The sequence below is a fragment of the Hyperoodon ampullatus genome (genome assembly GCF_949752795.1).
Source record: "Hyperoodon ampullatus genome assembly, chromosome: 16".
Taxonomy (NCBI): Eukaryota; Metazoa; Chordata; class Mammalia; order Artiodactyla; family Ziphiidae; genus Hyperoodon; species Hyperoodon ampullatus.
The window spans coordinates 61,873,076-62,125,431 of NC_136929.1; the positions used below are offsets into that span (position 1 = coordinate 61,873,076).

Genomic DNA, 252,356 nt, shown 5'->3' on the forward strand with positions numbered 1-252,356 from the left:
CCTTTAAAATGAAGAAAAATATGAAGATGATGTGATCATCACGTTTTAAAAAAATATCTGAGAAGACAAAATAATAAGTACAAATACTGTCAAGGAAAAAGCAAAGTTATCATTTGAACATGGTATTATTACTTGAAAAAAAAGAGAAATCTATTAAATCTCCTAGAAATAATGTTAGGTGGATAGTTACGAGATGTTTAAAATCAATAGACTAGGAACAACTAGATGTCCACGTGCAAAGCAATAAAACTGGACCGCTGCCTCACACAATACACCAAAATTAACTAAAAATGGATCATAGCTCTAAAAATATGACCTAAAACTACAGAACTCTTAGAAGAAAATGTAGTAGTAAATATTTGTGACCTTGAGTTAGGCAATGGTTTCTAAGATTTGCCAAAATAAAAAATAGATGAGAATTCATCAAAATTAAAAACTTCGAAGGACACCATCGAGAAAGTGAAAAGAAAACACACAGAATGGAAGAAAATATTTGCAAGTTATATATCTGATTCATCTGATATTCAGAATATATTATTTAATAAGCTCTTAAAACTCAACAGTAAAAAAAAAAAAAAACCCAATTAAAAATGGGCAGAAGACTTGAATAGATTTTTCTCCAAAAAAGATATGTAGTCCCCTTTGCCCGTGATTTCACTTTCTATGGTTGTAGTAAACTGTGGTCAAAAATATTAAATGGAAAATTCTAGAAATAAACAATTCGTAAGTTTTAAATTACATGCCATTCAGAATAGTGTGATGAAATCTTGCTCTGTCCTGCTTCAGCCCACCTGGAATCATCCCTGAGTCCAATGTATCCTGCCCATTAGTCACTTAGACTTAGTAGCCTTCTCAGTTATCAGATTGACTGTAGTTTATCGAAGTGCTTGTGTTTAAGCAACTCTTATTTTACTTAATAATGGCCCCAAAGTGCAAGAGTAGTGATGCTGACAATTAGGAAATGCCAAAGAGAAGCTGTAAAGTGCTTCCTTTAAGTGAAAAGGTGAAAGTTCTTGGCTTAATAAGGAAAGAAAAAGAATTGTATGCTGAGGTGGCTAAGATCTAGGGTAAGAACAAATCTTCTATCCTTGAAATTGTGAAGAAGGAAAAAGAAATCTGTGCTAGCTTTGCTGTTGCACCTCAAACTGCAAAAGTTGAGGTCACAGTGCATGATAAGTGCTTAGTTAATACGAAAAAAGGCATTAAATTTGAGAGAGAGAGAGACCACATTCACAAAACTTTCATTACAGTATATTGTTATAATTGTTCTATTTTGTTATTATTGTTGTTAATCTCTTACAGTGCCTGATTTGTAAATGAAACTTTATCATAACTATGTATGTACAGGAAAAACATAGTATATATAGGGTTTGGTTCTATCCAAGGTTTCAGGCATCCACTGGGGGTCTTGCAACAAATACCCCAAGGAGAAGGGAGACAAATGTCTACCGATGGTCAAAAAGCACACAAAAAGAAGCTTGTTGCCTTTCAACCCCAAGTGGATATTCTGAGATTCAATCTTGGCCATGCAGGGTTAGTGCAGACCCCACAAGGTAAAGGGCATGACTCCCACAGGATTGTCCTTACTTCAGATGTCAGATCCACTTTGGAGGTCCCAGGCCACCCATACTTCTGACCAACTGGCTATAAATTCAGGGCTTTCCATGACCCCCTTAAGTCCAATAATTCACTGGAATGTCTCACAGAACTCAGGAAAGCTATACTTACAATTAAAATTTTATTAGGAAGATTACAGATTAGAAACAGCTAATGAAGAGACAGCTGGGGGGAAGAGAAAATAGGAGCAATTGCTAATGGGTTTGGGTTTCTTTTGAGGGCAATAAAGATGTTCTAAAGTAGATGGTGTTGATAGTTGCACCACCTTGTGAGCATACTAAAAAACCACTGAAATATACACTTTAAAAGAATGAATTTTATAGTATGTGAATAATATGTCTAAAAAACTGTCAATAGGCTTGGTAAGAGTTAGGAAGTATAATGAAAAAGTATCCCATTGAACAATAAGAGCATTAAGATTGAACTTGACGGGCTTCCCTGGTGGCACAGTGGTGGAGAATCCGCCTGCCAATGCAGGGGACACGGGTTCGAGCCCTGGTCCGGGAAGATCCCACATGCCGCGGAGCAACTAAGCCCGTGCGCCACAACTACTGAGCCTGCGCTCTAGAGTCCGTGAGCCACAACTACTGAGCTCACACGCCTAGAGCCCGTGCTCTGCAACAGGAGAAGCCACCGCAATAAGCCCGCGCACCGCAACAAAGAGTAGCCCCCGCTCACCTCAACTAGAGAAAGCCCACGCGCAGCAACGAAGACCCAACACAGCCAAAAATAAATAAATAAAATAAATAAATTTATTAAAAAAAAGAAAAGAATGAACTTGACATGAAATATCTTAGGCCTATGTAAGGAATCTACAAATCCTGATCTAGGGTCATAATCAAAGACCTAAGTAAATGTTTAGGGTATGTTTCCGGATATTTTGAAATATTGTGAAAAGTAAATTCTTCCTAAATTCACATATAAATTTAATAGTATTCCAGAGGATTTCTTTTTAGGAGGATGTGTCAAAAGTAGTATAAAAATATATGAAAGAGGGACTTCCCTGGTGGTCCGGTGGCTAGGAGGGCTAGGACTCCACGCTCCCAATGCAGGGGGCCCGGGTTCAATCCCCGGTCGGGGAACTAGATCCCACATGCTGCAACTAAGGGTCCACATGCTGCAACTAAAAAAGATCCCGTGTGCCACAACTAAAACCTAGGGCAGCCAAATAAATAAATAAATATTTAAAAATATATGAAAGAATATATAGTATAGTATAAAAATACATATGGAAGAAATAAGTCAATGTAAGTTCATCCACTGTAACAAAAGTACCACTCTTGTGGGGATGCTGATAATGCGCGGGGGCAGGGGATTTATGGGATCTCTCTGTACCTTCCTCTTAGTTTGCTGTGAACCGAAAACTTCTCTATTAAGTATAGATCGTACCTGACGTAGGATGGTTCGACTTACAATTTTTCGACTTTATGAAAGTGCGAAAGCAATAAGCATTCAGTAGAAACCATGCTTAGAATTTTGAACTTTACTCCTTTCCCAGGCTAGCGATCCTTTTTCATGATGCTGGGCAGCGAGCTGCAGCTCCCAGTCAGCCTCGTGATCACAATACACTTACAACCATTCTATACCCAGACAACCATTCTGTTTTTTACTCTCAGGACAATAGTCAATAAATTAATGCTATATTCCACACTTTATTATAAAATAGGCTTTGTATTAGATGATTTTGCCCAACTGTAGGCTAATGCAAGTGTTCTGAGCACGTGTAAGGTGGGCTAGGCTAAGCCACGATGTTCAGAGGGTAGGTGCGTTAAATGCACTTTTGACTTAACAGTATTTTAAATTTATGTTGAGTTTAATGGGATGTAACCCCATTGTAAGTCGAGGAAGATCTGTATATATGGAAGAATACATATGTAAGAATAATAGACATTTTGAAAAAGAGGAGAAGAGGTAACATTAAAGATAATATAGTCTTTAAAAAACATACAGAGGAGATAAGGGTCATATCAGATACCAAAACACATTATAAAACAATACTGATTAAACGTATAGTATAGGCATAGGACTCACAGACAGAACAACCAATCAGAATGAAAAGTCCAGAAGCAGATTTAAAGTTATTTACAAATTTAGCGTGTATCAATGACAGCATTTCAGTTGAAAACAGAAAGGATGGATTATTTTATAAGTTTGGGATAATTGCCTTAAACAATAGGAAAAAAAATAAAGTTAGACTCCTACTCACAGATATAATCAAAAGTTTAGTAGGTTAAAGATTTAAATGTAACAAGTTTCTAATGAATCCATTAATGACTAGGAGAAAATAGTTTCTCTTAGTTAATTTATATAATCTTGGGTACAGAATGTCTTTCTTTTCAGCATTGTAATATAGGCAGAATTATAAAGAAAAAAACTGATACATTTGACTACTTAAAAAAAATCTTTATGCCCAGAAAATTAAATTTAAAGTTAAGACAAACCGGATGAAAACTTGTTAGAGTATATGTAGTTCTAAATGTAGAATACACACAGATGTACGATAAATATATAGACAGGGCTATTAAAACTCAATAATATAAATATTCGAAGTCAGTATCTTATGTTCAGAGGACATGAACAGACATTTCACAGAGGAAGCAATGTACTTGGTCAATAAACATTTTTAAAAAAAATTTAGTCTCACTAGAAATCAAACAAATGCAACTAAAAACAAGAGCCTATTTTTCATCATTAGATCAGCAAAGATGAAAAAGAATTATATACTCAGGGTGACAAGAGTGTGGGAAAGAGCATTCTCAGCCACTACTGGTGGGAATATAAATTGAAACAATTTAGCAATAAGCATTTTTAAAAATCTTAAATATGTAGCTACTCTTTGATGCAGAAATCCTACTTCTAAGAATTTGTCCTAGGGAAATACAAAAAAAGAATTTGTCCTAGGGAAGTAACCAGTTATTTGTACAAAGATTTATTTGCAAGGATGTCCACTTACACATTGTTTATAAAAGTAATGAAAAAGGAAATAATATAAATGTTTCATAGCAGGATATTGATTAAAGAAGTTATGATATGCCCATACTATAAAATAGTGTGCATCTGTTCAATATTTTAATGGTGTATTTATTGACATGGACAATATTTATTACATATTGGTAAGTTAAATTATAACATGGCATGAGTATATTTTATAAAAATTGTAAATGCTACTATATACACTATTTTGGCAAAAGTCTGAAAGAAAATAAACCACCCATGTTGATTCTGGTTTGTTCCGGTGACAGGATTATGGGCACTTTTTCATTTATCCCACTTCCATCTTCTCTGTTTATGTAATTATGTAATAAAATGATGATTATCAAAGAATGACAAAATTCAAAAATCAAAAAGGAAATAAATGGAGAAATAGCTATTAAAAAATAAGAGTCCTGAAGACAGAGTCTCTTTGTGACTATATCTCTGAATATAAGTTAGGCTACATGGGTTCCATGAAAAAAAAAAATCCTCTGGACTTCACTAAACGCTGACCTGAAAGGGAGAGAAGTGCCTGAACATTCTTTGTGAAATCCCACCTGCACGATGCTATTTTAAAAATCGTACTAATAGTCATAAAGGATCTTGAAAGGAGAAGGCTAAATAAATTACAATGACGGAAACAAATTAGCAAAAAGAATCTACGATCTGGGAATTGTTATGTGTATGATAAATCATCTCAGCAACAAAGGCCTGTTTTTTTTTAGATGCAGCCACATAACCCCTGCTGGGGAATTCTTAAGGAGAGCTGCCGAGCTGGCTGTTTCATTTCGTGATTTACTCTTCATTTCTTCCAAGAATATTCAGACTGAAATTGGACTGCCTGTTGTTATGCATCCTTAAAAAACAAAAATAAATTCTAGCAGAATGGGAGCAAAACTTGGTTCTCTTATCTAACGCATTTAGAGGTCAGTTATAATAAGCAAAGAGACTACTCTGTGTGACAGACAAAAAGATATGGGACCAAACAGACGTAAGGGAGAGTTTTTTCCTCTCACAAATGTGTGTATGACATGTGCAAAGTGCATAAAGTGAGCCCTGGGATGGTCCAATAGCACACTCGCTACTCTGGGCATTTTCCACTACATTTACCTTTTATATGCTGTGCCTTAACTTACACAAAATGTAGAGAAATTTGCATGATTTGGTTATTTATTATTTGAATATGCGGTTTAATGAGGTCTCCTGGTGTCTTAGGTTGGGCACCAGGAAATAGACTCTGAGACAGAGATTTGTGGGTGGGAAGTCTATTGGGAACAACACCTATAAGGGAGCCAGGGGAACAGGACAGGTGCAGAAGTTTGGGCTCAGGTGACCTCATGGGAAGCTCAGGAGGTGGGACGGCTCATCCGAGTCGTCTCATATTGAGGCAAGAGGGCTGGATCTTTGTACTCTCTTCCACTTGTACCTATCACTCACCCCTTTGGAAAGGGGCCTAACCTTAAGGAAGGCTGCTTCCTTCAGGCAAGTCCTTGAGAGGACTCAGCTGAAAGCCATCAGCTGCCAACACTTCCGGCACCTGGGGGTCTCCAACCTGAAGGGGGATCTAGGCTGGGTGCTATGGACTGAATGTTTGTGTCCCCCCTTTTCCAAATTCGTAGGTCAAAACCATAATTCCCAGCGTGATGGCACTTGGAGGTGGGACATCTGGGAGGTAGTTAGGGTTAGATTAGGTCATGAGGGTGAAGCCCCCATCATGGGATTAATGCCTTTATAAGAAGAGGAGGAGACACATGAGATCTCTCTGCGTGAACGAACCAAGGAAAGGCCATGTGAGAACGTAACCAGGAAGAGAGCTCTCACCTGTACCTGGCCATGCTGACACCCTGATCTCAGACTTCCAGCCTCCAGAAACCTGAGAGATAAACGTTTGTTGTTTAAGCCACAGTGGTAATTAGTTTTGGCGGCCTGAAATTTTTAAGATGCTGGGCATTGCAGCGAACACTATAGACAGTAATACCCTGACTTATATTAACAGTGGAACATTTCTCAACTCTGTCCTGCTCAGGTAAAACATGAGAGGCAAATTAATAGTTGAAGGTAGAATTCTTAAGAAAGCAGTTCTGCATTTTAATCAAAAAGTATTTATTTGACTTATAGAATGGTAAAGTAGGAATAATTGTTACTCTCCACCTCTTGCCCTGTTACCAATCCAGGTTATGTAGTAAGTTATTCTGTTAATAAAGAAGTGAGGGGCTTCCCTGGTGGCGCAGTGGTTGAGAGTCCGCCTGCTGATGCAGGGGACACGGGTTCGTGCCCCGGTCCGGGAAGATCCCACATGCCGCGGAGCGGCTGGGCCCGTGAGCCATGGCCGCTGAGCCTGCGCGTCTGGAGCCTGTGCTCCGCAACGGGAGAGGCCACAACAGTGAAAGGCCCGCGTACCGCAAAAAAAAAAAAAAAAAAAAAAAAAAAAAGTTAACTTAGTATCCAAGAGAAAAATTTGAATTATATTTGTTTCCCTCTGTTTCTGTCACTGTCACTTTTCTATCTTATTTGGAAGACTAAAAAGGTCACTTAGGGACTTCCCTGGTGGCGCAGTTGATAAGATGCCGCACTCCAAATGCAGGGGGCCTGGGTTAGATCCCTGATCAGGGAACTAGATCCCACATTCATGCCGAAACTAAGAGTTTGAATGCCACAACTAAGGAGCCCGAGTGCCACAACTAAGGAGCTGGCAAGCTGCAACTAAGGAGCCCACTTGCCACAACTAAGACCTGGTACAACCAAATAAATAAATTAATAAATAAATAAATAAATTAATTAATTAAAAATAATTTTTAAAAGGCCACTTAGGGTAGGCTGCTTACATTTCATAATAAATAGTGAAAAATTTTTTGTTTGTTTTTCTATTTTCTTTTATTGGCCATACTGCTCAGCTTTGGAGATCTTAGTTCCCTGACCAGGAATTGAACCTGGGTCCCAGCACTGAAAGTGCCCAGTCCTAAGCACTGGACCTCCAGGGAATTCTCAATAGTGAAAAAGCTTTGATTTGAGTTTTATCTTGAAAAGTGAAATAAAAATTGTGAAAGTATATTTACTTTATATTTACCAAAATATAGACTATAATGGTAACTACAGGCTTACTCTTAGAACTAAGAACAAGTCAAATGACTGACTGGAATTTTTGGACATAATTTTTTCCAACAAAATCTTATAATGGCACAAGTGACATTTTTCCTTTGTATTTTATTTGTGCAGCATGAAAATGAAGATGGATATTTAACAAAATGCTTGAGGTTTTTATTAATTTTCCCCCAGTGTCTCAGTCCTTGAGTTAAAACTCATGGGGAGTTGAACTCATCTTTGGAAACATCTCTGCTGTCTTCATTGTTTTGGATGTTTCTCTCTAGTTGTGGACATTTCCACTTGCACATCCAAGAGATGTATCAGTCTTCATGAGTCCAAAACAGACCCTTGGTTCTCCATTTTCCCTGCCCCTTCCCCGCCTCTACTCCGTGTTCTCTCCTCCAGCTGCCCGAGACAAATATTAGGAATTAGCCTTGATTTCTTTTTTTTTTTCTTCTCTCACATGCGCATCCAATCCATCAGCAAGTCCACCTGGCCCTGCACCCCCAACCTGACTCCGTCTCACCACCTCCACTGCTTCCTTCCAGAGCCAGCCACCATCTACACCTGCCCAACCCACTTCACCACCTTCCTAATGGTCTCCCAGCTTCTACTCTTTGTCCCTACAACTTCTCTCCACAGAGCAGCCAGAGTGACTTTTAAATGTATTTATTTTTATTAGGTACAACATTTACATGGCTCGAAGTTCAACACACTATCAAAAGATAGGCTCAGAGAACTCTATAACCTACTCCTGCATCCCTCACCCCAACTCTCTAATGATATTTATTTCCATTGGTATCTTTTTTTTTATCCTTCTAAGTTTTTTTGTTTTTTGTTTTTTTTTTTTGCAGTACGCGGGCCTCTCACTGTTGTGGCCTCTCCCGTTGCGGAGCACAGGCTCCGGATGCGCAGGCTCAGCGGCCATGGCTCACGGGCCCAGCCGCTCCGCGGCATGTGGGATCTTCCCAGACCAGGGCACGAACCTGTGTCCCCTGCATCAGCAGGCAGATTCTCAACCACTGTGCCACCAGGGAAGCCCTATCCTTCTAGGATTTTTAAGGCAAATGCAAGCATATGCAAATATATCTCTCACCTTATTACATAAAAGGTAGCCTACTATAGAGACTATTCTACAGTGTTCTGTATCTTGCTTTTTTTCACTTACCAATACATCCTAAAGCTCTCTTCATATTAGCACATAGAGATCTTCCTTATTTGTTTTTCCCGCTGCTTATCATACCATCGTTTATTTAACCAGGTGCCTTTTGCTGAACAAATAATGCAACAATGAAAAACTTCATACAGGTGTCATTTCATCATGTGGAGCTGCATCTATAGGATAAAATCACAGAAATACAGTTGCAAAATCATGTATTTTAGTGTATTTGCCAGTTTCAAAATGAAAATTTTAGAGATATATCTGATTGTCACTTGCCTTGCTTAAAGGCTTCTCCCAATTCCGCATCCCAATCAGAATAAAAACAAAAAGCACTGAGACCCACAAGGCCATCCCTAATCTTAATCCTAAACAAGGCCTTTGCCTACCTCTTCAATGTCAATGTCTTTTCCCCTCTTTCACTGTGGACTAAGCTCATTGGCCTTCTTTCATCAATCTCATAATTGCACGTGAGACGTGCAATTTCACTTTGTAGTTGATTTCCATTGTGTTTGGACTGTATTGTCAAATATGTGTAAAAATCCAGTCATCCACTCGAGACTTGACAAAGAAATTGACCCTAGAAGGGGAGAATAGATGTTACTGTTTAATGGGGATGGGTATTTATAAGTAGTCATTTGATAAGTAAACGTTTCTAAGTTATGATGACTTTTACTCTCCTTCATAACTTCAAACTTCGGGGATTCAGATAATGAATGCTGAGATAATGAGGACTTTCTATCATTCTGTAGCTGTGTGACCACAGATCCCAGACACATAAAGGTGGAAGTCTAACCTTACATAGAAATCCAACACGGTCGGAAAAGAACAGTGGGCTGGAAATGGCAAGCGCTGTGTTCTGCCACTAAGTAAGCTGTGGGAGCTTAGGCAGGACATTTCATCTTTCTCTGCCTCATTTTATATGTATGAAAAGGAAGAAAATGGAATTCATCATGAGTCTCAACCTTTTCACTCCCCAGGGGTTCCTTTTATTACTCCCACTCATTTTTATAATATGTTGAGAAATTTTATCTGCCGAAAGTTATTTGTTATAATTTGTTACCACGTTCATTGTTCACTGTTAGCATGTTCATTGTTAATTTATCAACACTATATATAATTTTGAATTCTGCTTAGCATTAAATAATCAGCTGCTGTTGGTTGACCCAAAGCAAAGAAATTCATATTTTCATTTGCCTGTGTAGCTCTATCTTGTTTAATTCCTAAGGCTGGGAATCTCAGGACCTATATGACTGTAAGTTTCTTTACCAGTCTGGGAGTCAACGTCATGTATATAATCATCTAGTCCAGAGGATTTTTATTTTTATTTTTAAATTTTTTATTATTTATTTATTTATATTTTCGCGGCACTGGGCGGCTTGTGGGATGTTAGTTCCCCGACCAGGGATTGAACCCGGCCCTTGGCAGTGAAAGCATGGAGTCCTAACCACTGTACTGCCAGGGAGTTCCCTAGTCCAGAGGATTTTTTTTTTTTGCGGTACGTGGGCCTCTCACCATTGTGGCCTCTCCCGTTGCGGAGCACAGGCTCCGGACGCGCAGGCTCAGTGGCCATGGCTCACGGGCCTAGCCGCTCCGCGGCATGTGGGATCTTCCCGGACCGGGGCATGAACCCGTGTCCCCTGCATCGGCAGGCGGACTCTCAACCACTGCGCCAACAGGGAAGCCCCTCCAGAGGATTTTTAGATGGTGCCTCACAGAGCCCTGGGGCTCAGAGCTGAAGTGAGGGTAGGGAAGGAGGAGGTGAAGCAAGGAGTCTTAGGGCCCCCAAACCTATTCTATCTAGAGTACCTCCACTTTTTTTCTGTCCTGTATATTGTGTTCTGCCTAGGATTTTGTTTGAAGAAAGGGTTTAAGCTATTAAAAATAATTTGAAAAATACATCAATCAAACTCGATTGTATAGATGAGGATAATGAGGCTCAGAAAAGTTCAATGAAATTTGCCCAAGGCTACAGAGCTAATTAATACTCTGTCTGCCAAATACTCATGCAGTCAATCAACACATACTTATTGAACATTGTGGAAATAAAAATCATAAATATAAAACTTTGATTCAGTCTTGGTCTAAAAACAATCTATGGGTCACCATGATGTTTGATCAGAAGCATTAGGATAAAAGAATCTTCTTTTTTTTAATTCAATGCTTTTTTTTTTTTGGCCACGCCCCGTGGCTGGCGGGTTCTTAATTCCTCGACCGGGGATGGACAGTGAAAGCGTGGAGTCCTAACCACTGGACCACCACGGAATTCCCTAAAGAATCTTATTTTCACGAACTGGTGGAGAATTGACATTAATGTGCATGCTACTCCTGTTTGGTAAGAAAAGGAAGGGAGGGCAGAAGAATATCTGCGTGCTGGTGACCGCGGGAGAGCAATGAACAAAGAGTCCTGTTAGAAGACAGGCCAGGGGGGGTAAAGGTCTTATTTCAGTTTAAATTCTTAGGGGTTCTGTCTCTGACTGTCACACTATTGCATTTTTTAGTGTCACAGAGGAGGAGCCAAGATCATCTATAAGGTTTTTATTTCATTTCCCAAATTAAGCATGTTACCTCTAAGCTTGGAAAAACCTGTGGCTATGCGAAATGTGTTAATTTAATCTATAAGATATATTTGTAATAAAAGTCAGTTGATTGAATTTGTTCAACTTAAGCTGGTAATAAATTCTCTGGCCTTATGATAGTTTACCTATGACGGGGTGTTAGGTATGTTCTGTTTTTAGTCCAAAAACTACAGACTCTCTGGTTCTAGCTTTCTCCCTGCAAACTATTTGAAATAAAGCGTGTCTTTGGCAGATTCAAAGACAAATGTACCACAAAGCCTCATTCTTTCTCAGCACCAATCAAGTCAGCCATTCTTCTAGACATTGAGGATACAGCAATGAACATGTGGAAAGACTTTCCTGCTTCCATGGACCAGAATTGGTTCTCTTGGTTTCTGGTCCAATGTTGTTTCTGCTACACTATGCAGACTGAAGACTCATTCTGCTCTTTTGCAAATACTTGTCATTACAGAGGGTTCTTATGTCTCCCCCATGTTATTTATTCATTTATTCCACAAATATTTATTGAGTAGCTTCTATTACCAGATTATGCTAAGTGCTAGACAACCTGATATGAATTAGCTCTCAAGGTGCTCACAGACCTATGGAACATAGACTTGTAAAAAAATTTCAAACCAGCATAATAGGTACGATGGAGGGAGAGGAAAAAGCTACAGACATACTACACAGCTGCAACTGATTAACTCCCTCTGGCATGATATCCAAACTTGGATTTGAAAGGTTAATAGAGGTTTCCCAGGCAAACCAATGACGGTGGGAGTAGGAATGGCGTATACAAAGGTACAGAAGAAACAAGAGAGAACATGCACATTCTCAGAACTATCTGCTGTTTGGTATTGATGGAGTTTGAAGCACAAAGTGGACGGGAGGCAGGAAATTGATGGAATCTCTATGTAATGGCCTCTGTTTTGTCTGTGAGTGAAGAAAGACAGCATTTTTGGAGACTAAGGGAGGCAGAGGCTGGTAGGAAGTTTGAAGAGAGGTTTAAAAGAGCTGCTGAATTGTTTATAAAATAGAAAGGATTAGGGGAAAAAAAGAAGGTCCATTCATGGGAGACTGGCCTAATAGATTATAGTTCACTCGTGCAATGGAATACTATGCAGCCAGGAAAAAAAGATAGATACTGATATGAAAAGATTTACACGATATATTATTTAGTGAAAAGAAGCAAGATGCAGAACTGTGTGTACTACTTTAACTTTTGTGTAAAAGGCAGTAGGATATTAAAAATATTTCCTTACATGCATAAAACATCTCTGGAAGAATGCATGAGAAAGAGATAGCTTTGGTTGCTCATGGTAAGGGAAGCTTGATGGCTGGGTTACATTGTAGGGGGAAACACTTTACACTGTGTAGTTTTTATTTATTTATTTATTTGGTTGCACTGGGTCTTAGTTGTGGTAGGCAGGCTCCTTAGTTGCAGCACATGGGCTCCTTAGTTGTGGCATGTGAACTGTTAGTTGCAGCATGCATGCGGGATCTAGTTCCCTGACCAGGGATCGAACCCGGGCCCCTGCATTGGGAGTGTGGAGTATTATCCACTGTGCCACCAGGGAAGTCCCCTACACTGTATAGTTTTGAATTTTGGATCACAGTAATGTGTTATCTACTCAAAAATAATTTAAAAGTGAAATCTCTAAAATCTTTTTAATAAAATGAAAAGGAATAGTTTCTTAGGACAATGGAAGATAAAACTAAATTTTGGCGTCAAGGCTATGTCTCTCTGGAACCTGGTACTTATGCCTAACTTGAGGAAATGCAAAGGGGAATCTTTATTTTCATTAGCGGAGCCTATTTGAGAAAGGTGATTTGGTTGAATCATGGGGATCAGAGCTGTAGAGAGTCTATAGAAAAACCTAACCAAGGCTTCTGGCTTGGCTGCTTGCAGCCCAGGGTCTCCAACCATGGCTTCTGCAGCTTATTTACAACATCTCTTTGGTTACATCCAATCAGCCCCTTAAATTCCTTTACTGCACTTCTTGGTTCAAAACCATGTTGGTACAAAGTGAATTAAAACAGAACCTTGCTCTTCAGGAGCTAGGAAGTTAAAGGACCCTGATTATTTCATAATGCGTGAACAAATAACGAACAGGACTAATTTTTGCTCGTGGATTGTTGAATCTGGTTCATTCTCTCACAAGCAAACCCTTTTATCTCTAAGCAAGTATATAAAGAAATGTTCTGGGTGTCCGACAGCAAGCCTGTGAAGTACTGTCTACGGGCCACATAACATCAGGGGACGAGGATGCAGGGATGACCAATCTGTCATCCCTGGGGTCTGGGACCACACGGGGCAATGACAGAGACATGAAGAGAACACTGGAATAAAATGTGGTCCTTGCTATCAGGGAGGCATGAACGGAATTCCGTGGGAGCCCAGAGGTAGGAGCAAGTAACTCTGCTTGGCAAGAGTCAGGACGGGCTTCATGGAGGAGGAAATATGTAACCCAAGTCTTAAATAAGGAGTTGAAGTTGAGGGAGGTGGAGAAAGACATTCCAAGCAGGGAGAATACAGCGGGCAAAGGCAGTGAAGATCAGAATAACATGGTGCGTTCATGGGACACCAAGCAGCTTGCTCCGACTCCATGGTGGCTGCTTTTCAGCAAGTGGCAAGTATCCGGGCTAGAAAGGAAGGTCCGGACAGGGTTATAAAATGTCTTCTGTGCCGGGCGAACACGTTTAGACTTTGTCATGTCAGTGAAACGCCATGTTCTCAGTCAACAGGCTAATTCGGTACTTTGCCATTACTCTCTAACCCGTTTTAAGCAGGTCGTCCTTCTGTTGGCTTCCATACTCTTGTTAGACACAGAACAGGGATGTGGAAGGCAGGCTGGTAAACAGTGTTATCTTCCCCATTCTTCCTTTTTATTCTTCTCTCACATCTAATGAGTCATCAAAGTCTATTCTGTCACAAATGCTTTCTTTGTTTTTTCCTTGGCTCAACCATTTAGCAGGCATTTACCTGTGGCAGGTACTGGGCAAAAGGCTTTATACACACCATTTTATTCAACCTTCAAATAGCCCTGTGAGGTCACGTTGTAGTCAGTGTTCTTGGTAGCAGGCAACAGATGTCTTAAGTAGAAAAGCAATTTACTGGAAAGTTATCAGGCAACTCACAGAAATTATAGGAAGGTCGAGGACTAGGTTCAGGGAAGAGCCAAGGGAACAAGCAGAGCACAAAGTTGGGATCCAACCTCAGCTACAGTTCCCAGGACACGCCCCGCCATGCCTCCGGATGCTAATCTCACCACAGAGACTTCGAAGATTCTCAAGCTGACCACAGTGCCTTTGCATCACTACCCCCCAGCACAGAGAGGAGGGAGAGCATCAACTGGCTCTACTCAAAGCATGAGGAACAGCTTCTCTTTTGTGGCTTCCCAATCCCATTGGGATTCATTCAAATTAGGAAGGATGTCTAGATAATGCACTTCAATAACGACAAACACCCATGAGTGCATTTTGTAGATGAGGGAATAGCCTTATAGCAGGTAGGTTAGGTACTCAAGTAACTCAGCCAGTCAGTGGGGGAGCCAGGCTTGGAACCCGAGTCAGCTTGTTTGCAAAGCCCACGGTGTGATGCAGTCCTCTGCATTGCCTTCTCTAAACCATCCCAGCTCCATTTCACAGCCCACACACCAGTCCACGCTCCCATCACCTCGTCTGCATTACCACCTCCTACCTGATCTCCCTGCTTTGTGCTCCCCCGTCTCAGTTCATTCTCTACACAGTTGCTAAGATAATATTTTTTGAGTACCATCCACATTACATCAACCACTTGTTTAAAAATCCGTGACTCACCCCTTCGAGAGCCTTTCCTGATTGATATCATTCCACGCCGATCACTCAGTAATCAGTGAAATAACGTTGCTACAGTGCTATCACAGATGCATAATTTATACTACACTAGGTTATATTATGCATAGTCTCTAGCTATTCCATTGATGTGTGACTCTGCTAAGGTCGGAGAGCCTGTCTTCTGCTGCTTTTGCGACTCTAATGACAGATACTAGCATCTAACACCTTGACTGTCTTCTCACTGAATCCTGGACCCTCCAGGAGAGTTGTGGTGCTATCATCCATGTTATTATTTGCAGAGTACTTCTCATTGGCGAATTCATTATTAGCTTCCCTGACATTTCCCAATTGCTTCCTGTGTTCCTCTGCCATATATACTGTGCCCTACCTAGAGGAAGTGTGTTTCAAAATTGCTAATAATGCTAACAATTTAATTTCAGCTTTTGGAAATGTTTCTTTACTCCACCCCCAGATACTGTAAGTTGAGGAAAGGTAAAAAGTGGTATATTTTTTCTTTGAGCTGGGAGGTGAGAGGAAATATTATTTAGAGCATGTCCCTCCTTTCCAATTAGGAATAATAAAGGTTATATAAACATGGAGCACCACATGCAATTAGGGACTCTGCCTGGCCAGGTGACCAGCTTGAGGTTCCTATAGGAAAGCCTCTTGCCTGGTTCCCGAATTGCTTTCATAGGGCAGAGGGCATCGTTACCACTAATAATGCTCTGGACTCTCAAAAACCTCTAGACCCCCCTAAATCCAGATCAAGGAGGCCAAGGACCAGAGCACTGTAGGGGTTTCACCTCCCACCTCTCTGTGCTCCAGTCTCTAGCAACATTTTGTGAAGACTTGCCTCTTTCTTGAGTTTATGACGTCAGAAGAGGTTATACCTACACACACAGCACACAACTTGAGGATCGCTCCCACCAGTAGAATGAACAAAACTCAGAATTTATTTAAACAATACTCATGTATGCTGTGGTCTCTTCATAGATGTCAAGAGGAAGGATAAAAAGGTTAGGGTTTCTGTCTTCAAGGGGTTAACCTTCGGTATGGGGAGACAAATCTATTAAATGTACAATTGATGAAAAATGGGATGAGGCAATAAAGTAAGTCTATGCTGGGTATAAAAATGGCGCATGGAAGGGAGTAATCCACTCTGTTTGGTGGCGGGGCGGGGGTGTGGATACCCAAAGGCCTTACAGAGGATGAAATGCTTGAGCTAAGGCTGAGGAAAGAGTAAGAATTTGCCAGACAGATGAAGTGGGGAAGAACATTCTAGGAAGAGAGCAGAGAGGTGTACCATGGGACGAAAGGCTTAGGTTATTGTCAGGTATCTTGGATTCTGAAGATGCTTATTCAGCACCCATTCTTTCCTTCTCTGCAAATTTCCTAGACAGGGGGTTGAGTGTAACTGACCCCACTCCCGCCTCCAGGGAGGGGTCTTGATTGGCCTTAGCCAGCTGGCATAATCCATTCCCCTGTCATAGCTGGTTCCCAGAAAGGCAGGTCCTCCAGGCCTAAGAAAATCAGCCATGGCATTCCTCAAGTATATTAGTTCAGGGCTGGCTATGTCCAATCAGAAAGAAGCCCAGGACTTTGGATTGATAGTTGGGGAAGAGGAAGCATGTAAACCCGAGAGCTGCTAGTTTCCACTTTGTTACTTCAAGGAAAGCCCACCAGAGCAGAAAGATGTCACATGGAGCTAAGGGAATTGCAGAGAAATGGAGCCAAATGACCTGAACAAACTCCAACCAGAGATTAAGTGGAGCCTTGTGTTCCCTTCATTCTTTGAAAGATCAAGTCGGATTTTTTGTTACTTGCAACTAAAATCATTCTACCTGACCCAGTGTCACTGGGTTTGAGGGTGGGGAATGAATGGACTGGAGAGGTAGGCATGGGCCAGACGATGAGTATAGTTGTCAAAGGTTTCAGGCCGTGTTAGGGAGTAAACAGGATCTGATGTGAGTTTTAGAAAGATTACTCTAGCAGCGATGAGAAGTGCGGCTTCAAGGGAACACATCTGGGGCCGTGAGAACAGGAAACCATGACACATTGCCGCTGCCTTCATCATTCCATTCAAGGGTGCGTGTTCTAGCTCCTTTTTGCACGAATCTCAAAAGGGAATCAGATTTTTAAAAATACTTAATCTGTGAACATATGAAATAGGACATAAATTCTTCAGGATTTTATACCTGGGAAGTAAGGATGTATGTTTTAGATGCCCATAAAATTCTTCAGGGATTGAATGTAGGAGATCAAAGTTAGGGTTTTACTATTTGGGCTATCAGTAATACGTTGGCCTCCTTCTGTTTCTCGGTAGAACTTCCAATTTGTTCTATATTCCCTCTTAACTCTTTATTTATTTGTCCGTGCAGTCTTTTTTTCTCATTGTTTTGAGTTTTTTGTTTTTGCTTTTTTCTCCCTAGAGACAGGATGGCAGTTGAAGAAAGAAAAACGTTGAGCCAATTGGCACAAAGGCCCTTTTCCCATGGTATCTCTTCTCTTGAGGGGAATTAACCTGATCCTAACCAATTTTACTCAAGAGGAGGCATCTTTGATAACACATATTTGTCCCAATCTCTTTGGCCTCCAGTTATTAATTGCCAAGTAAATTCTATTGCTAGGAGCCATGTGCTCCACTTCACTGGAAACTGTTCTGTAAAGATATTAAGATTTAGTTAATCTTTCTGCTTGCTTGTCGTTGCTGAGCTTCCTCTTCATGCCTCGCACTGTGCTTGATACTGGGGACAGTACAATAGGAGAGGAAAGCTGAGTCTCTGCTTAAAAAGGCTTGCAGTATAAATTCTGATGATGGGAAGTGTTTTCCTAAAACCAAGTCAATGAGGCCTAAGCAATAACAGTGGTTCATATCTAAGATGGCTGTGTTATGTTGATCCTTAAACTTATGAGAGGTTTTAAAAAGCGTGATCGGACATATATAGAGTTCCAGATGCCATTCTGCCAGGACTCCAGTGACATTAGAATTTTGGTCATTGACCACTGACCTTCCGTCAAGGTCTTTGAGGATAAAGATGATCTCATTCTTTGTTAACAGAATCATTTCTCTCCCTCATGTGTATAATTTTAGATGGAAAATGGAGCCAAAAGCAGGTACTTGTAGAAAAACGTGTGATCCCCCCAAGTTATCACAATACACAAAATGTCCATTCTGTAAAGAACTGTAGTTATATGTGAGAGTTAGAGATTGTTTCCTCCAAATGAATAAACCATTTTGCTCAAATGGCAATAAATTTCACCTCTTCCCCATTTCACTATTTCCTATGGGCAATATTCATTCTCCAAAGTTCCCATTTAATTCCTTCTTACACTTTTTTTTTCCCCTCTTTTTTGGCCGTGCCATGTGGCTTGCGGATCTGCGGATCTTAGCTCCCCAACTAGGGGCCGAACCTGGGCCCTCGGCAGTGAAAGTGCCGAGTCCTAACCACTGGACCACAAGGGAATTCCCCCTTCATACATTCTTTTAAACATTATTTGATGTAGGAGATTTACAGCAAAACTGACCGCATACTTGTGCACCAGAACCCCAGCATAGTCCTGACCTTTATTTTTAAACCAAAATCTTTTCACATCAACTCCTCTTCTCTGCTTGCTTATTGGACTCTAGAGCCAGTGACCCTCTAATGATAAAACCAAGATATGAACCAAATTGAGTTCTGTCCTTGACTTCACAAGCGAGTTAATCACATCTAGAGCCTGGCTCAGAGCAGGCACTGAACAAATATTTGCTGGATAAAAGAATAAATGAAGATAATGTCTAAGGAGCTGTGAGTTAGTTTGAGTTTGCTTGAGCTAAACTGAGGACTCTGGCAGATTTAAGACCCTTGAATGACAAGCTGAGGAGGTTATATTCTCATTTCTGCTTTCAGTCAGCAAGTTTTTGAGACCCACCCTGCTCTAGGAATAATAGTCTCACTTCCTCTTGACCAAAGGCACTTGGGGTTCCTCTGCTCTTGGGTTCCTAAGGAAAGAGTTCACTGGTCACAGTCCCTGCCCCTTGCTTCAGCCCAGGTCAGGGCTAGTGTAAGGGCAGGTCTGCAGTGGCATCAAAGTTATTGGTGAAGAGAAAGCCAAGAAGGAACAGAAACGTACACTCTCTTCCTCCTTCTCTTTTCTTTCACTATTTCACCCTAACTGTCACCATTTCCCTAGAGTGGGTCCCCACTCCCACTTCATTCTACCCTGTCCTCTGAGTTCCTCTGCAGAAAATTCCAGAAGAGTTGTTTTTCCTTTGAAATATAGATGACCCTAATTCCTGTTTATTGCTGGCAGGAAAGCAAAATGGTACAGCCACTTTGGAAGACAGTGTGGCAGTTTCTTACAAAAATAAACATACTCTTACCATACAATCCAGCAGTCTGGCTCCTTGGTATTTATCCAAAGGAGTTGAAAACTTAAGTCCACACAAAAACCTGAACACGGATGTTTACAGCGGCTTTACTGATAATTGCCAAAACGTGGAAGCAACCAAGATTCAGTAGGTGAATGGTACATTCAGACAATTGAATATTATTCAGACAATTCAATATTATTCAGTGCTAAAAAGAAATGAACCATCAAGACATGAAGGAACTTTAAAAAACAGGTTACTAAGTGAAAGAAGCCAATCTGAAAAGCCTGCATACTGTATGATTCCACCTATACGACATTCTGGAAAAAGCAAAACTATGGAGGCAATAAAAAGATGAGTGGTTCCTGGGGTTGGGCGGCAGGGAGGGTGAACAGGCAGAGCACAGATGACTTTTAGGACAGTGAGACTATTCTGTATGATACTATATGATGGATACACTTCATTATATTTTTTACTTTTATTATTATTTTTTTGGCCGCACTGCACGGCTTGTGGGATCTTAGTTCCCCAACCAGGGATCTAACCCACACCCTCGGAAATGAAAGCACGGAGTCTTAACCACTGGACCGCCAGGGAATCCCCTATACATGCCATTACATGTTTGTCCAAACCCATAGAATGTACAACACCAAGAGGGAACCCTAAGTCAAATGATGGACTTTGGGCGATAATGATGTGTCACTGTAGGTTCACCAGTTGTAACAAAGGTACCACTCTGGCAGGGGAGGCTGTGCATATATGGGGACAAGGAGATATGGGAAATCCCTGTACTTTCTGCTCAATCTTGCTGTGAACTTAAAATTGCTCTAAAAAAATAAAGTCTATTAAAAACATACATAGATGGGTAGTTAGATGATACAGCTGTAGATATAGATATAGATACAGATATAGATGTAGATATAGTTATAGAAATGAACTTTACTTCAGACCTTTGAGTACATGAAAACCTATTTTTAGCCCAAGGTTTCCTGGGCTAAAGAGGAATGGGGAGGATTGAAGAGGAAGATTAAGGAAAAAGCCTTGCAAAAGCCTTGTGCTAGCTTCCAGCACAGGTAAGCAGGCGAAAAATCACAGGCTGTTTTCTGTTACTCAATGGCTCCCACCCCCCAAAAAAAAGACATTGGTCTGATCAGAAACATTAGATGCTACCAGTGGAAGAGCATGCAGGCCGGCTAGTCTCTCATTCTGGGAAAGGCAAGGCAATGGGAGATGGGCCCCGTAGTTGGAGACCCAGCCCTCTGTATCTCAGATCACTTTTCCTGTGCCCTTCCATTGGATTCCCAGGTCTGTGGTTCCCGGATTACCCTAGACAGCAAGGGCCACCTGCATTAGAATCACCTGAAACGCTTTATACAAAGTCAGATTCTCAGGTCAAGCTCCCAGAAAACCAAATTCAGCCATTCAGGGATAGGATCCAGGAATTTTCCAAAAGTTCCCAAGGCACTCAAGAGCAGCCGGGTTTCAGAAGCAAAAAACCCTTGTTGCCGAGGGAGTCCTAGTGCCTGCTGCTGGGAAGGGAATGGGGAAGGAAGGGAGGAGGAAAACAAATGGAGGGATGTTTATCTGATGTAATTTAAAAGATATTCTTCTGGAGAAGCATCATTTGTCACGGAAGTCCTATGCCAAGGGACTGCTAGTTTTGCACTGGAGAGATTTTGTGAGCCTGCCTGGGACCCACCAATGCATATTTGAGTCAGCAAGAAACTTCAGAGTTCAAAACAATGAATGCTAGACTTCCAATAAGTGTGGACTTCCAATAAAGATGGAATCTCTATTCTCAGACTTTTGCCCTTTGAAAAGTTGGGACTTCTGCTGCAAGATGTTGTGGCCCTGACTTGTGACCCAGTTCTGATCATTAGATTTCTCCTTTGTTTTGAGACTAAGTCATCATCTCCACCCCTTTTCTTCTGTCCCCATGTTTTCCCTGTGGTCCCCTTCCAAGTCCTTCTCAGCTTTCCCCTCTTCCTTTAGAGGAGCTACTTGCCAGATGCTGGCCTCTTCCTTCAGATGAATGATCTTATTCTTGCTTCACAACAGCTCTGTGAGTTTGGTGCTGTAATGTTGCAGATGAAGAAAGGGGGGCTCCAACAGACTCAGTGACTTGCTAGAGGACACGCTGGTAAGTGGTTCTACTCCCACCTTATCCCCTAGTTTTGACACCTAGGACCCTGTCTAGGCCTCCTGCTCAGAACACCAGTCCTTCAGACCCGGGCTCTACCTTGCTTTCCTAAGTTGTCACCTCAGATTTGAATGCCCTGCTCTTGAACCCAAGCCTGGAGGTGGGTGCACAGCTGCCTCTCCGATGTCCTCGCTGCCCACTGACTGCCTCTGGCTCTCACACCAGTATCCCAGACCCCTCTCGCTAAGTGTGGGTCTCATCTGATGAGGCCGGATCCCCAGATCCCTGCTGCATTAGGGAAAACCCAGTTCTTCTCCTGTGTTTCTCCTTTACTCTCACACAACTTCCGCATGCACACTTCTGACACCAGATGTGTGGGGTTATTCTCCCATCAAGCAATTCTCTGACACCAGCTGGGTGTCCTATACTTTAATTCAATTCTGACACTGTCTACCCGGAGAGAGCACCAGTTCCCACAGGTTAAGGGCTCAGTCCCATGAGACTGCCCCCCACTTCAGATGCCAATTGGAAGTAGTAGGTCTCTAGTCACCCCCACTTCTGTCCAATTTGGCTATAAATCAGAGGTTCCCACCACCCCCTCCTCTAATTCAATTGATTTGCTAGAATGGCTCACAGAACTCAGGGGAACACTTATGTTTACCAGTTTATTAAAGGATCTGATAAAGGATACAGATGAAGAGCCAGATGAAGAGATACATAGGATGAGATCTGGGAGGGTCCAAAGTGCAGGAGCTTCTGACCCTGTGGAGTTGGGGTCCATCACCCTCCTGGTGTGAATGTACTCACCAGCCTGGAAGCTCACTGAACTCCCTACCCTTGGGATTTTGTGGAGGTTTTCTCACGTCGGCATGAGCAAGTATTAACTCCACTTCCAGCCCCTCTCCCCTCATGGGTGCGGAGGGGGGCAGTGCATCTGCAAGCTTCTAATCATAGCTTGGTCTTTCTGGTGACCAGCCCTCATCAGAACAAGAGATGTTCCTAGAGCTCTTATCACTCAGGAAATTACAAGGGTCTTCAGAGTTCTGTGTCAGACACCAGGGCAGAGGCCAGTGTATATGTTTCTTACTACTTACACCTGCCCAGCTTTCTATTGCCAGACTAGATTGCTGAGGATGAGCCAGAAAAATACATGCTGCTTACTATTAGAAAAAGCTTTGGACTCAGCTCCGACCCTTTTCCCTGGACTCACCTTGCTTCCTATAATTGGCCTTCCAAGAGTGAGGAATCAATCCAAAAGAAGTTGCCTTGGTCCAATTATTAAGCACAATTCTTTTCGCTTAATGCTTCCCTAAAAGCTCCATGTCCTGCTGGAGCGGCAGTCCCCTTTCTGTTTCCCAGATCAGTGGCATCCAAACTGTGGCCTGTGGAGCTCTGCCCCGTGAAAACTTGTCAAGTGGTACACGGACACACATCATTATAAGGGTATTCATTTCCAGATCCTCAACTTTTATAGGTACTTTTTCCTAAAACCAATTTGCCTGAGGATGTGCCTGCATTTATGTCAGATGTTCTTCCATCTCATAAACTTTCCCCATTCCATGTCTTACTGTGGTGCTTTGCATGGGGTAAAAACAACAACAAAAAGGTACTACAAAATATTGATTTGGGGACTTCCCTGGTGGCGCAGTGGTTAAGAATCCACCTGCCAATGCAGGGGGCACAGGTTTGATCCCTGGTCTGGCAAGATCCCACATGCTGCGGAGCAACTAATCCCGTGCTCCACAACTACTGAGCCTGCGCTCTAAAGCCTGAGCGCCACAACTACTGAAGCCTGCGTGCCTAGAGCCCGTGCTCCGCAACAAGAGAAGCCACTGCAATGAGAAGACCGTGTACTGCAACGAAGAGCAGCCCCCGCTTGCTACAGCTAGAGAAAGCCCGCGCGCAGCAAGGAAGACACAATGCCGCCAAAAATAAGTTTACAAAATAAAAATTAAAAAAATATTGAGTTGGTGGAAACTTTTGTATCGAGATATAATTGATGTCTTAGCTTCAGGTGTACTACATCATGATTCAATACTTGAATATATTGTGAAATGATCACCACAAGTCTAGTTATCATCCATCACCACACATAGCTACAATTTTTTCCCCCTTGGGATGAGAATACTGCATCATTACATCCCCAGGACTCATTTATTTTATAACTGAAAGTTTGTACCTTTTTGACTACCTTCACGCATTTCACTCACCCTCCATCCCCTTAGGGGATTTCCCCCATCCCCCTTAGGGGGAAACTCTAACGGTTACTAAGGCAAGTTAACCCACAGATCTTTCTGGCCTTCTTTATATTATAAGTATTCCTGATAAGGGGGAAGAAACAAGGATATTTTGGCTCCTCTTAAGAGGTTTTGAATTCTATAAAGCAGAAATGGGGGTGCATATATCTTTTCTAATTAATGTTTTTGTTTTCTTCAGCAAAATACCGAGGGGTGACATTGCTGGATCATATGGTAGTTCTGTTTTTTATTTTCTGAGGAAACTTCATACTGTTTTCCATAGTGGCTGCACCAATTTACATTCCCACCAAAAGCGCACGAGGGTTGTGCATCCTCGCCAACACTTGTTATTTGTTGTCTTTTTGATAAAAGCCATTCTAACAGGTGTGAGGTGATATCTCATATGGTACTGAGCTCTTAACCACACCTAATAATCCATCTTACAAGATGCATTTCATTTTATTTTTACAATATTCTTCAAAATGCTTATTAATATTTATTTATTTGAATGGAAAAATGAAGTAAAATTTTTTCTGACAAAAGGTAAATCTAATTTCTCTAATTTGACAACAGGACTTTGACTAGGCTACATGGTGGCTTTCTTCTATAAAAATCTGCTACTCTAAGATTCAGAGAAAAATATATATAAGCATGTGACGAAATAAAAGCACTATTATAAAAAAATTGTATTAACAAAAAATAAACTTAGGCTTCCCTGGTGGCGCAGTGGTTGAGAGTCCGCCTGCCGATGCAGGGGACACGGGTTCGTGCCCCGGTCCGGGAAGATCCCACGTGTCGCGGAGCGGCTGGGCCCATGAGCCACGGCCGCTGAGCCTGCGCGTCCGGAGCCTGTGCTCCGCAACGGGAGAGGCCACAACAGTGAGAGGCCCTCGTACCGCAAAAAAAAAAAATACTGAATTGAAAACATTAAAAAATTTCCATTCCCAATTCTTTTCTTAGTATATAGGGTTAAACAAAGTGACTTTAAGTGAAAGAATAGCAGATGAAAATAATAGTCATATAATACGTTTTTGTATACTTTCCAGAAATTGAGAAAGTAAATTACTTTAATAAATGTGTAAAACTTCCTTTCACAAGTTAGGTGGTTTCCAATATTTTGCTTTCAATAAAACCGATGGAGACATAATAGAATTTGTCAGCAAGACATCAAAAATAATACTGGGTGATAGACAACTATAATTCATATAGCATAAAAATTTACCTTTTTTTTTTTTTTTGCAGTACGGGGGCCTCTCACTGTTGTGGCCTCTCCCGTTGTGGAGCACAGGCTCCGGACACGCAGGCTCAGCGGCCATGGCTCACGGGCCCAGCCGCTCCGCGGCATGTGGGATCCTCCCGAATCGGGGCACGCCGTGTCCCCTGCATCGGCGGGAGGACTCTCAACCACTGCGCCACCAGGGAAGCCCTAAAAATTTACCATTTTAAAGTGTACAATTCAGTGGCTTTTAGAATATCCACAAATTTGTGCAATCACTGTGATAATCAATTTTTTAATGTATTTCTTTTTAAAATTTTATTTATTTTTGGCTGCTTTAGGTCTTTGTTGCTGCGCGTGGGCTTTCTCTAGCTGCAGCGACTGGGAAAATTGTTTTGACTGAAGTTAAAGACAACAAAGTGCTACTAGGGCCATCTTATGGAAAAAACAAACGCACATTTTGGCCAACCCAATATTTATATAAATGAGATTTCTTAGCCCTTATATTTACAAGATAAAATATAGGAATAGAATTCATCCTGAATCCTCTTAATTCTAGCAGTAAATCATTATTTATCCTTGGATACAGGGGAATGTAAAAACGTAGCCTTGTTCATCTTGAATAATAATTTTCATTAAACATTTCTAGTTAAAAATTTACTTTTTATGTTTAATAATTTTTATATACATTTCTAATATACTTATGTTGTTTTGACCTATTGTGTACTAACAATTGTAAGGATCAGTTAATGTAGAAGAAACTTTTAAAGATCAGAGCTTTATGGCCTTAGTATATTAAGTAAATCGTAGAATTTAAATATATATACTTTTTTTGTTTGTTTCAGATAGTATTACAGGGAAATCAATAAAAGATCATCAAGTGTGAACTATTTACAACAAATGTTAATATTTACAAGATGCTAGAACTCAGACTTTTTGGAATATTTAAATTTATATACTGAAATTCTTCAAAATTCTTTTTTTTTTTTTTTTTGTGGTATGCGGGCCTCTCACTGTTGTGGCCTTTCCCACTGCGGAGCACAGGCTCCGGACGTGCCCGCTCAGCAGCCATGGCTCACGGGCCCAGCCGCTCCGCGGCATGTGGGATCCTCCCAGACCGGGGCACGAACCCATGTCCCCTGCATTGGCAGGCGGACTCACAACCACTGCGCCACCAGGGAAGCCCTCAAAATTCTTTAAGGTGGAATATGAACAAAGGGTTTGAGAATCATTTTTCTAGCAGTAGTTTACTTCTTTCCATCTTTAATCTCCATTAGAGTGCCCTTTCCTGAGGGTGGGGAATTGGGGCTGAGCGGTCTTCGATTTCCTGAGAGTTAGCAAGAGTTCCCAACCTGGGTCTCTGATACTTGTGTGCCTTGCGAAATTGCACGTAAAATTGCATGTAAAATATAAGTGTACATATACATACACTCCCCCACTCCAGCTGATCTGTAATATTCAACTGATTTTTCATAAGGTCTGTGACCTAAAAAGTTTAAGAACTACTGTAACTACTACCTTCCTCAAACCTGCCTGTTAGTACACCTCATTTATCTCATGCTAGGCCTTTCTCTTGGGTACCAATTAATCACTTGTTGCCTTTACCATACTGCTATTATCATCTGCCTGCTGGATATCATCTGCAGTTTTGTGTCTTCTCCCAAGGATCACCCGATCCCAGGAATTAGGGCAAGTTCCAGATACCAGTCTTTCCGTTATGCTCTAGTGGAACAGAGTTAAACAAATCCTGAATGGCCTTTCTATTCATTTATTTAACGAATACTTAACAACATGCCTCCTGATGTGCCAGGTACTATTCTAAAGGCTACGAATGCAACGATGAACAGGCAGACAGGTCTCTCCTCTCCCAGTGTTTCTCTTCTGGAAGAGGAAGACTAAGAACTAAATAAGAAACACACAAGATTATTTTGGGCAGAAGTAAGTACTGTGAAGAAAATAAACCCGGGTGATATGACGACGAGTGTTATGAAGAAGTAGGGTTCAGTTGGGAGGTTAGGACCCTTTAAGGAGCTAACATCGGAGCTGAAGCCTGAGTGGTGAGAAGAAAGTAGCCGAGAGGTGAACACAGTTGGTGCAAAGGCCACCAGCAGGAAGGAGGTTGGTGTTTCTGGGGAATTTCCAAGCCAGGGCTTGGAAAGTACTGAACAGAAGAGGTGAGGTTGGAGAGGCATTTCATCCCGAGTGCAACAGTAAGCCAATGATGTGCTTTAAGCAGAGGAGGAACTGATCTGGTTTATATTTTAAAACAAAATCCTTCTGGCTACTTTGATAAAAATGGATTGTATGGGTTCAAGAGAAGAAATAGAGAAAGCAGTTAGGCTACCATGGTAGTAGAGGCCAGAGATTATGGTGACTTGGACTCGGGTGGAGATGATATAAATGGGAAAATTCAAGATATACTTTGGAGGTGGAGCTGATAGGATTTCTAAATGGTCTGGATAGAATTGTGAGGAAAAGAGAAGAGTCAATGATGACTCCTAGGAAGTTAGTTTTGAACAACTGGGTGAATGATGCAGTAGATTTAAAGATACTATTTGGGAATGGTTGGAACACCTATTAAACAGTTAAGTGACAAAGTGGAGTAGCTTTAGATACATGAGCCTGGAGTTAGAAATGTGGTCAGGGTAGAGATTATTATGGGAGTCAGGAGCTTATGGATGGTATTTAAAACCACTGTGGCAGGCTGAATAATGTCCCCCTGAATATGTCCATGTCCTAATTCCTGGAATCTTAAAGAACCTATAATAGTGTATGAAGGCACTTAAAATCTGTCACTTGTAAGCCTCACAACAACCCAAGGTAGGTGTTATTATCCTTCACTTGGCAGATGGGGAACTGGAGGCTCAGAGAAGTGGGAAGCCCTGTTCTAGGCTGCAAAGCTGGAAAACACCTCAACCTCCCTTTCAAGGGCCTTACAGAATTTCTATGAAGGTGGGAAGTGATAAAGAGCTGCACTGTGCTTTGAGACAGGTCCAGCCTACCTACCGCCTCGGCTGCCCCAAAACCTGCCTTATAAAATGCATTTCTACGCGGCCTGTCCCATTCTTTGTCTAGCTCTGGCATATTATTTTTCTCACCTTCAGAGACCTTGCCAGCCCAATTACACCACAGAGACCATCACCACTCCTCAGCTAGCTTGTTAACTGTGGAAGGGCTTAGTGGGGTTATCACATAATCAACTACTCTGCATGCCAGGCCCTTTGCCAGGCACCTAACATGCATTCACAAATCACAGATTACTCTATCCATCGTCTCTGGAGCAATCTAGAAAGGAAGGATTACTGGGGAACGGGAAGAAGTCAGGAGCAGGGGCGCCTGAGTTCAAGTCTGGGGGTGCTATAGCCCTAACTTGAAGCTAAAGTAATTCTGGTCTAGTAACTTAACCATCTAAGAAAACAAGGCGGTTAACACTACAGATCATCTCTAACCTCCATCAAGGATGCTTGCATGACAGCTTTTCTTCTTTCCCCGCTCCTGGAGCTCCACTATTATGCGCAGTGGCAGGGCCGTAGCGACTGTCTGCTCCGCGATGGCTGCCCTTCAGTTCCCTGCCTTAGAGGCCAGACCCAGCCGTGACTCGGCCAATCGCCCGGGAGGCCGCGGAGCCCCTCAGGCCAGGAGCGGTGAGAAGTGGGCGATAGGTCATTTCAGGACAAGGAAGCGAAGGCTCTGAAAAACTACAACTCCCAGAAGCCCATGGGGGTGCCAATCGGAGGCCTGTGGCTGGTGCGTGTTGGGAGTAGTAAACGAGGCTTCATTGCAAGGCCGCGCTGGACAGGTAACTCGAGCGCATGCCCAGTCACGTCCCCACGAGCTCAGCTTCTTTCCTTCCTGCGGGATACTCCTCTTTCCGGCCTCGCCCAGGCGCGCTTTTCCCCGCCCCACCTCCGCCCCCTTTTCAGGGATTTCGGAGTGGGCGGGGCCACTGGCAAGCGCGTTCCAAGGAATGTGTACGCGCGCGTTCACGGGAGATTAAAGAGGGTGGGGACTAAATACTGGGTGTGGAAGGTGGCGAGGAGGCCGCGGATCATGGAAGGCGCATGCGTTCTAGAGGCGGTGCCGCGCGGCTTCGGGAATGGCGGAGGGGCGGGGTGGAAATGGGCTCGTGGCCTGACGCATGCGCATTGGGCCGCCAGCGCCCCGCCTCCTTCTTCAGTTTCCCCTCCTCCTCCACCACCCTTCCGGAAGTGCAGCCGCCCTGGCGCCCACCAGCGGCCACCCCCTGCGGCAGGCTACGCCCCCTCCGGCCCCGCCCCCCCGGCTCTCCGCCCCCTCCTCCGGTGGTGGTGCCGGGTTGCAGCGCCGGTCGTGGAGGTTTTGGTGCCCGAAGCCGGGAGCGCGGAGTCGTTCCCGGGAGCGCCGGCCAGGCTATGATCGCGGGTCCCCGGCGGCCCGCTCCGGCCAACCAGAGTCCCTGTCTCAGCTTGTGCCCGTGCCCGAGCGGTCTCCTCAGCCCGGCCCCACGGCGCAGTTGGCGGCGGCGCCCGCAGTGCGCCCCCTCCTCCGATGGCGGCAGAGATCCAGCCCAAGCCGCTGACCCGCAAGCCGATCCTGCTGCAGCGGGTCGAGGGGTCTCAGGAGGTGGTGAATATGGCCGTGATCGTGCCCAAGGAGGAGGGCGTCATCAGTGTCTCTGAGGACAGGTACGAACCGCTACCCCTCGGCCGCGAGGAGGGGCGGGACGGGCCGGCGGTCCCAGAGCCCGCTTCAGGGGCTGTGCCTCCACGTCGGCGCGAGTGTAGAGCGCTCTCCCAAGTTGTTATAATGCGCATCCTGGTGCTGCCGGTGTCCAGCTGCGCGTGGCCGCCGCTGCGTGGCTCCGGAAAGCGGAGCCCGGACAGCGGCGTTCTGTCTGGCCTTGCCCGGGTGGCGCCTGCCGGGGCCAGGGTGGCCCTTGGACTAACGGTGCACCGGCCACTGGACCTTGGTCCAGCTCCGAGGACAGAAAGGGGAGAGGGTGGAGCTGCCCGGCCCTGCAGGTGTGTGCGTGGGGAGGATGCTTCAAGCCGATTCTGTGACATAACTAAGGGGTTTTGAGAACTCTGGTATAGTTCCTTAAGGCTCCAGACCCAGGAAAGCAAATGCCACTCCCTTCTCCCAGACATTCCCACCGAATCCAGATCTCCCAGACATCTTACACTGAATTCAATGAATGTTGCAAGTTGTGAAGAGTATTAGGGCTTCTGCCCAGGAGAGGTGACTTCTCTGCTTTGCTCTCCTTGTCTCTTCAAGCTCAAGGGGAAGCTCCTAGAACTTTCAAGGGACCACTGCTGCAAATAGCTCTTGAGTTCCTTCCCTTTGCTTGCTTCCTTTCTTTTTGCCTAATTTTGCTTAATTTGCAGAAGTAGAACTAGTTGTTCTGCCTTTAGTATTCTCCCTTGTTTATCAGACAGGGCGTTTTTTGCTTTAACTTAATGTCCTTTAATATGCAGAAATTATGCAGATGAAGCTAATTTCCAGAGGAATGATGCTTGAATATAGTAGTTATGGTTTTGATCTGGAATTGTTGCTTTTATAATATCAACTAGTATTCTAAAAAATGTCACATTATAGAGGTATATGTCAAGGAGCTTTTAACCTTAAAATAGTAGTTACGTTTTCTTAACGTAAGTTCAAGTTATGCTGAGGTAGAAAATATTTTTTTCTTGGTGACTTGTAAAATTTCAGGCAAAGGTAAAGCAACAAAGTGTTCATACTGTCTTTATAGTCATTTCAGTGCTTTGCATACAGTGTGGCTTCAAAAAATATGCTTGATAGGTTCTTCAGTATAACTACGATGACTATATTAATGACATATTTTTGTCTACATCATACTCCATACAAATGGCCAAATGGTGCCTGATTCACTTCCTGTGCAGATTCAAGGGAAACATTGTAAACATACACCAATGGCAAGCAGTCTGCCAAGAACAGAAGAAATTCATGGCTGCAGTGGAATACATGGATGTAGAAACCATTTGAAATTCACAAAGAAGCCTTATGAGTGTTTAACTTTTCCATGGAGGCAAAATTCTACAAAAGAGATTGCTTCTGGATCTAGAAATTCTTTGTCACAGAATCGTGTTTTAAAAAGAATATATTGATAGACATCACTTTCTCTGTCTGTAACTACTGGAGATGAAACTGCTCAACCGAACTGCGGTAGGAAATTCATAAGTAAGTTTGTTGAATCAAGTAAGAGAGGCAGAAAGGTAGCTAAACCTAAGCTCCTTTAATAATTAGTTTTGAAACTTTTTGCTTTGCTTGATGCTTTGGGAGTAGAGGTTAGTTTTCATAGTTTTTTTTTTTTGTTTTTTTTTCCTATGTGTTCAAAGGGATCTTAGAGGTTATTTGCTGTAACGGCTTCATTTTACGGATGAGAAAATTAGGCCAGAGAATTTACCTGCCCAAATTCATGTAGCTAGTGGCGGAGCTGGGCCTGGCTCCTGTCTTCTGATTTCCATTTCACTGTGTTTATTCTGAAGGAAACAGCTTTAGTCAGGGTGCATTTCAGAGTATTTGGAGAAGCTGAAGTCGCGTATATGACAGAGAGTGAAGATAAGTTTCATTTGATTATGGGACAACAGAAATGCAATGTTTAGCTATTTATTAAGCTTAATTTTCACTTTCCCAGTTTACAGTGTAAGTAATAGAAGATATTTTATTATGCAGTTGCTGTTAAATAAGTAAGGCTAGGATTTATTCTTTACATATATTTTTATTATTACTCAAGTTGACCAGTCTGTGTTTCTGTAGGTCATATAGTCACATGTGACAAGAGCTTTGTTATTTAGAGCTCAGTTTCGATTATGGTTTCCATTAAAAGAGAACTGATCTGTATTCTTTTTGTTTGTTTGTTTTTTTGTTTTTTTGCGGTACGCGGGCGTCTCACTGCTGTGGCCTCTCCCGCTGCGGAGCACAGGCTCCGGACGCGCAGGCTCAGCGGCCATGGCTCACGGGCCCAGCCGCTCCAGGGCATGTGAGATCCTCCTGGACCGGGGCATGAACCCGTGTCCCCTGCATTGGCAGGCGGACTCTCAACCACTGCGCCACCAGCGAAGCCCCTGATCTGTATTCTTGCTTTTCAAAATCCAGTGTCACTGTCAGTTGACATAATGATAAAGATATGAAGAGAGAATATTGATTTTCATCAAAACCTACCAAGCCATTTCCATCAGCCACTTCAATTAGAAACTAGTAGTTTTCATTCCTGAACTGTAAGGTTAAGCCACAAAATATTGTCCCATTCCTGAATGGCAGTGTCCCGTAAGTTCTTTTGAAACCTTGGTTTTCCTTTTTGACCTCTGATTCCCAATAGCGTTTGAAAATGCTTAACATTTTCCATCTATAACAGTGTTATAGGTACTTGTTATCCATTCATCTTCTTCTCCGTGAATTCCCTAAGATGCTATGTGCGTCTTACTCATTGTAATATATGTAGGGCCTAGTATGGTGGCTGGCACACAGTAGGCCCTCAATAAACATTTGTTGTGTTGGTGACTGGTCTTTTTCTTGTTCCTGAAAACACAGCATCTTAACTGTTGTGGACATTTCATTGATATTTGTTTGAATGAACTTTATGACAACCTGTGAAAGTTCTGTTGGACAAATGTACGGAAGAGGATGGGACTGGATGGCTTTTAAAGGTGCCTTAAAACTTTGAAAGTCAATGCATTGCTTCATTCATTCCATCAACAAACATTTGAGTCCCTACTGTGTCCCAAGCACATGTGTACACTTCATTGGTGAAAATGACAAGGTCCTTTCAAGATACTCACAATTTATTTGGGGGGGGCAGATTTTAGAAGAAAATAAAACCACAAACTCTAAGATTTAATATTGAAAAGAGAATTTTTAGATGGGGAAGAGTAGCTGGATCCCATAGCCATTGTTGTTCCCTAAATTTTACTTACCTTTGGAGGATTCTTTCACTTGGACTCCAGCTTCACCCTATGGCTGCCGTTAGTCGTGGGCTGGTGATATTCTAATCTTCAGGCCCAAGAGTGGTAAAAACCCTTACCCTCAGTTCATCTGAGCACAGTTAAGACAGCCTGGAACTTTACTGGATACCAAGGGAGAAAATATAAGGAAATAGAAGAAATATAAAAACGGGAGTTCCCTGGTGGTCTAGTGGTTAGTGGTTAGGACTAGGTACTTTCACTGCCGTGGCCTGGGTTCAGTCCCTGGTTGGGGAACTCCCGTAAGCCTCACCTCACAGCCAAAAAAAAGAAAAGGAAGAAGAAATATAAAAACGGTCTGACAAGTATAGATTTCTGGTGCTATCATAAAATGGAATTTGTTCTCAGAACTCACTGTCCTTATCTGAGTCTATCTTTGCTTTGGTTGTAGCTGGATTCTGTCTCCAAAGGATATGCCCAACTTTGGTACATTGGGTTCCTCATTTCCCAGCTTCTGTCTGGACTGTCTCTTCTGAGTGACTGCCATTTTAACCTTCCTTGCTTAGGAGTTTCCTCACAGACATCTTGGCTCTATTTTGGTCAATATCGATCTCTAACCTGCAGCTTACCAGGGTAGCTGGTAAGCCACCTGCAGCTCCCTTGTCCAGTGGCAGCCTCTTCAAGTGTTTAAAGCCAGAAGAGACTGCTCCAGGTGGGAGCCAGCCCTGTCCAGACGTTTTAACTTTGTAAGTTCTTTATATGCATATCTTAACACAAGTCAGCAATCTTAGCATTCATACAGAGAGTTTCTCTAGGTAATTACTATTAGACAGTTATAGAAAATTGTTCCTTCACCAGGAGTAAAAGGGGGTCAGATTTTTATCTCATATAAGGAGATGTGTTGAAGATGGGTACAGATACCATCCACTGGGGTCATCGAAGCATCTCCTCTGCTTGCGGTGGTTAGAGAAGAGACCAAGGAGCTCTCCTCCAGGTGGGTCTTGCGGGATGAGTAGGAGTTCATGTGAGAAAGCTAGGGTGTTGGAAGGGGCATTCTAGCTAGAGGGGGGAGAGAAAACTCCTGGTGCACTGAGAAGCACTAGAACGAACTGGTTAAGAATGCACTCAGGAGCCAGGCAGCTTGAAGAACTCAGCTCTGAGTGTCACACTTGGAGGAATCTGGAAAATTGGTGTCTCCACAGGAGTAATCGTGATAGCGAGCATTCCCAAAACCTCTGAGTGCAAGAATTTGGAATTCTCTTGGGAGATGAAAAGAGCTGAGGGTGTGGTGGCAGGGTGTTGTGGAGGAGACCATGGGGAGGGGCCTGCAGGGGGGAGGGTAATGGGGAGGGACTGTGGAGTTTGCTTTTTAGTTTTTGGCCGCACCGCGCAGCTTACCGTTTCTTAGTTCCCCGACCAGGGATCGAACCCGTGCCCCCTGTGGTGGAAGCATTAACCACCGGACTGCCAGGGAAGTCCCGGGGAGGGACTGTGGAGAACGGCCACCTTATATTCTGACTTCATTCGGGACCAATTTAGGCAACATTGTTATCTGTGTTCTCTGTAGGCCCTAAGGGCACATAGGACCATGCAGTGGGTAATAGGAGGTCCCTTTTTTTTTTGCGGTACGTGGGCCTCTCACTGTTGTGGCCTCTCCCGTTGCGGAGCACAGACTCCTGACGCGCAGGCCCAGCAGCCATGGCTCGTGGGCCCAGCCGCTCCGCGGCATGTGGGATCCTCCCGGACCGGGGCACGAACCCGTGTCCCCTGCATGGGCAGGCGGACTCCCAACCACTGCGCCACCAGGGAAGCCCAGGAGGTCCCATTTTTGTCTCAATATACGGTCTGACCTCCAGTGCCTAGCACAGAGGAGGCAACCCATATATATATGTTCATTGAGTGAATTAAGCAATGGCTGATCTATCAGCTGTTTGGAATGGAATGGGCCTGAGGAGGTTGTGAGTTTCTTAGAGCAGAGGTTTAAGTTGAACCTGAGAGAAGCTTAGCTCCTTACTTTGGACCAGGGTAGTGTTACAACAAGGGATAGGGGTGGGAAGCGGTTGGAATGAGAGAATGGTTGGGTTTTTAAAAATCTTTAAGGCCTTTTTTCCCCAACTCTGATTTTTTTGGGGGGGGAATATTTATTCATTTTGGCTGCACCGGGTCTTAGTTGCGGCACGTGGGATCTTCGTTGCGGCAGGTTTTAGCTGTGGCATGTGGGATCTTTTTCAGTTGCGGTAGGCGGGCTTCTTAGTTGTGGCATGCAGGTGGGATCTAGTTCCCCAACCAGGGATTGAACCTGGGTCCCCTCCTGCATTGGGAGCATGGAGTCTTACCCACTGGACCACGAGGGAGGTCCCTTTTCCCAACTCTGAACCACTCTAAGAGTCACTACTTGACTATCTCTTCTTCTTCTTTTTTTATTGGAGTAATAATTTTTATTGGAGTATGGTTGATTTACAATGTTGTGTTAGTTTCTTCTGTACAGCAAAGTGAATCAGTTATACATATACACATAGCCACTCTCTTTTAGATTCTTTTCCCATATAGGTCATTACAGAGTATTGAGTAGAGTTCTCTGTGCTATACAGTAAGTTCTCATTAGTTATCTCTTTTAATAGATATAGTAATATGTATATATCAATCCCAGTCTCCCAATTTATCCCTCCCCTTCCCCTTGGTAACCATTAGTTTGTTTTCTGTGTCTGTGATTCTTTTTCTATTTTGTAAATAGGTTCATTTATGACTATTTCTTGAAAAGATATGTTAAAATATCATTTATAAATCCTCATACTATTGGCTCATACCATTGATTCTTTTCACGGTGAAATTGCACTATCTCGGTTCTCTGGTTGAAACCATTAGTTTCACTAAATACTTAGACCTTGGATCAGTTCAGTTGAGCTCATGGAGTTTTATGTACCATGCATTTTATAACACTTGCATCAAAACAGTTTATAAATGCAAATCAAAGTTTTTCCCAATGTGCAAGCATAGTTCTGAAAGTTGAGGACTTCCTAGAGTGATGGCGTGAGGTCTCTGAAGTTGACAAAGTTAGAAGCCATCTGAACTATTTTTTGAGTGTGTCAAGTCTCTATTTAATGGCATAAAATTAATAAACTTTCAACTATGCACTAGAGATTCATCACTTGGAAGTAGTAATTGCTGGTTTCAAGGTTCCAAAATGGGAATTTGCCCCATATGATTTTGAAAAGTAGACCTTTACCCTGAATTCAGAGCATGAGGCAGTCTTCATGTCAGCAAATCTGTCTGGAAACAGGCTGCCTCTGGGTCTCTAAAGGTCAGAATACAAATTGACTTTTTAAGACAAAAATCACTATGGGAAAGCTGTTTAAGGAGGTTCGCTAGAGGGGCTTAGCTTCTAGTGACCCCAAAGCTCCTGAGGGCTCTGAATTTCCTACTTAATTTACATAGTTAAACCAGACTCTATCCAGGACCTCAAAGATCTTAATCAGGATACATTCATCTGGATATTGTAAGATAATGGAAAATGTTAGAGAGGCAGTTCTGATGCTCCTAAAGTGAGTGACTCTCAGATTTTGAAATCCTGAGCAGCTATCTTGTATCTCAAGTGTTGCTAAACTTACTTTGAAAAAGAAAAATAGGTAAAAAATCATAGGACAGTAGTAGCCATAAGAGACTTCAGAGAGGTGATCTTTTTCCAGGCAAACAAAATCAAAACTTTAAAAATGGAAATACTATTTTTTCCTTGCACAGCATCTTTCCCTGGCTCTGTTTTCAGTTTGAATTTGCCTTTGAGAGGGAGAGATTTTGTTTGTTGCTGAGAGCCGTCTGGATGTCCTTACAAAGTAACAGCTTTGGGGAAATTAAAACAGCACCATTTAGAAATCAATAAGTAAATGGTGCTTTAAGACAAAATAAGTAGTGATCTCTTGATATCTGTAACACTAAACTAAGTTATATTCAGTGTATATGTACCATCAAGCCAAGCTTTTTTTCTCAATTACAGTATCAGAATGGAAGGAATTCAAAAGCAGGCAGCGCTCGTTTATTTTTATGTGGATAGGTCTTCCAAGGAGAGTGCCACAATTAACCTAGAAATTCCCTAATGCAGAAAAAATAACTTCCCTCGTGCAACTTCAGTAAGCAGTCTCATTAACTTTTTTTTTTTTTTTTTAAAGGGCCGGGGTCCTTCCCATCCAAATGCTTCATTTAGTCATTAGTCTGAAAAATTGATTCAGGGACGTAAGTAAAAAGACCAAAAAAGAGAAAAAGTCATCCTACTTGTCTCTTGGCAGGGAGTGCTGCTTTGTGCTCTCATGTGCCTTTAATTTAAGGAATCTTGGAAAAGAACTGGACTGGGAGTCTGATCTCCGCTCAACCCTGCATTGACCTTGGGCATTGGGCATATTTCATCGCTGTAAACCTCAGTCTCTCCATCTGGCAGAGGAGAGCGCAGGATTTCCTAGCTGTGACTCTGGCACTGTGATGTACCCACATAAAGACTAGATAAGTGTAAAGTCTCTGCAGACCCATCATCCTACACCTGGAGCTGAAGAAAGTGTGCAGAGCGGGCTAAAAAGTGGCATGCGCTCTGTGAGGTGATGTAAAACGATGCCTTTGGATAGCAGCGGTTCTTTATTCCTGGATGAAATATTAAAGAGGCATTTGTTTTGTATTGGTGCCTAACACCTAGTTGAACTGGGTTCACTACATTCTTATTTCCAGATGAATCCTTTAGTTTCAAACACTAAGCCGTTTAGCTCTGGGTGGTTTTCTGGGCCTTAAGTCAGGGCCTGGATTGTCTAGAGTAACGCTTTTGAAACTTTTTTGACCATAAATCATAGTAAGAAATATATTTAGCATTTGCTACCCAAGACTCATGTACACTGACACATAACACACAAATGTAACTGAAACAGAAGTTTTATTAAATAGTATCCTTTTTTTTTTTGGTTGCGGTACGCGGGCCTTTCCCGTTGCGGAGCACAGGCTCCGGACGCGCAGGCTCAGCGGCCATGGCTCACGGGCCCAGCCGCTCCGCGGCATGTGGGATCTTCCCGGACCGGGGCACGAACCCGTGTCCCCTGCATCGGCAGGCAGACTCTCAACCACTGCGCCACCAGGGAAGCCCTAAATGGTATCCTTTTAATGTGACATGCATACTGATATTTTCTGTTTTGTTGTAGCCTTCATAAAATCCTAGCTGTGACTCATGCAAATGATTTCATGACCCGTAATGGGTTGAAAACCACAGGTTTGAAATACAGTGCCTTAGAGAAGCTGTTGAAGTTTTGTATCCTCTTTTTCTCTCTATGTAGTTTTGGTTTTCTAGGAGATGGAAATGCAGTTCAACTCAGGGACCTGTACCCACCAGCCTACCCCACCCCTGGCCTGTCTTGCTTTTCTGAATTTCCATGGATTAGAGAATTGGCCTAGTCTCATTGGAAGCCTAGGTGTCAGAAGATAACTATTCTAAGCCCTTTCAGCCCAGAGCCGGAGAGAGTTCAGAAGAAACCAGGAGTGCAGCAAAAACAGCTGTTTATGTGGCTGCATTTTGGCTTCCTGTGATGTGTTCATTTATTACTGAATTAGGACTCAGAAATGATACATCTCATCTAAGTTATGAATGTCAGGTGCTAACCTCTCTATATGACTGTGCCTTTCTTTTTAGCTGGGTGGATTTACCTATAATGTGGAGCTATTTGGGGATTTTATGTATTTTCTATGTTATTAAATTTTTAATCTCAGTTTCTAAGGATCAATTAATATTTTAAGTAATCATAATAATAATCCCTCTGGAGTGTGTTTACATTTTAAATAAAGGTAATATAACCATAATAAAGAATAATTGCTCATAAATCTCTTAGCACAATGACTGTTTGTATTTTATGTATTTCATTCTAGCAGTTTTTTTAATGCAACTTTCAGAAATATGACTGTAATCATACACTTTTATGTTCTTACTCCCACTTAAAATTGTGCCACCAGCTACCTAGTCTTTAATTATCATTTTAAGTGGCTGTATATTTTTCTTTTCCTTCAGTATTCACCCATATTTATTTAAAGCTTGTACTATATGAATTTGGCCCCGGAACTCCCATTGTGAATAAGATATCCTGCTCTCAAGGTACTGGTAATCTATTGGGTACAGCATCATCATTTATCTATCACCTACTGTTGGCTATTTATTTTCACTTTTGTAAATGTTATGATGAACAACATGGTTGTGCATATAGGTTTTTTGTTTTTTTCTTTTTCCAGATTTTGGATTATTTCTTTAGGAAAAATTGTAGGAAGATTGCCATGTTGCTTTCCAAAAGGCTTGTGCCACTTTATAATATTTACAGCGACATATGAAATATTAGTTTTGCCACATCTGACCAGCCATGGATATTATCATTTACAGTTTTTTCTGGGGGAGAGGGATAAATTGGGAGATGGGGATTGACATATACCACACTACTATATATAAAATAGATAACTAATAAGAACCTACTGTATAGCACAGAGAACTCTACTTAATACTCTGTAATGATCTATATGGGAAAAGAATCTAAAAAAGAGTGGCTATACCTATATGTATAACTGATTCACTTTGCTGTACAGCAGAAACTAACACAACATTGTAAATCAACTATACTCCAATAAAAATTAATAAAAAATAAAATTTTTTTCTTGATAAATTATAGTACGTCATTGATGTTTAATTTGTACATTTTGGCTGACTTGTGAATATTTTTCTGTTTGCTTGTTTACTTGTTATTTTTTCCTTTTGTGAATTGTCTGTTCCTGTCCTCTGTTTCTCCATTGAAGTCTCCTGGTTCTTCTGAACGATATTTTGTAAATATATATTCTATAAATATAGTAAGGATATATATTTTTTTGTGTGTGTGGTACGCGGGCCTCTCACTGCCGCGGCCCCTCCCGTTGCGGAGCACAGGCTTCAGACGCGCAGGCTCAGCCGCCATGACTCACGGGCCCAGCCGCTCCGCGGCACGCGGGATCCTCCCGGACGGGGGCAGGAACCCGCGTCCCCAGCACCGGCAGGCGGACTCTCAACCACTGCGCCACCAGGGAAGCCCCTAGTAAGGATATTAACCGTGTGTCTCTTATGTATCCAGATATGTCTTATACTCCATTGTTTGCCTTTTTATTTTTTATATAGAAAATATTTACTATTTAGTTTAACCATCTATCCTTTTTTATAAGTGAAATTTCTTCCATCATTCCTAACTTTTGAAAGTAATTCTTTACCCAGAGATTCACTGAATATTCATTTTTCTTTCATCCTAGTTATATAATCTGGTAAAAAAATAACTTTTTGATTTATTTTGAAATGTATTTCATTGGATGGTGTAAATTGAGGAATGTAATGATTTTTCTAAAAGTTGCTGTTATTCAGCATCATTTATTTATTTATTTATTTATTTATTTTGCGGTACGCGGGCCTCTCACTGTTGCGACCTCTCCCGTTGCGGAGCACAGGCTCCGGACGCGCAGGCTCAGCTCAGTGGCCATGGCTCACGGGCCCAGCCGCTCCGCGGTATGTGGGATCTTCCCGGACCGGGGCATGAACCCGTATCCCCTGCATCGGCAGGCGGACTCTCAACCACTACGCCACCAGGGAAGCCCCAGCATCATTTATTGAATGGTCCTTATGCTTTCTTTTATATTTATTTGTGAAACTACCTTATATTCTCATAAACAAGGCCTACTATGGGCTGTGTTGTATTTTGAGGATCTCGGCTTTTAATACCTGCCCTATACTTAAAAAGATTTTTTTTTCTTTTCTTTCTTTTCTTTAAAATTGAAATACAGTTGATGTACAATATTATGTTAGTTTCAGGTGTACTACGTAGTGACTTGACATTTGCATATATTATGAAATTATCACCATGCTAAGTCTAGTAACCATCTGTCCCCATACAAAGTTGTTACAGTATTATTGACCATATTTCTTACGTTGTGTGTTACGTCCCCATGGTTTATTTATTTTATAACTGGAGGTTTGTGTCAATCTCCTTTACCTATTCTACCTCCCCACTGCCTTACACTTTTAATTATTGTAGCTAATGTATTGTTCTTGATTGTTTGCCATTATGTATCTATAATAATAGCTGGACTCTCTCTAGTCGGGTCAGCGAATTAATGGGAAAGGAATCATTTGGCTCTAAATGATTGGCTCTTTCCCAAACTTCAGGATTTCAGAATCTCAGTTTCTTTATCTATAAATTGGGAATAATGATTCCTCCCTGGATTGTTTGGAGGTTTACGTGGGATGATATTCCTCCAAGCACGTGGCATTGTACTTGGAGCATAGATGGTGCTCAGTACAAGTTCGTTTTATTTTTTGTTTATGGTACTACCATGCCTGTTGCTGTGTTTCCATTAAGTCTTGACTATTTTAAGAATCACCTTAGATACACAAAAGTGAGGCTATTGAATTTTTGTTTGCTTGTTTCATATAGTTCTGAGTCCCTTTATCTCCTCTAGATGTGCCAAGGTGGGGTTACTCTGTCATCTTTTTACTGCTGCTTCCCAAACTTGTTCTGTGAAAGCCAGGGGTCAGGGGAGGTATGTGGCTGGTGGGTTCTGTGTTCTCTTTTGCAGCCTTTTCTCTCTCTCCATTTGCCATCTTGTCCTGAAATGATGAGTTCATTGTCCCTGCTGGTCTCCTGGAGGGCAAGGGCTGTGTATCCTGCGTCTTCCATGGGGAATACATTGAGGTAGGGATGAAATTTTAATTACCCCAGTTTAGCTGCCCTCCACTGGAAGACTGGGCATTATAAACCAGCAGCTAGTGGGCTGAGGTCCACCCGCAAACAGATGTTGTCTGTACACAATGTTTTTAGAAGTTTGAATTAGTAGCCAAGTTTTTAAAATCGGGATTTCACATAAAAGTCTGGCTTGTTGGCTTCTCTTGACAAATGGGAAGATGTAGCTGGGCCAGGCCGCGAGTTCCCCTGCTGTTGGTCCCTTGATCTGCCCACTTCGCCTAAGGTCATCTGAGTGAGGCCAGGAGAGGCCACGCCTATGCTGCCTCTGCTGCCTGCTGGTGGGAAAACAGGGCACAGTAAGTAGCCAGAGAGCTTTCCTGTTTTCCTCTGAATCTGAAAGGTATTTTCCCTTTTATGGAGTCAGTGGTTAGAGCTTTCTTGGTATTTGGAAGAAGAAGGAGAAGAAGTTGAAAGATAACCAGAATGCCTATATTTTAAAAAAATTAGGTGGAGGTGGAGGGAGGAAATTAAGACACCTTTCATAAGAGATCCTGATGTTGTACACACAGTAAATAAATGTATAAATAAAGGTGGGTATTGGTAAATTAGGTGTGACATCTAGACTGCCTCTCTCTGGACGCCTTGTAACAGTGATTGGGGCCAGGGGTCCAAGTCCCAGAAGCCTGGGTTTGACTCTTGGCTCTGCCATCTTCGAGCTGTGTGATCTTAATCACTTCTTCAAAACCTTCCCAGCTGTAAAATGGGAGCTCAGGCAGTACCTGCCTCATAGTGTTATTATGAGGGTTAAACGAATAAAGTGCTGGGTCCCAGCCAGTCCTCCAGGAATACTAGGGATTTGCTGCCCTTGCTCCAAGCTAGTTTTCTAATTACTTAGTAACTCTTTTCTCTCTAACTCTTCCTTGTCTCTTCTTTGTCTTTGAATCAGTTTCTCTTTCCCTTTTCCCTTAGTTGTCTCCCTTTCTCCCTCTTTCCTTATATGCCAGTGCTTCTGGAAAGAGTGCTCAAGCATCATTACCCTAGTTCTGTGACATTTGGAAAGTCACTAACCCTCTTTGATCCTCATCTGAAATTGATTTTTCATAGTTTTAAATGACATATGTGAAAATACTTAACATATCAAAGGTCCTATAAAAATGTTAAGGATTGTTATCATTTAGCTGGTCATAAATATAAAACATGACTATATACGTCTTTGAATTTAGAGAGTTTTGTCTTCTTTATCCTCATTTTAAAAGCAGATGAATATAATATTTAAATACATTTAAATTCTAATTTTAGAAAAACTTAAAATTAACATTATTACCTTTTATTGTGTAGAACTGAGTTAATATTTTTCCGGAGTCAGTTATCCACAATAGAAAAAAAAGCTTCCCATGTTGTTAGAGTCTCAGTAATCTGCTTTAGTATTCATATTGGCACTTCTGGGACTTGGAAACTCCTAGCTGTCTGATATGTTATAGGAAGATTTTGTTTGGGGAGAAAGGGTGTTGGGACTAGCTAGGTTATTTCATTATATTCTGATTTTTGAAATATTTTTGAATTTATATTTGAGTGGCTTAATAAGTTCTCTTTACATTTCAAAGTTTAGATCTTTAAACAATTTGAAAGAATGAATAATTTTTCTCCAGAAGGTCAAATTAAATTAGAGAGTTTACTTATGCTTAATCTGATGTGTGGATTATCTATAGGTACATATATGTCTGTGGGCTCTCATAGTTCTCAGGTGTGGTTCTCCTACCCCCTCCGTTTTATTTTTTGTTTGTTTTCTTTTAAAAAATAGCCTACCTTACTCTTTTTTTAATTTAAGACAATTTTTTTTAAAGGATTTTTAGATTTACAACAAAACTGAGAGGGAGGTACGTAGATTTCCCACACATATCCCTGCTCTTACACATGCGTAATCTCCCCACTATCAGCATCACTCACCAGAACTGTACATCTTTAATCAAGGATGAGCCCACACTGACCCATCATTGTCACCCAAAGTCTACATTTTACTTAGGACTCACTCTTGGTGGTGTACATTCTACGAGTTTGGACATATGTATGATGACATATCCATCTGTAATATCATACAGAGTATTTTCACTGCCCTTAAAAATCCTCTGTGCTCTGCCTGTTCATCTCACCCTACCCCATCCCAGCCACTGATCTTTTTATTTTCTCCATAGTTTTGCTTTTTTCCAGAATGTCTGTCATGTAGTTGGTATCATACGGTATGTAGGCTTTTCAGATTAGCTTCTTTCACTTAGTAACATACATTTAAGTTTCCTTCATGTCTGTTCATGGCTTGATGACTCATTTCTTTTTTTAAAAAATAAATTTATTTATTTATTTTTGGCTGCATTGGGTCTTCATTGCTGCCTGCGGGCTTTCTCTAGTTGCGACAAGTGGGGGGGCTACTCTTCTTTGCAGTGCGCGGGATTCTCATGGTGGTGGCTTCTCTTGTTGCAGAGCATGGGCTCTAGGCGTGCGGGCTTCAGTAGTTGTGGCATGCAGGCTCAGTAGTTGTGGCACATGGGCTCTAGAGCGCAGGCTCAGTAGTTGTGGCACACAGGCTTGGTTGCTCGGTGGCATGTGGGATCTTCCCGGACCAGGGCTTGAACCCGTGTCTCCTGCATTGGCAGGCAGATTCTTAACCAGTGCGCTACCAGGGAAGTCCATGGCTCACTGCTTTTTAGCACTAAATAATATTCCATTTGTCTGAATGTACCAATTTGTTTATCCATTCACCTACTGAATCTTGTTTGTTTCCAAGTTTTGGCAATTATCAATAAAGCTGCTATAAACATCCAATGTTTAGATTTTTGTGTGGACATAAGTTTTCAGCTCCTTTGGGTAAATACCAAGGAGCACCACTGCTGGATGGTATGGCAGGAGTTTTGTAAGAAAGTGCCAAACTGTTTTCCAAAGTGGCTGCACCGTTTTGCATTCCCACCAGCAATGTATGAGAGTTCCTGTTGCTCTGTATCCTCACCAGCATTTGGTGTTGTTAGAGTTCTGGATTTTGGTATTTTTAATAGGTACGTAGTGGTATTTTATTGTTAATTTCATTTTCATTTCTTTGATGTCAGAGTAGAGTATTCTGGTAGAGTATCTTTTCATAAGCTTATTTGCCATCTGTAGATTTTCTTTTTGGTGAGGTGTCTGTTAAGGTGTTTGGCGCATTTTTATTTTGGTTAAAGTCCTTTATCAGATGTGCCTTTTGCAAATATTTTCTCCCAGTCTGGCTTCTCGTCCTTTTTTTTTTTTTAATTTTTTATTGGGGTATAGTTGATTTACAATTTTGCGCTAATGTCAGATGTATAGCCAAGTGAATCTGTTATACATATACATATATCCACTCTTTTAGATTCTTTTCCCATATAGGCCATTACAGAGTATTGAGTAGAGTTCCCTTATTAGTTATTTATTTTATGTATAGCAGTGTGTATATGTCAATCCCAATCTTTGTGGCTTCTCTTCTAATCCTCTCAATATTGTCTTTTTACAGAACAGAAGTTTTTAATTTTAAAGAAGCTCAGCTTATCAATTTTTTTTTCATGGATTGTGTCTTTCGTGTTGTATCTAAAAAGGCATCATCACACCCAAAGTCATCTAGATTTTCTCTTATATTACCTTCTAGGAATTTGTAGTGTAAGTGCCTGACATTAAGCTTTTAATTGCCGAGGCATCCATTTCAAATGACATCCATCTTTTCTGTTTGTTTCTTTTGCGGTATACGGGCCTCTCACTGTTGTGGCCTCTCCCGTTGCGGAGCACAGGCTCCGGACGTGCAGGCTCAGCGGCCATGGCTCACGGGCCCAGCCGCTCCACGGCATGTGGGATCTTCCCGGACCGGGGCACGAACCCGTGTCCCCTGCATCGGCAGGCGGACTCTCAACCACTGCGCCACCAAGGAAGCCCAATGACATCTATCTTGAATAAAACATTGCCAGCTGTATGACACAGCTACTAGCAAAACAACCGGATAATGAATTAGATGCCCCCCACCTGTGAAGGTCTCTTTTTCAGAAAGCCCTGGGTAGCTAAATAACTGACCACCTGAGTGACCCTGTTCCTCCCTTCTTGCATCTCATTTCCCACTCTTATGCTTGAAATTAGCCAATACAGAGTGAATCCATGAAACCCTAGACACCCGACCCTTGGACCCTAATAAAGGCAGGGCCCCAGGTCTGCTCTTGTACGTGCTCTCCCCCCTCATCCCTCACAACCTGTGACCTTGTTGTGTGGCTCTTAGGTGTGCTGTATACCCTCCAAGGCCCGTGAGTAATAAATCTTGTCTCTCAAAGTTCCCTGATGGTGTTTTGCTGAAGTGCATCCTGAGATCAAAATAAGAACCACAAGAGCTAGCCATTCCATAAATAGGGGCCACAGTGGGGGAGATGTCTGCTGAGCTCACTACAAATGATATGTACCTGAGCAAGGGCTACAGGCATTCCTAACACAGGGCCCTCCTGAGCTAGGTCCAAGCATAGGCTTGGGAGTGATATAACACAGTTTTGCATTTTACATTTAGGTTATATTCCATTATGAGTTAATTTTTGTGAAGGGTGTAAGGTCTGTGTCTAGATTCATTCTTTTGCATGTGGATGTCCATTTGTTACAGCACCATTTGTTGAAGGGACAGTCTTTCCTCCCTTGTATTGCCTTTGCTTCTTTGTCAAAATCAGTTGACTATATTTATGGTGGTCTGTTTCTGGGCTTTCTGTTCTGTTCCATTGATCTATTTGTCTATTCTTTCACCCATACCACACTGTCTTGATTACTGTAGTTTTATAGAAAGTCTTAAAGTCAGGTAGCATCTGTCCTTCAACTTTTATTCTTCTCTTTCAATGTTGAGTTGGCTATTCTGGGTCTTTTGCGCCTACTTATAAACTTTACAGGCAGTTTTTCAACATTCATAAAAAACTTGCTGGGATTTTGATTTGGATTGCATTGAATCTATACATCAAGTTGGGAAGAGCTGACATCTTGACAGTATTGAGTCCCCCTATCCATGAACATGGAATATCTCTCCATTTATTTAGTAGTTCTTTGAGCTTGCCCACTGGAATTTTGTAGTTTTACTCATAGAGATCTTGTACATATTTTACTAGGTTTATATCTAAGTATTTCATTTTTGGGGTTGCTAATATAAATGATATTGTATTTTTCATTTCACATTTCACTTGCTCATTGCTGGTATGTAGGAAGCCAGTTAACTTTTGTATATTAACCTTGTGTTTTGCAACTTTGCTATACTACCTATTCTTGAATAATTTATAATTATTATAATTATAAATTATAAGTATAATTTATATTATAAATTATAATTCATTATAAATGAATTTTTAAGAGTAGCATACATCTGAAGGTACAGATCAGTATCAATATTGAGCCCAGAAGAAATATACGCACTCTGAGTTGTTGATTTGTTGATAACTGAACAAAAGGTTAATTTCTTGAGATTACTCTGATCTGAGTCGCTTCCAGTGGTCCATTGGAACCAGGATGGCCCTCTCGTAAGTGTCTTTGACTTAACTGACGTTTTATATTTTACACTAGGCCCTTTTTGGTATCTTACCACCCAATAATTACTGATAAATTCCATTCTTGAGCCTGAAGGACTGAACTTGATCTTGAAAACTTGAAGCAATGGACATTTTTTACATTGCACAAATATCAAGTTTGTATTTTTAGGGATGCTATTGTAGTCAGTATTTCTAGTGTCCAGCATTGCTTATTTCTACTTTTCTAAAATGTTTACTTAAAAAATTGATCTGTTGCTTTTGTTGCCTAGTAGTCCCATGCCTACATATGTGGAAAATTGAGGTTAAAGCTGGTGGCAAATACTGGATGGATTTGCAGGGAGAATGGATCAAAATGGCAAAACATTTAGTTATTTGAAATGGGTTTTAGCTGGGAGAGTGCCACAGTTTGAGCAGTAAATAATTATAGTCAAAAGAGCAGTAAATAATTATAGTCAAAAGACACAGGTTTTAAGGTTAAAAATGGTTACTTATTTGGTAGTTTATTTCCCTTAGGGACTGGTTCATGGAGATTATAACTGAAGTTCTGAATATTTGAATAAAAAATAACAGGTAAAAATAGATACTGGCAGTATATTTAAAAAATAATTAAACTTGTTTTTAAGGTGATAATACATGCATATGTAAAATTCTGAAGGCTATACTGAGAAAAGTTGTAAGATTTTATGAAAGGAAAACTGATAGGATTTGCACATGCTCTGATAAGTGCCCTTAGATGGATCTCTGGGCATTTCTGCTTTAGCGACTGTAAACTTTTCATTTGCAAAACTGCTCTGGGATTAGCAATGCTTGCACAGGGCCTCCTCCAGATCTCCGGATAGCTGCATTCCCTTAGTTCACTCTTCATGTACACACCTCCTCACATGCATTGACATTTTTCTGCTTACCTTATGTTCTGGGATCCTCATCACTGTTTCTCAAGGCCTCCAGCTCAGGACTGAGAACATAGCAGGCAAAATTGGAGCAACAGAGGTTTGTGTTGTGTTAGTTCAAAGTGAGGCCTCCCTCTGGTTTTTTTTTTTTTTTTTTTTTTTTTGCGGTTAGGCGGGCCTCTCACTGTTGTGGCCTCTCCCCCTGCGGAGCACAGGCTCCGGAGCACAGGCTCAGTGGCCATGGCTCACGGGCCCAGCCGCTCCGCGGCATGTGGGATCCTCCCAGACCGGGGCACGAACCCGTGTCCCCCGCATCGGCAGGCGGACTCTCAACCACTGCGCCACCAGGGAAGCCCCCTCCCTCTGGTTTATAGGGGTCACTCTGAAACTAGTTGCCTTCTAATAGTATATAATGATGGAGTCTCTTAGGTTTCTTTGGTACTGTGAACAGAAATCAGCCTGGCAGGAGGCTCAGGTATCTTGCAGAATCCAAGAAAGGATGGGGATGCCTTTGGGCCTTAGGAAGTGAACTAGAGACTGGAGCATATGGAGAACCAGGAAGTGCCCTTTCCATGCTGCTCATGGGTTTGTCTGTGTCTGCTTCCTTCTTTTCTCCTGCTCACACTGGCTTCAGTGTTTCTTACTTAGTCCACATGGCAGAACATGGCTGCCAGCTGCTCCTGAATTTTACATGCTATAGTCTAGATAGGCAGGGAGAGATTGATGTCAGGCACCCAGTCCCAGTTCTGGAATTCCTTGGGAAGGGACTTATTGGTCCAGCCAGGTCAGCTGTCCATTCTAGGATTGTGGCCAGAAGTGGGGTCATGTTGCAGGAATATGATAATCACTGCTGCAGCTTGTGGATGAGGAGTGGAGGGCAAGTCTCAGAAAAGAGATATAAGGTCAACAATCCAGCATGTGCTCACCGCTGGGATGGGGTGGGCATGAGATGAGCCCACGCCCTAGCAGCTTGGCGTGTTGTTGGTTGTTGTTCTGGTAGCAGCAGAAGAATGAACACTGAGTCTTGCTTTTCTCATGATTTTCATTGCCTTCTTTTCCTTGAAATCTGCTCATGTGTATAGCGTTGACATGTTCAGGTAGCCATTTTTTCATTGCTTCATTTGCTGATTTGACATGTTGACTGCTGTTTTCCTCCAGTGAATATAAAGTGAGGAGTGGGGAGATATTTCACGATGAATGTTTGCTGAGCAAAAAGCCATTGTTCTCTGACAAATTTCAGCACTGGTGAATGGACCCCATATGGTGACCAGATTTCTAAACTCCAAGTCAAAACACATGGCAACATAAAAGATTTTTTTCCTGATGGATGAGTGTAGATACATAGATGAACATATATGTAGATAGATATAGATATAGATATATAATATATTTCATTATACATTTAGCAAACTGAAATCCAAAAAATGACTTGAAACTAGACTGCTAAGCACATATGGACACAGTATGTATCCTATTTCAGGGAGGAAGCTGAAAAGCCTAAAGGATATTAAAGTAATGAATAATAGTTAACATTTACTGAGTACATACCATGTGCCAGGCACTGTGTTTTATGTGCCTTTTCTTATTTAATCCTCCAGATGATTTTAGGAAGCTAGTATTTTATTCTGATTTGAAAGATGAAGGATCACATGCAGCCGGGGAGGGGCAGAGTTGGGGATGTGCCTGCACCTGGTTCATTGGACCCCACAGCCCTTCATTCATCTTTAGGGTGCTACACCAGCTCTCAGAGGCTCTGTTGAGGAAGGTGTAGAAAGGACCAGTATGGAGCCTCCGTGGAAATCACAACAGGCTGAACTTGGTTTTTCAGAGGAAAAGCTAGCAAATCAGCTAACCGATCAACAAGTGACAATACAAATTAAGTAAAAAGAGGGTAGACATCCTTTTTACACCCTTGCAGTGCCTTCTTTACCTGCTCTAAGTATTGGTATTACAAAATTGTAGATATGACTTTGAGTGGTATCAGGAAGGGCTATGCGTTTATTGATGGACAGCAGGGTCTGTGAATGAGGAGGGCCTTGTTGGCTGCGTGCGGGTGTTTATAGGCTGATTTTCCTCACATAACAAGACATCTGGAGATAGGTGGTCCTTATCTCTTTCTGTTCTGCCATCTCCAGCTTGTGGCTTTCATCCCAGTGTTTGCCCCGTGATTGAAGATGGCTCTTTGGCTTTTAGCTTCACATCTGGTCATAAATCTATCACAAGACCACCTAGCTACAAGGGAGGATGGAGCATTTGTTTATTCTTTGATTTTTTCTTTATTTTCTTTTTTTTTTGTGGTACGCGGGCCTCTCACTGTTGTGGCCTCTCCCGTTGCGGAGCACAGGCTCCATATGCGCAGGCTCAGCGGCCATGGCTCACGGGCCCAGCTGCTCCACGGCATGTGGGATCCTCTTGGACCTGGGCACGAACCCGTGTCCCCTGCATCGGCAGGCGGACTCTCAACCACTGCGCCACCAGGGAAGCCCCTAAAGTCATTTTTAAAATGTTTCATGGTGCTTGTAAGTATTATAAGTATTAAAGTACAGAAGGAGTTGTATGTAAAGCTTCTGGTGCATGATAGGATTTTTAGATGTTAGAAAATGCCTTAATTCAGTGGATTTCCAATTCAGAAATTTAGGAGATTTGGTTTTTGGTGGGGATTTTCTGTCCATAGTTTTAAGTATAGTGTCAGGCACATTATAAGCACTCAGTAACTAACTCTGCATTAAATTAATAATTCAAGAATTTATGTAACTCTTTGTATAGGTGGAGAAGAAATTGCCTAGGGGTAAAGTTGTTACTTTTATTGCTTATTTATCTTCAGTTATACACCCAGGTCAGGTATTATTATTTGGTTGTTTGGGAAATAAGCACTTTGTAAATGGTAGCTATTATCACAGTCCAGAAACTGGATTTTAAAGCAACAGTGTAGGAAATGCACCTGTCACAAGGGAACTGTCATTTGACCTTTTGTTAACAAAATATATCTTGTTTATGTCAGCGGAGTATGAACAAGGTCATAACATGCCTATAAATGCAGTATTGTAATAAGAGGGAACTGGAACCTCTCGTAATTAGAATCATTTTGGTTAAAAGTTGCAAGTGTAATAAATACAATTCACAGTATGCCACTGCATTTTCAGTTTTTTGATAAAATTATACATTTTATCTAATAAAATTGAGATATTTGCCAGCATTGTCACTCTTAATTTATGATTCACAGTACCTACCTGAATGACAAAGTAATAATTTTTCACCATTTAATTCTAGTGATTGTTCATTTCTTTCCCATTGGATGGACCAGATAATTTATCTTGCTCTAATATTCTGTGGCAGAAAGCAGTAGCCCTGCAGCGCCAGTGATCACTTAATTCAGTGACTTCAACTACGTGAAATGTAACTAAAAACCGGAAAATAAGCAAAAGTGACCTTTAGCAGCCAAAATGTGATATAGAAACCCTGCTCACTAAAATTTGTGTATTTTCCTCCTAGACACACCCGTTAGACACTTAAATACGCTGATATTACACTGAAATGTACTTACTGAAATAGCATATTTCATTGACTTGAAGATCCACATTTTTTTTAACCATTAAATTTTTCCGACGTCAGGATTTTAGTGGCTTCAAACAACAATTACTGTCTGCCCAAGGTCAGTGAGTTGGCCGGGGTGTCTGGTAGACCTGCCTGGACTTGTTTACTTGGTAGAAAGGCAGCAGCAAGAGAAAAGGGTAGCCCCAGTGTGCAAGCAGTTTTCCAGCTTCTGTCTGAGTCACTTTTGCTAACGTCCCATTAGCCAAAGCAAGTTACAAGGCCAAGCCCAGAGTCAGGGAGTGGAGAAGTAGACTCTGCCTCCTGATGAGAGGGGCAGTCACATTGCGAAGTATGTCCACAGATACTGGGATAGGAGGGATTTCTGAGTGTATTTTTGCCAACCATCTACCATGATATTACAATGAAATCATAGTTTAATCAATGTTTTATCTTTCTCGGTCATAAATAAAATAATGTATCTATGATTGGTATCTTAGAGTTGATGAAATAAGGTATATATATTCAGTTTTTAATTAAAACAATACATATTCAATGTCAGAATTTAAAGTAATATGTAAGTATATGAGTTGAAGTGCTTCCTCACTCTCTTTCCCCCACATTGCAGATCCTAGAGGCATCCTCCAAGGACAGTTCCGCGTATATCTTGTGTGGTTGCCTGAACAGTGGCCCCCCCAAAGATGTCCCCATCCTAGCCTCCAGATCCAGAGAATATGTTACTTTATATGGTAAAAGGGACTTTGCAGATGTGATTAAGGATCTTGGGATGGGGAGATATCCTGGATTATTGGGTCTTTAAAAGAGGGAGGCAGGAGGATTAGAGTCAGAGGAGGAGGCAATGTGAAGATGAAGGCAGAGATTAGACTGATGTGACAATAAGTCAAGGAATGCTGGCAGCCTCTAGTAGCTGGAAGAGACAAGATTCTTCCCTGGGACCTCCAGAAGGAACCAGCTATGCTGACACCTTGATTTTAGCCCCTTAATTAATTAATTAATTAATTATTATTATATATATATTTTTTGCGGTATGCGGTCCTCTCACTGCCGTGGCCTCTCCCGCCGCGGAGCACAGGCTGCGGACGCGCAGGCTCAGCAGCCATGGCTCACGGGCCCAGCTGCTCCGCGGCATGTGGGATCCTCCCGGACCGGGGCACGAACCTGTGTCCCCTGCACCGGCAGGCGGACTCCCAACCACTGCGCCACCAGGGAAGCCCTAGCCCCTTAATTTAGACTCATTTGGACTTCAGACCTCCAGAACTGAAAGAGAATACATTTGTGTTGATTTAAACCACTAAGTTTGTTGTAGTTTGTTACAGCAGCAAATGGAAATGTGTATTTATTTAATTTTTTACTTTTAAAGAAATACTTGGTTATTGGCTAGGAATTCAAATAAAATCAAAGGGTACAAAGTGAAATTCCCTGTTTTTTCTCATCAGCTCTTCCTACTGTTAATAGTTTCCTATGCATTTATAAGACTTCAGGATTAGTCACATTCATTCTCTCCTTTTTATACAAATTAGATCATATCAGACATGCATATTTCATTGTGCAACTTGCTCATTTAAATATGATCTTGGACATACTTTCATATCAGAATAAGGTGATCTGCCTCATTCAGTACCATTCCCCTATTATAGAACATTTATGTTTTCCTTTCTTTCCTTCTGTTACAAACAGTGCTGAAATGAAGGGTCTTCTGCAAATCTCATTGGCTGTCACTTAAAAATATAATTGCAAGCAATTTAATTACTACCTGAATGAATGTCGCTCTGTGTGTGTGTGTGTGTGTGTGTCTGTTTATGCAAGTGTGCGCTGGAATAAGGGTGGGGAAATGTATCTTCCCATTCAACTTTTTACATATGTGTTATTTAAATTTTTTTTTAAGTTATGAAAAGCACCTAAAACATAAATGTATAGTTAAGTGCACTATTGGAAAGGAAATACCCATGTCAAGAAATTGAACAGTGTTGGCCCCTCAGAAGGACGTTGTATGCCCTTTCCTGATTACAGCTCCCAGAGGTAAACAGTATTCTGGCTTAATTATTTACCACTGTTAAGTAGAACTCTAACAAACTTGGTCATCTGGCCCTCAGAATATTAGGATCGTGATATGAAAAAAGGATATATATATATATATATATGAATCACTTTGCTGTACACTTGAAACTAACACAACATTGTAAATTAACTATACGTCAATTAAAAAAAAAATTAGGATTATGAAAGGAGCTAATTAAGGTCTTCATAATAATATCAAGAATTGACAGTTGACCTTGGAAAAATTATAGAAAGTGGATATAAGAACTAAAAGCAAAGTGAGAGTTTGGGACATTTAGTGTTAGAACAATCAGTTCTCTGTGTCGGACTGTAGCTCCTAGGACAGCTATATTTAAGGCATCCAAAAAAAAAAGGTTAATTTATGTTTAAGAACAGATGAAAATATTTTAGAAAGGATACCATAAAAGTGATTAAAAGAAAAACAAAATAGAATTTGAAAAGCTAACTGCCTCTTACCTTGAAAATTCACTCCGAGAGGTTGCCTCAGTGTGCTGAGATGTCAAATCTATGCATCCATTGTATGGTGCATTTGGCGACCTGATCTTCATTTTTAAAAACTGAATTGATTCTAAGGGAAGTTCCTAGGAGACTTGATTTAGAGCAAGCCCTGAAGGTCTAGTTCTCATCCATTATGTGGTACATTTGGCCAACTGATCTTCATTTTTAAAAACTGAATTGATTCTAAAGGAAGTTCCTAGGAGACTTGATTTAGAGCAAGCCCTGAAGGTCTAGTTCTTCCTCTATTCTGTTTTGTAAATTCCCCAAAGGAATCCTTTCTGATCAGTGCTGATTAGTCAAAGGTGGAATGGAATCTTAGACACATGTTAATTCTTGTCTTTTTTTTCTGACCTATACCCAGGCCCAGAGGGTAGCACTAAAAATTGCAAAGACAAGTTTCTACCGTCAGAAAGCCTTGACTAGGTTCTGTGGTTATGGTGGTGAATGCATGGAGATAGAGATGCACAGACAGAAAAGTAACATCCCTCATCTCTCATCTCAACAGCTGATAGCTGTGAATGTCCTGAGTTGCATTCAGAGTTGTGTCATCTTGGCTGTGTTGCTCTCAAACTTACTTGGCTTTCTTTGGCCAAATAGCCAACTAGCTAATACCTTCCACTGATTTTTTTTTTTTTTTTTTCGGTATGTGGGCCTCTCACTGTTGTGGCCTCTCCCGTTGCGGAGCACAGGCTCTGGACGCACAGGCTCAGCGGCCATGGCTCACGGGCCCAGCCACTCCGCGGCATGAGGGATCTCCCCACACGAACCCGTGTCCCCTGCATCGGCAGGCGGACTCTCAACCACTGCGCCACCAGGGAAGCCCGTTCCACTGATTTTTTATGGATATAAAGTTTCAGGGATTTCAGAAGTAAGAGGAAAGTTAAAACTGAAAACTTAAGGGAAGAGTAGTTAGAGTTTGTCGTTTCGTTGTCACTGCGTATGTTGCAAATGCTAAGGGGAGTGGGGGAGTGGCTTTGTAACACAAAGCAATGCTTTCACACTGTCCTCTGCTTAGAAACAGATACAGGAAATCATGTATCTTTCTGAATAAAAAGAGAAAAGTTGGCATGGGCTTGGGTAAAGATCTCTACAATGAATCCTTAAAAAGCTCTGCTGAACACTCATTTGTTTAGGAAATAATTTCTTTTCCCCCTCAAATAAATGTGTATAAGTATTATATATTTATTGCATGAAATTACTAGGGAAAAGTTCTTTTAACTGGACTTTTGATGAATACTTGCTTAAGTACGTAAGTTTCATTCCCTTTTCTTGTTTGTGTGACTCCTTGGTATCATATAGCCCTGCTTTTGTGGATATGAACAGTTAGGCAACCAGATCCTCTTTGCATCCAATAATATTATTTATCTTGTTTGGTAAAAATTGCTGTGAATGTAAAATTTACAGTTGTTCCTCAGTGTTCGAGGGGGATTGGTTCCAGGACCCTAGAGGATACAAAAATCTACGGATGCTTGGGCTTCCCTGGTGGCGCAGTGGTTAAGAGTCTGCCTGCCGATGCAGGGGACACAGGTTCGTGCCCCGGTCCGGGAAGATCCCACGTGTCGCGGAGCGGCTAGGCCCGTGAGCCATGGCCGCTGAGCCTGCGCGTCTGGAGCCTGTGCTCCGCAACCGGAGAGGCAACAACAGTGAGAGGCCCACGTACCGCAAAAAAAAAAAAAAAAAAAAAAAAATCTACGGATGCTCAAGTCCTTTATATGACATGGCCTAGTATTTGCATATAACCCACACAAATCCTCCTGTGTACTTTAAATCTTCCCAATTACTTATAATACCTAATACAATGTAAGTGCTATGTGAATAGTTGCTGGTGCTTGGCAAATTCAAGTTTTGCTTTTTGGAACTTTCTGGAATTTTTTTGTAATCCAAGGTTGGTTGAAATCCATGGGTGTGGACCCACAGATATGGAAGGCCAACTGTACTTGTAAGATTCCCGGTAAAATATATAATGTTAAATCTGCCGTTAACGGATGACAATCATGGAAAACATCCGTTGTAGGTTTGTTCTTAGGATTCTTTGGTTATCTGTATTTTGTGTGTATTTGATTGTTTTTATTCTATAGATATTGATGCTATTTTAGCTCTACCCTTTGCAAGTATCATCTTTAGAAATGATAGCTGAAATGTCGTTCTGCTTTTTGGCCTTCATCCAGAATTGGGGGTTGGGGGGAAGCAACAAAGAGGAATCTGGTTAACTTATCCTTTGTTCTAATGATGAGAGCCTGTCAATTTCTTTTCCCCCGTAGATTCATGATTTTATTTATTTATTTATTAAAAAAAATAATATCAGAGTAATAATTTTTCTTTTAAATTTATTTTCTTTTATTTGGTTTTGGCTGCGTTGGGTCTTTGTTGCTGCGTGGGGGCTTTCTCTAGTTGAGGCGAGCGGGGGCTATTCTTCTTCGCGGTGCACAGGCTTCTCATTGTGGTGGCTTCTCTTGTTGTGGAGCACGGTGTCTAGGCACGCAGGCTTCAGTAGTTGCGGCACTTGGGCTCAGTAGTTGTGGCTTGCGGGCTCTAGAGCGCAGGCTCAGTAGTTGTGGTGCACGGGCTTAGTTGCTCCTCAGCATGTGGGATCTTCCTGGACCAGGGCTTGAACCCGTGTCCCCTGCATTGGCAGGCGGATTCTTTTTTTTTTTTTTTTTTTTTTTTGCGGTATGTGGGCCTCTCACTGTTGTGGCCTCTCCCGTTGCGGAGCACAGGCTCCCGACGCGCAGGCCCAGCGGCCATGGCTCATGGGCCCAGCCGCTCCGCGGCATGTGGGATCTTCCTGGACCAGGGCACGAACCCGTGTCCCCTGCATCGGCAGGCGGACTCTCAACCACTGTGCCACCAGGGAAGCCCTGATTTCCTCTTTTAAAATTAAATAAATCTGTGAATGGAGAACTTTCCCTTCAAACCAGCATAGCTGTTCTTCAGGAGACTATCTTGAGCCACAAAACTGGAGAGTATTTTAGGATCTATATGAAGATATTTGGGTTCACCATGACATGCAGTTTAGATATTACATTTTGCTGCAATTAACAGAAAACCTGACTCATTAATAATGTCTCACACAAGTAAGGGGGTTATTTTACTCTTGTATTAAGAAGTCCAGAAGTGGGCATTCCAGGATTGGTCAAAGCCATCAAAGACCCAAACTGCTTCTGCCTTTGCATTTGGCCATCTTTAGTGATCTTGTCACTTCGAAGTCTCAAGATGGCTGCTCTCCAGCCAGCATTGCATCTGCCTTCCAGGCAAGAAGTAGGAGGAGGGCAGATGGCAAAAAGACATATACCAGCTGTGCCTGTTCTCTTTCAAAGAGCTTCCTGGAAGCTCAGTTCAGTGACTTTTGCTTGCATCTCATTAACCAGAACTGTGTTATGCTGCCACCCCTAGCTGTACACGAGGCTGGGAAATGCAGTTGTTTTGGTGGGGCATGTCCACACCCTGAATACAGTTGGAATTCTGATGGAAAATATTTTGAGAAGAATTACGTGCCTCTTGTATCTAAACTAATGGGACTCAGGAGGAGTAAAATTAATGAACATTAATTGAAAGCCTACTGCAACCTGGATCCTGTGCTGGTTGCTTCTGGGTGCATTATCTTTTTTAAGTTTCATCACTCAGAGAGATAGGTCATATATACATTTATTTATTTATTTTAAAATATTTTATTTATTTATTTTTTTTTTTGGCCACACCACTCGGCATGCGGGATCTTAGTTCCCCGACCACGATCGAACCTGTGCCCCCTGCAGTGGAAGCGCAGAGTCCTAACCATTGGACCACCAGGGAATTCCCATATATACATTTATATAAAAGACTAAAGTAAGTTCAAGGTGGATTTAAAGAGCTAAAAAAGCAGGATTAATTTATTTGTGGAAATATTCTTGTAGTTAACCTATTAAGCTTGGAATTAATTTAAAGGACTATATCTTGAAACCCAGATATTATAATGGGAAATTTTGACAAATTTAGTTATGTTAACTTAAAAGAAATCAATGTGTTGAACCCCAGCATTTATAAATGAAGGCTTGGAGAAAATATTTGCAATATAGATTAAAATGTCTTAATATTCGTAATAAAAAGCTTCTACAAGTAAATAATAAAAAACTTACCTTATTAAAAAATGGATAATATGGAAAAGCAGCCATTTCTCTGAAGCAAATAAACAGTCCAGAAAAGTTGGAAAAAAGCAATGCAAATTAAAAGAAATACTGAAACACCGTATTTTTGATTCCTAGCTTGACAAATATTTTATAAAATTGATAATACCGAGTTTTGTAAGATTCTAGGGAAAAAAGGTACTTTTATATGCTCTTGGCAGCACTGTTAGATTGATACCATCATTTTGGAGAGCAGTTTGGCAGTACCTGTCAAAATGTGAAATGTTTGTACCCTTTGACTCAGCAGGCCCCTTCTTGGGATAAATTTTACAGAAAAAAGTGGCCTGATTTTACAAAGATGTTTATTGTAGCATTGCAATTAAATACAAACGTGGAATGAGCCAAAATGTCCATCAGTAGGGACGTGGTTAAATAAATTATATGATGTCCATACAATGCAATTGTTTTTTTTTTTTTTTTTTTTTTTTTGTGGTATGCGGGCCTCTCACTGTTGCGGCCTCTCCCGTTGCGGAGCACAGGCTCCGGACGCGCAGGCTCAGCAGCCATGGCTCACGGGCCCAGCCGCTCCGCGGCATATGGGATCCTCCCAGACCGGGGCACGAACCCGTATCCCCTGCATCGGCAGGCGGACTCTCAACCACTGCGCCACCAGGGAGGCCCCATACAATGCAATTGTTAACTGGAAAGCTGTCTATGGACTGTTAAGTAGACAAGTAATAAAGTAACATGTATACTATTTTTGTGATACCTCTCCCTCTTAAAAAAGGAATCTATGTATGCATATAAAACAATTGGAGTGAGAGGTCTGACGATTTCTCAGTTTTTATATGTAGGTATTATTTGAATTTTTTGCAAGGACCAGTTACTTTTGTGTGTGTGTATGTTTTGCAAGGATGAATTACCTTTTTAAAAAACTAGTAATGACTTTAAAGCAGAATTTTAAAAAAAGGAATGTATACATTTTAAATTCTATAAAAATGCTCATAGTGATTTTTATGACTTGTTTTCTGGGAGTTGTCGGGGAGCAGAGGGGCGCATATGATGTGGGGGGGAGAAAACAGCCTGGATTCATGGACAACATGAATGGCAGAATATTGGAGAAGAAATACTATGTATCTTTCAACTATCTTCTATGAGTCAGAATAGGCTAGATTCTGTTGCAATGACAAACAACCTCTAAATATCAGAGGCTTATACCACAAAGATTTATTTCTCAGTCACGGTTCATGGCTGTTGAGAGTTGTCTCTGGGCTCTGCTAACAGAGCTGGGTGGGCTAACAGGCTCCACCAACTTGGGCATCGCTACTCACCATGACAGGGCAGGGGCTTGGTAGATCCTACACTGGCTTTTATAGACCTCTTTCCAGAAGTGACACACATCGCTTCCACTTATACCTCATCAGTCAAAGGAAGTCTTGCAGTTACGCCTAAATTTAAAGAGGTTGGGAAGTGTCATCCTACCATGTGCTTGGAAGGAGGAGAATCAGAAGATTTGGGCACACCCAGGTGACTCTCATAGCGCTTCAGGGTGGAACTGTGAGATGAGTTTCTAGACCAGCGTCTGGCACGTAGTTATAAGTGTTTTCATTTTCATAGATACACAGTAATTTCTGCTAATCTAGATGAATTTCTTAAGAAATATGTAAGAGGGACTTCCCTGGTGGTCCAGAATCCACCTTCCAATGCAGGGGACGTGGGTTCGATCCCTGGTTGGGGAACTAAGATCCCACATGCCACAGGGCAGCTAAGACCTCGCACTCTAGAGCCCCATGAGCCACAACTAGAGAGCCCACGCACCGCAACAATCCCACATGCCGCAACCAAGACCTGATGCAGCCAAATAAATAAAAAGAAATATGTAAAAATGATTTGTATATGTATTGAATGAACGGGCATTTGTTGCGTTCACATTATTTTACTAAACTTGTGAAAGATAAAAAGATTTGTTTGTGAATAGATACTTCTTAAAAAAAATTGAGGTATAGTTGATTTACAATATTATATTAGTTTCAGGTATACAACATAGTGATTGAAAATTTTATAGATTATATTCCATTTAAAGTTATAAAATATTGGCTCTAATCCCTCTGCTGTACAATATATCCTTGTAGCTTATTTTATAGATAGTAGTTTGTACCTCTCAATCCGCTGCCTCTATCTTGCCTGCAGCCCCGCTCCCTGTAACCACTAGTTTGTTCTCTATATCTGTGAGCCTGTTTCTATTTTGTTATATTTGTTTATTTTAGTTTTCACATTCCACATATGAGTGATGACATACAGTATTTGTCTTTGACTTAATTCACTAAGCATAATCCCCTCCAGGTACACCCATGTTGCTGCAAATGGCAAAACTTCATTCTTTTTAATGGCTGAGTAGCATTCCATTGTATAACTATACCACATCTTTATCCATTCATCTGTTCATAGACCCTTAGGTTGCTTCCAAATCTTGGCTATTGTAAATAATGCTGCTGTGAACATTGGGGTGCATGTATCTTTTCGAATTAGTGGTTTCATTTTCTTCAGCTGTATTCCCAGGAGTGGGATTCCTGGATCATACAGTAGTTCTATTTTTTTCCATAGTGGCTGCACCAATTTACATTCCTACTAACAGTGTGTGGATAGGCACTTTTAAAATAAGATTTTGTGACAACTTTTCGTAAATATCTTGAAAATCCTCTTCCTCCCTTTTTACATTCTAACTCTATGAAGAAAGTGTTCATTACAGGTATAAAGGAAATTTCTGCGAGGCTTTTGGTGTATTTTTACAAAACTCTAACTTAGTGAGGTTTTAATCTATATAATAATAAATTCCTATTTATCGTAGCTATCAGGGATGAATTTTATAGCAGTAACTCTTTAGCTATGCTTGTTGGCTGAGTGGGAAGGTACATTCCAGGAACAGAAAGGACACCTTTTTCGACAACCCCCTACATGCTTGAAGTCCAAGGGCAGAGTTCTTAACTATTGTGATGTCCATCATTTAGTAGGAAGTTGTTCTCTTCTGGGCTTGATGGAGTTCCTCTTCTCTTCTCTAATCTTTCTTCCTTTCCCCATAATCCTCTGTCTTTTTTTTTTTTAACAATTTTTATTTTGTTTATTTATTTTTGTCTGCGTTGTGTATTCTTTGCTGCACACGGGCTTTCTCTAGTTGCGGTGAGGGGGGGCTACTCTTTGTTGCAGTGTGTGGGCTTCTCATTGTGGTGGCTTCTCTTGTTTCAGAGCATGGGCTCTAGGCGCGCGGGCTTCAGTAGTTGTGGCTTGCAGTCTCTAGAGCTCAGGCTCAGTAGTTGTGGTGCACGGGCTTAGTTGCTCCACGGCATGTGGGATTTTCCCAGACCAGGGATCGAACCCGTGTCCCCTGCATTGGCAGGCGGATTCTTAACCACTGTGCCACCAGGGAAGCCCTCCTCTGTCTTTTTATCTTTATTTGGTCATAAGTTCCATCCTGTTTTCTCATAAATAAGCCGACTTTTCAGGTCCTTAAATTCCTCAGGATGGAACAAGACAGACAAATCTTTCTCCTAGGGTATGGGAGAAGGTAGAAAATCTCTCCTGCCACTTTAATCAAATGGTGGGTTGAATCTCAAGAAATTTCAGAAAATGTGTCCATAGCCTAATATATTTGAGATGTAGGCCAACTTCCTAGGCCTTCAATTTTCTATGCTGGGACTTCCCTGGTGGTCCAATGGTTAAGAATCCGCCTTCCAACGCAGGGGACGCGGGTTCAATCCCTCGTTGGGGAACTAAGATCCCACATGCCGCGGGGCAACGAAGCCTGTGCACCACAGCTACGGATCCCATGCGCCACAGCGGAGGATCCCGCATGCTGCAACTAAGACCCGACACAGTGAAAAATAAAATAAATATTAAAAAAAAATTTTTTTCCATGTTAACAATGTTTGATTTCTTGGTTTTATTTTTCTTACTTCTCTAGTTGTTAAATAGAAAAAGCTCTTCATTCTTTGTAGTACTTAAAGAAGCTTGATTATAAAGGATGAAACTGCCCCTGTGTTTCTATTTAATGATCATTTGTCCTGCCGTCATTCAGCAGTCTTGCACTGACCGCAGGACTCAAAGCTCCTGTGAAGAGAGAAGTCCCACCCTAGCTGATGTAGAACTACATCAGGGTTTGGGGTGCCGCTTAAGTACAAGTGACAAGCACCGTATGAACTCAAAAGAATTTTGTCTTATTCTCAGGCCCCCTGGGTTCAGGGCTACATTTTGACAGCATTTCTTTCAGAGTAGCAGTAAAGAGAGGATATGAAAGATAATTAACATTCCTTTTGAGCACTTAGACTGTGTGCCAGCACTGTATTATTACACTGACCCCATTAGAAGTTTGCTCTAGGCTAACAGATGGCCTGTTTCTAAGACTAGTCAGTACCAGTGATATTGATAATAAACAAAGACTCAACAGTACGGTGCTTTACTAGTCTGCCTCTGCTACTAGCTTCCGAGCTTCTTGAGGGCAGGGGCTGTATCTTGTTCTGCTGTGTATCCCAGTGGTGTCCCACAGTGTGTATCAGTAAAGTTAGTTCAGTGAATGCCTGTGTAAGTGGATGGGTGAATGGAGGAACCGGTGGACTCAGTCAGTGGTACCACCTGATTCCTAACCTGGAGAACTTCATGATTTACAAATAACTAATGGATCTTGATATGATCAGTGGATGTGTGAAGGGTTTCCTATGGTAGAGTATAATGCAGCCTGACGGTGTTGTATAAAAGGAACCTACCTGTCTGTTCCCGTCACTCATGACATAGGCCCAACCCTCATTGTTAGTATATAGCGTCAGCCTGTGACTCATTGACCCATGTTCTCACAGAATGTTGCTGGAATTTCCCTGAACACAGAACATTCCAGTTCTAGAAGATGGGAGGCTTGCCAGAGCAAAACAATAAAGGCTTGGAGGGCCTCCTCCCTGCCTGTCGCCATTGTGATCCTGGAAGAGGGCCTGGTGAAGAGGAATGAGCAGTGCCACATTCCTGTCATCAAGCAGCTGTCATAAGACTGATGGAGCTTCTCCACCTTTGGTTAGGCTAGAGAAGTGAACGAAATATGTGATGCCTTTTGCCTCTCAAAAAATGTGCTGGGATGGTGAGCTGCAAAAGCTCAAAGTAGGGAAAAGCAAATGGTACCTCACTTTCTTTCGTTGACTTTCCATTCTCTCTCTCAACTACGTCTGTTCTCTCCTTCCTCACAAGACCCACTTCTGCCACCTCCAAAAACAGGCAAAGAAAGAAGAACTCTAGCAAGTGTTTAGTAGAGGTTCTCCCCCTGGCTCTTCCAGAATTAAATAAGGAACTGAGTTCCCTCAAATAGGATTGGGGACTGTTTTCCTTACTCTACTTCACATTGTGGGCAGTCAAAACAAGGGTGAGAAGAAACAGTGGTTACTTAAGGTACACACAGGCAGAGAGAATGATTCCTAGTTTCTAATAATCTGGGCTGATCCTCCTTACAAGCCCCTTCCTAGTATGGAAATGGGGGAATGGCCTAAATATGGGTCAATCCATTACAGTTAGTCTGATGCAACTTAAGGTGCTATAAGTAGCTTATAGATAAATGCCCACTTTTAAATATGTAGTGTGTTCTGATTATATTTCTTCTCCCTCCACATTTCTCCCTAAGGTGGCATCTGGGTGCGGTAGGGGTGGGAGGGTGGATGGGATGTGTAGACCCACCTGGTGACCTCTGGATCCTTTCTGCCTCTGCCACGGAGTAGCTGACCTGGTGCATCGCCTGGACTGGGGATAGCTGAGGGGCGGCGTTTCTTCGTGGCGTCTGCCGCTCAACACTTCCGATGGTCGAACTCCCGTTTTGCTTGTCATGCTTTGTCATGCCTGGTGGTGCCCTTGGCGGGCTCCGCTTCGCTTTGGCTCTTGCAGGTATGCTTCCCCTCTGGGTCTCTGCCATATCCTTCATCCAGCTTCATCCAGGCCTAGTGGTCTGGTGCCCTGCAGTCTTTGTAGTGGCATCACCTCGCCCCTTACCAGGCACTCTGTGGCCCTCAACCCATCGCACCCCACCTGTATCTGCTCACTTCCATCCCGCATCCATCCAGGCAGGATTGTCTGGGTCTTCTGGAAACAAAAGTCAGGCCGTGAGGAGGTGAAAGATAAGCACTAGCCATTGTTCTGTGTGACTTTGCTGTAGCAGAGTTTACTTTGCTATGACTGACCTGGGGTTGGTGGCGTGGCCTGCGAGGCAGTGCTTCCCCAGAGTCCAAAATGGGAAGCATGGAGAGGACCCTGCCCTCACGCTGTGGGCACATCTGCCCGTGGGGAGGTTGGGACAAGCTTACCCACTTCTCCTGATTCCGGCTCCCCTCTTCCCCACTTTCCTCTGGGCCAGGCCTCCCTCCTTTCCTCATCCTGTTAGATAGAACTTTTTTTGGGGGGGCTGTGTCATGCAGCTTGTGGGATCTTAGTTCCCCGACCAGGGTTCGAACCTGGGCAGTGAAAGCGAGGAGTCCTAACCAGTGGACCACCAGGGAGTTCCCCCAGAACTTCCTTTCCACATGAAACTCGATGTTGGCTTCCGTATGTCCTGTCGGCTTCAATATGTTTACGAACTTCGGGATTCCTGCTGCAAAATCCTGGGTCCCCACCTCTCTCCTCACCCAGCCGTGTTTCTGCTCTAACAGAAGCCTCACTGAGCCAGACAGGTAGGTGCCTTTGATAGATCGGGTGGTGGTCATGTTTGGTACAAGTACATTAATAGCACAAAGATGCTCTCTTCATTAAATCTATAAGAATTAAAGGGACCTTACTTAAGACTATTTTGAATTGAAGAGTCTGTGGACTTCATATCTTAAACAGAGTTGCAAGTAATAAAGGGGCGGCTGCCTCAACTCTCTGAGTGAAAGTTTTAAAGTACACGGTGGCCAGATCCGTCCTATTGGGTTCCCTCAGGCACACATGGCAGTTGCCAGCAGAAAAGATACAGAGAAGATTAGATCAGTTCTGGAGCGGCCACATGGTACTAGTGGTTCAAAAACTTGGGTGGAGGGGTTAAAAGAAAAAAAAAAAAACTTCAATATTAATGTGATGATGCTGAAACTGCCCCAGTTAGTAATGCAGTGGGATGTTCTGGTTTCAGATCAACAACAAAAAAGATACTTCCTTCAATCCTTTTTTCTTAATTTTATCTTTTTGCTCAGTTTAAGTAGATGTGCAGAGCTAGGAGTGTGTGGTGGTTGAAGACAGAACGAGCAAGGGAACGACGGGTTGTTCAGCTTCATATAAAACCGTGCGCTTTAGGTTTATAAAATCACACTGAAATTGGAGGTCATGATAGTTTCCGGTTTCATGAGGAGAAGGGGTTAACCCAGAACACACTCGTGTTGGGCTTGCTCCTCACTCCAGGAGGCCATATGCTGATAGTGTGGAGCTTTTGCAGTATTTGCATCCCTAAAGATGATATTTGAATTTTAAAAGAATGTTTAAGTGGAGTGCTCAGCATTCCTCTCTGTGTTCTTAGTCCCTGCTTCTTTAGGTAGCTTCTTTGTTTTAATTATTGCTCCTTATTTCAGTCTTGTGAATCTGTCCAAATACGTCTAAGCCCACGCCCATTGTCTTGAAGCCACTGTCTCCCGTGGCGGCCCTCTGGTGGGTAAATGACTGTTCTTTACTTGGCCAACAGCACACATTTACAGCGTCCTGTAGCCCACTGGCTTTTTCTCTTGTTGGTCTCAGGGACAGCTGTGGAACAGTTTCCAAGTTTCCAATTCTGAACCTGGGGGAGGACAGTAAAATGAAAATTAACCAGTAGGGATTTTAGGATAACATTCATTCATTTGTTCATTTATTAAACATTACGAACAATATGCCTGGAATTGTGCTGGGTTGGGAGCGTAAAAACACAAGATACACCATTCTGTTCTCCCAGTTACAGTAGAGAAGTTAAAGTAGAGAAGGGTGATTATTTAATCCAAACTGCAACACTTTTTTTTTTCCTTTTGGCCACGAGCGAGGCTTGCGGGATCCTAGTTCCCCAACCAGGGATTGAACCCGCGTCGTAGGCAGTGAAAGCACAGAGGCCTAACCGCTGGACTGCCAGGGAATTCCTAAACTGCAACACTTTAAAAGCAAAGGTACACTTAAAAATGGTTAAGATGGTAAATTTTATGTTGTGTGTTTTTTCCTACAATTGAAAAAAAAAAAAAAAGGGTTGTTACTACTTAGGCCAGGACCACAGATATATACAAGGGCCATCCTGGGCAAACCAGGTGAATGGACAGTGTAAGTCAGAGCTATGCTAGAAGGATGTAAGGGGGCCTGGAGGAGGAGCAGGGAGAATGACAGGGAAGTGAAAGCACACCTGCCTTACTTTCCTCATCTGTGAAATGGGGATGGTTATAGCACCTAATCCATAGGGGTCCTTATGAGGATTCAGTGAGTTAATTCAAGCTCCTAGAATTCTGCCTAAGAGTTCAGCATATTTTTTAAATCTCTTCACCCATTTTTCAGTAGTCGCCTGTGACTCTTCTTGGTTGTAGATGTTGATATTTTTTGTGTTTTTTTTTACACAGTAGCCTCTCAACAGCTGTTTGTAGTTTAATCTTTCGACCTCATCGTAGTCTCATCAGTGACCCACTCATCTCTCCAGCACGCCACAGGTCAGAATGCACATCCTGTGGACATTAGAAAGCTACCTTATTTTCTAGTTTTTTCTCATTCCCTCTAGAAATTCTGGATATTCCGTGGTGCCTGTCCTCCCAATCTTACAGTCATTTCTATCTTTCCGCAACAGGCAGTTTTATATGCAGCTCTCTTTTAAGGGATGTATCCTTTTTTAATTTATAGAAGTAATTTCTTCACCTCCCACCCCTTGCTTTTAAGATAAAAGAGCAGAATAAAGAGACATAATTAAATGACTGTGCTCCCACTGTCACCTCATACTCCTTTCAAGAGCAGTCTTTGAAGTGATTGAACCCTGTTTTGAGATGATGTAATAAAAGATGAAGGATTCAAGGAAAGATCAGGCTGGGAGAAACCGATATAAGTGAAATTGATTCATTTAATCAGAGGCTACTCCAGGCACCTGCTTTTCTTGGGGTAGTTGTGGACAGATTACTGCTGGGTTCTGATAGAATGAATTTGCTAAAAGCGAGAGTTCAGATTTCATCCGAGATACTCTAACCCTGTATGTCCCAGGCCTTGCCTGATTATTTATAGTTGTTCCCAAGAACTGTGGTATGAGCCATCACTGTTGCACTTTGGTGACTCCTGATTTGCTTTTCCGGTTCCATTCATCACTGGGAGTGGCTGGATCTCGTGTGCTGGATCTTCATGTGATCACATGAGGCCACTTTCACTCTGCTTGTTTTACTTTAATTCAGCCTGTGTTCAACAAATATTAGTTGAGTTCCTAATTGTGTCAGGCATTGTTCTAGGCAGGGGATAATATTAGTAAACAAAACAAAGATCCCTGCTACCGTGGAGCTTATGTTCTTACGGGGAGAAATAAACAATGATCCTAAGAGGTAAGTATTGGGCTGGCCAAAGAGTTCTTTTGGGTTTTCCTGTAAGGTGTTACGGAAAAACCCAAACGAACCTTTTGGCCAACCCAATAAAGAGCGTCTTAGAAAGTGATAAGCACTGTGGAAAAAAACACATAGCAGAATAAAAGGACTGGGAATGCAGGTGTGGGGGGCAGGGAAGGAGGTGATGTTTCCACTTTTTAAAAAGGAATGGCTAGGATGGTCCTCACTGAGGAGGCAGTATTTGAATTAAGATTGGTAAGGTGAGGGCTTCCCTGGTGGCGCAGTGGTTGAGAGTCCGCCTGCCGATGCAGGGGACACGGGTTCGTGCCCCGGTCCGGGAGGATCCCACATGCCGCAGAGCTGCTGGGCCTGTGAGCCATGGCCGCTGAGCCTGCGCGTCCGGAGCCTGTGCTCCGCAACGGGAGAGGCCACAACAGTGAGAGGCCCGCGTACCGCAAAAAAAAAAAAAAAAAAAGATTGGTAAGGTGAGGGGGTTAGCCATGGGGCCTTCTGGGTGCAAGTCTTCTTGGCAGCGGGAACCATTGGTGCAAAGGTCCTGGGGCAGGAGCATCCCTGGTATTGATCAGGAAGGTCAGTGTGGCTGGGAGGAGAGTGCTAGAAGGCAAGGTCGGGGATGGTCACAGGGTAAAAGGTTGCATTGTAGACCACTGTGAAGATGTTGAGTTTTCCTCTGGTAAAATGGGAGCCACTGAAGAGTTTTGAGCGGTGGAGGGATGAGATTTGACTTGTCTTAGTAGTATCAACTGACTGTTGTATAAGAGTTCCTAGGTGCAGGGTGGGAGTGAGTGAGCCCAGAAGCTGGGGGCCCTACCACCGTAGTAGAGGTGATGATGAGGATGAAGGTGGCAGAGGTAATGAAAGGTGGTTGGGTTCTGAATATACAGTCATCCCTCGGTATCCGAGTGGGATTGGTTCCAGGAAACCACCACAGATACCAGAATCTGCAGATGCTCAAGTCCCTTATGTAGAATGGCACATGTAGTACAATGAATACTGTATATACTTGCATAATCCAAACTTTACTTAGTGGTTTCTGGTCAAGCATATTCTGAATGAATAGCAGTTTAACCACACACATTTCTAGTATTGGTGGATGGTTTCCTCCTCTGAGAGTGCATGTGTGTAGAACTTGTTTGTGTAAATGTTTGGGGTACAAAACTCCTGAGTTTAATCTTGATTTTAATCATTTTAAAGCTGGAACGAACGTAGCCATCTTTTAGCTTCAGTTATATAATAAAAGAAAAAGTATCTGTTTATCTTAAAAGTAGTAAGCCTTTTTAAAAAACCCAAAAAGATGTTTATAATATACAAAGCAAAATGGTTTCACGGCAGCCACCACTAATGTTTGGTACCTATTCTTCAATAAGAGTCAATAAAGATATTCCTCAATTTGGAGGGTTTCAGAATTTCAGTACAAAAATGGCAGTCGTTTATAGAATAAGTATCTCTGGACTTGAGAACTAAGCAAAAATAGTACTGAGGCCAACCAAAATCATGTGGCATTCAGCCAAGATAGGCAGCTCAGAGTAGGGCCAGCCCTGGCTGAGGGTGGAATGCTGACAGGGCAGGGTTGAGGTGAAGCCAGAACTTCGAAAAGGAAACTGATATCAATGCAGGGAGTTTTCACCTGATGTAGCATTTAATAGTTAGCCTTCCAGTGAGTTCCTTCCGTTGGATTGTTTTAACATTTCCTAATCGGGTGGCCCAGAGCCCCCTGCCTGCCATGCCAAGGCTGCTGCCACACCAGCGGCCTCCCAGGGAAGATCTGAGGGGAGAAAGATACTGAAGGGAAAGAATATTCTAGAATTTCACTTGAAAATCTTGAACTCTTAATTAAGTGAGGGAATGAGGCCTGAGTTTGTCTTTAGAACATAAATTCTTCAACAGTAAGGCCCAGATCTTTTTTTAAATATATATTATTTATTTATTTATTTTTGGCTGTATTGGGTCTTTGTTTCTGTGCGAGGGCTTTCTCTAGTTGTGGCGAGCGGGGGCCACTCTTCATTGCGGTGCGTGGGCCTCTCACTGTCGCAGCCTCTCTTGTTGCGGAGCACAGGCTCCACACGCGCAGGCTCAGTAGTTGTGGCTCACGGGCCCAGTTGCCCCGTGGCACGTGGGATCTTCCCAGGCCAGGGCTCGAACCCGTATCCCCTGCATTGGCAGGCAGATTCTCAACCACTGCGCCACCAGGGAAGCCCAAGGCCCAGATCTTTTCTCGTTCTTCACAGGTACTTGCTCAGTGGAGGGAAGACAGGGTTTGGAGTGAGACTGGTCAGGTTCAAATTCCAGCTTCCTGTTATCTGTGAGCCGCAGACAAGTTTACCTCCCCAAGCCTCAGCTTCCTTCTCTGTACAACAGGGTTTTTTTCACATCTACTTACTAGGGGTGTTGTAAGGATCGGACCAGGCAACATGCACAAAGTTACAGGAAAGAAGCATCTTCTTCCATGCACGTCTCATTAAATAGCTCCTTCCTCTTTCTCCACCAATGGCTCAAACCATTAATTTTGATGGATGATGAAATCATAGATGTTGACAGTTTGTTGAATTTTGTATATGAAGTATATTACATTTCATAATTTATGTGATCAATGTGGCAGGGCCTAAAACAAAATGAAACCAACCTGACAAAAAAAATTCATTTTGGTGAACTTTGGGTTTACAATTTGGTGTTTCCACATTCTTCTGTTCAGTGCCTCGTGTCACATGACTGAAGACAACAATAACCAAAGAGGCAAAGATTAATTTCCATTCTTTGTGGATGGAAAAGAGGAAGGGCATGTAGCTGCTTTACTCTGCATGTCATGATTTAACCGAATGGAATTTTCTTACTTGAGGCTTTGTAATATGTAAAAAGGACCTTAGGAACTGATTGAGCAGCATTTGAAAAGTAGGCTCATAACCAAAGATTAAGCAGCATGATAAATTCTTGCAGGGTTTAGCCCCTCTTCAGAAGACATCCTCATGTGCTCAGTAGAACGTTTCTGTTTATAACTGTGATCCATTTTGACGGTTTTCAACTATGCCTTGACAGCTTCCTTGTGTATCAAATGCAGAGTTTGACTAGAATATTTCTCATGTGTCCTTCAGTTTTGAAATTGAAATTCTGAGATCCAAATTTTTAATTTTAAGCTATGCAGAAGCAGTCTTGGAAGATGCCTGTGAAGTTAGCTGATTGATAACGGTACACTGGGAAGTCACTGACGCGCACCAAATGGATCATGTAGGCTTCTCCTAGCGTGCTTTGGTCTAGACATTCGTTTTGTCTACAGGAGATTTAGGAGCACAAGTGGTTACTACTGGTCTTAATTAAATATCTAAGAGAATTGGAGCCCCTTGGAAACGGTGCAATATAACCATGAATTTGTTTTAATATTGTCCTTATGAAATATGGTACATGAAAAGAGAATGCTATTGGGGTAAATTGTATTTAAATTTCCCAATTTAATGTGATTTTGGGAAAGGCTCTTGAATGTTGGAAGTTTCAAATTCCTCACTGCGAAATGCTCTGTTTATCTATTTTTATTTTCCTGTATTTATTTGTAGAGACTGTAGTCAATATTCATGAAATAAAACCATGTGAAAGGGAACTGTTAAATTCTGTACAAGTGTTACACTCTACGTAGAGGATAATCATTAACAACATCACAAGCTTTTTATACAAAACTACTGCAGTGTGGTGGAGAATTAGAAAATTCTTACACACAAGACATCAGTTTGAAAGAATTCTAATTGGAAAACAAGGAGAAAATACCCATGTCATATGACCAAGGAGTTGAGCCCTTTCTTCAGTAGCTCTTCTCTTTTCCTTTTTTACTATGTATATATTTTTTTCTTGTTTCAGTTTATACACATATTACATTCTTAAAAAAATATGGAAAGTACAAAAGTCTATAAAGCAGGAGGTAAGGAACCACCCATGATCCCACCATCTTGGAGCAACCACTATTAAAAGATTTCTTTTAACTCTTATATTCTTCTGATTTTGTTACAGTTAAGATCATGTAATATATACAATCTTATAAACCTTGTATTCGCCTACCAGGATGTCCACAGCTCACCAAAGGTGATAGGGTGGGAATATGGAGCCTTGGCCATTAAAGATATGTTAGAGCTACTGAATCAACCAGGAAATGCCTGCCTTCCAGTCTTTTTGTTTAAATCAGATCCTTTTTGTTTAAATCACTTTGGTTGGGTGTTCTGTTATTTGCAGCTCAAATCATCCTAAATGGAGGAAACTATCTTGAATTTATTCATCCTTTCCATGTATAATTTCTTTTATAACATGTGGATGTAGAATACATTTCTACAAATGGAATTTCTGGGTCAAAGATTATATACTTTATTAGTTTTTGACCTCTGAGGGTTTCCTTTATTTTTCTGCCAGCTCATCATGAGACTTTAAAAAATATTTTTTTATTTTAATTTTTTGATGTTTTAAATTGGCAAAGTTTCCTCTTTTCTTCTTCTTTTTTAAAGTGTTTGGCTCACCACAGTGCCTTAGTGTTCTCTCTTTATATATACTTTTTTTGCACAACTATTATATGCCTGGCATTTTCTGCACATGTGGCCTCGTTTAATAACCCAGGAAGGTGAGTGATATTTTGCTCTTTCACCCGGTTTGTGACTTCCTCTTTTATAGCCGTAGGTAACCCGTTAGCATTCACTGAATGTTTGAATTTACCCTTGGCATCTTGTGTTACATTTTCAAATTATTATGCTTTCTTATTTTTGAGCTTTTTCCGAGTTTTGTCTTGCTTTATTTATCAAGTTTTCTGTTCTTTTAAAGAAGAAAAAAATGGGGAGAGATAAATTAAGAATTTGGAATTAACAGATACACAGTACTATACATAAAATAAACAGCAAGGATCCACAGTATAGCACAGTAGGAAACTATATTCAATATCTTGTAATAACCTATAATGGAAATGAATTTGAAAAAGAATATATTTGTATAACTGTATCACTTTGCTGTACACCTGAAACATGGTAAATCAACTATAATTCAATTAAAAAAAAGAAGAATGAAAACAGTTCTCTTTGTAACTGGGAGTTAACATGTCCAATTTTTGTTCTAATTGTGGGTACCTTTAAAATTTGTACCTATCACTGGAACGGTGTCTGTGGATTCCCCTAAACCATATGCTTCAGCACATTCTTTCCTTCCTTCCTTCCTCTCACCCATGAATTTTGTTGAAATACTTAGAAACGTTTGTCCGTACTATTTTTCTTTTATATTTTGCTTCTTCAAGCATCCTCCTTGCTGAATATTTCTATCACAATGTCAACACCATTAGTGTACATAATTTAGACCACTGTAGTTTCATTAGCTTTATTGCTCACTGGTATTTCTTCTTTCTTTTTTGTTTTTTTTGGCTGTGCCCCATGGCATGTGGGATCTTAGTTCCCCTACCAGTGAAATGAACCTGTGCCCCCTGCAGTGGAAGCACTGAGTCTTAACCACTGAACCGCCAGGGAAGTCCCTGCTATTTCTTTTATACTTGTGTGTGCCTACACTAAAGATGTCTATACTCCCTAAGATTTTTTTTCCCTGAAAAGTATGTGGAAAGTATACTTTTGAGTCTTTTTATGTCTATTAATAGATTTCTTCTGCTTTATAATAATGATAAGTATGGATACAATATTGATAATTTAGGTAAGTTTAGAATTCTTAGGCCACAGTCATTTTTCTTCTGACTTCTGGAAATCGTACTCCATTGTCTTTTCGCAGTTAGTATGGCAGCTGACAAACCTGATGTCCATCTCATTCATATTCCTTTTTTATTTTTAAAAAATCTTACCAGAAATTCAGATTTTATTGGATTATTTTTTTCTCCCTGACATTCAGAAATTTGGGGAATGCATGGATCTTTTATGATTAATTCTCCCAAGTTCTGAGTGAGTAATTTCAGTCTGAAAAACTCATTTTAAGTTGTTTTTCCCCCCTTATTAATTATTATTTCTCCTTTACTTATTATTTCTCCCCTGTTTCATTTTCTCTTTCTGAAATTCCATAATACACGTATTTGATCTGTTGTTCAGGTGCTGTCTTTTCCCTGATAATTTCCAGTTTCATCATTTTCCTGTGAGTTCTGGGAGCTTTCACTAAGCGGATCTTCACAGGCACCAGTCTGGTTCTCTGCAGTAGCCAGTCTGCATTTCACTGCCTCTGTTCTTCAGGCCACCAGTTTCACTTTAACCTTCAAATACTATTTCCTGTTGTTTTCATCTGCCTTTCATTATCGTTACACTTGTATCAGAGATTCAGTCTTTTTGAATCTCCCTGAGAATGTAAAATTTCAAATTTGTAAAGTTGTCTTGTTTCTTGCAGTTGCCCTAACTGTTCAGATTATCCCACTGGTCTTAAACATCTGAGTCTCTCTAGTTTGCTAGCTTCTCTGCCCCTCTGACAAGTGAGGTCTAGTTTGTTCAATATCGGTAGCTGAAATCTGCTTTGTCAGAGACTGTGTAGGTCATTGTTCAGTTCTTTTCATTACAGGCGAAAATAGGGGAAAAGTTAGGTGATGGTAGCTTCTCATCAGCAGCTTAGAGTTCTGATAGCTTGTGTGGGGTAGGGGCGGGGCTGTGGGCAGTGGAGACAGCTGCAGGGCAGAGTTCCCCTTTGTTGCAGAACAGTCTTCCTTTTGTGTTGCTTTGGCAGCTCTGAGCCTACTGGAGTAGTTTCCCTTCCCCCTGAATAGCTGCCTGGCCTGGCACCCAGGCAGAAGCTCCAGCACGGCTCTTTGTCCAGCACCGGTCTTGCTCGCCTCCGGGAGCCGTCTGCAGGCTCTGAAGAGGGGACCTGGTGGCCTTGGTCCCTCTGTGTGTATGGAGTGCTGAAGAGTTTAAGCTTGAGTTTTACAGCCATTGTGTCCCAATCCTGGCTTGGCTACTTAGTAGCTGTTTAACTTGGGGCATCTTGTTTAACCCTCTGAGCACCAGTTTACTCATGTGTATAATAATACTGAAGTTTGTTAACAGCCTAAGGCACTTTGTAGGGTCTCTGGTTCACAACAACTGATGATTGACAGCAGTTTTCTGACTGACGATCAGGGCCTGGCTGTTGATCAGGCTTCTTCACTCACTATGCTCTTTCCTAGCCCACCTCCTGCTGACTCTCCTCAAGGGTTCAGCTTTGTGGGTGGGGCTCTTGTTAAGTGGCCAGTTGGTGGTGAAGAATGTTCCCAATTGAGTTAGTTGGGTGTTCTTACCAAGAACTGATGAGGAAAGGGAGTCACATGCATCCAGATACTCTGGCTGTAATTCTTTAAGCCACTGAAATTTATTTTAATAAATGGTGTGAGGTAAGGGTCCACTTTTGGGGAACTAAATAATTAAATAATTAGGGCAGCACCTTTTATTGTATAATTCATCTTTCCCCCATTATTTATAATATCTTTGTAGTATGCTGGGATTAGTAGCATACTTGAATCTGTTTCTGCGCTTTTTGTTCCATTGCATTGGTCAGTCTGTTTAATCTGGTACGGTGCCATGATATTTGAGTCTTCCTTCAGAGGCAGGAATAGTTGTTAAGAGCATGGGGTTTGGAGACAGGCTTCCTGGGCTTGAATTTTGGCTCCTTTAATTCCAAAAAAGTTAAGTAAATTTCTTAAACCTCTCTGTACCTCAGTTTCATCACCTTGAAAATGGACATAGTGATAGTGCCATCAATCTGTAGGACCCATATAAAGACCCATATTAAATCAAATAATTCTCACAAAGTAATTTCAACTGAACTTGGCTCAATGTAAGCACTCATTAAATGTTAGTTATTATTATTACATCTTAAAATCTCTTGCCATATGTAACACAGACTTTTTTTTTTTTTTTGCGGTACGCGGGCCTCTCACTGTTGTGGCCTCTCCCGTTGCGGAGCACAGGCTCCGGACGTGCAGGCTCAGCGGCCATGGCTCACGGGCCCAGCCGCTCCGCGGCATGTGGGATCTTCCCAGACCGGGGCACGAACCCGTGTCCCCTGCATCGGCAGGCGGACTCTCAACCACTGTGCCACCAGGGAAACCCCCAGACTTTCTAATTTTTAAGGCCACCTTCTCAAATTGGAGATTGAAGAACTGGAAAGATTCTTCTCTTTCATGATCTTTTTCCCCCCTTATTTCCAAGCAGAGACATGGCTTTAATTATATAAATAACAACACCAAGAACTAATAGTGTAGTCTTGTGAAGTCCTGGAGGTGTGTTTTTTCAGAAAGAGTGGATGAAAACCCAACTCTGTGGGCACGTGAGGGCTGGAACCCCATTTTTACCCTTTTTGTGTTTCTAGTACTAGTCCTGGTTTGTGATAAGCACTCAATACATGCTTTTCAAAATGAAGGAAAAGTAATACTTCAGCCTCTTAATAAACCAAGATATTTAAAATATGGATCCAGCTGAGGGTCAATTAAACTTTTGTAAATTTACAATACCTTTTAGCACCTTAAGAGTGGAAAAGGCTAATTTTCTCATATGTTCAATACCAAGAAATAACTTTAGTAGAGCAAGGAGGACTTTTTTGTAAAACGTTTGTGTATTGATCAAAGCAATCGGATGTGTTATGTTTGGATTAAGTGGGTTTCACCTACACTGACAAAGCAGAGTTGGAGGAGACGGTAGGGAAGTACATATAGTTGCCCCAACAGGAAGCCCTAATCCTTTTAAATGGCATAAGAACAGTGGAGAGGTAAATTATGAAGTGATCATCATTTTCTATGGCAGACTGTAAGAACAGCAGCTCTGTGTAGCTGAGAGAATTTCGCAGAGCAGCATGTTTTTTGTCTGGCGTACCTCTAAGCGTATTAGATGTGATCAGATCCAGACCTGAGTAATGCCCTGTGCAAGGTGCTCTAAATGCCTGTCAGCCATTTTCTTGGGTTCCTGTCTTCTGTTGTTGTCTAAGTAGTGAAAACTTCACCAGGCTTCCTTCATTTCTCCTGTTGTCCTCGTGGTCTGTTTTATTCCTCTTTCTGAGTGGTCAGACAACTTCAGGAATAGTGTGGTGGGTAAATAAGACCTAGGCTTTGGAGTCAGACTGCCTGGGGTAACTCCTGGCTTTTCCCCTCCGTGGCCTGGGGACCATAGTTCCTCACTTCCGAAATGGGAACGAAAACAGGACCCCCTCAGAACATTTGTGAGGATTAAGTGAAGGAAGTAAGTCACAGTGTGTCTTACAGAACAGATGCTCAGGATGTTGGTGTCTCAGTCAGTTGGGGAGAGATCGTGTGCTGCGGTTTCTTCCTAGAAGGACGCCACTGATCCCCTTCACGAGGGCCCCGCCTGCATGGCCTAATTACCTCCCACCTCCTAACACCATCACAAGGGGCTTAGGCTTTCAACATATCAATTTGGGGGGAATCCATTTAGTTCTGAGCAGTTATTATCCCTTCTACTACTGTTAGCCAACTGTCTCAGCGGATGGAGGGAGAGACAGAAGCTTTACTGTAACCACGCCACTGCTCTCCATTTCTTTCCTGGTATCCCCATATCTGGGCAGTGCCACAGTGTAACTCTCTTCTCAGACTCTGGAAGCTCCCATTTACACTTTAATCTGGCTTGACTCAATGGAGAGGATGCCCACCAGAAGTTTCTTCTTTTTTACAATGTGCTGGATGCCCACCTTTGTTTTCCTTTGTATCAGAAAGCCTGACAATTGTCTGTTGGGTAGTTGGTGATATTTCTTGGAAGAGTTTGGCTTTTGCTGGGTTTTGCTCATTTTTAGGTCCATGGGTCAGTTAGCTTCAGCTGCTTTCTCTAGCTCACATTCATGCATGCACATTGACACTCACACACTCTGATTTATAAATGTGCTTTAGACTGAAAAATTCCTTATTTTATGATTATCCTTTGTTATCTAAGATAATCTGGCCATCATTAACTAGTTATCATCAAAACAAACTGGTTATTATCAAAACAGACCTGTGGGGCATAAGCAGTAAAACTTGGGAAGTGACATTCCCAGCAGAGGGCAGAAGGGTAACTGACCTTGACCCATTTAGGCAGGATGGAAAACAGCCAGTCCGGGAGATCTGTGTTCTTTTTAATCACAGAAAGAAAAATCATTGCAGCAGTTACCCAGGGTCAGTTAATTGAAGGCACTCACAAGACTTCACGAAGTATACTTACCTAAGACTTTGATGGATGCCATATAACAGGAGAAAGAAAACACAGGTAAACATCAAGGAGGTCTGGAATATTCCAGGTCCTTTCTTTGCACAGAATAGTTTTGTTTTTGGATCATGAGCCTTCAAGATCATGTGAGAAAACGTGGCCAAGACAAATAGATCAGTGGAACAGGTAGAGAGTCCAGAAAGAGACCCACACACATACATGGTCAATTGATTTTTGATAAAGGAGCAAAGGCAGTTCGGTGGAGAAAGGACTCTTTTTTCAACAAATGGTGCTGGAACAATTGGATATCCACATATTAAAAAAATGAACTTTGATCCATGCCTCATACACATACAAAAATGAACACAAGGGGCTTCCCTGGTGGCGCAGTGGTTGAGAGTCCGCCTGCCGATGAAGGGGACACAGGTTCGTGCCCTGGTCCGGGAAGATCCCACATGCCACGGAGCGGCTGGGCCCGTGAGCCATGGCCGCTGAGCCTGCGCGTCCAGAGCCTGTGCTCCACAACGGGAGAGGCCACAACAGTGAGAGGCCTGCGTACTGCAAAAAAAAAAAAAAAAAAAAAAAGAACACAAAAGGGATTATAGACTTAAATGTAAAACCTAAAGCCATAACTCTTCTAGAAGAAACATAGGACAAAATCTTTGTGACCAGAATCTGCATTTTACAAACCCCCCAGGTTATTTTTATGCACCTTAAAATTTGAAAAGGACTGTCTTATAAGGTGAGATTTAAAGATGAGTACTGGTTATGCAGGTGAAGAGGGGGGATGGAGGAGAAACAGGTGCTTCAGCAGAGGGTCAGCGCCTTCAGGGGCATAAAGATCTGATAAGTGAGGGCAGTGGTTTCATTGAATAAGTTCACATGAGAGTTCTCACCAATGTGCAGTGAAATTTTTTATAAAGGACAATATAATGAGCTTTTTGCATCTAAAATTAAATTTATTCAGATTTTAGAATTCTAAGATCATGTTCTTTTTGTAAAATGAATGTGTTAGCAAAATGTAGATTTTGCTTTTGTTGGCAAAATACAAACCTGGTAAACTGATGTTTAACTCACCACCCTTTCAGGTTTAGTTTTTGTTTTTGTTCACCTGACCTATGATATCCAACCAAAAGTTACTGACTATTACTGAGTTAGAGAACTAAGAATAGTTTGGTAGGGTATTGGACAGGTGGGATGGTAGGGCCAGAGAAGCAGACGGGCGTCAGATCCTGGAGGACCTGGTAGACCATAGAGTTGGACTTGAACCCCGCATCTTTGAAGGCTGTGACATAATTGGATTTGCATTTTAGAAAGATGACTTGAGTGACTGGGTGAAGGGATCAGAGAAGGGTGAAATAGGAGGCAGGAGACCAGCTTGGAGGTTCTTGCAGGTATCAGTGAGAGTGTGACCAAGGCAATATTATAGACAGTAGAAAGACAACGGGTGTTAGTTATATTTTAGGAGGTTGGATTGACAGGGTTTAGGAATGTATTGGATGGAAGAACAATGTAGACAGCAGAGAGAGGAGACTTTAGTTATTGTACATTAAGGAGAATTGGCAGGAATTAGCAACCTACTGGATGGAAGAAGTAACTTTACATAATTTAAATTATTCTCTGACTTTAAATTTTGGCGAATTTAGTATAACCAAATAAGTGCAAGTCAGCCCAGTTCTCAAAACTCTTAAGTGGATTGATTTAAATGACTAGAGTAGAGTGATTGAGCATCTGTGCAGTGTAGTCCCTCAAAGACAAAGAGAAACTCATTAAAATGAGATCAGAGACTTAATCCATCTTCACACTTAAGTACCCATTCAAGAAAAGCTACGCTGTGTGTCAGAAAATGCTGATTTCATTCATTTTATTACATATATAACTCCTTGGGAGAATGCTGGCAAATAAAAACATTGGGTTCTTCTAAGCTTTTTGGACTTTTATTTTTGCAGGGATTAACTCACTACTGCTGCATATTATGTAGAGCAATAATTTACATAGCATGTTTGCTTTACAGCATGGCTTTTGGTGGAGGGGCTATGTGTTATGTCAGCCTTAGCTCAAGATTCTTATGAATTTCAGGATCTTTTTGCAAGTAATGAATTCTTAAAAAGAATTTTAGAAAATAATTTTGTTTCAGCTATTACTTTTGCCTTACTTCTCCCACAAAAGCATAAATGAGGGTTGACTAGTAAACAGAAGGTTCTGTTTTTTCGGCTTGCTCTTTTCATTTAATGAGTTTACACGTATGCTTTTCTGTTGGCATGGCTTAAATCAAACAGGTTTTCCAAGGGAGGCCAAGATATAGTGAATTATTTCCGGTAATAGACTTTTCTTCAACCAACATATGAAGAAATTTTGTTGTTGTAGGTTCATCTGCACCTTTTTACACCATGTACTTTGATACGTCAAGGAAATTCTATAGAAGCTTATGGGGAAGGTTCAGTATGGAAGGAAAGTTAATGTGATTTTGATTTATGGGATTTATTAACATTCATGAGTATACATTGTGCACCTCAAAAACCCACAGGAAGGAAGGTTGATTGTAGGAACAGAGGATATCTGTATACTCTGGTTTCTCAAGATAACGTGAGATTTTTTTTAACCATTCATGCTAAATCATCACTTTACTCAAGCAGAATTGTAGAGGACAATAGCTACTGTTATATGTTTATTTGACCTGACAGAGTAAAGATGTACTATCAGTGTCTTTTTGATTTTCCTGTTTTACACCTCCTTTGTACTACTACAAAGCATGTCAGATGCATTTAAAATTAGTGAGAAATATGGTTAGCCTTAGTTACTTTATAAAATAGGCTGGATTGTAAGGGCTTTTGTGATTCCATCTAGAAACTGAGTACTTGTCTTTGTCATAAAGGAGAGCAGATGGATGTTTGAAATAATGTAGATTATTTAATATGGAATCTGAGTTCATTTATGCCATTTAGTAGCGAGGAGAATTTAATCACCTAATGAAATACAGTTAAGCACTGCAGAAAATAGACATTTTATCCACTCCGCTAACTTCAAAACAGCCCATATGCTATTATTGTCTCCTTTATCATTGACATATGCTACTGTAATTTATATATTGAGAATATTTAACATGAGCACTCTAAAAAAAATTTCCAGCAGGATTATTCGGATACTTTGTACCACTTTCCTTTGGGCGAATATGTTAAATATTTTGGCCCAACCGTTTACACCTTTTAAAGCATAACTTTTCAAGGTTGTTCATTCATTTTAGAGATCCAAAATTTGTTGCCTATTCTCTAGAAGTAAAGAGTGTTTCATTTGTATGTGATTTAGTAATAACTACAAATGATACTAAACCAATGCAGATTGCCAAGTGGATGACAAAAGTGTTTAGTATTACTTGAATTAATATGCACTACTGTTTCTCTATTCATAATCTCTCTGTACTTCCAAAGGAGGCTATGCCTTTCTGTTACATACAGTTATATACAGATGTTGTTATGAGTCAAGGCCTCAAGATTGTTAAAAACAATTTATTATGGACAGTTTCAAACATATACAAAACATGAAAATAGCAATATATGATCAATATTCAATGATCAATCTTCCGCCAATCTTGTTTTATATATCTCCCCACTCCACCCTTTGTTGGGTAGGGATGCTGGGATTCACTTTAAACGAATTTTGGATTACTATATCATTTCATTTCACCTGTTAATACTATAAATGATAAGTTCTACATTCCACAATGCTATTATCATCAGAGCTAAATTAACAATAATTTCTTAACATCATTTAACATGTTCAAATTTCCCTAATTTGAATGTATATTTTTTATGGTTGGTTTATTCAGAGCAGTATCCAAACAAGGTTCACACACTGTATTTAAGACAATAGAGATTTATTTATTTATTTATTTATTTATGGCTGTGTTGGGTCTTCGTTGCTGCGCGCGGGCTTTCTCTAGTTGTGGCAAGCGGTGGCTTCTCTTGTTGCAGAGGCTCTAGGTGCACGGGCTTCAGTAATTGTGGCTCGCGGGCTCTTGAGCACAGGCTCAGTAGTTGTGGCGCACAGGCTTAGTTGATCCGTGGCACGTGGGATCTTCCTGGACAAGGGATCGAACCCATGTCCCCTGCATTGGCAGGCGGATTCTTTTTTTTTTGCGGTACGCGGGCCTCTCACTATTGGGGCCTCTCTCGTTGCGGAGCCGGACCGGGGCACGAACCCGTGTCCCCTGTATTGGCAGGTGGACTCTCAACCACTGCGCCACCAGGGAAGCCCCGGCAGGCAGATTCTTAACCACTGCGCCACCAGGGAAGTCCCGACAATAGAGTTTTGATGTGACTTTTCCCACCATCTTTCTCTGTAACTGCCATCAAATTCCTCTAGATTCCTAAAACCTTCACATAACCACTGAGAATTATTATATTTTTGCTTTTTTCATCTTAGAGTGTTTTGTGAAGGATAATGAGAATTAGAGGAAGGCAGACAAAATGGATGGACTTTATATCTTCTGCCCTACTCTGTTTAATTTCATTAGTGTAAGTTACTTCCCAAAGCCGTGTTTGGCCTAACTGTGTTCATCTTATTCATGGAGCATTTCCAGTCACCACTGAATTATAAGAGGTGGTATTGAAAAATGTATGTGGTATGTTTCTTATGAGAATGTGGGCAGCAAAGAAAAATGGTTATGATATAATGTTGCATGACTGGATTCCTATTTCCCTACCAAGGCCCACATACATTCTTAGAAAAATTTTTTTTTGTCATTTTGTGTGTGTGTGTGTGTCTAAAGTTCTAGGATATCAGAAAAATAGGAGAGTAGCTGAGTTACAGTCACTATCATGGTCTGATCAGTTCGTCTAGAAAAGGAAATAACTTTTGATCTGATCTGGGCTAATTTCCTGTCATTGCTTGTCTTCATCTTAGAATCAGCATCTTTCAAAATTTCTTTAAGAGTCTGAGCCGTTATCTCTCAACTATTGCCTCTTTCCCCACTCTCTCTATTACTTCTTATTTATTTATTTTTATTGGAGTATAGTTGCTTTACAATGTTGTGTTAGTTTCTACTGTACAGCAAAGTGAATCAGCTATACGTATACATATATCCCCTCTTTTTTGGATTTCCTTCCCATTTAGGTCACCACAGAGCACTGAGTAGTCTCTATTAGTTCTTACAATTATGCATATCTTACACCTTTTCATTCTAATCTTTTTTGCTCTGTCCTTCATGTTTTTAAACTTTTATTGTTTTCCATATCTTTGTGAGAACTGTATTGTAGATTGTTTTTTATTTATCTTCTAATTTATAAATTCTCTCTGTGTCTGATCTGTTTGATTTGTCCATTGAAATTTTAATTTCAGTAATATGTGTTTTGTTTTCAGAAGTTCTATTTGGTTCTTTTTCCAATCTGCTTACTTTCGGTTCATTTTTAAACCTTCTCTTTTATTCCTGAAACACATTAAATGTAGTTATTTTATATTCTGTTTCTGATGATTTTAGTACCTGAAGTCTTTGTTAGTCCCTTTTTGTTCTTTTGTTTTTGCTGGTTCTCACTCTGTGATACCTAGTTTCCTTGTGAATTTTGTCATTTAAAAAAATTGTGATCCATTCATTTTCCTTAGAAATTTACCTGGAGAAATTTTTTAAGGTCTCCTTGAAGTTGAGCTCCTCTGTAGGACTGTGTTTACTTTTGCTTCTACTGGTTGCCCAAGGACATTATAAATCTAGGACCACTTAAAATTAAATTCTCCACTTGAGGCTGCTCAGATGACACAAGTAGGTTATATTTGTACTGAATCTTTCATGAGGGTCAGCTTATGGAGAACAGCTTGATTTTTAGTTTTTATTTTTCCTTTCATCCAGACAAGTTTCCTTGCTGTCCTGTTTTTGCATATGGGGGTTCTTTTTTTTTTTTTTTTTTTTGCGGTACGCGGGCCTCTCACTGTTGTGGCCTCTCCCGTTGCGGAGCACAGGCTCCAGACGCGCAGGCTCAGCGGCCATGGCTCACGGGCCCAGCCACTCCGCGGCATGTGGGATCTTCCCGGACCGGGGCACGAACCCGTGTCCCCTGCATCGGCAGGCGGACTCTCAACCACTGCGCCACCAGGGAAGCCCTTGGGGGGTTCATTTCTTATACACTCTTACACTAAGGGTGTAGCCTTTGGAATCCCAGCTTAAATAAGGTCTCTTATTCGATTCTCCGTGTTGGTCAGGCCCTAGGCCTTTTCTCCTATATCCTGTGCCCAATGTGGGATATAGGAGTAAAATGGATGCTTAAGATCTCCAGGACCCAAAAGAAATTTTTAAGGTTAAAAGCTATTAAAAACTCCCTTATTAGAGTTTTTGGGATCTGCAGATCCTTCACTTTCAAACAAGTTGGCAGTGTTTTAAAATAACAACAATAAAAAGAAAATCACATTCTACTAAATTTTACCTAGCGTTCTGATTGTCCTAATCCCAGAAGATCTTTCAGAGCATCTATTTTGTCACACACTGCTGGAAATCAATGAAATTTTCCAGTTTCTGTCTCTCAGAAAAGTGATTTGACTTTGTGAGGCCTCTCCTTGTTTTTAAAATATGGGCTTGAGCATCTGTCGCAATCTGCCTTCATCATCCATATGGCTCTCCAGGCTGGAAATGTAGTCACCTTTGGCTCTTTCTCCTTCCCTTGATTCCCTCTTAAAAACGTATCAAGGATTTGGTTCTTCTTCCTTATTCTCCTGCCACCACTGTATTCTGACATGTTGATCCCTATAGCAGGCTCTCACTGGTTTTGTAGCCTTTAATTTTTCTCCTGTCTAATGCAGGTTGCTCAGTACTGCCAAAGTAGTCTTTGAAAAACACCCCCTTTCATTATGTAACCTTACCCACTTATACCTGGTTCAGAAACTCTCCTTTGTTCCTCTTTTCATAGTATATCAAGTCTAATTCCTCCAAACCCTAATTTTGAATTGGATTTGAGTGCTGGATGGGTACCCTGCTGCCCTACCCTGCTGGAGTGGGCAAGTGAATTCCTTTTACGCATTCTCAGCCAGGATGCCCTCTGTAGACCTGTTCTAAGGCCAGTCTGTCTGCAGCTGTCTTCTAATTGCTGTGACTCCGGCAACTCTGTGAAGACTGCAGTTTTAGAGAGATAGTCTTTCTGCTGTGTTTCTTTTTTTTTTTTTTTTGCAGTACGCGGGCCTCTCACTGCCGTGGCCTCTCCCGCTGCTGAGCACAGGCTCCAGACACGCAGGCCCAGCGGCCATGGCTCACGGGCCCAGCCTCTCCGCGACATGTGGGATCCCCCCGGACCGGGGCACGAACCCATGTCCCCTGCATCGGCAGGCGGACTCTCAACCACTGCGCCACCAGAGAAGCCCTGTTTCTTTTTTTAAAGATTAAAAAATTGTTTTTTTTTTTTAAATTGTGGTAAAATAGACATAAAATTTAGCATTATGACCATTTTTTAAAATAACTTTTAGTGGGGACTTCCCTACTGGTCCAGTGGGTAAGACTCCACGCTCCCAATACAGGGGGCCCAGGGTTCGATCCCTGGTCGGGGAACTAGATCCCACACGCATGCCGCAACTAAGAGTTCACATGCCGCAACAAAGAAGCCCGCGAGCCGGACTAAGACCCGGTGCAGCCAAAATAAGTAAATAAATAAATATTTTTAAAAAATAACTTTTATTGGAGTAGAGTTGATTTACAATGCTGTGTTAGTTTCAGGTGTACGGCAAAGTGAATCAGCTATACGTATCCATATATCCACTCTTTTTTAGATTCTTTTCCCACATAGGTCATTACAGAGTACTGAGTAGAGTTTCCTGTGCTATATAGTAGGTTCTTATTAGTTATCTATTTTATATACAGTAGTGTGTATATCTCAATTCCAATCCCCCAGTTTATCCCCCCCCCATGTATTATAACCATTTTTAAGTGTACAATTCAATGACATTAAGTATATTCACAATGCTGTACAACCATCACCATTATCCATTTCCTAAATGGAAATTCCATACCTGTTAAACAGTAACTCCTCATTCTCTCCTCCCCCAGCTCTGCTGTGTTTCTAAAGTATAAAATTCTTGGGCATTTTGCTACCTGTGGCTACCTTGGAAGAGAGTAGTTAATCTGTCTAAGGATTCAGAACAGTGGCAGCCAGGGGCATTCTCTGAGTCACTGCTCTTTCAGTTTACTATTTCATTAAGTCCCTGTGGAGCATTTGTCGCATGCCTGCCGTTGTACCTGGCTGTAGGAATAGAGTGGTGAGTGGGATGACATAGACCTTGCCCTCCCGCTGCGTACAGAGCCAAGAACAGTATTTAAATCTATAATATATTGTTCCTCTAGTGATTCCATCCATAGTCCTCCTAATGGGTGATACTGATGAATGCTCTCATTCTGTTGACTTGCTCAGACTGACAGCTCAAGGCTTGTCCTCACGTTTCTCTGGCCTGTGAGGGACTCTGGCTGGGGAGCAGTTGGTGTTGCTGATGCTAATATCCAGGACTGTCCGCCCTCCGAGCTCTGGTGCTTCCCTATGGGCTGTTCTTCACCATTGCACTGGGAATGTGTTCATTTTTTTTCTCTTCTATTTCCCATTCTTTTTTGCCTTTAGTGTATTTTTATGACCTTTTTCAAGCATCTCTCTTATACTAAGTACTGTATGTATTCAAAATAAAAGTACTGTAGGTATTAAGAAAATCAAAGCTAAAAATTTTGAAGTCTTCAGGGAATTCATTGTCCAGTGGGGGAGATGGACTTGCTCACTAGGCTTGATGGCTAATGTGACTGTCCTAACAAGAAACAGTATGATCCCGAAGCTTGATTTTGCTCAGGAGTCCCGAAGGCTTGTGGGGGAGTTGCGCTAATGTGGGACAGCAGACAGCCAGGTAAGAGTTGTTAGAGGGAAGGAGTCTGCAAATGCTAAAACCCACAGCTGTGCCAGGGCAGGAAGGCTGTGCTTAAACGTTAGCTACTAGGAGTTAAATTACCAAGACAACAAAATATGCAAAACAAGTCTAGACTGCAAGGAGACTATTTGCAGACACAGAATAGTGATTATCAGTAATGAAGTACTCAGAAATAAGGGCTTGTGGGGGCTTCTTTCTCTCAAGGCTCACTGCTGATTTTTTTTTTTGGCTGCGCCATGCTGCTTGCAGGATCTTAGTTCCCTGACCAGGGATTGAACCTGCACCCTCAGCAGCGAAAACACAGAGTCCTAACCACTGGACCGCCAGGGAATTCCCCCTACTACTGATGGATAAAGATCACAATTCCATATATTTTGTGTGTGTTTATAATCTCTCTCCTGGCATCTGTGTCCATTTAACCTCATTTGGAGACTTCACTTCATAGATTTTAAAAAGCAGTGAAGGTATTGCCACTTGATTGTCATTTTTCTTTCATGACCTTTGGTTCGAGAGAAATGACCCAGCCGGTTAAATTTTCCTGGGGGGATGGCTGTAATAAGCACACCTTGATGAAGCACAGGGCTGTAAATGACCAGAATGACTGTTTTCCTTTTTAAAGCAGGAATAGCATCCAAAGCTCAAGGTGTTGAAATATAAAACAGCCAAACCTCTTCTCCAGCCGCTGATTGCTAGGTTGCTACAGCCATGGGAATCCAGGTATCTGCGGTTCAAAAAAGTTGTTCAGGTCTGATGTAGTGAGGCGGTTAATACTTGGAACTGAGGCTCTCGCAGGCAGTACGGTCTGGAAGCTGGAGAGCGCCCAGCTTGCCCCTGTCTCTGAAACCCCCGGCCACCTTCGTTCACTCCACACAGCAGCCTCTGTCCGTCCCTGGAAAAACCCTCAGTACAGAGATCCACAGTGTTCTGTAGAAGATTGGGTTTAGTTTATTTACAACATGTGATCTGAATGTATATAATGAGAATCTCATAGTTTGCTCTTCCTACAAATAATCATAGAAAAAAATCTTTCAGTTCTGTTTTCCAAGAATTTCCACAACATTCTCTGCATTAGAGGCATTTTTTTTCCCTTTGAAACAAGTCACTGTAAAAACTACAAAAAGACATTGACTGACATCCCATTGCTCAAAGTTCTTCTCTTAGTTTGCAGATTGCTAGGGACTGCCTTCTGTTAGTATTGAGGCTGTAATGTGTGATCTATTAGAAAAACATTCCCTGAAAATTCAGGGTCTTCAAAACACAGTAGGATTCACCCCGCTTCTCCCCCCAGTTACTTCAGTGGTAGCAAAAATAACAATTGTCCCCTGGGAAATGAAGCTCATCGCTATGGTAACTAATGAAGGTTGCATCATTCTAGGGCACATTTTAAAAAGGCTGGATTTCGACATGGGTAGACGCCCCGTCTTATTTTACTCAGTAGCTTAGCAACCTGTGGTCTCCTGTTTGTCAGCACCCCCAATCTTCCCTCTTCCCTCAGAAAAGTGACCTATATAAGATGGTTTTTTATTGTGGGCACGTTCTCACTGTGAATTTGGTTCAGTCTTATGTATGTTTATAATGACCTTATTTTCTGGACTAAAAATTAGTACACGTGCAGGGTCTTAGAAGTAAAGGCTTTTTCTCCTACTTCCCTGGCAGCCCACACTGAGGTCTTCACAGATCTTTTATGTTCTATACCCCTTAACTTTTAGTGTTATTCAGGGCTTTGTCTTTGGCCCTCTTTTCTTCTTCTTCACCGATGAGTTACCTACTGCTTGTGTGCTGGTGACTCCCAGATCTTCATTTTCGGCTCAGGTCTCACACCGCACCGAGACCTCTCGCAAGCAGGCAGGCTAGTCTACTCACTCAGTCCCCAGACTCAGCAAGTTCAAGATGAAGTCACCGTTGCTTACCACAAGAATCACTCCCTGACAAATGGCACCACCGTTCATGCAGCACTCCACCTCCAGTCACCCCAAGTCCAGATGCTTCTACTTCCTAAATGCTCTGAAATGCGGCCTCTTCTCTCCTCTAGGGCCTCGTCCTTTTTTGCCTGCTTTACTGCCCACATCCTCCAAACTGGTTACTTCAGGGTAACCAGGCTTCTTCCAGGCCTCCCCCAAACAAACAAAAATATTAGGAGTTTGTGACTGGCTGCTTATCCTCCAGCGGCTCCCCGGCATCCTCAAAGTAAAATCCAGACTCTTCAGTGGGGCAGACGGAGCCCTCAGCGGCCTCCTGCCTGCTCCTGTGTCTAGGCTGGTTCCTCATTACTCCTGCCTTGCTCTCACCTCCTGCTTCACACCCTCTCCTCCTTTCTTCTGGCAAATGCCTCCTCATCCTGCATTTCAGACACCATCCTCTCTGGGAAGCTTTCTCTGCTGTCACCTGACCGGGCTCCATCGTCAGAGTTAGATGCTCCTAGGTGCTCCTGGAGCAGCACTGGCTTCTCCCTACTGTAGATCTTACCTTGCAGAGGTGGCATTTGTTTGTTTTTGTGCATTTCACATACTAGTACCTAGTAGGTGTTGAATAAATGTTTGTCGAATGAGTTAATGATCAACAAGTCGATTGAATGTGTAAGTGCACTTTTGGGGCAGTGGGGCAGAATTCCTAACTTTTAGTAGTCTTAGAAAATCCAAGTTGTTCCAGTCCCGGTAGTTCATTGTCCCCACTAGTGTAAGAGGACTTAAAGATTGCTAGAATGTAGAACAAAGGGTATATTCCTGGATAGGATGTGGGAGGGTGGACCTGGTGTGGTGCTTGGCCGTATATCTATGTATAAATGTGTTCACACGCAAACACACATGCACAGACACACAGTTCAGTAACTGTGTCTAAACTCTACTGGCAGTGTATGGGTATCAGCACAGGTCAAAACAAGGAAGTCAAACAAGCGGAAATCTGGAGGAATCTCATAAAGGGAGCATGTGACTCCCCTGCTTGATTGAACCCCTCTGTGTGAACCCGTTGGCTGCTGGGCTGAGGGCTGCCTGTGAGGAGGACACCCCCATCCTGGCTAAGGTTGTAGCTCAAGACTGGCGCTGGATTCGGTTCTTTGGAGGGACTTGGGGTGGGGTGGGAGGCAGCCTGAGAGTACCATTCCCTTACTTATTTCTTTAGAGTGTTAGCGGATGCTGGAGCTGTAAAATGAAGAATTTCTACATCTCTCCCGACACAGTGTACAGATTTGTCGGTGTCAGCCCAGCTTGGTTGCTGCCATTCTGCCCAAGGCCTCTGTGCAGGTGTAACCAGAGACTTCCTGACAAGGACAGGTGGGACGTGGATGACTGGAGGGACGAATGTTTAACATATCCTTTTGATATGTCGTAAATAATGAGCACCAGTTTGGGACCTCGTGTGGGGCTTGGCCCTGGGGCAGATGCCAAGTACGATAAAGTGTGGTTTCTTCTGACTGTTTTTAGAGCTCAGCCACGGAGTCAGCCAGCTCTGATGCTAGGAGAGTTTTTTGTTTTGTTTTGTTTTGTTTTGTTTGTTTGTTTGTTTGTTTGTTTTTGCGGTACGCGGGCCTTTCACTGTTGCGGCCTCTCCCGTTGCGGAGCACAGGCTCCGGACATGCAGGCTCAGCGGCCATGCCTCACGGGCCCAGCTGCTCCGCGGCATGCGGGATCCTCCTGGACCGGGGCACAAACCCGCGTCCCCTGCATTGGCAGGCGGACCCTCAACCACTGAGCCACCAGGGAAGCCCTCTAGGAGAGTTTTGATAAATGCTACAATTTATCTAACATCTATTTTAACCCTAAAAACAACAACAACAACACTTCTTTAGGTTTAAGGAATACTATTTAATGCCAATATTTTAAAATAAGTTTTACTTGCTGACATGTGGTCAGCTGTGTCCAATGTAGAGTAAGACTATGCTATTTTCAGAGTGGCCCAGCTGCTGGACTGGCTGAGGCCCGCTGGGAGTACCTTGTCTTACTATTTTTGAGATGAGCAGTGATTACTTCTCCCCAGTGTCTGTTTCTGCCTAGTGCTAAGAACTTGGGGGAGAGGAAGAGGCAGGGGGAGAAGAAAGCAGGACGTGGCAAGGTGGGCTGTGCAGTGCTGTGTTGGGTTCGTGTACCCCAGGGCTTTGTGTCAGGGGTGAATGCAGTTTCCCTGCCTTTCAGCAGGGTCATGCACTTTTCTTCCCCCGTACACTCACCCCTACTGGCTTAACGCTGACTCTTAATCACAGCTGTCTTTTCTTAAATTTTTTTTCAAGGAAAAAAGTTTTCACATACTATTAAAAGCTTTTTATGTTGCTCTTTAAATATAATTTGCGGATAAATGAACACTTATAGGCTTCGTATAGTGGAATTTACATTTATTTAAGAAATTCCTAGCCACCCAAATTGTGCTTTTGCAGTATCTTTTTTCTATTTTAAACTGCTATTACACCTCTGAATATAAGAGAATATAAGAGAACAGATGTTTTTGTAGCAGTTTATTTTTAGGTTGTAAAACTTATCAATTGCCAGGTACATGCTAGTGTAAGGAAGGCAGTATATTTAGTGCAGAGAGCACAGGATTTAAAATAACTACATCCACTCACTAGTTCTGGGCAAATTGCTTAAGCTCTCTGGGCTTTACACTTTCATCTCTAAAGGATAGTTTCTATTTCATAGGGCTTTGTAAGGATTAAATGTGTATGTTTGTTACTATTATTAAAATTAAAACTCAGGGGCTTCCCTGGTGGCGCAGTGGTTGAGAGTCCGCCTGCCGATGCAGGGGACACGGGTTCGTGCCCCGGTCCGGGAAGGTCCCACATGCCGCGGAGTGGCTGGGCCCGTGAGCCATGGCCACTGAGCCTGCGCGTCCGGAGCCTGTGCTCCACAACGGGAGAGGCCACAACAGTGAGAGGCCCACGTACCGCAAAAAAAAAAAAAAAAAAAAAAATTAAAACTCATGTTTTCCTGCCACCTTTCTGACCTGTACAGCTATTTTAGAAAATCTTTAAACAAACCTGTGCTGACTGTATTGATGTGTACCTTTCTTAACTGGGATTTTTAGGAACACTGTTACTTAAAACAAATGTGTGTTTGTATATGCTTTTATATATTTTAAAAATAATTTATGCATCAGAAAGACCATTGGTACAGCTAACATTACGATAGCATAACAACCTTTGTGCACATAGGGTAGGTGCTCCCTTTATCTGGAACCCTCATGTAAGAAGCTGCTCCATGTGTAATCGTTACTCAGATGATCTGTAGCCATTTTAAACTCAGAATGTTGAAGTGAAACTCGCCGGTGTTTTCCTACCTTCCTCCCCCCACCCCCTTGTTAGGGAGCAGCTCTGCGTGGTGTAGTGGCTGAGAGCGCAGCCTCTGCAGGTGGGTACCTGGCTCACCCTCTGGCTCTGTGCAGCCTGGGCCTCTCTGGGCTGCAGAACCTTCACCTGTAACATGACAGTCATAATCACACCCACCCTGTGGGATTGTTGGGAGGCCACGACGGGCATTCTGTTGGCCAAACGGTCCCCTGGAAAGCCTGGTAGACTTCTTTTTGTTTGTTTATAGGAGTATCTCTAACACATAAACTCTGCTAAGCATCTGGTCTAGCTTGAAGTCTGTTGTCTTCTACTTACTGGCCTTTGTGCTCTCCCCATCCTTCTCTGGTCAGTCTAACTGCTGCTCAGGAAGAAGAGGAGAATGACTCTGGTGTAGACAACCAGCAGGCTTTGCCACCTGGGACTAACACCTTGTAGGGGTGCAGAATTTGCCATCCCCAAATATCTCTCTTTGGTATATTAATTTTAAGCTGGTTATTTTCTAAGGAATAGTAGACATGGGAAAAACTCTGAAAATCAAGTAGGAGTTACCGTTTTGCAAGAAACATTTGCCTTTGTAAGGGAAATTGCCACTGTGTAAGGGTATATCTCCCTGGATGCATCAAGAAGAGGAGGATGACCAAATCTCTGGAAACTCTTATCGATGCAGAAAGCAGTGACTTAAATCTACATCACAATCCTACCCTTGTTTACTGTGCTTTTCCTGGTAGCTTCCCACAGCTGGCTCTCCCTGCCCTCAACATCCTCTTTCGTCTTTAGCTGAGGATGGTATTTAAGGTGAGGGCTTCAGCCATTTTGGAGAGTTACTCCGTTTTCCTGGGTCTCTCCCATGTATACATGTTATTAAACTTTTGTTTGAATTTTTTCCTGTTAATCTGTCTCATGTCAATTTACTTCTTAGACCTGCCAGAAGAACCTGGAAGGGTAGAGGAAAATTTCTTCCTACTTTCATTCACCCAACAAATATTTATCATACATTTACCATGGCCATGTACTCCTAGGCTCTGGGTAGACAGTGATGAGCAAGAAAAGAATATTCTTTATTCTCATGCTTCTTTTCTTTCCTCTTTTTTTTGGGCCGAGCCACGTGGCTTGTGGGATCTTAGTTCCCCAACCAGGGGTTGAACCAGGCCCTCGGCAGTGAAAGCACTGAGTCCTAACCACTGGACCGCCAGGGAAGTCCCCCTCATGCTTATTTTCTAGTGGACGAATCAAATTGTAACTGAGCAGGACCCTCTGGGGCCTTCCCTGGACAGACCCCTCCTCTGTATCCTGTGCTTTAACTCCTCTCTGGAGGACCTAGACAATAGTATCTGATGCACATTTCCTGAGTTGTTTTACAGATGCTAAAACCAACACCAAATGGAAGATGTTAACTACTTGATGACCCTGAGCACATAGCCACCAGGCCTACCGGAGCCTAAGGATCGATGTTAACCCTTGTGATACCACCCTGTTACCTCACCATCAGCCAGTCAGAGAATTGTGCATGAGCTAATCACAAACTCTGCCCCCCACCTCCTTTAAAAATGCTATCCCTCAACCCATGGGGGAGTTTGGGGGAGTTCGGGCTTTTTGAGCACTACCTGTGCCAGGTTACCTGTCTGGCGCCTTACAGTAGTTGCTGTACTTCCCTTCACCACAACCCAGTGTCAGTAGATTGGCTTTACTGCCTGTGGATGAGCAAGTTTGGTTCGGTAACAAGATAATAAACACATTTACAAGTAGGTAGATCAGATAGCAGACTGTGGCCGGTGCCATGAAGGAAATACATGAAATAACAGATAGTGCTGTTCCTTCAGAGTCAGCACTTCCTGAACCTGCCGCCCTTTGCCATATGTATTAGATACCTTTCCTACATGGCCTTAAATAGATATAAAATAGCTTGCAGCTCTTATCAGGTACTGTTTTAATGATGTTTCCTTGTCTGTCCACATGGAGCTCCTGCACATAGTAGCCTGGCACATAGTAGATGTTCAGTATGTGTTAAAGAAATGCTTGCAGGAATGGATAAATAATTTATGACACCTCTGTAGATTGAGTGTAAAATCCCTTATAACAAGGAGTAAGATGTTCAGTATGTTGGCAAAGCAGGAAAAGGTTTGGGATCTTGAACTCTCCCAAGCTATGGTTGATTGGTAGGTTTTTTGGGTTTTTTTTTTTGCGGTACGCGGGCTTCTCACTGTTGTGGCCTCTCCCGTTGGGGAGCACAGGCTCCGGACGCGCAGGCTCAGCGGCCATGGCTCACGGACCCAGCCGCTCAGCGGCATGTGGGATCTTCCCGGACCGGGGCACAAACCCGCGTCCCCTGCATCGGCAGGCGGACTCTCAACCACTGCGCCACCAGGGAAGCCCGATGGATAGGTTTTTAAACAATAGTGATGATAATCACAATACTATTTGTTGGCAATTATCCAGTGCTTGCTATGTGCCAAGCACTGTTGTCAAGAACCTTACATTAAATCTTCAGAGCAATTCACGCCATAGCCTCTAATTATAATTGTCTTTTGTTCGCTCATTAGGAATTCTAGGCTAACTTAAAGATACCTCCCACTCAAATGTTCAAAGTGAACTCATGATACTCCCCCAAATCTGGTCCTTTTCCAGTGTGCCTCATCTCAGTGAATGACAGTGCCATCCATGCAGTTGGACAAACCCAAAACCTAAGGAAAGGCATTCCTTTCTTTCGTCTTCTCTATGAGTTAACATGTATTCAGATCCTGGTAATAAAATCCACTAAACAGTGGCTTAAGGTAAGAAAAAATCAGATCATCTCACAAACAAGTCTAAAGTTAGTCTAAAGGGTTGGTGGGTCAATGGTGTTTGATGTCAATTTTTTTTTTTTTTTTTTGCTGCACCACACGGCTTGGGATCTTTCTTAGTTCCCCAACCAGGGATTGAACCTGGGCCATGGCAGTGAAAGTGCCAAATCCTAACCACTAGACCACATGGGAACTCCCCTTAGCATGTCAACTTTTATCCTCAAGCTTGTTTGTCTCATGATCAAAGATGATTGCCTCAATTCCAGGCAAAGTCTTCACTGATTCTGTTCATTTTTCTTCATTCTTTTTCTTCTTTTTCCTCAGACTAGGTAATTTCAGTTGTCCTATCTTGAAGTTTGCTGATTCTTTTGTCAATAGGTGTCTGACACCTATTGCTGACCATTTCTAGTGAATTTTTCATTTCAGCTATTGTACTTTTCAGCCCCAGAATTTCTATTTGTTTTATTATATAATTTCTATCTCTTTACTCATATTCCCTAATTGTTCATACATCCTTCTCCTGATTTCCTTTAGTTCTTTGTCTGTGGTTACCTTTAGCTCTTTGAGCATATTTAGACAGTTAATTAAAGTCTTTGTCTAGTAAAGCCAGTTAGTGTTTGGACTACTTCATTGGTAGTTATTGTCACTTTTTTCCCTGTGAATGGGCCACTTCCTCTTTCTTTGCATACTTTGCAATTTTTTATTGAGAACTGGATATTTAATTTAATTTTATTCAATTTTTGATGTCTAGAAATATTTTATTTTTAAAATTTATTTTTTAATTGAAGTATAGTTGATTTACAATGCTGTGTTAATTTCTGCTGTACAGCAAAGTGACTCAGTTGTACAGATATGTACTTTTTTTTAATATTCTTTTCCATTATGGTTTATCCCAGGATATTGAATATAGTTCCCTGTGCTATACAGTAGGACCTTGTTGTTTATCTATTCTATGTGTAATAGTTTGCACCTACTAACCCCAAACTCCCAGTCCATCCCTCCTTCACTCCCCCTGCCCCTTGGCAACCACAAGTCTGAGAACTGGATATTTTAAATATTATAATGTGGCAACTGAAAATCACATTCTCCCTGCTCTCTGGAGATTGCTCTTGTTACTTGTTGAATGCTACAGTTGTCTGTTTAGTGACTTTTCCCAACTCTTTTTGCACAGACTATATTTCATGTTGTACGTGATCATGTGATCATTGAAGTTTCTGTTCTTTTATCTCTGAGGTCAACCTGTGATTTCTTTTTTTTTTTTAACTTTATTCATCTATTGATTTTTATTTTTGGCTGTGTTGGGTCTTCGTTGCTGCGCGTAGGCTTTCTCTAGTTGCAGCGAGTGGGAGCCACTCCTCGCTGTGGTGCGCGGGCCTCTCATTGCAGTGGCCCCTCCCATTGCAGAGCGCGGGCTCCAGGCACGTGGACCTCAGCAGTTGTGGCATGCGGGCCCAGCAGCTGTGGCTCGTGGGCTCCAGAGTGCAGGCCCGGCCGTCATGGCACACGGGTCCAGTTGCTCCATGGTATGTGGGATCCTCCCAGACCAGGGATCGAACCTGTGTCCCCTGCATTGGCAGGTGGACTTCCAACCACTGTGCCACCAGGGAAGTCCCAACCAGTGATTTCTTTTAATGCCCGAATTTCATAAAGGAGAGAAAGGTCTTCCTTCCCTTTAAATTCTTTTGGCAGACATCGCCCTGGAAGCCCTTCAGACCTAGGTGATTGAAACAACGGCCAGTATCTTCTCTAGTCTCTCAGTGAACTGCCAGGCAAATCAAAACACGCATCCCCAAATTTTGGAGGACAGGGTTCCCACCCTGGTACCTGCAAGTCACTCCATGACCATGGGCCACTGTCCCCACAGCTGCCTGCTACAGGGATGGGGCATGCATGACGATAGCTGCAAGTAAGATGTGAAATTCATTGACATATACCAGCTTCTTCATCAAGCATTCCCATGGATGCTGCAAGTGTCTAACTAGACTTTAGAATTCTGAAACAGTGATTCTGACAGATCAGTAGTTGATTTGGTACAGGGACTGATTCTTGGAGCTTCCTATTCTGACATTTTCCATGATGTGACTCCTGTATTTATTCTTGTTGAGATAATAATCTCCATATTAAAATGTTGTTTTGACATATATTATAAAAAGAATTTAATTGAAGGCTGGTATGCTATGTGTATAAATAATGTATGTATTGAATTATTTCTTAAGAATTATTTTCCGTTATATCATCTCACAAATTGGCTGATTGACCAAAAACATGGAGTTTTACATGTATATGTAGTAGTGTCACTATATATCACTACATCGTATCTTATGGCCGTGCAGAGAAAGTGGCATTTCTTTATTGTGTCTGTAGTTAGTCTTTTTCTCCTATTCTGATGGGGAGACCCACTGATTACTGTACAATTTAAAACTTAGTCTAATATGATGACTTAAATAGTTTGTTTAGGTAGTGTCCATCTCTCTCTGAGATTAAAATTCTCAGTGTCTGCTTTTTACCCTAGGATGGTTTAAGGGTGTGGGGTGAGGGGTGTGGTGTATATGATCTTCTAGCAGCAGTGGGGCGCTGTTCGTTTCCCTTGGTTTGATGTTTGCTGCTTCCTCTGGTCTCTGGGGCAATGTCCCTTTACCTCCTAGGTGTGTTTGCCTTGCGTGCATGTGCTGGTGTAATTCGTGGTAGGGCCTTTCTGGTTGATAAGAACCTCCCAGTATCCTCTGGTTCATTCTCTCTTTGGCCCCTCCTCTCTGAGCTCTCCTGGATGTCTGCTATGTCTCTATCTGGCCTTCTGGCCTGGAACTTCATCCACAGCCTTTGCTGCAGGATTACCCTGTTCCTTGGTGGGTTGCATGGCCGGCCCTCCAGCTCAGTAATCTGAGTCTCAGAGTTTACCATTGCTTGACTGTGTTTGCAAAAACCTTCTCTCAAGACGATGCCGTCCGTGGCTTGTGAGACTGTGAATTTACTGTGTCATCCTTCCATGTGTGTCGGATGTTGCATATTGCCTCATTTTATCTCTTCCTACTCCCTTCCGTAGTAAATCCTAATTACTCCCCAGGGGGATGAATGCTTCCAGCCGACTGGGGCAAAGGCCATATACTCCGAGAGCAAAACAACTACAAAAATAATTTTCAAACACTATCCCATGCGTGTATATAAATATATATATGAGTATAAAATTTAATTATCCTCAAATATTTAATTATAAAAGTCATATGTAATTTTAAATGTATACAGCCTTAAATTTAAGGAATATAGGAATATGCCTTTAGAGAGGCATACATGGTGTGCACGCACATATATGTAATGTGTAGAAATATAATTAAAATATATATGCATGTATTATATAGAGATATGTTATAAACCAACATATATGTTATACATATTTGTATGTAATATGTATTATTAATTATAGCAATGTAGTTATGTCATATATACACACAGAGTTGACCCTTGAACAACACAGGGGTTAGGGGCACTGACCCTCCGTGCAGTCTAAAATCTGCATATAACTTTATAGTTGGCCTTCTGTATCTGTGGTTCCACATCTGCAGATTCAACCATTCGTGGATTGTGTAGTACTGTAGTACATATTTGGTGAAAAAAAAATACGCTTGTAAGTAGAACCATATAGCTCAAACCCATGTTGTTCAGGGTCCACTGTATATATAATTAAGAGGTTTGGTTTCTATCTGTCAACACTCCCATGACCAAAAATAGTGTGATTTAACACACACATTTTCTTTTGTTGCAGGACTGTTCGTGTGTGGTTAAAGAGAGACAGTGGACAATATTGGCCAAGCATATACCATGTGATGCCTTGTAAGTATCTGGATCTGTGTCTTTAAAAATCAGACATGGACCCCAACTCCCCGACCTTCCCAGATTGCCTTCTCTGTATTTTCTTGAGTAGAGATGCTTGAGGGTTGGGATTATCATTATAATGGAAAGTACCTTGTTAAATCATTCTAGCTCTCAGTATGTAAAATAAGAAAATTGTTCTGAAATTGACTCTATATTCACAGTTTCTGAATAAGATTAATGGGAGGACTACAGCACCTAGACTCCTTGATTACACAGTCTCCCTCTCTTTTCCAATTTTTTTGTAAAGTACTTCCTTAGACAACTCAAAATTTTGTCCAGTGATTACATTTGTGAAGTAAATTTGTTCTTGCATTATTGTTATATTGTTTATTCAAATTCAAAACGTTCAGTGTTGAACATTCAGTTCTGAAAAGGATTTGCTTAGGATTGAAACGTTCTGATTAGAAGTCAGTCTTATTTCCCCAGAATCTTATGTGAGAAATATATCCTTGCACTGGTAAATAGTGAATCTTTCAAATATACCTTTAAAAAAAGATGACTGATTCTTAGATTCTTGCATTGGCAGAAGTTCCCCTGCAGGGAGAGAGCTGGCTCCATACATGCCACTATGTACAACCAAAAGAAATTCATGCTACGCTGTAGATGTGATTAAGTTTATGCCTCTGGCAAAAGAATACTGTAATAACTTAAACAACAATTTTGCCTGTTTATGAACAAATACATTATTAAAGATGTAATGGATTTCTCTGATTTTCAAATTTGTCTTTGAGGTTTGCATTTCTTTAGAATTGTAGTGAATAGATGATAGCCCGTCGTTGAACCAAGCATCCCACTCTACATTAGTGAAAAGGCAGCCTGTAATTCCAAGTGCTTATATTTTCCCTTCACCAGTCATGCTTCCAGCAGACACCGTTACACAGCCAAGACCCTGGGGGAACTTCCTTTTAAGCCTTGGCAGTGATGAGGGTTTAGGTAAATGGAAAGGGAAAGGGAAAGGAATTCTCTGATTGATTTTTTTTTTCTCTCATTTTTAAGTGGTATAACCAGTCTTACCTACGGTCTTTTTCATCACACTTGACATAATATCTAACAGGACGAGATGGCGAAGTTCTGTAGTCCAGCAAGTTGAAGTTGACCCCAGAGGCTTGTCGTTCCCATATGACTGCGAAGACAGAGGAGAGGCGGACGTGGGCACAGTGACGAGGGCTTGGGGATGGTGCACAAGGATCGTCGTCTTTTTTTTTTTCTTTCTTTCTTTCTTTCTTTATTTATCGCTGCGTTGGGTCTTTGTTGCTACGTGTGGGCTTTCTCTAGTTGCAGCGAACGGAAGCTCTTCTTCGTTGCGGTGCGCGGGCTTCTCATTAGCGTGTCTTCTCTTGTTGCGGAGCACGGGTTCTAGGCAGGCGGGCTTCAGTAGTTGTGGCTCTCGGGCTCTAGAGCGCAGGCTCAGTAGTTGTGGCACGCGGGCTTAGCTGCTCCGCGGCATGTAGGATCTTCCTGGACCAGGGCTTGAACCCGTGTCCCCTGCATTGGCAGGTGGATTCTTAACCACTGCGCCACCAGGGAAGTCCCAAGGAATCTTCTTGAGATGGACGTCGACACTTGATAGGAACCTCTTGAAGATGCGGGATCCTAAGCAGTTGCTTACCCACCGCCTCCCCCATACACACATCCATACACATTTGGTGTCATTCTCTAATGTTCTCTTTATTTGAATATCACTGAGGATACAGAGACGCCTCAAGTTGTATTTTCATCCTTTATTAAGCTGTATCCTTGAATGACTAAAGTCTGCTGTAGTCTTGTACCTGGCATAGGTGCTCAGTAAAGAAGTACCTATTGCAGACTTGAATCTGGTAATAAAGATGAGTTTCCCTGAGAATATTATCATTCATTTTCCTAAATGACTGAGCATGATCTTTGAGAAGAAGGACCCTCTAATTATTTGCATAGTTTGCCTATGGCCTCCTACTAAAGGGAATAAAGAGGGGATTACTTTGCTATTAACATTTGGTCTGTAGACCAGCAGCATCAGGGTCACCTGAGAACCTACTAGAAATGCAAGTATTGAGTTTCACCCCAGATCTACTGAATCAGAATCTGCATTTTAATAATATCCCTAGGTGATTTGAATGCCCTTTTAAGTTTGAGAAGATTGCCTTTTGGCGTTGTCTCCAACCTGCTGATCTATTTACATATGTTTATATCAACACATGTGAAGCCTCATGCATATATAGTGTTTATTTGTAAATACATAGATATAAGTACACGCTCTGGTTGATCAAATATTTACTGTACACCGACTGTATACAGGCCATCAAGCTAGGTGCCAGGAGATGCAGATGAACAACGAGTGAATGGTGAAGATGATTTCTGTAATCTTTCATTGTTGGATGGTTCCATCTACCGTGGAGAAGGGTAAAAGAACAAAAGGCTGCATTCTTCACAGCTGATCAGAAATTGGCTTTTATTTTCCTAGGGGTCATATGCATTCAGATAACATAGGAGCTGATCTCTGAGCAAGACTATAAGTTTTGTTTAACTTGAGAGAGGCAGAATCTTATTGCACAAAGAAATAGGCTACATTTTCGTGTCAGTTAGAATTTATTTCTTTTATTCATTTATTGAATTTCCAAAGGGCTTTTCTTTTTTTTTTTTTTCTCTTTTTTGGCAGTCCTTTCTATTGAAAGGTGTTTTGTTAAGAGGTTACTCAGTATTATCCCTAAATAACGGTTATGTGGTATTAATTACAAAGTAAGTGGAAAAGTACAGTATATCTGGAGGCTATAATACGGACACTGCAAGGCAGATATGACCGTGTTGTGTGTTCTTAGTGGTACATAATAGGTAGTATTCCAAATCCAGAAAAAAACATACAGAGACGATCTTGTACATGCAATATATGGTTTATCTGTTTATTTTGTCCATTAAAATACCTTAAAAAAAGAGCCGAATTCATAGAAACAGAGTAGAAAAGTGGTTGCCAGAGACAAGGAGGTGGGAGAGATTGGTAAGAGGGTGTACAGTTCAGTTACGGGATGAATGGAATCTGGGGATCTAGTGTATAACATGGCGACTATAGTTGATAACACTGTATTGTATGATTGAACTTTGCTGAGAAAGTACAACTTAAAAGTTCTCACCAAAAAAAAAAAAAATTAGATATGTGAGGTGACGAACGTGTTAACTTGATGGCAGGAATCCTTTCACAATACATACCAATTCATCACATTGTACACTTCAAATATCTTACAATTTTTATTTGAAAATTACACCTTAATAAAGTTAGAAAAAAATAAAGTCACAGAACCTGAAACAAACAAATACTGGAAGAAAAAAAAAAACCCCTTTTAATATAGGATTTGTCAGGACTTCCCTGGTGGCTCAGTCGTTAAGAATCCACCTGTCGATGCAGGGAACACGAGTTTGAGCCCTGGTCTGGGAAGATCCTACGTGCCGCGGAGCCACTAAGCCCGTGTGCCACAACTACTGAGCCTGTGCTCTAGAGCCCACGAGCCACAACTACTGAAGTCTGTGCGCCTAGAGCCCGTGCTCCACAACAGAAGCCACTGCAGTGAGAAGTCAGCGCACCGCAGTGAAGAGTAGCCCCCGCTTGCCGCAACTAGAGAAAACCCGCGGGCAGCAACGAAGACCCGATGCAGCCAAAAATAAATAAATAAATAAATAAATTTATTTTATATATATATATAGTATTTGTCATGTTCTGGCTAGGATAGTAATGTTTTATAGCATTGAGAAGAATTTGAAGTTGATTGGAGGGACAGGAGCAGAAGGCATTAGACGAGAAAGAATGAACAGTGAAGGCCAAGTTTGAGGGCAGGAGTGAGCCTGAAAGGCAGAAACTGCGTGAACTTCAGAGAGTGGTAGGTGAGAGAAAGATGAAGAGGAGACTCATCACAATCAAAAAACCCAACCACTGCTTTGGGGGTGTCCTCAGACCCTGTCTTTTCTGAGAAACTCCTGCTTCCCCTCCAGGAGGGATGCAGGAGAAACCAGATGTGTCTGGTGAAGGCTGTTTGCCCCTGAGTCAGTCTGATTTTCCCAGGAATTTAGAGTTTGGAACAGGATATGCTAGCTAGTCTCAACCTAGGCTGGTCCCTTGAGCTGGGAACACAGAAATGAAACAGCTGTGAGGTGTTTGTGTACATGAAGAAACAGTGAAAGCTGATGCCCTGAAAAGGAAGTGTGAATCAGGGAGGAAGGATCACTTCGCTCCAGAGCGAGTGAAGCCTGAGCAAGTGTTGCCTTAAGGTTTTCTTCCTCATCCTCCGAACTCCCAAGCCTGGCTCTGCTTCTGCCTTTGAGTTCAAGAGATACCCTCTGTCTTACTGCCATGTGCCCATTTGTGCTTGATACCCATGCCGGTGGGTATCTGCTACTTGTCACTGCAAGTATCTGACTCAGCCTTGCCCTGACTGTACACCTCCCAATTCCTGTCTTTTTCCTTTCTCCTGGATCTGTGATCTTTAAAGAGGAAGAACCGAGCCATGCATGTCCCTATTGGTGCCTGCGGTGTTGAGCTGAAAATAGTGTGGGAAACGTGAGGACAAGTAAAGATGAAAAGCAGAAAGAAATATCCTGTTTTCTTTCATTTCTTTGGACAGTGCATTCAACTAATTTTAAGTGTTTCTTCCATCCAAACACCGTGCAGTGTACAGAGGGTAGAGTGTTTAATACAACAGGTGATTCCCATCTTCATGGTGTGTACAGTCTAGTGGGGGCGGCAGACCTCAGATGAGTACTGTGCATGGAGCGTGGTGTGGTATAACCAAAGAAGTAGGTGTAATGGGCACATGGTCACAAAGGGTCCCCAAGGGAGGTCTGTTTTAAACCCTGCTGTCTACAGAGAATTTGGGGTTTCCTATAAGCTGATTTTTATGGATAAGGGAGAAATAAGAGCATATCCTTATCAAATATTCTTTCAAAAATAATACCTTCTTGACATATCTCACATAGTAGCTGGAAAGTAGCCTATGACACGATCAAGTTACAGCCTGCCCAGCTGGGACCTGCCTGACCTTGGATACCAGAGGGACCTTCCTGAGGGTACAGAGTGAAGGTTTCAGTTATAGCCATAAATGTGATGATTTGTTCCAGGCTTCTAATAGATACCATTTCAGCCACCACATTTGCATCAACACTACAGAGGAAAAAAGCCAACACATGAAAAGCACAGGCATTCCTATTTTCATGGTTGAGTTATTTTAGATTTACTTTACCAACTAGGTTTGCTATTCATGGTGTCAGACAAAGGAGTGGAGGAGAGAGAGTGCAAGCAGGAGCCAGGGTGGCAGGTGTTAGAGATTTTTCTTACTCTGCGGTATTGGGTACCAGGTCTGGGCTTTTATTGCCAACTTTTCCCCTATGGAGAGTAGTTAAAGCAACTTGGCTGCCAAAGGTGTAGTGAATGGGAGGTTAAGAGGGCCAGCATCTCAGGCCTGAGTGAGGGTTAGGCAATTGGAAAACCTCTGTGGATTCTGTCATTGCCAGGACAGGCAGGTGGAATTTACTTTGGCTCCTAAGCGTTTATGGATTTGTCCCCAAAACAAAACAGAAGGTGGTTTTTCAAAGGTAATTGCAAATGAAAGATACACCTAATAACGAAAATGACCGATTTTGTCGTATTTTCAGCTCTCTGCCTTGGCCTGGCGTGATGGCATTTGTCCAGTCTGAGGCTGTGGTTGGGCCCCTTCAGTTTTGCCACCACTGTGGCCACTTTATCATTTGCTCAGCTGACTTTTAAAGCATAGGATCTCTACTCAGTGAGGTAGGTCAGACGGAGAAAGACAAATACCATGTGATTTCCCTCATGTGGAATATAAAGCACCAACAAACAAAATAAATGAACAAACCAAATAAAAGTAAACACATAGATACAGTGAGAAGAGAGTAGTGGTAACCTGGGGGAAGGGAGGCAAAATGGATAAAAGGGATCAACTGTATGGTGACAGATAGAAACTAAATTTTTGGTGGTGAACACGCTGTAAGGTATGCAGAAATAGACATAATGTTGTACACATGAAACTTATGTAATGTTATAAACCAGTGTTACCTCAATAAAAAATACATCCAGAATTTTTTAAAAGTTCAAAATTTAAACAAATAAATAATAGCTAAAAAATAAACAAGTATAGGAACTCTAGTCCTCACTGAAAAACTTAATTTTGAACTGTCTGCTTTCCAGTTTTTATCAACAGCCTGGTTGAGAGAAAGGCTGTTTATTATTTACAGTGGGCAGCATGAAGGACATGCAGTTGATTATTCATCTGTATCCTGAGATTTCCTGCTCTGTGTCAGCCTTCTGCAGAAATGCTTCGTTCACTGTGCCCTCAGCACATATTGCTGTGTGTATACATGAAATGCTTTATCTGCTTTTGAAGTAGTTGTCTACCATCGTGCTCAGCGCCCCTTTGAAGAACCACCAAGGGAGATTACTTTTCAGGTAGGAGAGCCAGAAACCCTGCCTTTCTCTAAGGCAGAACCTTCCATCCTGTGTGCTACAGCGTACTGGGATGATCCAAATGGATTACAGGCCCCGAGAACTGATTTCGTTTAGCTGGGCAGGGATGATCCGGTCATCTGGGCCCTAGCAGTCTCTTCCATTTCCTCCAGGGACTGTTCACATCTAAGTTTCTGCGTGTATCATGAGGCGAAAAAGGTTAGGAGGAACAGCTCTAAGGACCTGGTACGCAGTCCTTATGGATAATGTGAAACATGGGATCTGTTATATTCCCAACGGATTTTTATTTTGATTTTCTTTCTGTTCTTTTATATATATTTTCCTCGGTCAAGACTTTTTGCTTATTTCTATCGTTTGTTTTTATTGTATCTGCTTTTAAAGCCATTTCCAATTCTTTGTGAAATGAGGTAGGGAATGCATTGAATAAGTTATCTTAGTTAAGACAACTAGAGTGATGCAGTTTGAATACAGTCTTACTGTTTACATTAAATTCACCAAAAAATATGCGTCATTTAAGATGAGAGTATGCAGAATCGCTTGTAGGGTAACACCTGTGCCTGGGTGGGAAGCTGGAATTTGATTTTCATTTCTGCTGCCAATTTGCTGACTCACTTCAGGCAATTCCTTTCATTTTCTCTGCTCTGAACTTAACAGATAAACTGTCCATTTTCTTTGTTCTCAGATTTTGGTTATATGTCAAATAAGTATTTGTAAAGTACTTTCAGGTTCTTGGAGTTAAGCAATGTATACTATCATTGCTGATCTTTTTTTTTTGGGCCACGCCATGCTGCCTGTGGGATCTTAGTTCCCCGACGAGGGATTGAACCTGGGCCACAGCAATGAAAGTGACGAGCCCTAACCACTGAACCACCAGGGAATTCCCCTATCATTGCTGACCTTAACCCAGAGGGATTAGAAAAGATTGTCTAATTTGTGAGGTTGTGGCTGGGTTGGTTTTCTTTTCCCATTTGTTGGAACTGTAGTCTTAGAGCAACTTGAAATTGAGAATTTAGAAAATTAAAATGATTAACATGTTCATATTGATATGTTTATATTTGGGATGGAAATGAGTTATTTTGTGTGTAAATCACAAATGTTAATTTTCCCGTTGGTGAGGTCCAAGGATTTAGGACAATGTGTGCTGTAGTGTGCTGTCCCACCCCTTCTGCTGGGTTTATTGGAGTTTGGGGGGAAATTCATGTGGGAAGATTAGTGATTGAAAGGTATTTAAAATGATGAATTTGGTATTTCTGTTTTTATAAGATAGTGATTGTTTGGGTGACTTTTAGACAATATCTTTAACTCAGTTGAGGGAGTTTTTTGGCAGTGGGGGTTATGTGTGTAATCGGGAAATGCTCATCCTGTTGTTTAATTTATATCTTATTTCAGATAACTTCTTGGTTCCCAGCTGTGAAGTATACTGCTCCTTTGTTGGTTTCTTTTTGGTATAGGTTGTATTATAGAACCATGTGTAGAAAATAACTTGTTTTTACTATTGACATTTCCAAAATTAATAGTATAATCTGGTCTTTTAATTCTCTGTTTACCAAGAAGAAAAGATGCCCATGGAACTTTGATATTTAACAAAAGTGAAGGAAAACATAAATTATCCAAACTGAAGATAACAGATATGAATTCATCTGAATAATTATAGCATTTATTTAGCATACTCTTACTTGATTTTCATCCGACAGAGTAATTTAAAGCTTACTGTAGTTAGATCACTTTACTGTAACTTAAAACCTCTCTGGGAGAAAAAGGGACCACTGCCAATTCACTGTAATTTTGCTGATGTTACTCAGACTAAATTAAAAGAAAACAATGGGTTAATTTCAGCTGAGTGCATAAAATACTTGATTTAAACAAAAAAACCCTTTTTAATGCTAGTCAATTGAAGTCCTAAATATAAGTGTTCTTAATAAAGTAAAAAATGGGCTGAATATTGTCAACCTAATATTATCTTGTGACACACAGTTGAATGGAATAGTGTCCACGAATTAAATCTTTGCTTTGTGGTGATGGGGTGCTCTTTCTAAGCCTCTCTATTCAAGGCCCTCTTATCATAGGATCCTGACTTTTAACTTCACCAGGATGCCTTTGACACCTGAAGTTTTATTCACAGAAGTACTGTTGCTTATTTAAAGTTCCCACCAGCACATCCCATGAAGATTAGTGTTTCCTGCCAAATAGTGCCTTTGGCATTGTAAAGCTGTCAGAGTGATTGAAATCCACAGTTCAACCTTCAACAGAACTTGTGTTTATTTGAGTAAAGTTCAACCGATCAGCAAAGGACAGGAAATAAATTAGTCATAAAATGAAAGAATTATAGGTATAAATAATAGAAATTGGGAAACTTTCCCCCAAATAGAAGTATTTTGAGAATGCTTCCTCTCAATTTACATTTTTTAAGAAAGCAAGAGCAGTATTTTTTCTTAGATTGCCCGTGGGATAAAAGTGTTAGAAATACAAGTAGGCAGTTTCTCTCTAATCCACTTAGTTATTGCTCTGTTGAAGTTGATGTTGGTTTCAGGAGCTCATTTTTGCCTAGGGCTCATATCCTGAGCTTTTCCCCCTTCAAATTATATAGTCATTAATATAATCACCCAGACTGGTGTTTCTCTTTATTTTCACCTTCCCTAAATTTTAAGCTGAAAACCTGCCTTAAACTAGAAATATTTCATTTTTAAGAAACACTCAGTATTATGAAAGTGTTTAATTTTAAAGATAAGATTTTGACAGGCCATCAAGGTCTAAAGTCCTGACACTAGTATAAGAGAATATTATTTCCCATTACTCACAGACCCCTACAAATTTCTTTCCTATCGTATTTGTGCTTGTGATGATCTTGCTTCCTAAAATTTTGCCAAGTACATGTCTTTTGACTGTCATCAGTCTGAGACAGAATGGAGATGGCAAATCTCGATCAGATGGCTTGGAAAATGAGAATTCTTCCCTCATTTCTAGATGAAATGTATTTCATCTAGAGTTTGGGGATGCAGTTTTTTTTTGTTTGTTTTGTTTTTTTTTGCGGTACGCGGGCCTCTCACTGTTGTGGCCTCTCCTGTTGCGGAGCACAGGCTCCGGACGCGCAGGCCCAGCGGCCATGGCCCACGGGCCCAGCCGCTGCTCGGCATGCGGGATCCTCCCGGACCGGGGCACGAACCCGCGTCCCCTGCATCGGCAGGCGGACTCTCAACCACTGCGCCACCAGGGAAGCCCGGGGATGCACTTTTGATAGAGGAGTCCGTAGAGGGGAGCTGCATTGTAATTTTGTAGTCCTGGTTGGCCACTGTGCTCGGCTTGCGGAGAACGCAGTTTTAAGGTGGGAGGATAGAACAGCCTCTCAGCCAAGTTCATCTCTGACCTGAACTTTTAGCCATCAGAGAGACCCAATTATTTCTTCTTCAACTAACAAATTATTAGCGTCATAGCATTTAAAGCTGAATTCTTCTTTGGGAAACATCACATCTTTGCAACCTGGCTATAAATATTGTGTTTAAATCATATTTTGTTTGTTTCCTACCTTATTCTTCCTTCCAAAGGATTCCCTTTACCATTTGGTCATAATTACCTTTATTTTACTGTGTCTTATTATGCTTTGCCAGACAGTTTTGCCCTTCGATATTTTCTTGCATGGATGGATAGGCGCTTATTTTGTATGGGCCATAGCACTGGTCTTTCAGAGGTTGCTTTTTTCATTAATTTCTGGTGAGTTGAAGTTAGAAGGATCTCTGTGTCAATTTATCTACTCCCCCCAACACCCCAAAAGAAAGACATTTACTATAACAACAAATGTGGGCATTAATATTTCTTTCAATTCATTTCTTTCCTCCTTGGCCTTGCAGGGCCTTTGGGTAACCAACGCAAGGCCTCTTCCTATGGGAGTGTCACAGCTGGGAAAGGGTTTGAGGACCATCATAAGACTCACCTACCAAAAGTCTTTACACACACACATACACATACACACACAGGGTTGCTTGGTGTTTTACCATAATGCCTCTTTGAAGGCATGTTTGTACCTTTGGGGACACCTGGGAGGTAATGCTCTCTGTCTCTGGCAATCCCCTGTCTATAACCATCTGGGTTCCAGCATATGGGTTCTGCAACAACAGAATTTCTGTTAAAACTTCTTTTGTTTGTGGTCCTTTATAGGAAAAGTCTTTCCTTTTGAATTCTGGTGGCGTTTCTTACTATCAGTATAAAGTGATGTGGACTAAGGAGTGGCATTGGGGACAAGTTTTATATTATAGGTCCTATATATAGTTGGTGCCACAATCTATAAATTCCTGATGGCAGCTATAATACCTTATATATCATTGCATCACATGTCTTGAACATAGTAAGCATTCTAAATTTTTGTTGAAGAATAACAAGAAATTTAGTAAATGGGGGAAAAATAAGGAATAAAAAAACAGCAATGATGATTTAAGGGTAGCCTGTGCAGTACTGTAAAAAAGTCTTTTAAATCACATTCAAAGATCAGTGGGTTTTCTAATTATTATATAACCAGATAGGAACTTTGGAGTAAATCATATAGCAAATACTTTTATATGGCCAGGCAGGCAGCTAAGTGATAAGATTTTTCTCAACTATGCGTAGCCATTTGGGCTGCAGTCAAGTTTTGCTTCATACACTCATGCTTATATCTTAATAAATTGTTAGATATTTAAAATTTTTAACAGGAGTAGCAAAATAATAAGTGAAGACAATGTTATAGGAATAATCTCAAACACAAGAACTGTGTTTAGTTTTTCCAGGTATATTTTTATGTGTGTATGTACTTTATGAAGTACCGTAATCAGTGTATATTTTTCTTTTGCTTTTTTCTGCTAACATGATAGTTTCCCATGAAATCATTAAATTTTAATCCTGCACACATGTTATGGGCTTATGAAACCTGGTGTCTTAGCATCTGTGTAGAGATTTTGCCAACATAGTTTATAGGCCAAAGGCAAGTAAGACTGGCTTTCTTAGGGCAGTGCGTTAAATATTGTTTGATTGCTTTTTTTCCAGCAGTGTTCTTTTGGGAATCTAATTTAAATTTGTGGCTAAACCAGAAGAAGATATTCTGCTGTACTGGTGGAGTTTGCGGGGGGGGGGGGGTGACTATTTTTTACATATTTCTATTTTCTAAATATATCATGTTTGAAAATTAGAAAAAAGTAAGTACTTTATGCAGTTTAGAAGATTTTGTAGTTATGGTTGTTCAGCGGCCTTTATAGAGAATCAAAAAAATGTTACCAAGTGATGTGTTTATCAAGTGGCTCTGTTAGTAGAACTTGAAGTTCTTTTATAGTTTAAAGATAACCTAAGTTGTGTATTTGAATATAGGACTGTGTGTTTGAATTATGTCTTTGAACCTCCTCCAGCTTTTTTTTCCTGTGTGACCTTGGGTAAGACATCTAATCATAACTGAAAAGTAAGAATAAAAACATTTGATGCCGATTATGATTTTGATGATGGGTAGTTATCATGACCTACAGCGCTACCGTGAAGATGCGGGGAGAAATTTAAAAGTTATGTTGAGGCCTTTAGAACACTATTTCAGTATAGAATAAGTTGTCGAAAGGCCCCCATTCTGATGAACAAGCATAGACAGAGAAAGCTGGGAACGGGAAGCTGACTTGGCCCCTCGTGGCTTCCAAGCACGTTTCGTTTACTCAGGCTTGGTGGTACTCAGGAAGTCAGTCCTGAAGAACTGGGAGACCCTGTCCAGGACTGGGTGAACTGACTCACCTGATTTCTTTCCTCTGGAGCCTGACCCTGTGTCGAGTTGGTTCTCTTTTAGATTGAGACAAAGCCTCCGTCTTTTTCCAATTGGCAGCCTCCAGCATATGCCTTGAGTACTGAGAGGAAAAGACTTCTGTTAGTCCACATGCCCCAAATCAGTTCTGAATAAAAAAATAGATTTCTGTACTTGGCGGGAGGGGACAAGGGGGTAATAAGAGCTTTCTTTCATTTCCTTAGTTCAGAAAAAATTGGTTATTTCCATTAAAGATAGGGTTTGCTTGGAAGAGATAGATTGGTGACAGAAGGCTTATGCAGCACAAAATATTGTTAATCTAGTCAAAGCAAATTTAGACTTGATACTGACAGAACAGCCGAGACCACGCCCCTTGGAACTTGTCCAGTTTAAGAATATCTTATTTGTTATATTCATTAAAAGGATAACTGAGAAACTAGGGGTTAGTTGTAAAATTACTTTTTTTATTTTTTGGTGAGTGGGAGTTAAATGAACTGTTTGTCAGGAAATTGTGGGAAAAAAATAATCGTACACTTTGAGCTAGTCACTCCTGAATCCATGAGAATCATCGTTTTGTTAATTTCATCAACATGTTCATTTCTTTCAGCTCCATGTTCATGCATGTCTTTTAACCCGGAAACAAGAAGACTGTCCATAGGTCTAGACAATGGTACAATCTCAGTAAGTACACATAAATAAGATTTTCAGTTGAAATACTTCCCTTCCTGTGGAGTATGTATATGTGTATCGTGATGAGAATTATTTATTAGTTTTTTTTTCAAATTAACAAATTAATTTCTTGCTAAGTTAAGTGGAAATTGCAGTGCAGCAAATTCTGGTGAGGTGCAGGGAGAGCTATCATCAGTCTCAGCTTAAATGCTGACGAGATTCAGCTTGACTTACACGTTCACAGCGGCTAGAATAGTAGGGGCATTACCACGCCACGGTGTGAACTACATGATCTGCGGGTTGGCAAGAGCAAGCTGTGATACTAGTGACTTTGATCAGATGGTTAATCGTGGTGTCACACGATTCCCCACGCAAGTGACAGAACACGAGGGAAATGGCTCTCTTGGACCTGCGTGTCTGATCTCGTCTTTGATACTTGATGTTGTCCTCCTTCCTCTTTCTGCTCTTTGCTGTCTTCTTAACACCCTCTAGCAGGTGAATAGAATTCTGTCAATTTGTACAAATTTGTTAAGAAAGCAGAGAATCTAGATTTAGTCTGTCGGGTAGATCCAGATAAATAGTAGACCCTTTGGTTCTAGATCTTGAAGGAACTGAAGTGATCAGAGACTGGAATTTCAGGTTTTTACTACTTAATCATATTTTTGCATATTAATTTTCAACTAATATATTAACTAGTAAGACAGCTGATCTGGTAAATTCTCCATTTTGGTATATTGTCCAGTATTGCCTTTAGAGACCCTGCTTTGGGACCTAGGAATGAGAGGACCCTCCTGACCACACCTCCCCACAGGATGAGGGATCTGAGGGGCCAGAGGCATGTGCCCAGCCGAAGCCCTCACTCCGCCCAGCTCCATGCTCTGGGTACCTGACTCTGGAATTTCCTGCTCCCAGACAGCTTAGGGCCTGCTTCTAGGGCCTGCGTGGGCCTTTTCCCTGGGTCCATCCAGAGGAGGATAAAACTCATAAATGTACCCTTAGCCTGAAGGTGCCCCAGGGGCAATGGTTTGAGGTGAGTAGGTGTCCGCACGTGTGGGCAAGGCCCCTCAAGGTGTCGACAGAGCTGGGAATGGGAAAGGGGATGTGGGCTGGCCCTCCCGTGTCACCGCACTATGGTGTGGAACTGCAAGAGGCCTAAAAATTCTACCTTTGTACCTGTGCCGCCAGGTGGTTGAAGGTATATTTGTCAAGGTTGGAGGAAGAGACCGTATTTAATAGTTTAGCTTGATTTATAACTTTTACGTATTTAGGCACATGGAATGTGGGTCTCCATTTCTAGTCTTTACCCAACCCCCCTGAGGGGTCTGAAGAGGTGGGCCTGACATTTGCTATTTGATCTTTAGTCAAAACACTGGTTTGGTGATCTTTATGGAAATTTTTAACAATATTGTTACATATAAATCAGTCCATTGACAAATATTTATGGAAGTCTTATAAGATCTAATGCATTGTAGACCTGTAAAACCTGTGCCTTAGGAGGACGGAAGAGAAGATCATGATACAGACCTTTGTCTTCTTTAAGGAGAGCCATTTTTAATAAGTGGGGTGTATGTACGATAAACTTGTTTTTAAAAGATATGGGGAGATAACTGGATTGTTCAGTGAATTGAAGTTTCACCGTAAAGGAAAATCTGAATAAATGAGCTGAGATCCATTTATTGCCCAGCAGTTCGTACAATAGTATGTGTAACACTCACTGTCCGTGAAACGGCTTATGTGTGTATAGCATATAGGTGATTCTTTGTATTTTTGAAATCAATATAAGCGGTTAGTGGGTACCGATAAATTTGGCTTTGAAGGCAAGTTGAGCGTGAACTAAGTTATGGAGAGTTCTGGCTATTTATTGTAAATAAGAAGAGAGGCTGTCTTAGCCATTATTCCTTTAGTAAATGAAACTGCCAGAGAATCAGAACTTAAATCAGGAACCGGACTAAAACGATTCTCTAGGTGTGTCAGCTCAGTGTTGAGATACCAAATCTTACCTTACCCGGTCTTCTAAAAAAGATTAAGGACCTGGCTTGTATGAAATAATTTCCTTAAAAGTATTTCTTCTACGTTGCTGAAGAAGATGAGTTGTATAACGTACCTATTCTCATCTGAAGAATTGTAAAGAGCTCTGTGTTAGGGAATGATACAGTGAAAGAACAGGGTGTTTAAGGTTCAGAATTCTCATTGATCACTACAAAAATAGCTGGTTCTTTACTGAAAATGCTTATACAGAGTCTCAGCTGTTTAATAGTTTACCTTCTGGATGTGAGAAATCCTTCCCAGAGACTATAAGTTTTCTGTTCCTTGAATATAGCAAATACATTTTGGAAGAAATACTATTGGTTAACTTATTTTGAAACACAGAAAGGAGGAAATTGGAAAGTAAATCCTTATTTCACTTTATTTTACTGAATAAAAGAGATTTAAGAAGCAGTTAACCTTGTGTAACTGAGTACTGTATTAAAGATGAAGTAGAGATAACAAATGCAGACCATTCTTTCAGAAGTTTGGCCACAAAAGGAAGCAGAGAGAGAGAGGGTGAGTGCTAGAACAAGATATGATAGTAGGGCTTCCCTGGTGGCGCAGTGGTTGAGAGTCCGCCTGCCGATGCAGGGGACACAGGTTCGTGCGCCGGTCCGGGAAGATCCCACATGTCGTGGAGCGGCTGGGCCCGTGAGCCATGGCCGCTGAGCCTGCGCGTCCGGAGCCTGTGCTCCGCAACGGGAGAGGCCACAACAGTGAGAAGCCCGTGTACCGCCAAAAAAAAAAAAAAAAAAGATATGATAGTAGATGAGCAGCAAGAGAGTCCAGAACGATTTCAAGAATTTAGCTTTGGGAAAGAATGGGGAGACTTTCCATTTTTAAGATAGGGAAAGAAAGAGACAGTATTGAGATGTAAGGGAGGAATGACCTTTTATTTTTCTCATGAAGTAGCAAGTTAGATCACCTACTGAGAGAAGCAAAAAGGAAGGTGGTATATTTTCATGTCTAGAACTTTTGTTCTTTCTGATCGTGTAGCCCAGAACCCACTTCTGCCATCTTGGTCTACAGTCCCGATTATCTCTCAAGGTCTTGTTCACATGTTATCTTTTCATTCTCTCTCTCTCTCTCTTTTCCTTCCTTCCTTCCTTTCGACAGGTGGGTCCTGAGACCTCCCAAGTAAAATTAAAATTAATCACACACAGTACTCAATAGTTTAGTTATATCACATTGCTTATTTAACCTGTTTTGTAAAAGGTTTTCAAGTCTGTCTCCTCCATTAAATTGTTGAGTATTAAGGAACTGGCCAGTCTTTTATTCATCTCCTCTCTCAGTGGATCTTAGTGTGGTACCTTGTGCATATTAGGGACTCAGTGAATAATTTGTTAAATAAGTTGTTGACTAAAGTATAAACACTATGATTATTAATATAGCTGGTTGTAATAAGTACCTGCTTAAATTCTGAAATAGTTTATTGATACAGTTCTTTTGCTATTCAAAATGTTTTTCACAATGGAATTAACTTCCATAGGGGAAGAAGGTATGCCAATAATTTAATTCATCCTGAGTTTGAGTTTTCAGAAATGCCTTCTGTTTCAGTGTTGACAGAAGTCAGACTGTGCTAACTGCTATTCATACTGAAGCAGGACTTTAGATTTTTCTGTCATAGTGAGTCATATATTCTAGCCAACCAACAAATATATAAATATCAGCTGTGTGAAGAAGAATATGCTCATCCTGGTCTCAAAGAACTTATTCAGTTGGGGCAAAATGAAAAATGAAGTTATGAAATACCTAACGCACAGTAAAAAAAAATAACAGCAAAAGTAGCAGCACCCCAGTGAGTGTGATGTTGGCAAGGCAGTGAGGTCAGATAAGAGTAGGAGAGAATGGTCTGGGGCAGCTCCATGGAGACTGGATGTGAGCTAGGATTTGATTAGCTAAGGACAGGAAGGAAAGGTATTTCAGGCAAAATGAATGGCATGGGGAAAAAAAAATGATGCTCATCTTTATAAATATATTTTTTCTTCTTCATCACAACTCTTAGGGTGCCAAAATTTTTATTAAAATCTTGCCAAGATAAATGCATAGTCACTGAAGATTTTTCGAACAAGGCCCCAAAACGATAAAATCTCTGTTCTTTGTAGATTAATCTCATACATGTGTTATGGGAAGTTTGATTGAGATGAGAGGAAATAATTGCTGTGTATAATGGTTAGCACTCAGGATAGAGGTTATTGTATAAAAATAAATGATATTGACCATGTATGGCTTTGTTGTTACTGTTTTGGTAGTTCTTGTGGTTATTATATTCTTAGAGTTCATAGTTTATTCAAGGGAATGAAAGAGGAAAGAGAATAAACCTTTATTGAGTATCTACTATGTACCAGGCACTCTGCTTTACATACATCCCCTCATTCCAGCTTCACACTAATTCTATGATGTAGGTGGTATTACTCACATTTTTCGGATAAGGAGACTAAGGCCTAGAGAGTTCACGAGCTTCTCCAGCTCACTTAGCCAGGAAGCACCTCTCAGCAAAGCTAGGGACTCTGTGTGCCTTGAAGCCTGGGCTTTCTTCTCACCCCATGCTGCTGGCCAGGAGCCACTCCTGCCTCTGTTAAAGGCTTTCCATCCTTCCTGTTGCCCCATTTGTTTATGGGTCTGTCTCCTTCACTAGACTGTCAACTGCATGAAGGCAGAGACCATGTATGCTTCAGTGCTGTGTCCTGGACCACTATAGATGTTTTGTAAAAGATCTGTTGAAGGAAGGAGAGAAGGCATTTCAGTTCCCATCATCACCAAAGCTGGGCACTTAACCAGCAGGATAAAATTACTCTCAACAGTTGAGTGTTATTGTGTGCATTTACAGAGTGCTTCGTGTGTTTAAAGGACCGGTTTGGGCGTGTAGAAGAATTTGATGTCCATACACTGCTTCCTGAAATTAATAACATAGATACGTGAAGAAAGCAACTAAAAAACCTAAGTAGAAACGTTATGTGTTCCCGAACGTTTGTGGGACTGATGGAAATCCTTGGAGTTCCTTTCCTTGTAGATGTGTCACTGTGGTCCCTGCCCACATCTTCACATTGGCTTCCTCTCTGTGTCTCTTTGTCTTCACATGGCCTTTTTATAAATCACTGGATGAAGGGCTCACCCTAATCCAGTATGATCTCATTTTAACTAACTACATCTGCAGAGACCTTAGTTCCAAATAAAGTCATATTCTGAGGTTCCATGTGGACATGAATTTTGGGAGGACACTGTTCAACTCAGTACAACTGGTAATAATATTGTATCTACAGAATTTCCCTAACAGAGTCCTACCAATTGATTAGGAAACCATTCTGTGAATGTGTAAAATGATGCCTTTGGGAAGAGGTACCTAAAGATATTAAAAGAGGGGGAGATAGGAAAAGATTAAAATTGAAAGGGACCTTAATTCTTCTATCTAATGCCACCTTCCCCTAGATTAAGTGATATAGATTAGGTAGGTCACGTGTCCAGACAGTGGTGGCAGAACTAGGACTTCCTTGATCACTGGACAGATTTTCTTATCACACCAGGCTGATTGCTTCACACAACTAGGACAACCCAGTCGCAAGGAATTGCCCTAGGATGGCCACTAATGAATTGGAAGCTTGTGTTATTCCGTGCATCTGGCCATGGCTAAAAAAAATTTTTTTTAAAGAATTTGAGCCTTTAATGTAACAAGGTGTTTTGGATGAGTTGTTTATTGCTGTGGGTTGTAATGAGCCTACAGGGACTGAACCCAAATGGTGAGGTCACGTTCTGCAGTGAAGAGAAGTAACTTATGAATAAAGCACTTCAGCTGTACCCAAGCTGACTGTACAGTCGGGCCACTCCTGCTGGAGGGAAAGTCCTCTTAAAACCTTCACCTTGATTGGCTCGGAGACAACAGTGCTATAGCCGACTGGCTCCTGTTTGTCAACCATCATGGCACATTTCAGGTTTTGTACTTAGAGAAGAATTGATGTTGCTTCTGGAATTTCCCTGCCTTCCAGGATTTCTAATGTGGTACCATACATGAAAAGTATCCTAATCATGAAGTCAACAGAGGCTAGATTTGAAGACAGTTTCAAGAGGTCCTGTGTTCAGAGAAATGTGGACCTGGAATCTGTAGGGCTTCCTTTTAAACTCTTATATAATCTCAGTACTTACACTAGCTTATCATTTTCTCATTCTCCCATGGTTTCTACCACAAAAGACCATCATTTCTGAGTCATTTCATCACTCTATGGTCCTGGGCTTTCTAGTGTGGGGAGTTCCTTTTATAGACTGTTAGGTGGCCATTCTCTTCTGAGCTTGTGCTAATAAGTTATAGTAAACTTAAATATGTATAAATATTTATATATCAATATTAAATACCTATATATATATATATATATATATATATATATATATATATATATATCTTTCTGCTTAGCAAAACAAGAGTCCCTGAGTGCTGACATGCCAGTTGCTTATGTTTATTCATACAATATAATTCATTGAAGGTGGTTTTGTCAAAGAAAACACTGTGATCATGGGAGTTGTCCCTTCAGCATTTGTGTGGGTCACCAACCTTCTTAGAACCTCTCAAGGACAAGCCTGTCTCTTCCAATTGTGTCATTGTATAGGTAGCCCTGTTGTCTTTTGTTCAGTACCTGAATGTTATCTAAAAACTTGGTCAAGTAGTACTGAATGCATATGCCAAGAGCTTTCTTTGGCCACAAATTATTTTGTGGCACCTCCATTACAGATATGGATTTTTGAAGAACTTCTTGATCCCCCTTTTAGACCAATTCTGTAGCATGAATACTGGTAGGAACACCCAGATTGCCCTTTTTTTTTTTTTTTTTTTTTTTTTTGCGATACGCGGGCCTCCCACTGTTGTGACCTCTCCCGTTGCGGAGCACAGGCTCCGGACGCGCAGAATCAGCGGCCATGGCTCACGGGCCCAGCCGCTCCGCGGCATGTGGGATATTCCCGGACCAGGGCACGAACCCGTATCCCCTGCATCGGCAGGCGGACTCTCAACCACTGTGCCACCAGGGAAGCCCTCCAAAGACTTGTCTGTAGTTGCTGTCTACATTTCCTCCTTCCCCTCTTTACTGAAACCACTGCCATCTGGCCTCCAGTCCCATCAATCTGTCCAAACAGCTCTGGCTGTGATTATAAAAGCTCTCCACATGCATCTGTACAACTGACATGTTTAGGTCCTCATCATGTTTGACCTCCCAGCAGCACTTAGCTCTGCTGTTTCTTCCTGAAATACTCTCTTCATGTCTATCCACGTCACAGTACTCTGCTGGCTTTCCTCCTGTTCCTTGGCTGTTTTGTCTCTGTTTCCATCACAGGATGTCCTCGGACCAGCTTTGGTTCAGTGTTGGAGTTTCTCAACATTTGCCCTCCTAGGCCCCCACCTCTCCTCTCTTTGGGCAGCCTCGCCAGTGTCATGGCTGCATTTGCTGCCCATGTGATCGTAACTCTCAACTTTTAAGCTTTGTCCAGACCTTTTCTCTGAAATTCCAACTTCCTTCTTAATATTTTCTGTTGAATGTCTCAGAAGAACCTCAAATTCATCAGGTCTAAAATCAGACTCCTTTTCCTCCTCTGGTCTTTTCCTCACCTGGTCTTTCTCAGTGTCCCCTGTTTAAGTGACTGTAACCACTGACCATCCTGTGGCACGAGCCAGGGCTCTTTGGAGTTACTTTCCTCCTTTTCCCTTGACTCTGTCCAGTACATTATTTATGGATTTTTACCCCTAAATACCTCTCAGCTCCCCTCTCTCTTCATCATCATCATCGTCATCGTCACCATCACCACCTCCACCATCGTCATTATCCTGCTCCATCGTCTCCTTGGACGCCCCCCCCGCCACTGGTCATCCCACATCTGCGCTGCCTCTTCCACTCTGTTTTCTATATTGGGGCTATAGAAGGATCTTTTCAAAATACACATTTTATCTTGACATATCCTCTGCCAGACCTCTCTCAGGCTTCCCTTTGCTCCTAGCACACAGGCCAGAATTCTTCCCATGGCCTATGTGACCCTACTGAGTCTGGCCCTGTCCTCCACAGCCGCGCTTTCCGCAGTGCCCTTCCTCCCTGAGTTTCAGACTTAGCTGCCACTCTCAGTTCCTTATGCCCACCTTGTTCCCTCCGTTCCCAGGGCCTCTGCCTGGAGTGTGCTTCCTTTCTCTTCGCCTACTTAACTCTCATCCTCCAGATCTCCATTTACTTTTCCTTTCCTTGGGGACGTCTTCCCTGATCTTCCAGCAGTTCGTGTCCCCAGATTATAAGTGTTCATAGCATTGAGTGCCCCTCCTCTGTAGCAGTTGTCATGGTTTGTATTTTATGTCTTTCATGCGATTATTTGATTATTGCATGTATCCGGCATAAGCTCTTCAAGGCGGCAGCTATGTCCGCTTGACTCTCTTACATTCCTAGCATCCAATACAGCGCCCATGAGTTAGAAGCGCTCTGCATATATTTATAGAATGAATTAATGAGTGAGTGAATGAGTAGATAGAGTCTATCAGGTTGACAATATAGAGAGGTTAAGACACTATGTAAGAGGTTAAGTCTGAAATCAGACTGCTGGAGTCAAATCGCAGTTGTGTACCCACAAGTTGTGTCACCCTGGGCTAGTTGCTTTACTCTCTGTGCCCCAGTTTCCTTACTGTAAAATAGGGATAATAATTGTATCCATTTTACAGGGTTGTGATGAGGATTGTATGACATACACGTAAAGCTCTTAGGACAGGGCCGGTATGCATCAAGTGCCCCATCAACATTAGCTTCTTATCAACATCATTGTCACCAGGGGCAGCAGCATCTTCAGTTGGCAGGAACTAGGAAGCTTTGGTTAAAATCTCTGTCATGTGGCTTTAGCAGGCCAGTTACCAGGGGAGGAAATGTCTTAGTGATGGAACACTCCTTAGGAGGCTTCAACTTATTTCTGGTTCCATCTTCCATCTTTGCTGCATCATTACAGTAATCTACCACTGATTTGTAAAACATGGGCTATCACATACTATTTTTTTCTGCAAAAAAAGTTTATTATCCAAGTTATTATCATTCATCACCCTCAGGAAAAGGTTGAGCTTTGAGAGGACCCTAAAGATTGCAGAGAATGTAGCACATTTTTCATCACAAGAGTCACCCTTCCTCTAGTGGACTGACTAACCCCAGTGAGTTACCAGCCATTGAGAGCTCTACCACTTTCTGTTCATTTGGGAATCTGAATTTTATAGGCCAAAATGTCCAGAGAGCTATCTATGGTCCTGCAAGTATTCTTTCAACACTAGGGATCAGTCTTGTATCACAAATCTTTTATTAACCATTTCCATCTAGATGTGTGAGAATAATATTCTCTGTGTGCACACATACTTTGCTAGTTTTTATTTTGAGTTAATCTCTTATACAGACTATAGAGCCCGACCACGGTTCTCATGTCACTGTCGTTTAGATGGCAAGGTTCAGAGCCCAGAGGGGCTGAGGTGGCATTTCCATGTCAATTACCTTTAAGGCATTCCTCCCAGAGTACCTTGACCGCAGCATTTGTAGTGAGGTGGATGGACCTGGAGACTGTCCTACAGAGTGAAGTCAGAAAGAGAAAAACAAATACCGTATGCTAACACATATGTATGGCATCTAAAAAGAAAATGGTTCCGAAGGACCTAGGGACAGGACAGGAATAAAGATGCAGACGTAGAGAATGGACTTGAGGACACGGGGAGGGGGAAGGGTAAGCTGGGACGAAGTGAGAGAGAGGCATGGACATATATACACTACCAAACGTAAAATAGATAGCTAGTGGGAAGCAGCCGCATAGCACAGGGAGATCAGCTCGGAGCTTTGTGACCACCTAGAGGGGTGGGATAGGGAGGGTGGGAGGGAGATGCAAGAGGGAGGGGATATGGGGATGTATGTATATGTATAGCTGATTCACTTTGTTGTACAGCAGAAACTAACACACCATTATAAAGCAGTTATACTCCAATAAAGATGTTAAGACAAAATTTTTAAAAAAGAAATTAAAAGAACCATCTGACATTTATTCCTTTGCAATAAAGCTTGAGAACTCACTACAGCCAACATGTGTGAAGGAAGCAGTTATTCTTTTATAGCCCCTACGGTTGCTGGATTGCCACCACCTGGTGTGACTACACCTACTCTTTAATCTGATAGTCTTGGAAGCAGGCTACCCCCTTGCCGGCTAGAAGCTTATGGTAGCAGAGAGGGGAGTAGCATTAGGTACGCCCTGGTTCCTGGGGTGCAGTGCCGGTGTTCACTGCCGGGCTTGTGTTTCTTAGTTTCACTGTGGTTGGATGCTGCTGACTCAGGGCGGTGGTAACCCAGAGGGGTTTTTGTTTCCAAAGTGGATGCCCCTCCCCATATATTTACCGCTTCTCCAGCACCACATCTTGAATTTGGTAGGTGCCACAATCTACTCATCTCCAGTTTCGCCTCCTTAGAGAGGGAGGATGACTCTGCTCTCAGTTACCAGCAAATGTTACATTTTTATAAATACTCATTTGGTGTAGGAAGAAAACATCAGTATTAGACCATACGCTCACTGAAGCAATTTACACAGTTGCAAAAAGACTGCTAACTATATTCCCACGTAGAACAAACAGCACAGCTTTTCTATTGACTGCAATTGCTCAGGTCCAGCTGGTTTGCTCTATTGGAGTGCAGTCAAAACAATAGAGCAGGTTCTTCCTCCCGAAGCTCATCTGTCGTGGATGGGAAAGAAAGGACCTAGAAGGGTACCTGCAGTTTGGTGAGTGGTGGCTGGTTAATTAGTGGGGTGCTGTGAACCCTGAGCTCTCTCCAGGCTTTCCCACCAGCTCTTCCTTCTCTGGCAGAGCCTTAGATGCTGATGCTCCCCAGGGTTCTACCTTGTGCTGCCTGCTCTTTGTCGGTGATCTCCTCCTGTAATTATCCTACACCTACAGCTTGCAAGGCTCTGGCCCATGCTGTCCTCCTGGACCTGAACTCAGACTCCAGCTGCTTACTTGGCATTCCTCCTACCTGGGAGTCTCCAGCACACCTCTGATTTAGCATATTCTAACGAGAAATAATTCTCTTTTCCCCAATATATGCTCTTTCTCCTTATTCCTTCAGTAAATGGCATCACCAAGTAGACCCAACCAGAAACAGGAGTTAGAGTAGGTCCAAATTTTCCCCCAAACCTCACAGCAATACTGCCCTGGCCTGACTATCTCAGAGCTGCTTCCAGACTCTCCCCTTTTGTCTCCTTCCACGAGGACTTTGCAGGTTTCTGTCTGCCGCAGCATTTGCTTGGACCGTTGCAATATACTCCAGACTGGTCCTCCTGTCTCTTGTCTCAGCCCCCGGCTACTCTGCCATCAGGTATCCAAAATTCTAGTGTAATTAGGCCACTCCTCTGGGTATAAACTCTCCATAACTTCCAGAAGGATAAAGTCCAAATTCCTTGATTCCTGCCCACTTTGTCAGCCCTATATACCACAACTCTCCTACCCAAATATCAGGCTTATTGCTTGCCCTTGTACGTGGGGTCCCCTTGCTAAAAAAGAGGTGTTATCCCTTACTGACCTCCTGCCCTGAGAAACTCCTCTCCCACCTTTAAGAAGTAGCCTAAAGCCCCAAACACATTCTTCTGAGAAGGTCGCCCTACCTCCAGGGTATGGGGTTCAAAGGCTCTTCTTCTTTTTTTTTTAAACTTATAACACACACGCACACATCCTCAATTGGTTTTGTTTGGTCACTCCGTGCAGCGTGCAGAATCTTAGTTCCCCAACCAGGGATCAAACCCACGGCCCCTGCAGTGGAAGCGGGAAGTCTTACCACTGGACTGTCAGGGAAGTCGCCAAAGGCTCTTTTTTTTTTTTTTTTTTTAAGTTTTTTTAAAAATTAATGAACTTATTTATTTTTGGTGGTGTTGGGTCTTCATTGCTGTGTACGGGCTTTCTCTAGTTGAGGCGAGCGGGGGCTACTCTTCGTTGCGGTGCACACCCTTCTCATTGCGGTGGCTTCTCTTGTTTCGGAGCACGGGCTCTAGGCACACGGGCTTCAGTAGTTGTAGCACGCGGGCTCAGTAGTTGTGGCTCGTGGTTTCTAGAGCGCAGACTCAGTAGTTGTGGCGCACGGGCTCAGTTGCTCCGCGGCATGTGGGATCTTCCCGGACCAGGGCTCGAACCCGTGTCCCTTGCATTGGCAGGCGGATTCTTAACCACTGCGCCAAAGGCTCTTTTTAAGAGTTCTCTATCATTTAGTTCAAATTTCTACTTCAGAATTTACGTGATAATTATTAGTTCACATGTAGGTTTCATCTATATGATTGTGTATTAAATAACATATATAGTTCCTAAAAGTACCTGGTATATAGGACAGATTTAGTCAGTGCTGATTCCCTTGTTTTCTTGACCTCTGTTAGCCCAAGCAGCTTGAACGCAGGAGCCACGTTCTGTACGTGGCTGTTTCCAGTACCCAGTCCAGAGCTTGCATGAATTGGAAGCTCAGCAATAGTTTCCAGATGAATAAAAACCAGACCGGTTTCCTCCATGTTTTCATCCAGAAGCTCTTTCTCCTTTCACTTGCATTCTTGTTTTCTAGTCATCCTTACAGAAGTCCTCATTTGCCACCAGCTCTCTGATATGGAGGAAGCCGGTGTTTTAATTCTTTTCCCTCCCTTAATCAGGTAGAGCTTACTCAGAGTTCGTGGGAAAAATCATTGTTAACACACTGCCTTCATATAGCAAGGGTAGACCTCCTGGTGGCTGAGGCATGAACTTGGCTCCCAGAGAGAACCGCATCTGAATTCCAGCCCGACCATCTTTTAGCTGAATAATGATGGATGAGTTGGTTAACTTCACAGAAACCTCAATTTATGCACTGTAGATTGGGCATAATAATACGTTCCTCGTGGGGTCGTTGTGAGGATTACATGAGGTAATTTATATAAAGGCCTCAAAAACTGGTAATCATTATTTTTATAACAGAAATTCTGTTCATTTCAAGAAAAGATGAACTTGAATTTACTTCTTGGTAAGGTTAATAATTATATCTGAAATTAAAGAGTATTATTTTTCATGCAATTATTTGCCACCTCAGTTTAAAGATAATATTTAAAAACTCATAATTTTTGAACCAGTTTGTTTCTTGTGAGCACCATTTTGGGCTAGTAAAACTGATTTTATATGTAATTTTTTCCAGTCTTATTGAGAAATAATTGACATACGTCACTCCCTAAGTTTAAGGCATACAACGTGATGGTTTGATTTACATATACTGTGAAACAGTTACCGCAATAGGTTCAGCTAACCTCCATCATCTCATATAGATACAACAAAAAGAAAAGAAAGAAAAAAGAAAATATTTTTTTCCTTGGTAATGAGACTCAACTCTCTTAACTCTCCTATATATTGTACAGCACTGTTAACTATACGTAATGTTTGCTTTCTACTTTTGCTCACTACTTGGTATCTGCATATTTATTGGTTTGAATAATGTTCAGGGCTGAAAATTTGTGAATTTCAATCCAGAAAAAGATACTTTAACATTTTAGCACAGAGACCATGGTTAGAGACAGTTAACATTAAAAAGCAACACATCACCCTGCTTTCCTATTGACTTAGGAAGTAAAACATTGATTTGTGGGGTCTTCCTGGACCGGGGCACGAACCCGTGTCCCCTGCATCGGCAAGCGGACTCTCAACCACTGCGCCACCAGGGAAGCCCCTGTCTTCTGTATACTTTTTTAATTTATTTATTTATTTATTTTTGGCTGCATCGGGTCTTAGTTGTGGCATGCAAGATCTTTTGTTGTGGCATGGACTCTTCGTTGCAGTGCATGGGCTTCTCTCTAGTTGTGGCACGTGGGCTCCAGAACACGTGGGCTCTGTAGTTGTGGCATGCGGGCTCTCTAGTTGTGGCGCTCGGGCTCAGTAGTTGCAGCGCATGGGCTTAGTTGCCCTGTGGCATGTGGGATCTTAGTTCCCCTACCAGGGATTAAACTGGCATCCCCTGCATTGCAAGATGGATTCTTAACCACTGGATCACCAGGGAGGTCCCTGGGAAAACAGTGTTAAAAGAGAGGCACAGCCAGTGCAAAGAACCTGAGGCAGGAGTGTTTATAATATTAGTACAATTAAAATCTTGACATATTTCTTTTTTAAAAAAACAAGAAGTGATTATTCCTTTATTTTAAAATATTTATTAACTTTCATACGTGGTATAATGGGAAAAATGTTGGACCTATGGGAGATACTGTTTTAAGACAACAGAAATTCCATTCCTTTCAACTTAAAATCTATAGGGAAGGATAAAATAATCTGATCAGCGATAGCTCTAATTTAATGCAGATTCTGATCAATATCATAAAAGAGTTTATAGTGTCTCTTGAACTTCAGCAAAGGAAAGATCTATTCTGCCTGGGTGATCGTACGAATGCAGACTATTCAACCTTGCCCAGAAAGTTAGGTTTGAAAAGTGTTGGAGATTGGGGAAAGGGAACAGTTTCTTGGGAAAGGAGAGACTCCAGCAGAGGCTAGGTAGTGAGAGATGTTTAGTCCACTGTCAAGGACAAATGTCATTTAGTTGGAAATACACTGGCAGGGGCATGGGTTCAAGAAGGATGGTGAGAATCTGATGACTAAATGTGTAGGAGAAATTGAGTGGAGGGAAAGGGTAATTGGTGAAAATAACTCCCAGGCCAAGCTCGTTTTGGTCCAGTTTACATCATTGCTCCTGTCTACAGCCAGCCTGGGTCCTGACTGGTCAGTGCCCATGACATACTCCTTGGTCCTGCTTCAAGGTGTCAGACTTGGGAAACAGGGATAATGAAGGAGGTATTAGTGGTACTTGGTGCTTATCTTTCTTTCATGTCTGTTGTATATTGTATTGTCATCCAGATTCTCTGAAGAGTGGAGTGATTTCAGAATTTGCCCTGTAATATTTTCCTTTGCTCATAGAAATTCAGTGAGACATTCACCTGGTTTCAGTCCCCTTTTGAAGAGCCTCTTTGAGGTTTGTGTGAGTTAAAAGATCAGTAGATAAAAAATTCAAGAGATAGACCCAAGTTTCAAACCTGGGTTGTGCAATCAAGTACACCTGTGACCTTGAATAAGTCCCTTAGTGTCTCTGGACTTCAGTTTATCTAAAGAATGAGTCATTGTGCTAGGACCCCTTACAAACTCTAAAATTTCAAGAAACCCAAAACTTAACAACCAAAGATCCAAACTTCTTTCACCAGCTGCTTTCATAAGTAGGAACAGTAGTTGCCAGCCTTGGCTATTGCACTAAACTTCATGACATCACCTATAAGCAGTTTTCAATTTCAGCAGGCAACTTTTATGTTCAGAACAATTTTGTCAAAAGTTTTGAGCCTTTTTTTTGTTTAAAAAGTAGGTATGAACAACTAGCCTTTATGTAAACTGATCTCCCATGTAATTTGCTGTTAATATTATGGCAGAATTTTTATTGTGTATGGATGTTTTTACAGTATTCAGTCTCTTTCACTATCTGTGCAATGTAATGGGGACGCAGAATGCTTCAGCGACTTTGTGGAATACATCAGTGTTCTGGCTTCATATTTTGGCCTTGAGCAGGGTATTCCTATTCACTGAATGACTTCCAAGAGCATTTGTCTTTAAGATTCTGAAATTTGCCAGAGGGAGCCATGGAAGTGCTCACATCTAAACTTGTGTATCATTTGCCTTTTACCCTCTCTCTCCCTTCGATCCTCTTGGGAGAGATATTATTGAAAAACCAACTGCATCTGGTTACCTGCATTCGGTGCTGGAGGACTAGGGGTGGGAAAGCACAAAAACATGTTACTGTTGATGTAAAGAAAGGTGAGGACAGGTAAACAACTAAGCTCCCAGGCAGGCCTAGAGAGAGAGTAGGTAGACCTGGGTTTATGTGAGGAAAAGCCTTGAAATTATGTTTTGTGTCTAAACCTGTATCTGAAGGAGAATTTATCAAAAAAATTTGTAAAAAAAAAAAAAAAAAAAAAAAATTTGTAAACCTGAATTTGTTTCTTTGTAGGTGATATTTTGAATCTGGAGAGGCCAACAGCTGCTGTTGCTACACAAACCCCAATTATCTTTTCTCTTGTTTCAGATGCTTCCAAGTAATGTGACATGTTAGTCTTCTTAGAAATATGACTAAGGGTTTCTTACAAAGTTTAGACCTGAGGCTGGGGGTTTGCAGCTAAAGCATTCCTTCTCCCCACTTCTTAAAATGCATGTAGTCAGAAAAGATTAGGGCCATTAGGCACTTCATGGAAGGGGGAAAAGGCTCCTACCCTCCCAGTTCCTGGGTGGAGAGAATGTTCCATCGTTTGGTAGCCAGCGAAGCCTCTTTTCATAATTTAAAAACAAACAAGAATAACTCAACTCTCCAGGCAAATTGGCAGAATCTGAGTGAAGGTTAATCAAAACCAGAAGTCAGGTCAGTCACTTAACCAGTTGTTCTCAAACTGTGATCCGTGAGGTCAAAGCTGTTTTCATAATAATACTAAGATGCTATTTGCCTTTCTTTTTTTCCATTTTCTACCGAAGCAGAGACAAAGAGCCAACTATCTTCTATTAATGAGATTTGCAAAAATGGAAAACAGTGCCACTCTTTCCACTTAATTTTTTGTTCTGCACAATATAGATATTTTCATAAAGTATGTTATTTATATTACCATGTAATACATTTAATATTGTTATTTTAATGAATTAATAGTCTACAATTTTCTCTGTTTTAATTTCAAATATGATGAATATCAATAGATCCAACCCATGGGGTCCTCAAATAATTTTTAAGAGTAAAGGAAACTAGAGACCCGAAAGTTTGAGAACTGCTGATTAAACAAAACGACAACTAAGAGGTGCAAATTGCAGGCCACTGATTGGTAAAGTGTGGAGACAGCCATAAGTAAGAACATGAGAATCTTCGAGGTTCTTTCTTAGCATCATCCTTCTGGGATTTGAATTTTTTGGATCTTGTGCAGAAAGGAAAAATAAAGCACATATCGAAAGCAAATCCAAAGAGAGAGCAAGACATATATTGGTAGAAAAAGGCCAAATGAGAACCCCATGGATGAGATGCAGACTCCTTCACTCCTCCTCCTGCGGAGGTGACCTCCTACAGTGGATGCTTAGCCCAGAGGCTGGCTAGGGGCTTTATATGGGCTGGCTAGGGTCCTAGTGAGAAAAGATAATTAGGCTGGTCAGATTCCTGCCTTGAATTTGAACCTGGAGGTACTAAGAGAGCAAGCCAGTGGGTGAAGGTAAAGTTGAAAGGTCACGTAGAGAGGGGCCAGAGGGGTGGTGATGGCCACATGCAAGCTCCAGTTATGAGGGAACAGAAGCTGAGTTGTTGGATGGGACTGGTTGGTTGAGAAATGATAGTAGAAAAAAACAGAGATAACAGGAGAGAGGCCCTGAGCCTGCAAGAGAGAGACAGAAGTGGCAGCGTGGTTTCAGTGGCCACCGCTTCCCGTCTCTTTACAGTAAATCCTCTCTACTTTACTGGTTTGAGTTCCCAGCAACCAAAAGAGCCCGAGTGAAACATACAGAGTAACACAAGTGTGCAGATTATAAGGACTAGCACAGATTGTATGATTAAGACTTGAATTTGATTCTGAACTACCTGGTAGCCAAGGCAACAAGGAGACACTGTTAATCATGAAACTGGATAATAAAAAAGAAGGCAGTTATAAGGGTAGTTAAGAATTTTCTAATACTGAATTTATAGTCAGTCACCTTCTTATGTATGGCGGTTCCTTAAAAGATTAAAAATAGAATTACCATATGATCCAGCAGTCCCACTTATGAATATATCTACCCAAAATAATTCAGAGCAGGATCTGGAAGAGACATTTACACACCCATGTTCATGGCAGCATTATTCACAATAGCCAAAAGGTGAAAGCAACCGAAATGTCTCTCTCTCTCTTTTTTTTTTTTTTTTTTAATTGGGGTATAGTTGCTTTACAGTGTTGTGTAATGTCTCTTGACAGATGAATAGATTTTTTAAAATGTGGTAAATACATATAATAGAATATTATTCAGTCTTAAAAAGGAAGGAAATTCTGACACATGCTACAACATTGATGAAATAAGCTTTCTGAAAGGGCATTTTGCTTTATGAAATAAGCCAGTCACAAAAAGACAAATATTGTATGATGGTCCTCATGTGGAGTATCTAAAGTACTCAAAATCATAAAAAAATAAAAAATACAAAGATGGTTACCAAGGGCTGGAAATTAGTGTTTAATGGATATAGAGTTTCAGTTTCATAAGATGAAAAAGTTCCTAGAGATACATTGTGCAACAGTGTGAATACACTTTACACCACTGTACACTTAAAAATGGTTAAGATGGTAAATTCAATATTACGTATTTTTACCACAATAAAAAATGTCAGTCACCCTCATGTAAATTAATAGTTGAGGTACTAAGTAATATATTTGACAATGTCCTGAACATTTTTTTTTTTTTTTTTTTTTTTTTTTTTTTTTTTTTTTTGTGGTATGCGGGCCTCTCACTGTTGTGGCCTCTCCCGTTGCGGAGCACAGGCTCCGGATGCGCAGGCTCAGCAGCCATGGCTCACGGGCCCAGCCGCTCCGCGGCATATGGGATCCTCCCAGACCGGGGCACGAACCCGTATCCCCTGCATCGGCAGGCGGACTCTCAACCACTGCGCCACCAGGGAGGCCCTGTCCTGAACATTTTTAAAGCAGAAGCAGAAATGGATTTTACATGGAAATGTAAAATGAGAATTTTACCAATATTGAGCTTCCCAACAAGATTTTGGCTTTAGATCAATTTCTACTTTATGAAGGCAGATGCAGGAAGAAGACACCTCTGTTCCCAACCAGAAATGTAGTACCTATGTGTTCAAGAAACTTTTCATATATTTCATATATTACCTCTCCTCAGTAATGGCTTTGCATAGGCACACATAGAGGAGTACCTCAGGGCTGTGTACTTTGTGACACTTTTGCTGGGTAGTTAAGCTGATGACATTCCTCCCTTCATTTTTCATCACGTTTGGACTGAGTTAAGAGTTCCTGTTTATTTTTCGTATGACCTTGCTGGTTAGTTTGACTTTTTTTTTCCCCCTGTGGAAGAGGAAGACCTATACAGAGACTCTGATTCAGTTTTCCTTATAATAATTAGATTTATCAAGCATTAAATCAATTTATATGTTCTGATGTACAACAAACACAACAAAGACTCAGTAGCGAATTATCTGATTTTAGACATTTCTACTCCCTCAAGTAGTGCTATATTTTAAGAAATAAGAGCTCATTGGCAAACTTTCAACTAAAGCAAGAAACTTCATATTTATATATATTTTTAATGTGGAAGATACCATGGTTCTATTATTAGAATTCTTCAGGATCTATTTCACTGAAGCTTGATAAGTGAGCAGGTGGGCCGTGCTTAGAGCTGTGTAGCATTCCCTTACTGTAAACTCAGAGAGTCAGGATAACCATGGGAACAGCAGAGGAGGCAAGCCCCTTGCTTGCTAATTTAATTAATATCGATTGTTCAAAAGTTCTTATATTTTGCAGTGGTTGAACATCACTTCGTAAGAAAAGAAAGAGAGAGAGGGAAGGAGGAAGAAAGAAAGAAAACTGGTCAGGAAATATACTTGGTCTAGGGTGAGGGCTGCTGCCTTGACGTTCACACAAAATTGGGGTGTCTTTGAAGGGGTGCGGATACTTTAGTTTCTTCCAGCACCTGGGCCATACTGTGCTCCTGTCATGCCTGCCTGGTCCCTGGATGGAACCAGAAGCTGCAGCATGGCACTCTGGATCCTAGTCTGCTGTTCCGCTATTTCCTGCATTTCCCAGAAGAATCCAGGACATCCCTGGAACTTGTGATGTGTAGGAGTCTAAGGATGACCAGAAAAAAAGCCCAAACATAACCTTTCATTTGAGTGAAAACAGAAAGTACTGCCTGTTGACCTCTTACTTAGATTGACAAAAAGCTGAGGAACAACTTGACTCAGGTGAAGTTGACCTGAGCTGGTGACCTCTGTTACCAAACAAGAGCCCTGGTATCTACTTGACATATGAGTTTTTATAAACCCACAGGAAATAATCATCGTTCTTGTGAAACATGCCTCGAGAGGGTCGAGAACGGCATTTGTATACACAAGCACAGGCCTTGTTGACAGTCTTTAATGACAGGGCATATTGGCAACTTTTCCTTTCAGTACGATGTTGCCCAAATAAAGAAATACTACCATCTGATTGACTCATTCTGCAGGACCTGGTTTTCATAGGAATTCAAAGAGACGAGGAGGAGTAGAAAAGTGTTGACTAATGTATGAAGAAGCCTAATGGCATTACTCCATTTTTATTTTCTGCTGCACCGCCAGCCCAAAGCTCTATCAGTAACAGCCCTTAACATTGGGACGTAACCAGTCTTGCCAGTTTTTCTCTCTTTTCTTATCTTTCCTTAATTTGATCTGAAGCATGCCTTTTCCCTTTCCTTCTAAATCTTAGGAATGGCATGGTGCTTCATTCTGCCTTGGCAGTTACAGTTGTTAAATGTCCCATGTAACCTTGTAGCCTCTCCTGTATTGATCATGTCACTGTAGCTGCCACAAATCAAGATTTTTAGTGGGTCAATAGTGTCTCCCAGGAACTGTGATATCACTGTTTTTCAATTTTAGTCCAAAAACAGCAATCATAAATCTGTCTTTTTTTTTTTTACTCAGTTTACCGAGGAATGAAAAAACAATCCCACTCACAGAAATTAACAAAAATCTAAATATGATCTCAAAAAGAAATATGTGAATCTTTGCTGAAGAAAATTATAAAATTTTGTGAATATACATAAAAGAAGACTTTTAAATGTCAGTTCTTCCTGAATTTAGAGATTTGGTGCAATTCCAATCAAAATTCTTAATGTGATCTTTCTTTTTGTCACAAAAAAGGTTATTATAATGATCATCTAGCTACATTTTTTTAAGAAGAGAAATTAGGACACACATAGCTTCTGTGTTAACACATATATATTTTTTAACACATATTTTGTACCTGCAGTAATTAAGTCATTTTCATTTTGACTCAAGAATAGAATAGCAGATCGATAGAGCAGAGTTAGATAACTACCGAAGAGACCCAATTATATGTAAGAACATAAAATATGGTAAAGAAGACATTAGAAATTAGTTGTGGATGGGAAAAGTTTTTAAATAAATAGTGCTGAAGCAGTTGGTTTTCTCTTAAGAAAAAGATCGATTTTCGATTTTAATCTTCACTTCATGTCCTATACCAAAATAAATTCCAGGAGCTTAAAGCACCTTTAAATGTACAAAGTAAAGCTTTAAAAAAGAAAAACAAAAGGCTAGAAGTAAACAGACTGGGCATTTATAAGCAGTCTCTATCAGGAAGAACATGTAAGCTTAAAACTGGAAATCACAAAGGAAAATATCATATGTTTTATGATTACATAAAATTCAAATTTTCTCACTCTGAAAAAGCTGCTTGAATACAATTTAAATGAAAACAACAAATAGTCGCTTAAAATATGATAGAGAAAGGATACTATGCTCAATCTGTGATAAGCATATACAAATAGATAAAAACACTAAAATCCTGTAGATAGCAGAAAAAGTCACGAAAGAGGAAATATTAAGGGCTTGTAAACATTTTAAAGTGTTAAAGTTTTTTAATTCTATTTTTAGCTAAGGAATAGCAATTTTAGAATTACAAATTGGCTAAAATTGAATAAAATAGGCTCTCGTACACTGAAAGAGGGGACATAAATTGACACAAACTATTTAGAAAAAGCATTGGTGATATGCAATGAGAGCTTTAGAACTATTTGTACCTTTATATCAATAATTCCATTCCTAGAAAACCATCCAAAGAAAACCATCATAAAAACAGACCAAGATTATTTATAAAGGTAATCTCCTTTTTTTTATAGTAATAAGAACTGGTGTTTTAGAAATGTTATGGTCAGGGACTAATTAGTTAAAATCTTATATAGCCTTCCAGTGGAATATTATGTAGCCATTAAACTTATATTTTCAAAGAATATTTAATAACATGGGAAATGCTTCAATAGTACTACTATTCCAGTTGTGTTCTTATGTATACCAGTACAAAGATTGAAGAACAAAATAATCAAAATATTAACAATATTTATCACTATTTGGTAGAGATATAGATAATTTAAATTCCCTTCTTGATATTGTTCCATAGTTTTTGTTTATAGTAAGCATATTACTTTTATAATCAGAAATTAAATATTAAAAATAAAGCACAATTCTTTAGTGCAGGTATTTCTGAATTTGAAATTCAAGTAGACAAAAAAATAAGTAAAAATATACACTATTTGAAAATTATCATCAAGTTTCATTGGACAGATATACAAATAGGTCTAGAACTTTGGATAAAATACTTTTTTTCTCATCTACAGAACAGTTATAAAGTCATTAATCTTGACCACAAAGAAAAATCTTAACTAAATTCTAAAAAGTAAAAATGTTATATGTTTTCTGAATATAAGCTAATAAAACTAGAAATTAACAAAAAATAGGCATAAATGTAACTGCTTATAAATTAAGAATTTTTTTCTAAGGAACTCCTAATTTAAAGAGGAAATGAATATATAAGTGATATATTTCTGTGTTTCATAAAACAATATAGAAATTGTTTTAAAAGCGAGCAACTTTGTATCAAAACCTATGGAATACAGTCCAATCTATATTTAGAGAATTTTACCTTAAAATGTTACTACTTTAAAATAAAGATATATAGGGCTTCCCTGGTGGCGCAGTGGTTGAGAGCCCGCCTGCCGATGCAGGGGACACGGTTTCGTGCCCCGGTCCGGGAAGATCCCACATGCCACGGAGCGGCTGGGCCTGTGAGCCATGGCCGTTGAGCCTGCGCGTCCAGAGCCTGTGCTCCGCAACGGGAGAGGCCACAACAGCGCGAGGCCCACATACCGCAAAATAAATAAATAAATAAATAAAATAAAATAAAATAAAGATGTATACATGTGAACCTAGGCATTCAGTTTAATTTATGAACAAGTGATAAAAATAAACCAAAAGAAGGTTGGAAGAGAGAATTATAACAATAAATCCTGAAATTAGAGATAGGGAAGACAAAAGGACAGCGAATAAAACCAAAAGCTGGGTTTTGGGAAGTACTGATAAAATAGATAAATTCCTAGCATGTGTCATTAAGGAAAACTATAAAAATAAAAAGCAGATGCTATTAAGCATAAGAAAACAGATACAACCACATTATATTTGTAACCACCTAATTCTGCTATAACACAATGTATGTTTTTTAAAATCACTGCACTGTGCAGAAGAATCACACAGTTAAAACCATAGGACATATGGGGAAAATAGGGACACAATACTCAAAAACTTTGTCCAAACAAAAACCAACCAACTTTGCTGGTGATATGTAAAAAATAAAGATAGGACACTCGTTAAAATGCTAGCACAGTTTTTACACGTGTGTTAAATGGTTGGGGAATCCATAAACATTACGATATATACAGAACTTTACCTGGAAAAAAACCCTGAAATTTGCTTGTGGAAGTGGACCTCAGAAAGGTTGCAGCTCCTGGGACTCCCCTGGCGGTCCAGTGGTTAAGACTCCACGCTTCCATTGCAGGGGGCGTGGGTTCCATCCCTGGCTGGGGAAGTAAGATCCCGCATGACGTGCGGTGTGGCCAAAAAATAGGGGAAAAAAAAAAAAAGGTTGCGGCTTGTGAGTTATTTTGAGCTGATGGGAGGAGGTTATCTGAAAGCAGCAGGCCAAGTTTTAACACCAGGTGAACATAGGTGTGGCTCTCAAGGGGTGATACCCTGAGGTAGCTGGTAGATGTTTGAGGTGTGTGTGTGTGTGTTATGTATTCCTACGTGGCTTGGTTCTGCTGGGTTCAGTTTTCTGTGTTCACTTAAGTGTTCTGGAGGACAAAATCATGCATAAGCAGCTGTGTAATTGGAGCTCTGCTTAGATCGTTCCCTAATATACCAATCCTGTTGAAACAAATTCATGTTTTTAGAATAAGTGGTATAGCAGAACTGCCTATATAAGAGAGTTAAAGAATCAGAGGACAATATTATATTAATATCCGTGGTAATACATTTGAAAATTTTTTTAAATGTGTGATTTTTTTTCAAATGATAGTTTTATCTCTTGCCTTTCCATCTTTACATCTCATCTGTTTTTAAAAATTATTTATTTATTTGGCTGTGCTGGGTCTTAGTTGCGGCACATGGGATCTTTAGTTACAGCATGCGAACTCTTAGTTGTGGCATGTGGGATCTAGTTCCCTGACCAGGGATCGAACCCGGGCCCCCTGCATTGGGAGCATGGAGTCTTAGCCACTGGACCACCAGGGAAGTCCTGAAAATGTATGATTTTATAACAAAAATAAATTAATAAATTTGACTCAAGAAGAGGTAGAAAGCTTCCATAGACCAATAACTAACTGTAATTAGAAATTAGAAAAATTGTTTAAAAGTTGCTATTTTTAAAAGGACCAGGCATTCATGATTTTATAGCTGAATTCTCCCTAATTCTTCAATCAGAATTGTTCATTATATTCCAGAAGATTTTTTTTTAAGTAAGATGCTTAATTCATTTTCCAAAGGTAGCATTTATTTATTTAACTTAACTCGCAAAGAGTACTTACTGTGTGCCAGGCACTGTTTTAAATGCTTCATAAAGATTAACTAATTCTCACTGCAGTCTTATGAAGCTATTACAGAGAAGAAAACTGAGTCATGGAAATCTTGAGTAACTTGTCCAAGGTCATGTAACTAGTACATGTTTTAGCTGGGATTTAAATTTATTTATTTTTTATTTTTATTTTTGGCTGCGTTGGGTCTTTTTTGCAGTGCGCGGGCTTTCTCTGGTTGCGGTGAGCGGGGGGCTATTCTTCGTTGCGGTGTGCAGGCTTCTTATTGCAGTGGCTTCTCTTGTTGTGGAGCACGGGCTCTAGGCACGCGGGCTTCAGTAGTTGTGGCATGTGGGCTCAGTAGTTGTGGCACGCGGGCTCAGTAGTTACAGCTCACGGGGTCTAGAGCGCAGGCTGAGTAGCTGTGGTGCATGGGCTTAGTTGCTCCGCTGCATGTGGGTTCTGCCTGGACCAGGGCTCAAACCCGTGTCCCCTACATTGGCAGGCAGATTCTTAACCACTGTGCCACCAGGGAAGCCCTTAGCTGGGATTTAAACCAGACAGTTTGGCTCCAGTGCCTGAGCTCTGAACTCTTAGCTACTACTGTGCATTGCTATCTTTAAACCAGAACTCAAAGAAGATATCCTCAGTGGCTTTCTGAGTTGTATGAAGTACAGCTCTGGCAAGGCCTAAACTCTGACTTCCCCTAGTGGCTGCTAACAAGGATAGGCAGAAGGAGGGGGGAAATAAGTTCTGTGGAGTTGTGATCAAATTTCAAAACAAGGGAGGAGAGAGCTGGCAGATAAATTCCCTCTTCATCCCCCTCTCCAATGGATTCTTCCAAATTCTGGTGTTCGTTCTGTCCAGAGACCTATTATATGCTGGAGAACTAGCTGGGTTCTTCATGAAACACGGCTGAGCTTAGTGATACACCATTCATCTTTTTCTGCTTCACTTTGCTTCCCCCTCACTCAGACCACTGATATCACACCTCCAAACAAAGAAATAGCACTTAAGTTTCACCTCTAACTCTACTCTTTAGGAAACAAGGCTGCAGCAGAATTTGAAGACAAAATTCATAAAGCAAGAAATGAATATGGCAAATAAACATATAGAAAGTGCTCTGACTCATAAGCAGTTAGGGTAATACATACTAAACCATAGTGAGTTATAACTGTTTTGTACATTAATTTGACAAGAAATTGAAAAGATGAGTAATATCTAAGGCTGATGAGATATGGGGAAATATACTGTCATATGAGGGCCAGATGGTGGGGAAATGAAATACTGCATACATCTAGAAAGTGATCTGGCAGAGTTTATTAAAATATTAAGTGTACACAATCTTTGAGGCCAGCAATCTTTTCAATATACACATTAGTTCATATGTTTATGCATTCAGAGACATTTCTTGCCATATTTTTGCAATAGTAAAAAATAGGAGACAAGCAGAATAAAGTCCATTTAATGGAGGATACTTGAATAAAAAATGGCATATCCATATTTTGGAGGGTGTTTTGTCCTGGAAAGATAGTTCTGATATATTATAAATGAAAAGAGCAAGTCGTAGAATAATATCTATAGTGTGATCCTATTTTGCACAGCAAAACAAACCAAAAAAACTATATATGTTTGCATAAGGGTTTTCTTTAGAAAAAAAAAAAAAGATGTGGAAGGATACCACAGACCTTTAACAAACACTGATTCCTTCAAAGGATTGAGACAGAGGGTGGAGATAATTACTAACCTCTTCCTTATATATACTGTATTGTTCCTTATACATACTGTATGTACTGTATTGTTTGATCTATTACTGTGAGCATTAAAAACAGGTGTGATGAGAACCTAGAAGCTTTCCCTAAAATCAGGTTCCAGGCAAGGCTAATGATTCCTTTTCAACATTGATTCCTTCTCATGATTCCTTTTCAACATTGTACTAGAAGTTCTAGCTAATGCATAAGACAAAAAAATGGAAATAAAAGGTATACTGATTGGGATGGAAGGAATAAGACTATCTTGTTTGCAGAGAACATGATCATTTATGTAGAAAATCTAAAAGAATTGATAAAAAAAAAACTCATGGAACTTATAAGCAGTTATATTGAGGTTTCAGGATTCAAGGTTAATATACAAAAATCAGTCATTTCCTGTATATCAGCAATGAACAAGTAGAAATTGAAATTAAAAACACAACACCATTTACATTAGCACCCCAAAAGATGAATTAGTTTAGTGTAAATCTAACAAAATATGTACAAGATCTGTATGAGGAAAACTATGAAACTCTGGTGAATGAAGTCAAAGAACTAAACAAATAGATATTCCATGTTCATAGATAGGAACACTCAATACTGTCAGGATTTCACTTCTTCCCAGTTTGCTCTATAGATTCATTGCAATCCCACCATACAACCCACCAATCCTTGGTATTTACCCAAAGGAGTTGAAAAATTATGTTCACACAAAAACGCTCACACAGATGTTTATAGCAGCTTTATCTACAATTGTCAAAACTTGGAAGCAACCAAGATGTCCTTTAGTAGATGAATGGATGAGTAAACTGTGGTACATCCTGTCAATGGAATATTATTCAGTGCTAAAAAGAAATGAGCAATCAAGCCATGCAAAGACATGGAGGAAACTTAAATGCATATTAGTAAATAAATGAAGCCCATCTGAAAAGGCTGCCTAATGTATGATTCCAACTCTATGGCAATCTGGAAAAGGCAAAACTTTGGAGATGGTGAGGAGATCAGTAGTGCCAGGGCTTAAGCGGGAGAGAAAGATGACTAGGCAGAGCACAGAGGATTTTCAGGGCAGTGAAAATACTCTGTATGATACTCTGATTGTGGATATATGTCATTTTACATTTGTCAAAATCCAACACCAAGAGTGAAGCCTAGTGTAAACTGTGGGTTTTGGGTGATAATGATGTGTCAGTGTAGGTCATCAATTATAACAAATGTACCACTCTGGCGTGGGATGTTGATGAAGAGGGAGACTGTGCATGTGTGAGGACAGAGGCTTTATGAAAAATCTCTGTACTTTCCTCTCAATCTTGCTGTGAATCTAAAAATGCTCTTAAAACATAAAAATTAGGATGATAGATATGTAGACAGCTGAATATAAAGAAGGGAGGGTAGAGAGATGGATAAAATAATTTAAGATGTGTATATCTTTGATTGGTCAATCCCAACAAGATAATCTAAGCTTCAGCCAAACTTTTACATTATATTGTTTGTAAGTTTAGTAGATAAAATCTTTTATAAAGTCAATTTGGTAATATCTATCAAATTTAAATGATCATATCCTCTGGTCCAGCAATTCTACTTCTAGAACTTTATTTTATTGAAATACTGCTAGAGATATAGTACATTTTATGTGATTATTTTTATATGCAACTCATTTTTAACTAAGATAATTGACATATAACATTATATTAGTTTCAAGTATACAACATAATGATTCAATATTTGTATATATGGCAAAATGATCACCACAAGCCTGTCTAACATTCATCACCACACACAGTTACAAATTTTTTTTTCTTGTGATGAGAACTTTTAAGATCTACTCTATTAGCAACTTTCAAATATACAATGCAGTATTTTTAATTATAGTCACCATATTGTACATGATATCTCAGGACTTATTTTGTAACTGGAAGTTTGTACCTTTTGATCACCTTCACCCCTTTTGATCATCCCACCCTGCCCTGCCCCTGGCAACCACCAGTCTGTCCTCTGTATCCATGAGTTCAGTTTTCTTTGGGGTGTTCTGTTTTGTTTTGTTAACGATTCCACATGTAAGCATGATCATATGGTATTTATCTTTCTCTGTCTGCCGTGTTTCACTTAGCATAATGCCCTCAAGGTCCATCCATGTTGTCACAGATGGCAAGTTTTTTTATGGCTGAATAATATTCCATTATAGTTATATATCACATTTTCTCTATCCATTTATCCATCCATGGACACTTAGGTTGCTTCCATGTCTTGGCTATTTGTAAATAATGCTGCAATGAACATGGGAGTCACATATATGTTTTCAGGTCAGTATTTATGTTTTCTTTGGTTAAATACCCTGAGGAATAGCTGGATCATATGGTAGTTCTATTTTTAACTTTTTGAGGACCCTCCATACTGTTTTCCATCGTGGCTGCACCTGTTTACACTCCTACCAACAATACAGAAGGGTTTCCTTTTCTCCACACGCTTGCCAACACTTGTTGTCTTTTATCTTTTTTTTTTTTTTTTTTTGTGGTATGCGGGCCTCTCACTGTTGTGGCCTCTCCCGTTGCGGAGCACAGGCTCCGGATGCGCAGGCTCAGCAGCCATGGCTCACGGGCCCAGCCGCTCCGCGGCATATGGGATCCTCCCAGACCGGGGCACGAACCCGTATCCCCTGCATCGGCAGGCGGACTCTCAACCACTGCGCCACCAGGGAGGCCCCGTCTTTTATCTTTTTGATAATGGCCATTCTAACAGGTGTGAGGTGATATCTCATTATGGTTTTGAATTACATTTCCTACATGATTAGTGATGTTGAGCACTTTTTCATCTACCTGTTGGCCATCTGTATGTCTTCTTTGGAAAAATTTCTGTTCAGATCCTTTGCCCAGTTTTAAATCATATTATTTGTGTTTTTTTTTATTGAGTTGTTTGAGTTCTTTATATATTTTGGATATAACCTATTATCAGATATATGATTTGCAAATATTTTCTCTCATTCAGTAGGTCACTTTTTTGTTTTGTTGATGGTTTCCTTTGCTGTGCAGATTTTTAGTTTGATGTAGTTCCACTTGTTTAATTTTGTTCGTGTTGCCTTTGCTTTTGGTGTCATATCCAAAAAATCATCACCAAGACCAACGTCAAGGAACTTATTTACCACCTATGTTTTCTTCTAGGCGTCTTACGGTCAGGTCTCATGTTCAAGTCTTCAATCCATTTTAAGTTAATTTTTGTATATGGTATAAGATACTGGTGCAGTTCATTGTTTTGCATGTGGCTGTCCAGTTTTCCCAACAGTTTATTGAAGAGACTCTCCTTTCCCCATTGTATATTCTTGGTTTCTTTGTCGTAAATTGATTGACCATGTGATATTTTTTTTCTAACGTCTTTATTGGAGTATAATTGCTTTACATTGTTGTGTTAGTTTCTGCTGTATAACAAAGTGAATCAGCTGTATGCATACGTATATCCCCATATCCCCTCCTCCTTGCATCTCCCTCCCACCCTCCTTATCCCACCCCTCTAGGTGGTTGCAAAGCACCTAGCTGGTCTCCCTGTGCTATGTAGCTGCTTCCCACTAGCTATCTGTTTTACATTTGGTAGTGTATATATGTCATTGCTACTCTCTCACTTCGTCACAGCTTACCCTTCCCCCTCTCCATGTCCTCAAGTCCATTCTCTACGTCTGTGTCTTTATTCTTGTCCCCGAGGTTCATCAGAATGTTTTTTTTTTTAGATGCCATATATATGTGTTAGCATACAGTATTTGTTTTTCTCTTTCTGACTTACTTCACTCTGTATGACAGATTCTAGGTCCATCCACCTCACCACAAATAATTCAATTTTGTTTCTTTTTATGGCTGAATAATATTCCCTTGATATATGTACCACATCTTCTTTATCCATTCATCTGTCAGTGGACACTTAGGTTGCTTCCATGTCTGGCTATTGTAAATAGTGCTGCAATGAGCATTGTGGTACATGACTCTTTTTGAATTATGGTTTTCTCAGGGTATATGCCCAGTAGTGGGATTGCTGGGTCATATGGTAGTTCTATTTTTAGTTTTTTAAGGAACCTGCATACTGTTCTCCATAGTGGCTGTATCAATTTACATTCCCACCAACAGTGCAAGAGGGTTCCCTTTTCTCCACACCCTCTCCAGCATTTATTGTTTGTAGATTTTTTGATGATGGCCATTCTGACTGGTGTGAGGTGATACCTCATTGTAGTTTTGATTTGCATTTCTCTAATGATTAGTGGTGTTGAGCATCTTTTCTTGTGTTTGTTGGCAATCTGTATATCTTCTTTGGAGAAGTGTCTATTTAGGTCTTCTGCGCATTTTTGGATTGGGTTGTTTGTTTGATATTGAGCTGCATGAGCTGCTTGTATATTTAGGAGATCAATCCTTTGTCAGTTGCTTTGTTTGCAAATATTTCCTCCCATTCTGAGGGTTGTCTTTTCATCTTTTTTATGGTTTCCTTTGCTGTGCAAAAGCTTTTAAGTTTCATTAGGTCCCATTTGTTTATTTTGGTTTTTATTTCCATTTCTCTAGGAGGTGGGTCAAAAAGGATCTTGCTGTGATTTATGTAATAGAGTGTTCTGCCTATGTTTTTGTCTAAGAGTTTTATAGTGTCTGGCCTTACATTTAGGTCTTTAATCCATTTTGAGTTTATTTTTGTGTATGGTGTTAGGAAGTGTTCTAATTTCATTCTTTTACATGTAGCTGCCCAGTTTTCCCAGCACCACTTATTGAAGAGGCTGTCTTTTCTCCACTGTATACTCTTGCCTCCTTTATCAAAGATAAGGTGACCGTATGTGTGTGGATTTATCTCTGGGCTTTCTTTCTGTTCCGTTGATCTGTATTTCTGTTTTTGTGCCAGGACCATACTGTCTTGATTACTGTAGCTTTGTAGTATAGTCTGAAGTCAGGGAGCCTGATTCCTCCAGCTCCATTTTTCCTTCTCAAGATTGCTTTGGCTATTTGGGGTCTTTTGTGTTTCCATACAAATTGTACACTTTTTTGTTCTAGTTGTGTGAAAAATGCCATTGGCAGTTTGATTAGGATTGCATTGAATCTGTAGATTGCTTTGGGTAGTAGAGTCATTTTCACAATGTTGATTCTTCCAATCCAAGAACATGGTACACCTCTCCATCTGTTTGTATCATCTTTAATTTCTTTCATCAGTGTCTTATAGTTTTCTGCATACAGGTTTTTGTCTCCTTAGGTGGGTTTATTCCTAGGTATTTTATTCTTTTTGTTGCAATGGTAAATGGTAGTGTTTCCTTAATTTCTCTTTCAGACTTTTCATCATTAGTGTATAGGAATGCAAGAGATGTCTGTGCATTAATTTTGTATCCTGCTACTCTACCAAATTCATTGATTAGCTCTATTAGTTTTCTGGTAGCATTTTTAGGATTCTGTATGTGTAGTATCATGTCATCTGCAAACAGTGACAGCTTTACTTCTTCTTTTCCGATTTGGATTCCTTTTATTTCTTTTTCTTCTCTGACTGCTGTGGCTAAAACTTCCAAAACTATGTTGAATAATAGCGGTGAGAGTAGGCAACTTTGTTTTCTTCCTGATCTTAGAGGAAATGGTTTCAGTTTTTCACCATTGAGAACGATGCTGGCTGTGGGTTCATGTGATATTTTTTTAATAAGGAAAACTGGAAGCAGTGTAAACATTTGTCAGTAGAATGACATTACAAAACATCCTATGCAGTCATTAAAAAGATTGAAGTTGATAAGTATGTACTCATATGGAATGATGTGCATGATTTGTTACCAGAAAAAAGTATTGTTAAATGATATTAATATTTTGTTTTATTATTCCAATTATACTTTCCATAATAATTATCTCTGAGAAATGGTATCATAAGACACTTTTTAGTATTCATCCGTCTTACAATTCCTGGAATAGCACATTGTTTCTTTGATCAAAAAAGTAATAATGAAAAAAAATGCTGGCAATTTCCCATGCTTTCTCCATGATTATGTATCTATTTTCACAGGTAAAACAAATGAACAAAAAATTAAGTTTACCTATGCAGTGAACTGGTAATTGTATTGTGTATGTGTATGTTAACCCTAAGCACAGATCTACAAGCTGTTTTATTTTATACCCTGCCTGTTTCCAAAATGAATTAATGTACCTTTTCCCCAAGCTAAAGAACCAGTTCAGTATATTCAAAATAGCATATGCACTAGATGAACTCAGTAAACACTTGCTCAAATAACAATCGTCTTTAAGAAATTTGTTTTGTGTGTGTTTGTTAGGAAATTTGGGGCACTCTAAAGTATGGGGCCCAGGGTTGAGCTACTCTTGCCGGGTATTAAGGATGGTAGTGAACCGTTGCTCAGACACGTGCGTGGCTTCTTACCCACACTATAAGCTCCTTATGGGAAAACAACTTGACGTCTTTAAAAATTAGTCTTCTCTCTTCAGTTGTGAGTCTAGCTCTTCAGAAACGAGAAATGAATATAGTGCTGCTCCTTGAAGGAATAATGATACGAATTTTAAAAGTGACAAATTGAATAATGTTATTACTGAGACAATCATGGTGAAGAAAATCCATTTGTAGATAAGCTTCTTAAGGAGGGCTGGGATGGAAAAGCAGACACCCAGAGGAGCTTTGTTACCGCGTTCATTCTCTCGCCTCACCTTGTGCTTTATTTAACTTTGTGGCATCTATCACAAAAACAGTATAATTATTTACTTCTGAAAAATCACACAAACTATATGGACTCAGTAAATACCCAGATTGCAAGTCACGAGTCTGTGTGTCTGTCCTCCCACCACGTTTCTTGAAGTCATCAAGGAGAAATTCTGGAAGCCTCCAAATGTTTTGAAAAGACTCATTGTTCTGTTTTTAAGTTCAGATAAAGGCATCAATTTATTACTTCGCAGCTTTCCTTATATTTGATAGCCTACTGTTTAAGACTATATGGGCATTTTGCATTTGAAAGAAGGTAAGGGACTCAAAACCTGGCTGGGGCTTATAAACACTTGGTTGACTTCTACATATAGGTCACTGTATGTGCTTAGGTGAAGCATGCAAACATACTCACACACAAAATCACCTCCTATGTGTCCTCACAAAGAGTACACACAATGTGTTATATAGAAACTGATATTTTTTAGTACATTTGACATCCAAACTAACCTCGTCAGATTGGGAGATACCTTTTACATGTCCATTTTTTCACAGTTTGTTGACTACATACTGTACCAAAGCACTGTGCCAGGTGCCATAGGGATATAGGGATGAGTAAGATGCAGCCTTGAGAAGCTTGTTGTACCAGGAAATAAGCTACTGTTATTAGAAACAGAATCTTTAAAATAGCTCATTTATTTCCCTAGTAGAGGATTGCCATCCGTTTGCTCACTGGCCAGAGCCTTGCAAAATTTCAGTTATGGCACCACAGAGAGAAAAGTAATTTGAATTGGATTTACCTTCAAAATTGACCAGGATCAAGACTTTGAACTTGATCCAGTTTTCTTCTCATGTATACTTGAAAAAAAAAAAATCAACTTCAGAGTTATAAGGTAAAAACTATGATAATTGCATTGGATTGTAATTATGATTGTTACTTTTAAAGAGGTACAGAAAATGCTGAGTTGATTGGCAAAATACTAATGTTAGATATAATTCATTGATGATGTTTGCTTCATACAATCCGGTTTTACCAAAACATATTTATTCACTTGAAGAATTTCTTTTTGCTTAATATTTTTCTTCTCTTTTGCAGGAGTTTCTTTTATCAGAAGATTATAACAAGATGACTCCTGTGAAAAACTATCAAGGTAGGAACGAAAGCAGTGCTTTCATTGTCTTAGACTGTGAAATGTTTCTCAGTGGCTTCCACTGCCACAAGAGAGGGCTTAGCTTTACAGTAGTCAGCGGGAACAAAAGTAAATAATTATACTGTTTTTGTGATAGATGCCACAAAGTTAAATAAAGCACAAGGTGAGGCGAGAGAATGAACGCGGTAACAAAGCAGCAACCCTTGTGGTGAATATTTTCCCCGTTTTTGAATTAAGAAGCAGAGGCCCAAAGAGATTGGGCGTGTGGTCTTGTAGCTGGTAAAGTGTGAAGCCAGACCAGGTCAGTGTGACTCCAGAACACACAGCCTTTGTTCTTCGTCTGCCCGCTCCACCCCACTGCCTGGAAACCCTGCGGCAGACTTGGAGAGTGGGGTCCAGGGTTGGCTTTCCATGGAGCTCCTTTCATTTTTGGGTAAATATTTTAAAAGGCTGAAAGTGTTCATATTGTCTAAGGGAAGGAACTCAGGTTTTATTGTGTCTTCAACATTGGCAGTGTACTGTAAGCCCTTTATATAGTATAGATCAGGAGCAATTTTCACTGAGGATTTTTTTCATCCAGACCAGTGTCAGGGGTCAGAACATTAGAGGTAGACGTCATTTCACTTAGACGTCATTTCATCCAAATCTCGTGACCTCATTCATGATCATCCAGCCTCTCCTCTGATACCCTCCGAAGACATAGCAGCCCCTCCTGATTTTGGAAAATTCTAAGCATTGAGTTCTTTATTTCTAGATTTTGAGCCAAAATTCCTTTCCCTATGGATTTATTCTTTAATTTTTTTTCACATATCACTTATCCAGTATTTATTGAGTACCTATTGTGTTCCAATAACTGAGAATTATAATAGTGAACAAGACATGCATAGTATCTATGCATCCCCCATGAAAATAGATGCAAAAAAAATCTACACAAAATTTCAGCAGATCAAATTCAGCAATATAGAAAAAGGTAAGTACATCACAACCAAGTGAGGTTTATTCCCAAAAGAAATGAAAGCAGGGACAGATATTTTTATACCCTTATGCATAGCAGCATTATTCACAATAGCCAAAAAGTGGAAACAACCTAAATGTTTATGTATGAATGAATGGATAAACAAAATGTAGTATATCAGTACAGTGAATTCTTATTTGGCCATAAATAGGGAATGAAGTACTGATACCTGCTACAATGTGGATGAATCTTGAAAACATGCTAAGTGAAAGAAACTAGACACAAAAAAACACACATAGTATGATTACAGTTATATGAAATGTCACGAGTAGGAGAATCCATAGAGACAGAAAGTAAATTAGTGGTTACCCAGGGATGGGGAAGGGGGAATTGGGGGTATGGGTTTCTTTTTGAGGTGATGGAACTGTTCTGGAAATAGTACATTTTCTATGATGATTGCACAACATTGTGAATATACTAAAGATCAGTGAATTATACACTCTTAACATGGTTTAAATGGTGAATTTTATATTATGTGAACTGTATCTCAATTAACATTTTTTAAAAGGTCAGTGATACCAAAACCAGACAAAGACGTTACAAGAAAGGAAAACTACAGCCCAATATCTCTCATGAGCTTAGATGTAAAAATCTTCAAAAAAAATACTAGCAAATCCAACAATGTATGAAAAGAATTATACACATTGACCAAGTGGGGTTTATTCCAGGTATGCAAAGCTGGTTCAACGTTTGAAAATCAGTGTAACCCATCACATGAAAAGGCTAAAGAAGAAAAATCATATGATCATATTAATTGATGCAGAAGAAGCATTTGATAAAATCTGACACCGATTCATGATAAAAACTCTCAGCAAATTACAAATAGAGGGGAATTTCCTCAACTTGAGAGAGAAACGTCTATAAAAAACTATAGCTAACATCATACAGTTGACCCTTGAATAATGCAGGGGTAAAGGGTACCAGCCCTCCCCACAGTGGATAATCCATGTATAATTTATAGTCGGGCCTCTGTATCCACGGTTCCTCCATATCGTGGTTCCTCCGTGTCGCGGTTCCTCCACATCCGCGGATTCAACCAAGCTCGGATCATGTAGTACTGTAGTATTTACTGTTGAAAAACATCTGCGTATAAGTGGACCCACGCGGTTCAAATGTGCATTGTTCAAGAGTCAACTGTACTTAATTGTGAGAAACTGGATGCTTCCTCCCTAAGATCAAGGTCATGGCTCCTATTTAAGAAGTACAGCCAGGCTTCAAGCCCAGGTTCCTGAAGCTTAACAATACGTACGTATCTTCAAAGGGTTTCTTTTCGAATAAGAGAATTCTGTCACCTTAGAAAGATTATGTGCTTTGAGTTTTAGGGTTTGTTTTTTGTTTTTGTTTGTCTTTTCAGTAGTCATAGGCAGCCTGACAGAGAAAGAGAACCAACTTTGGCAGAGAGACTAGGGTTTTAATTCTAGCCTAATCACTCATTGATTATGTAGCTTTGAGCAAGTCACGTAACATTTTTGAGCCTCCGTCTCCTCCTCTGGCAGCTCAGAGGGCTGTAAACCCCCTTATCTTCTGGGTTACTGTCATCCCCTTAGACTTACAAAGTAACAGAAAGATCAAAGGCCCCTGCATGAGAAAAGGGAGGGAAGCGCTGGGGACCACTTTCGGCCTGCAGTAAACGTGGGTACAGTTGAAAGTGAACCATTAAAGAATTCGCTTTTATTCCACCATTGGTGGAACTTAAATTGGGCATTTGATGACACAGACATGACAAGATCTTCAGAAGTTTCTCCAGGAAGTCCCATACGTTTTGATCTTCATGGTGGCTGATTCTCTGAAAGGCAGTTACTGTGTAGAGATGTTAACAGTATTATTGTTTCTATACCCCTTCTAGATCCCTTTAGATTCTCCAAGCGCCAAATATCAGATTTTAAAACATCAGGCATTTGGTGAAATGTCTGTCCCGGAGGTATTCACTGTGGTTCTGACTGTATTGTTTGTTAGCCAGTCTAGAAGCGCCATCTTGGCAAGGCTGGGTTGTGTCTGTAAAAGGAGGAAACCACCCATCTTTGCAGCGTCATTACAATGACTAAGTGAGACGATATCTTTAAGTACCTGGCACTTGTTAGACACTCAGAAATTGGCAGTGATGCTGTTATTACTGATAGAGCTGCATTGATCCATCCATGTCCAGTCATATTTTCATGATCCGTATGGGAAGCTGATGTCTTCTCTGTCACCTTGTCACACACAGGATGAGTCTCCTCTCGCCCACCAGGCTGCCAGCTCCCGGGCACAGAGCCCAGTGGGTCCAAGTTCCGGGATATCAATCTTTATTTATTCCAGTCAGCTCTGTTCAGTGGCCGTGGACCCCTTATACCTCTCCCCCTGGAATTGTGTCAGAGGAAGAAAGCGAATATTTTACTGATTTTATTTGGTAATTGAGAAGCCATGAGATTGGCCAAAGTACTCAACTCGATCGTGCCTCGGTTTGCCCACATGTAAAATAGGGAGATGGAGTGGATGAGATGAATCGCCCTCTAACTCTGAAATTGTGTGCTGCAGTACTTCCGTGATGGTGTTGTCCTTGTATGTAAGCAACCCTGGGAAATTTGCTCTCGTTATCTCGTTATGTATGCTTTGACGTAAGGGATATTTCATTCTTTTTTCTATGGCACTTGGGAATAATTCTGCCCTCCTCTCCAAGCTCCAAGCATTTGATTTCTCACAGAAAATTCATCTAGAACTTTGTTGTGGGTTTAAAAGCCAGCCTTCATCAAAAGGAGAACAGTAATGCTCTTTGCTTTTTTTAAAGCTTAACTAAACAGACACCAGTGAGTTTATTAGCAGAACATTGTTCTTAATGTGTTTTGTAGTCACACTGATCTGCCTTTCTCTAGTCCAGCAGTTCTAACGTGTCTGAGAGAGGTGGTCCAGGCCCTTTGGGTGTTAGGAAAATTTTCTTTCTTTTTTTTTTTTTTAATTAATTAATTTATTTTTTGGCCACGCCACGTGGCATGTGGGATCTTAATTCCCCAACCAGGAATCGAACCCACACCCCCTGCATTGGAAGCATGGAATCTTAACCACTGGACCGCCAGCGAAGTCCCGGGAAAATTTTCTTATGGAAACGCGGATGTGGTCTTCTCCAGGGGCATGCCTGTCCCCCTGATGAGAACCACTGTTCTAGCCCTTGTTTGTAATGGTTATCTACTGTTCAGCTTACTCTGGGGCGGGGAGGAGAGAACGATGCATCTCTGTGGACCATGCTTTACCAGCCTCTTTTAGGATGCTTTATGGGTTGTTTTCTTGTCTCTTGGCTTTTAGCGCATCAGAGCAGAGTGACGATGATCCTGTTTGTCCTGGAGCTGGAGTGGGTGCTGAGCACGGGACAGGACAAGCAATTTGCCTGGCACTGCTCTGAGAGTGGGCAACGCCTGGGAGGTTATCGCACCAGTGCTGTGGCCTCAGGCCTGCAGTATCCTTTGCTGGACAAAATCCCTTGGTGGGAACTTAGCTGTTGACTTCTTTCTTTCATGAACATTTTAGGTATGTGCAACTTGAAAGTTTCTTGTTTTATTTGCTAGTTGCCCTACTGATTAAGATGCTTATAAACTTTCCTAACACATAAATTATCAAGGGTCTTCACGTAGGTGGAGTAGAGTAATTTCACCTGAAAGAAGTTACTGCCAAGCAGGTTGTGGGTCTGCTGTGATACAAAGTCTGACATCTAGACAGTACACAGCCCAGATTTGTGAGCCTCAGCTGTCAGAAAGAATTATGGAACATGGAGATAAAACCATCACTGAAATATACAGTCTTTTATTTTTGAACAGAAATGATTTACACATAGTTATTAAGGTTGGAAACATTCCCATTTTGGCGCCTGGCAGCAGAACCACAGGATTCCTATTCATTTTAAGAATATTTATTGAGAGGCCACCATTCCGGGACCAGAGTAGGCTGACTGGTATCTACACAGTAATGCTACGCACAGTGTTTGTTCCAGGTACCAGACTTTTCCAGGATATGTAGAACGATATTAACTCTTATCTCTCAAGTCTCCAGGGTCCATGTGCTCAGTGTGAACACCTGCCAGTGCTGGGTACTCCTCATATCCAGCCCCCTGGGCTCCAGTGAACACAGGCCTGACAAGTGAGAAGCCTGTATTGGTGATGCTACCACTCTGAGGAGTAAAGGGCCCTGAGTTTCTTCTTTAAAAAGCGTAGAATCTGGGCTTCCCTGGCGGCGCAGTGGTTGAGAGTCCGCCTGCTGATGCAGGGGACACGGGTTCGTGCCCCGGTCTGGGAAGATCCCACATGCCGCGGAGCGGCTGAGCCCGTGAGCCATGGCAGCTGAGCCTGCGCATCCGGAGCCTGTGCTCTGCAACGGGAGAGGCCACAACAGTGAGAGGCCCACGTACTGCAAAAAAACAAAAACAAAAAACAAAACAAAACGAAAAGCATAGACTCTCTCCACCTTCTGACAAATGAGGAAATAGTTATACACAGATCACTTGTCTGCAAAAACAGGATGAAACAGTAAGACTTGCTTTCAGATTTTCATCTAGTATTTATATGCCTGTTCAGTGATTTGCAACCACCTGACAAAGTATTGCACCTTGCTGTTTCCTTGCAGACATGTGGCAGTAGTTGTGTGTGTGTGTGTGTGTGTGTGTGTGTGTGTGTTTAGGCTAATGTCACTCTTATTTTCCAACTGGAAGGGCAAGATGAAGAAACTGAGAATGGCCATATGGAAGGCTGTAAAAGTGGCATGTTACCAAGAAGACCAGAAACAAGGGCAACAAGGAATGGAAATCAAGATCAACTTATCTTTGAGAGGGTGCTTAAAGAAAGAAACTCCAAAGTTTACTTTCTAAAAGCCGGTTCAGACAAGCATAATGCTTGAATTGAAATACATGAACTCTCCTGCCAATGGATTAATGATTTCTTGTAGTGTTAGTATTGGATCTCCCTTAGAGATCATCCATCCAATTTCTCATTTACAGGTGAGCCAGCTGAAGCCCAGAGAGGGTCACATGCCTTATCTGCAGCCACCCAGCTGGTATGTAGGAAAATCACCACCAGAACCCAGGTCTTCTGCCTTGGACTGCTGGGTTTTCCCATTATATTGCATTATCCCTCTGAGAACAGAACTAATGGCATAAATATAATTTGTTCTTAACATGCTGGCTTCTATATCACTAGCCAAGCCTAGTGATGTATCTTCTGTATCACCTAACCAAACCAAGGAGTATAGGAAAAAATACAGATCTTGCCCTTAAGAAGTTTACTTTTTAAATGATCTGAAAATGAAAACAAAAAACCCCACGAATACACAGAATTAAACTTGTCCTGACTCTTGTAGTCTTTGACTCCTCTCTTCCGGCATCTCCAAACGTCATCTTCATTTTTCGACTCTTCTTTGCCGTCTGGTTTACCAAGCAGAAAAAAATCACGTGATTGGCTATCAGAAACTTTTGTGTGTAGTGAAAGCCTCAGGCTTCCTTCCCCAGTGCAAATGACCCTCCAGTCCAACCTTGCTATTAAGGTGGAAGGCAGCTGCAATACTGCAGACAGAGAGGCCCTTCCAGAAGACTCCCTCACCTCTACCAGCTCTGCCTCCTTAGCTCCAATTCGGGAACCACAGTGCCAGCCCTTGCACCTGGGAGCATCTGTCTGCCTGGTATTTTCCCAGTGCCGCATGCTGATGCATAACAGCACTGCTTTTGCAGCCGAGACCCACACAACTTTCCCAAGGCTGCAGGGTTTTTTCTGGGAGCTGCCTTATGCATAGATTGTTAACGGGCAACCCATACAGCGTTGGGGTTCATGTTAAAATCCAGTTTTTAAACATGCTTTTTTTCATGGGAGCCCTCCTCCATCACCTCACCCCTCCTCTTCTTTCTGCCACCTTCTGTACTTACCGGTTTTTGGTTTTTTGGTCTTTTTGGTTTTTCCGTTTTTTAGTGATAAGGAAAGGAAGAAGATCTGTTAAAATAACATAAAATGTTCAGAATAATATTATGACCCCTGTTTCTCTTCATAGTGGGCACTGGTGGTGTACATAAGAGTTTTCTACAGATGGATTGATTCTCTCCCATCTACACCTCAAATAGTCAAGCCAACAAGTGATAAAATAAGTCAGATTGACATCACCCCTTTTCCTCTTCTTTCAGGCCTCTTAGCAGAGAAGTAAATAAGCAATGAAAGTAACCAAAATTCAAGTAGAGAAATAAATGATGACAGAGACTGACTAGTTCACAAGTTGAATTATCAATTTCGGAATCACCTCAAAATCTTTGTTGCTTTGGCTAAAGATCTGATGCTTCAAATATTAAGTGAACTATCATGTTAACAACAACAAGAGTAATACGAAAGTGAAGGTGAGGAAAAAGAAGAAAATATCTTATTCCCTGAGAGTTTACATGCGCTTCTACATAAGGTTACTTTGTTCACTATCAAAACATAAAGACCGGGGGCTTCCCTGGTGGCGCAGTGGTTGAGAGTCCGCCTGCCGATGCAGGGGACACGGGTTCGTGCCCCAGTCCGGGAGGATCCTGCATGCCACGGAGCGGCTGGGCCCGTGAGCCATGGCCGCTGAGCCTGCGCATCCGGAGCCTGTGCTCCGCAAAGGGAGAGGCCACGACGGTGAGAGGCCCGCGTACCGCAAAAAAAAAGAAAAACATAAAGACCTAATTCTCAATTTTCACGTGTAGAAAAGCCTCAGAGAGGCTCAAAAAGATTAAGAAACCTTCTCGAGGTCACATGACTGTTACCTGGCAGAACCAGGATTAGAACTCGGGTATTAAAATCTTTGAGCTAGCCCTCTGCACAACTAGATATAGCAGAGCGGAGGTATTTCCCAAAGGTCCCATGGCAGGTTGATGTAAGAAATAGAACTGTTTTCCTTCCCCACTTCAATTGCTGGTCTTTATTTTTGTGAATACTTTACCTAGCCACACCTTTCAGTCTGTCATTTGACCAAGTTTTGGTCACATTTTTCATGCTTCCACAAAACTAATTCAGGTACTCTTCATTTTAAGAATTTTTTCCTGTTGGAGATATTTCCAAGATGTCACCCTATATAGTCCAATGCCGTTCCACCAGGCATTCTCTTCTATCTATTCCTATTCGTGGAAAGAGTGTTGAAAAGCTATTAAGATTATCCTGATTTTCATATTTCCTCATATCATACTAAATGCCAATCACTCTGGCTTTGAGCATTATTATAAACTCTTAGGGTTTTGTTTTTTAATAATATATTCAGTATATTTCAGTAAATTGCCCCCCCCTTTTTTTGATGCTCATATTGTCCCATCTTTGGCCAGTAAGAGCCACATCATATTGGCTCCTATGTCTTTTTGATACAGCCCCACTAGCCTTTGATAGCATCTTTGCTTTTTGACACGACATGTCTTAAGCTTATCTGGCACCTCCTGTCCCAGTCCTGGAACTGGCCATTTCTCTTAGTGAGGAATAGTATTCAGAGGTAGCTAGCAAATATATGTATGTGTATTTTAAAAAAGAAAATAAATGATTAGTTCACATAATATTTCTAATTCAAATTTAACATTATAGCGTTTTTAATTCTTTTTTTTTTTTTGCGGTACGCGGGCCTCTCACTGTTGTGGCCTCTCCCATTGCGGAGCACAGGCTCCGGACACGCAGGCTCAGCGGCCATGGCTCATGGGCCCAGCCGCTCTGCGGTATGTGGGATCTTCCCGGACCGGGGCACGAACCCGCGTCCCCTGCATCGGCAGGCAGACTCTCAACCACTGTGCCACCAGGGGAGCCCCTTTACTTCATTTTTGTACTTGATTCTTTTGGGCTAAAAACCTTTGTTCCTAAACATCAGCATAATTCTTTATTTGCTTTATTCCATGGTATATTTAAGTTGTTTTAAATAGTAATAGCAATATTATAATAGCAAGACTACTGAATAAGATTTTAGATTTTTTTTTGCAGCTTTCTTTGTCCTGAGAATATATTCTACCAAGAATGTATAGTCAAAATGCTGTGTTTTAAAGTCACTTGAAATAATTCTTTTAACTCTGTGGTTATATCAGCAAGTTGACAGTAGGTTTATTCACTTTACTTTGTTGTTGATTTAGGGGATTTAAAAAAATTTATGAATATTTTTCACATGTAACATAATTACAAGATTCCATAATGGAAACAATGTAATGAAGGAGAATTCTCACCACCACCCCTTTCCCCTCAGCTTGTTTCTCACTTTTCCATTGGCAGCCATTTTTGATCAATCTTGATTTATCAAAGTGCTTCCTTTTGTAAATATAAGCACACACACACACTTATATTTATGCTTCCCTCTTTCTTATACGAAGGTAGTGTAGCATATAACCTTCCATAAACCTTGGCTTTCCCCCAGACACACTTAATAACATATCCTGGAGGGACTTCCCTGGTGGTCCAGTGGTTAGGACTCGGTGCTTCCAGTGCAGGGGTGCAGGTTCGATCCCCTTGGGGAACTAAGATCGCACATGCCGTGGAGTGCAGCCAAAATTTTTTAAAAATAATAATAAATATAAAGTTAACAGAAGGCTATTAAGGCTGTAACATCTAAGTCTCTATTTAAAATATATTTATATATATATATATAATTATATATCCTGGAAATTACTCCATGTCAAATTTCCCAGCTGTGTAGTATTCTTTTGCATGGATGTATCATAGTTAATAAGTCCTCTTTTGATGGACTTCTGGGTTGTTTTCAAACTTTAGCTCTTACTGTAATACGGAGTGAATAGCTTCAGGCATGTGTCAATTCATATTTTGGCCATTGTGCCTCTGGGGTAGATCTCTACAAGTAGGAATGCTAGGCGTTACCAACCAGGGAAGCTCACTAGAGACTCAGGGCCTTGGGTAGTTACTGGAGACTGGTCACACAGGCACCCTCTTCCTGCATGTACCAAAATTCCAGACTCCCATAAGGAGGACTTTCCTGGTGTCCAGTGCTTAAGACTCCGTGCTTCCACTGCAGGGGGCACCGTTTCAATCCCTGGTCAGGGAACTAAGATCCCACATGCTGCGTGGAGTGACCAAAAGAAACAAAACAAACAAACCAGACTCCCAGAAGGAAAGCAGGTGTTTGGCATAAACCATATTGTTTGTACAGTTAAGGCACAGTCAGCCACTTTTGTCTGTTAATGGTGGGAAGCCTCCTGAAATCCAAGTTCCCAGACGCCAGGCCAATCTTATAACAGCAGCCTTTCAAAGGATAGCCTGCTAGGTTAATTTTTTTTTTTTTTTGCAAAGCACCATTGTCATTTCTTGAACTATCCATTCATGTATCTTGCCTGTTTTTTATTAGGTTTGTAATCTTCTTCTGGATTGATCTTTTTATATTAGGTATTCAGGCCTTTGGTGACATCAGTTGCAAATATTTTTTCCAGTTTGTCTTGTGCTTTGCTTATGGCATTTGTTTGTTGTTTGTGTATTTGAGTCGTGGCTTTTTCCACTCCAAGGTTATAAAGGAACTCTCCCATCTAGAACTTACATTTTTCATTTTTTACCTTGGAGTTCATCCTGGTATAAAGTGAAGTACAAATCCTGTTTTGTTTTTCCAAATGACTGGTTCAGTTTGTGCCAGCTTTTCTTTTCACCCTTCTTTTCCTTATTCATTTGAAAAGCCACCTTTATCAGATATGTACTAAATTTCTGCCTGCTTTTGGGCCTATCTCTAGACTTTCTTTTCTGTTCCGTTGGTCTGTTTGTCTATTTAAGCACCATACTTGCAATTAAAGAGACTTTATAACATGTTTTAATATCTGTTAGGGCTAACCTCCCCCATCACAATACTGTATTACTCTTATTTTCAGAGTATTCCTGGCTCTTCTTGCTTATTTATTTTTCTATGTGAACTTTAGAATGAACATACCTAACTGTAGGAAAAAAAACCCCACATGTTGATACTTTAATAGGGCTTATATTAAATTCATAAATTTATATTGTGAAAATTGACATGCTTATCACGTTGAGTCTTATTGTCCAGTAAGTAATGTCTTTCATTTTGTTATGTCCACTTTTTGTGTCTTTCAGCATTATATTCAAGTTCTCCTCCCATGAGATTTGCGCATTTCTTTGACATTTATGCTTTTTCTGGTGTGTGTGTGGAGAGAGGGGGATAAACCATCCACTCACTTTTGAGAAACGATCCTTAATGCTTACATGATAGATTTGATGTTGAAACCCGGCATGTGTTTATTGGTGACCACTCAGGCCAAGTAACCATCCTCAAACTGGAGCAAGAAAACTGCACCCTGGTCACAACATTCAGAGGACATACAGGTGGGATTGAAAGCAGACCCTCCATGTGCTGCTCTCACAGTGACCTATCGCCTGCTGCATGTTCTGATGTTCACAAGATGTGATGTGAAAGTGACGAGGTACAATCTGGGCTTGTGCAAAGATACACGTGATACGTGTGATTGATTTCAGAATGGTTCAGTAAGATACAATGTCAGAAGTGTTCGCCATCAGTCAAACAAAAGAGCAAACAGTCTATTTCAAAAATGGTGGTGATTTGGTTCTTTGTCATGCTACGCTGGAGAAAGCCCTTGTTTGCATATGTTAATGAGACATTGTTTGAGGCTGTGTGGCAACTGCACAGTTGGACAGAAGGACAGCTGCCTCCGTCTGTCCTTGCCATCCTTGGAGCGAGGAGATGGTATGCAAGACAGACTCCTCCTTCCAAGACAAATGAAATGAAAAATAGATTTGTCGTGGGTAGCTAGCCTACATAAAAAGGTACGAGTTCCTCTTTAATTTTCCTTCCTCTGGGGCTCTTTTCAAGGCCCCCTTTATGTTACTGGTCTGCTCAAGGTCATGTAAGCGAGGTGATAGACTGTATCCACACTTACCCTTTGAAAGACTTGAGTAAATGATGATGACTAATTTTTTACTAGTATTTTTAACGTGTGATGTTGACCCTGGAGAATGAATAACTGCCTGTTTTCCTGGTTCTTAATGGGCTTCTGTGTCTTCTGCAGTTTACCAGCCCATGATTCAGTAGAGAACAAGGTTAATACATGAGTTTAGACGTCATATAAGAAAAAAAGTAGGTGAATGAGGATGTAAAATGGGGTAGTACCTAGCTCATAAGGGATTTCCTAAAGGGAAAAAGAGCAATGCAATAAAGAGAAAATTGAATCCAGGGGAAAGATTCATAAAAGATCATCTTAATTATCTACACCCGAGGCAGGAAGAGCACATAGAAACCTCCCCTGTGGATAGAGCCCAGGTCTTTCCTGATTGGATTTCTCTTTTTAGCCACCTACACTCTGACCAAGCCTGGCCTGGTGGGGACCTGAAACTATCTCACGTCAGGATTGTTTCACTGCTGAGTTCAGTCCCCTAATCCTTGGCTTCCCTTAACTCCACCTGCGCTTGTTCTTGCCCTTGTTGAGTCCTTCCCTTGACCCCTCACTGCCCAGCATCTCTGCCCCATCTTCCCTTCCTCCCCATCACTTCAGCTACACGTTTCCCAGCATTCTTAGTTCAGGCCCCCTTGTTCCTCCTTGTCGGTAAACTTCACCTGTGGTTCAGAGTATCCAGGCCTCTCCTGCGCACTCAGCCGCGGAGTCTGCACTCAGGTTTGGGGCCACAGCACGAGCCTCAGCTCATCGCCCCCAGTGCAGAGTCGTCGTCATTCCAGTCCAGGCTGAGGAGTTGCCTCACAGCCCCTCACGTAACCCGGCTCTAAGTCCTTCGTACACAGTATGCTCCTTCTCTAGTCCCTCGGCAGCTTTTTCAGACCTTCCCCGCTCTCCCCAAGCCTCCTTCAAAGAAAAACAGAGGTTATCAAGTAGAAGCTGCTTTTTTTTTTTTTTTGTGGTACGCGGGCCTCTCACTGTTGTGGCCTCTCCCGTTGCAGAGCACAGGCTCCAGACGTGCAGGCTCAGCGGCCATGGCTCACGGGCCCAGCCGCTCCACGGCATGTGGGATCCTCCCGGACCGGGGCACGAACCCGCGTCCCCTGCATCGGCAGGCGGACTCCCAACCACTGCGCCACCAGGGAAGCCCAAGTAGAAGCTTTTTTAAAATGTTTATTTCTTGGCCACCCCATCTTCCCTCCCCAGCAAGCAAGCTTTTCCTTCACTTCCTCCTCTTCGCTTGCCCTCCCGCCTCGTGCTGTCCTTGGCCTCAGACTCATTCTCCTCCGCGTCTCCACGTGGAAAGTTAATCTTTTGGTCTCCCTTTGGACCAACTCTTCTCAAGGTTCTAACATGCTGAGTTTCTTGCCTCTGTTAAAAAACAAACAGAACCCCTCTGATCCCACCTTATTTTCTTAACAGCAGTGCCGCTTTTTTCCTTTGTTTTTCAATTGCAGTAAAATGTACACAACCTAAAATTGATGATTTTGACCATTTTTGTGTTCAGTTCAGTGGCATTAAGTACATTCCCATTGTTGTGCACTGATCACCACCATCCGTCTCCAGAACATTCTTCATCTTGCAGAACAGAAACTGTGCCCATGTAACTCCCTCCCCCCAGCCCCTGGCAACCACCATTCTGCTTTCTGTCTCTGTGCACTGCATCTGAGGGGAATTGTGCAGTATTTGCTGTTCTGTGACTGGGTTATTTCACCTAGCATAATACCTTCACGTTGTCGCAGTCAGCAACGCTTCTTAAAAAAGTTATCATTTTCCCAGCTGCTTCGCATTCTTCCCTCCCGTTGGCTTTCCCGCCACCTGCAATTTGGCTTGTCTCTATCACTCCTCTCACACTGCTCTCCCCGAGGTGGCCCGTGGCCTGCTGGTAGCTAAATCCAGTGGACATTTTTTTTTTTTTTTTTTTTTTTTTTTTTGCAGTACGCGGGCCTCTCACTGATGTGGCCTCTCCCGTTGCGGAGCACAGGCTCCAGACGTGCAGGCTCAGCGGCCATGGCTCACGGGCCCAGCTGCTCCGCGGCATGTGGGATCTTCCCGGACCGGGGCACGAACCCGTGTCCCCTGCATCGGCAGGCGGACTCTCAACCACTGCGCCACCAGGGAAGCCCGGACATGTTTTAAACTCTGTCCTGTTTAACCTCTTGGTAGCATTTTACATTGTGGCCATTCCTTCCTGCTGCGACTGCCCTTGATTGGCTTCTGTAACACATTTCCTCCTGCATTGAAGTCTCTGACTGCTCTTTCTCCTCTCCTTTGGGGTCGTCTTGGTGGGTTCTGCCTGGGACCCTTGTCTCTTCACCTCCTGGGCTCTCCCTGGTTGACCTCCGCCACTACTCCCAGTCACAGAAAGAAAAGGCATAGGGCTTCCCTGGTGGCGCAGTGGTTGAGAATCCGCCTGCCAATGCAGGGGACACTGGTTCGTGCCCCGGTCCAGGAGGATCCCACATGCCGCGGAGCAACTAGGCCCGTGAGCCACAACTACTGAGCCTGCGCGTCTGGAGCTTGTGCTCCGCAACAAGAGAGGCCGCGATAGTGAGGGGCCCGCGCACCGCAATAAAGAGTGGCCCCCGCTTGCCACAGCTAGAGAAAGCCCTCGCACAGAAACGAAGACCCAACACAGCCATAAATAAATAAATAAATTTAAAATTATATGGGATTCTAAAAAGACCTCTGCTTAAAAAAAAAAAAAAAGAAAGAAAGAAAAAGAAAAGGCATAGTCCTTGTCCTCAAATTCCTCACAGCCCAGTGAGCGAGACAGAAGCTAAACAGTAATTATAGTGCCTGGGGGCCGGGGTGTGTGGAGGAGTGTCTGGGGCACAGGGGAGCAGCACCAAGCATGTCCAAGAACACGGAGCGGGCGCGTTGCTGGGATGGGAGTGGGAGTCGGTCAGGGAAGGTCTCCCCCCGGGATGGGCGGGAGATATGACTCTGACCTAAGATTGTGGCGGAGGAGTAAGTGTTGAGTTCATGAAAGAGAAGTGGGGAGAGCAGGGCAGGCAGAACAAACCAGCGGAATCCAAGGCCTGGGGATTTGCAAAAAGCGTGGCTCTCTTGGGAGCGCCTAGTAACTCTTTTTGGCCGGAACACTGGGTATGGGGGTTGGGGGTGGGTGTCAGCCAGAAAGGAAGTGAGATCAGTTCAGATCGCTGAGAGCGTCATCCTGGCACCAGGGGAAAACGGTGAAAGAGTTTTAAGCAAAGAAGTTAACCTGATCGGATTTAAAAGATTGCTCTGGTTGTGGAGTAGAGAGTGTGATGGGAGAGCTAGTAGGAGACTGACCCTCGCAGCGCGGCTGTGGTGATGGGTGAGCGGGGAGTGGATAGACGAGCGGTAAAATTTTGGAGGCCGTGACAGGCTGGAGAGTTCCCAGGTTTGGCTGAGGCAGAGGTGGCTTTCAGCTCGACCTTCTGGCTCTTTAGAAGTCAGACGTTGCCCAGAGCACCGATAGGAATTCCTCAAGTTCTGTACTGCTGCCTCCAGGTCAGGAAAGGGGTAAGTAGCTGCTTCTTACTGCTGTGAGGTGAGCCAGGGGTGGTCCAAGGATTTCATGTCTTCCGGATTAGCTCCAATATAAAATACTACCTGATATTGTATCTTATCTTTCTGAAAGAATGTAAAACATTTTCACATGATTTCATCATGAAATATCTTTGAGGAAGACAGGACGTAGCCCAGGAAGGTGGTTATCTAACGCGAAGGCGAATAAATGTAGCAGGTCACCTATCTAATTTGTTATTATTCCTAGACAGTAGTATCTACCCACCTCCAGTCTGGCTACAGCACAGGTCATTCATTTAAAGCTAGAACAAGGGCATCTGAGAGATTCCACGATGATGCAAACACTGCTGAGCTCTTCCTATGCAGTAAGTCCATCTGGGCCCTGGGAGGTACCAACTCAGCCAGACACAATTCTGGAGAAACGGGCTGTGAATGGAGGGTTCGTTTTAACCTCCTGACTCCCTTACCCCCCAAACAAAGACCTTAAGATGAACCTAGATCCATTAAAGAGTGATCTTGGGGATCTAATCACTCCAGATCCAAACTCAACAGCAGGCAAGTCTTCAGTATGTGTATGGAGTCAGCCATTCACCCGTCACTCTGTTACAGTACAGAAGGTCATATAAAAATGTGAGTTAGTGATGGAATCTGCCTAATAGCCATACCCAGAGGCCAAAACATGGCATTTACTAATCCATGGGGATTTAGAAAACTAATTTTATGTTCTTATGCTCCCTCTGCTGGTTTTATTTCTGGAGCTAAATACCAAATATCCTAGTTCTTTGATATTTCTGCAGAAATTAGAATATATTTCTGCCAAAATGTCACACGCTGATTTGAACAAAGGGGGAAAATATCATATTTTGACCACTGGAAACTACTAGTATCAATACAATCTTTTTTTTTTCTTCTAAGAATTTTTTTGGTTAGCATGAACATATTGGAAATAGGAGGGCTTGAATGTGGACCTCCCAAAGCATACTCCTTAACGGAAAATTAAATACAGATGTGTTCATTGACTGTTAGGAGAAGTATTGACAGGCACAGTTTAGTGCAAATATGCAAGTTCAGATCATTAAGCTGAAAACTTAAGTTTTGTTTACGGTGGAGGCTTTCACATCTAACAGATGTGGATTTTCATCAGGAGCCCGTCAGGTCATTGGCTCTCCATGTGACGAGTGCTGCCACTCACCGGTGAATGCAATCAGCCTAGTCCTTGCCCTGTTCAAATCCCGCTCATGGAATTACAGCAATAATTGGAAATATTATGCGTGTCACAAGCGTTGTGAAGCCCCGAGGCTGCACGTAGGCTTCTTTGGGAGCAGTTAACAAGAGGGCTTCTTGTCCACAGAGTTAAAGGGGGGCTTCTAAGAAAGTGGTGTTTAAACAACACCTTAAGAAGACTGGGGAGTTACCCAGGTGGTGGGAACATTGCAGACCCCGGATGTATGAAGCAGGTTTGAAGCCTACAGCGGATAAGTGTGAATGGAGTCCAGTGGCCTGTGTGGAGAGCCAGGGGTGAGGGATACAGGTTGACGCCCCAGGCAACGTGAAGAACTTCGGATGGACGTTGTTCTCAGGCAGTGGGAAGCCAGTGGTGGAGCTGAGGCAGGGCGGTAACCTGCTTTCCGTTGTAACGAGTCTTGGTAGCAGCGGGTGGTGGATTGAGTGGGGACGAGGGTGGATGTGAGGAGGCCTTTTAGAAGGAAACTACTGCCGGAGTCCCTGGAAAAGGGGACTGCTGTCTGGACCGGGAGAACAGCAGCGGGTGCGGAGAGAAGAGGAGGGGTTCAGGCTCTGTTTAGGAGCTGAGTCAGCAGCGCTTGAGGATTGGTTGCAGCAGGAGTGGCTTCCACGTTTCTGTCTGGAACATTTGGGTGGACGGTGATGCCATTTACTGAAAGTGGGCATGGCAGAAGTAACAGCAGGTTTGCGAGAGAATGTCGTGGTGCTTTAAACTGAACACGACCAAGAGGCCCCCTTGAGGAGGCGGCAAGGAGTCAGCTGGATGTCCCGCTGTGGGTCTCGGAGGAGGGTGTAGCCTAGAGACGGAGCACGTTCACCTTTCCAGAAGCACTCATCACTTCAACCTGGAGCAAAATGCAGTAACTGAAAGGTTACATACTCTATTCAAGAGGCTCCGTGGTCTGAGGACTTCCTTGGCTGCCTCTCCTTTGGCCGCATTTTGCCTCACACCCTCACCCTGCACATGTGGTGGGATGTGCATGGTGAGATACCAGGTCCCACTGGTAGAGACAGAGCCAGCAGTTTCCAGCCCTGACTTTGTGACCCTCCACCTAGTCTTTAGCTTTTGCAAGATATGTTGTAAAAGTCTCCAAAAATTAGCTCACTGTGCATTTGGTAACATGTATGAAATTTCTAAAAATGTTTATACTCTGATCTGGTTCCACGGTTGGGAAACTCTTCTAACTAAATCAGAAATGTGAATGAAGTTTTACGTATAAAAAGGTTCATCCTAGCAAAACGTATAATAGTTGAAAGTTAAACAGCCTAACAGTAAGTGAAATAAGGTACATCCTGCTTTGGGATATTATGCAGCCATTAAAAATTCCATTTATGAGAGTATAAAATAGTACAGATAAAGCCTTGACTTTTAAGAATGAATTCATTTATGTTAAAAGTTATTCTGTCGGTTATATTGTGGAGGGCCAAGGCAGGGAGAAGCGTATAATGAAACCATGAGGGAGAGCTCTGGAGCGGAAAGCTGAAGTGAAGGACAACGAAATGGAATAAATGATTTTTGTCCATTAAAATATCATAGGGCTTCCCTGGTGGCGCAGTGGTTGAGAGTCCGCCTGCCGATGCAGGGGACACGGGTTCGTGCCCCAGTCCGGGAACATCCCACAGGCCACGGAGCAGCTGGGCCCGTGAGCCATGGCCACTGAGCCTGCGCGTCCGGAGCCTGTGCTCCGCAACGGGAGAGGCCACAACAGTGAGAGGCCCGCGCACCACAAAAAAAAAAAAGAAAAATCATAGACCCCAGAAACCCACAACCGTCGCAGCCCTGGCTCTCTCATTCTCCATCCTGGTTATGGGTCATGCAGGGTGAGGAGGATGGCCTGGGTGTAGACGGAGACGGGGGAGCATTGTGTCTGCACTGCTCCACGAGCTGGGCTTGCTGAGGTGGTGGACTCGCTGCCGCCAGAGGCGTCGGGTGGAAAGGGCTCTGCTGCTCATCAGGAAGCTGACAGAGGCAGCAGTCGCCGCAGAAGGAAGAGGCTCCCCGCCCCATCCCTCTGGGCCCCTCTGGGTCTGCCAGAGCCTCTGTTGTGACGGCTTATTGCTCTCCTTTATCGTCCTCCCGTGCTTCTTTGCCATTCAATTAACGGGCCAGGAGAGTAAACATACACTGAGCACCTCTGGTGCACCCAGCTCTGTGCACTGTGCTTGAATACAAAGATGTGGAGCCTAAAGTCTACAGTGGGGACAGATTTATAATCCAGCAAAGTTGGATCCAGTGAGTGATGGTGACATTTAGAGACATGGGCAGAGGTGGGAGCCTCACCTAGATTGGGGGTGTTGGAGGGAAGGCTTCCTGCAGGAGAGGGCACGTGAGCTGCACCTTGAAGAGGGAGAAGAAGTTACCTGGGGGATAAAAGGTAGGTCTTGGCGCTCCAGGCAGAGGGAGCAACCCCGTCTTGTGAGAGAATGGCTCCACCAAACACAATGTGCGTGTCCCTCTCGTTCCCAGAACTAACATTGTATATTTGTGTTGGTGTAGGGTCTGAGTCTTATTTGTTTTGAATATATCCACGGAGCTTAGCACAGTGCCTGCCATATAGAAGGTGCTCAGTATCTGCTTGTTGAACTGATTTGAAATGAATGCTGTGATTTACAATTTATAAGCCAGCCTCCAATAGAGACCCCGTTGTTAGGTCATTTACATAGAACTGGGATGGGACCGCAGGGCGATTTTTTTGCCTCCCCAGTCCCATCCTGTTTCCTGTCTTGCAGCTTTTCCTTCCATCCTTCCCACTCTTCCTGAAGCCTGTGGTGTAACAGTCTGAGCCCTGGGAGAGTCTGATGAATATGCCCTGGCTTGCTTTAACCTGAGCCTCAGAAGTCTCTGTTCTCTCTTCCTGACTCTGTGTTACCGAGAGCTCTCCTTCCCAGCTCGGGCTCCTTGCAGCCTGATGTGATGTGCAAAAACTAGAGGTGGATCTTGTTTCTAAAACTTTAGTTGATCTTATGATGGTTCAGATAGCATGGGAACGTGCTGGTCACTGCCTTAGGCTGACTCAACAAAAAACAGTGTCACAGAGATGGTCCAGATGAGGTCTCCTGCACTATAATCATAGCTCACGTTTATTGAGTGTTTCCCACGCACTAGGCACTGTTCCATGTGCTTATATATATTCACTCATTTAATCTTATAAATTTGTTTATTTTTAATTTTTTTATTTTTGGCTGCACACAGTATTTGTTTTTCTCTTTTTGGCTGCGTTTGGTCTTCGTTGCTGCGCTCGGGCTTTCTTTAGTTGTGGCGAGCAGGGGCTACTCTTCGTTGCAGTGCATGGGCTTCTCATTGCGGTGGCTTCTCTTGTTGCGGAGCACGGGCTCTAGGCGTGCGGGCTTCAGTAGTTGTGGCTTGCAGGCTCTAGAGTGCAGGCTCAGTAGTTGTGGTGCACGGGCTTAGTTGCTCCGCGGCATGTGGGATCTTCCCGGACCAGGGCTTGAACCCGTGTCTCCTGCATTGGCAGGCGGATTCTTAACCACTGCACCACCAGGGAAGCGCCACTCATTTAATCTTAACAAAACTATTATCATCCCTCTTTTATGGATGAGACTTCTGAGGCTCACAGTCTTAAATAACTTGCTCAAGGTCGTATACCTAATAAGGGTAGAGCTGTCACTTGAGCCTAGAATCTGGTTCCAGAGCCTTTGCACTTCTGATACCGTATATCAACTTCCATTTCTTCATCATAAACCATCCTTATCCCATAGTCACCAACAAAGGCCAGAGGGCCTGCTTCTCGTGGTGCAATGCGGGTAGATCTTGGTGTGCATTAGTTAGGAGGAGTTGAATGGTGTCTATCCCTTGGCACATAGAAAACCCTATTTAAGAATTTCCATGTTTATTTGGACAGGATGAACAGCCCATCCAATTAAGTCTTTAAAGTTAAATAAGTCTTTCTAACCATTCTTTTTACCAGTGCGCACCATTATTTAAATCTAACACGATGTTTTAAAGAACCTGAGCCACCCATTTTACATGTTGTCTTAGTCCATTCTGGCTGCCGTAACAGAATACCATAGACTGGGTGGCTTATAAACAACAGATATTTATTTATCACAGGTCTGGAGTCTGGGAAGTCCAAGATCAAAGCACTGGCAGATTCAGTGTCTGGTGAGAACCCACTTCCTGGTTTCTAGATGGCTGTCTTCTTGCTATAACCTCACGTAGCAGAGTGGGTGAGGGAGCTCTCTGGGGTCTCTTTCATAAGGGCACTAATCCCATTCATGAGGTCTCTGCTCCTGTGACCTAATCACCTCCAAATATTGAATATGAATATGAATTGGGGGGGACACAAACACATGTTAAATAGGGGAAATCATATATTTGTCATCTTTCTCTTTTCTATCCCCCTAATCCTTAACCAGTCAAGCAAGACCATCTCCAAAGCTTCTCCTTGAGATGAGCATTCCCTGACTTAACAGGTATGAGTAGTGGAATAGATGAAGACCAGCACACAGACAACACTGGTCGGCCAGGAAAAGAGATGTCATGTGCCTGTTTCATGTCCTAAGAACAGGCAAAGGACAGTCATTCATGTACTTCCTCCTTCGTTCAGTCATTTGCTTATTGAATGCCTACTGTAAGCCAGGCAGAATTCTAGATCCTGGGGATCCTGTGGGAAAAAGCCAAAGCCCTGGCCCTCCTAGAACTTATATTCTGTTGGGACAGTAGGCAGTGCTCTGAAGAGAAATACCATAAGGAGGAAAGTGGTAAGAGTGGTCAAGGGAGGTCTCTGAGGAGGTGGCATTTGTGAGGGAACAAGCCAGTGATAATCTAGGGGAAGAAAGTCACAGGCAGAGGCAACAAAACGCAAAGACCCAGAAGTAGGAATGAACCTGGCCTGTTCTAGGAACGTTGGGAAGTCCAGCTGACCGGAGCAGTAAGGTGGGGGAGGAGGGAGAGGGAAGCCCCTATAGCGGCAGAAGCCAGATCACAAAGGGCCTGGAGAGAACTGTGGGTTTTACTCTGAATGGGATGGGAAACCACAGGAGTGATTTAAGCAAGGGGTGTCATCATCTGCTTTGTGTTCTTCAGTGATCACTCTGCTGGAGAATAGACAACAGGGACAGGAGTGGATGCAGGAAACGTCGTATGAGGCTAGTTTAATAATTTCAGGATTTAAAGAAGGTGCAAAATAGTGCTGAGAGTCCCGTCCATCCTTCACCCCTACTCCCCACATGTTAACATCTTTGAAAATTACAGTACAAAAACCAGGAAATTTTGATACAACACTGTTCTTTAATCTGCAGACGTTAGTCACATTTCTCCGGTTATCACACTAATATCCTTTTTCTGGTTCAGAATCCAACCCACGACTACACCCCACGTTTGGTGATAACGTCCCCTTAGTTCCCTTAACCTGGAACAGTTCTTCAGTCTTTCTGTGCTATCATGACCTGGACATTCTTTTTTTTAAGATTTTTTTTTGATGTGGACCATTTTTAAAGTCTTTATTGAATATGTTACAATATTGCTTCTGTTTTATGTTTTGGTTTTTTGGCCCCGGGGGCATGTGGGATCTTAGCTCCCTGACCAGGGATCGAACCTTTGCCCCCTGCATTGGAAGGGGAAGTCTCAAACACTGGACCGCCTGGGAAGTCCCAACCTTGACATTTTTGAGTACTAGCCTGACTGTCGTTCCCCTGTAGAAAGTTTCTCCATGTGAGTTTGTTTGATGCTTCCTTATGGTTAAATTTTCATAAGAATAAAACAAAAGTGACGATATGCCTTCTCAGTGCATCATATCAGAAGGTACATGATACTGATTTGTCCTCTTACTGGTGATGCTAACTTTGATCGCTTGGTTAAGATGGTGTCTGCCAGTTTTCTCCATTGTAATCACCCTTTGTAATACATCAGTATGTTGTGAGGAAATACTTTGAAACGTTGAAACTATGTAAATATTCCATTTCTTATATATCTGACAAACTAACTAGAGTACTATATTTGTATACAAATCTTTTTATATTTGGCCTTATTACCATTTTTCATGGTTAATTTTGTCAATTCTTCCCCTAACCCCCTTCAGTGAGGTTGTACCACTTATTTGTAATATGGCTAGGTTCACTTGTTTCTGTTCATATTCCATTTTGGGTTCTCCATTCCCCCTCCCCCTCAGCAACACACACACACACACACACGCACACACGCACACACACTCCTAGTTTTTATTTTTTACTTGTTTTCGAGTATGTGAAATATTAATATGATTCCAAAACTCAAAACCAAACCAAAAAAACACAATAAAAAGTGTCTCTCCTTCATCGCTTCTCCATTCCCATTCCCCAGCCTCTCCCACACACCTGCTGTAGTTAACAAATCTCAGTAATTTCTCATCTACCCTTTTTTCTTAGATGAGAGGTAGCATAATGTAGATATTCTTTTGCACTTTGCCTTTTTCCCTTTACGGTGTATCCTGGAAATCATGTCATAGCCATCCAGCAGGTCTTCTCCATTCTTTTTCACAGCTGCATAATACTCTGTGAATGTACCATAGTTTGTTCGCCCACTCTCTTATGTGAGCATTTAAGTTGTTCCCAATGTTTTGCTATTTCAAACCATGCTGAGATGAATAGAGTGTGTATTTTGGTGTATTTTATGGGAGCAGGGACAGTATCTTCAAGATAAATTCCTGGAAGTGAGAGGGCTGGATTGAGAGCTAAGTGCGTATGTAGTTTTGTTGGATATTGCCTTCCCCATGTTACTGGTTTGCATTCTCATCGACAATGTATGAGAGTGCTTTTTTCCCCCAGAGCCTTTACAACAAAATGTGTGTCATACTTTTTAATTATCTAGGCAAGAATTTTAACTGTGACTCATACAAGGATGGTAGCAGTGGAGATGGTGAGAAGTGCTTAGATTCCAGATACATTTTGAGGGAAAAACCAATTCAGAGTTTATAGTGGGTTGCTTTGGAGGCTAATGTAACAGTTTTCCAACCAGCGTTCTCTCTAATTCTGTTTAAGTATTAGGCATCAATATTAACAGTCTAAACTAATAACTTCTTTTCACTTGTCTGACATTTTTGAAGCTTTGGGTGACTCTCGCCTTCCTCTTGGACCAGCCTTATTATAATATTCTAGTGATTCTATGGCATTGTAGTAGGTAATGGTACTGCTCTAACAAATAACTTTCAACATTTCAGTGGCTTAATGCAAAGGCTTTTTTCTCATTCATGTAACAATCCAGTGCAAATGTTCCTGTTCTTTTCCATGTGGTGATTCAGGGTCCCAGGCTCCTTCTAGAATTTCTCTGTGTCCTGGCATCTTGGAGTCCTCCAGGAGGAAGTATAAAGAGAAAGTGGAAAAGGAACATCTTAACTGCCTCGGCCTGGGAGGGATGCATATGACTTCCGTACTTTCTGGGTTCCCTTGCTGAGAACTGGTCACATGCCCCCTAGTTGCAAGAGGGGCCAGTTAATGTGGCCCCTGTAGGAAGCAACTTTCCAGGGAGCGCTGTATATACAAGCGGAGGGAACATGAATTTCAGTAAACAGTTAGCTGGCTCTGCCACAGATATTTAACAAAGTGAGTCATTCTAGTACTGTGTGGGAATAAACATTTTGCACAATGGAATGCATATCCTGAAGCATTACATTCTCAGATACTGAAGGGAGGTTAAGGGGCGGGGGATGGGTACATGAAGTTTAATAACAGGGAGAGAAGATGATTTATACAGAAAGAGAAAATATTTAGCTTTGAAAGGCTAAGTAAGCATAACAGAGGAGTTCCAAATAACGAGATTTGTGGATGAAAAAGCGATTTTTATGTCTTCCTTCATCTGCTCTTTCGTTCATTCAACAGGTACCACCAGAGCCTGTTTGCTGCTGGCCCTGTGCTTGTTTTGGGGTGGGAGCGGGGGAGGGAAGAGGAGATGGGAGCTGCAGGGGGTGGTCAGCACAGGCGCACTGGGGGAAGTGGTGTGTATTCTTACAGGGACAGGAATATATACAAGCAGAATGTTGTGCAGGTATAGGGAGAAGCTATTAAGCATAATCCAGGATAGTGGGGTTTTTTTTTCCCTTTTGATCTTGAAAAAATATCTTCGGAGACATTATATGGGAGAAACTTTCCTAAAAGCTTTTAAAGTGCAGTACTTCATTAGAACAAATTGATGATCTAAGGAAGAAAAATGTCGGATTCCAACAAATAAGAAGCAACTTGTATGTTCTTTTCAGAATATAATATTTTTCAATAAAAATGAGTAAAAAATGAGTATTTCTCATATTCTTCAGTATTCATAAGCTTTGTGCTCATCTTATACATAAAACGTTACTATTGTTCTGAGTACACAAGAAGTTTGATTTATGATGGGACTGCCAGGGAAGAAAATCTGGCATAATATTTTATAGCCAGACCACTGGAGTGATGCTAATAACCATCTGTACTGCACACCACAGTTTACAGAGTGGTCCCGGGTAACTGGTCCGGTCATGCTCACTGTAACCCTGTGAAGTAGGTAGTGGTTAGGCTGATATTATCCTCAGTGGTATCATCGTATTACCATCATCCCCAGTTTACAGTTGAAGAAACTGACAACTTGAGGATGTAAGTAATTTCCCCAGAATCTATAAATTTAAATTCCCAGAGAGAGAAAATAAACTTTAAGTTCTGATGTCGTTGTCTATCAACACCTGTATTCAAGAATAAAATAAATCTAACTGAGCTTTTTTAAAGCCCCATTTACTGCTCACCTGCCGTCGGGATGTGGGGTAGACGGGGCTTAAAAACTATGGTCAGTATTTCCAAACAGTGCGGTATTTTCTGTTCTTAGAACTATGTCTATTTTTTGAAGGTCAATTAATTGCCTTTTTCATTCCCCTTTGGTCTTTACAGGAATTGATTTTATGGTACATTAAATTTTGGGGAAAAGTGCATAAAGGGTGGGACTTTTATTCTTGGAGCCCATTTTTTTCTCTTTGGGGACTGATTTGTTCTTTCACCAGAAGTTTGTCGTGTGCCAGGAATTGCACTAGATCCGAACTCCTCTGCTCTGACAAGTTATTGGTGAATAATGTTGTCACTTTGTGACTAATGGCCAGCTGTGTCTGTTCTCTCAGGTGGGGTGACTGCTCTCTGTTGGGACCCCGTCCAGCGGATGTTGTTCTCGGGGAGCTCCGACCACTCTGTCATCATGTGGGACATCGGTGGGAGAAAAGGAACAGCCATCGAGCTCCAAGGACATAAGTAAGGCTGCTGATGCTTTTATTTTTTAATTTATCATTTATTTTTAAATTTTATCTATCTATCTATCTATCTATTTATTTATTTATTTATTGGCGGTACGCGGGCCTCTCACTGCTGTGGCCTCTCCCGTTGCGGAGCACAGGCTCCGGATGCACAGGCTCAGCGGCCATGGCTCACGGGCCCAGCCGCTCTGCGGCATGTGGGATGTTCCTGGACCGGGGCACGAACCCGTGTCCCCTGCATCGGCAGGCGGACTCTCAACCACTGCTCCATCAGGGAAGCCCCAAATTTATTTATTTTTTATTTTTGGCTGCACTGTGGGGCATGTGGGATCTTAGTTCCCCCACCAGGGATTGAACCCGCGCCTTTGGCAGTGAAAGCACCGAGTGCTAACCACTGGACCACCAGGGAATTCCCTGCTGGTGCATTTATGAAGAACTCTGGGAAAAGATTCCCGGCTGAAAGCTGGAACAAAGGCATGCAGGCCAGTCTTTGTGGCAAGAGCTTAGCCCGGGGATAACGTGACAGGAACGCAAATAATGGCCACTTTGATTTATATCTGTACATAAGTATGTTTATTTATTTATACCCCCTTTTAATCCACAGAGGATTTGAGAGTGCTTACAAAAACCACAAAATAAAATAATGGCAGCAAAGAAATAAAAGGTAAAAAAGAGAATCAGGGAAGACTATAAGAGTAAAAATTTGAGAGTGAGAGAAAAAAGAGCTTCAGAATATAAGCTATGAAGGCCTACAGAATTTCTATAATTGAGTTCACATGTGGTTTCAAGATTCCTGGCAGCTTAAGGAAAAGGGGAGAGATAATATCCTCACCCAGTACATGTTGTACTTCCCCAGATATTTACTGAGTACTCGCCTTGATTAGTATCAGGCTCTTCTTCCTTAAGGAGTGAATTTCAGGAGACTGAGGGGAAGAGCAGAGAAAGCTCTGTGCTTCCTTGGAGCAGTTCTCAAACTTCGTTGTCTGCAAAGAATCACTGAGAAATCTGTTAAGCAGATTCCTGGGCCCTGTCCTCTGAGATTCTCTCCACTGGTCTGGAGCTGCGGGCATCTGTGTCGTAACAAGCCTCCCAAGTAGCTCTGCCAGTGACCCTTGGACCACACTCTGATTTGTCCCACGTGTGCTGCCCAAGGTCCCCGGAGGCAAAGCCTGATCGTGTTGCCAAAAAGAATTTTCAATCTGCTTTAGAACTCTGAAGCTAATCTGAATTGTCTTTAACTTTTAAAGTTTTCAACCTGATCTTAACTATGACTCTAATATATCAACTCCCATGAACTGAGTGGTTTTAAGCAGCATTAGCTCTGCCTGTAGATCTGCCTGGAAACACGAGTTTCAAAAACTTCTCCTAAGTAGTTAAATTTACAGTTTGGAATTATTAGATATGAGCTAATTCCATTTTAGAGGGCCCATGCACAAATAATTATTTTTTGTGTTAGAGTTTAATTTTAGAGACGTAGCTACTAAGTCCTTCATTCCCACATGAGAGAACAGATCAGTTGTCCGGGGCTATACTTGGCTTGTGGGACCACTCAGACCTCAGTATCAGCTCATGAAAGGAATCACTCCCTTATATTTCTCTCCATGACAAGGGGACACACATCGAGATCACGTAGAAGGAGTTGACCTCATCCATGTAAGTGAAGAAAAAGAAAAGCAAAATACAGCCCCGTTTCCTAATACTTGGTTATTAGCTACTCTACCAAGTAATTCCTGCTACTCGGGCTCCCTCCAAGAAATCAAATACAGGCTTTGAATGAAGATCAGCAGTGTTTCTTGGACTCGTTCAGATTAGCTCATAACTAGTTTTATTTCTACGCAGTGGTTCACAAAGACTGCAAGCAGGGTGAGCGTCGGGACTCACTGCCAGCATCACTGGGTGCTGCGTGTCCTTAGGCAAAACGTCGTTCTCCGAGCCTTGCATCTACAGTTGGATAAGAAAGGAAAAGCTATAAAGTGGAGACAGAGTCTCTCAGTTCCAGAAAAATGAAGCCTAAACGAATAGGTCTTCCAGTTTCTGAGACATACAGGCTTGGCCTTTTAGAAGATGAAACGAACCATACTCGGAGTCCATCCTGATAGGATCGCACCCTGGAGCTTGGTGTGGTGGACAGGCTGGTGAGATCGGGAGCTACCGGTCAGAACCGCCTTGAACAGGAAGAACAGCAGAAGGCCTTGCCTGGTGCTTTATTTATTGATAATTCAAGCTTAGTAATAAGGTGGAGTCTATGAGGGGCTCCTTGATACCAGGTCTTAGTCTGAGAGGGGTTGCCCTTGGTGTCACAGAACTAGGAGAAGTAAACTTCCTCAGCGTCGTTGGTGTCACGCTGTGAGAGTGGGTTTGAGTGCCCGAGGTGGGGATAGGGAAGCATTGGAGCTGCTGACAGATGGAGGAAGATGGGGTTCACAAAGAAGGTGCAGGAAAGCAGGGCAAGGGCATCAGGCAGGATAAGGCCCACGTTCACAGCAGCCATTCCTCTGCCATGAAAATTGGCCACTGGATTGGTGTTTGGTGATTCCTGTATTTGTTTTTCATTTTTTGTTTTTTTCCCCAAATTATCAGCAATCTTTTCTTGTTTCTTTTTTTTTTTTTAATTTTTATTGGAGTATAGTTATTTTACGATGTTGTGCCCGTTTCTGTTGTACAGCAAAATGAATCAGCTATACGTATACATATATCCCTTCTTTTTTGGATTTCCTTCCCACTTAAGTCACCGCAGAGCACTGAGTAGAGTCCTGTGTGCTGTACAGTAGGTTCTCATTAGTTATCTGTTTTATACATAGTATCAATAGTGTATGGATGTCAATCCCAATCTCCCAATTCACCCCATCCTTGATTCTTGTATTTGAGTAGTGCCTAATATTTTGTCAAAGAGCTTTCAAAACACACAGACACCTCAGTTTAATCTTACAGTAACCCTATGAAAGAGAGAGGTCAGATGTCACTTTTTCAGTGAGAATATTGGGCTTCCATCCTCAAAGACTCCAGCTGGTGGCTTAGGTCTCCCAGACCTCAGTTCAGTCCAGCAGAGAGAGCTTCTCAGAACCTTCTTTGTATCCAGCGCTGTGCTAGGCTCTGGGGAAACAAAAATGAACATTGAATAACATGGTCCCCACCATGCCCCATGGTGTTTTCTTTCTTTTCTACTTTAGAGGCCAAAGACTTTCTGCTTGGGGCCTCAGGCTGCCCCTGGCCCTCCTACAATCCCTCATTTTCCCACCTTCCCCCAGGATGACTGTTGGTGGCCAGAGTTCCAAATCAGGGGCCCAATCATTGAGCTTGGGCACCGGGGAGAGCAGACTGGACCAGAGATTCCCCACCCCTCAGGGTGGGGAGACTGCCTTCCCCTCTTCTGGAAACGTCCAGCCATAGCGTGGAGGGACAGCTCCCTGTGGCTTCTGTCCCGGGTTCTGAGCTTTCACACCATCCTTCATTGGCAGAAATACAACGTTAATGTAGCTAGTTTGATTTGATGTGTAAAAATCCCATCAAAGCAGAGAGAGCTTTAGCACAAGTAAGTGATTGATGACAGCAAAAATGTTTCCAAGTCCGAGGAAAAAAAGCTGAGAAAGTATACTTCTATAGTACAATATTATCTGCATTTGAAGCATTTGGGTATTTTTATTCCCTGCAGCAAGTAGAACATGATTACGTGCCAGCTCTGGGGAAAGAAAGGCAAAGAAAAGGTTCCAATTTCAGGGACCAGTTATGTTTTTCAAGAATCAGTTACCAGTTAGATGGATATTATTGAAGCATAAACCTGGACATTTATTGTCCCGTGCCCACCTTGTCAAATCTAATCGTGGGACTTGGACCTTTTAGATTCTTTTTTATTCTGATAGGTATAGGATAATACCTATCATTTCATGACCAACTTTTCTTTCATGGCCACATTTTTTCTTTCTAATGGTGTTTTCTTAGGACTCTAAGACTTTCCGGCAATTTAACTTGACGGTAACTTGATTAAAAACACAGGTAAAGGTCTGCGTGGTCCCTTGTGATGGACCCCTCCGCCAAGACTGGGATCTGCAGGCTGCCTGAGGCTCAGTCACAGCCGTGACCCTACGCCCGCATGGCCTGTGTCTTTGCCTCCTCTTTCCACAGCCCCACCTCTGGGTTTCTCTCTTCCTCCTCTTACCATGGGTAAGACTTTTGTTATAAGCATCTTCGAATTCTTTTGGTAAAGAAATAGGCTATTCATAAATAAATAAACATTGGGAGAATTTATGCTTTTCTCTTATATCAAAGTTATGAAAGGAAGTAAAATTCTTGCATTCAGCTTCTTCTGGGTTTGGGAGAGAGAGACCAAGGATAAATATGTATGAAAGCTTTCTCTCCTTCTGAATCTGAGATTAGGAGTGTTTCTCATTGTCACACTAGAGAATCATTAGGGGTGATGGGAAGAGATGTCTTTTCTATTTTTAACTATCTAGCTAACTAAAGACATAATAGGTCAAAGTATTAGCAGCTAAAGTTCTTTACAGAGGGTGGCATCTCGTCAAAGAGAGAGGGGTTGTATAGTGTGGTGACTAATAATAGCCTTTGAGTCAGGCCAGGCTGTATATGAGGCAGCCCTTCTGCTGAGGGCTCTGTAGGCTTGGGCAAGGCACCTCACCTCTGATCCTCAGTTTCCTCATCTCTAAAATAAGGACAGTATTGGAAAGAAAAGCCCTCAAAGGTTGTCAAAAATCATAAATAATATAATGCATGTAAAATAATCAGCACAAGAATAAGGGGTAATCAGTGGCCATTGTTAACATTATTCTTGTTAGTTAAAAATGATAATAATTCAAAAATCAAGCTTTCAGATAAGATTACTGTTTCTCCCTGATTGTAGCATTTCCAATGGAAATATTGCCACGTACCCCTACTCCCTCTATACCTGATATATTCAGCAGATGTTCATTGAGCTCCGTCTACAGACCAGACTTTGTATTGGGCTCTTAGGACCCAAAGATGACTAAGAAAACAGTCTCTGCCTCTATGGAGCTGTGCTAGACGTATGAAAAGGTGGTAAAGGTGGGTCAGTTTGCCATTTTACTGGAAAGTAGGGACCTCAGTGGGGGATTCCCTCTTAATCTGGATCTTAGGAGATGAAGAGATTCTCATCGTTCTCAGGATTACCCAAACAAAACTGCATGAACTAAATACAGTGGACAGAGGGCCAGTGGCTAATCTGAACTTCCACTCTAGCCAGTGAAGAGCAAAATGTCGCTGATGCCCAAACCAGTGTTCCCAGAAAGGAGACCCCAAGTTCAGGTTCAGCCTTGGCTGTTGTCCAAGAATCCCTGGGGAGACGATCCTTCTAGGGTCCCTTTGGCGTGGGATAACCCTAAGTATCAGTTATCCTGGAGACCTCTCATGTGTGCATCGGTCACAGACCTTCTCTGGTCCTAGGAGGTCTGGAAAACTTAGGAATGTGGGAGTTAAGAATATAAGAGAGAGAGATCTCTAGAAGCAGATGCTTAACTGATTAGATTTCACCAAATGGGCTGGGACTTTTCATACTTTGGAAAGTTTCATTTCTTTGCTGTACATTTAAGTCCCCCCTACTTTGGGGATGGAACAGGGCCTAAGTTGACATTTGGGTAGATGTTAGCCTGTGTCTGAAAATCTGTTTCTATAAAGAGGATAAAGGTAGAGGTAGGCTTCTCTACCCTTTTTCCTTAAGAAGCGTCAGACACAGGACCAGCTTCATGGGCGTGTGACCTATGCAGTCACACGAGGCCTCACGCTTAGAAGGGTCCCATGCTTGGTTTACTGCTCTACTGTCACCATCTTGTAATTCTTTTTTTTTTTTTTGACAAGGGGCCCTTTGTTTTCATTTTGCATTGCATCCTCCATGTTATGTAGCTTGGCCCAATCAGAAATACGGCCTCTAGGGCTGGTGAGAAAGGAAGTGCGGCCATCCCACTAAGAATAGTCTCTGTAGATGGTGGAGCCTGTTGGTTGTGCAAAGTGAGGTCTTTATACACTCATAAGAGATTTGCAGTGCAGTTCATGGAATGCTCATCTATGAAATAATAACCAGTTTTGAGATGCTTTCTAGTATAAATGCTACAGTGATGCCAGATGAAACATGAATGCAAGAAGAAGGTATCTTTTGGGCTTCCCTGGTGGCGCAGTGGTTGAGAGTCCGCCTGCCGATGCAGGGGACATGGGTTCGTGCTCTGGTCCAGGAGGATCCCACATGCCGCGGAGCGGCTGGGCCCGTGAGCCATGGCCGCTGGGCCTGCGCGTCCGGAGCCTGTGCTCCGCAACGGGAGAGGCCACAACAGTGAGAGGCCCATGTACCGCAAAAACAAAAAAAAAGAAGAAGGCATCTTTTACTTTTTATAACCGTTGATCTGTGAACCTGGGGATGTTCCCTCATCTTGTTTTTAACTGCAAGGTGGTTGTATTTTGAATTCTTAAATCAAGAAGCCCCTGAGCAGCTTTATTACAAAGCTCGGGATACAGCATTCATCACTGTGTTCTTCTGTGTTGGAATATTAACAGGACTGGAGTCCCATAAATTATGTATCTGTTGCTGAATGTTGCTGCCAGCTATGAGTGGCAAAGTACTTCCTTCTGTAGCTTATTTCGTTTTGCAAGATCCTTGACGTGTATCAAGGTGCCTTAACAAATGAAATGTAGTTCAAATCACAGGGCGGTTATGAATCTGTTCAAATAGATAGATTTTCCTTCTTGCCCCGGAATGTCACAATGGTGTCAGTCCATATTCTAAAATGTATGAAGTAACAACCAGGAGAGATAGAAAACAATTGACTTTGTTTTTTAATGAATACGTGTCAAAGATTTTTATATTAGTCATTAATTAATAAAGGGACTGGTAAGACGTTACAACCAGTTCAAAGGAAAATCCAGAGTAGAAACATGCAGAGGCAATGGAGAATGCTGCAATGAATTTGTATTTTCACAGTTGACTTCTTCCATGTGAGGAACAGGACGTGGAAATTAGTTGCATCTTCACTGGATAAAATTCATTTGCAATAGTATCAGTTTTCTATAACTTACAGAGTTATAAAATAGCATAAAGATACTGAAGAGAAGATAAACAAAATTGACAAACCATTAGCCAGACTCATCAAGAAAAGAAGGGAGAAGACTCAAATCAGTAGAATTAGAAATGAAAAAGGAGAAGTAACAACTGACACTGCAGAAATACAAAAGATCATGAGAGATTACTATAAGCAACTCTATGCCAATAAAATGGACAACCTGGAAGAAATGGACAAATTCTTAGAAATGCACAACCTACCAAGACTGACTCAGGAAGAAATAGAAAATATGAATAGACCAATCACAAGCACTGAAATTGAAACTGTGATTAAAAATCTTCCATCAAACAAAAGCCCAGGACCAGATGGCTTCACAGGCGAATTCTATCAAACATTTAGAGAAGAGCTAACACCCATCCTTCTCAAACTCTTCCAAACAATATCAGAGGAAGGAACACTCCCAAACTCATTCTACGAGGCCACCATCACCTTGATACCAAAACCAGGCAAGGATGTCACAAAGAAAGAAAACTACAGGCCAATATCACTGATGAACATAGATGCAAAAATCCTCAACAAAATACTAGCAAACAGAATCCAACAGCACATTAAAAGGATCATACACCATGATCAAGTGGGGTTTATTCCAGGAATGCAAGGATTCTTCAATATACGCAAATCAATCAATGTGATACACCATATTAACAAGTTGAAGGAGAAAAACCATATGATCATCTCAATAGATGCAGAGAAAGCTTTCGACAAAATTCAACACCCATTTATGATAAAAACCCTGCAGAAAGTAGGCATAGAGGGAACTTTCCTCAACATAATAAAGGCCATATATGACAAACCCACAGCCAACATTGTCCTCAATGGTGAAAAACTGAAACCCTTTCCACTAAGATCAGGAACAAGACAAGGCTGCCCACTCTCACCACTCTTATTCAACATAGTTTTGGAAGTTTTAGCCACAGCAATCAGAGAAGAAAAGGAAATAAAAGGAATCCAAATTGGAAAAGAAGAAGTAAAGCTGTCACTGTTTGCAGATGACATGATACTATACATAGAGAATCCTAAAGATGCTACCGAAAAACTACTAGAGCTAATCAATGAATTTGGTAAAGTAGCAGGATACAAAATTAATGCACAGAAATCTCTGGCATTCCTGTACACTAATGATGAAAAATCTGAAAATGAAATCAAGAAAACACTCCCATTTACCATTGCAACAAAAAGAATAAAATATCTAGGAATAAACCTACCTAAGGAGACAAAAGACCTGTATGCAGAAAATTATAAGACACTGATGAAAGAAATTAAAGATGATATAAATAGATGGAGAGATATACCATGCTCCTGGATTGGAAGAATCAATATTGTGAAAATGACTCTACTACCCAGAGCAATCTACAGATTCAATGCAATCCCTATCAAACTACCACTGGCATTTTTCACAGAACTAGAACAAAAAATTTCAAAATTTGTTTGGAAAAACAAAAGACCCCGAATAGCCAAAGCAATCTTGAGAACGAAAAACGGAGCTGGAGGAATCAGGCTGCCTGACTTCAGACAATACTACAAAGCTACAGTAATTAAGACAGTGTGGTACTGGCATAAAAACAGAAAGATAGATCAGTGGATCAGGATAGAAAGCCCAGAGATAAACCCACGCACATATGGCCAACTTATCTTTGATAAAGGAGGCAGGAATGTACAGTGGAGAAAGGACAGCCTCTTCAATAAGTGGTGCTGGGAAAACTGGACAGGGACATGTAAAAGTATGAGATTAGATCATTCCCTAACACCATACACAAAAATAAGCTCAAAATGGATTAAAGACCTAAATGTAAGGCCAGAAACTATCAAACTCTTAGAGGAAAACATAGGTAGAACACTCTATGACATAAATCACAGCAAGATCCTTTTGGACCCACCTCCTAGAGAAATGGAACTAAAAACAAAGATAAACAAATGGGACCTAATGAAACTTCAAAGCTTTTGCACAGCAAAGGAAACCATAAAAAAGACCAAAAGACAACCCTCAGAGTGGGAGAAAATATTTGCAAATGAAGCAACTGACAAAGGATTAATCTCCAAAATTTATAAACAGCTCATGCAGCTCAATAGCAAAAAAACAAACAACCCAATCCAAAAATGGGCAGAAGACTTAAATAGGCATTTCTCCAAAGAAGATATACAGAATGCCAACAAACACATGAAAGAATGCTCAACATCATTAATCATTAGAGAAATGCAAATCAAAACTACAATGAGATATCATCTCACACCAGTCAGAATGGCCATCATCAAGAAATCTAGAAACAATAAATGCTGGAGAGGGTGTGGAGAAAAGGGAACACTCTTGCACTGCTGGTGGGAATGTGAATTGGTACAGCCACTATGGAGAACAGTATGGAGGTTCCTTAAAAAACTAAAAATAGAACTACCATATGACCCAGCAATCCCACTACTAGGCATATACCCTGAGAAAACCATAATTCAAAAAGAGACATGTACCAAAATGTTCATTGCAGCTCTATTCACAATAGCCCGGAGCTGGAAACAACCTAAGTGTCCATCATCGGATGAATGGATAAAGAAGATGTGGCACATATATACAATGGAATATTACTCAGCCATAAAAAGAAACGAAACTGAGCTATTTGTAATGAGGTGGATAGACCTAGAGTCTGTCATACAGAGTGAAGTAAGTCAGAAAGAGAAAGACAAATACCGTATGCTAACACATATATATGGAATTTAAAAAAAAAAAAATGTCATGAAGAACCTAGGGGTAAAACGGGAATAAAGACACAGACCTACTTGAGAATGGACTTGAGGATATGGGGAAGGGGAAGGGTAAGCTGTGACAAAGGGAAAGAGAGGCATGGACATATATACACTACCAAACGTAAGGTAGATAGATAGTGGGAAGCAGCCGCAGAGCACAGGGAGATCAGCTCGGTGCTTTGTGACCGCCTGGAGGGGTGGGATGGGGAGGGTGGGAGGGAGGGAGATGCATGAGGGAGGGGATGTGGGAACAGATGTATATGTATGACTGATTCACTTTGTTATAAAGCAGAAACTAATAAAAAAAAATAAAAAATAAAAAAAAAGATTAAAAAATAAAAATAAAAATAAAAATAAAAAAAAACAAACAAACAAAAAAAAAAAAAAAAAAAAAGATACTGAAGGTACAGCCCCCCATAGAGTTAGAAAACCCAGAAGAGTGTGCTAGACCATACCTGATATTCCATTGAAAAGATACCCAGGAATTTCTTTTTGCTCATTTCAAAGTTTTTTGATCTACCTGCGAGTTCTTCCCCCTCCTCTCCTGTAATCAGAATAATCTCAAAAGTTATTCTTTTTTTTTTTTTTTGGTACGTGGGCCTCTCACTGTTGTGGACTCTTCCGTTGCAGAGCACAGGCACCGGACGTGCAGGCTCAGCGGCCATGGCTCACGGGCCTAGCCGCTCCGCGGCATGTGGGATCTTCCTGGACCGGGGCACGAACCTGTGTCCCCTGCATCTGCAGGCGGACTCTCAACCACTGCGCCACCAGGGAAGCCTCAAAAATTATTCTTGATCACAAAAAAAAAAGCTGGTCTCATAAAGTTTGGCCTGATTGGTGCAATAGGAGTGTTAATTAACCCGCAGGCCATCTTGGTTTGCTTTGCAAATATGGAGCCATACAGTATTAAACAACTGTTAAGCCCACAAAATTTACAAAAGTTTTTATAAAGAATCTTGGATTGAGCTTTTCAGAACCTCTGTTATCTGCTATCCCAAGGCTAGGAAACTGAGCCCAAGAAAATCTCCACCATTCTTCACCTATAGTACTTATAACCTTGGTTGAATTCCTCGAGGTTTTCAACATTTGCTAGCTTCCTGGCCTGGTAGCTTTCTTACCACCTGTAAGGCCAGGACCCTGCAAACCAGGTACCAGGCCAGTTTTCCTTTTGGGAGGGGGATGGTTATAGGCATTGGCTCCCTTAATTCTTAAAGGGGCTAGTCATATCTGATTCAATGAACACTGTCCTCTAATATGATACTCTAGGTAAGGCCTTGTTTGCCCAATAATATACTATGGATAGATTCTAATTAAACCTGTGAAATAACTATATTGCTGTGAAAATCAAGGGGACTCAGTAACAGATTTTGAATTCTGGGGGATCTCTGAGAATTGGATATCATTCTTAAATGTTTGGATTTAGCTTATCAAAGCAGAATTTACTAAATTGTAAGTTAGAGATAGCATAAAAAGTAAGAGAAAAGGCAGCCTCATATATCCAAAAAATAGAACATTAAAGCAACGTCAACAGTATTCCAGACAAGTAACCACAGTAAAATTTCCCTCTTCAGTTCATTCAGTCCTGTGTCATTAATTCTTGTTCTGCTGGTTTTTGGTTCAGCAGTCTGCATTTGTGAAGCCATCTGCATGCAGACTAAAAAGAGTCCAGAACTCCAAGGAAATCCTGACTCAATCCACTAGCACAGTTTACAGATTATCTAAGCAATGTCAGTTCAGTACCCTTTGCCTAAGAGTCTATTCGTTTAAATACCAGTATTTAAAAATACCTGGTATGTAGAGTCCTTTCCCAGGAAACTCTGAGATTGACCTTTCTGGCCTGTAGCTTATAGTGGAGGCTTCAGGCAAGAATCAGAATAATACAAAGTTACCTGTAGATATTAGAGACTTAATGGTTAATTTTTACTGTTATAAATAATATCAGAGTTGAGAAGAGTAAAATTCTCTGTTGAGATACCCTACATAACTATTTCCTAAGAGATTTGATCAGTATTTTACCTGAAGGTAAAAACAGACAATGAGAGCACTGATAAATCTCCAAGGTCTTCCCATGCAATATACAATTTCAGAAATATATTAATAATATTTTACCCATACTGACTTAACCTAGGGAAAACTAAGCATCTCCTCTGATCTGACGGCTCTTCCTGTAACACAGTAAACAAATGCAATTAGTAACACAGCAATTATGTATAGCATCTTTATTTTTATAAGGCAAAGGGAACAAATCTTTATGATTTTTCTAGGACCCCTCTAGGAAATCTTAAAGATAGTTTTAGATAATCTAAAGATCATTTTTAGCATTTAAAAATATGCTAAAAAAATTTTTTTCCCCAAAATACAGGGTTCAGTGTGGGAAAGCAAAACCATTTTCAGAGGATACTTGATATCTTTAGATACTTGATTAAGATAGGAGCACAGGTGCCTAAGAAACAATACTTGGTTATCTATATAATCGAAGTAACAAGAAAACATTTGAAAATAAATGTAGAAAGTAACACAGTCTTAAAGAATTTAGGTCTTTTCACAAATGAGGGCCCTTGTCCTTTTTCTTTTCTTAAATAATCAAGAACTTTTCAAGTCAACATAAGCTCTGAAAATAATTTTCATGAGACACAGAATCTCTGCTAGCTAGGCAGATTCCATAGAAGGTAAAGAATATCCTTTTGCATTGTAGTCCAAGGCATTAATCAGTAAACTAAGGAAGCAAGCCATCAAAACCGAGGGAACTATGCCAAAATTTTAATGTATTTTATAGCTTTTTTTTAAAGACTCGAGTATTATAAACCAAAGCAAATAAAATTCATTTTCCATGTTTTATCTTTTATTTTTCTCTTTTATATTCTGGAACAAATTTATATTTTACTTTAGAATTGCCTTTTTCATTCATTTATGCTCTCTCGAAAGTATAAGATGGAGTTTTCCAGAGGCTACCTGAGTGACATTATAACAAATGCAGAAAGAGATGAGTATTTGGTTCTTGCCTATTAAGCCAGACATTAAGAAAGACTTGCACAAATATTAAACAATGCCATTTTGTCTTCAAAATATTTTGTCTTGGGAAATATAGTTATTTTCCCCAAAATATATGTTATTTATGTTAAAATGCAATGGATTCATCATTGCTATTTTCAGATGAATCAATAGTTTAAAAACTTCTCAGATTTGATTTGACTTCATTGCCGAGGGCCCAGGTTTGGTGTGTGGTCGGGGAACTAAGATCCCACGGGTCATGTGGTTCAGAAAAAAAAAAAAAAAAAACCACTACTCTTTTTTTTTTTCTTCTCCCAAAACAAAAACACAGACACAGTCGTATTTCCTTTTCATTACTGCACCTGGCATAGTCTCAACCACCCATTTTAATCATAATAATTAACCAAAGTAACTAACTCATATTTCATGGAGTAGATTGGGAGGAGGGACAATGTGGATAATTGAGAACTTTCCATCGCATGCAGACATTTTAGCACAGCTAGACTAGCACAGCTCATGAATCACATGACATCAATTTCTGCTGTGACATACATCACTTTTGCATCCCCTGAAAGTGGCAAAAAGAAACACATTCATTTGACATGACTCACCTCAGTTACAGCCTTTCTACAGCACACAAAAATAGGCAAACATATATAATCATATATGCTTATTATGCTTTGTAATTGAAGTTTCAGTTACTTAGAAATTATCTAGGTAGGTATCCAATGACTATCAATTAGCTCAACTTACTATTAGTCCATTGTAAGTTACCTAAAGATCTTGGGAATGATCTTTAAGTTGATATGCAATAAAACATAATTGCTGTATATATAAAAAGTTTATCAGAATAATTAATTGAACACAAACTTATTTTTCAAAATCTTAAACATTATATAGACATAATATTAGCTTATTTGACTAGTTATCCTATATAAATTTAGGAGAAATCAACCCAAGTAAAACAAAATGTACATTTGCATTATATTTAACACTGGTTAATCCAGAAAAAGACATACCTGTGTTTTAAAACTCATCATGCTAGTCTTATTTGCCAAAGAGTTACCCTAATTTTGTGAACTTGGATCCTTAAAATATCACTGAGTTAGGGTATATTTTCTGTGGAATAATTTTTAAGTCTAGTAAATTTAAAGTTTTAGAGGTTCAGTTTCCTTATTTTCTGTGAAGTTCAGGAATATTTAATTTATATAAGTGCTTGCTTATCTTTATAAGCAAGTGCTTATAATATAAAAGATGCCATGATCTAATTTATTGGTACCCTCCGGAAACAGGAAAGCATTCCATACACAAGAGGTAAAGCCCCTTCTGAATTGCAGACACGGACGCACAGAGCTTAATGGCTTCAGTCCTACAACTGCAGCGCAAGTGAAAAGTAAACACAAAAGCACACAAAAAATCACCAATCGAGATTTCACAGAGTTATTCTCCTTCCCAGTGGCCACAGAATTCTTAATGAATTTGAGCTCAAAATAGAAAAATATTCAAACAAAAACAACAAAGAAACCAGATTCCTTGTTCTCTCTTTGCCACAGGAGCATAGGTCTCTGTCATCTTTTGTTGGTGATCAAACTGTCAGACCCTGAAACTGAATTCCCCACCAAGGGGGAATAACTTGTCAGCCATGTATGAACTAGAAAGAAAAATAAAACACAAAATCAGTAAAGAGGGCATGAAAACTAGAGAGACAGAGGATCAGTGAAACTCAAGTCTGTTGCTGTGTTGGATTCACCCTGGGAGCCGTGCTGGTGCCTCACGTCTCGGGCAGCACAGGTTACCTGGCTCCGTCAGGTACACCCAGTGGGCATTTCGTTGGATGACCTTACAAATATAACATGAACAGATGGCACAGATTTTATTTAATTGATCATTTAAGGAACCAGTAAGATTATAACCAGTTCAACAGCTTTTTTCCTTAAGTGTTGGTAACTGACAAAGACTACCTCTTCTGGGGGCCTTAGCATCTTACACGAGCATTTTTAAAATTTGAGCTATAGTTGATTTACAATGTTCTGTTGGTTTCAGGTGGACAGCAAAGTGATCCAGTTATATATATACCTATTCTTTTTCAGATTCTTTTCCATTATAGGTTATTACCAGATGTTGAATATAGTTCCCTGTGCTATACAGTAGGTCCTTGTTGTTTATTTTACATATAGTGGTGTGTATCTGTTAATCCCATACCCCTAACTTACCTCTCCCCCACTTTCCCCTTTGGACATAAATCATAGGAATATTTTCTTAAATCAGTCTCCCAAAGCAAAAGAAATAAAAGCAAAAGTAAACAAGTAGACCTAATTAAACGTATAAGCTTTTGCACAGCAAAGGACACCATAAACAGAACGGAAGGACAACCTATGGAATGGGAGAAAATATTTGCAAATGATGCAGTCGACAAGGGCTTAATTTCCAAAATATACAAACACCTCATACATCTCAATATCAAAAAGACAAACAGCTCAATCAAAAAATGGCAGAAAAGGACTTCCCTGGTGGCACAGTGATTAAGGATCTGCCTGCCAATACAGGGGACACGGGTTCAAGCCCTGGTCTGGGGAGATCCCACATGCCGCGGAGCAACTAAGCCCGTGTGCCACAACTACTGAGCCTGCGTGCCACAACTACTGAAGCCCGTGTGCCTAGAGCCCGTGCTCCACAACAACAGAAGCCACTGCAATGAGAAGCCTGCACACCATAACGAAGAGTAGCCCCCGCTCACTGCAAGTAGAGAAAGTCCGCACACAGCAACGAAGACCGAACACAGCCAAAAATAAATAAATTTTTAAAAATATGGCAGAAGACCTAAATAGACATGCCTCCAGAGAAGACATACACATGGCCAACAGGCACATCAAAAGATGCTCAACCTCGCTAATTATTAAACGAGCATTTTGACTTCTTTTAAGTGTTGAAAATCTTGAGTACTCTCCCAACGTTAGCATGTTGACAATTCCATCCGGTTTCCAAGATCTGCTCTTGGGTGGGGCTCAGGGGTGAGTGTGCAGGTGACCAACTGCTGTGCTTCCTTCCCTCAGGGCTCTCTCTGATCTTGGGAACTGTCACTAACTCTTGCTTCTTTCGCAGTGACAGAGTCCAGGCCCTGTCCTATGCACAGCACACGCGACAGCTCATCTCCTGTGGTGGTGATGGTGGGATTGTCGTCTGGAACATGGACGTGGAGAGGCAGGAGGTAGGTGTCACAGCAGCCACCGGGCTGGGCTCTGCAGCTCCGACCCTGCTGGAAAAAGCTTCAGCCTCCCCGCCTACTCACGTCTTCTTTCTTTTATGAGTAAACCATGAAATAAAACATGTTGTGTCAGAAAATTTAAAAATTCTAGTATGAAAGGAGCTTCCTTTTTCTTTTTTACCCCCTCATAAATTGGCACGTAACACTTAACGTAATGGAGATTTCATAAGAATTTCAACTGAGACTAAGCTGGCTAGACTTTAAATCTGTTGTACTATTACAACAGCAGTTCAGGCGAGAAAGAGGAAGCAGCTCTTTTCAGGTGAGTAGCCGTTTGCTATAAAGTGCCCTACGAAAACAGAAAGCGTAATACTTTATGTTATTGGGGGAAGTGGTGGCTAGTGTGTGAGAAATGGTATTTGATGAAGGATCCTTAGTTTGGTATTAATAGAAATATTAGAAATAATTTTTTTGTGTTTGCGAGTCATATTCTAAGCAGTTCTCCAGTTATAAATATATACGTTGTCATTGTTTGGCATATATTTAAGTTTTATCATAACATTCTTTTTTCAGTGAATTTTCTTTTTCATCTTTGAGCATCTTAACAACTGATTTGCTTACTGAATATCCCCTTTGACAGGTACTTTGAAGTTAACCATTTTCTCATTTCCCTAGAATTATGCTGAGTAAACTCTCCCTTTGACAGTGTGTATTCTTCTAATTTATTTCCTTGCAGGATGCGAGAATTAGAAAAGCAACACTTGAAACATTAGACAAAAGCCATTTCCCAACTTCTTTCCATACCCTCACCCCAATCTCATTTCAAGGGAGTAGTTGCTATTACCCATAATGCAGTGCCTTTCCAATACCAGTAATTAAATGCTTAAGGAGATTGAAGCTTGATTTGCTCAAACCATAAATCCACAGGAGTTCTATTAGTAACTAATTAAAATGATCCTTACCGTCAGGAAGTAGGGAATTGGGGACTTTACGCCCCCCGTGGGCGTAAAGGCAGGGATGTTGGCACAGTGTGTACTAGCCGTGCTAGCCAGGCCCCCATGTGACTCGTTATTCTGCATGGTGGCCTGCTTTGGGTGACAGACAGTCACACCTGGTGTGTCCTGGCTTCTTCCCAGGCCTGACTGACCAGACTTGGGAAGGGGAACCGCTGGGCTCTTTTCCCTCTATGCACACAGCCTCCCTCCCTGACAGACAGAGGCCCAAAGAAGGATAACGATGCGGTGTTCCAGAGACGGAACCAGGTGGTTGGTGGGCAGTCCTCTGAGCCATCTTGCTTCAGTTATGCCTTTTGACATGAAAATATATGGGCGCTCAGTACTTGTTGACTATCTTGAATCTTCTTGAGCGATTTAAAGCTCTAAATGAGCAGTGGTGGTTCCATCCACTTTTTGCACATGTCCCATTTTGCAAACATACATCCCCTGAGGTGTATCTGTGGAGCTGCTTCCTAGGCATGGCAAGTGCCATGCAGCGCTCAGCTCAGGAGGCCTGAGGTGTAAGGAAACTGTCCCTGCCCTGAAGGGCAGGTGGCCTTTCTGGAAGAAAAGACATGGGGGAGAAAAATTCAGAGAACTATTCAATGGTAGAAATCATTCAGTCACAGCTGGTGTGAGTTAGAGCATCCGGGTGGAGGACTGTCATCATCGGCTGATGTTCTCAGCGAAGAGTTTGTGGCAGGAGAGAGTGCTAAGAGTTTGACGGGCCTGAGTGCACTCTGACCAGAACAAGAAGCACCAAGAGCAAAGAGCGGGCAAGGTGGTCGCACACAGAGGCAGAGAGGAGGGGATGGCAGCCGAGGGGTGGGCCGGCGGGGGGAGACCTCAGGTGGCTGAACACAGATCAGGCAGACATCCCATAGGTTGTACATGTGTTTGTACAGTTAATGAAATGCAATTTCTCACAATTTTATTATTTTTTTAAGTATATATAATACAGGTTCTTTGTAGAAAAGTTAGACTGAGTACTCGTTAACAAAGAGAATGTCAGTTATTCACGATAGCACCACCCAGAAATACGGCCCTTCACATGTTGGCAAACATCCCTCCTTACATTTTTCTCTGCAGGTACATGTCAGATTTTTTTTTGGACAAAAAAATGGAATCGTACTACACATGCTGATTTTTCCCCCCTTTTCAGAGCCCTACTGTCAGTTCCCTCCTCATAGACACCCACTTATATATTTCATATGTGTCCTAAACCAGCACGCTTCCTTGTAAAACGTGTAGCGGGGTGTGCGTTTGTGTGTGTGTGTGTGTGTGTGTGTACGTTTTTTGTAAATCTTCCTGATTTTCCTGCATCATAAGTGTACTGAAAAATCACAACATAGATAAGTCTTTTAGGGGTAAAATGTTGTCTTCAGCTAAAAAACTTTGGATTATTTTATTAAATCTGTCTTTAAACGAATTAAGGCATGAAAATTACCAAGTAAGTGAAAGGCTTACTTCTTTTCTTCAGTTTTAATAAAATAAATAGACTAAGAATTAGAGCTCTTAAAATGTCCCCTTTTTACTCTTTTTTTTTTTCTGTGAAAATATGTAGCTTTAGGTTCATTTCTGCTTAAAGGTAGGGGAATAGGCTAAGTCCCTGAGTCTGTTCTATAACAGCTCTTCCTCAGAAAAGGGTTACATTAACAAAGTCCTTCCTGAGCCTTTACTGTGCTGCTGTCCGTTGTGAAGCCCATAGAGGGGAGGCTGTTGTTTACCATATTTCTCAAGCTTGTTTGATCTCAGGCCTCTTTTACAGTAAATGTCCTGTCAGTCAAATTGGCGTGCCCTGGAATTCACTTTTGGGAAACCCTGGGGTTGGGTGTATTTTCCCCAATTCCTTGGGTTAGGTAATATATGGAAAGAGACCAGTCTCTCTGCCAGAGGATGAATTTACAGAGTAGAGCATGGAACTCTAGAAGCAAATGTCGCATCACCCTATGCAGAATCTATAAAGATTTGATAAAGAATAGCTTTAAGCTTAACGCATCCTTTAAACCTGTTTGACATAGTTCAGAGTACTCGCCATGGGCTGGGGTATAGTGAACAAAGCCAGGATATTTATTACATGACCCATGAGGCAAGGAGCGGAGCCTTACACCCTGCCGGGCCCTGCCAAGACAGAGGACCAGCAGCTTCCCTGAGAACCCGCCGCTGTGGTCAGGTTCTGTCCCTCCAACGCGGGTAGCTGCGTGCATGTGTAATAGGCAGGTGTGTGTAATTGTACACAATCAGAGCAAATATAATTGCATATGGTCGGGAAGTATGAGATAACGTCCTAAATCCTCAGCACAGCTGCCTGTGGTGTGGCCCCTGCATCCCCTCCAGCCTCAGCCCTTCATACCCTCCCCAACCCCCCTTACCCCCACTTTTCCCTCCCCTGCTCCCCCCTTACACACACCCATGCGCTCCAGCCATCCTGCCCGCCTCTCAGCCCACTGTGCCTGGTCTGCCAGGCATCCCCAGGTCTCAGCTTGTTATCATTTGTCAGAGACAGAGCCCTGAACCCCAGCCCAGGTCATCCCGCTCTCACAGCACTCTGTGCTTCTCCTTCTCAGGCCTTTGATCCTTACACTGATTCAGATAATAACTATTATTAATAAGATGTTCATATTAAGTCTTCCCTGATAAATTACAAGCTCCACGATGGTAGAGATTCTTTCTCTTCACCACTACATCCCCAGGACCGGACGCATCCTAGGCGTTTAGGAAATATTTTCAAAATGATTGAGAAATCACACCTCTGTTTCTTAGAAACACATCTTGATTATGTACGTTTCGGCAGTGACATTGGTTCCACTGTCTTGGCTGCTTCTCACTGCGACCTGTTGTGTGCTTTATTTGACAAGACCCCTGAATGGCTGGACAGCGATTCCTGCCAAAAGTGCGGTCAGCCTTTCTTCTGGAACTTCAAGCAGATGTGGGACAGCAAGAGAATTGGCCTGAGACAGGTGGGTGACACGGACGCTTCCTCAGAGTGTAACCGTGTAGAAAGAACTTCACCTCGTGATCTCGGAGGAAGTAGCGCCCCTGGGCGAGAGCTGCGGTGGCGGTAAATGATTGCCCTGGAGTCACTTTGTGACCGCACGCTAGTTGATTCCCTTTCCCTCCTGTAGCTCATTCCTGCTGCGTTCGGTTTCCGTAGTCACTTGCTGCCAGTAGTTAAGGGATATGATTTTAGAATTCTAGTGGCATCTCGTGAAATGTACCTTAAAATTAGAGGGGCCGTGCTTAGCTTATATTGGTACCAAACCATGTAATTATATAAGTGCTGTTTGTTTATTTCTTCTTAATTTCACTTTCCTTCCTTCCATCTTAGTTTTAGGTATTTATATCTACTTATAATACAGCATTTTCCATCTGATTCCACGGTTGGGTTTGGTCTGCCCCCAAGGAAATCAGATGCCAGTCGCCTAGCTTGAGCCGAAGTGTAGACAGTGGGTTGAGTCAGGTTTCGCCCCAGTTCTTATTCACCCAGCAGCAAAACCTCTGGAGGTGGCACTTCTGGACACCCAGCTTTAAGATAACCCGACCGCTGGGTGGGTCCTCTAGTTCATACGGTGATAATTGGAAAGGACCGAGACTGGGGAAAGGCGGGGGGTGGTCTGGGGCCGTGGCACGATCACGTGTGCTTCCCAAACAGTCCTCATCCTGAATAAACAGTCCAAAAAGAGGAGCACCTGGCGTGTTCCTTCAGTTTCCCGGGACACTCTGGTTTAGCATCCTCACCTGGATGCTATGGGTCACACCTGAGCCTACCCGGCCAGGCCGAGGCGCGCAGCCGCAGGAAGCATGTTTTCTCTCCCTCCAGCACCACTGCCGGAAGTGCGGGAAGGCCGTCTGCGGCAAGTGCAGCTCCAAGCGCTCCTCCATCCCTCTGATGGGCTTCGAGTTTGAAGTGAGGGTGTGTGACAGCTGCCACGAGGCCATCACCGATGAGGAGTAAGTCCCAGCGGTCCGCAGAACTGTCGAGGTTAAGGAGGGAGCGGGATCTAAGAGCTTCGCCCAGCGCCGCAGCCATGATTGATAGTGCCGTAGTCCTGCTGGTTTCTAATACAGACCGCGGCAGGTGGGCAGAGCTCTCCTTTCCACCGAGAGAGCATGTTCTCTTGTGGGCAGGAGGAGGGAGCGCACGCTGAGAAATCACCTCTGTGCTCTCGTCAATCCCGGGGGGGGGCGGTGTGCCTTGAAATGTTCTTGTAGCAAACTGTCTGTCTGCTCATTTTCTTGAGAATTGCCCAGCAGTGCAGGAGCCCTGGGTTTACTTTCTAGCCCAAGCCGGTATTATTATAGAACCAAATCAGCCCACAGGCTCCAGAGCTTTTGTTTTCCAGGAAGAGTTAAGCCACTTCTCCTAAGAGGCCAGTAGCACCAGTTGCCCAGCTGCTGAGTCTTGCTGGTCGGTCTCGCCCAATAACCCAGGACCTGAGGTTACTGTGCCGCTGTGCTTTGCTGGGGGGTGGCAGGGAGGGTGGGACAGATCCGTGTTGTCTTTTTATTTTTTTTTAATTAATTTATTTTTGGGGGGGTATGCGGGCCTCTCACTGCTGCGGCCTCTCCCGTTGCGGAGCACAGGCTCCGGACGCGCAGGCTCAGCGACCGTGGCTCACGGGCCCAGCCGCCCCACGGCACGTGGGATCTTCTTGGACCGGGGCACGAACCCGTGTCCCCTGCATTGGCAGGCGGACTCTCAACCACTGCGCCACCAGGGAAGCCCGTCTTTTTATTTTTTTAACCTATGTTCCTTTTGTTTGTTTGGTTGGTTTTTTTGGCCACACCGCACGACATGCGGGATCTTAGTTCCTCCACCAGGGATTGCACCCGTGCCCCCTGTCACGGAAGCTCGGAGTCCTAACCACTGGACCGCCAGGGAATTCCTCCCATGTCGTCTTTTTCATGTCAGCTGTTGTAAAACAGATGTAAACAGAATGCTCTTCACCAAGTTTCCCTTTTAGTGAATTACAGCAGGATCTCATAGGGAACTTATTGCCCAATTCTCCCACCTCCACCCACCCCCACACCTGTAGGGAGTAAAATCATTTTACGTACTAGATGGGTGTCTTAAAAGCTGCATGTAAATAGAAACATATTTAAAATGCATCAGAGGAGGTCAGCATTTAAAGGAAATTCTTGGCAAATTAACAAAACAAAGCATTCTCTTACAGATAACCCTAATGTTAATGTATGTGCTTTTTTCATTCTTATTTAGTCATAGCAAATATTAAGTAAGGTGCCCTTGCATAAGTAAGCGTTTATGTTCACTGGTTATGTTCTGCTCATCATATGTGGTGAAATTAATGAGTTCTCATTAAATTAGAGGGCTGCAAGAGACGGGATCTTCTAGTTTAATTCTTCGTTAAAGACACAGACCCAGAGAGTCTCAGTGACCACAAATTAAACCTAATTCTTTAATTCTAAATATTTTTAAGTGATCAGTTTTAGGATACTGAAGATCTGTTCTCCAGATTGAGCAATTAACAGCCATCTTCAGGGAGCCCATTGCCGAGGAGGCGCAACGTGAAACATGATTAGAAAACTGCAGTCTCCTGCTCCACGTCCCTGTCCCCTTTCTCACATCACTGTTTCTTCTGCTTTCTTCTCCGTGGGAGCATTTGCATTGCCTCTAGAGTACCTCGGCAGTTGACCAGCCTTCTTACTAAAAAAATACACAGATAAAAAAAATAAAAAGCAAATAACAGTGTTTGTTTATATATTGTTTTACTTGTCAAAGCATCAGAATGCCACAGAAAAACCAGGTCTGCAGTTATACCAGGGAAAAAAGGAGAAAGAATGAAGAGGCCTTAGATGAGAATGACAGTCTTGGGCATTTTAACAAGTGTGCTTTTTTTTTTTTTTTTTTTTAATGCAATAGACAAAGGTAGACTATTTTACCAGCAAGTCCTTCTGAGATCAAACTTAACAAAAGCACTGTGAGTCATTTTAAAGATTTGTTTACAGCACAGGTAGAGAGCCTCACAGACTCAATCAGAGCAACAAAATCTCCAAAAGGATGTTTAGAATCTTCATCATCTTTTGACCATTTTGGAGAGTATAAGAATCCTTTTACCCTTTTTTAAAAAATCATAACATGTCACCAGGGAATAAAAGTAGCTTTTTTCTTTTTAAAAATTTTTAAAATTTTTTTATTTTTTGTGGTACGCGGGCCTCTCACTGTTGTGGCCTCTCCTGCCGCGGAGCACAGGCCCCGGATGCGCAGGCTCAGTGGCCATGGCTCACGGGCCCAGCCGCTCTGCAGCATGTGGGATCTTCCCGGTCCGGGGCATGAACCCGTGTCCCCTGCATCGGCAGGCGGACTCTCAACCACTGCGCCACCAGGGAAGCCCCATTTTTTTTTATTAATTTATTTATTTTTGGCTGCATTGAGTCTTCGTTGCTGTGTGTGGGCTTTCTCTAGTTGCGGTGAGCAGGCTTCTTATTGCTGTGGCTTATCTTGTTGTGGAGCACAGGCTTTAGGTGCACAGGCTTCAGTAGTTGTGGTGCACGGGCTCAGTAGTTGTGGCTCGCGGGCTCTAGAGCACAGGCTCAGTAGTTGTGGCTCACGGGCTTAGTTGCTCTGCAGCATGTGGGATCTTCCCGGATCAGGGCTCGAACCCGTGTCCCCTGTGTTGGCAGGAGGATTCTTAAGCACTGCGCCACCAGGGAAGTCCCAGGAGCATTTCTAACAGTGAAGTCACTTTAGCCATTTGGCTAAAAATTAGAGCTTACTGTCACTCTAGATCTTCTTCCTTTATATACTACTGCCTTTTACTCTTAGAAACTTTCTTTGCTCCCTCCAGACGTGCACCCACGGCGACCTTCCATGACAGTAAACATAACATCGTGCATGTGCATTTTGATGCCACCAGAGGATGGTTACTGACTTCGGGAACTGACAAGGTTATTAAGGTAGGTGCTGTCTTGTCTTAGGAGCTTTCCATTTTTGGCCCTGTGTAAATATACAGGAGCCCCAAGACCACATGAGGTCTGCTCCAAAGCTTACCCTTGGCAATGAGCATTTTTGAGGACCTGCTACATGCCGTGAACAGTCACTGGCTGTACACACCAAAATAAGACATGGCTCATGCCTGAAAGGAACATCTAGTGCACTGGGGACATACTCTTAAAAAGACAGTTAATAATAGGTCACATGTTTAGCAGCCAAAAGAGTAAAATGGACAAAAATTACTGGACGAGTTCAGGAGACAGAGGTAGTGCTGCTGGAGATGGCTTCAGGAGGGGGTTTGAGCTGAGCACTGAATGAGCCAACACGTAATAAACAAGATCTTTTCCCAGTGAGATCAATTAATCCGGGAGCAGTCCTCCAGGGCCTGAGGACTGCGCTAGGCCACATGGATTTTGTGACACAGCAGAGGCACAGGACTGAAGGGGCCACACCTGTGTCATTCTCTGAGGCACCCAGAGGCTCAGGTTTGCCTCGTTCACTGAGCCCTACTTCCTGGGCCCGTTCTGGTCCCTTCTTGGAGGCAGCATCAGGATGGGGCGGTTGAAATAACCCCCTTTGGAAGCCACCAGACCTCTGTGACTTCGAGCATGTTTAAAGTAAATTCTGGGAGCCTCGGTTCCTTTTTGAAAATGAGACATCTCGTAGAACTGTTTGGAAGATGAGATGAGATAAGATATAGAAAGGACACAGCACATCTTGACCCATTTGTTGCCTCATATGTTACTTCCCTTCCCCCTTGAATGAATCTAATCTGCCTTTATTCTCCATCAGCCGGATTAAAATTTCCAGCTGCCATTGTCCTGTTTTTGAGGGTTATGTTGAACTTTTTGATGGACAAATACTATTTTATAGACTTATAAATGATGTTCGTGTAGTACTTAGTTCCTTGTTAAAAAATACACTTGAATTCAGTTATAAGGACTGTGGATGCTCAACACAGTTGAATGGTAGTTCATCAGAGATCTTCTTCTTTTTACAGTTGTGGGATATGACCCCGGTTGTGTCTTGATGCCTCTTCCAGGCACCAGATAGTATTTACTCAAGAAACGGTTGTTCTAACCTAAATCATGACTGGAGCTGTAAAGCAGATGCGTGAGTGGTGGGAGAGAAGCTGAAGAGCTGAGCTGAGCTTGCATGTGACCCGCACACATGGCGGTGAGCGGTCGGTGAGCTCTTGCGAGGGAACTCTTGCAACTTGTTCATATGATATAAAAGAGGATATTTTTTTAACAAGTGGTTTATACAGTCTGGCTGTGCTACCTTGTTTTGAGTATACTGCAGACTCAGTGTGGGGTGTTTTCAGTTTTATATTTCTCACCACTTCGTTTTAGTTGTTGCTTTGTGTGTCGGAGAAATGAGGCGTGTATAACTGTTCAGAGTATTTTCGGTAGTTATAAAGTAGTTTCCGTGTTTCCTTCACTTGGACACATATCTCGTGGTCGGCATCTTTTTCTTCTCTGTGTATCCACCCTCAGCTTCATCTGCTGTTCCCCAGAGTGTACGTATTCACGGTTTATTTGCAGTGTTTCTGCTTTTGTAGAAATTCCCTCCCATTGAGAGACCTGGAAAACCATTCGTGTGGATTTCCAAGCTGACTCTTGAATCACCTGAAGAGTGATCTGTTTGTGATATCTAGGTCATACATGTTCTCATGGAGTGGAAATGACCTTGTGTTTCTGCCTCAGTTTTTCTCTTTCCCACATTAAAAACAAATGTGAGAAAGCCATTCCCAGCCACAAAGTAGATTATCATAACTCAGACCTTCAACCCTCAGTGCCTGGATCATTTCTAATTCAGCTGGAACTTTCTGAGCCTTTTAGGTTTTAGTTTTATTGACACAGCTCTCCGTCGCTCTTCATATTAAAAACAAAACAGCAAAACCCTGTGTCCTTCAAGAATAGTGTCTTTAAAATGTGTTGTTCTATGTGATGTCACCTCTGAACCTGAACATGTTCGTTGCTGCGAGGTTGTATCCTGCTTTATTCCTCACCGTCTGTATTTTCTTCTTTCAAAACGAGATATTTAAAGATTTTTATCTTCATGTATTTTATCAGAACACTTTGCACACTTTCATACTAAAATTGTGTGACCTGAGACATAAAAGGTACTGAATCCTACAGTTCATGTTGTGTTCCAGTTGGGAATGTAAAAAAAAAAACAAAAACAGAGGGGCAGGGGGAGGCTTTAGGAAATGAATCTAAACTCTAATTTTAAGGGAATCCAGTCAAACTTGATAAATTGAGATATTCTTGTGTGTAGTGACTCAACTTGGGATATTGAAGTTCTTTTTTAAAATCTTCTTTTCGTTTGTAAAACTAGAATTGAAATTAGCAGCAGGCATGAGCTGTGTGCTCGCCCCGTTCGAAGCACTTTACACAAGTGCCACCTCGTTCAGTCCTCACCTGTCAGGAGCGCTGGGGGATCCCCGGGTCCTTGGGGTTCATCAGGTTAAACAAAGCCTCGCAGTTAAACAGGCCAATTACTTGCCCTTCCCTGTCTGAGCCCTAACTCCACAGGATCTTGTTCTCTTTTGATCTGACAATTTGGGGGTGGTAGTAGTTGAAGTCCTCCCTATTTTTTTTTCCTCTTTTCCTGAAAGTAATTTTTCCCCCTCGTGATCATTAATTTTCTTTCTAACTGGGAGGCCTCCCAGCCGTACTTGGATTGTCCCTCCCCCAACACTGACCAAGTGTGCTTCCGGGGGACGGGCTTCCTCGAGATGATTCTGCTGCTGCAGCTTTGGGAAGCAGGACAGTGGGTGTGCCCCATGCAGCCATGGTACGTGACAGCCATGACCTGGGACATCAGGGCAGACGGGCCCATGTGACCGTACTGTAAGGTTGTGTACACACACACACACACACACAGAGCAATTACCACTTATCACTTACCTGCCGCTTCCGCACAATCCTCGCTTGCCCTCAGTCAAAGCCGTTATAACTAACCTGAGTCTCTTCTGCATGACTGCTCTGTGAGAGAGCTTTAAAAAGGGAATTTAAAATACTCAATTATCTATTCTGTAGTTTACTCCTAGAACCTGGAGCCACTTAACTAAGTTGTACGTAATAAAGGACTGTGTGTTGGAAATGAGTTGTAGGGAAGAATCGCTGTGTTTTCCCTTCCTGAACTCTGGAGCCCGGCCTGTGTATAGAGAGGCAGGCACGGCGGTAGGGAGACGGTGGATCGGGCGTGCAGCACACCCGACGTGGATCTGAGTTGGGTCTCGATGAGCTCAGACCCCACTGGGAAAGCTGATTGTCTCCTTTGGACCACGTGTGACACCGTGGTCCCTCTGGTCTGTGACCCTGCACTTCAGTCCAGCCATCTCCCTCCCTCCCAGCCTGTCTGTACCCCAGCCCACAGGGCCACTCAGAGGTTGAAACCACTGGACACCTCGTTGGTGACGAGAGTTGCGGTCAGTAACCACAGATATGTCAAGGTATCCGTTGCCCTGCCTTTTCCTTTCTCCTCATCTGTGTAGGTGCTTGAACTTGGTGAGAAGCGCTTAGCACGCCAACTGTGTGTGTTTATAATACTGTGAATTCTTGAGTATTATCTCCACCATTTTTGTAACTTGTAGATATGTGTTGGTGTCGGGGTGCCTTCCAAGCATTTTTATGGAATAGAGGCTTCATTCATTAGGAGTGGAAGCTGGTGCCAGCACTTGGCTTTTCTCCTGTCTGGGTTAACTCTCATAGTTCTTGTTTTACCCCACTGGAATTGCACTTTATATATATTTTTTGCTCTGTTACTTCAACATACAGAAGCTCTGGCAAGTAATGCCTAACAGGATTATGCTGGGAAAGTGGCAAACCCGCACATACCATGCACGTGGCTGTCCTTTATTGGGTAGGATAGAACCAATCACATGCTCTCAGTTTCTCCAAAGAAATGATGTTACTGGAACCTTTAACTGCCTGGGTTGTCTCCACAGTAGCACAAGTGGTTTTAGATTAAGTACTTGGAGTCATGTGTCTTTTTATCTAAGGTCAATCAACCATGATGTATTTCTTACTGGATTGTTTGAATTATTCAAAGAATCATAAAATCACAAAACTGGAAGGGATCTTCAGACATCTAGAATGTTCCAAGCACAAAACACTATAGTCACACCAGGCAGTTAGAGATCGCTGAGGTATCAACAAGGGAAACCCGAAAGAACAATTTTCGAGGAACAGTTGTTTTAGAACATTAACTGGTAATGGCGTGGCGGGGAGCAATGACTTCCAGCCTCGAGGCAGGGAGCTCTCGGGAACCGGGTCTGTTCCTCTCATTGTAGGCACAGCCTTTGGCCCCAGCCCTGTGGTTCCAAGCGGATGGGTATGTGCAGTGAGGTGGTTCCTGCAGGTCTCCATCAGCATAAACTCCTTCCTACACTCTTCCCCACAGACCACCCCAGCTGCAAAGTTTAAGTGGAAATCCAGGGGCACTGAAAGCGCACCTCACCCTCTGTGTGTGGGCTGGCCCTGAGCCAGTCTCTTCACTGACCTTCTTATGGAACATTGCCTTTCTTTTCCTGTTTTAAGATTCATTTTTTCAAAAGCAGAATTTATTTTTTCTTAACATTAATCAGTTTTTAATGCCTGAATTTTGCCTTTTAAGTAAAGGACTAGATCTAAACTATGTTATCAAAGTTACTGGACATAACTATCCATTAAATGACATTCCTTTGGTTTGGGCTTTTCATAGTAGTTTAATTGTATGTAAGTGACCTTGTCCACTAAGATTTATGTTTTAAAGTGAAGGAAAGCATTTTGCCAAAAACATTCTTTTTTTTCCTCTCCTTTAAAACAAAGTTATGTTTTTCTGGATGTGCAAGTGCCTATCTAGCGACATGATTGGGAAACAGAGATTAAATCCATCTTGAGCACTGAGGGATCTGGATGACCCTCGAGACTCCAATTCTCGCCCAGTCCAACCCTTTGTTGAGTGTCCACCACACTCCAGGCTTTGAACCAGGCCCGGGGTCATGAGGTCCATTCTGTGGCCTAGATGGATCATTTCAGTGCCAGGTGGTAAATCCAGTGACAGAGGGCTGTGGGGTCCTGTCCCAGGAGCTGCGCAGGTGCTCCTACCTGCATGGGTGGAGCCAGGGGACCTTGCAGAGGAAAGGGCTTCTGAGCTGAGAGTTAAAGGATGAGTTGTTGTGAGCCCAGGCTGTGGGAGCAGCATAAACAAAGGCCCAGGACCTGCATCAGCCTGGTGCTCGGGGCCCACAGGAGGTTTGGAGCTGCCAGAGAACATCAAGTGCACAGCTGCAGTCCTGGAGCCTGAGCTCTTGTCACCGTGAGACGCAGATGCTCGTGGCCACAGAGAGAGGCAGCACGCGGTTCGCCACGCGCCTCCACCCAGAGAGTCAAGTTTCCCTGCAGCTGAAGCTGGTATCAAAGTTTCTTTTTCTTTGCAAATACCTGGAGTTATTATCCTAAAATGACCCCTGGTAACTAATTTTTGAACTTTGTTGTGGGCACAGCCCCTCACTGGAGGCTGTGAGGTGGGGCTGGAGACCACTGCTTGCACAGACTTGGCCTGGACGAGCTTACGGCGTACTCATTCTGCTATAACCCGGGGGCCCAGGCTCAGGACCTCCCCTTTGAAAAAGGACAGGCCTTGACCTGTGGAGGAGGTTGTTCTGGACAGCAGTGGCACTGCACCCACACGGCCTTCCCGTGAGCAAGCAGGCCACTGCTGCCCTCATTTCCCTCTGGCCTTGAATCGTTCTTGCAAGTAATGGTCATTTCAGTACAATGTGGTAAATCCTCATCGCAGTGGCACTCGCCGAGCGGAAGGCAATGTTTTTCTCAATTCGGCGACAGTAAAAGGGCTCAGGCAGCCACCGCCCTGGAGACCCGACTCTACCGAGCAGGGGCATCCCGGCGTCCCCACAGGGGCACCCCCACCGCGGGCCTTGGTACTTCCTAGTACTGATACCTGTATTCCATCCACTTGCCTTTATCCTTCAGTGCCCAAGTATCATATGTCCGTAACTTAATTCAGGAACAGCCATGTTTTTAGTTTGTAATTTTGCCTTTAAACATTATCCTTTCCACCAAGAAGCCTGTTTAGGCCAAACACAAGAAAGCAGGGTGTAAAATTAGATCTGTCCAACACTGGAATGGGATTCCTCTTCTGTGTTTCTTTTGCCAGGGAATTTTTGAACAGACAGTCCGTAGCCCCTTGTCTATTTATAGTGGAATAGATGTGGAAAGGAGATTAAAAGCCTTGAGTAGAAGTTGAATTCAATGATTGTTCTTAAGATCCCTTCCAATTCGTGATCCTATGATTCCATGACTGTTATTACTAGACTGACCTAACCATTACCAGTGACCCGCCTGCACGTGGCTGACTTCACTCAGGTAAATGGGAGCATATCCCACTGCCTTTGTCTTGTGTCACATCAAGTAAACTGCTTCCTGTATTTTCCCATCTAGAGCCCAGGAGGTTTGAAAAAGATGGTGAAGGTGCAAGTCAATCATATAGTACCCTCTCATTAAAAACAAATACCTCAAAATGTTCACCTTCGTGAGTGTACAAAAGTGTATCTGATTTTCTTGGGAGAGAAAGGGAATTGCAGGTCGGCTTAAAGGTTAGATTTAGAATGTGACTTTGATATTTAGGATCCTTTCTCCTTTTTATCCCCCTTGGTTCTCTGGGAAGCATGAGAGGGTAAACTGTAACACAAAAAAGAGAAATGGTTTGAAAAAAGTATTTCACTTATACACACTTTTTCTTTCATTTAAATGGATGGCTGCCTTATGTTAGTAGCATATGAAGTATGGACCAAAATACTTGTGTCGCTGGTAACCACTGTATACTCACATATTTGTGTTTTAGGCCATCTGCTTTTTTTTTCAAATGTACTGTCATTTTGCAGAAGAAAATCTTTATATGAAAAGTCCAAAAACTGTTACTAACTGGACATCTGGGAAGGTGCTAGCCCCACATTCGTGCCTGCCTGCCACTGTCTCCACAACAGGAGACACGGACACTTCCACCCTGCACGCCCGCCAGTCTACAGCCACGTCGGAACCTGGCTGCAGCGGGCGTGTTGCTTTATGGATGTCTTTTTCTTTCTTTTTGAAATGAGATTCTCCAAGGGGTCAGGCTGAAAATGTAATAAGCCCAAAGCTGGAAGAGATTTCTCAAATGTGGTTCTAGCCGAACCCTGCTGGCATTGCCACGCCCTCTGCCACTAGATTCCCCCAACCAGACCAAGCAGTCTTGACATTGACTTCCTGAATGTGATTAGGTGGGAATGAGCAGGGATTTCCCACGATGTTCAATGTCTGTGTCCAGTTCTCCATTCAAATGCTGCTGAATGTCGTGAACGTTTCTGAACTCTGCTCACTTTCCCACTGTGCTTCCCGCTAACCGAAATGAATGTGTAGCCATGACCAATGTCAAAGACTCAGTGCAAGCTACCGCCACGGTTTAAAATAAATCTCTGTGGAAACCTTCCTGCACCTGTGGTCCTGTCCTTGTTGTCGAGCTGTGCCACGTGACACACACGCACTCCAGCAGCCCTGCGTTGGCGTTCACCATGGCTGGCTGAGCAGACCTTTTTATTTTCTTTATCTTTCACACAAGGCTGCTTTACCTGTGGCTGATAAACTTTCCAAATGAAGGAGAGAGGACTCAGGGAAAATACAGCCAGGAAAAGCCTTCGTAAAAACTCATGAGGCCCATTTTACAGATAAGAAGTGGGAAGAAGTCGATGGCTTGCACACTGTCGAAGGGCCGGTGGGAGGGGCGGCCGGGTTGCCCCTCCTCCATCCGGCCCCTGTGCCCGCCCCGCCCCACCCACACCCAGCACCGCGGCAGCCCCCAGTGTCCTCCTTCAGGAAAGGAGAGATTCATGCCCGGGGGGCCGCTGCTCACTGATCTTCCAGGCGGACCCACCAGAAAGCCCCTTCCTAGGGGCTCCTCAGCTGACAGCCTGGACCTGAGCACCTCAGGCACCTCTCTCTGAAGGCCCCGCACCGTGGGACTGGCTGAGCAGTGCCCACCTGGGTTCTCCTCCACTGTGGGTGATGCATTACGTTTATTTCGCCGTGAACATCCAGAACATCCAGAACGTGTGCGGAGCTATCCTAAATCTGTTCACTGATTTTGTTACAACTTTCCCCAGCGTCACTAAGACGTAAAATGCAAATAGCTTAGAAGTTTTACCAAACAGTAGCACCAGAATGCCAGGTGCGTAATTGAAGCCACTTTTTTAACATCTTTATTGATGTTTAATTGCTTCACAATGGTGTGTTAGTTTCTGCTTTATAACGAAGTGAATCAGTTATACATTTGTTCCCATATCTCCTCCCTCTTGTGTCTCCCTCCCACCCTCCCTATCCCACCCCTCTAGGTGGTCACAAAGCACCGAGCTGATCTCCCTGTGCTATGCGGCTGCTTCCCACTAGCTAGCTATTCTACGTTTGGTAGTGTATATATGTCCATGCCACTTCTAATCGTAGCCAATGTAAATAAACCAGGCCTCCCGTGATTGTTTATGTAAATAGGCACTGACCCTTGGCTCCGCTTTGCTCCTGGGGCCTCACGGCCAGGCCAGGGCAGCGTGGCGCCCCCTCCTGGCTCTCCTTCCCGCCCCCCCCAGCCCTGCTTCCCTCAAACTGACAGTGACATGGAATCTTTAGGAAAAAACCACATCCTCAAAGGAGAAATTTACACGGGAAAAGAAGCTGCTGCAGAAGAGGCAGGTTCGCTCGTTCCCAGCCCCAGTCGTATTTATTTTAAAATAAAAGCTCCCATTCTGTGTGGCTCCTCATTGCTACAGGGGGTAACCTTTAGGGGGATTTTTTTTTTTTTCCGTGAGTTTTAGCACACTTGTCAGTTAAATGCTGATGTTAATAGCTAGCAAACATATATCAAGTCTTTACGATGCACCAAGCATTCTTCTAAGTGCATTACTAGTAGTTCACTGAATCGTTAAAACCACCCCTTGAGGTAGGTAGCACTACAATCTCCACTGACGGGGGAAAATGAGGCCCCCAGAGGGTAAGTAACCCACCTGTGGTCCCACAGTGAAGAGATGGTGGGTCAAGGCTTCAATACTAGGCTTTGTATAAAGAACGGGGCTGATTTCTATGACTGCAGAAGGAGAGGAAGCCAGCTCAGACCACAGCAGTGGAATATGGGCCAATCTACGGGGACATCTAGACGTGGCGCCTGTGTACTGGGCCACACCTTCCCATATTTTCTGAGGCGGTTCCAGCCCCGCGTTGGGTCTGGCCTGGCCTATTTAAATCTCTGAGCCAGCTCTTCCAGGATTTCAATTAGTTTCTCCTCTTCAGCCGGTGAGGATGATGTCCTAGCAAGAGGCAAATGTGTGGGCACTGGTTTCCGGTCTACAGGTGAGAGGGAAGAAGAAAGGTGTGAGCAGCGAGGCAGCATGGACGAGCCCCTGCCCGCCACTTGGGCCCCGGGTCAGTCATGTCACGGACGTCTGCCGGGGAGGGGCCCACACGGGACGGAGTTAGATGCCACCCCTGCCCTCAAGGGTCCCCACAGACGATGAGGTGCTACAGAAGAGAGACTGAGTTGGGGAGGACAGGCGTCGGGCCGGGTTTTGAGGGACTCCAGCGGGCTGGGGGGAGGGTCCTCAGGCCTGGGTGCCGGCGGGGGTGGGGTTTGGGCTTGGGGAGTGTGGAGTGTTTGAGAACCGGCAGGTGGTGGTCAGAGGAGAAGGTACGGCCACACCCCCAGCTGCCACAGGGTCACCAGAGCTCCACGATGGCTCAGGCTCAGGCGGCCACACCCGTGGTGGGGAAAGAAGCAGAAGGCCCTGACCTCCAGCATCCGCCCTCAGCGTGCCTCCTCTCAGACTGCCCGTCGGGACGCTGCCCAGGTTGGGAGCAAACCCTCAACAGATAACGGCCCCCAGAAGCACAAAGACGAGACTCATTCCCTTTGCACCGCTGCGTGGACAGCTCCCATCCCCGGGTCTTCGGAGAGGGAGCTTTCATCTCCGCGGTGCCTACAGGGTCCGGCCTCGCCCAAGACTCAGAACAAGGATGACAACCCGAGGATTTCATCCTCGAGGGACCCAGAGTTCAGAAAGGTGGACGGGAAAAGCGGGTGGTGCGAAGTCAGAGGTGAGGCCCTTCACTAAGCACCCCGACAGGCGGAGGAGCCGCCCTGCCAAGGAAGGCCGGGCACAATCACGGGGAAGGGGAACAGTCCCTCCCCGACCCGAGGTGCACGGAGAGGAGGGTCGGGGGTGCCTCCACACCCAGGGACGAAGTCACCTTGGAAGAAGCGGCCGCTGGGCTGCACGGCGGCAGTCGGAGCGAGGGCCAGCCACAGCGCGGTGTCCGCGCCCTGGGCCTCGGAGCGCAGCCTGGCCCCCAGCCTGGCGTGGAACCCGGGCATCGACAGCCGCACACCTGCAGGGGCGGGGGGGCACGGACAGGGCGGTGAGGACAGCATCCTCAAGCCAGGACGCTGCCCGCGCGTGGCTTCTTCCACCGCCAAAATAACGACGATGAAATGGAGTGGGACCAGACTGCCCTCTTCCCACTTCAACACGGCATTCCTCCAGGCTGTTCAGATTTCACACAGCCTTGTCACAAAGCCCCCGAGGTGTCACCCTGCGGCCTGGGAGGGAAGTGCTGCTCACCAGAGCCCCGAGTCTGTTGGGTCCTGTGTCCCCTGGACCCCGGGCGCCCAGACCAGCCCGTCCCCTGGGAGCAAAATCTCCGGCACCGCCCCGCTTTCTATCCTAAGAAAGGAGGGTCACACTGAGGCCGAGAGGGGATCAGACTCCCGCTTCCTGGGTGAACCATCTCCCGCCAAGGATTCTGACCTCTCCGAGGATCCTGGCAGACGGTTCCTCGGGCTGCACTAGTGTTTCCTGCTTTTCAGGGAGGAGAGCAGTAAGGAGGGGAGGGGCTTCCTCCTCCGCCGAAGCTCCTCTAACTCGTCCCCACCCTGCCCCCACACCCGGCTACACAGAGGTGCCCCTCCTGGTGTCGCCTCCCCAGGGCCCCCGTGCTCACCACGGGAGGCCCAGCCCCCCCGCCCACAGACCTCGGGGAACACACTGTCCCAACAGTGAGCACACTGGGAAACAAAACTGTTCTCTCGTGAAGCCAAGGAAAGAAAAGAAGACAGAAAACAACGTCTGAAAGCGGTAATGAGATCAGAGGATTTCAGAGAGAGAAAGGATCATCTCATCTAAGGCCCTCATTTTTTATATTAATAATGAACTTTTTTCTTTTCACAGAAACAGTACTTGCTAATTGTGGAAACATTAGGAAATACTGATGAGCAAAGAGAAGGAATTTGAATCCTTCCGTCACAGCACTCGGGGAGGACAAGTGTCCATGGGCTCAGGCCCCTGCCCAGCCCTCCCTCGGGCTTCCATGTCCCCAGACAGGCCATCTGCACCCGAGAGGCCCAGTCGTTGCCCTGTGACCTGTGGACAATAGAGGGCAAACTGCACCTTGACCCAGATGGTGGATCCAGGGGGTGGGCTTGGAGCACAGATTTTGCAAGCACACAGGTTGACACGAGGACTGTCAGGGTGATGTCCTTGGGAGGATGACAGGCTGGCTGCCCTCCACGGCCTGATGGAGCTACCTGGTCAGGCAGGGCTGGGCATGTTTCCCATCCGGAAGCGACAAGAAGTAAGAAGCCACCCTCTCACGACACCCCTGGCCTGAGTCCCTCCTGGTGTGCTTGGCTGAGGACACCCCTTCTGCGTTTAAAACAGGAGGCTGCCAGACATCCTCAGATCCGTGCCCCAGAGGGCTGGTCTGCGCCAGCTCTCCTAGCCAGGTCTCCATGGGATGCTATGTGACACCAACATACGCCTTCTTCCCTGGGGATATGGGTGTAGCAAATATAAGACCCTAAGGCACGTACAGCAAAAATAAGACCCTAAGGCACGTACCGCAAAAATAAGACCCTAAGGCACGTACAGTAAAAATAAGACCCTAAGGCACGTACAGTCTGGGGGACTGATACCTTCATTTAATGGTATAGTGCAGTTTTCCTTTCCCATAGACACTTCTCCCCAGCAGCGTTCAGGGCTGAACACATTTCTTGCACAGGCAGGTGCTCCATAAGTTATTAACTCACTCTCGTAGCACGAGTGCTGTGAGGAGCGACCTCATTTTCCACATCTCATTATTTCTTAGAATGAATTCCAAGGATGTATATACAAGTGTTAAGGCTTCTGCTCAACCGGCTTTCAGAAAGGATGACAGCGCGTATACAAGAGAGCCTGCTTCCCACGACGCTGTGGCCGGGCCCAGCCGGGGCATCCTGGCCCCTCTGTGCCTCAGTTTCCCCATCTGGAAATGGGCATGATGCTAGTGCCCACCGCGGCGGGGCTGTGAGGACACACGCGTCAGTATCCAGACACGGCTGTGAGCAGCTCTGGGCTCTCAGGTGTCCTGGGGGTGCTGCTGTTTTCGGTGCCCTTTTCGGGGGAGGAGGAAAGAGCTACGGAGCCCACGTGATTTAGGCCACGGAGTTGGGAGGCACAGATCCCGAGGAGAGCTCTGCTCTCCCCCGCTGCTGCTCCAACGCGCTTCCAGAAAATTCCACCTGTCTCCTTCGTGACTGTTCCCTGCGTGCATCACTACTTCTAGGACCCCGGGCGGCGGCGAGGTGGCCTGGCCTATCCCCACGTTCCCAGCGTCTCCCGCTGACTTCCCTCGGCCCCCCTCGGCCCCCTCGGTTCGGTTCGTTCCTCTCCGACACTCAGTGTGCACTGGCTCCCCCGTCCCGAGGGAGGGGCCCCCAGCCGCACCCCACCCCAGGGCCGCCCTCTCTCTCCGCCACGCGCGGGGCAGATTGACACCAGCTCCGCCTGGGAGGACCAGCCTGCCCCTCTCAGTGGAAGCGAAGCCATTCCTAGTCCTCATGATACTGGTTTTAGGTCACTCCGGGGGAGAGTCAGTCCTGCGGCCGCCCAAGATATCTTTAGATGAAACGCAGGCGCCGTGGAAATGAAAGACCTACCTGGGGTGTCGACCCAGCCGGGATGCATGCACGAGAAGTGGACGTTCGGGTGCGCTCGGGCCCACAGCTCCGTCAGGACCACCTGCTGCCTCTGGACGGGGTGGGTGGGGGGCGAGGATGAACAAACGGGAGGGGGGGCCCCTCCCGGCCGGCCTACCCTGCCTCGCCCGCCCCCCAGGCTCTAGAATCGGCTCTCTACCCCACAAGCTCTGGCTACAACCCAGGGCTGCGTCGCGGCCCCTCCGTTTGAGACGCGGACAGACCAGCACCGGAAATGAGGGAACGCCGCACGCTGCCCGGGGACTTCCTCCTCCCCTCCCCCCCGGAAATGACACCAGAGGGTCCTCTTTCCTAGTTGCTTGTGTTGCCGTGTTCGTTGCTGGGCCCCGCTCACTGTGTACCCTGGCCACCGGCACAGGCCGGCACTGAGCGGGTGCCCGTGGACATGTGAAGGAGCTCCTGCCTTGGAGTGTAGGACGCGTACTGCGGATGCTTAGAGAACACAGCTGTTGCCAATTCCCTAACAAATCATCAAGTACCCCCCACTTAAGCCTCAGCTGCATGGAGACTACTGCCCAATCCCAGGGCAGTTTGATTACGCTTTGCAAAGAGCTCCATCTGGGCCTCATTTACGGAGTGCGTGGTTTGTTCCCATGTTCCCTGGAAAAACTGTCAAGAAGTATGGTTCCTTCACTTGTCAGGATCGAGTCATGAGAAGTAATCCACCAGGAGCCGGCCTGGGGCTCGGTGAGGCAAAGCAGGGCAGAGCCAGGCTGCACGGGGGGCGGGGGCGGACAGGCAGACCACACCAACAGGAGGGACAGCTGGTGGGCACTGGCAGCTTCACCAACGACGAGCTGAGGGGCCAGGACTATAAATGTGGAAGGCATACAGCCGGCTTCTAAAAACAGCTGTGATGAGCTGATGTATGGCGGCCTGACTACACCTTCTGTTAAGATCGGGCATGAGATCTGGACCCCTGCCCTTTCCTTTCAGAACTGGACGCACATGCCCTTCAAAGGGAGCCCGGAAACCCAGCGTTGTTCCAGGGGCATCTGTCCAGCCAGTGAGCAGGGGCTGCCCAGGGAGAGAGGAGTGACCTCCTGGGTCCATATTCCCTCTGAGCCGTGCCGGGCAAGGAACCCCTGCTGGGCTCCTGCTGTGGCGGCCACCGGCTCGCACCATGCTCTTTGTGGATCTAAGAAACCAGGGAAGAGAGGTGGCGGCTTCTGTGGCTCTTCCTAGGGGCAAGCTGAAGCCCCCCAGCCCCACCCTGGTCCAGGCAGAGCTGGGCTGGGCCGGGCTCCTGATGGAGAAGAGGGTTCTCTCTCCACTGGGGAACATTCAGGTGCTGCTGGGAATTACTAAGATCCAAATTAACGTGAATCCCAGAATTCACCTTCCTTGGAAAAGCACCCAGGTGGCAGCCTTGAGAAACTCCCATCACTCACTTTGTTTTGTGCATAGACCATGGTGCCATTGAACGCGGTCCTCTCTGACTGCAGGTCATCGGTATTCAGTTTCTGAACCAACATTCCTCCGGAGGAGACTGTTATCTGCAATAAACATAATGGAGATTTATACAGAAAAGTTCATAATACCCTCCCATCCCTCTTCTCTGTCAAGCAGCGTCGTATTGGTTTCTTGTTGCTACTGCAACAAATGACCACAAACTTAGTGGCTTATAAAGTCGCAGATGAATTCCCCCACTGGAAGCTCTGGAAGTCAGAAGTCTGAAATGGGTCTTATGGGGCTAAAATCAAGGTGTCAGCAGAGCTGCATTCCTTCTGGCAGTTTTAGGGGGCATCCGTTCCTTCCCTTCTCCAGCTTCTAGAGGCCACTCGCATGCCTTGGTTTGTGGCTGCACCATGCCGACCGCCTCTGCTTCCACTGTCAAGTCTCCTCTGACTCTGGCCCTCTTCTTAGGACCCCTGTGACTGCACTGGCCCACCTGGGTGACCCACGATACCCTCCCATCTCAATACCCTTAACTTAATCACAGCTGCAGAGTCCCCTTTGGCCACGTCAAGGTGACGTATTCACAGGTGCCAGGATCTAGGACCTGGACCTCTCGGATCAGGGGAGGTCATTATTCTGGCCCTCACAGCAAAGGGAATGCAGCCTGCGTTAACTGCCTTCCTCCCGACTCCCTGATTTCCGTCACTGTAACCCATCAGCCTGTCCCCTCCCCTTTGAGCGGCAGGTTCTCCAGGAAGTGCACCCACCCACCCACCCCCCGCTGACTGCCTTCCCCAGCTGCCCCTGCTCTTCAGAAGCCCCCCGTTCTGAAGGCTTTGCCAGCTCTCGGATGGCACTGGGGAAGAGCCTACGGTGAGGGGTGGGGCTTTGCACAGCTGTGCCTCCCTTTTGGCAGGGGACTCGTTGGTTGTGTTTGGGCAGCAGCCACCCAGCCTCGGCAAGAGGCAAGAGGCAAGAGGCAGGAGCGGGGGGGTGGAGGGCCCCTGAGAGCGGGGCAGGGGGACAGGATCGACAGCCGGCTCCCAGAAGTCTCTACTGCCAGAGCGAGCATTCTGGAATCCCAGGCCACGCCTACAAGCCCCTCGAGTACATGTGTCCTCAGGACAAAGCCGCAGGCTGACCTCACCTTGACCTGGATCCCTCCCCGCTTCACCGGCCCCTCCCTAGACCCACCTGGACACCGTCTGGGCTGGCCCACCGCTGCTGGATCTCAGATTATCAAACAGAAGGCCCATGGACCCAGGGGACAGAATTTGGCTCCCCCTATGGACGTGGACAGCATGGCCCCCTCGGGACAGTTGGGGCAACAAACGTAGGACCACTGATTTCCCATCAGGAGCAAAGTCATCTACTTACAAAACATCCCCGAAGTCAACTCACCACTCTGGGGTCGTGTTCTTTCTCCAAGACGGGGATCAGGGCAGTCGTGAGAACATACACACCTGGGGAGGCACAGAGCATTCATGAGGGGGCGTGGGGCCATCTGGTGCCGCGGGACCCCTCCTCTCAGGTGGCCCCGGGGTGGTGGTGAGGTAGCACCGTTTACCTGCATCCTCCGGGTGAGCGGCAAGAGGCTGCCTGAGCTGCGGTTCCCTCCTCTCGGAGGGTTTCTAGTCCGATCGCTGGAACCCGCCCTGTGTTGCTACTACCCACTATCCTGTCCCTTTTCCAGCCTCATGGGCTTTCCTTTCCCCAGGATTGGAACAAAGATGCCTTAGAACCTCAGGGACCGAGACAATAAAACGTCCACACCAGAGGATGGAAAAAAGCAAACTGCACAACAGTCTGTGATCCCACTTGGCAGAGGAAAAAAAATGTATATAGACACATATGTTCATTATGTCTAGAGCGTGCATGGAAAAACATGAACAGGAAATGTGAAATGTAGCAACACTGCTTAGGCCCCAAGGGTGGGATTAAGTAAAGCGTTTGCTTCCTTTGCTGGGCATCTCTGTACGGTTTGAAGTTGACTATTTCTACAATGAGCGTATAACCTTATGGTTATTTCTGCAATCATAAAAACTATATGTCTAACATTTGTAACGAAATGAGAAAAATATTGTTGAAGTGTATCTGACATGGAGAGAGAGTCACAGTACATGGAATGAGATGTTTACAGAATGGCAGGAGGAACAGAATTCCGTTTTTGTGAGGAAAGATGTGTCAAAATGAAGAAAAAGTATCTGCAAGGATGATATTGCGGTGCACTGAAATGTTCAAAACGCTTATCTCTGAATGGGCAATTATTATTTCTATGTTCTTATGCTTATCTGTTTGTTTTTTTTTCCCAAACAATGAACATATATTACCTTGTGTTAACAGGTTGGGGGTCGGGGAATTGAAATGAAAGCCCGGGGCTCTTTTGGGGCCGCTCGTCAGAGTTTCTGCCTGCCCAGCTCTGCCCACCACCTTGAGCCCGGCCCTGCACCCAGGCTCACCGGAGCAGCCTGGTGTCACGGAAAGGGCGCTGGGTGGAGCCGGGAGCCTGGATTTGAGTCCTGGCTGGCACCTACCAGCGGTGTGACCATGGGCAGGTCGACAAAGCATTTCAGCCTTGGTTTCTTTACTTGTGAAAGGGAGCCCATAGCTGGACAGCCCACCTCCTAGGATCACAGGGTTCTGTGGTGAAACGAAAATGTGCACGTAGCCTGGACAGCTCTCTGTGCACACTGGTTGTTGCCATTTTATTTCATTATTATTATTATTCCTATTATTATTATTAGCAATTCTGAGTCGTGCTCTTCACGCCACACAGCGTTCTTAGTGTCTGCACCCCAACCTGTCGTGGAAGGTGCCAGCCTCGTTAGTATTCATGGATTTTTAAAGTCTGGCAAACACTGGGTCTCTGACAGCTGTTGGCCTCCGTGCAGTGGCCTTGAACACTTTCCTTGCATTCACTGCTGGTGACTTTCTCTGTGATTTAATTTGCGAGAAGTAGAAAGGACTTCTGCCAAAAGCTATCAGCCCCATCAGACTGCCGTGACGGATTGTCATAAACGACTCCTTGGCGTAAAGGAAATGAAAGCTGAAAGCAGGTTCCACACCACAGGCCGGCACCCCTCCTCCAGAGGCCCCGCTGCTTCCCTCCCAGAGGCCCGGGATGGGCCGAGGGCCGGACTTGCTCACCCCACTGGCGGGGGGCGCTCCTCCGAGATGGATGAGAGCTGGGGTAGCCCCTCTGTGCCTCTCCCCCGACCCAGGAGACGGTGGTGTGTTTTGTTTTCTGCTTCATCCTCTGCGAGAATATACCCTACGGGTATCAATTTAGATGCTAACAGAGTCACCGGCAGGAAGACTAGCTGGGCCATTCATCCCTACCAAATACGCTCACCTGTAGGGCACAGCCAGGTGGTAGGTGATTTTTTAAAACTCCTGGAGTAACTGCAGTTTTTAGCAGCAGGCCTTCAGGGCCCTTTCTATCTTTAAAAAAAAAAAATCTCCCGCATTCCAAATCCACAAAACGAGCCTCTCCCATCCTGCTCTCTGGGTCCCCCACCCCCCCGCAGCAGAGCTGAGCCATCGTGTGCTTCTATATGCTTTTGGCCTCCTAGGTCCCCAGCTTTATCATTTCAAAGCACATATGTCGCTCTTCACACACAGCAAGCATTTCTTCTCCTTGAGAAGGAGATGAAGCCTCTCTCTTTCCAGCCACAAGTGATTTATAATCCTCCAGCCTCCTAGCCAGCTTTCTGAGGCCTTTCCTGTGTACCCTCAGCATCTTTTCAGGCCAGCAAAGAGAAACACAGGAAGAATCTGCTACATGCCCAGTATAACCTCCTTGTTCCTGCTCCGTTCTGCCTATGAAATTTCTTGCCTCGTACAGTTCTTTGAGCCGCCTATCTATTGCTAGATTGATGTTCCCCAATTTAGGAATCTCTGAATAAAGCCAATAAGATCTTTTAAAAGAATCTGCTAAATTAACATAAAAATATATAAGTAGTATGTATGTGTTTATTTATATATATTATTATTACTTTAATTAAAAGAATTGGAATTAAGAGAATCCCAGAGAGGTTCTGTGACTTTTCCAAGTTCCCAGCAAGTCCACACAGAATGGAAAACATGGCAAATCTCCCTTTTCTTGAGTCATTCAACCACAGAGTCCCAACCGACTCTGGTGCCAAGGGAGTAGGAATGAATCCGGTTGTCTGCAAGTCACTGCTCCTTTAGGATGAACATGGCACCAGCTATGTACTATCTCCCAGCTCACAGATCCTACCACGGGCCTGCTGTTCACACGGGCGCCAATGCCACTCTCCTGCCCCAAAGCCTTTCAACACTCCAGGCGCCCAACCAAATTCAGCAGAAAACTCCTCAGCCTGGTGTGGTAGACTTCTTCTGGAGATGTGCCCCATCCCCTCCCCTTAGGGCTGGGCCCTGCATCCTGTAACAACACGTAACCGAGGCATGACCCTGGGCCAGGCACTGTGTTTGAGCCACGCAACCTCGACCCCATGGGCAGAGGAGACTGAGTTAGGGGTGACACCTGAGCCGAGCTGTGCCAGTCGAACCCTCCCCGCAAGAGCATGGGCACGGGACCCTTGACTCAGCGGCCGCCATATTTGGCCCACGTGCACGGAAAAGCATCCTGCAGAGACAGGAGAGCTGGGACAGAGTCTGTGGACAAGGGTCCCAGAGAAACAGGAAAAGTTCACCCCAGTTCCTCACGCTCTCCTGTCCTGTCCCTGACACTCCCAAAGCCCAGCTGTGCCTCTGCCGCTAAGTTCTGTGAAGGCTGCCCTTGCCTCCCCCCCAGTAAATCAGTTTTGTTTAGTCGGCTTGAGTGGGTTCCTGTTCCTTGTAACCAGACAATCCCTAAGACGCTGGGCTTGGTCTTAGCTAGAAAATCCACCAGTTCACCTGTGCTAATCAGCTAATAGGAATATCCTTGGAAAGGTGCAAGCAGTGCGCTGCTGGAAACAGCTATGGGTGCCTTCGGGTCATTCCTATCTTAGTGTGAACCAGTTTAGTAACTTCCATTCCTCCAAGACTGACTAGCTAAGACCAGGGACATTTGGGGGATTCAGAGCTTTGATGAGGAGAGAAAAAAAAAAAGAGAACCTATTTTAGTCTGGGCTCCTGGGGGAGGGCAGGTCTGGGTGTAGGGAAGACATCTTCGGCCGCAGGATAATGTGCCCAAGCTGAGTTCTGCTCCCAGTAATAAGGAAAATAACTCATTATCATTATGACTCATTAGTATTTTTAATTTACACAATGCCTTCCTTCCAAGGAACTCATTATGTCGATGGAGGTTCATTATGAGAAAGAGATTTGGGTGCGGAATTTATGTTGGACACAGTCTTCTAAATACGGCAACAAGGACCTTTATGACATGGGCACGTGACTTGAAGCCAACCTCTCTCTATAAGCTCATTAGGAAGGGATGTTACACTGTGTCGAGCCGGGTAATGCTGAAGGAGGGGTGCGGGGTACTCTTAAAGCACTCCTGAAACCACACTTCCATCCGAATATTAAACTCATGGTGCTCCTGAAATCATACCATATCATGGGTATGATATATTTCAGTAGCATTAAAAGTATTGTTTGATGAGAAAAATCTACTGCAGTGTTTACATTTAGCATAGGAGAACTGATTGGAGTTTCTATTAAGAAACCTTCACAGCCAGCTTGAAATAAAGCCACTTTGGTTACCAAGTGGGTGTATTTGGGTATATGCTTCTACCAACTGTACTATCTGCCGGAGAAAATGACTGTCCCTCTACCCCTGGGAGGTTACTGGTGTAGATTTTAAAGGAGCAGACAGTTGCGTGATGAACACTATTTGGTACCTCTCCCATGGGTACAATAACACAAACATCCCATAGCGAGCCTAGGGGCCTCACACGCTGACTTTACAAATTATATAGAGACCATTTCAAAGGTCATATTACCTGGGGAAGCTGGGAGCGCAGAGTCCCAGAGAAAATGAGGCATTAAGAGGCATTAGAGTCATCAGTTTCTCGTGGGTATTTACTCCTGGTTTGGGGTCAGACAGCGGTGAGGATGAGTCAGATCGTTCCCTTTGCCCCCAACCTCAACTTCCCCCGCTTCAGTTCCACTTGCTAAATGCCAGACCCAGTGCTAAATACTAGGGATACTGTGAGAACTCTCTGACTGCAGGGTGTTCACTAGGCATTAACAGGTTATTATGTAATGAACCTACACCCACAGTGAGGTCAGTGCTGTGCAGAAGAGACTGTTCTGAGCACATGGGATGGGGTGGCGGTGGCATTGGGGCCGAGTTAGCAGTGAGGTGACACCTGAGCTAAGATTTAGAGGCGAGAGAGGCAGGACTAAGCTGGCAGGGTGCTAGGAGAGGGTAGGGATGGAAGGAGGGTGTCCAGGCGTGGAGCACAGTCTGTGCAAAGAGCCTGGGGGTGGGAGGGCTCACTGAAGGGTGGCTGAAGCTGTGAGCAGCCAGAGAGCATTGTTTAAATGTGGGCATGGACACCTGTGAGCTCCACCTGTGAGGTGGGAAGGGTCCACCCGAGAGGAGTGGGGGGAGCTCTGGCACCTGTCTTGGGCTCCAGGTGACCCACAAAAGTGAATATGCTGTCACCTCCTTGTCCTCCCCAGGCCATCCAAGGTCTGTACCTCAGGGTGCTACAGCTAAACCAGTGTTTCTGGTGCAGGATGACTGCATCACTCCCTGCTGTCACAACCGAGAGGGAGGCTGTTGGTACTACACCTGGTGCACAAGGAAAGAGCCTGCTTTACAGCAGGAAGAGAATGGGCTTATTAAAAGCATGAAGGTGCTTAACTGGGATTTTGTTTTTAAAACTCCCCAAATGGGCATGTGGTAGAACTGCTGTGAGTAGCTCACCTTTAAAAACACCCACGGAATCCCAGCCAGATCATCCGATAAGGTCCTGGGCCCCCGGGCCAGGATGGGGCCGGGCACCTCACCGGCTTCCTGAATTGGGGCCAGTGCTCCTTGGCTGGGAGAACAGGGGGCGTGGTCCCCACGGGGCCCCGAGAGAGCTCGCCTGGTCGGGCACTGCAGTGGCTCAGACCCCACCCCGGAGTGGCGGGCAGGCAGGTGGGGGGGCCCATCGTGGCCCAGGGGCTCAGCTCTGGAAGGTGTTTCTGCCTCATCCAAAGCAGCCTCAACGGCTGGCAGAAAACCAAAGCCTAGGGGCAGATGATCTCTGACTTTTGGGTTTATCCATTCTGCCCTTAGGAGGGCTGCACAGGGCCCCCCACCCCCCATGCAGTTTTAGACCAAGAGCCTCACGCAGGGCTCCAAAGCCCTTCTGGGGGCTGAGGGGTCCTACCTCGTAGCTTCAGGAGCTCCAGACCCCACCAGTCTCCCCTGGTGCCTGAAGTCTGGCCTCCTCACCCCCAATCTATCAGCCCTCTGGGTGAAAATGTCTCGAGAAGGAGAGAAGTGATGAGCTAGGGCTTGCCCTATAAGGTATTAAAATGTATGTGAGTAACGAGAATAGTGCAGTCGTGACAATAATGACTGGATCAGTGAAACGGACTGGAGCTTGGAAAGAGCGGCAGCTTAGTGAGAATTTGGTACATGAGAGAGATGGCATCACAACTCAAAAGAAAGGAAAGGTTATGCAGTACATAAGCAGAGCTGTGGCACTGCTTTTTAAAAAGCATGAGAAGAAAGAGAGAAAGAGGAGAAAAGGGTCCTTACCGACCTAATACCCACATAACTTCCAGTAGACGAAAACGCTAAATAAGAGAAAATGTTGTAAGAAAATAGGGGGAAAAACCAAGTATTTAGAGTAACCAGGATTTTTTTTAAACCATAAAAACGAATAAATCAGTCTTAATAATAAATATACAGCCTGACTACATAGAAAATTTAAACTTGTGTGTGATCAACCAAAGCACCAAAAACAGAATTAAAAAGTAATTTGCTAAACTGGTTGCGGGGGGGCGGGTCAGGGAGGAAGGCACTTGTGATAAATGTGCCAAAGAAGGCTTATAAACCAACAGTTTAAAAGACGATGATCACAATTGAAAAATGGGCAAAGGACATGAACAGGCAACTCCCCAAAGAAATACAAATGGCCAATAAATAACCACCATCGCCAAGTTCAATATCACTAGTAACCAAAGCAATGCAAAGAAAAGTAAGATGCCAGATTTCATCTATCACTTTTGCAAAGATCATTCTTTTGGGGATGATGGGTGGGACCCAGAGTTTGTTGGGATAGGGAGAGATAAATGCTGAGGTGGGAATACAAATTGCTCCAATTTTTCTGGCGGGCAATTTGGTTCATGTATAATGTATTTGGCAATTTGGTCAAAGGTCTCAAAAATGGTCACAAACTAGGTGTCTGTAATTTCACTCCTAGGGATCCATCCTAAGGCAATAACCAAAGATTCACACAAAAATGTATGAACAAAAGTACTCATGGTGGAATCATTTTCAATAGTGAGAAGTTGGAAACAAGCTAAATATCCCACAATAGGGGATAAACATACTAAACTATAGCACATTCATACAACAGAATATATTCTAAATAGAAGTAACATTTTAAAGGATGTTTAATGACATGAGAAAACATTTATAATATAATGCTACCTGGAAAAACACAAGACTCAGAGTGGTACACACACTGTGGCCCCTCCTCGGAGTAGGGGACACACATAGAAAAAGGCTGGAAAAAATAGACCCATGTTAATGGTGGTTTTATCTTAATGATGGAATTACAGGAGAGTTTTGGTTTCTCTTGGATACTTTTATTTCCCTATTTTCTAAAAGAAGACACATTTGTCTCACGATTAGAAAAAAGCGATCCTGAATAAACACCACCTCCCTACCCTGCCCCCCACACAAAGTCCTAAGATGGCACCTGCTAAGATGAGCACAGATCCTTGATTTACTGAGCTGTGAGCTGGGACCCAGAAAGGAGTGTAGCCCAAGGGAATGAGAGAAAGGAGACAAAATGTTTGCAGGGAAGCAACAGAGGAGGCGTGAGGAAGGGAACTGGGAATGGTGCAGAATGTGGGATGCTGCTGAAGCCATACTGGTTTTGCTGGGGCCCTGATAGTACTCCAGCGTCCATTCGTTCAGTCGTTTGAAGAGATCAGAGGGGCTTGGGCACCTTGGGGCCAGATTTCAAAACGGGAGAAGGACACCTAAGGGAGCCCTCTGATGTAGCTGGACAGCAGCCCTCTCTCCCTCTCCCTCCTCCTGCATCTTCCTCTCTCCCTGCATCTCAGGGGCTTCTTAGGGGAGAGGTGGTGCAGAGAAAATTCTAGGACAACGATGGGGTCCCTGAGGAACGATGGGAAGGCCAATGAGACACTGAGGCTGGCTGATCACCTTTTCTTTTGTGACTACTGCCTGCTTTCCAATTTTACCCAGAACCAGGTGGGCTCACAGAAATCATGAACTCTGGCTCCGGTCAAGGGTTCCTCATGGGGTCACCTTCCCTCACCCCAAGACTCTCCTGGACAGCAAGACTGCCATATCTCCATCCACAGCCTTTGCACATTCCACTATCCTTGGAATAGTGGAAGGACTTCCTCTGGCCTCTGCACAGCACGGAAGGTGCCTCTACGTTTACTCCTCACCAACTGATGCTTTTTAGCACCTACTATTATCAGGCGTGAGAAGGGTGACCTGTGCTCTAGGCTGGAGGGAAGCCAGTACCCCTTCTAGGAGTGCACTGATTTGACGAGGGCACCTCAAATCAATCATAGTAAATAGTCGGCTTCTTACCAAGAAACAGACTCACTGTGCTGAGAGCTATGATACTTTCCTTTTTGCTTTTTCTTATATATTTTTACATGCAGTAAAATTCTGTGTGTGTGTGGGGGGGTGCAGCTCTATGAGCTCTTGCAAATGCATACAATTGGGTAACTCTATGCATTAGATTGTGGTGTGATTCACAACCGTTCCATCACCCCAAATATTCCCTCACAGTCACCTACTACCTTTGTGGTCACACCCTCCTCCCACCCCTAACCACCAGCAACCACGGATCTGTTCTCAGTCCCCATAGCTTTGCCTTTTCCAGAATGTCATATAAACAGAATCATACAAAAAACAAGACATTTTGATCATTAAATATTTGGGGTTAATAGTTACCACATCAAACTCAGATGACCCATTTCCAAAGACTTAGAATGTAATAAAATAGACCCTTGTCGTAGATTACTGTTTGACAATATTCACCCTCTCTTCCCCAGTTTCCTGGGAGGAGTATGTTTCCCTGACTCTTGATTTTGGGCTCTGTGAAATGACTTGCATTGGTCAGCTGGACGTTAGCAGATCTGAAGCAAGCAGGGGCTTGCATGCTAGGGCTTCTGCTATTGCCACTGGAACATACTCTGGCCAGCCTAATGGTCCAAGGAGGATGCAAGGATTTGGAACATGATGCAGACCCAACTTGCTGCTTAGAGGTACCCTACTGAGCTCAGCTGACATTAGCCCACCCAGCAGACCTGCATAAGAGTCAACAAGAAATACATGCTGGGCTTCCCTGGTGGCGCAGTTGTTGAGAGTCTGCCTGCCGACGCAGGGGACTCGGGTTCGTGCCCTGGTCCAGGAAGATCCCACATGCCGCAGAGCGGCTGGGCCCGTGAGCCATGGCTGCTGAGCCTGTGCGTCCGGAGCCTGTGCTCCGCAACGGGAGAGGCCACAACAGTGAGAGGCCCGCGTACCGCAAAAAAAAAAAAAAAAAAGGAAATACATGCTTATTTATTGTATGCCTAAGAGATTTGGGGGTTGTTTGTTATGTAGCAAGAGCTGGCAGATACAAGCCTATAGCAAAAATGGACCAACTATAATTTTGTTGTTCTTTATTTAGGAAGGTGAGTCACTCAGACTCTGGTTTCAAACTACTTCTGATCCTGTTTCCTTGTTTATGAAATCCATAAAGTTGTTATGAGAATTGAACAAGATAGTCCAAGAAAAACACTTAGTGGAGCCCCTGGCACATGGAAAGTGTTCAGTGTGTGCCATTATTATTACTATTATTATTATCATCATTATTATTAAGGTGTTTCTGGACCCTGGGTCCCTGCTTTAAACAGCAGTTACCACTGGGTGTGGAGCTATGCCGGTGAGCAGAAAGCTCCAAATAACAGAATGTGAAGGGAGAGAACATGTACCGTACACTGATGTACGTACGTCCTTCCAAAGTGACCTCAACTGAACTTTCCCACCTTCTGCCAAAGATCTAAGGCACCACTGCCTGTTTATTACAGTCAATTAACTGATGGCACAGCTGTCTCGGAGGAGGTGGATGGCATCCTTGTCTCGTGTGCTGTGGGTGAGAGAGGCTGAGATGCGGGGGAGAGTTGTGATCGGCTGATGCTCGGGCTGTGGCCAGCTGCCAGCACAGCACTCAGCGAAGCACTGCGCCCCTACCCACCCCCACACACATCCGTCTTCACTCCTCACAGACTCTGAATGCCACTGAATGCCAACAGGCAAAACGGATATGGTTTGAGAAGACCCGAAACACAGGGGCAAGAACAGCAACCAAACAGCATCTGTCTCATGAGATCACTTTACCTCCACGCTCCGTCTCCCCACAAATCTACCCTGGGGCAGCTCATTTTTGTCCCTAGGAGAGTAAACTATGAAAACCTCTCCATGCCCCACCCATCTCCGCAAAAGGAGAGGGAGAATGATTTCCAAACTTTATCTGATTCATAGACTGTGATGTCTTCACAAAGAGCCACATGCAGCCATGGGCTCTGACAGTATTTCACTAATCCACCACCTCCCGAACTCTTAGGATCTGGTGATAAATTCTGCAAATCCTATTGTGTCCTGTCCTCAGAGTATCAGGAATCTACTGATGTTTGGCTGGGGATTGGAAGTATTTCTAGAGGCCAAACTGAATCTTAGAAAATAGAAAACCACCTAACCTGTGTTACATAATCATATTAGAAAGGCAGCCAGCAGTTTCCTAGGACTCACACAGAGGTATGGGCTGTTTGTCTGGCTCTGGACCTGCTTCAGAATGACAATATTTGAACCTCTCTGTATCTCCTCATCTGTAAAGCAGAAGCACATCAAGCTGCCCTCTCTGTCACTGACTTGCTTCTGTGTATATTGGACTACATCTTCCCCTCTGGAGAGGATGAATAAATATTAAGCATGAGAATTACTATGCTTCTCAGAGAGGTTGGGAAGATCAATAAAATGTTTCTAACACGGGTAGGAAATGAAAATGAAGAGGTATCAAGGTCCTTAGAAGCAGACCGGATCCATAACAAAAGTACAACATAATTAGCTGTATAATCAAAAAGGCAAAAGCAAAAACAAACAATAATAAATAATAAAATAAAAATTTTAAAAAAGGGAATTCCCTGGCCATCCAGTGGTTAGGACTCTGCGCTTTCACTGCGGTGGCCTGGGTTCAGTCCCTGGTGGGGGAACTAAGATCCAGCAAGTCTTGCGGCGTGGCAAAAAAAAAAAAAAGGCAGTTCCCTTAGAGTCTATCAGATCTGCCCCACATTCTCAATCAATGCAGATTCCCAGGAGGCCCTCTAAGCAGTGCCCCCAGCCCTGGGCCATGCTTCTCCTGGCATGGCTGGTCACTCCCCTCCCAGCCTCCTTTAGAACTTATCTCACGATAACGCAGTGATGGGTCTGAGGGAGGAGATGCTGGGGGCTGGTAGAACTCATCTTGGTTATGCACATGGGCTCTGGAGGCAGACAGACTTGGGTTCAAATTCTGGCTCCTCCACTTGACCTTGGGCAAGTTATGCAAGCTCTCTCAGTCTAGTGTTTTCATCTGTAACGTACAGGCAGGAATACTTCCATCATAGGGTGGTCACGTGGGTTCAGTGCCATATATACGTACGCCACCCACGAGTGCCCAGCATGCAGCGCACACCCAGTAGAATTTAGCTGGGTGGTGGATGGGCGGGTGGGGAAGCAGCAGAGCGGGCTTCATCCTGTGCAGCCCCACAGGGTCCTGCACTTTTTGAATACAGGGGCCCCCTATGTTTGTTTGGCACTGGGCCCCGCAAATCACAGAGCTGGTCCTGGAGAGCAGCCACCTGGGAGGCCAGCTGCTAGGACCCTAGGAGTCCTTGCCATCCAGGAGAGTTAGGAGGCAAACCCCGGCATGACCCCACATTTGCGTACTTTGGGTACTTTGGGCAGGGATACCACATTTGGAACAAAGCGAACGCTGGGAATATTTTGTACTAAACCTGCAGCGTTTCATCGCAAGCTCCCGGGGATTTGTTTAAGAAGAAATAAATGCAACCTCAGGGCCGGGGAGAAAGGTTCTTCCCCGCTCCAGATGCTCTCTTTCTCCTGGAGGGAGAACAATGAACAGCCTCCCTCAGCCCCTCCCTCTCTCCACTGCGAGGACGGGGACCACTTAAAAAACGGAGTCAATTTAGGAGCAGTCACCTGGGCTTGCTGAGCTGTGCTCCGCACGTCTTCCTCTTCCTGGGAGGGGTTGGTGGTGTCTGTCTGAGGCCAGCCAGATGCCACAAAGCAAGTGAGGCTGGTTAACTCTGGGCTTTAGCATCAAGGAAGCCATTTGGCTCTCACGGGCGCCACACCCTTCAACCAGCCTTATCTGTAACAACAGGGATTTGGGGCTTTCCTCCACGGTCTTACTCCTCAAATTGTTCAGTTCTTGGCTGGGAAGAGGGTTACTATTTAATGGACACCTTCAACGACAAACACAGGAACCCCCGCCATGCATCTTGTGACTTAGGATGAATTAAAGTGCCTTATTAAAAGCTTCACTTCCTATGAGGAAGTGGTATAGTCACTGGGGAGAATTTTAGATTCATTGCATCTCCGAGTTAAAAGGCACCGAAATAGTCTACAGTTGGTCCCTGACTTATGATGGTTTGAATTACGATTTTTTGACTTATGATGGTGCGAAAGCGATACACATTAGGTAGAAGTCACACTTCAAATTTTGGATTTTGAACCTTTCCCGGGGGTGGTGATATGCAGTATGACGCTCTCTCTGGATGCAGGGCAGTGAGCCGCAGCTTCCAGTCAGCCAGGTGATCACAAGAGCGAAGAACCCTCACACTTACAGCCATTCTGGACCCAGACAACCGTTCTGTTTCTCACTTTCAGGACAGTATTCAATAAATTACATGACATATTCAATACTTCATTATAAATTAGGCTTTGTGTTAGATGATTTTGCCCAACTGTAGGCTAATGTAAGTGTTCTGAGCACGTTTAAGGTAGGCTGAGCTAAGCTACGATATTCGGTAGGTTAGGTGGATTAAATGCGAAATCCATTTACTATATGATCAACTTATGATGGGTTGACTGGGACCTAACCCCAACGTAAGTTGAGGAAGATCTGTACTCCAGACCCCTTGGTTCGAGATGGAGAAAATCCAAAGAGGTTAAAATCCTGGTACACCGGTTTTCAAACTTTAGTGTGCATCAGAATAATCTGGAGGGCTTGTTAAAACACAGATTTCAGGCTTCCCTGGTGGCGCAGTGGTTGAGAGTCCGCCTGCCGATGCAGGGGACACGGGTTCGTGCCCTGGTCTGGGAAGATCCCACATGCCGCGGAGCGGCTGGGCCCGTGAGCCATGGCCACTGAGCCATGGCCACTGAGCCTGCGCGTCTGGAGCCTGTGCTCCACAATGGGAGAGGCCACAACAGTGAGAGGCCCGCGTACCACAAAAAAAACAAACAAACAAAAAAAAAACACAGATTTCTCAGCCCCATCCTAGTTTTGGATTTAGTAGAGCTGGGGGTGAAGCCCAAGAATGTGCGTTTCTACCCAGCTGCCCGGTGAACCCTGCTGGCCCAGGAACCCTACTTTGAGAATCACTGGCCTGGCACAAAATGAGTCGGCCTGTTATTACAGAGCAGGAACCGGAACCCAGCGGTCCTGAGTTCCAGGTGAGTGCCCTTCTTGGCCCATCTTCTGGTCTCGTGGTTGCACCTTTCTCGGCCCTGGCTGGAAGTTCCCTTGGCTACAGTTTTCATGTTTGCACTTTCCACCTAAGATGACCTTGCTCTTCTCACCAAAGTCATGTCTATAATGAGCCTTGAGCTTCCTAGAAAAAAAAACTTTAACAATGCTAAGTATTTCTGGCACTAACTCATATTATGAAAAACATGAAAAGAGTGTTTTATGAAGAAATAATAATGCAGTGAAGGATAAATGTAAAGTAAATGCAATCACGCCAAGGACCAAGAACCCAAAAAGTAGATCAATGTTTTTCTGATCCTTCTACGGTATCATTTATGTCTACGTTTATTTTGCTAAAAGCAAACAAGAAAACGGCTTACACTTACCCAGAGTGTTGGTAGCGAAGTTTTTTTCAAGTCCATCTTCCGTGAGCTCTCTCTCATTGACCATGCAACCTGCATTATTGATCTAGAAAGTACAGTTCCCATTTCAAAATAAAGGAAAATAGGGCCAAAGGACCCGTTCCCAAACCCCACAGTTCCACCACGACCACTGGTCCCACATTCATGTGACGACAACAGTTCTGCTCAACTGTTCCTTCACTCCAAACCCCGTCCTGGAAAATGCCATTTGTGCAGCAGGCTCAGCCACGGGACTGTGCAGAGACCTCCGATGACCAGGCAACCTAATTCATGATAAAGTGCCCCAGGAATTCGTCTAGACCAGTGCTGTCCAATAGAAATATATAATTTTAAGTTTTCTAGAAAGTGGCCACATTAAAAAGGTAAAAAGAAACAGGTAAAATTGATTTTAATATTTTATTTAACTCAATATATCCAAAAGAGTATCATTTCAAAATGTAATCAATATAAAAATGTTAGTTTACTCTATTTTTCACACTAAGTCTTCAACATCGGCAGATTTGTACACTGGTGGCACATCTCAATTTGGACTAGCTACATTTCAAATGCTCCATAGCCATATTGGACAGCGCAAGAGTAGACGTGAGCCTGAGTGAACATTTTGGAGCACATTAGAAACTATGTGGGTAGAAACGCAGCTCAGCTCAGAGTATATGCGAGGAGGAGAAGGACACCAGCCCACCTGAGTCCTCTAGCTCTCTCTGGAGAGCAACTGACTGTGTTACTAAAAGATGTGCTTGTCTGCAGCAGGCGTTCTTTTGGACTAAGCTTTTTATTTAATTTCCCCCTGAGCCTCTAATTTTAATATAGCAATCCCCAAATCTACAGAGCTCAGGAATACCAGTATACAAATCATTTTATGAAAAAAATGGAACCTCCCCATTCCCCCCCGGACCCAGTGGATGGTCCCTTCCTTTCCCCACAAATCCAACCAATAGGGTTAGATTGACTCCAATGAGTAAACTTGATGACTGAACAGGCCTCCCCATAAAAGATTCTCACTAAGGTGTCACCATAAAGATCCACAAACATACACATCAGTCTACAACCACACAGGCAAGAAATGCACATGCATGAGATTTATCCCCTACTTATGTTTACAAAGCTCACCAGGACATTGAGGGTATGTTCCTGCTTGAAATTTTCAACAAATTTCCAGACTGTCTTGGGATCAGATAAGTCCACAATGTGCAGAAAGATGTTCTAAACCAGAAAACAAGAAAAATTGTAAAGCCTTAAAAAAAAAAAGATAACATGTATTTTTTTCATTAAATATGGTTTTTTTAAAAAATGGTTTTAAAAATCAAATCGTTGGAATGATACAAAATGGAAAAAGTCTCACTCTTCAGAAGTACACCATTGTTCACAGTTTCTTGCGAATCATCAGAAATATTTTAAGTACATACAATATTTATAAATGTATGTTTCAGGCATTATCTATTATACATTTTAAGCATTATGTGTGTGTGTGTGTCCCTTTTCCATATACATAGGATCAGACTATACATTGTTCTATATCCTTCTTTTTCACTTAACAATATGTTTTAGAGATTTTTTTCTTATATATAAATCTATCTTATTTCTTTTTTTTTTAAATCAGGTTGTTTTCTTATTGTTGAGTTTCTTTTTTTTAACATCTTTATTGGAGTATAATTGCTTTACAATGGTGTGTTAGTTTCTGCTTTATAACAAAGTTATACATATACATATATCCCCACATCTCTTCCCTCTTGCGTCTCCCTCCCTCCCACCCTCCCTATCCCACCCCTCTAGGTGGTCACAGATCTCCCTGTGCTATGCAGCTGCTTCCCGCTAGCTATCTATTTTACGTTTGGTAGTGTATATATGTCCATGCCTCGCTCTCGCTTCGTCCCAGCTTTCCCTTACCCCTCCCCGTTTCCTCAAGTCCCTTCTCTAGTAGGTCTGCGTCTTTATTCCCGCCTTGCCCCTAGGTTCTTCATGACCATTTTTTTTTTGTTTTTTAGATTCCATATATATATGTTAGCATATGGTGCTTGTTTTTCTCTTTCTGACTTACTTCACTCTGTATGACAGACTCTAGGTCCATCCACCTCACTACAAATAACTCAATTTTGTTTCTTTTTATGGCTGAGTAATATTCCATTGTATATATGTGCCACACCTTCTTTATCCATTCATCTGTTGATGGACACTTAGGTTGCTTCCATGTCCTGGCTGTTGTAAATAGAGCTGCAATGAACATGCATTGATCATTTATGTACATGGCTGTGTGCACCACCATAAAAGAAGAGGGGGCATTCAACATGGCTCCTCCATCAAGGAGTTCTGAGTCTACTGCAGGAGAAGGCTGCATCCAGAGGTAACCATGTCACAAGGCAGAAACTGACACGCAATGTAAGCAAGGACTGAGTCACAGAAAAAGTTGTCATCTTAGAGTTAGGATGTGCCTTCGATAATCTCTTAGGAGCAAAATATTGACAAAAACTCCCAAATGATTGGTAGGAAACTATGACACATCCATGCAAACGTATGTTTTGTGGCCATTAAAATGGCCTCCTCCCCCACCAGTAGACTCAGAACTCCTTGATGGAGGAGCCATGCTGAATGCCCCCTTTTCCTTTACGGTGGTGCACACAGCCATGCACATAAATACTCAAGGCATGTTGTCCATTTACCCCTTTTTCTCTGTACTCAGCACATAATTGAAACTTGTGTTCTCAGCATCCAGTGAACGTGAGGCTATTCCCCCTGAGCTCCAGCAGACGTGAGGGACTTATCACCAACCCAAGGCAGATTCCTGCTGTTGGGAGCTGAACCTACAGGCAAAACTCTGAGCAACAGCTGTAACTCCCTTGATAAAGCAGAGTTCAGGGCCCTGTCTCAGTTTCCCCATTAACTGAGCCATTGAACCCAAGACAGAATTTCTTTCTACTGATTGATCTTAAAACATATTTCCTCACCCTGAGACAAAGGCTCAGAGAATGAGAAAACAGAAGCAATCCCACATTTTCATGCCTCAGAAGGTCTGTAATCAGCTTGAATACCATATTTGGCTTAAGTCTGGAACAACTGAACCTTCCTCTGCCTTCAAGGGAGAGGAAAAGCATTGTCCGTACAGGACTATGCTCTTCTAAAAAGGCTCTGAAGGCCTCACCCTGACAGAGTGGACATGAGGCTGCTGACTCACACCTGGGTCAGCCGTGAGCGTCTACCAGTGACGGCAAACCAAGTCCACGCACCTAATCCTTTCATACTGAGTACTTCCGGGCAACCACCCTGGAACTCCCTCCCACCAGCAGGGCTGCAACGCTCACACAAAGCCAGGCTCAAAGAAACAACAAAATTCAAATGAGCAACAAAATTCAAGTGAGCCAAAATCAATTTTACTCTGATCATCCCTCAATCTCCTTGAGCTTCCTGGAAGCACCCAAGGCATCGCGGAATTAAAAAGAGGCAGCAGCAGGGAAGAGGGACTCGCCATTATAGACAAATCAACCTTGGAGCCTGGTGAAATGAAGCATCCTGAAAAGGTGAAGGGAATCATCTGGCTCCCTCTCCGAGAAACTAGGAAGCCCAAAGGCACCCAGAAGGAGAGGCCAGCAGTCTGCTGTGACCAGGGGAAGGAATCAGGCAGGTGCCAGTGTGTAAAACCCTGATCTGCTGATCTACACAGGACGAGGCTGGACCTAGGAGCCACTGGGGCCCCTATACTCACTTTTTAAAAAAAAATATTTATATATTTATTTATTTGGTCGCACCGGGTCTTAGTTGTGGCACACAGGCTCCTTAGTTATGGCATGTGAACTCTTAGTTGCGGCACGCATGTGGGATCTAGCTCCCTGACCAGGGATCGAACCTGGGCCCCCTGCATTGGGAGTGCAGAGTCCTAACCACTACACCACCAGGGAAGTCCCGTACTCACTCCTTAAACCTGGGATACAAGTCTGGTTATTGAAACTGAGCAAAACTCAACTGGGATCCTTCCTATAGGTGAACCACCATCATCTAGCAGCTGGGTGGCCCAGGAGTCATGAGTTGACATCACGGGAAGCCTCTACCCAGGGCAGAGGGTGAGTGTGAAGGGTAAAGGGGAGACAGTACATGAATGTGCCCTTGGAAGTAGAAATCACTATGTAGGAACGAGGTGACAGTTACTATTAATGTCTAGTACTCAGGAAGCTAAACCAGTAATTCTTAAGAAGGTGGAATTCCACGTTGGCCTGGGAGAACTGGAGAGTAGAAACTCCTGTTTTTTATCTTGGTGTTTTGCTGTTGATGGGATCCATCTCCACAAGACAGAAGGCACACTGACAGCACCTTCCAGCCATATCAGGAAGTGCAAAGGTTGCACTGTACCTCTGTGATCTTTCTCCGGGAAACCCACCACGCCATTCTAATCAATGAGAAACACAACAGGCCAATCCCAGTTGAGGGAGAGTATACAAAACCCCTGGCTAGACTCCTCAAAACTGTCCAGGTCATCAAAAACTAGGAAGGTCTGAGAAACTGTCACAGCCACGAGGAGCCATGACAACTGAATGTAACGTGGGATCCTGGATGGGATCTGGGAACAGACAAAGGGTGTTAGGTAAAAACAAAGGAAATCTGAATGGACTTTAGTTAGTAATAATGTATCAATATTGGTTCATTTGCTTAACAAATGAATCACACTCATGTAAGACGGACGTTAGCAAAGAGAAAAATGGGTGTGGAGTAAATGGAAAGTCTGCGTTATTTTCACAACTTTCCTATGCACCTAAAACTATTCTCAAATTTTAAAGTTTCTTTTTTTAAAAATGTTGCCCATGGGGAATTCGCTGGCCGTCCAGTGGTTAGGGCTCTGTGCTTTCGCTGCTGGGGCCTGGGTTCGATCCCTGGTCGGGGAACTAAGATCCCACACGCCACTCAGTGTGGCCAAAAAAAAAAAAAAAAAAAGTTGCCCAAGGAGATAACTGCCAGACAAAAGCCTGGTGCCCTTCTATCCGGGCAGCGAGATGGTGATGAACTGCATGTGGCGAGGACCTGAAGAAGGTCCACTCTGACCCTCTCCCTGGGCCCGTCGGGAACAGTGTGCCAGACACAGTGGCTGCTGCACTGGGAGTTTGCTCTGTGACAAGCGCTCCTTCCCCCAAGCTTGGGGCCACACACACCCTCTCCAGAAAGAGCCCCGTGGCAGGATACTGAACTCTCCGTACTCCACACACCTGATCTTACCAAGCCAGTGTGTCCAAGCAGCTGGTTCCCACGTGACCTTGTCCTTCCCTGGTGCCCAGCCTGCCCACAGGCACCTGGCTTGGCTGGCCTGCCACACACCCCACCCAGGCTCTCCTGCCCAAAGGACCACCGCTCTTTGATGTCCACCCAACTATGCACCCAGGACCAGTCCCGCCAGTGCCCTCCCTCCCTGCTTTACTGGCCCAAGCACCACTGATGAAAGAGAACTAGGGAACTTGAAAAGCAGAGAATGTAAGGTTGGGAGTGGTAATAATATTAGCATAAACAATGTTGATAACAGCAATAACAGTAATAGCTTCTACGGATTGAGAGCTGTACACACTGTGATGCCCTGAACTTCCCATGTCATAGCACTACCATGTTCTGTCAGCCAGGGTCTAACAGAAACCACTTTCAACAGAAGGAATTGAACGCAGGGATTGGTTTCCCAGAGGAGAAGGGAGACGAGAACTCAGCTGGGACTGGTGAAGAAACCTGGAGACCAGCAGCAGCAGCAGGAAGCGCCCACCAGCCCTAGGCTGCGGGAGCAACGGGAGGGGGTGATGTGACCTGAGCCTGGGAGCAGGTCTCGCCCCCAGAAGCAGGAACCTCAGCGGAGATTCAGCTGTTGCCACGGAGGCCAGATATCCTGTTTCCCCATTCCTCCCAGCCCCTTCCTCCCAGTCTTCCTCTAATACCCGCTGCTGGACAAACGCAGGCACGAGGCGGCTGACGTGGCAGCTGGGGGAACACATACTTCGGAAGCCACGCCATCCACACCTCCCCGCCCCACCGTGATACAGAGCAGATCAGGCGGGGCCCAGGGAGGGGCACATCCTTTGCTGAAAATGCTTGTTGATCGCTTAATCCTTACAAGACTGACAGGGGCTGTACTGCCTCTACTGTGTCAATCTCCAGCTCCCAGCCTGCTGCCTGACACGTTCACACTCAAAGAGATGTTCAAAAATGAACAAAGTAGTATCGCCCCTCCTTTTCAGATGAGGAAGCTGAGGTTCAGGGAAGCTAAGCACATGGCCCAGCTCACAAGGCTCCGTGAGTGCAGAGCCGGCACTCAGGTGGGAGCCTCCCTCCTTCCCGTGTACCCCTGACGAAGCTGGGCAGTGGAGCCTCTTTACAAACAGGAAGGAGCAGCCGACCCCGGGGAAGAGCCTGGAGGATGCACCGAGTCAGGGAAACCACACCCACGGGGATGAGCAGATGGGCACCACCGGCCCCGGACCCTCCGAGCGCTCAGTGCTGGCAGTCACTTACAAACACAGAAGAGGAGAGGATTGCCCGTGGGTTTGTGAACGTGAATGCGGGGAGGCCGCAGGTGAAGGGCTCCCTCTCCCCCCGGCCCAGGAACCATGCTTGCTCTCCCTTTCAGCACTACCTCCCAAAGATGGCGAGCTGGACATGAGGAGGTCTCAACAGCGTAAAGAGAGTCGTGTCCTCTTTTTCTATATAGATCCACTTTGTAAAACAACATAGCCCAAACCAAAGTGGGCTGGAATCCAGACAAAGCCTCCTCTGCCCATAGCCTGAGATTAGTATTCCTGTTGCATCCTGCAGCAGTACCACTGAAAGTTATCAGCAGGCAGACAGCCAGCTTTCCATCTCAAGAACTGCAGCCCCCAGATCGCAGCTGCCCTTGCAGACGTTAGAGGAAGATTTAGAGACCCTGGAGCTCTCAGCCAGCCCTAAGCCTCCGGGAGGAATCTGATGGCAGGAGGCTGCGGAGTCTGCAGAAAGTCTCTTGCCTTGAAAACGTTACTTCAAGACGTGGAATAACCTTCATGAGCAGAGGCAAAATAGTCCATTCTAGATTGGGGCATCTGTTTTCCCTTTGGCCACGGCCCAAGCCTGAGGGCGCGGGGTGCTGTCCGCCCCTCGGCTGTGGGCAGTTGCTGGAGAAGCAGGTGCACAGGACAGAGGAGGAAACTCCAGGTGGGGCTGGAAGCAACGTGCTCTGGAGCGAAGGTGAGGGGCCCATGGTCGCTGCCAGCCAGCCCCCTCCTCTCCACTTGACCCTGGGGGTTCAGGGCCTCCATCGGGGCCGGCTCCCCGGGGTACCACCTGCACAGGTACACAGACCCCACAAGTGGGCCCCACTTGTTTTTTATTTCTTAATTCTTTTTTGATTACTCATACCTTTCATTATTACTGTGATGATTTTTAAGTCTCCTAGCAATAAGACTTGCGAACTGTTACCTTTGTCCTTTTTTTTTTTTTTTTTTTTTTTTTTTGCGGTTCGCGGGCCTCTCACTGCTGTGGCCTCTCCTGTTGCGCAGCACAGGCTCAGTGGCCATGGCTCACGGGCCCAGCCGCTCCGCGGCATGTGGGATCTTCCCGGACCGGGGCACGAACCCGCGTCCCCTGCATCGGCAGGCGGACTCTCAACCACTGCGCCACCAGGGAAGCCCGTTACCTTTGTTCTTATTAGAGATTCTACTGTGTTACTGAGCCAGAGTGCCTTCAAGGGGGAACTTTTTTTAAAATTACTTTTTATTGGAGTACAGGCCCCGCTTGTGTTAATGCTATGCCTTCGCCGTCCTCCAATTCTTAGGCTTTTAACGCCAGGGTCCTACACCTTCGTTTTGCACTGGGCCCTACAGATTATGTAGCCAGTCCTGGTTCCGACTCTCTCAGAAGAGGAAGCCCACAAACCGTGAGCCAGCTCTGAAAGCTCTCAAGAGGAAGTGGCTCTCATCAAGGCCAAAATGTCATTTGTTGTCCCTCTTTATCCAAAGACCACTGGGTCAGTTTACAGCTTGGCTCACCCTGAGTCACCTCTGATGTGTCTCACTGACGTGGCCTCCCTCTGTGGGGGGGACCCCAGCAGTGCCACGTCCATATCATGTCTCCCTAGCAGGCACTGATGCCTTCATGGGGCGTGGGATCAAACCTCACTGCCCGCCTTATCCCGAGTCCAGCCCAGATTTTGAAAAGCACAGCTCAGAGGAGCGAGGAGGGAGTGGGAGAAATTGGGAGATTGGGATTGACATAGACACACTACTGATACTATACATAAAACAGATAACTCATGAGAACCTACTGTATAAAACAGGGAACTCTACTCAATGCTCTGTGGTGACCTAAATGGGAAGGAAATCTAAAAAAGAGGGGATATATGGGGACTTCCCTGGTGGTCCAGCGCTTAAGACTCCGTGCTCCCAATGCAGGGGGCCCGGGTTTGATCCCTGGTCAGGGAACTAGATCCCGTATGCCGCAACTAAGAGTCCGCATGCCGCAACTAAAGATCCCGCACGGGGCAACGAAGATCCTGTGTGCCGCAATGAAGACCCAGCGCGGACCAATAAATAAATAAATATATATATATATATTTTTTTAAGAGTGCATATATGTATATGTATAACTGATTCACTTTGCTGTACAGCAAAAATAAATACAATAGAATAAAATAAAATAGGACCTCTGTCCTGAAACACATTGAAAAAAGAAAGAAAAAAGAAAAGAAAAGCGCAGCTCCAGCTCTGTTGGCTGCGGCTGCCTCCCAAGCCGAAGCACAAACAGGCCACTGCCAACTCGGGGAGCGTGGCCAGGAGTCCAGCCCCCTGCACTGCTGACCCTGCAGGCAGGAACCACCCCCCCCCCAGCAGGAAGGGCACAGAGCAGCTCACCTGGTTCCCGCTCTCCCTGATGATCTCACCTCTGGCACCTTCCGCTCGGTTTTGATCTCGACAAACCAGGTGAACTGTGCCACCTGGTGGAATTCAACAAAACCGTGTGTGAGGGACAGCTACGGAGACCAGCTTTTCCAAATGAAGGACTAAGACATACGGGCTCACAGAAAGAGTACCTGAAATGGAGACTATTCTGGAAAATCTAGACAGATGGTCCCCATAGTCAGAGCAGCAGATGTAAGAGAGAGGGTGATCTTGGAACCCATCCTCCTGCCTACCTGAGCTGACTGACGGTGCACCTGGGACAACGTCCTGACTTAAGGGTCTGAATATATCAAGGATAAGAAGGGTCGGTTTTTGTCATACCTGCATCCCTGACATCTCATAGAGTACCTGACACACTAGCTGCACTTAGGACCCACCAGGGAAGTTTTTAAAGCTCTAGATGACGGGCCCAGGCCTGCGTATGTTTTAAAAGCCCCCCAGGGAGTCTAATGCCTAGCCTAATATACAGCAGGAACTCGATAAATATTTACTGAATGGCCAAATCCATAAACGGCACTCAGACTATTCCAGCAAAAGCCACACCGTCATCAATCAAGGGTTATTTAAAGGGGACTCGCCTTGTCTGCGGCAGTTAAGAAGTAAGCATTATGGAACCTGCTTTCTTCACCTAAAATAGCTGCTTTTTAAAATGAGGTCTGTTTCATGGGAGGCTACAGGCTAATCACACAACCAGCCCATCTGCTTTATCCTCTTCCCCACAACTCTTCAGAGGACCTCCCAGTTGCTAAGACGCAGTTAATCTTCCCCCTGACTTGGCAGATAATTAAATACAACTCCAAATGGTATAATATTCCCCTGAAAAATGACTAACAATTTTAGAGAAAAAAAAAATCTCGAGCATCTTGAAAAGTGATAAATTCCCAACTTATTTCCCCAACTTCTGCCGGAACATCCATTTTTCCTGGAGAAGGAGCTCCAGAGAGACACGGCAGGCTTCTCTAGCCACCACAGTGCCATTAAGTGACCCAGGGCAGTTGAGCTCATGCAGGAAATTCTGGCATTTACCCGGAGGAAGACTTCAGCTGCCTGAATAATTTACGGGCACCCAGAGAGGCGCTTCCCAAAATCAAGCTTAGGGAGGAGAACGGGGAGGCTGTCTCCAGCTGCTCGAAACCTGGAGGCTGGACACCAGGAAGGAAGAAGGAAACTCACTGCACGCCCCTCTCCCGTTATTCTGGGGGCTCTGGTTCTTAACTAGGGTCCACTGGCAAATTGTGAGGGACTCCCAGTATCCTTCCCACCCCTGACCCCATTCTTGTTGAGAAGACAGGAACCGGAGACCAAGTATGCAGGTGTTTTTTGCTTTAAGGGTCCACTGGTGATTCAGACCCCTAGGGTTGGCCGGAGCCCCTCACTGTTCTTAGTCAGAAAACACTGACATGTGGACAGGACCCCAGCTCTCCTGTGAATTAACTGTATTGACAAAAGCCTCCTCCGGTCACTTGCTCTGTCCGCCTCTAGCTTGAAGCTTACCGCACAGCCCAGAACGCTGGCAGCTGTGCCCATTATCACAGGGTCACTGTTCAGGGCTCCTGGCTGTGCTGGCAGGGGCCTTCCTGACCCTCCTGTGACACAGGGCACTCTCCCCGGTGTGGACCGGCCACAGGCTGACCTCGGGGCCCAGTGCACACACGAGTTAACAGGCTGCTCACCTCGCTTGGCGATCTCGAAGGCAGTTGCTTTTCCAATGCCGCTGTTGCCCCCGGTGACCATGAAGGCTCTTCCAGGGACTTGGACCTCCAAGTCATCAGGGATGAAGTCCTTGGATGCAGATTCATAGCCACTCCTGGAAGCAGCAGAGCACAGAAGGAACGGCCGTAAGTAGCTGGGAACACATCCTCCTGTGGGGAGGAAGCCTAACTCTGCGCTGGGCATCGTGCTCTCTCCCGGCACGTCGTGCAGCCCCTTTCTTCCTGGGCTCCCGCTGCTATCCTCCCTGGTCTCATGAACACCACCATCTTCTCCAGGCCTACACTTCCTATACCATTAGCTTCCTGAACTGAAAATGCTTGGAGATTCCAACAATTTGGTGGCCAAACTACCTTTCTCTGACTGCCTCTGATACCAGGAGGTGCCCCCCACCCCAAAAAACTCTTTTGATAGATAGATTTTTTTTGGCCTTTTTCCCACAGTGGGGGGAGCAGAGAGGAGCTTAGGAGACCAGAAACATCATGCCTACTGCACCGCAGGACAGGTGTCTCTACCCGGGTATAGAAGGACCACGGCAAAGTGGGTAGATCTGCACGTAGGGAAGGAAGGCGGGGGCAGGTGCAGTTGTATGAGGGCTGCACGCCTTCAGAGGAAGCAAGGCTCCTTCAGGGCCACAGGGTGTGTGCTCCACAACTCTAGGGGGCGCCGTTCCGATCACAGTGATGAGAGGTTCGTATCTGCATCAGGACAACTTTCTGCCGGAGGACAGCAAAGCACATAGAGAGGGAGGTGCTTCTTCTAATTTGCACAAAGGCATCATATTGCATAGAAACAACCCTGAGTTCCTTAACTGTTTCTCTCTGCTTTTTGAGCTTCCTCTTCTAGCTTTACTGTCCTAGTATTTCCCAGTTACAAAACTGGCTGAGGGGGTGGAGGCAGAGTGGAGGGGGATTGGCAGGAGGAGACCCACGGGGCGGAGCTCTCCCCACACACCAGCAGGCTGGGGTCTCAGCTTGCGTCTCTCACCCAAAGAGCCGATTCCCTGCAATGCAGAAGGCAACTCTTTCCCCCAAAGGCTCTGGAAGAAGCCCAGTGCCCTCCCCGCGCCCTGTTTACACACAGACTGCCAACAGCTGGTCTCCTGCCCCATGCCCTGGCACAGCACAACTGCCAATTACATGCCTGGACACTGGTGAAGAGGGCCAAAGAATGTCTATGAGCTTGGGTCTGGTTTAGCCACAGGGGCGGTCATTGCCCCTGGTCTCACAGTCAAGAGACCAAGGAGAATGTTCCTGTTCTCACCATCTGTAACTCGCCCAAACATCCAGGGCAGCTCAGAGAATGCCCTTTCCATTGCTTCGGCTGTCAGTGGGCCACTTAGTGGGGCAAGCAAGACTTCTGACTGTTCCAAGGCCTCCTGAAAGGCTGACTTGAAACTAAAAATAATATCAATCATAAGGGCTTTGGATCAAACAACTTGGATTTAAATCACAGCTCTGCCTCTGAACAGCTGTGCCGTCTCATGTGTTGGCTTAACCTTTCTGAGCTCCTGTCTCCTCATCTGCACAGAGGGGATAATAAAAGCTACTTCTTGGGCAGCCTGGGTGAGATAATGTATGTGAGGCATTTATCACACACTTGGAATAAATTAAGAACTCAATAAATAGTAGTTGCTATCATTATTACTAGTATTAAAAATGACATGAATACCTTTCACATTCAAAACTAAGCTCATTGTCCCCCCACCAGCCCCCAAGCCCTTCAAATCATTAGGGACTTTGAGAGTAATTTAAACTATAACCAAAGATGAAGCTGGAAGATTTGTTTTTTCCCACAGGTCGGGGTCCCAGGATCACTGTGAAAAGATTTTCTTGCAGAGGAAAGGGGTTTCTCAGAAAGAATCAAGGGCCAGGGAGTCAGTGCATAGGGGCCCAGGCAGGACAAGGCACTGGTGGGGAGCAAGAAAGAGCTTTCCAAACCACCACAGGGCCAGAAGAAGAGCAGGCCAGAGAACATGCCCCAAGTAAATGCCCCACAGGGGCCCGGCCCCAGGAGTCCCCTCCTCCTGGGGCAGGAAGCTGAGAGGCTTTTCTCTGTGATACACAGCTAGAGGAGACCTTAACCTCTGGGCTACCACATCGATCCTATTAGAGCCTTAGGTTTGCTGAGGACGGCTCCTGTGGATTAAACCTCTTCCTCAAACTCCAGGCTGTGAGCCAGTTGCCAAGTGGGCGGTGCCAGGCTGGGCTAAAGGACACGTCCTACCTCCCTTTGTCCTTTGCCTTCAACACAGGGATTCCACCCTGATCCAGTCTGTTGTTAATAAGACAACTTAGTTTGTTTTGTATCCTCCCACCTTCCTTTTTTTATCTTTATAAACTCTTGATATCAGTCCTTATTTTTCAGACGTAGACAGACATAAATGACTTACCCAAGGTCATGAGATGGTAGGTAATGAAGCCCAACACCCCAGCCTAGGGCACCTTCTACCTCACCAGTGGTGCTCAGAGTGGTCCCCAGACAAGCAGCATCAGCATCACCTGGCCATCTGTCCACGGAGTCAGACACTCCGGGGTGAGGCCGAGCAGTCAGTGAGTGGTTTCACATGCCCTCCAGGTGATTTTGATTCAAGCTGAGCAACCACTGTACTGAGTGTTTCCTGAACCCCCTGAATATAGGAATCAAGCTCCCTGGCAGGCTTCCCCCAATTTATCCAATATGGAATTTGCTAAGGTCCCACCCACACATGCTAGGAGCTTAGGAGTCAGTTGTTGTAGCTGAACTACCCCCTGGTAATTCTTAGGTTCAGGCAAGTTTAGGAAACTGTAACTAGATCCTGCTGCCGAGGGGCCCAATATAAGGAAGCTTTATAAAAATCCTGGTGTGCCAAGAAAAAACACTGTAAACCCAAACTACAGACTCTCAGGTTGGAATCAAAGTAAGGTATTGTCTTTCCCTCCAATTCACTAAATACATAATAGCAGGGAAACCCGCCTAAGTTTGCACCCCTCCAACTTCACGGAAGAGTCTAGGGAGAGACTTTTAGAAGCCTGTTTTCCTGGGGCAGGAAGCTGACTCAAACTTTTCATGCTGCATTCTGTGTTAACATGGAAAGATCCAGCAAATGGTGGCCACTGCCTGTACACCCCTTTGAAAGAGGCGGCCACGGTATTCACCTAAATTCAGTGAGTCGGGGTTGACGGCTACACTTCCCACATTCTCTGCAGCACTGGCCCCTGAGGAGGGTCTGCACTTTTTCCAAAAGGATGTGGGGTGCAGAGAAGGGAGCAGCGGTAGCTGTCTCCCCTTGGAATGATGCCTGGAGTCCTGGTATGATGGAAATTTGCCCGGGCTGCCTTGGGAACTGATAAAAAAAACCCTAGTGCAGGGAGGAGAGGAAGTCTCCTAGAGATGACTGGGATGCACAGGAGAAACACCTGTAGGATTTTTTAATAAAATGTCTGTCTAGGCCCCAGTGCACATCAACTGAATCAGAAACTCTAGGGGGAGGGCCTGGAAAATGGTATCCTAAATTCTCCGCTGGTGATTTCTGATTTCAGACAGGGGTGAGAACCACTGCGTAAGCCTAACTAATTCTAAGATAAAAACCACCTCTCCATCTGCCAGAAGTGGCCACCCCTTAAAACCACAGCGAGGGCGATCACGGGGCCGGTGAAACCATCCAGCACCGTTCCGCAAGCTCACACTGGGTGCAGAGCTGACCTGAAACCCGCGCCCGGAATGTTCCAGCTGGAGGGAGAGGTCACAATCCACAAGCCGCAGTTGATTAGTGAGGAAAAAAACACACCCAGGAAAGTACTAAACAGAATCTCGACTAGCAGCTCAGAACTAACCCCGTCTGACGCCGAAAACAGCCCCACGGAGCCAGTATCGGAGCCCGCCCAGCAGGGTGCCAAGGGAACACCCTGGAGGCTCTCAGGCGTCTGGGCCGGCTGACGTCCGTGGGTGGAGCCTGCGCTGCAAGGCCCCGCCCCCGGACGCCCGCCCCGCCCCCGAACGCCCGCCAGGTGCGGGGGTCGCGCCGGCCGCCGGTACATCTGCCCGCGGGCTGCCAGCTAGCGGGCGCCTCCGTCGCTTGGTGGGTCCAAGAGATCGCGGGGAAGTCGCGGGCGCGTCCCCGCTAACCTCGCTCGCGCGCGCCGAGGCGGGCCACGTGACAGCCGGACGGCCTGCCCCCCAGCCGGCAGCCCCAGCCCGCGGCCCCCGGCGCGGTACCCTCTGCATCCTTACTTGGTGTATTCGCGCAGGCCTTTGGCGAACCACACGGCGCTGCGGTAGAGGAGCATGGTTGGGCGGGCGCCGCACGCAGAGTCTCGCGGGCCCGCGCTCCCGGTGCCCCCGCCCCGCCCCGCCCCGGCCAGCGGTTACATCATCCCAGTTACATAAAAACCGCGGCATTTGGGGCTTTTCTCCACTGGGAATGCGACGGCGTCTCCGTACGACGTGGAACGTCCCTCCTGCCCCGACTCTGGAGAGTGCCCCCTCCAGCCCCAGCCTCAGAGGGCTGGGGAGGGGAGGGAGGGCAGACCGTGCTGCGGGCCGCGCTGAAGGTCCGCATAGTCACCTCTGGGTCGAAGCCGGGCGTCAGCACGTTTTGGGGGTATGACTAGGACGTAAAGATGGCACCGAAGCGCACCTCCTAGAATCTGATGACCCAGAAAATTGTGTGGAATAAAAGCGATGAGGCTTACTGATACTAAAAAGATGTCTTCATCTGATGGGTTTATCATAGGGGTTACTGAAAAACTAGCATTTTCTAAGTTCCTACCTAGCTTATTTCACGAAATGCCCCCAGTATCTCAGCGGAGGGACATGGCCTCTTCAGCAGGTGCAATAAGTCAGGTCAGTAACATGCACACAGTGACACGACTGTGGAGAGGCAAGGCTGGGTAAGTCTGTCTCCAAAGTACAGACCTGTGCCACTAGTTCTGCAGCGTCTTGCAGTGCCTGGGTGGGGCCCTTTATCTCCTCCAAATCTTCATCAGCGTCCCGGATTCCCCAAGGCCAAATAAACATACTGTGTTAGTTAAAAAAAAAAAAAAAAAAAGCATAGTGGCTGTGTCAGCCTAGACAAGCCATCCAGCCCCTTCTGGGCCCCATATGTAGGAATCGGGCACCCCTGTCCACATCTGACCTCCATCTCTAAGTCCCAGTTAGGAAACCTCTCTCGGTTAAATTCTGTACTGGTTTACCCAACTCACCCAGAGACTGAGACACCCTTACATAAGATGTGCAGAGACCAGCTGGTTTAATGGCCTCATTACCTAGGACGGACGATATAGGATCACTGCCCCCTCCCAAGTGGGCGTGTATTTAAGGCAGAATACTTTTGAAACAAATTTCCCCAGAACAGCTTGCTCCTCTGAACAGGACTGTGAGGTTCCATGGCATTGCTCTTATTTTTGACAGAGTGATGAAAGGAAGTTTAAACAAGTGGCATTCTGTAAAGCCACCCAGCCTGGTGTGACTTTCAATGCCAGTCAGGTTAGACCAGAAGAACATTTTGGACCCCCAGAGTTACACAACTGTGCTTTGTACACTCTGTGTCAGCGATGGAAAAGGTATCAGTCTGCTCTGAATCTCTCTCACCACCTCAGGAAATGTGCTTTTGGCTCACAGAGGGTGTAAGACATTCTTTTGAACCACACAGTGTATTGAGGACATCAGCAGCACCTTGCAGTAAAAGGGTGGGTGGAAACCCAGCTCTTTCAACCTGCCGTGTAAAGCCCAGGATGCTGCAGACCTACTCCGTTCTTAGTTTTCTTGTTGGTAGAATGGGAATGAATATGCTCACTTCATGGGGTTGTTGTGATGATTAAAGGCATCTGTAAAGAGCTGAGCAAAATGCCTGGTTTCATTCGAGGTGATCAAAAAACGTTCACTTCCCTCAAGTTTTCTTCTCATTCTTTCCCTCCTACGCTACACCCATGCTGTGTACATTCCATCCACGTTCCATGAGTGCATGAAGCATGTAATGTTTATCCTCAAATCAACAAGTATCCACTAGGGACTGCATTGTACACACTTCATAGGAGGTTTTAAGAAAAGACAACCCTCATCTCAAAAGGGAACTCCAGTCTCCCCTGGATGACAAGCAACATACACACAAAAAAGAAACAAAGGACAGGACGGGATTAATGGGAAAAGGGTCCAGTTTAAGTAGGAGTTAGCTGAGCTGGATTTTAGTTCTGTTTTGTCACTGATTCTCAGTGTTACCCTGGGTAATAGTGATAAAATTTATTGAGGGTTTAATATGTCCAAATATTGTGGATTATCTCACTTAACCCTTACAATGACCTAGTAAGGTTGTTCTCACTATTATCTCCATTTTACAGATGAACAAACTGAGACTTAGAGGGTAAGCCACTTGGCTGAGGTCACAGTAAATACACATTGGAGCCAGGACTGGAGCCAGGCAGTGGGATTCCAGAGCCAACAGCCTCTCACTGGACCATACTGTATGGGGGCAAGTCACTTAGCCTCTCTGGGCCTCAATTTTCTCATCTAAATGAAAAGGAAATTAGATAGATGACATCTGGGGCCCCTTCCAGCTGACTTTCTATGACTAATAAGAGAATTACACAAAGATGTTAAATAAGATAGGTCCAAGGTGCTTTTAAAAGAGCGGCATCCAGTGGGTGTAGCTGCTTCATTTCATGTGGGTAGAGAGCCTCGAAGATATTTCTTCTGTGTCCCTGGTTCCAATTTGCTACTCAAAAGCCACACAAAGAAATCATCCTCTAAAGCTAGCTTCTAATTGATTTAGAGCCCTAAAGCTAATTTTGACCAAACTGGAAGGAGAAGCAGAAGGTGAGGATTGAGAAATCCATGGCTTTCTGCACAACAGATACACATGATGGGAAGTCTGCGTACACACACACACACACACACACACACACACCAGTGTTTGCATCTCTTCCACTGAAATTCAGTACCAGTTCCTCCAGCCCAGTTGTCATGGCAACACCAGCTGCCAATGAGATCATGGAAGACAAGGTTATAATGGCAGTGGTGCCTTAATATTTTACCTGGCAAAACCACTTAGGTAATAAGCTGAATAACCATAAATCATAAATCCATGGGAAACGCAGGCACCGCTCATTGTACGTGTTTAGTGTGCAGCTGGGGTTGGGGAAGAGACATGAAAGCGAAGGGAACAAAAAGGCAGGCGGGTGAGGTGGAGGGTAGGGAGGAAGGTCTCTGATGCTGATCCCTGTTTTTCCTCAGTGTCCTGACCCTGTCTGTACACGGATTAAGAAACCCGTCTCTTCCATATTCACGAGAAGGGATGGGCGCTCCCAGCCTTAATCGCAAAAGGCTTGTAAGAAACCCGAGGCTGCCTCTTGGGCTTCACACTAAGGGAGGAGAGAAGCAGCCCAGGGATGACACGGCAGACAATGACCCCCCCACACGGGCACCCGGCGGGAGGCAGAACCCCACTCAGAACTGCCTCTCTGGTTGCCTCCCCAAGTCACTTGATGCCACCAGTTTTACAGACTCGCTCTCCCCCGGGGCAACCGTCTGCTGCGCACCTGAACCAACTCCCTGAAGGGCAAATCCATGGATTTAAGGGTGTCCTTCCTTTCACAGGAAGCTAATCACGGGGCGGAGGCCTCAGGTAAGAGATCTGTCAGTGGGGAGAGAGACTCTGCTTACACCAAACACCCTTTGGTGCCTTTGAATTCTGTACTATGTTCATGAATTACTCATACAAATTAAAAAACACAAAGGCGCACCTTCTTTCCCTATCCCTGTCCACCTTCCAAGAACCAGGCACGTGGACGAGATGGGCCAAGGGCGGGGCAGTCGTGATGCCTGGGTCGATCAGTCACCCTGTTAACGGAATTGATGAAGGAGATGATTTCCCGCAGACGGGGCTTGTGTTGGTCTGAAAGTCTCACGCAGTCTGTTTCTAGGGCTGTCGTTTCCTGGCAGGCAGGTCCTCAGTGCAAAAGCAGTCGTTTTTCTCCGGTGGGGCTCAGGGGCCAGAGATGAACGCTCTGATGCTCTGAGGGGTTGCTGTGACTCACCCTGACCAATGCTCCCTGTACCACCTGGTTCCCACTGCTGGCTCGGAAGAAGGGCCACCAAGGGACACAGGGAGAGGGCGGCAGACACGCAGGGGCAAGAACTGGGATCAAGAGTCAGAAGACCCGCGTTCAGCTCTGATGCCTCTTCACAGGACACACTGCACCTCTCCGAGCCTCAGTTTCCCCTCTACACGGCACTATAAACCACCCAGTCCTTGAGGCATAGGAGTGAGGGTGAAAAACAGGACCTTTTCTCTTATTTAACAAATACTTATACTCTACTTGCCATGTGCCAAGCACTATTCTAAGCTCTTTTCAAATGAGTAGACTGAGGCACAGAGAATTTCAAGGTGTGTCCACGATCACACTAGAATCTAGAAAGTACCAGAGCCAGGATTCCAACCTGACAGTCGGGGTCCAGACCCCACACATTTAACCCCTTTTCTGTAAGGATGGGACACTTCTCCTGGTGGCTTCTCTTCAGTTTCTTCCTTCAGTCACTTCTGTGGGGCTGGAAACTTCCTCTACCATCTACCATCTCCTTCCTCTTTTTGGTTGGTTGATTGGTTCCTGTGTTTGTTTGTTTGTTTTACAACTTTATTGGAGTATAATTGCTTTACAATGGTGTGTTAGTTTCTGCTTTATAACAAAGTGAATCAGTTATACATATACATCTGTTCCCACATCCCTTCCCTCTTGCGTCTCCCTCCCTCCCACCCTCCCTATCCCACCCCTCTAGGTGGTCACAAAGCACCGAGCTGATCTCCCCGTGCTATGCGGCTGCTTCCCACTAGCTATCTACCTTACATTTGCTAGTGTATATATGTCCACATTTGGTAGTGTATATATGTCCATGCCTCTCTCTCGGTTCCTGTGTTGACTAGGTGGCTGCGAATTCACCGTTCCCTCCACCAGCATCTCTCCCCAAGCCTACCTCTCCCCCCACAACCACCTAAGTCAGAGGCACTCAGAGACAGAAGGCGGGGCACTAAGACCTCAGTCAACTAAGAGTGAAACTGGGTTGTTGTGAGCCTGTGAGCATGTGTGCCCTTACATATGCGTGGAATGTCTAAATGGCCCTGCCCTTGCCAGCTGTTCAATCCTGCGTGATTCCATTATTCTGGGGAGGCCTGGAAGGACTGAGGAATACATGATTTTATTTACGTATTTTTAAATTGTGGTATAATATACGTAACGTAAAATTTACCGTCTTAACCCTTTTTTAAGTGCACAGTTCAGTGTCATGAAGTGCATTCACACTGCTGTGCAGCCATCACCACCATCCATCTCCAGAGCTTTTCATCTTACAAAACTGAAACTCTGTTCCCATTAAACATTAACACCCTCTTCCCCCCTCCCCCCAGTCCCAGGCAACCACCATTCTGCTTTCTGTCTCTATGAATTTGACTGCTCCAGGGACCTCCCATAAGTGAAAGCATATAGTATTTGTCCTTTCGTGACTGATTTATTTCACTTAGCATAATGTCTGCAAGGTTCATTCATGTCGTGGTGTGTGTCAGAACTTCCTTCCTTTTCAAGGCAGAATATTAGTCCGTAGTACGTATACACCACGTTTTGTTTATCCCTTCATCTCTTGATGGACCCTTGGGGTGTTTCCACCTTTTGCCTATTGTGAATAATGCTGCCATGAACATTGGTGTACAAATATCTTCTAAAGACCCTGCTTTCAATTCCTTTGGGTATATAACCAGAGGTGAAATTGCTGGATCATATGGCAGTTCTATTTTTAATTTTTTAAGGAAACTCCATGCTGTTTTCCGTAGCAGCTGCAACATTTTCCATCCCCACCAACAGTGCACAAGGGTTCCAATTTCTCTACATCCTCTCCAGCACTTGTTATTTTCTGGGTTTTGCTGTTGCTTTATAGTAGCCATCCTAGTGGGTGTGAGATGGTATTGCTCTGTGGTTAATTATTACTTTTGTTATGTATCTTAAAACATGTTTTATAATTTCTGTGATATTCAGGTGCTGCCTCCGTCTTGTGTTCATTGCCTAATACAGCTTCTTAATCATACACATGCTCACACACAGATGCCCTATTGGAAGGACAGTTTGCTCCTTAGGTACGGTTTTGTGGATGTGAATAACACAGAACCAGTTCAACTTCTTTTCTCTCTCGAGCTTTAATCCACTGCTGGGGACCGTTGAGTAGAGTTGCCCTCGGGTGGGTCACGTGCCCTTGATCTAATCGGATCCTCAATCATTTCACAGGGAGTTTGGGTTCAGTCAGGCGCGTTTGTCTGGCACACGAGGGGGGAACTGACAACTACTTTGTCAAACTGAGCTCTCAGTTGTTCACTTGGCAAAATAAAATGTCAAATTATTAGTTTTTCCATTTTGATTCACAGAAGTGATCGGCCCTGACAGTTACAGAGAAAGTGCCTATAAAATGAGTCTTATGTGTATTGGTCTTTTGTGAGGCAGGTCTCTTTGCGTTGATGACGGAAAGAAGTTCTTGGTTTATAAGTGGAAAAAAGCAGGTTGCAGAGAGGTATGAATAATGTGATGTAAATTATATAAAAATCACATATTTATGCTTAAATATATACAGATATGTTCTGAAAAGAGACTAAAAGATGAATGCTGGTGACCTCTTGGGGGACTAGAACTAAGAGTTACGGTAGGGTTTGAAATCTTTTACTTTTTATTATTTTTTAATTTTTTCAGACAAATTTTTAATTAGTAAGCTAAATGATCACATCACTTTTTAACCTAATATGCATATTAGCCTTAAATTACTTTTTAAAATTAATTTTTATTGGAATATATTTGCTTTACAATGTTGCATTAGATTCTACTGTACAGAAAAGTGAATCAGCTATATGTATACATATATTCCCTCTTTTTTGGATTTCCTTCCCATTTAGGTCATCTTTTAAGTTTTTATAGCCTTTGACACTACTTGAATTTTTAGCCATAAGCGTGTATCACCTTTATAAAGAAAACGAAGTTTTAAAACAGTCATTTTAGGAAAATAAAAGGGCTTATAAAAGGGACTATACTACTGATATAGCTCCTGCCTCCAGCTGTGGAAAAATAGCCCTGTCCTGGGTCAGGTTCCCCGGAGGCAGAGCCTGAAGTGGAGCTTCACTTAATGTGATGTATTGAGGCAGTGGTCTCAGGAGAAACCAGAATGCAAGACAGGGAGGAAGGACAGGAAAAAGGAAGAAGCTGGGAAAGGATGTGGCTTCTGTGAAGTCTGGCCTGACCCCCTGGGGAGCTCTGGCGCATAAATGACACCAGAGTTTGACCTGCCCTGAAGCTGGGATGCCCTCTTGTCCCGATCAGTCCTTAGAAACGGATAACTCTGTGTGTGTGTGTGTGTGTGTGTGTGTGTGTGTGTGTGTGTGTGTGTGTATACGTGTGCATGTGCAAGGGAGTGGTAATTCATGCACAAGGTGGCTCTACCCAACCAAGGAAGGGCTCCAGGAAAGGCTGCAGATGTGAGCCATTAGCTTCAACACCTGCTGCAGCTGGGGCGGCCCCACTGGGCTGGCACAAGGGACCAGGGGAAGCTGGGCCACAATGCCTTGCCCCAGAGGACTGGCAATTGAACTGAAACTGCCTTCTTTATAAACACACCTATAAACTGTAGATTGATTTGCAAAATGCCTTTTTTGTGTGTGCGGCTATGGAAAAGTACAGGCTACAGGACACTTTAAAGGCTGAAATATTAAAGTAAAGAGATAAAGAGTGAAAAAAAAATTCGTCTTGGAAGAATCCAATCAGACTGCAAGATTTTTGCAATTGTGGGGAAAATCATTCACAGGAGCTCAGTGCTGTCGACCAGGGACAGAGCTATTCAGGAAGGAGACAATGAGTGTTCTCACCTGGATAGTGCTGGCGGGGGCGAACTTCATGGACAATGCATATCTTATCATTGATTATATCTCCTTTGATGATTTGGTGGTTGAGAAAGTTCGAAGCCAGACTGAATCCAGGACTAAGTAACCCAGGGAATATGGCCAGTGAATACAGGCAGGGATTGATCTTGGAGGGCGTATTGCAAGGCGTAAAATTTCATGGGCTGCCTTGACATCTTTGAGCTTCGGAGAGGCCCAAAGGCCTAGCTGAGAGTCCCCTGCTTTCACCAGATCTGCCCCCCGCCCAGCAGGGAAAGCTCCTCACCTGGCTAGTTCCCCGATCAGTCAGACTGGCCACACCCCACCCTCTCGGCAACCTCACAGGCTTCACCTCCCTGCCAGCCTGCGAAATTATTCAGACAAACCAATCCCATCGTCCTGCGGAACTAGAGATTACCCCACCCTCTTGTTACTACAAAGCGGGACCCCTTACAGCCCTGGTTGTTCACTGTTTCTGCATGCAATCTCCATGTGGCATCACCCAGCAGGGCACATCCTCCTCCCCAGGCTGTGAGTATATGTGACTCAAAAAAGGCTGTCAGGGCTTCCCTGGTGGCACAGTGGTTGAGAGTCCACCTGCCAATGCAGGGGACACGGGTTCGTGCCCCGGTCCTGGAAGATCCCACATGCCGCGGAGCAGCTAGGCCCGTGAGCCATGGCCGCTGAGCCTGCATGTCCGGAGCCTGTGCTCCGCAACGGGAGAAGCCACAACAGTGAGAGGCCCACGTACCGCAAAAAAAAAAGGTCCATCTCATCTGTTCAGTGTCAGGTGCTCTGTGTTTGGCCACCCTATTTAGGGCAGGGAACCCCTCTCTCACCAATGGAATGAACAGGAGGTGATCAGAACAGAGGGCTTTTGAATCATAAGACTTTTCAGGAGCCTGATTAGAACGTGCCATATATGTGAACCCTTAATACCACATCTGGTATGGTACAAACCTGCAGAAAGTACCAGTTGCCTTTTCTTTTCCTATGAAGTGGAACTATATTGCCATACAATGCAGTAAGAAAGTTTAAACTTTAAAAGCTAACTGATCTAAGGAAGCGTTCCAGAGAAAACAATACAAGATGTATTTGAAAACACCCCACCTCCTGAATGTAAGCTGGTACAGCCACTACAGAAAACAGTATGGAGGTTCCTCAAAAAACTAAAAATAGAGCTGCCATGTGATCCAGCAATGCCACTCTTGGGCATATATCTAGACAAAAATATAATTCGAAAAGATGCATGCACCACTGTGTTCATAGCAACACTATTTACAATAGCCAAGACATGGAAACAACCTAAATGTCCATCGCCAGATGAATGGACAAAGAAGATGTGGTACATACAGACAATGGAATACTACTCAGTCATAAAAAAAAGAATGAAATAATGCCATTTGCAGCAACACAGATGGACCTAGAGATTATCATACTAAGTGAAGTAAGTTAGAGAAAGACAAATGCCATATGATGTTACTTATATGCGGAATCTAAAATATGACACAAATGAACTTTTATGAAACAGAAACAGACTCACAGACATAAAGAACAGACTTGTGGTTTCCAAGGGAGAGGTGGTGGGAGAGGGATGGAGTTAGCAAATGCAAACTCTTATATATAAAATGGGTAAACAACAAGGTCCTACTGTATAGTACAGGGAACTAGATTCAATATCCTGTGATAAACCATAATGGAAACAAATATAAAAAAGAATGTGTGTATATATATACATATATATGTATTTCAATTTAAAAAACAGAAACACCCACCTCCTATTTTCCTTCTGCTAAATAGCAAAATGCTGTCTCCCAAGATATCCAAGATAACTTGGATGCTATGACACCAGCTGACCTGAAAACCATTTAGATCTCTATAAAAGAGAGATTTGGGCTTCCCTGGTGGCGCAGTGGTTGGGAGTCTGCCTGCCGGTGCAGGGGACGCGGGTTCGTGCCCCGGTCCGGGAGGATCCCACATGCCGTGGAGCGGCTGGGCCCGTGAGCCATGGCCGCTGGGTCTGCGCGTCTGGGGCCTGTGCTCCGCAACGGGAGAGGCCGCAGCAGTGAGAGGCCCGCGTACAGCAAAAAAAAAAAAAAAAAAAAGAGAGATTTGCTTTCTTCTTAGTTCCATACTCGTAAAAAGAAAAATTACCACTAGATCAATAAGAAGGATTTTCTGTTAATTCATTTTTCTAGAATCTCCACTACAAACCCATTGATCCACCTGAGGATTATGAGTTCTATGGAGTGAAATCTGCCTAGAACAGGCCCCTGATGCTTGTTGGCTTCCGAGGGGAAAGTCTGCACCTGTGGTGATCCCACTGGTTTAAGAACAAGTAGAGTCCCAAGGCTTGGAAGAGTCTCTCCCCAAGGGCACTCTGGAAAGGTGCTGAGGAACAAACTGACCAAGTTTATTTCATCAACATGAAAATACCCCCAAGGAAATGAAGCACAAGATTCAGCTACACAAAAATGGAAGTTACTGACCACTTTGCCTCTTCTTACGATAAACCAGACGGAAATAACATGAAATACTGGAAGTAACATCAAGTTACCCTCATGGTCACCGCCAGGATGGGACCGTCCTGGGTCAGTCTGTGCCTCTTGTGTGGCCTGAGGGCACATGTGCAGTTCTCTAACCCATGGAATCAGCATCAGTGGGGACCCACACATCAGAATACCTGTGGGCTGTGATTCAGCATTTTAAACAAACCCGGGGGTAGTTCTGATGTTCACTGAGGCCTGAGACGCACTAGTGTGCTGACCTCAGTGGAATAATCCCAGTTTACCGCATCCAGCTGCCATCTCGAGAGATTCAGGCAAGGAGTAGAATCACGGTGGTGTTTCTGCACGACGCCCAACGTAGCAAATAGAATTAAGTGACTTCAGTGTCCACTTTTTTTTTTTTTTTTTTTGCTGCAGACTTTTCTCAGAAGGGAACTGATTATTCCTCCTAACCGTGTGGATCTCTTCTTTGAGTTTTCATAACATCCAGAAACTTCAGCTGTTACCTTGTTCATTTCCCCAGAACACCATTGCCTTAGGACGTTCTGCGGAGGAGGGGTGGCCGTGTGTCGGGTCAGCCTTGGTGCTTCAGTCTGCAGGTTATATGAGTGTAGAATGTCCGCACTCCAGGGCCCTGCCAGTGATCACAACTGTGCGCTTGCCACGCTCATCTTCTATCAAAAGCCCAGATGAGGGAAATGGTACTAATGGAATCAGTTCAAGGGCCAGCAGTCCATCACTTCCTACACAGTTTGCATGTCATCTCTGGATTAAGCCAGACCTTCAGAGAACCATGTTTGTGGACCATTTGCCTTGGCCCTGAACAGCTTTCTGGAAATGCGCCTCATCATAAGCGTCTCACCATCCCTTGAGGGAGGCCCTAATTACCATTCAAAGCCTGCCGGCATGTGGGTATAGCATACTGAGGATGTCACCCCCTGAGTCACTCAGTGTCCCCTCTGCAAAGTCATGCACAGGAGCTCTCTGGGGTTCATTCATTTTATTGCTGGCCCAGAGAACTGTCTGGGTCCCAAGCCCATGGAGCACCTTGCCTGCCCGCAGACCCTCTCAGGCCCCCAGCATGGAGAGGGCGGCGTGCGGCATGACGAGAATGCCACGGGGCATCACAGATGAGGGCAGGAACTGCAAGCTGCAAACCCTCTGATCTTCCTTCATGGCTCAAGTGAAAAGGAAACTAGAAAGTACCCAGAGGGACAGGGGTGGAATAAGGGCTCTCCCCTCTTTACCCAGCAGAGGGCAAAGCTAGCACCTTCTTCTAACCTGGGAGGAAACCAGGACCAAACGTGACTCCAGGTGACAGATGCCTCCAAACTCGATGGAGATGCGCCATGGGACTCATGGGTCCTTTTCTCTTAAAGCCACGGGGAGGAGTGAGCCTCTCTTGCTTTGAGCTGACACTTCTGATAAAGGAAGGTGCCCCACACCGGTGGCCACTCAGGGGTTGGTTTGATTATGAAGTACACACACACACACCCACACACAGCAGCCCAGCTCCGTGTAAAGACAGACAGAAGCTGTGACACATGACAGAGTCTTCATCTAGAACTCTCTGGCATAGGGGCTCCCCCCACCCCAGGGGCTGACACCCTGACACGGCACCCAGCTCCCAGGAACCTCATCTCACAACGGCGGCGAGAGGGCACGGTACTGGTGGCTGTTTGGTGTCATCACAGACTTCCAAACAAATGGACTTATAGACTTCCAAACCCTAGCCTGGCATTAAGTAGATTTGCTACTGTAGAGTATTTAAACTCAGAGACCAAAAGCACCTACATTAGCAACATTGCAGGCAACCCAGCCAAAACACACTAAACTGGTTTATGTCATCAGCGAATCACAGAGATGTACACAGATAACCAGGGAAAGCAGCAGACTCAAGGCCAAGCAAAGGATCTACAGTAGCACAGAACACGCTGTGAAAGCGACGCTCTCTCTGTGACACCAGGCTAGCAGCCAGACCACAGCTTCGAGCAGGAATCTACTTCCTTGACCTTGGC

At 43.4% G+C, this 252,356-nt stretch overlaps 2 protein-coding genes across 4 annotated transcripts; one reads left to right on the plus strand and one right to left on the minus strand.

Annotated features, from left to right (window-relative positions):
* Positions 1 to 29,678: 29,678 nt before the first annotated feature.
* Positions 29,679 to 197,759, plus strand: WDFY2 (WD repeat and FYVE domain containing 2; the record flags this gene model as incomplete). The annotated part of the gene is made up of 12 exons (XM_079721758.1): positions 29,679 to 29,815; positions 98,706 to 98,773; positions 111,608 to 111,681; positions 145,790 to 145,844; positions 150,139 to 150,289; positions 157,009 to 157,121; positions 171,538 to 171,664; positions 187,572 to 187,677; positions 191,528 to 191,629; positions 192,490 to 192,620; positions 195,476 to 195,584; positions 196,622 to 197,759. 12 exons carry the CDS (start codon positions 29,679 to 29,681, stop codon positions 196,649 to 196,651), a joined length of 1,203 nt encoding a protein of 400 aa, XP_079577884.1. The 3' UTR covers positions 196,652 to 197,759.
* A 6,574-nt stretch (positions 197,760 to 204,333) lies between these two features.
* On the minus strand, positions 204,334 to 240,224 carry DHRS12 (dehydrogenase/reductase 12; the record flags this gene model as incomplete). Of its 3 annotated transcripts, none has more annotated exons than XM_079721759.1 (10): positions 204,334 to 204,741; positions 205,899 to 206,036; positions 208,621 to 208,711; positions 210,072 to 210,176; positions 211,480 to 211,541; positions 225,326 to 225,407; positions 226,472 to 226,564; positions 234,199 to 234,281; positions 235,920 to 236,053; positions 240,169 to 240,224. In XM_079721759.1, the coding sequence occupies 10 exons, from the start codon at positions 240,222 to 240,224 to the stop codon at positions 204,608 to 204,610; spliced, it is 978 nt and encodes a 325-aa protein (XP_079577885.1). In that variant the 3' UTR covers positions 204,334 to 204,607. The 3 variants fall into 3 exon arrangements, with proteins under 3 accessions (XP_079577885.1, XP_079577886.1, XP_079577887.1); XM_079721760.1 differs by having other exon boundaries at positions 204,614 to 204,998; XM_079721761.1 differs by lacking the exons at positions 234,199 to 234,281; positions 240,169 to 240,224 and having other exon boundaries at positions 204,614 to 204,998; positions 235,920 to 236,045.
* Between the last annotated feature and the right edge of the window lie 12,132 nt (positions 240,225 to 252,356).